The 243,196-nt window shown below is 44.8% G+C and overlaps 10 protein-coding genes and 4 long non-coding RNA genes across 30 annotated transcripts; 8 read left to right on the top strand and 6 right to left on the bottom strand.

Moving 5' to 3' along the window:
• Positions 1 to 740: 740 nt before the first annotated feature.
• LOC142902539 (carbonic anhydrase 1-like) lies at positions 741 to 6,579 on the bottom strand. Its single transcript, XM_076047719.1, has 7 exons — positions 6,043 to 6,579; positions 5,625 to 5,816; positions 4,347 to 4,465; positions 4,038 to 4,130; positions 3,870 to 3,935; positions 3,614 to 3,769; positions 741 to 2,145 (listed from the first exon to the last, which is right to left on the bottom strand). The coding sequence occupies exons 1-7, from the start codon at positions 6,080 to 6,082 to the stop codon at positions 2,026 to 2,028; spliced, it is 786 nt and encodes a 261-aa protein (XP_075903834.1). The 5' UTR covers positions 6,083 to 6,579; the 3' UTR covers positions 741 to 2,025.
• rbis (ribosomal biogenesis factor) lies at positions 4,784 to 128,105 on the top strand. 4 transcript variants are annotated; one of them, XM_076047721.1, is made up of 5 exons: positions 7,690 to 7,823; positions 8,373 to 8,488; positions 8,694 to 8,810; positions 8,911 to 8,988; positions 128,096 to 128,105. In XM_076047721.1, the coding sequence occupies exons 2-4, from the start codon at positions 8,378 to 8,380 to the stop codon at positions 8,977 to 8,979; spliced, it is 297 nt and encodes a 98-aa protein (XP_075903836.1). In that variant the 5' UTR covers positions 7,690 to 7,823; positions 8,373 to 8,377; the 3' UTR covers positions 8,980 to 8,988; positions 128,096 to 128,105. The 4 variants fall into 4 exon arrangements, with proteins under 4 accessions (XP_075903838.1, XP_075903836.1, XP_075903837.1 ...); XM_076047722.1 differs by lacking the exon at positions 128,096 to 128,105 and adding an exon at positions 91,038 to 91,047; XM_076047723.1 differs by lacking the exons at positions 7,690 to 7,823; positions 128,096 to 128,105 and adding an exon at positions 4,784 to 5,014 and having other exon boundaries at positions 8,911 to 10,265.
• On the bottom strand, positions 15,953 to 112,767 carry ralyl (RALY RNA binding protein like). Of its 9 annotated transcripts, none has more exons than XM_076047709.1 (10): positions 112,450 to 112,767; positions 76,053 to 76,133; positions 43,849 to 44,122; positions 25,995 to 26,070; positions 25,633 to 25,680; positions 24,038 to 24,270; positions 19,835 to 19,951; positions 19,269 to 19,438; positions 18,306 to 18,344; positions 15,953 to 17,722 (listed from the first exon to the last, which is right to left on the bottom strand). In XM_076047709.1, the coding sequence occupies exons 2-9, from the start codon at positions 76,131 to 76,133 to the stop codon at positions 18,312 to 18,314; spliced, it is 1,032 nt and encodes a 343-aa protein (XP_075903824.1). In that variant the 5' UTR covers positions 112,450 to 112,767; the 3' UTR covers positions 15,953 to 17,722; positions 18,306 to 18,311. The 9 variants fall into 9 exon arrangements, with proteins under 9 accessions (XP_075903824.1, XP_075903825.1, XP_075903828.1 ...); XM_076047710.1 differs by having other exon boundaries at positions 19,835 to 19,948; XM_076047713.1 differs by having other exon boundaries at positions 19,835 to 19,948; positions 24,038 to 24,219.
• A 439-nt stretch (positions 128,106 to 128,544) lies between the features above and the next one.
• cdk13 (cyclin dependent kinase 13) lies at positions 128,545 to 136,366 on the bottom strand. 2 transcript variants are annotated; one of them, XM_076047324.1, is made up of 15 exons: positions 136,206 to 136,365; positions 134,295 to 135,032; positions 133,635 to 134,198; positions 133,374 to 133,532; positions 133,148 to 133,287; positions 132,838 to 133,008; positions 132,562 to 132,751; positions 132,421 to 132,477; positions 132,201 to 132,302; positions 132,017 to 132,094; positions 131,657 to 131,773; positions 131,437 to 131,568; positions 131,143 to 131,339; positions 130,235 to 130,747; positions 128,545 to 130,103 (listed from the first exon to the last, which is right to left on the bottom strand). In XM_076047324.1, exons 1-15 carry the CDS (start codon positions 136,211 to 136,213, stop codon positions 129,388 to 129,390), a joined length of 3,882 nt encoding a protein of 1,293 aa, XP_075903439.1. In that variant the 5' UTR covers positions 136,214 to 136,365; the 3' UTR covers positions 128,545 to 129,387. The 2 variants fall into 2 exon arrangements, with proteins under 2 accessions (XP_075903439.1, XP_075903438.1); XM_076047323.1 differs by having other exon boundaries at positions 134,295 to 136,366.
• Positions 136,367 to 139,108: 2,742 nt separating this feature from the next.
• On the bottom strand, positions 139,109 to 142,754 carry ralaa (v-ral simian leukemia viral oncogene homolog Aa (ras related)). 2 transcript variants are annotated; one of them, XM_076047736.1, is made up of 5 exons: positions 142,607 to 142,754; positions 140,980 to 141,205; positions 140,399 to 140,607; positions 140,091 to 140,265; positions 139,109 to 140,002 (listed from the first exon to the last, which is right to left on the bottom strand). In XM_076047736.1, the coding sequence occupies exons 2-5, from the start codon at positions 141,091 to 141,093 to the stop codon at positions 139,880 to 139,882; spliced, it is 621 nt and encodes a 206-aa protein (XP_075903851.1). In that variant the 5' UTR covers positions 141,094 to 141,205; positions 142,607 to 142,754; the 3' UTR covers positions 139,109 to 139,879. The 2 variants fall into 2 exon arrangements, with proteins under 2 accessions (XP_075903851.1, XP_075903852.1); XM_076047737.1 differs by lacking the exon at positions 142,607 to 142,754 and adding an exon at positions 142,338 to 142,463.
• med1l (mediator complex subunit 1-like) lies at positions 142,684 to 147,189 on the top strand. Of its 2 annotated transcripts, XM_076047734.1 has the most exons (16): positions 142,684 to 142,823; positions 143,167 to 143,252; positions 144,196 to 144,271; positions 144,360 to 144,414; positions 144,515 to 144,641; positions 144,718 to 144,746; positions 144,868 to 144,939; positions 145,048 to 145,122; positions 145,389 to 145,465; positions 145,537 to 145,575; positions 145,674 to 145,782; positions 145,888 to 146,012; positions 146,109 to 146,227; positions 146,355 to 146,553; positions 146,655 to 147,051; positions 147,163 to 147,189. In XM_076047734.1, the coding sequence occupies exons 2-15, from the start codon at positions 143,169 to 143,171 to the stop codon at positions 146,765 to 146,767; spliced, it is 1,299 nt and encodes a 432-aa protein (XP_075903849.1). In that variant the 5' UTR covers positions 142,684 to 142,823; positions 143,167 to 143,168; the 3' UTR covers positions 146,768 to 147,051; positions 147,163 to 147,189. The 2 variants fall into 2 exon arrangements, with proteins under 2 accessions (XP_075903849.1, XP_075903850.1); XM_076047735.1 differs by lacking the exons at positions 146,355 to 146,553; positions 146,655 to 147,051; positions 147,163 to 147,189 and having other exon boundaries at positions 145,680 to 146,012; positions 146,109 to 146,132.
• A 1,898-nt stretch (positions 147,190 to 149,087) lies between these two features.
• Positions 149,088 to 167,820, top strand: LOC142902544 (F-box/LRR-repeat protein 7-like). Its single transcript, XM_076047733.1, has 4 exons — positions 149,088 to 149,613; positions 152,619 to 152,708; positions 164,190 to 164,807; positions 166,414 to 167,820. The coding sequence occupies exons 1-4, from the start codon at positions 149,577 to 149,579 to the stop codon at positions 167,148 to 167,150; spliced, it is 1,482 nt and encodes a 493-aa protein (XP_075903848.1). The 5' UTR covers positions 149,088 to 149,576; the 3' UTR covers positions 167,151 to 167,820.
• A 6,280-nt stretch (positions 167,821 to 174,100) lies between these two features.
• On the top strand, positions 174,101 to 175,950 carry LOC142902366 (uncharacterized). The gene is made up of 4 exons (XR_012929078.1): positions 174,101 to 174,351; positions 174,465 to 174,561; positions 174,714 to 174,785; positions 174,912 to 175,950. It is a non-coding gene; the product is annotated as an uncharacterized LOC142902366 (long non-coding RNA).
• Positions 175,951 to 178,449: 2,499 nt separating this feature from the next.
• LOC142902364 (ADP-ribosyl cyclase/cyclic ADP-ribose hydrolase 1) lies at positions 178,450 to 182,142 on the bottom strand. The gene is made up of 8 exons (XM_076047351.1): positions 181,838 to 182,142; positions 181,203 to 181,332; positions 180,970 to 181,108; positions 180,573 to 180,652; positions 180,113 to 180,186; positions 179,848 to 179,934; positions 179,637 to 179,717; positions 178,450 to 179,557 (listed from the first exon to the last, which is right to left on the bottom strand). Exons 1-8 carry the CDS (start codon positions 182,014 to 182,016, stop codon positions 179,500 to 179,502), a joined length of 828 nt encoding a protein of 275 aa, XP_075903466.1. The 5' UTR covers positions 182,017 to 182,142; the 3' UTR covers positions 178,450 to 179,499.
• Positions 181,339 to 182,112, top strand: LOC142902365 (uncharacterized). The gene is made up of 2 exons (XR_012929077.1): positions 181,339 to 181,606; positions 181,803 to 182,112. It is a non-coding gene; the product is annotated as an uncharacterized LOC142902365 (long non-coding RNA).
• Positions 182,143 to 184,370: 2,228 nt separating the features above from the next.
• LOC142902367 (uncharacterized) lies at positions 184,371 to 185,875 on the bottom strand. The gene is made up of 3 exons (XR_012929079.1): positions 185,079 to 185,875; positions 184,904 to 184,967; positions 184,371 to 184,512 (listed from the first exon to the last, which is right to left on the bottom strand). It is a non-coding gene; the product is annotated as an uncharacterized LOC142902367 (long non-coding RNA).
• Positions 185,876 to 189,041: 3,166 nt separating this feature from the next.
• On the top strand, positions 189,042 to 195,918 carry LOC142902363 (inositol monophosphatase 1-like). 2 transcript variants are annotated; one of them, XR_012929076.1, is made up of 8 exons: positions 189,042 to 189,305; positions 189,638 to 189,771; positions 190,442 to 190,546; positions 190,819 to 190,864; positions 191,090 to 191,198; positions 191,433 to 191,541; positions 193,489 to 194,309; positions 194,545 to 194,676. XR_012929076.1 is itself a non-coding variant. In XM_076047350.1 (8 exons), exons 1-8 carry the CDS (start codon positions 189,243 to 189,245, stop codon positions 195,468 to 195,470), a joined length of 831 nt encoding a protein of 276 aa, XP_075903465.1. In that variant the 5' UTR covers positions 189,070 to 189,242; the 3' UTR covers positions 195,471 to 195,918. The 2 variants fall into 2 exon arrangements, 1 of the variants encoding a protein (XP_075903465.1); XM_076047350.1 differs by lacking the exon at positions 193,489 to 194,309 and adding an exon at positions 195,358 to 195,918 and having other exon boundaries at positions 189,070 to 189,305; positions 194,545 to 194,696.
• A 3,957-nt stretch (positions 195,919 to 199,875) lies between these two features.
• On the top strand, positions 199,876 to 203,008 carry LOC142902480 (inositol monophosphatase 1-like). 2 transcript variants are annotated; one of them, XM_076047591.1, is made up of 9 exons: positions 199,876 to 200,032; positions 200,984 to 201,056; positions 201,148 to 201,287; positions 201,400 to 201,504; positions 201,737 to 201,782; positions 201,884 to 201,992; positions 202,250 to 202,358; positions 202,478 to 202,629; positions 202,764 to 203,008. In XM_076047591.1, the coding sequence occupies exons 2-9, from the start codon at positions 200,991 to 200,993 to the stop codon at positions 202,895 to 202,897; spliced, it is 861 nt and encodes a 286-aa protein (XP_075903706.1). In that variant the 5' UTR covers positions 199,876 to 200,032; positions 200,984 to 200,990; the 3' UTR covers positions 202,898 to 203,008. The 2 variants fall into 2 exon arrangements, with proteins under 2 accessions (XP_075903706.1, XP_075903707.1); XM_076047592.1 differs by having other exon boundaries at positions 199,901 to 200,032; positions 200,987 to 201,056.
• Positions 203,009 to 212,366: 9,358 nt separating this feature from the next.
• LOC142902535 (uncharacterized) lies at positions 212,367 to 214,068 on the top strand. The gene is made up of 3 exons (XR_012929115.1): positions 212,367 to 212,631; positions 212,770 to 212,863; positions 213,473 to 214,068. It is a non-coding gene; the product is annotated as an uncharacterized LOC142902535 (long non-coding RNA).
• Positions 214,069 to 243,196: the final 29,128 nt, after the last annotated feature.

Below are 243,196 nucleotides of genomic sequence, written 5' to 3'. Positions count from 1 at the left end.
CTCTCTTGCACAGCTGTCACAACACTGAGACTAATATATATATATTGCCATGAGGACGGTCAAGTGGCAGGACAGGAGAAACTATTGGGTGTTATGAAATAGTGAAATAAAATGATGGAACACTGAGCGGGCTATCGGACAAAGGCCTTTGTTTTTGTTTACTCTGTGCACAATGTGCACCGATTATCTTCTGAGTCCTTCACATGGTTTCAGTTTATTACATAATTTATTGATTGGGACTTCCATGGTCAGACATTCATTTGGTAGACAGCTTTTGTTTTTATTGACATTTTGGAGGACAGCCTGTGCTGATGTCACTCAGGGCACTCCAGTGGCTGGGACCAATTCCAAATCTATTCAGGGCTCTTGCACCGGACATGACACACACACACACACACACACACACACACACACACACACACACACACACACACACACACACACACACACATTCCCCTCAGAGACTCACACTACAAGAGCAGGTGTTATTTATCAAACCCATCTTCCAGTCAAGGTATCATATCAAGAACAAAGAACAAAAAGGCTGCATTGGGCCATCTTTATACACACACATGTATATATAAAAATGTTCAACAGAGCAAACATTTGTTCAGGAACAGGACAGTTTCTAAGAAAATTTCACTTTCACAAGGTGCTGTGCTGAAGACGAATGCAGAATGTGGCGGTCACCAGGTTTTAGGCGAAAAAACAAACCGAAAACAAAACACAGGACGCAGAAGAAACTTGTCAGAAATATATTTATTCACTCTAGTAAAATGTCCACGTTGAAAACTGAATGACAGCAACACAGGACTGTTCTAACAGTGAATGGCATTTCGGTTCAAGTTACAATTTTTCAGGGAAACAAATGCTCTTATCAAATAGAAATGAACATTTTAGAAAAGCATACAGGGCAAGCAAGAGAAGAATTTTTTTGCTGTTAACTTAATTAACAGGCTGATTTTTTTATTTTATTTTATTGGCTGACTTGACAGGGCAGTTTCCTCCTTGGCTTTGTGCGTTTAGATACTATGGCATGGCTTGGCAAATGTGCGTGTTATAAATTATTGCCCATATCGCACAAGAAGGGCTTTTTTTACTTGACACATTCATTGCATTTGGAAGAAAGGCGGCTCATTCCTCTCTCTTGCTATTTCACCAGGGTATCAGAAAATAGACGACCAACTGGCTCGAAAACAGCTTACGGAAACACACGTGAGACTTGTTTTGCATCGGCTTTCTGCCTTTAAAACAAAAAAGCAGACAAACCACAGTAACAATGGGCAGAGACGACGATGAGCCTCCTTCACCAGAGGAATGATGCTGCTTCCACCACCATCGTGTTGCCGCCAGAGGTTGTGTCCTCACGCCCTTGGTCGGCGAGCACTGAAGTCAACTCAATAAGCAGGTCACTGCCTGTGGTGCGTTGTGTCTGCCCGACACCGTGCACATGTGTGCGTCGCGTGCCGGGGAGAGGGGGTGGGGGAGGGAGTTGTCTTCTGAGTCGATCGGCTGTGATGGGAGGCGGCTCCAGTGTTTCATTAAGCCGCTGTGATGTGATGCAGCGGCTGGCGGACGGACGGTGGGGGATTACAGGCTGGCGAGCGGGAGGGAGTGTGCGCCGCGTGTCAGTGTTTATCTGCATTTCGCGCACAGATGATGGTGATGTAATTCCATCCTCCTCCGCTGCCGCCGTTTTGCCGACTACCGAGCGCCGATTTGCCTTAAAATTTCTGATCTACGCTCGAGACCCTTTAGACATCAGTTGGGCGACGCAATGACAAGCAGCGTTTGCACGGACTGCGAACATCAAATCATCGTGTCATAGCTGTTGGCTGGCTTAAAACACAAATATAGAGAAACTAATCTTTCAAGTGCTTCAAAAGCAACTGAATTAATAACTAACAAGACTGGACGGAGTGTGTGCTTTGTTGCCTGCTGGAAGAGAGGTGGATTTCTCACTAGGGGTGTGGGGGGAGGGGGAGGGTGGCTGGGCAACATGGCAGAGGTTGCGGGGGAGGGGCATTACTGGAAGGAGGCGCGGAGAGCTCGACCCTTGAGCGGCTGGGGAGGACGGAAGTTCTCCTGCATTGGAGCGTCATCCTTCTCTTTTTCGTTGAACTTCAGGCTGCGGAATTTGGCCATCTGTGAAAATGGAGAAGTCAGTCATGTTATGTCTTTCCCCCGCTGACCTCCTGCGGCTGTCACTCAGCAAAATTGATTGGCCCCAGCCTCTGCGCTGCCGAGTCATCGACTACAAGTCACAAATTCTACGACAGGGAATTTTGCGGCTGAGCAGTTAGTTCCATTCTTTGTGGGCTGAAGGGATTATTTGTGATCTCACCTCGCCTGCAAATTTGAGATTTTGAACAAAATCAGCACACACACAGAAACGCAAATGGAGCAAATGACACGACCACAGTGTTACAGTGAAGCAGGTTCATTGAGTTGCTGCGGGTCCTTATTTAGAATGATTGTAATCTGCTGGGGTTATATTCGGTTCACCTTGGGGTTGCACTTGGGATAAGCCCTGCTACAAACCTGTGAGACTCTCATTGAGTTCCTGGTCAGAAAAAACACTGATGGATGTCCAGGACTTTTAGATTAGACACACAAGTTAGGCCCCTTCAGCAAACTCCTGGCACAACCCTTTTCATGTATGCTTTGACTTGACTGATAGCAGAACATCTACAATGATAAGCACTGGTTATTTGACTTTTTTTTTTTTTAAATACATAAAACAAGTGACATATCTGTTTCCCAGTGCTCAACCAGCCTTACGCTGTGCACTCTAGTCTAAAGGTTATGTCCACACGCCTCACGTGGTTTTCCTGTGACACAAGCTCACCACCATGAAAAGTACCACTGGCCAAGCCGGTGTGAATTTCAACATGAACTCTTTTCATCATATGTTTGAAGCTGGTTGCTTGGTGAAGCTGATTAATGGGTAGCCAAAGGTCTAATGTTTATCTGGGTGGAGGAATTAGAGGCGTTGTCTAATGTGGAGTACACACTGAGGCATTGTCTTTTCAACAAGGTGTCTTGCTACACTTCCCGCTGACTTCCTACATTCACAGACTTGTCTGGTCCATTTTGTGCCCGAGCAGCGGGCGAAACAGCCAGAGGACAATGAACAATTATCGAGCGCTGATGGAACGTGATCGAAAACTTTTTCATCAGTGCTTGATATACGCCGCGACTGGCGCGATATTATGATTTAGCGCACGTTATGCTCAACGTCACCCCGTGCGACAGGTAAAAAAGGTGGTGTTGTCCCGGGTTTCCCGATTCCATCGCAAGCCGATTGGTGCGGAGACAATTTTTTTACCCGGGTCGCTTGCCGGGTTGTTTGATCCGTTTTGTCGCGCGGCTCGGTGAGCAGATTCCACCGCCACCAAATGCCGATTATTTAAAAAAAAAAAACACACGTTTTTTGGGCAGTGGAATTGGGGCTTTAGTAACAACCTCTCAGGTAAATCACGTCCCTCAGAGAGTTGCTCCACTCTCCCAGAAATTAAGCTCTTGATGGCGATCGTAGCCTCAGAGAGGATTTGCAGGACATGCAACTTATTCTAAACTGTGGGGCCGAGGCCAGGCAGGCTGCCTGCCTTACCTGGTCAGAGCTGATGACTATAGGACGTTTGCAGACAATCCAGGTGACGCTCTCCAGCAGAGGTGGAGTGGTCAGGGAGCCCTCATATGTCCAGTATTCCAGGCTTTCGGGTAGCAGAATAGAGGGGTCAAAGCCAGTAAAACTTGCTTGGCTGCCCTGACAGAAGAAAAAATATATAATAAGTGGGAGTTAATACAAAAAAAATACAAATACAATACAAATAAATATAACAAACAATAATATTTGTTCTGCATACTTTATGCTTGATTGCCTCAAAAGCATCCAGGAGCTTCTGTAGATTGGGATTTTCATTTGTGCCAGTCTGCCAAAAACAAAAAAACAAAAACAGCACATCATTGAAACGGTTTATTAATCGCAGTGGCACACTAACACTAACGCACACCACCTGTGGTCTGTCACTAACCTCCAGGAATACTCCGACCACGGCTAGGCCATCAGGCTTGCTGGCAGCCTCGCCAAAGTTTGCATAACTGGTGTTCCAGTGCACCAAGTGGAGCTGGGAACACAAGATGTTTATTATTAAGCATTAAAATTGCACTTCCGGTGCAGTCTCATTGGACTTTTGTCGTTTACAATGGAAAACATGAAAACAAGCTAAATAATTACAGAGGGAAGGTAAGTGGGATGAATTACAAACTTTTGCATACTCTTTAAAAATTTGAACAATTTTTTTGCACTTCTTACTACGTTGAAATCCACAAGCAAAGTTTACCTCAGCAGCATAGTTGACTCCACCCACGGTGTGTTCAGAGCCCCCTTTATCATCCTTTCCCCAGTGGAAATGGAACTGCTTGAGCCTGTAGGTGCCCGTGATGGGTCCATTTGTCAGAGCTGGAAGAACAAACACGTCTCTGATCAAACACTGAACGTGACTGACGCTGCATCAACACCTGATTTTGCACCAACACTGTATAAGTGATGGCCGTGAAATGATAGCAGTACAATGACTTGAAGAGGAATGACCTTTATGGCAGAAAGACACCGTGACAGAAACGGCGTTAGTTCCTGTTGTGCAAGATCAGCTCAGATGGAAGATTATGATCAATGTCCAGGTATTGTTGACATCAAATCTCCATTGTTACGTAATGCATCTATTTGCAGCCTGCCAATATTTGAAACGGTTGCAGATAATCTCACGTATTGTTCTATTCCAACACACATTGCCTTCCCCAAACAGCGGTTTTCTCCCTCCGTCAGTGTCCACAGCCTCGATTAATAAGAGACACAACTGGCCTTGAATAAGTGGCTCAGCGATGCTCACGCTACACCACGAGCAATAGGCACACAGCCCTTGTTTGTTCTTTAGTGGGGTACGGCGGTAAACTGGTGCAGTAGCAGGGATCGAACTGACTGACTCATTAAAGATATTTTCCAAGGAAGGTGAGCATTTTTAATCTTAAAGAAATATAAGCACATTCTAAATCGGCTTGAAAGGGAAAAGAACAGATTGGAGACAAAAAGAAAAGAAAAGGAAAAAATCTGTACAAACGTTCAATTATGTAAATAGAAATATATATTTTTTTAACCTGGCTTTTTGTGAATTAAGACGCTCACGTTTGAAATGTTCCTCTCAAAACCCTGCAGCCACCCCTCACCCTTAAAAAAAACCTGACAATAAGCCTGCATATGCAAATTCAAAACAGGTCATTTTCATGCAACAATAATTCAAATGGCAAAAAACAAAAACCTCAGATCTTTTGTCTGAGGAGAATCGCGTGCGCCACTGAAGACTATACGACTGTGACTAAGACTAGACCCATTTGCGCTGATCCTGCAGGGTGACGCATTTTTGCAGTATCTAGACTGCCTTTGCAAAACCTGCTGCGATTGTCTGTAACGCTCCCATCAGGCCCAATGCCTATTGCCTTTCTTCTACAGCGGCAGCAAAAGACAAAGAAATTCTGCTATGCAAATGAGCAGGGCGCCCACATCAAAAGATGTTAATACAACAGTACCACTGAGGAGAGAGAGAGAAAAAAAAACAACTAACTTGAGGTGTCGGCTTCGTCGTCGTAGGTCACTTGGAAGGAATGTCCGTTGTTGAGAATCTCACGGCTGTTGCTGGGGTCGTACTTCAGGGTGAGCGGCTGCAGCGCCCCGTCGAACGATGCTTCTGCGATGTCAATGGGAGACTGACGGGGTCCGTCGGCAATAGGGTATCCACTAACCCATGTACTTGGTCCTTTAAAATGATATGGAGAAAAATGAATTAAAATGTATGCGCAATCATTGCATTGTCATGTGTATAAAAACGCATTAAAAAAAGGGGGGACAAAACCCTCAGTTCTAAGTCAAATATTTGCATCCTCCCGTGTTCCTATTCATTTACGCAGCTGGTCTTGTGACAGGTTTGTAATGTCACCCTCTCGTCACAGCGTGTATACGTGCAACGAAATAAGCGCCCTCACCGTTGTCTTCTCCGTATCCCCAAGACGGTGCACTTGACATGGTGTCTATAAAGGCGTAATCCCGTCAAAGAGACTCGTTACTCCGGCGCAAGGACGGTCAATGTCCTCCACCTGACGGCCGCGGAGCTTATATAGGGTGAAGGCAGTGCGCGTCGTCACTGTGGGTCTGTTAGTTGGCCACCTGATGTCCACGCAACGATCGGGAGGAGTTTAGATGCGCCGAAACGCCGCTTGCACCGATGGATCAGAGAATCCCTCTGTATCTGTCTGCGTCTAATGAGATGGTTTGCAGTTTTCACACACTACCAGTATTATATCCTGTGTTACACGATGCACACGCAGAGGCGCTGGTTATTTCCCCCACCGACGTAACGGGTTTCACTTGCGCGTCGTGTCGGGAAGTAACGGTATTGCAGTGCGTGTGTGTCCACCGTCCTTTGCGTCTGCTCTAAGGTTGCGCTGTTTTTTTTTCCTGCCGTTATGTTAAAGAAATATTACTTGAACCGGCCACCTTCGCTACTATTCTCTTCTACCTCTCTACTTTTGGAAAAAAATTCTATTCCAAAGTGACTTGCAAATGTCAGATAATGAATAAATATTTTAAGATTCCTTTGAAGTGGGTTAAAAGCATTTTCCCCTATAGTTGTTCATAAAAGTGTGATTAAAGCGTTTTCTGGTTTACGTTAATGAAAGTGTTTCGCAACAGTGTGCAAAGCTTTGATGTGAGAACGAAAAAAAAAAAATTCGACAGCAAAACCATAAATGCGCAAAATTCCTCCATACAGATAAATCGATCGATGTCTCACTTTTAAATGGGGAATTAAAAATCATTCCTCATTAATCAATTTGTCTCTGTTCCACTTGTCGCAGCAGAGTGAAAGAAATCTAAGCTCACTATCATATTATCTTCTCGTTTTCTTAAAACAATTACCGCAAAGGTGTGAATACGTGTGCAGGTTAAACGTCAAAGTGATCGAAGTCGCAACACGGGAGACAAATGGCTTAATCGTAGTGACGTCACCTTTAAGTAGGATTTGCTTTGGTACTTATCTCGTGAGCATGAAGCATCCTCTGAAATCTCTACAACTAGTACACGTTTGTCATACATAGCTTGTTGCATCCACCTGGTTCAATCAAGGGGGGGGGGGGAATACGACGCCGTCATAATGATAACGTTACAATGGGGAATCATTAATCTATTGACAGAATGAACAACACGCATCCTCAATTTGCTTCACAGTGGTAAAACCACTGCGTCATCCACTAGACTTTATGGCTGTTTACTTTTTTTCCCTGAAAATTAACGTCTGTGACAAATACCTGAATATGGCGTTTGTGGTGCAACACTGCCATCTGCTGTTGATTTACGAGAATGTTTATTTTTTTTATTATAAAAAAAAGATATAGAATGGGTACAAATCACTTAAAAGTGCTTCAAAAGAAATAAAATAATTAAATGGCACATTCCAATAAACACAAACTGAAATCATATTTTTTGAAGCATTTATATCTATGATTTATATTATTGAAAAAGCATAAATCTAATGGAGTTATTCACTATTAAAAAACAAAACAAAACAAAAAAAACAACCGAATAATTGATAACTTGAATTTATCGTTTTGACATCTGCCCGTTGCCATCCTAAGGTTGCCGTCCTGTGAGTAAAAAAAAAAAGAAAAAAAATGCATCACATGGCGAGCGGTGTCGCAGGGAAGTGACGTAAGAAGAAGCACGTTTTCTGCAGCGCATGAATTTGTCAACAAACCACCCACAAAACAAGGTCGGTTTTTAGTTTTCTTATATCGGCGAGAATGGTGTTTGCGCGCGGTTTCGTTTTAAATATCTACATAATCTAATAATCGGTGATTATGACAAAAAAAAAATAAAAAAAAAAATCGAGTTTCATTGGTTGAGACGTGGATTATCAGTCAACCTACCCGTTGTTTGCATCTACTGTATCAAACTGAATTGTCTTGACGGTAGTACGCCGTCGCGGTTATCATTTAAAATGTGGCCTTTCCGTATTTGTCTCCAGACTGAGGTGGCAACTGAGCTTGTTTCCGTCAAAGCCACTCAAATCCTTCTTCTGTTCCGATGCTGCCGCATCAAATAAAGCAAATGTTCAACGTCAGTAAATGTTGTTGCTCTCACTAATGCGTCGTCCAAACCTTTTTTGGATCTGAATTTAAGAGCTTGTTGAGAAGCATCCACTCTGGTAAGAAGCTTGCACTTGTGGTCAATGCAGCAGCCATGCCTTTGCTGGAAACCCACGAATCGAGGAAATGGAATGAAATGAACCGTCTTTTGCGTGTCTCTGCCCCGTATGCAGGTAACATGGCAAAGAACAAGCAGAAGGGTAAAAAGCAGAAGAACGTATTTCAAGTCGCAAACAAGCACTTGAAACACAAGAACAAAGCAAAGCCAGTCACAACAGCGCTCAAACACGTAAGACTTGAGAAGTTTCTCTATTTGATATGTAAATACAGGTGCAAACTTTTGAGTATTTACACAGTATATACTATTAAAAGTGAGACCTCTTGAATCACTTTTTTTTTTTTTGATGCATTACACATGGAGTGAAACATTTCAATCTTTGTCAAACTCTTGATTTTAATGTATGCCTGCCTGAGCCCAGTTTCTGCCTTTACAGATCAATAAAGCGAAGAATGAAAAGGTGGAGAACCTAAATAAAATCTTTACCGAAGTCCAGAGGGATGTCAAGAGCGTTTCCAAGTCGGTCGCTCCTGAGCCAAAGAAACAAACGCAGGTACACGGTTTGAACGTCTGAACTTTTACAAAACATTTCACACCATCTAACGTTTGATTGCTCCGAGTCTAAAATAGTAATGATGTATTTTTCTCTCCAGGCTGCGAGAGAACCACCGAAGGAGTCTGTGAATGTGGACAATGCCGCTCAGCTCTTCTCTCAGTTGTAACTGGCTACGAGGTTGGTGGCCTCAGAGGAGTCGGATAACTGATGGAAGAAAGTTGATGTACATTCAGTGGACTTTGATTTAAAGTGGGTACACCACTGGAATTTATAATGAAATGTGGTTATTGAATGCCAACAAGATTTTTTTTTTTTTAATTCTATATATTTGCTGAAAATGTTATGATTTCTTTTGATGGATGAATATTATGTATTGAGTGATGTTTTTTGAAAATGAAAATATTTGAGGAAAATTCTATTTGTTGTTTCTTTTGTGACTAAACCTTTCAGAGATGTTCAATGAAACATTTTTAGAATCATTAACATTAGCAATCAGCAATTTTCAGGATCTTGATGGAGTTAAAACCAAAAAGGCAGACACTCACAATATGTCTGAGGTTTTACCAGTGCTTTTCTCTGAGAAGTGAGTCTGGCCTGAAGTATAGATTTTTCCCCCACCTCCACTAGTGAGCAGTGAGCTGTTATCAGTATGCTGCTGTTGCTGCTGTATCCTGCTGTGGCAGCTTTGACATCATAGGTCACGCTGATTGCCCGTCTCCATGACAACCGTCAACTCTGTCACTCAATAGGGAGCCTGCAAATTAGGCCGTTTTGCAAAACTAATTCATTACCAAGGCAGTCCACTCGGACGTAAAAAAAAAAAAGAATCCTAAAAATAAAAACAAAACCTTTTTACTGGTTCAAAACAGTGCTCTACGCATTTCATGATATAGGAGAATATATATATATATATTTTTTTTTAAAAAGGGTGCAACGAGCTTGCAAACTCCTTCTGCAATGTTCTCGTTGAAGGGGAAAGTGAACAACCTTGTCAATATGGACATCTTTGGTCATATATGCGCAACATCAACAGCTACAGGGCAGGAAATCTGTTTGGAATGCAGCGAAAGTGCTTTCTGTTTGAGGCCATTGGCAGGGAGAATGCAGCAGATGTGATTTTGCGAAGGCAGGTGCTCCCCGCTGTCATCCAGATGACTGCACCACCACACAGGCAGTGGGCTCGCACCAACACTTACCCTGGGGAGGCAGGCACGCACGGTGGCAGGCACACTGAATTTCCAATGTAATCTAAATGCACTGGTTGGGGTTATATTGGAGTTGTCGGATGACTGTTGGATGAGATGGATATTGTTTTTCTCTCGCTTGCTGTTTGTTATGGTAAAAACATTACTGATTCAAATGCCAAAGAGATACAGGGGCACACGGTGCTAATGGCACTCTGAAAAACAGTGAATTAATTTCCATAAATTTACTCAGCAACTGCCTTTGAGGGGGGGAAAAAAAAACTAGGTGTGCAATTTACAAAAAAAATTAAGTCTCTGAACCCATTCATTTTTTCTCCTCCAATGTACCGCAATTAAAGGCAACATTGAGAGCACTGGCAGGGGAAGCAAACGTCCACAAGATGGTGCTCAGGCTGGACTAATCAATATGCATGTGACAAGCAAGGCAGTGTGTGAGAGAGAGTTTGTGGTTATAGAGAGGAAGAGGCGCTGGGTTTGCTGAATGCCAATAAGAAGCTGAACAGCCATTTCCAGCATGTCATTCCCCCTACGCAGCTGGATATTTGACTTATGCTGAATTTTTTTCTCCCTTATCTGAGAAGAAATGCAGCAGGAAAAAAGTAAAAAGATTTGCAGCACCTGAACCTCCTCTCTGAAGGAAAGGCTGTGATGTTTTTTCTTTTAATCTCTTTCTATTAGGCCGCCTGAATAAATGAATGAAGGCCTCAAGTTTGAAGGACGGGTATTACCAGCTTGACTGTCCCATTGAAATATGCATTTAAATAATAAATGGCCTTTTAACAGCTTGGCCCTGCTCCATCCGTCAAAAGAGAATATGGTGAATTATTCAAAGTAAGATGCCGCCTTCGCCGCTGCCGTCACTGCTGAATACCACAGACTGTAATTACTTAAAAAAAAAAAAAAAGTTCAAGTGCTCCTTATACAAGATGTGACAGAATGTTATTTTATTTTTTCACGTGGCCATTGAAAACAAATGCACATTCGCGATATAACTATCACTCCTACTAACCATTCACACTTAAATTGCAGGTGGAGTTTTAAGGTGCAGGTGGATTTTCATCTTAACCTTAGATGCCGGTGATATAAACGGACAAAATCAGATTTCATTCCATTCATTTCAAACTCCTTTCTAAAAGAAAACAAACAAACAGTAATGAACCAGCTCTAAAATACTTTTGGTTTTGATTCATTAATCACATTCAGGCAATTCAGCAACCACACAAACGTTGGCCAGCTCATACAAGGGGTTGCACAGCCGACCACACCCTGAACTTTCTGGATGTGGAAAACACACACAAGCATGCACACACAAAAACAACAGCCTCTGCAGTTCAGTTTTCATCTGCAAAAACCACCAGAGCGTCAAGTGACTGCAAGCTGTTTGGCTCGTAAGCGTTGAAATAGGCTCTATACTTGAGGGAACACATCACACACTGAGATTATTTTTCCCCCTTTAAATTATTATTTATATTGCTTTTCTTAAAGAGAAAAAAAGAAGGAAATTCCCGGGACATTGCTGGAGCAACCGACGAGGTCCCACCTCTGGCCCCCCGCCGGTGGTCCTGGGTCTGCACGCAGGAGGAAGAGAAGCAGTGCAGAGACTATCTGCAAGAGAAACACATAGCTGGAGAAGGAGATTTCTGCTGCATCTGTCAAGATGCATGAACACAGTGCATCTGTTCATCCCCTCCTCCTTTGTTGGATGCCAGCATCTGAAAACATGGCTCTCTAAAGCCCTGCCGCACTCATTTCTGCCTCCTGTCTCTCTGCATTTACTCTCTCTCTCTCTCTCACACACACACACGCACACGCACACGCACACACACACACACACACACACACACACACACACACACACGTGTTGAAAGGCAGCGAAACATGCTCAGATTTGATGTCACAGCAGGGCTTTTGGCTTCTTCCCAAAGTGAAAGAGACTTGGAAAGTCTTCACTATGTAGACTCTGAGAAAAAAAAATCCCCAATTCATTATCTTAAATGTGAACAACACACTATTTTTCACTAAGTAGGCAACTTGAATAAATGCAAATATTTTTTTTGTTTGCTGTTGTGTTCTTGCAAATGATTGTCAGTTGTCTTCTATTCATCTATCCACAGTATAAGGGAACAGCGTCGGGTGCAATAATCTTGCTCCTGTGCTGACATCATGCAAATGCAGTCATTATTTCCCTGCAGGTAGCAGAATCTTTTATCTGCCTCATGACGCACCATTGTTGTTGCCAATGAATGTCCCATTAGTGCACGCGTTCCAAGTTCGTGATTCATTTACAAAAACAAACAAACAAAAAAGGTAAAATAGAATAAAATGCAGCAATACAAGTAATGAACTGTGCAAAAACCCATCTGGATTCCATTTTCTACTTTGCAACAGCATTAATGGTGTTGCGCTCACATTTGCATGCGGTGTGAGTTGCAGCGCGCTGTCTCAGTGTGAATACTGGATTTATTTGGAGCAGAATTACCACCAACAACACATTTATTCGGATATGGAAACTTCTATGTGGAAAACATGAGACCTTCATTCTCTCTTCAACTCTTCGTCTTCATTTCTGTCACATGATTTTTTTTTTTTCTATAGGCGATGGTCCGTCACACGAGACTCAGACAGTCCAGGGTAGTTATTATCTTCTCTTTGACTTTAAAGTTGCGCGTGGGCCTGGTTACACTGTTATGTCTGACCTTTGTAAAGGTTGCAGACATTTTAGAAAGCCACATTTTGTTTAGAAAGGCACAAACCACCGCTGATTAAAGCGCACTCTTTTTGCATTCTGCATCTGAAATCTTATAATAACAAAAACTACATACCAGAACAGGAAAAAGAAATGTCTCTCTCCCAATGCCTGTTAGAAATTTAAAAGGAAAGCCAGTTCAGCTTGTGAAGGAAGGAAAAGAGCAAGAACCAGCATAAACTCTCAATCAACCCTCAGTCATCATGAAATAAATATGAGCAAAAAGAATAGAAATGATGAGAGATTAACTGTTAAATTCATTTTTTGTGGCCAAAACATGAAGAATTGCCGATTGGTCTAGTTTGGAAAAAAGCCTCGAGAGAGAAATCAATCCTCCGTCACTGAAAGCTGCGATAACCGAGAAATACGTGAAAAGCATTGTGCAATCAGAACAGCTCACGCTGACATTTTCCTTCCTCATGGCATCCTGAACAAAAGCAAGTCTTTGGCCGAGACACTGGTCATCATTCTCCCCACATGCACTGATTGCATCAGGTTCCTTCTTTAAAACGGATGAACAGTATCGTGTCCACTTCCCCTTCCTGTGGAAGTCAAGTCTGTTTGTGTGTGTGTGTGTGTGTGTGTGTGTGTGTGTTGGGAGGATGGAGGAAGAGACATCTCCCCTCACGCTAACCTCGCTTCAGTGCAGCCGCTTCACAGTCTGCACAGAATCAATCCGTTCTGAGTTATGGGCAGCCGTCATGACGGCAGAGCGATTTTTTTTCTTCTTCCGTTTTTGGCATGCCACACAGACCCCTCCCCCACCTCCTCCCTCTCCCAACTCTTCCATAATAGACAAAGAGATGGAATCAATAGGCAATTTGGCTTCGGAATGAGGCTCGAATGAAAAATTCATTTCAATCTCCTCCTTCCAGTCTGGGGGAGCATGATGAACACTCACGACTGGTACAGTAAAGAAGCAAATCCTTCATCGCTCGTACGTGCACGGCCAACTCTGGCTGGGCAGACACCGCTGCAGGCCTGCATGGCTGCCACCTATATGTTTTTAGTCTGCACATGATGAATCTTCCTCCTGACCTTCGTTTTGCATTGAGAGAAATTGTCACGACTGCCATCTAAGACATGCATGCTCAGTTTTATGTCATTTCAGTACGACACAAAAGGCAGAAAAAAAACTCATCCATTTCCTGGAGGTGTATGGTAACTTTGCAAAACTTCGTATGGACATTTATTTCAGGCTGGGGGCAAAATTTGGCCTGGCTCAAGTAAAATTTTCAAGTAAGTATTCAAAGTGCAGAGAAGGTGACAGGAGAAGGGAAGGAGCAGAGTCAGTCACGCAGACCTGAAGGGTTTTTCCTGTCTGCCACCGACTCACTGCGTGTAATTACACCCTGACAATTCCACACCGTGTCATCCGTCGCCCATTGAGATGCATAACAACTTTCAGGTCTGTCTCCATGGAGAGCCGTTGGGGGGAGAAAGCAGCGAGGCTGCAGGATCGGCCACTGTGCTCGAGGCCCCCTCACCCCCGCTGCTGCAACGGCAGCAACAGCAGAGACTCAATTACGAAGCGACAACTCAAGGCACAAAGTCACAGACTCAAAATAATCTCACAAACAGGTCCTCCCCGTTTATGTCCCTCCCCCGCACCTCACCTTGTCTCCCGAGTCAGACACTCGTTATGAAAGGCATAGAAGACACAGACGAGTCTCATCTGTCTTTCTAGAGGCTCCCAAGGTCACGATCGGCCCAAAGGCGACTGACAACTCTCCATCTGGATCGCACTGTGTGGTCGATTGAGGGTGATTACTGCAGATATGGACAGAGTGTGAGGTGGCCCTGCGCTGCTGTACTGAAAATGTGGATCGGTCCCTTCCGTGTCGCCATTCACAAGAACTTCCACCACTGGAGGCAACATCTTTCTTTTTGTTGCTGTTCCACTGTGAGGAAGCTACTGGCAAGCTGAATCTGCAACGCCTCATCCTTTATTGTCACAGCTACACAAAAGCCCCTTTTGAGAAGGAAAAATCAGGAGGCTTAATTCTAATTTTCAACGCTGACGCCCCCATTATAGGCAACGGTCCAATTGATTTATTATTTTTGTAGCTTAAGCAGGAAAGAAAAAAACCCAGCTCATTAAGCATCCCGTGGCAATATAAATGTAAATGTGGAACGCTGCAGAAATGGAGGTTTTTCCTTCTTGTTGTATTACCAGAATTGAAACAACTGAAACGGACGCATTTATTTTAAAAAATGAAGCGTGTCATGCAAATATGGATGGCCTGAGCCTGTTATTCACACTAATTAATGGCTCATTAACAGCAGCTTGACCTCTGAATGCATTTTGTTGAGGCTTCGTGAGGCTGAAAACGCGGCACCAAAGCCCAAATTACCTCATTATGCTTTCAGTCTTAATTGATAACAAAAAGTGCTTGTGGTAAACGAGTAGAAGCGCATAGCATCGCTGGAGTGGCTGAATTCACGCTTTGCTACGTTTTAATCCAAGTTTACCAGCTGGGCGCAGTCACGTTCTGGCCTTATTACCGCAGATTGGCTGGGCGGCGGCAGCATCGGGCCCCTCATTAACCTGCCGGCCTCACCTTCTGCTGTGGACAAATGGAGGAGGATTTCAATCTGCCAGCTGTTGCCGTGCCGCCAACCTGTGCAAAATCAGCGATGGGGCACCAGACACTTTTCCTTTCGAGTGTTTCCGCCAAACTCCCTTTCATGAGATGACGTTTAACTGATGAAGAAACTGATACAGGATGAGCAGAGGCTGAAAAACTAAATAAATCAAAGGAAGATTCTTAACCTGCTGATGGATGCTGCTCGTATTTATCCTGCTACAGGTGGCCTTCTATGTGTCACCAGGACCAATAAGAAGATGGTGATAGGAGGAAGCATCCGACGAGATGACAGACCGCCGTAATGCTCTCTGCTTTTTCTGACGACTGACGTTAATTTGACAAGTATTCAAACGCAACTTGCTTAAAATGTCACCGCAGCAGCACGCAGGCTCACAGGCCGTGCAATCGATGACACCAATCACAATTAAACTCGGGGGGGTAAAGAGTTGCCTTGTTTGTTGTGAGCAGCTCCGAAGTGGCAGGATACAGACCACAACAATGTTGACGGATGTCAACCAAACTATGCTAAAAAGTCTCCACAGAAACCCCTCAAACCTCCCGCTACATTTATATTGTGAAATAAAGCATCAAAACGATCTGTTAAACATGACATGAAACCTTTTATTGAGCTGTAAGAACACAAAACATGAACGTTCCTATCCGTACATTTTTTTTTTTTGTAAATGAAGCCAAAAAAATACAAAGTTACAGTAAAACATGCCTTTGATAAAAAATATCTTTACAAATAAATGTACATCTCTATACAGTGTCAGTTGTCTGTCACACGTCCCTACAGGAGCCAGAGTTCTGGTTCAAGGCGCCGCCTATCAGACCGCCAGTGTGTCATTTCACTGATGTCGAGCAGAATGGAATCCTCCACGTGTCTCCTCATGTGGAACACTGACACGGCGATGGATATTTACAGGAGAAAAATTAAAAGAGCACGAAATGTCCAAAGTGACCCAGATAAATTACAACATTTAAACGCCATGTGGGTTTTTCTCTTTTTTTTTTTTTTAAAGTCGCAAATGATTTGACACGTCACCACTGTTCATTGAACAACAGGCTATACCAGCAAAAAGATAAAAGAGGAGAAGGCCCATTTTCATCATTTAGGCTTGTGTTTTTTTTTTCTTCTTCTGTAAATACAAAAATAGTGCTAAATATTACACACCGTCGTCGCTCTCCGCACTCCAGTCTCGGGTTTGATGGGTCGCCCCCCCAAAAAATAACGACAATGCAAAGCAACGTAAACAATCTGCTCGCTCTGAGGGGGAGCTGAAGCAAACAAGTTCAACTCCATTACTCCCTTCTCCCCAGCCACCACCCTCAGGTGTAATGGGGGTGAAGGGTGTAATAGAGGTGAAGGCAATTCCACTTAGGGTGCCCATTGGTTAAATTGAATTATTCAGGTTGCTAATCCACAGTTTTCATTTGTTCAAGGTGAGTCAAGGTCAAATAAGACAATGAAGATGTCTGCGGAAATGTTGGCGCTAATTTAACTTGTACTTCAATTGACTGCAATCTCATGGGAAATCTATACATAAAATAAATAAATACAGAAATAAATGCAAAAATGAAAGGAATTGTTGCTCACAGGTCAACTCTTTGGATGGATTATGATTCTGGAGATTAAATTTTGTTAATCCACAAAGGATGGCTAATCTGGGACGGATAATCTGGGATTGCTGGTGGTTTTCCAAGAACAAAAGGTGTTGACACACACCTCTAGTTCAATGATGATACAAGAGAAACATTTGGTCACACCTGGCGTCGACAGCTGCAGCTCCTTAACTGCCATTCTCTCCTGACATGAGCATCAGTTTGGCCAAAATGCACAATAAAAGATCCTCCTGCTTCTCGAGCCAGGTAGGGTCTGGAATGTGGGATGGAAAAAAACGCCACGTGGCATTTTGCGTCAAAACTGGATGAAGAATGATGTTTCTGAGCTAGAACAACTCATTTTCTGAAAAAACAAAAAAATAAAACGAGAACAACTGGAATTACAGTTCAAACACATTTCATGGAGCAGCAGCAACAATCAACCATCACAGTTTTCTTTTCTTTTTTTAGAAATTTCCCAATGGAAATTATTGGAACGAACGAGACACAGACCGCGCAGGATGAGGCGAACCCAGTTTGAACTTTAACAGATTTTCTTTAAAGAGCACGTGCTATTTTGCTTTGTGCTGCACAGTTGGGCATCTTTCAAAAAGTACATCTCTAGTCCACAATACAAGTCTTCTCTCCCTCCCGCACCCCTTCCCCCCTTTCCACAGACCATCTTCTGTATCTTCAAAGTGATGACGAGCTCTAACGCCGCAGGCCGAGGGAGGGTGGTGGGGGTGGAGGGGTGTCTGCCGTCCCATCCTGAAGTCACAGAGGGTAAAACTGATCAAAAAAAATACATTCTAAGACTCTGGCGAACAACTCCTCCTCCAACATGGGATCCTTTTTTATACTACTAATCTGATGGGGATTAGTTAGCGTTTTATAGCTTGTCCACTTTGAACGGCCTCAGACATAACTTTGGAAGCGTGGAAATATTCGCCAGTAGCCGGAGCTACAGCCGTAATCCCTCCGGACATGATTTACAGAGGTTATTCCTAAAGTGATTTTCTCTCCCTGCTGGGGCCAACAAGCAGAACATTCATATATTCTAGCACAGCTGGCACAGAGATTTTGACGTTTTAAATCCATGAGCAGTGAATTATTATTTTTTTCTTGCTGCTGGGGTTGCACAAAATGTCGGCCCCTCCAATTTTTTTTATTTATTTTTTTTACAGCGTGTAGCTCAATAAATTGAATTTCTGTTGTCACTAATGTTGCCTCCATTTTTTTCTGCCCCACCTTGCTTGAGCATGAGCCATTCTGATTAAAGGAATGCAGTTTGGGGAAAGTTGGAATTCTTCAGTGTCACACACACACATGCATGCACACGCACACACCTTACCTGATTTCAGTTGTCTATGTCCGATACGTGGTTCTCTATCTGGAAAGGAGAGCAGATTTAAAACCCAGCACACCAAAGCCGTCGTCATATTTTCCTGAGAAAAGACGGCCCATCCTGCAGTATCTCCAACTGGCCAGCAAAAATACATTTTCTGCCTGCGCCACTGGTGTGTGAGCACCCTTTTGTAGCTCGGCTCTGAGATTAAACTGGAGAGAAAAAAAAGAACTGAAATAAAAGACATGTGGAAGCAAAAACGAAAATTATTTTTGGCCGGAGGAAAACACTTCCAAGTTATGAAATGAATGTTTTGTGAGTGAGCTAATAATCTTACGGATCTAATCACTGAATGGGCACAAAGGTAAAACAAGCAGATCTTTAAAAGGGTAACGCTGGGCAATGTGTAGCGCCCCCCCGGGGGGCAGGTCTGCCCCTTTGAGATTATGAGAGAATTTAGCCGCAGCCTAAAGGGATTTAATGCTCGAAGTTGGTGTGAAAATAGAGCGTAGCTGTAGTTTGGCTGGGCTGCGTTCTCCAGTTAAGCTATAAACTGCATTTTTACATCAGCCCGCTGCACTGCTTCACCCACTGGCAGACAAATAAACAGGGGGCACTATTTAGGCCAGTTCAAGCTCTGATCGAAAGCCAAGTCTTAAATGATGTGCAATGTGACTCTGCTTTAATTATGCTCCGTGTCAAAGTGTGCGTGTGTGTGTGTGTGTGTCCGTGAAGAGCCCCTCTCTCACTGCTGGGCGGACAGGGACCCACTGACAGGCCAGCTGCCTTCACGGTTCACTCGTGTGCAGCCCTGCTCTCTCTCACGTCTGTGGCCATGAATAATTCTGGAGTATTAACTTTCTGAAGGCGAAGACGGTCGGCCCTCTCGAGTCCTCTCCCCGAGTGCCTCTCTCTCTCCCTCCCTCTTCCCTCCCCTTCCCTGTCAGCTCTGACATCCGTTCCTCTTACCAGATGGTGGCTGCCCTCCTCGTCGTAGTCGTCCTCGCCACCGTCGGTCATCTCCCCCGCCTCCACGTCCAGCCCGCCCTCGCCCGCCTCTTCACCAGAGTTCTCTGCGGCCTCTGACACAGACTCCTCATGTAGGGAGTCACAGTTGTCTTCATACTTTCGTTGGGCCTCTGATTAAGACAGACAGAGGGTGCCGATGTGAGGACAACTGTTCCATGGAACCTTCCAAAAAAGTCTGGACTTGACATGCAACGAGTTCCCGGTTCTCTGATCGATCAAGCGGAACTTTGAAAGTTCTCTTCGTCTCTTTAAATGGCTCTTTGGAAAAACCAGTATGATATAGAGTCAGACTGACCTTCCCAGTGATCTGTGCTCTGTGCCATCAGGCCTCAAATAAAGTGAGTGCAGCGATGACGCCTGTCGGCCGCTGTGACAGAGAGCTGCCTCTGTTCTTATCTCCCACCGTGTCACGAAGACATACAGCCTGTGTGTGCTCTTAATCTCCCCTCCTCCCCCCCTCACACTTGATGCCTGCCGTCTCCTTGACAATTTATCTGCCTTCTCACCGCAATCGAGTCTCTGCTGCTTTTCGATCTTCTCCAGGCGACCCAGTAGGGAGTCGATCTTCAACTTGATCTGGGTGAGCTCCCGCTTGATGGTCTGCAGCTGGTCCGTCTTCACTGCTGAGGCACAGAGACAAGAGAGGTTTTTCTTCTTAGATCAAGTCACTTTTGCTCTATTTTTAATCTTAAATACATGAACTGCACGTCGCAATCTCTTAATGCTTTCATAATTTCAGGATATCGCATCATACATTTATCGGGGCTCCATTTTTCCTTTCGGAGGGGTGGGGTGGGGGTGGGGGGTGGAGCTCATCGCTATCTGGTCAGCTGCAAAGTTACCCAGCTCACATTGCAGTCCTGCTGCTTTCAAATTGGAGATTAGCGACACAGCTTACGCCCGCTGTGCAGCGCCGCAGAGTTTGAGTTTTGCTTAATAATGCCAACATCTCGGGGGCGAAAGGAAATCCTGGCATCTCATGACAATAAAGAGTTTCTTGGAAGGATTTCCAATGTCTCAGGGTGCCTGCCGTGGAAAAAAAAACATTTGAGCTGCACGTTTGCGCTCAATATCTAATTGGGCGTATGTTACAAGGTCGTCTGTGTCTCCTGTACAGAATTCCACCCCCCCCTAAAAAAAAATAAATAATTAAACACGTGGATTTAAAAAAAGGAAAGCAGACAAACCACTGGCTGGGTTTTATATAAAGACAGCTGCAGCAGATGAGGACTTGTGTCACGGCCCAGAGTTTGTGATAGTGCGCATTGAAAGGTCATTGCCTCAAGGGGGCCAAGATCATTTGGCATCATTTCAAGTCTACTTCCAGGAAAGATGTATGTTTTTGTTCTACACAACAGCGCTTGGTGTGATTGGCTGGGGAGAGGAGGCGGCGTGCAGGGAGGATGTCCAGAGAGCAGGACCACCAGCCTCTGGGGTGGACTGAGACGGTGTCGAGGTTCAAGTTCCTGGGCTCTCTTATCTCGGACCACCTTGTGTGGACGCACAATAGCAGCCGTCTGCAGCACCGGGAGCTCTTGGCAGGGCGAAATCTATCGCAGCATCTATTTGTGTCTCTCTATTACTGCCCCATTGAGAGAGTCGGAGACGTTCTAACAGCAGCTCTGCAGCTCACAATGAGGGCCTGCAGGGAGTAATTAAAGCTGCCCAGAAAATCCCCCTAACACAGACCGACCGGCCTGGAAAGACATCTTCACCGCCCGCTGCTTCGGGAAAAAATACCCACTATCTTGAAGGACGGTATAGGACACTCAGAACACGTACAGCCTGTCTGCGGTTTTCACCCATCACTGCACTGCCTCCAAATCACTCAGACAACCTTAACAACTTCCTTCCTGTGCAATAATATTTATTCATACACCGGCAGCACACCTGCTGACTGCGAGTGAGGCTGAGAGAGTGAATTTTATTAATTCAGCCTCATCTTTTTTGTTATTATTATTTATTGCGCTTTGAGTGTTCCATTTTTACAGCAAGCAGTATAATTTTGCTGCATTTGGATTTTTTCCTCTTAGAAATTGAGGAACTCATCAACCAGCATATGGCTGTCAAAACTATTCAGCTCAGGGAAATAGATTCAGGTTCAGCGCTGAAAATCAACACAGATTTACTTGTGGGCGAATAAGGCGAGACATTATTTGGGAGATGTTGAACATTATCAGGTGAATTTCTGCAACTTGCGCAACTCTACGCAATCGTTGCTACCAGTTGAGCTTCGCCGCTTGTGCAGCCTCTGTTTACTGCCTCATGAATAATTTGCTCTCTGCCTGCAGCTTTGCCATCGGGTCTACAACACACATCTTTGGGTGCTTTGGGTAAACGAAACTCGACTGTGCGATGCCAGAGTTTGAGAACTACCCCCCAATACGTGTTCAGCCAATATACACAGAATGAGGGAGATAATTTATTCATCATGTCACCATTAATTCAGCCCGGCCGTCTCACGTTTCTTGCCGAGACGCGGGTGTCATCCTCGCAAGCGTGCGCTGAGCAGATTAAAGAATTTGGACCGTAGAGAAATAAGTTAATCTTATTTCCTCACCCTCAGCAGCTGAAATGTGTCATCCTTTCCAGGGAATGGCAAAACAAACAGCACAAGTTGAGGGGAAAACATGAAATTCCCTTTGACACCTATCAGATTCTGTCAGTGCTGGAAAGGGAACGGATGAGCGCTCGGTAAACAAACCCAAGAGTTCCTGTAAAGCTCAAGCCAAAAAAATAAAAACAGAAGCAGAAAAAAAATTTATAGGCAGGAGACAAACGTCAAAATACTCCTCGTCTCAAATCACGTCCACATGCGGCACTTTTGCTTAGATTTTGATGTGGCTTATTGACGTCCACAGTGCATTGTGTGAGGAGGACTGAGTGCTGCTTTGAAGAGAAATACACCAGGACTGCCTTCAACGAAGACTTTCTTTCTATATCAAAATTATGAATATAGGCAACAACAAAAAAAAATTGATGCTCTGCAAGTCAGGATGCATTCAAGACACACTTGATTCAAACTTGATTCTCATGATATCTTGCAAAGCAGAAATCACCGCAAGAGCACCAGAAAAGAAGGATAAAACTGACCTCTCTCAAAGAAACAAAAAACAAAAACAAAAAACTAAGCAGCTCTTTCTATTTCGTCTCAGTATCACCTGCGTCCATCTGCACATCCCCAGACAAACATTTGCACCCACTCACTCACTTACTGCCACATTATCTAAGCTGGCCCCGGGCAGCTTAGATGATAAGAAAGCCCGATACTGTTTCTAATTTATCAGCACCTCCAGGCTGACTTTACTTCTGCCCTATCAGTCATACAAGCGGCCGCTGCAGAATCCGAAACCTTTATCGGGAGTGCTGCATCTCTGAATAACTTTGGTGCTGGAGGGAAGGAAGGCAGAGGGATCCCCTCCCTGCCCTCCCCCTCCACCATTGTTTTTTAATGGCCATTATGAATGACTTAGGGGCCACCATCCATTAGCCACAATGGATATTATTCTCTTGATGAGAAACACAAACTTTGCAGAGCTGAGATGCTGAGGATTTCCAGAAGCGCCTGGTCCATGAGGTTCAATCAGGACGGTCCAACTGTGTCTCTCAGCAGCAATTCGTACAAAATCTTATGTTTACAGAGAAATGCTGCGGCGCTCTGGAACATTAGTCCAAATACATTGCAGCAACCATTAACCAGCAGTGGCTGAAGAAACAACAGCAGCTGAGAGAGCTGTCTTATCTAATCTGGGGTGATGTCTTGGTGTTTTCTCTGAAATAATGACAATAACTGAAAAAAGAAATATCGCATCTTCTTATGATTACATCCACGTAACATGCTGATGCTCCCTTACACATTTTAATTGGATTTGGGATGAAAAGAGAGTGTATTCTAGCTGCCCAGACAGATTCCTGTCCAAATGTGCCTGGGCCAAAGTGAAAAAATAACAGCTTCATTCGCTACATATCCCGAAGAGGAAAATTAGCCTCCAAGAAATAAAAAAACAAATAAATAAAAAAACAGGCTGAGCTGGTTTGTGGGCTTCGCCGACTCTCCAGAATGAGGATAGGAGATGTTTTTTTCCTTACTCTTTCTTCTTTGTAAAACCAACCTCCTGACGGACATCACACAAGCTGGCGGTGGTGATAACATGGGGCCAGACTGACCACAATAAAACTAACACAGAGGCGCTGGGCAGTGGTGCAGCTGACCGCAGCCCCCGCTCACAGCCTCCATCTCACTCTAATTGCATTTACAGCCTCGTAGTGCATCAACTGTTAATCAGCGAACCAAATGGGCTTCAGATGGAACCCGGGGAAGGGGGGGGGGGGGGGGGGTGACGGCGGAGGCTCTGCTGGCAGAATAGCTAAAAGCCTGGATCGCATCTGGGTTTTTCAATTTGATGTTTTCTGCTCTCTGACGCAAGGTTGCCAGCGCAGAAACACTGCTGTGATTGAAATGGCTTTTTAGAGCCTGGCCGCCGCCGCATTCATGCAGGAGGGAGTCAGGCAGAGAGCTGAGTTTCTCTCTTTCCTTTTTCTTTAAGATTTGCATTACGCCTTCAGTTTTCTGAAAGTGACAGAATGCCATTAGTGCTAATAGCAGGTGTTGGTTAGCGTATTCTCAACAGAAAAATATAAAACAAAAGACAAAACAAAAGGGGCAAAATAAAACCCTCAGCGCATCTCGTGCGCCGAGCTATACGTACGTTTTATCCCGGCGGAGGAGGAGGATGTGGGCGGTCTGGAGGAGGAAGAGGACGAGGAGGAGGACGTTTTGATGGGGAAGGAGGCCTTCCCGCGTCGGGTGGAGGGAGTGAGCACTCTGGAGCGCTTGAGGGGGATGACGGCCCTGGGTGGGGGGGCCACTCTGCCGTGGTAGTCAAAGAGCCTGGTGGGATTAACGGCACAAAGCTCAGTCGTCGGCCGACCTGATCGATTTCTAGAAAAAGAAACGACGACTCTTTGTGAGAAGCGCTGGCCTCTCAGGTGTTCTCAAGTTTTATTTTCCTTTCTAGTCAGAGATGAACTGAACTTTTTTCAAAGTCAGAGAGAGTCAGAAAACTGCAGCACATTTGACATTTTTTTTCACATTCTAACACAGAAAGTCGCATAAAATTGTGGTAAAACCGCTCTCATTAGCAGAGGCCGTCCTCCAGTCGCGGCAGTCGCTGCTCTTCATCTGCCACTTTCCACTTTTAAGAGTGAGCTTGCCGCGCTCGCTGCCGCTGTTTTCCACAACTCAAAAAAAAAAACAAACCCCAAAAACCTGAAGATTGGCTGCAACAACAGTGACAACAGCTGCGGCGTAAGGTTAGACCGAAATTGGACGGTGCTAAATGTCAAACGGAGGCGTCAACCTTGAAGGCTCCAACAGACAGCCTACACCTGCCACAGATTCTCTGCAGCCAGGCTCGACGTCTCGGAAAGAGCAAGACTCTGCGGTCGAGCGTTCTGATTGGCGGTAGACAAACAAAAGTAGAAAAATGTTGCTTGCATCACGTCTCCCTGGCGATGCTGAATGCTTGATATGCTCTCTGGCTGTGACAGGTTGTCTGTCTGAAGGTGTTGTTGGCTGCTAATGAATGTGGTGTGTTTGAAACGTAGGTGGCTGGTTGCTTGCGTCGCAGATTCTGTTGTATATTGGTTGTTATTTTGCATTTATTTTTCTGGAGTGTTTTTAGTCAATTCCTTTGCTTCAGTGTTAACAAAGAACTTGGACTTTCTAAATTGCATCTTTATCTCATTCTTCAAACTTGCGCTGAGCATGCAGGTGTTGCCACGTTTTGAAGCATCACTTGGGCACAATTTCGCCTCGCGGTGCAAAAACTATCGTCTGTCTTTCCCCCTGCAGCTCCGGAGGCAGATGTGATGGAGATGTTAATGAGGCGAAGGGGGATGAGCGGAGAGCCCTCGCCACCCTCATTCTACCTACAAAGTGTTTAATATGCTGCCTGCCTGTACCAAGGTAAACACAGAAGGCTTTTATTTTTTAGCTGTGCGTCTCTGTGAGAGTGCAACTGGCCGTCAGCTGTAGCGGCTGGACCTATTCACAACAGAATAGGTTCTGTCTGAGTCTCTCTCTGCTCAAATCCATATTGTCTTCAATGACAATTAACTGATGTTACTGTTTAGGGTTCATGTGCAGTTGTTGGGTTTTCACCAACATAAGGTGGTGAAAACCCAACAACTTATATACATCATATTGTCGGTTTGTGTTTATAATGTGAGAGAGTAAAATAAACTCACAATAGATTATTTTTTTCACTAACACTGATATAGGTGTAATGAAAACTACACATACCTGCTGTAGAAATCGTCCCTGTAGTACTCGTAGTCAAACTCGTAACCACTGCAAGAGAGACACAAAAAGAAGGAGAATAAGATAAAGCAACAGAACCATTCAAACTTGGAGGAAGTGTCTGTGAAGACAGACAGAGCAGATTACTGCAAAGCTGTTGGTTGTTGATTCAGACTGACAGGCTTTCGAGAAAAACCCAAAGCCCATTGGCAGGTTAGGCAAAAGGCCCATGAGGCCATGTGCAAAAACCAAAAGAAGAAAAAAGGGAAGAATGTTGGAGGGGATTGAAAGCGTCACAGAATGAAGCACAGAGAGCTTCACGGTGCCAAGAGACAAAACAGAGTCGGGGAGGCCGAGATTCTTACCTGTAAACGGCTGAGAGCGGCCGCTTGGAGCCCGCTTTGGGTCTGTAAGGCTTTGGCTCGCCTGCCATATTTATGTCTGAAAAAAACAACACAGACATAGCATACTAATCAGCTATTTGTGTGGCATAATGTGTAAAGCACGTAAAGAACATGACACAACATTGTTTCTGTTGTCTCGCCAAAACAAAAGCACTTTCTGACTTTGTTGTTGCAAGAAAACCGAGCCTTGCTGAGCATTTGAAACTGAATCGGGGTGGAGGGCAGAGGGGTCCGTCCAATCGCAGTCCATTTGTTCACTCACCAGTTCACACAGATCTTATCCTGTGATACCCTCGTAAAGTGGAAGAATATGTCACATGTAATTCTCCCTGCAGACAACAGGCAGCTTTAAAACATTTTTAAATGCATTCCAGCACGTCTGCAAGCTGCTGGCTTCATCTCTGTAGCTGCTCTCATGAGAAATAAGATTAAAAGCTGGCCTGTTGCTTTACTGCCTACTGAGACATGCTAAAAATACATGTTATTGACACAGCGAAGTGAGCTGGGTATCGAACATATGGGTATGCAGATTGTGCTCATTCTAGTATGATTTTTCTCAGTAAGTGTGGGGTTTACTGGGGGATCAGCCTTCTAAAGAATGATTATTAAAGCTCAGCCAATAAGACAGACGTGCTCACACACCAACGGCTTCCTGCTGTCACCTGATGCTGCAGGTGATGGTGTAAAGAACGGAGGGGAAAGACTGTGCAGGAGGATTTCACAAAGATCTTTCTAAACTCCCCTTGGCAGCTTCCTTGTGCGTGCGTGCGCTCGCACGCTCATGCAGTCAGCATCCAGCCACAGCTCGGCGTCTGCCGCTCACATCCCCTCGTCTCTCTGGGTTTCTTCCAGGTGTGCTCGGGAAAGTTATTCTGAGTCGGGTCCGCTGCAGGTTTTTTTCCCGTCCCGCTCTTCGACACCTGCGCTACCAACAAAAAGACTTGCAAGTCCCTTTTCATCTCCTTTTCTTTCACTGGCCAGAGGAAAGAATTAGCGGAAAATGTCAAGTCCTCTAATGAATCAAGGCTACAGAGTGTGCCACATATTTGCCAGGAAACCGTTGGACAAGGGAAGAGGACCCGATAACGTGGAGGAGGAACTTGCAGTGAACAGAAAAATCACAACGATTGGTGAAAAAAAATGTCCCGTTGAGCTGGTGGAAGCTGCAGAAAATTAAGAGCGGCCTTCGGAACAAGGCTGACCCACAACGTGCGGCCGCAAGGTCGGATGGGGGCGCATGAGAAGGAGAGATTGTGCCATCTATGGAAACACCTCTCTTTGTGTCAGCATGGCTACTACTGTTCAACTGTTCACTTCTAGAACGATGTTGGCTCAGGCCAAAAGGCTAAAACATGTTGATAGTGTTGAGGACTTAACCCAACTGACCAGCTAACAAAAAAATGAGATGAAAACTTGACAAATCAGCAGCAGCAGCAACAGCATCCATGTCAATAGCTGGGAAATGTGTTCTATCCAAAGAGCCACATATGCAAAAAAGAAAAATCCCCACAGACCAGAGCTGATGGCCCGGCCATACAAAGTCTTGTTTTTTCCCCTCTCTATGTGTGTTTATTTTCTTTCTCTCCGTTCACGCACTCCAGCTGTCAGTTTGATGGGGTAAACACTCAGATGCAGAAAGAGAAGAATATGAGAGGAAGCAGAAGGGTCCTGCCGATCATCTCCTCGTAGGAGGAAGAACTATGGCGCTGAGTCTCCCTCGATGTCTTAATTAATTGGACAAAGAGACTAATCATGCAAATTGTTCCTCCACAGGAGACACAGCAGCACGATAAAAGGAAATCCAAATCAAGCTGGTGACGAATGGTCGGGAGCCAGCAGTTTGTCGGGACGCGGACATTTCATTTCCTTTGAGGGACACTTTCATTGCAAAAAAAGAAAAAAAAAGCAGCACATAAATGAACTGCAGAATTTAATTGTCTATGTTCTGCATCATGACGTGCAGTAGGGGTCCACGCCTGTGCATGAATCATCAAACTGCAGGTATAATTCATTCAGCTTGGCTCCTTTGATGGGTTTTTCAAGGATTTTATTCAAGGCAGCTGTGGAGCGATTACTGAATTGCAATAAAATTTGTAATTCCAGAGGAAAAATCTCCATGTGTTAGTGAAATACAAAAACCGCCCAACGCAAAACAACAAGGATTCTCCTCCACTCTGGGTTAGATTTCGAGCCCTTGTTTGAAACAAAGGCCTTGTGGTCAGGTGGTGAGAGGGGCGGCTCAATCAAAAACCACCAGGCAATGCAGTCCCAACAATGCAGGGGGAAAAAGGGTGTTTTTTTTCTTTCCATAATTGGAGAGCAGCAGCAGCAGAAGCAGCAGCATGCGGATGGATGTAGTTTAATTATACGGTAAATGAGTGGTGGGGCGGAGTCATCTGCATATCAAAGGCGATATTCTCGGAAGCTTTGAGGGCCTGACATCAAACAGCAGAAACTCAAGGTTTTGGCCTCAAGTGCAGGCAGTCGACAGCAAAAGTGTTGTTGTTTTGATTCTTAGACACGGTGAGAAACACATTATCCCTGGCATGGTTAGAGAAGTTCAAGGATGAAGTCACCGTAGACTGACTTTACAACCACTTTGTCACTCGCTAAATGTCTTCAACAAGCCCATGAACTTCCCATTTGACAACTGAGATACATATTGCGTCCCTGTGTAAACGCTGAAGCGTGACTTCCAGCCTGGAATCCTGCCTCGGCGAGGCGGCCACACGGGCCAAAGCCCAAGAGGGATCAGGTTTTAATCCCCGCTGCCTTCAGGCCCCGGCAGACCAGATAAAGGCGGCCGTGCGTTTTTTGGGGCGATGCCTCCCTGCAAAAGTCAAGCAAGCGGCCTGACATGGTCTGGCCATTTCTCCAGCCACGTGTTTCCTTTGAGACGCGATGCCTCACAAGAAGGTTATCAACACTTCTGGCCCTTCCCTCCTCTCTCAGTTAAAAATAGAAGCTTTTTAGACCCTTTGCTCTTAAACCCACAATTCAAATCCTTGGGCTGTCTCGTTCTTCTGCTCTTTGATTCCCACTTCTACATTTATATTTCTTTCATAGCAGGAAATGAAAGGGAATTGGTGATTGTGGTAGGGTTCGCTCTCTGGCCTACATGCATTAAAAATGGAACAAACTTTTGTATCCCACGATGGGGAAGGCGGGCCAAAGCTGTTTCAGTCATTTCTTTTTTTTTTAATTGTTTCATGCTGTTGCAGGCTGTTCTCAGTGAATCAAGTATTAATACAGGCCATCCCCCAAAGCGCCGCAAGTATTCTGTATTCAGCGTCTTGACATTGCTTCCATCAAATCTTCCAGCAGTGTTTTTCACAAATGCACGCTTGCGCACATTTTCTGCGTTGGTGCTTTCTCTGGCAACGGTCCAGCCTTTGCATGAGTACACCTGAGAGGAATTGACACTGTGAGAGTCTTGCGACAACTGTGTCACCTTGTTTCATCACTCACTCTCATCACGGGGAGGAAGGGAAAGCTGATACACCGGAGTGTGGTATTTCATCCACACGGCTGCACAATTTGCCGAAACTATAGCAACTGCATCCAAGGTGCGACTAAAGTATCTGGAACGGATTACAGCCTGTAATTGCTTGTGATTTATTCAGGAGAAGTGGAGCAGCTGACACGGATTTTGCAGCGCGCGATTTACATTCCTTCGCGTCCCCATTCTGGAGCTGGAAGAGTGGAGCGGAGAGGAAAAGGTCTCATCAGAAAAAGCCTTCTCCTATCCACATATAGTCTTCACAGACACCATCACGACTGCACTTGACACATGGCTTGAGATGTGCGGAGGACATCAGACAGACGATGTCACAGCGTGCCTCTCCTGCCCTCCCCCTCCCCCCGGCAGCTGCACAGCGCTGTGCGCACACAAACCAACATCTGCAGCACAAAAAAGGGCACATTCATTTGTCATGTGGCTTTAGATCACAACTCGCGACTGAGTGAAACGAGGCAAAGCTCAGGGCCCTGTGGAGGCACGAAAAGACAAAATAAAAGATGGCAGAAAGTGAGACGGTAGGAAGGTGTGTGTGTAAGTCTGTGCCACCCCGGAGAGCGACAAACTGTACATTGCCACATGCACGCAGATGGAAAAACAAATCCTGGTGGTGCAGAGGGCTGGAACTCTGTTTGATCTCCCAAGAATCCTCAGCGGCAAAATGTTAAATATTTATGCACTTCAACTCAAACAGCCGTGCTCGAGCTCAGACTCACCAGAAAAGGCGGCCGGGAGCTTTTCACTTCCCAATTAGGCTAATGCCACAGGGCCGAATAACATAGACAGGCTCCCGGTGAGTGCAGTTCACCTTCTCATGCAGAGCAAGAATCTCCCCTGGTGGCTCTTACTGAGGATGGCAGGCTTTAACTCGTGACTCTTATACCAGCTGTTGGATTGGATGAACAACTCCACCTTATGTCAGAATTTCACTTCTACCTTGATTGTGAACCTGCAGCACAGTTGCATGACCCCAGCATGTAAGTGAGGGCAGGTGGAGCAACCAGCTCCAAAACCAAATCATGTCCACACGAGTGAGAAAAAGACACACTGTGCACGATCTAAACCCGATTCAAGCAGTTTGGTCTAATATCCATCCATCCATCGTTTACTCTGCACTGAACTTTGGCAAAGCAGGTTTCTGATTTTTTTTTCACCGTCTTTTTCCTTTCACTTTTTGTCTGAAACAAGGTTATACTGTCACACATGTGCTGGGTAGAAGGCATACAATTAAAATCATTTGCAGCAAATTTAGTGATGATACTGTCAATATTTGCATCCTGTTGTAGATGCAAAGCCAAATTCATGTAAAAATAAATAAATAAATAAACGTGAAAAACATGTTTTTCAAACCCGACTTGAGTTGGGTAAATCAATATCAACCAATGGCTAAAACAATTCTCTCCGGGTCTAAAAATATCATGCACCTATCAAGATAAACGTCCACACTTAACATATATAAATCGACCACTTAGACACAACAGCAAGTGCCTTTTTCAAACAAACAATCAAGTACATTTAAGAGTAAACTGCCGAGTGGAGACCAAACAAATGTGCAGCAACTTAGAGAAGAGCCTGTGAGTACGAGCTGGTGGAGATCATCTGAGACAGAACAACGAGCTGATCATACGATGGCTTGCACGCAACCAGTGAGCAATTTTTTTTATTTATTTTTTTATTATTCAAACACAAAACGTGCGCCAACTCGGCAGCATCAGCATCAGGTTACCGAAAATATCCTGCAATGAAGAAGTTGACGCTACAAACAGTGTCTGCAAACAGAATCTTTCATGCAGGTGCAGCCGACAGCCAGCGGTCAACACCTTTTTGTTGCGCTCAGGATGGAGGAGCCCCGAAGCAGATGGCATCATCAGGCAACATCAACATTTAAACCGTCGCCGACTAGTGTGTGTGTGTGTGTGTGTGTGTGTGTGTGTGTGTGTGTGCGCGCGCGCGCGCGCGCATAGAAAGAAACGCTACTAAAGAAACTTACATCGGTGGTTGCGACGCTTCCCCTTGTACATGGTCATGATGTACGGGTCCAGCTTTGCAGTGCGTCGGGGCGGCGGCGGAGGAGGAGACGGTCGGGTTTCTGTTTGCGTGTTGCGCGTAGCGCGTTTGTGTCAGTGTGTATACGCGTGTATGGGCGCGCGCGTCCTGCTGGCTGCGATACTTTGTGACTGGAAATAAATGAGTCCTTCGGGTAGAGGCGCCGCTCCGGAGAGGATCGTACCAAGTTTTTAGAGGGGAAAGGGGAGAGCGAGGCGCGGGGGAAGGCAGAGCGCCACACCTCGACGAAATCAGAGTATGACAATCAAAGAAATGGACAAATGTGTCATGACTCATGGCCCTTTATCGATAGTCCTTTATGTCCAATTAGCGCAACCATGTCAAACTATCAAACTATAACACCTCTCATTCTGCCAGTGCGAGTTTTCTTAGGAACAGTGTCGAATTATGTTATTTCAAAGCATACAATTCATATAGTGACCAATCAATTCTGATTTAAAATAGCAAATTCTGCTAATCCTTTGCTCCTTCCAATACGGTAAGCAATACAAATCACGATGTCAGTGGTTGTGTCGATCAATTTGAATATTAATGTTCATCAAAGTCCTTGAATTGCCACCTGCACCCCCCCCACCCCCCCGACCCCCCTTCATTTTGAATCAAAATCGCTTGTTATCAGTGGTCAGAAAGAGAATATGTGCCACATTCAAACTAAATTCATCTGACTGTAGTGAGCATGCATGCAAAAGGAAACATGCGTTTTGCAGGGCTCATCAGACATCCATGTTTACAGATTAAGGCAACATGAAGAACAAGAGAGCGCAGAAGTTTTCTGCCTGTGTTCCTACAGCGCTCACTGCTACTCTAACATTTGGATGATTATTTCACTGTCATGCCAGCAGCACGCAGTCAACCAGGCAGCCCCCTTTCACCATAACCTCTGGGCACACTTGAGAAAAGGTGCATCTCATCTTACTTGCAAAGAGGGTTGCGTTGCTAGGGAGACATGGATGAGGAAGTGGTTCGGATGTTGATTTTGTAAAATTCAGAGAACCAAGTCGGCTCCCTGGCCTGAATATATGCCATCACAGTTTTTCTTTGATGTCAGTGGAGAGCATCGAGTATTCGCTCCTACCTAAGATTGTAGAAAGGTATCAGACTTCATGTGTGCGAGTCCTTGCTTGATTTGAAGCTGTCTTTAACCTCACATATGAAATAAGAGTGAGACTAAGTAGTGATTTCTCTTGAGTGTGTTGATCTGCTTCCTTTAACAGTTTAACCTGTTTTAAATCAAGTCAAAATCCTGTCACAAACCCATCGCTGCCTCTCTTGAAAGATGCTGAAATTTAATTTTTCAAATGTTTGCTAACCAGTTTAAGTCTCTCTGCATCGTCTCCCTGCATTGAAAATGTTCCCTCATTTAACAAATGACCCTCATTTAGAGCTTAGATGGGAAGGACGCTGCACAATTGCCGGAGGGGGAAGATTTTCTTGGTGATGGATATAAAATCTGCTGGAGCCATCGCATCTCATTGGTCGGTGACTTACGGCCCTCTCCTAGCTCATTAGACAGGCGTCGCTTCTGGGGACGAGTGATGGCGAGCATATGCGGCGCGTGTCTACTGCTGCAGCTGTTCAACAGAAACAGAGCGTCGTCTCCCCGCTCAGTGCTGACAAGGCTTGGCTGGGGTCTGTTTTGGTGGATCAGTGCCATGGTTAAACAAAATAAAATCAAAAATAAAATATGGAAACGCAGAGTGACATGTGTCTGTTTAAAGTCAGACTTGAGTTAACTAGAATGTAATACTAAGTATTAAATTCTTAATTAGTGATAAACAACCACTGTGGTACTGAATCACTTGTCGAAAAGCTGGAAAAAACGCAGGCAAACCAGGTTTAAGGGAGGATGCTCCATAGGAAGAGAAGTGTCTCCCTCTAGCGGAGAAAGATAGAATCACAGCCAAGGCTGCCCACCACTAACATTTTTAATACAAATGGTACTTACTTTGGTTAAAAATACTGTATATGTTTACTGTCTGAATGATATGAATAATTGCATAAACACGAATTTCAGTTGTGCATATTGAAATAGTCATTTTCAGAGGGGTGAAGTACTTTTTGTTTGCTTGATCGTCCTGGTCCATCAAATAATATATTGATACTATTTTCGTGAAACGATGGTTCAGAATGATTAGACAAAAGCCTGAAAATATTTGTTTTTCCTCTCTGTCACTTTTTCTCTGCAGTTCACACACAAATGGCCCCGTCATGCTGTGCTTTTTCTTGTAGCACTGCAGAACAAACCACACCAGGTAGCAGGGGTCAAACAAAGCCACCTCATATACACAACGTCTGATGGATGTGGTGCCATAAGTCACATCGGAGAGGAGAACAGAAAGAGCCGCTGCTACGGAAATGAAGTCGGAGACTGTACGTTTTTGTGAGGTCACAGAAATATTCCCCTCATGAACCCTCTTCAGTCACCGTGGTCTTCCACACTTCTCCGTACTTTCTTCCGGAAAGAAAGACACATTTGCACTGATTCCCAGTGATACACATTTCTGAGGACATTATATAAAGACTGTGTGTCCCTGAAATGCTTTTGGCTGGAATGTGATTGTAAGCTGAAAAAAAGAAAACACAACATGTTGCCCAGGCTTTTGTGTCATAAATCCTATTAATTTACCAGCTTGAGAAGGCCACCCTCAAACTCTGCATGTCAATTATTGTCAGAAGAGTTTAAATGATAAACCATAACAAAAACCACTATGTGTTGGACTAGACGTTAATGTGTTGAGCTCGACTGCACTCGCGCCACCGCTACTTGCAATGACAGCGAAGCGCCACAGTGCGGCGCTCAACGACCGTCGAGAAAATGAGGGTCAATACGGACGAGGCCGGTTTGACCCGCAGTTTCCAACCAAATGAGGACTTGAATGAATTTTCCTTTCTTTTTTTCGTCACAGTGAACGTCTCGTCTGAGCTCTCCCCAGAAATCCCATGTGACAAGGCGGCCAGTGGAACTGTGGGACGGAGTGTGGCCCATCTTGGCCTGCTAGATGAGGTGCATAAATACAGACACGGCTCGTTAATAATCCTGTCACACAGACGGAGCGGCGATACACTTTACAGCGTCACTCCCTGGAAGTCTCCAGGCTCCCGGCTGGGGACCTTGGCTCTAAATCTACGCTGTGATATTCTTTGCGTCTTTGTAACAAAGTGCCTCGGTCCCCGACAGGCGCTCCTTGCTTTCATACAGTCAGCACCGGTGAGGCACGTTTACGGCCTCTAATCTCTCCAGTTAAAGGATACAGGGCTGATGTGCGAGCAAGCCACAGGCTCTTGTCAAGGTCACAAATGCACTTCAAAACCAGCTGCTATCTACAGAAGACAACAGTCAAACCCCCCTCCCCCCCGGTGCATAAAAGCCGCATTTGTCAATGTTGCTCCTCTGACATGGAAACTGACAGCTGCGTGTCTTGCTTCCTCTCCTCCGACAGCAGGACACTGTTTTTTTTTTGTTTTTTTTGTCACATCATTGCTAAACGTGCAAACAATCAAGGACCAGCCTGGGCTAAGGTCAACCCAGGCTGAGTTAATCATCCCCTCCGTAAATCCCCCGGACCAAACCTGTTTCCACAAGGGATGCCGACGGAGGTGGTGAGGGGTTGCTGGAAAATACAGCCATACATTCTGAAAACGTTCTCTCAAATTGCCGTGTGTATTAATATTAATAAGACGCACAAGTGCACATGGAATAGGAATACAAATCTGTGGCCTTCCACTGTGCAAGCAAACAAATAAGTAAGCCCACTGCCTCCCAAAACATAACCTCGAGGTACGAGAAAACCAAATGGGCAGTTCAGCCATGCACCAGCGCTCTCAATACCACGGACCCATGTGACCTGTGTGTGTGTGTGTGTGTCAGGGAGGTCACTCCTGGCAGCAGCTGATATACCGTATAGTGTTGCCTGTAATAAACATGAGGTTGTTAACCATCACCGTGCTCAGCGTGACCTTTTTTCCTACCGGACAGTTGCTCCAGTGCCCGTCCCTCCGGCCGTGAGTCACAATCCAGCGCTCGGAGCCGAAACGAGGTGACTCACGAGTCCCCTAGCCCGGCGCCGCTAACTGGCGGGAGAAGGCCTGGCAAACGAACCAACAAACGAATGAAACGATGGCGACTCAGAGTTTGAAGGAGGAGGAAGGGCGGGAGGCAGAGTAGCGTTAAGAGAAAGGGAGCAACGAAGTGGGAGGATGAGAGTGAAGTCATGTCGGAGGAAAAGAAAAAGCACAAACACTTGACGGAGCAGGAGGCGCCCCAGGGTGAGGCTGTAGGCTGCTTTTAATGCTGTTTTGTTTGTACTGTTCATCTTTATTTAGGGGCAGAACTCCACAGTGTGCTTGTCACACTGATTCTTAAACACTACAACATTTATTTATTTATTTATTCAATTTTTAACTACGCTGCAGAATCCCGTGAGGCCGTGTCCTCAGTGGGCCCCTGCAGGGTGGCAGTAATTATCGCCGCATGTGTAATAATCATAAGTCACCGACCATTGCCCTGTGCGATGCCACAGCATTTATCACCTGCAACCGCCTGTGGCCGCAGGGTTCGCAGAGGTTCTTGCATTGATGAATAAGGCTGCACAAGGAGGGGAGGAGAGGAGGGGGGGGCGCTGTTAAATCAGTGGTGATGAGCTCCTAAAGAGCCGGTGATCAGTGTCAGGGCCGGTACCTGGTGTAAAAAGGTTGAGCAGCGGTGAGTCTCGACCCCGTTGATCGCCAACTCAGGTGAAGCCGTGTGGCTCGAAAGCAGGTGGCGATGGTCCTGGGTGCACTCGGCTCCCCGAGTGCAATCTGAGGCCACGGCTCCGCTAAGGTGACGCCGGCTCCGCGCTCCTCATGCTTTGCAGCAGCTGCTGATGATTCAGAAGTAAGCGGGTCTGTCGGCGGTTAAAGCGTCTCTGGAAGCCTTCTGGTGGTTAATGAGCCAAACTCCTCACATTCATCCGGCACGCCATTCAGTTTGAATGTGGTGGAGGTCGTTTCATCTTCCTCTCTGCTCAGACTGTGCTGATTAAAACTATACGGTGCATTTATATTGATATTTTAAACATTAGGAGAGTGTTGCACTTATATGTGCGTGCGCGTATCACCATCAATACGATTCACACGGCCTTCAGCTGAAGGTCCCTCCAGTGCAAACTCAGACTGCATCAGCATGAACTAAATTGGAAGCTCGGCTCTCCTGGACATCTGTGATTATGCACAATGAACAATTACCCGGCTTTTCTTTTCCTTGCATTTCCCCTCGTCTTCCTCTCTCTCCTCCTATCTCTTCAGGGCCGGAGCTGAATGTAATATTTATGAACACGTCTTGGCCCGGACCCTTGTTAGGCTTCGAGCTAATCCTGTTAGCTTCCTCTGAGTCGCTGCGCCTGCTGTTCATCTGTTTTGGCCGCCGTCAGTCTGTTTGTCAGGAACAAAGGGCCTCAGTTGTCCTGCATCAGTTAGAGGTGAACCCAACGCAGCCTGACACGTGGAGGTGGCTACCTTGGGCAAGCAAAAGATGTGAAGAGGGGTGAAGAGGAGTCGGTCCCTATAAGCGTAGCTGTCTGAGTGCTTTGTAGGTCTCTGTTTATTTCCCATCTTAAGTTAAAATTAATGAAAACAAAACTTTTACGCTGCAGCACCACTAGATAGTTCATGAATGTTCACACTGTCCAAATCCAGAGATGGAATCAGACTTGGTCCATGGAATGTTTGAGCACGTGCTACACACACATGCACAAGCCCTCTTTCACTGCGCGTGCACATGCACACACGCGCCGACTCCTGATGCACAGCTCAGTGTTCAACTACCTTTCCGAACACTGGTTCCTAATCAGAGCATCAGTTGCAGTGTCTCCTGCCAACCATCCTCGCGCTAATCCATCTCACTTTGTCCACGTTGTGGCTCAGGCCCGGCTTCGGTGTTTCTCCAGCGTTTTCAGAAGGGAAGGAGACTGAAGGGGTGGGGAACGGTGGGGGAGAGATGCTGCTGCTGCAACCCAGGAAATGTGCTTCCTTCATATCCGGGGTGGCTTTATTAAAGCTTACCGAGTGTGCAATGAACACCCCCACACACACACCTTTAAATTTTACACACATTGTTTTCACGAGAGAGAAACCCCTTCCTACCTGTACTCTGAATTCATCGCGGCTCACACAAATCCCCGGCTCGGCTCTCGCGTTGATGTTATTGTTTCACAGCGGAGCCCGAGCGCCGTTCTGCATCCGTTAGCGTTACGGAGGCTTTTGTCAAGTGCCGGATGAGGCCAAGCGTGCATTCAAACGTCCGAGCCGAGCCCCTCGACGCATGATTAATAAGGAAGCCGATGGCCAGGCAAGGTGCATTCTAATCACCCACAAGGACGAGAGGCGATACAACGGGAATATAAGGAGCGGGGGTGGGGGGAGGGGATGCGCATCCTGGTTTGGACGCTGTCCGTTCAAGTGTGAACATCCTCCATCTGCACGCCTGGAAAGACACACAGACACAGAAGATACTCTCACGACCATCGGATTCAACCAACACAGGAATGTGAAAGACGCAAAAGGAGCCTTTTGGGGGTCTGTTTTGGCGAGGCTCGCTGGAGCGGATCGGGGGGGTGGGGGTGGGAGGAAAAAAAATCGGCCCATCAAGTTGCATTCTGCAATACCCACAAGGCCTCTGCGCTCATGACTTTTCATGCCTCTGAACTTGGCTCTGAAAATAAAAGTTACTGAGCTGTGCAGTTATTGTAGACATAGTTGGAATTATCTATGCAAATTTCAGGAGGGGGAAAGCGAGCCTGCGAATACTAATGTTGAGTGATGGAGGGAATTACAGCAGCCAGGTGGAGAAGAAGCTGCAGGACCAGCTTGGTGAGACATTAAAGAGAGGCAAAAAAAAAAAAAAAAGCCTCCACACACTCCTGTTTTTTTGTTTTTGTTTTCGGCATCATATGAAGCCGGTGATTTAAGTTTGCATTGTATTTATTTATTTTGCAGCTCCCCTCTGTGAGTTGCACAATATCAAAGAGAAGTCGGCAAAAACATTTTCAGACAGGTGTCTTTTTGCTTCTTTGTCTTTTATGTGATGTAACGCTGCGCATAAAGTTCTGGCACCGCAGCTGCGAAGACGGCTGTGCGTTTGATAATGCAGAATTGTAGTTTTTTTTGTTTTTTTTTTAAAGCAAGCAGCGGTGCAAATCGTGGGATGAATTGAATTAAGTCCCTCTTGTAATTCGCCATTGATTTTTTTTTTTTGCGGGGAGGATGATAAAAAAAAGAATATATCTACAGAGCGGTAACGCAGCAGGATAAACAACACCGGTGGGGAGGATTGCGGCGCTGCGTGTGGGAAGCAGCAGCACGCGAGTCGCAACAAACACGGATGAGCAAGACGCAGCTTAAAAATGTTTCCTGGATTAAAGCCAGCAAGGGATTGCTTTTCAGCAAGGTTCATAAATCCCACGTAGAGTCCGGATACACTGCAGGTTGGAACAGAAAGCAATCGGGGACACACCTCTGGGCACCGTTCCGCACAAGCAGGGACAGAAAGACATGACGGCAACCAAACAGGCCGTGTACTGCAGCAACTTCAAGCCAGTCCACTGGGTTTTTACAAGTAAATATATCCAGTAAATACATCCAGTCCTCTGTTTTACATCAGGGTTTATCATCCTGCACTCAGGGGTTGAGGCGCTGCAGTCTCAACGGTGGAGGCGGGGCCACAGGCTGGACATGTGACCAGTAGTCTTGTGGTACTTGAGATTGGTTTTGGTCTCAAGACCACTTTTTACTCGGCCCTGTCTCGGTCTGGACAGACTCTGCATTTTAATCAAGACCAGTCAAGACTCAGCCAACGCTATGACAGATAAATAATGAAAAAGAATCCAGCGACTGCCGTTTTACGCTCTGTTTGTGACACCCAGAGTGACACCCTGTCCTCTTATTCCTGGGTAATTTGTTGTTTAATTTTATGAAGCAAAGTTGTTTTTTTGAAAATGGTTTAAAATAGTTGGCAAAGCAGCAAAATGTTCAATTATGAAAAGATACCCTGCTGAAAAGAGATGTTTGATTCAGAAGCAAACTTGAATTTAAAAAAGATTCTGGTCATTTGTTTCTGTTTTGTTGTTATTTTTCTTTGATATATAAAGTCTTGGTCTCGTCTTGGTCTCGAACTCCAAATGTCTTGCTCTGGTCTCGATCTCGATGCTCTCTAGTCTTTATGATGTCTTGGTCTCGTTTGGTGGCGTCTTGACTACAACACTAGACACAACCAACTTGCACTCATGCTCGCTCGCACCTGCGGACAGCTTAGAGATGCACGGAGTGTTTGGTATATTATCAAAAGTAAAGTCACCAACAAAATAAACGGCCAAAAAAAGAAAATCAAGACGTCAGCGACTCCATGAATAAATGCGCTGAGCCTCTACCGTCGATAGCTGCCAAGGTTTCAGCCGCGACCAGCGAGTGACGAGCGCTCCTCCTTCTCCGCCACAGCTCAGGGCATCGCGCTCCCCCGCTCGGCCCCTGGCGCCGCAACCCATTGGCCCAAAATGACGATTGATTGCGGCGCCCGATGCCTTTGTAATCCGCTTACGATGGATTTTGCATCTAAATGACTTTGTTATTTATGTGCCGCCCCTCCCGCCAATGCCATTCGGAGGCGGCGTCGCCGGTGATCCATCACACATTCTCCTTGGCCGCCGCCATTAATATTGTAATGGGACGGACCTTCACCATGAAACTTCCAGGTGGAAGGGAGCGCGGGCCCCCTCGGGGTGGAGGGGATGGGGGGGAAGGGGGGGGGGGTCGAGCCACTCAATATGAGAGTCAACAGAAGGAAGATTATCAGGCGCTGCCTTGCTGGCGGACGGCCTCTCCAGAGGCGTCGTTAGCTTGGCCTTGCTTTGCTGTTCACCTCCCTGTTTCTCTCTCTCTCTCTCTTCATCTCCTCTCCCCCGCCATCAGGTTTGCACAGAGTCTTCATACTCTCTCTTTCCCTCGATGTGAATTTTCTAACGACGGTCAGCCGCTGTCCTTATCCGTCAGCGGCGCCCTCGCCACCTGCCAATCACAGGCGGCGCCCGCAGGCAGATGAACACGGTCACGGAACATCAGGAGCCCAAGTTGAAACATCCTGCGCTGTGAGATAAGAGCGGTGAGACAAGAAGGGGCGACTCATCCGGCCGAGCGCATCTCCCCGCACAGGCATCGGCAGAGTTTTGGTTTGACTGAAAGAAAAACTTTTGGTCACACAGGAGTACAGCCACGGCTGGGAACTGGACACTTCCTGGTTGTGTTTGACCATCAGCGATGCCCCATGAGTCACTGTGTCACATGGAGGAATGCCCCACATCCTGCAGTGACTTGTATGAGTGATTTTGGGTGAAATTTATTCCGATTGGACGGCAGAACAAGGAAATATTTGCAATTTCCAGCACTTCTTCACTTTGCTGTAAAATAAAAAGTCATACGAAAAAAGAAGAAAAACTTTCCCAGGGGGCTCTAATTTTGACTTAATCATCTCCAAATCTGCCAGGGAGAGTTGTTCTCCAGCATGTCAAAAAAAATACTCGAGAATTATTATGATAGAGAACCTGACTGTTTGCCAAAAGCAGCGTCGCAAGGTGGAATCAGGCCACGTGGTCACATGTCAGACCGAGGCAGGTGCCGCCCACAACCCGCCTGATTCACTCGTTCATGTGTCACGTCCTCTCCTCCTTCCCAGAGTGACAGATTTGCCCCTAATAGCTGCTCTGAGTGAAGGCGCTTGTGTGCGGCTGATTCGGCAGCGACCTGCTCCGGCTGACTGAGGCGTCAGAATTGATGTGAAGTGCTTCTGAGGATATGGCGGCTCTTTTTTGCGCTTCTGCGTCGTCTCCATGAGGACGGCGCACTTCGGTGGGCGCACGCTGCTATTTTCTCATGGCTGCCGAGTTCACGGCTCTGGAGGCGAAAGGGGACGGAAAAAAAAGGGAGGTGCGTCCAGCTGTGTCATTGCTCATGTGTTCAAAGAGCGATGGACTCTAGTCAACGGTGCCGCAGGTGTGATTACCGTGCAGGAATCCCAGAAAGCACGGCTGTGTGTGATGTGATGGAACATGGGCAGCAAATTATAATCAATACACCTGCAACCGGAGCGCCAAGATGCCAGGAATCGGGGCCACTTATGCTTCCTCAAGGAGAAGTGGAGGCAGATCTTTCGCTCGCTCCTCTCCAGTGGAGCCAGCTGGGTTCAGAAGCCTTCCTCTTTGATAAAGCTCATCGTTAGGTGCAGCGGAGGCAGCCAGCTCAGCCTGCTGCTCTTTATTATTTTATCTTTAACACTTTATCCCTTTGTTGCCTCTCACTACTTTGGTGTTTTTGACTGCTCTGACATCTCTGCATCTCCTCCCGTCTGGAGCTGCAGGCCCTCCTCACGGATCTCACAAGTGCTGCCAACCGGAACCCGAGACAAACTCTGCTGTCATGTGGCGCAAATGAAATTCACCTGAATTCAACTCAATCAGTTGCCGACACTGCCGTTTGTGGCTTTGGGTGCAATCAACTCGCGTCTGATGACGGCGGTGAAACATTTTCAAATGGGGAGACGGATCATTCTGCAGAGGTCATTTCTTCCTTCCACGTCATTATGCTCCTGATTCATTCTGCTGCCGCGTTAATATAATAAGAATCGATATAATAAGGGGCTCGAGAGCGAGAGTCTCCGTAATTGTCAATTAAAAGGTGCACCTCGCAGTTGTGTGACGGTCACGTGACCGCTGACAGATAACCGTCAAGGTGAAATTAGTTTTTCCTGCCAGGTCGGTGCCGCTCGCAGGCCATGAAAATATACGTTTGATTATGTTTTCCCACTCAACCAGCACGGAAGCCATCGCACACAAGGAGAGAGAAAAACTCAAACAAAACAAACAAGCCAACAAATCAATTACCAAACGCTGCTTATGAGAATGCGGTAAAATGTTTCTTCTCCCAGGGTTGCTTCTCAATAGCTGATGCGTTTCTGCTCTTTCACCAGATTGGAAAGCTAAATCCAGAGCTAAAGATAAAGAGTAGCAGCGACGACACAGTGCGAGACTCTGCACACTGTGCAGCCACAGAAAAAAAATCTAGGAGTAAAAACATATTCATTATCATGAGACCTTAATAAACAGGCACCATTAAAAAGATGAGAAGAAGCGTTGGTCCGGAAGCCAATTGATCTTAAAGGATCCTGTGAGCGTCATGACAAACTGTTAATGAGGTTTTTTATTTAATTGAGCAAATGTAGAAAAACAGAGCAGCACGAACACGACCTCTTCGTAATGAAGACGCACAACAACCCCATAATAACAAGGCCCCGCATCGTCCTAACTCATTGTTGTTTGGCTTGCTCATCATATTGAACCGAATTTCATTTTTTTTTCTCCCGCTGTCACATCCGACCCAAGTGACCCGAGGATAGCTTTTAATGAAGGAGGAAAGCGTGTGAGCAGTCAGAGGGATCATCTTGCAGCCTGAGGACAAGAGGCAGTAAACACGTGTCCACAAAAACACCTCCTGGAATCACAGTGGAGGGAAAATATCCCCTTAGCCTTAGCTGAATGTACAAACATCTTTAACAAGTCTCTGGACACATTTCCTTTCATGCCGAGCCAAAATCCTTTTAAGCAAGTGAAAAAAATAAATGTCAGAAACAAAAAGAAACTGAATTTCATTTTGCAATTATTCTCTAAATAGTGCCGCTGCAGAGGAAAAAAACAAAACACAAATCACACAAACTGCGCAGAGACCGCAGCAGCGTGTACGCTACTGCGTAACGTCCTCGTCAAGGGGAGCATCTCAAGAACTTTGACACACTTTATCTGACTTCTTGCTGGCAAAACAAAAAACAAAAAACAAATCAAACTGCGGCAGTAGATCACGCTGTGGTTTTTAGCGGGGATTGTCTTCAAAACAGCATGACAACAAACAAAGACACTTACGCTTCGGGGAGCCTGGGGAGGTTCTTAACTGAAAGTCTGAGAGATGCCCGAGGCATTATGTGTCCCCGAGAGAGGCAACACATTCCTCCGGCAAAAGAATTGGCTTTAATATAGATTCTGACTTTCAGGAGAAAGTTTTTTTAGTTTCCACCCAACAGATCAGGGAAGGCTGTATATCCTGCTGCCCTTGGACGAGTTGATGGTAACATCTGCGTTGCCAGCAAAGCAAAAGAAGTCCCACAAAGACAAAAAAAAAAAAGAAACAAAAGGAGAAAAAGGGAGAGGAACTCACCAAGAGGCTGTCCAGCGATGATTCTGGCGTTTTCTCCCGCCACGGCCGCTCTGGCGTTCCTCTCGTTCAAATACTGTACAAAGGCGTAGCCCTTGTGCACGGAGCAGCCCACTATCTTGCCGTACTTGGCGAATATGACCTCTATGTCCGTCTTCTTGACGATGGCTGTGTTGAGGTTGCCGATAAAGACCCTGGAGTTGAGCGAGCGCGGATCATTCTTGTTGGTCACGTTGCTGGTCTGGGTTTTACCAGTCATCCTCCTCCAGGTGCCCTCCTGGGAGACACACAGACATGGAGGACACGGCTTTACGAATAGGATGGACAAATGACGAGCCCTGGTGTTTGGGAATGAATGTAAGAATGTAGTGACACCCAATCAGTGAACCGGATTTACAGGATGTTCAGGATCTGCAGCCTCTTTTAATCTTGGCCACTTACCTATTTTATTACTATGCTTGTCATGTTATGTAAACTTTTTTTTTCTTAGAAAATTGCTCACTCTCCATCTGAGTCAACCTTGAACAAGGGACTAGAAATGTAAAAAATATACAATATATATAATAAAATAAAATCTTGAGGCACCAACCAAGATCGTTATTTTTCTTTGTATTATTCCACTCTGACCTTTTAAAGCCTCAATTTGACTGTCAAATGACTTTGAATCATTATTAGGCCGTCATTTTAAAAAGGCAGCGTAAACCAGTTGAGCTCTGAAACATAATTACTGACAAAAGCTTTTCTTGATGAAGGTTCCGGCCCACTCAGCTGAAGGTAAGTGAATCATTGTCTCATCAGCACCAGATTCTTGGACCAGTGAGGACAGAGGACGGCTGAGTGGGGCAAGAATCATCAATAAATGTACTATTGTGGTTTTCATTTCAAGTGATTCTGAAATCAAATCAGTGCAAATAAGACATTCGTAGACCACAGGGGAAATTATTTTCTCTTCATAACCTCCACGCTGCCCCCTTTTTCAATTTTTCCCCTGACAAAGCAGTTTGCCGCCCAATCAGAGGATTCAGATCTCCCACGGAAAGGATGCACTCTTCATCTTTTCACCTGCAACACCGACTTGCGGTGCACGTTGTGCTGAAATGTGGACATTAAAAAAAGTAACTCTTTAAGCCACCACACACTTCATTTCGTGATTTTTTCCACGGCTAAAAGGTTTTGTTGCAGTTGGCATTCCAAAGGGTTTTTATCTCTGTCTGCTGAACACTGTCAAAAGTATATCGCCAAATTTTTATTACCCGCCACGTCTGGGGCTCTGTCACTGACACGTGGTGGGGAACACCTGTTCATTTTAAGGACGGCTGATGTTGATTAATGGATTAAGTGCTCACTTAATAACGCTAGTGAGCGAGGGGACGCTGAATCTGCTGGAATGTGTCTTTGTTGGGGCACAGGAGTTTTTTTTTTTTTTCTTAAATCTCAAAAGCCTGGAATGTTGCTGTGAAGAGCTTTAATGGAACTTATGACGCCACAGCGAGGCATCTTGATTAGGAACGACAGGCTTCAGAGAGAAAATGAGAGATGGCTACGTTTCATCATCAAGTTTCCCATTGTGGATGCAAGAACACGTTAAATGACAAGCGTGCTGGAATACTTCATCATGATAATCAAACCTAAAAACGGGCACGTCTGGTATTGTGAGTATCTGATACTCCAGTATTGACACCCGAGTGTCATGCAGCAAACAAGCGGCTCATGTGCGCAGCGCACGTTCAGACCTCCGTCACACCCGAGAGCGCAATTGTTCCCCCACACTCAGCTGTTCCTTCTCGGATGCGCACATATTATTCCACCTGTCAGCACAATTTGGAGCATGACATCACTCACAGCGCAGCACTGGCTGTTCAGCGCGGCGCTTGTGTGCTGCTGCTGCTCCTCCTGTGAGTTCTGAACGTGCGTGGGCGTCCGCAGTGAGCCACTCGCCGTCTCTCTCTCAGCCGGCCCTGACCTGACGTTCATCAGCAGTGCACGCGCAGCGTTAATGTGAGCAAAGATGAAAGATCAAATGAGAGCTGCAATGACAAGCTTGTGACCTTTAAACCCAGGTGAGGTTATCACTGCTATTTTTTGCAATTCAACAAATCAACATGACATCAAAATGATCCCTCGCACGATTTCATTCGGCAGCCGCAGACGACGGCACAATGACACCAAGCTTTGCTGAATCCAACTGTGTCTCCGAGCCACAGGAGTTTGGTTGGAGAGCAAAACTGGTCATTTGACTTTTTTCTTAAGAGAAGAGATGAAACATCCAGGACAACCCAAAGAAAAGCCAACGATCCCACATCAAGCCAATCACATTGCGCCCCATTGGTCACATGACACTGACGCATCCCGATTGGATTATTGCTGGAGATGCTTTAAACTTAGTGGAAGTCAAGCTGCTCTGTGGAAAACTTTTCAAAGTGATATTGAGATTCTAACCTTTCTGCAGAAATGCATCAAAGGCAGACAGACGCTCACCGCCGATTTCTCTCTTTCAAACAGAGACTGTCATTTCCGATTTAAAAAAAAAAAAAAAAACGGTGTCACATTTCGAAAAAAGAAAACAAATGTCATGGACAAAACGGAGAGGAAGGACTAAAAAAACACAGAAAGAAAATGTCGGCACTGCTTCGCTTCCACACCTTGTTTAATGTATAAAAGAGAACCGCAGTCCTATGCAAATGACAAGGACATGAAGGTTAAAAATCAACTGAGATAGAAAAAAAAGCACAATAGCTGTGGTGACGACAGCAGTGCTGTGAGATTTTTTTTTTTTTTTAAATGGTACAAAAGGCTGCCATTTTATGGAGGTGCACCTTACTCCATGTTGTAGAGCTGCTGTCAACACCTGGCCACCCGCTCTGCTTTACAGACATTTTTCCACAAAGGAAATGGGGGCTCAGGGGTTGGTGGGGAAGGGGAGGGGGGCGTGAATAGAATTGAAATGATTCCTTCTGTGATTTCCGACACACTCGACCACCGGCCGACTCTGATTGTTGCTGGAGAAGCTGCTCGGCGGAACAGAACAGCGATGGGAGTAATTGCCTTGCGCGTTCCGACCGTTTATATCTGGTCTCGGCGACCGTGTCCGCCACGGCAGCCAAGGGCTGCCGCCAGCCACCATAAAAGGCTCCCTGTTAGCGAGTCGTCGCCATTTGTATTGGACACGGCAGAGCAAGTTCTACTGTCGCAGAGCGGCTATAAATATATTTACTTGTAAATGTTGGGCTATTGAGGACGGGGAACAATGGCTTCCAACGCGACGAAGTGCCAGAACAGAGCGTGTTTTCACCTGCCACTCAAATGAGTGGAGTCTACTCCTCCTGCCACCGATCCCATTTTTCAATCCGTTTCTAGCCGTCAGCTGCTTCCTGAGTCGAGCACAAAGTGCTGAGCTTGAAATCGACTCGACGAGCAGACAGCGGAAGCGAAGAAGAGGCAAAAAAGATGAGGTGAGAAACCACAACAAATGAGATGCATATCCTCACTGGTCACTTCTTTAGTGGAATTGAATTATTTGCATAAACAAAAAACCCTCCTAATTTTTAGCACCAAGATGCAGTTTTGCAGGTTTCAGCCCTTTGTTTGTACAGGTAATTCATCATCTGTCATTGAGCTGAGCACAAAGCTGCGATGAGCTCAAATACTCATGATGATACTTCCTCATTCCATCGCAGGGAAGCGTGCAATTTAACATGCACGGGGGAAACGGCAGAGAGGCGCCGCAATGGTTGGAAACAGGTGAGCGGAGTGGAAACTGATCTGATCAGACGCAGGAAGCCGTCGCGCTCAGAGCACATCAGCCTCCGTCCGCTCTTAATGCACTCTGATCATGGAGGTTTGCGTCAGGGTGCTTTCCAGCGCTGAGCCAACCCAACCCGATTGTACTGGAAGCTTCCTCTCCAGTCCACAGCTGCAATAGGATATTAAAAATAAAAAGTGGGCGCACAGACAAACAACATCTGTTTGTGAGGGAAAACAGTCTAAATTTTTTATAGCATATGGCTTTTAGGGATTAAATCAACGTAGAGACATCTGGACAGTTGATAGAAAACTGCTGCAACTCCTCATCTAAGTCCATTCGGGGGCGAGAGAAGAGAATAACAATACAATCAAGGTCACAATCTAAAGTGCTCCGTGTTGTGCTGGTTGCTATAGCGATGCATCGCACTTGATGCGAGTTGAATATTCGGAATGCAAATGATTTTCTCTCAGAAGTAAATGAGTGGGAATGCAGAGTGGAGTGCAAAAATGCGTCGCCGTCTGTCAGTGTGCTCACATGCAATCCAGGTCATGTAGCATAAGTAAGTCGGTGCAATTTCTCCACCAGGACTGATAAAGGTATCTTCTTCTGCTGTATCGTACAACCGGCGCGAATGGCCAAAAGAACATGGCAGAAGAACACGAGGTGAATAGACTTCCTGAATCAGTGTCACGTGACCAGTGGGGCCCCGCCTCCTTCGAGTCGCACCTGAATCCAGCAAATTTCACTTTCCACGTCTTGATTTTAGCAACACAAATAAGTCAAATAAAGCAGCAGTGTGCCTTATTTCGGTGGTTACTCCCCTAATCAAATGTCAATGCGTCATCACTGGCATTCCCAGTAACGGCAACACCTCTAATATCGGGTGTTCTGCTCCGCAGGATGGTGAAGACGTCGGAGGGGTTTGACGCAAGCTCCAGCCTGCAGCCGATCAGCACAGGCTCAGTTTATGCTTGTCACCCGCCGTCAACAGTTTGCAGCAGTGTGTTTCTTATTCACAGGCGGCCCCTGTGAGGCCGGCTGCGCGCGGCAGCGTGAATTGTAAAAAAAAAAAGGACGAGATGTATTTCTTTCCCTCTTTTTTTTTTTGCACCCACCTCCCCCCCGCCCCCATCTTTTGCTTCAAAGGCATGGCAAAAAGCTCAGCGGAATTTAAATGAGCTGAAATGAAATAAGCTCACAAGAAGCGTTTTTCTTGTTCTCTTGCCAAAAAAAAAAAAGGGGAATATTACATCGTCGTCATAAAAAGCTCATTCTTCAAATTATACCCTGTTCTACCCTGTTCTTTCCAAGGCCGCAAACGTCATTTATGACGGTGCTCTCTGTCTCCGAGTCTGTGGGTTGCGTTTATTTTTGGCACTGCACCAGGACACAGGGGCTGGATGACCTTTCTGCAGTCTTGTCTGTGACCTATGACCTCACCCTCGCTCACCCTGCATGATGTCAGCAATTGGTTGTGAGCTTGAAAGCACCGGGACACAAAGCTTTGCTGCTTTTCTTTCGTTCTTTTTTTCTTCCCCCAACCAGGAAACTGAGCTGTGCAACACATCCAATTAAGTCACAGGTATATTGTTAATTTCACACACAGGTGAAGCAGCCAAAGGGGAAGCAGACGAGCAGGGCTGGCCAAGAACATTTGGACGCAGGAGGCGAGGATTCAGAATTCCCTACTTTGCTCTTAGTTTTTTTTTATTATCATTTCTAATCACTCTGCCTGCCAAGTGTAAAATGAATGGAAAGCACACTATATATATACATGTGTATATATATATATATATATATATATATATATATATATATATATATATATATTTTTTTTTAATAGCATCCCACATTAAAGACGTAAAATATTAGTGTTGGACGATGGGACTAAACAGGGTCGTCATCTCTTCAGAAACACACAATAAAATCAGACTAAGGCTGCAACTAACAATTATGTTTATTGTCGACTAATCGATTGTTGGTATTATTTTTATTATTTTTTCTTCTGTCTTCTGTCTATTCCGCCATAATTCGAGTGTTCCTCTTCTCGGATTTCTTGCGGAATGTGAACAACGAGCACCACCCTCAGCGCTCAGTTCTGCACTACAGGGACAGATGAGCATGTAGCGGCCGGAGTGTGATTTTATTATTCAGCAATTTACAACAACAATAACATGATGTGCCGACGTGAAGATTTAAGCCCTAAATCAGACATGCCAGAGAAGGAGATCGATGACATCACAATGCACTGTCACGTCTATCTGACAGGACTTTTTTCCCCCTCAGGCATCGGTTTGAAACATCACCTGATAAACAATCGATGATGCAAATCTCCCTGCATGATAGCAGGCACGCACACAGCGCCCGGCTAAACTCTCACAGGGAGAAGCAGCATCCATCAGACAAGAATTGAAAAAAAACGGGGAGAATGGAAAAAAAAAAACGCACCGCAAACTTCAAAGAATTCCCCCGTCAACTTCAAAAGCTTCTTCACGCCTCGGCGAGTAATCTCTAAAGTCGCGCCAAGGATTGCACCGATAGCACGGCAGGTACAAACATCCCTGTCATCTCGGGCGAGGTGTGTGGGGGGGGGAGAGAGAGAGGAAGAGAGAGAGAGAGAGAGAGAGAGAGAGAGCAGGAGGAGATAAAAACCAGAGCTAATTGAGACACAGTCTGTTGTTGTTGCTGTTGTTGTTGTCATGGTTGTGTCTGCAGCTACGGCTACCGCCAGTCAAATGTTGGTATCAGACTTAAAGGCAAAAAGCAGAATTATTGTTGACCTTGAGGATTTATGTAATTGAAAATGGAATTGCAGGTGTCTGAAATATCCAACAGGAACTAAAGTTCTGGCATTTTCATGCTTTTCCCTACTTGTTTCATCAGTGGTCTTAACTGAAATGGGATTTATGTTGGAAGTGGAAAAAATAATAAAACTCACTTGTTTGGTTGTTTTTAGAGCTGTTGAAGCGGTTTTGCATGAAAAAGTCTCCTCTTCAGGCTGTTCTGGTTTTCAGAAGGTTCAGCAGGACACAGCGATTAATGACACAATGTGCCCCAAGTTCTGCAAAACATTGCTTCCACACTGCCGCTCACCTCCGAACTGCGGACGCGGCTCAGTGGATGTTTTTAAGTGACGCAAGCAGGAGAAGAAGGAGGAGAAAGCAACTTGTTTCCCATCGATTTCCAGGCCATTCGCTGCATCCCGTCACTAATAGAGTCAGCGGGAAGAGAAATAAAAAGAAAAATGTATGAAATACCCATCTGCTGCCGAGTGTTGCATGCAGAGCGCCGAGCTGTGGTGGAATTGATTTCCAGTGGATGGAGACTCGAGCTCAAAAATATTGACGCGCGTCTTCCCCTTTGGACCGAGAGGTTCACTCGCATTTTGTTGCAGTTTAAAGATTTTTAAGAGAAAGCAAACAACGAGAATATTAGAACAAAGGACCTCCTCTTACCTGCCCGCCTGCAACGTCCCACCAGCTGACAGAAATATGTTTTCCATGAACAATCAAACAACTGGTGTAACTACATTTGACTGAGGATCTGATGTTGCTGTCGGTGGTTGAAAGGCACCAGTTCAGACTGTGCATGCTGGGCATGGCAGTCCCAACACTTCCTGATTTAATTTCACATTAGGCATCTGACGCTTTAACGCGCTCTTGCTAAAGCTGTCTGGGGACTAAAAACCTTTAGTGCAACACTTTGCTCCTCTTTTTAATGAAGAGATGTTGTCTGAGCCTAATAAAAGTGCTGTTATGATTATGGAGCCACTTTACATGGTGACCCAAGAATAATCAATGGGAAACACAATTGAGCATGATGCCAAAGGAAAAGAAGGCCGTGCCAGACGTTACGCGCGAACTGATCCTTTTTCGCCGACTGAAAATAAAATGTACACATCAGAGTGTCCTCGTGGTCAAAGAGGCTCTTGTTGCGCATGGCGCTTAAAGAATCCCCAATATGTCAAGGGTCTCAACGGAGTCACGGCGGGAAAACACGGCTCATCTTCACGCTCGGGGTGTATTTAAATTTAAATCCGAGGTGTGTGTGTCACGCAGAACAAAGCAGCTGCTGCAGACACAACAGCGGCGACAAAGCCTCGCCGAGGAAGGCGGCAGGTGTTCCGCAGCTTTGTTTCATTCCCAGGCTTAAAAAAACCCTGACTCCCGCCCTCTTCCTCCTGCCTGTAAGCAGACACACCGTCACACAGCCCACCCTCATCCCACTCCCCCTTAATTACATGGTAACGTGCCGTAAAACCTTAAAGCAGAATTAAGGAAGTCTCAATATTTGCCGGCAGCCGTAACATTTAATGAATAGTGTCGCTGTGTGATATATTGAGGATGAAGACGAGCACCTAACAGAAGACAAGCCCTTCACCGAGGCTCAGGCCTGCGGTAAAAACTCAATAGAAGCTGGTGGTAATTACTGCTATCAAGTCTTTCTATGGGGAGAAACAAGTTGTTTTTTTGCTTTGTTTTTTTTTTGGAAGTTTCTAGTTTGGTCTCCAGGGAACCCTGGAGGATCTCCTCTCAAGCTTCTGGAATCATGCCTGGTGAAGTGCCGCAGCGCCGTCTTCCTTTTCTCTGTTTGCCTCAGCACATTTCCATGGAACAACCTTGCTGATGTGGAGCAGAAGCTCCACAGACCTCAGTGAAATGGATCAGAGTCCAGAGGGTTTGTAAAGGCAGCAGCAGACGGAACAGACGGAAAGTGCAGCTGAAAACACGCCAGGAGGCAGCTCAGACGGCAACGAAAACAAAGACGTGCATGCGTAATGTGTGATGAAAGACGTCAAGGAGGCCGTCCTTGACCAATCACCGTGCAAACTCCACACACTAACACAGAAGGCTGGGAGTCAAACCCATAATCTTTTCGCAGCGATTCCGACATTTCAGGCTTTGTCGACGTCTTTTTCACTCTCTGGAAAAAGAAAACTTGGTGTTTTTTCTCTCTTTCTTTCTGGTGTAGCTATAGTTGCCCAAGGTCCTTGGCTACATGACAAAGATATTCCAGTGTAAGAGAAGCGCCGCGCTTATTTCTGAAGACAGAGGCAGCCAGCTTCAGCCCAGCGCCAGCAGGCCTTTCCTGTCTCAAGAACGCCACCAGTACAAGAGGAATGTTCTCATCTGATTGTGATGCAGATGACACGAATGAGGCAAAGTCGCATTTGAATCCCACAGCCGCGGCAAAACAGTGAAAAAACATTTATTTATTTGCAAACATTAACGCTTATACCGGCATTAGAAATCAACTTAATGAATGATTCCCAGCGCGTAGCTCATAAATGAAAAAAGAAAATATGATTTTTATGAGACCAATCAAATCCGGCGCAGCAGCGAGTCGGGGAGGCCGGGCGCTGGATTCACGTCGGCACTGCGAGTCTTTGCTATTAACAATTTAATGAAAAAGATGAATAGCAGTACCTCCATCATTCACTATGCGGAAGATACGTAATGACTTTCTCCTGCTAATGACTTGCCTGGGGAGTGTATTGATGAAAGTGTAATTTTATTTAATAGATGGGTGATGGAGGAGAAGTGTGATGGGAAGCACTTTGAATTAAAGCGGGTGTCACTTTTAGAGCGCCGCGATAATGCTGCAAAAATTGTTTTGTTTTCTCCCCTTTCCCCTTCCCTTTCAACAGGTGTGCGTTAGCAATGCTAAAGATAGTTTTCCATACATTGATCAAGAGCCCTTAAAATGACGTGAGTGAACATTTATTCAGAACTTTGCTGGTGCACAGCAGAAACTTACATAATCTCACTCACGCTACACTCACAACTCAATTCAAAGTTAGTTTTGAAGTCAGCACCCAACTGCGTGGGTTGGCAATATGTACTTTGTAATGTTCTTTAAAACATTACACCAGAGAGAGAGAGAGAAATAAAACAACATCAAAACCACATCACACGCTCAATATTTAAGTCACTCTGTTGTTAAAATTGGCGAAGAACACGAAGGCCTGATTTCTTTGAGTGAAAAGCCCACAAACGCGTCACCACATCAGCATCTTTAAGCCTCTCTAGACACAGAGTGTGTGTGCGCGCGCACGCAGGATGGTGTCATGAAAAAAATATATATTTTTAGCTTTCTTGCTCCCCTCACAAAGGGAAAGAAAAGAAGAAATAGGACAATTTGCATGAGCAGGATTGAATTATGTCATGTGTGTCGTTCCACTTTTTGGCAGATGGGAACCCTCTGGTAGCTGCTGTTGCTGCTGCCGGCAGACACTGTTGGAAGGGGGCAACTCCTCACATTTGTCACACATGATGTCAAATATCTAGGTCAGCAGCCTGTGTCTCAGCCGGAGCTGGCAAGTTGGGGGGTATTGATCTTGTGGCAGTGGTTGGAGTTGGAACAGCTGTGAGCGGTTTGTTGATTTATTCATTTTATTTAATCGTTTGGTCAAAACCGCAGTTCTTTGCAGGAAGAATTTCCAGAAAGCCAGGACAAAATTGCTGTGCTAGTGTTTTCAGTGCAGCCCATATTGTCCTTATTGCCTTGTTTGAATGATTTTTTATCCCTTGTATCAAGAAAGTCAAACACTTTGGCCGGCAACTTGAAAAGATGACAGAAAATCAATGTGTCACCAGACTGAAAATTATTTTTCCGACTTCCCCGTCACAAGGGCGAGTTCAGCACAGCGATGCTGCCGCTCTCATTTTAATTTAATACTCTGCAAAACATTTTAATATCGAGCCCAAACTAAAATTGGAAAGGAGAAGATTAATCCGAGATGGAGACCAGGAGAAGATAAGAAGAGACACTTCAGGTTGCTGCTGACTTTCTCTTTTTCACAACTTTGATTGTCTTGACCATTATTAATAATGACTCGCCTCTCTGCAAGTGTCTGAATGTCCATCGATCAAGAAGTTTGCAGAGGTGCAACTAAAAAAAAAATGCGAGTTTGTCAAATGTTGAAGGCCAATGAGGTGAAAACACTGTTTCTATAGAGTCAGGAGGGTTCTTCTCCAGGTCGGATCCTAAACTGGGCTAGGCAACTTCTAACACACACGCACACTCATACACACAGACTGGAGTCATTGTCTCTCCTTTTAAATCCACGATGGGAGCTCATGAAACATCTATAGAGCAAGCAAAAACAACAGAATGTATAATTATCATGAAACAAAAAGGAGACAGTTAGGACACACTTATGTCTGTCTGTCTGTCTGTCTGTCTGCCTGCCTGCCTGCCTGCCTGCCTGCCAAGCCAGCCAAGCCAGCCAAAGGTTAAACTTATGACCTCTTGGGGGAGCAGGAGGGAGGAGCTGAAGTCCCAAACCGGTGCAAAGTTTCTCTGCATTCATTACATCGCTGCAGGCACATATTAGTGGAAAAGCGGTCTGAAAATAAATCATTCTCCTGGTGACGCGGCACTTGTGCCAATCCTGCACAAACACTCAGCCCCAATACGCATGAATATATGTATTTATATATTCCTGCGCCGCAGTGTTGCCGGGTTGAGATGATGACACATCCCGACACGTTCTCTGTGACACTGGCGGATGCCCAAAGTTGCAGAGAGGGGATTTTGAAAGCGTGACAAGGCCACGGAGAAGCTGTCTGGAGAGTCGACGCCAAGTATTTTCCTCCGACTTGAAACGTGTTGATTTGTCAGATGAGGCGGCGCTATTCAGCAGCCCGCCGCATTGCACTTCAGACGGCGGTTTGTCGGCGACGGCGAACCACTTCTTCCACCACGCTTCTGTGAGCGAGTGCAACACCTGATGCTGGAAAAATGTGTGTACAACCTGTTGGCATTCACAGATGAAAGTTTATTTCATATATTTATTTCTTCTTCGTCCTCTTATGGTCCGAGCAGCGGCCTGTGTCCAGGACTCAACTCTCCGTTGACATGCACGAGCCACAGAGACAATATTGAAAGAATATTCAAGCACGAGGACGGCAGCATTAACAGCAGCAGCAGAGTGCGGCACAGAAGCAGGACAATATAACGGAGGCCCACAGCCGGACTGAACACATTATTAACAGGGGGAAGTCTGTGTGAACAGGTTGTCTCTCAGACCTGCAGCTCACAAGAAGCTCAGAGAGTCTGACTCTCACATTCTCTGGTGGAAACAACTGAGGAACATATATTACTTTACATAACCAAGAAGATGAAGGAAGGATCGAGGGAAGGAAGGAAGGAAGGAAGGAAGGAGGGAGGGGCCGCTGCACATCAGTCCATCTCTCACCTCATGGCGATTCTTCAGCCTTCAGCTTGTGCTTTGGGTCCAAATCCCTACAAACAAGTCAAACTCGGAGCTCAAATGACCATTGGCTACCTCTTTGGCTATGATATGCCTTTATGTCTTGAAAGATTTCAGTCACTTTTAACCAAATAAAGTCAGGAATCTCATCCGAAAGTCCTGTCGGTTTCATCAGTGCGACTCAAAATAACTAAAACACTATCCACATCTTTTCTGGCAAATTTCCAGGGACACACAAGTAGAAATTAAGATCTTGGCAAAGTCACTCAACCTGCAGGGCAGTTTCACAATGACTCTTTCCCTCTCTCGCTCTCTCTCTCCCTCTGCAGTGGACGAGGACAAACTTCCAGCAGCATGCAGCATGGATATTTCTGATTTTCTTGAGAGAAAATGGACGCAGAGCTGCAGGCATCTGCAAGAACAACACAGCAATAAAGTGTTTGATTTGCAGCGATGTCAAAACCCAAGGGCTGAGGAAAGGGAAAAAAAATCTATACGAAGAATGAAGCCTTATTTACACGCCGCACCTGATGGTCCATAGATCAGTGTGAGATGTCAACAAGCTGTTAGTGTTTCAGGGATTGGAGATTGCTGTGAGGCTAAGTGGGGGAATTAAATGATGGACAGTCTCTTCTCAGCTTCCCTATGGACTGTTTTAGATTCAGATTCAGATAACTTCATTAGTTGCCCAGGGTGAAGTCAATTCACCTCCCCATGCTGCATGGGTGGACAAATGTCAAGTCTGAAGACAGTGAGAAAAAATGTGAAAAAGCAGCAACAGAATAAAATTGTCGCACATTGTATTCAGACAGATTGTTGTTACTTATTTGTTTGTTTGTGCTCGATAAAGTGACGTGGAGTCCAATCATATTGGACTGCATATTTTTCTATTTTGTACCGATCTCAACCCTGAGAACAGAAGATCCTGCGCGCAAAAACACAACTCAGAGAGAAGCGATGGTGTCAACGGTGACCAAAAAACAAAGAGCAGCACACGCCCTGGCCAAATAACACAGCGCAGCAATCTCACAAAACTTTGGGACTCATCAGACGGGGAAGCCAACCCCCGACGCTGCCGCCGGACCCTGTCAGCCTCCATCAAAGCGCCAAATGCGGGAAACCAGTTCCGCCGCCTCCCCGCTACCCCTCACTGAACCATTTGTGGAGAGGAACATAAAAGGCTTGCACAGTGGACAGGTTTTCGCCCTCAGGGGTACACAAACTCAACAGCTAGCTATCCGACTAGCCGTCTCTCCTTGAGTGAACCTGTGTCTTCCTGGTGCCAGACGTTGAAAATTGAGGTCAAGATCCCTGCCTGCGTGTGTGTGTATGTCAGGATGACTGGGCTGATATAGCTTTTATTTTTTCCTCAGTATACATATCTATTTGGGATATTGCTACACTCACACCTGCCTTCCCCTTAATATTCGATGCAGACAGAATACAAGTCTCAGCCTGTGTGAATTCAGAGCACCTGCTTGCTCTCCTGGGAGGACCGGCTCTTTATGTTTTTGTGCTGGACCCGGAATTACATCTGTGGCGAAGTGTGCCTCTGTTTTTACATGCGTTTCAGGGCAAGACTTGGAGCAATACTCACAATAACCTCACGCTCAAATTTTTTCCCAGTCATGTATTGAATAGTGGTAAAAATTATTCATGATGACTTTTTGTTTTGGACATTTTCGAACATTAACTTTTCAATGTTACCAAAATTTTGTTCGCATTTAACAGAATTATTCCTCCTACTTTGACTTTCTTGCTGGCCTGCATGCGAAGCAGGAACAGATTCCGTTTCCTAGTTATTAGTAATTGTTTGCAGTAGCATCCATGGAAGGCAATAAAATATCTTTCCAAGCTGTCAACTTGCAGAATTCTTCTCTGCTGTCACTGCAGCATCTTTTTTCAAACCCTTTGACATTGCAAACTGCCACATGGAACTGAGGCTCAAGTGCCCTGAGAAGTCAGCGGTCTCACTCACTCTAAATGAAACACTTTTAATTAGAACCAAACACTGCCTGATTGCTAAGTGATGCCATCACACGGCGCACAATGTTTGCAGCGTGTAGCCATCGCCGCCGCCTCTCTGGCTGGTCTGGAGCAGGTGACAGACAGCTGAGGCCAGGCAGGAAGGACAGCGAGAACAGCTGATCCCTGCAGAGGCAGCCTGGAGCTGACCCAGATGAGGAAGCTCCACTGTAATCGGGGTCCCCGAGGTAATCTAGGCGCGACATTATCTGCTTCGCCGGGTTTTCCGCAGCATCTGGACGGCTGGGCCACCTGCTCTGGGCTCTGGCCTCACGCCGGCCCCCCTTCCTCTCTTCTATTTTAGTTCCATTTGTTTGACTCCCTCCAATCTTCTCCCATGGACCCAGCAATAAGGACATAATAGGTATGTGCACAACGGAACAGGTCCAATTCTGTCCGAGGTCATTCTTTAAATATAAATCCATTGTTTTTTTTGTTCCATGTAGTCAACATGTCGAGTTTCATTGGTCACTCTCATGTTGATGTTTACGGTCTCATGATAGCTGAAGTTTACAATGTCTAAGTTTATTCAGAAGAACTGTTTCCATCCAACATTCCAATGCACTCTTTCCGAAATGATGAACCACCTTAACCCAGGGAGAGAGTAATTACACGTTCACAGCATTTCAGCGCCATAATTAAAACGCACCAGTAGCAGGTTGTATCCCACAGGATGCCTCCCGACCACTATGCCTGCAAACCAGGCCGCCTGCCAGTTCGTGTGAACACAATCCGGCTGACATGTAAGAGGCTACTGGAAGGTTCTCAGCCACGACTTACCTTGCACGTGCGTCTCCCACCGTCAGAAGCTGCTCATCCCTCATGCAAACTTTATTTGTTCAGCCAACATTTTGTATTTATAATCCTCGCGTGCCAGATGACTTTTGGCCTCAACAAAGTGAAGAAGAAAAAAAACAGGTGGCTGCGTAAGCTTCAGTGTCCAAATCAAGCTTCTCCTCCACCAGCATGAGCCGAACAATCGCTGCTTCCTTAAAAGAAAATGGTCCAAGAATAATTACTACACGCTTGCAAAAGCCACGGCATGACATTATGAACATCTTATTGAGGCGCAAAGACGGAAGCGGGCAAGACTCAAAGTTAATGTAACGCAACCAGAACTTTGGGTTCCGTGCTGGAAAAAAGGAGAAGAAAAAAGGACACTCAGGCCTCGGCTTGTCAGCGCAGACGGCTCATTGCTGTGACGTGCCATAACTCAAATGCTTTCCATAATAGACACTGGGAAGTCATTCGGCCTGACCTTATTCTTCGGATATGGGTTTAATTGCCCAGAATATGAAGTGTGAGGGCCCCTCACTTATCATATTAACGGCTCAGAATAAAAGGGACGGCGAAGTGCTCGGCGGCTGCCTGTGCAGAACAAGTTGTGGTAAAGGTAAGCTGTTTATCTGTGAAAGACCAGAGCCTGAGGGAGGGACTGAGACACGATGTGCACGTCAGCGTCTCGGTAATGAAAAATGTGTACTTGCCAGCCCGCCGCATTCACCGCAGAAATGGATTTTATTTAAAAATGTATGAAAGAAAAAATCTTTAGGTAAAGCCGTCTTTAGGTTTTAAACACATGTCACATTTCTATGGAGAGGTCACACTGACTGTGCCATTTTCAAGTCACTACTGTGAATGAATATCGCTCACAAGTTGCACTTGCTCAATTACTGAACAAACGAACAAACGTAGTTTCATCCTGATTACTTTTCAAATCAAACAACACTTCAATTGGCAAAATCTCACCTCTCTCTCTCTCTCACACACACACACACACACACACACACACACACACACACACACACACACACACACAAGTTGCTCCTTTTAAATTGCATATCAGTAATATATCAAGGGCTCCTATAGGTTTAATCCTTGGAATTTCTCTGACAGGCTATCTGCTGAGTTGTATATTACAAATTTTAATAAAAACTCAAAATCACGTCACGTGATTGTCAACATAGACAGTCGGGCTCCCAAAGACCTGAGCTCGTCTGAGCTCCGACAGATGCAACTGGTGCGTTGTTGCGATGGCTACGCCGTTTGCGACATGTGCTGCAGTGATCCAACAATGACCGCGTGCCCAGAAAACACCGCCGCCGCTGCCGCCACAGACGCCCTCGGACTGGGAGGATGACACATCCACCACGTTGCTCGAGCACACTCGTACAGACTGCAATGTTGCCCCGGCGTGATGTTTTATTCATGGCATCAAGCGGTATATCCATTCATGAGCTATCGCATTCCTCCTGTGCAGGTCTGGCTTGGCCTAGATAACAGGAAATCTGCCTGGAGGGGGGACACAACACCGCAGGATGTAATAGAAGCTATCATAATGCTTAGCGGGAGAGATGTCCAGGAGCTGCGACTGTAGCGGCGGCGGCGGCGCAGAAACACCTTTCCTCTCAGAGCGCCAGGAAATGTATTGTGATGCTGCGACTCCAGAATTGAACGAGGTGAAGTGTGGCAGGGGGGTCTTTCTAAATGTCTGGATCAAGGAAAAGGAGGATTTAAAAAAAAAAAAAAAAAAAAGTATATATATATATATATATGTATATGTATATTGAAATGCTGCCAACACAATGACAGGAACGTGTTGCAGTTCTAACTGAGCATGTTTTTTTTTTTCCTTTCCCCTCCTCTTCTGTTCGGTGGGTCAAACAGATGTTGCCTTGAGGCCTGCTTTGGAAGAATGACAGTATATGATGGAAAAACAACAACATTCTTGAAACCACAGGGCACGAGGTGATTGGCTGAACAAATTGGCTGGTTCAAACAAACAAAAGTTTTGTTGACTTTTAAAAGTGAGACTTCTTGACAGCCCAAACAAAACGACACAGAGCAACTCCTTCCTCCTCTTGATAATTAGTGTGCTCGCTGCAACATTGATGAAATGCAACTTGATTTATGACAGCTAGCTCTCTGAAGGGGCCAGAGATAACATCAATCCTTGGCTGCTGAGGCAACACAATACTTCTCCCTGATTGAACACTACCTACTATTCTGTCTAAATGATCCCAAGCCCTTAAAAACTATCAACCATCCCCACCACCACCAACACCGAGCCCCTGTGGCTCTTTATCTCCATTCAGGGAAATCAATACACGATAACAGCTTTCCAATACATGCCCAAATGTATTATCCTAATTGCTGCAGTCAGTTTGTTTTCAATATTGCATTTTACCACATTAAACGGTGATCTTGATCCACCGTGTCAGCTTGTTAAATGACAGTGGGAACTTAACAGCCTGTACTCAGGCTTAATGGACCATCCGGATATATTTTACTGGGCCCGCACTGCTGCACCAGGCAGACCTGCCTGCTGCTCTGAAGTGATTGCGCTCGATGCACAGCGAGGCACATTCATGAGACGTGATGCTGGGCAATCAAAGAGGAAAATAATTTCAAAACCTGGAGTAATGTTTTTGGGGTTTTTTTTGCATTATTTCTGTTGAGCGACAATGACCATCTCCTTGACGGAGGGTTGATTTACAAGCTTGTGGTAAGATGATGACGATAATGACTCAGCAGCTCAACTCACGCATTGAAAAAACACTGGAGATTTATTCACGCTAAATAATAAATAAACAAATATCAAACTTAGTTACCTTGCTTCAAGTCACGCATTCACCCAAAATCATGCTTTATGTTCATGCCTACACCGTCAGTGCCTGCAGTGCCCCAACTAGCCCAGTCTCGTTTTATTTTTGCCCTGAGAGTGGATGGAGCAGGAGTGACAAATCCAAGACATTTTGGTCAACCCACTCAAGACAATTTGAATTTGCCCCGCTGCGAGGAGGAAGAGACACACGGTGCCTTCAACCTCAGCCGCACCGCAGCTCAGTGGGACGACTGCAGCAGCGGAGGCGCTTGCGATTTGCTCGCATTTCTGGTCGATGTATAGAGTTTTGGATTTGGTAATTTGCGCAGGATTAGAGTCGCTTCAGTGCATCCTTCCGAGGGGACCTGAATACAGCGGCCACTCGCAATGATTTCCCGGTGCTCGACACATACACGCGGCGTTTGCCGCGCGGCAATACGCAAACCTGGATCCCCCTTTTTAGCGTGGTTTTGATCGATCGGATGAGGTAACCTTCAAATAACATTGATAGAGAGCAGTCTGTGGGTGAGCAGCCGCGGCCACGTTGCCTCACAAAATAACACGTCAGCCACAGGTGCATATTTCGGTCACCTCAGTTTTTATTGCACACACACAGCAACTTGTCAGCTCGTGTTATATGTACCTGCAGGAAGGAAAATGTCTGTTCATCCTCGTCCACAAGGAAAACAAAAAACGCATCGAACTCCCGAAAGAATCAAAACTCCCCTCGTGTACCCAGCATCATCTAGTAAAAAAAAGAAAATCATCCAAAAATACTTGACAGTGTCACCAGCAAAAGCATAATGGAAAAAACGTGGGAAAACATAGAAGAGGAAAAAAAAAAAACAACAAACCTGTGTGATCAGCTGCAAGAAAAGTATCACATTAAAACGTCACTGGGTTTTTTTTTAATTTAAAAAAAAAAAAAAAGACTCCTTTTGATAATGGAAAGAGAAAACAAAGTAAAAGCAAATGTCTGGTTGGTGAGAGCCACCGAGACATCAAAATCACAAAACTCGACGGCAACGCACAACACCGCAAAAGGCAAACCAAAGCATAGCAACAGCAAAAGTCGACAGAAAACAAAAAGGAGGACAAAAAAAATAAAAATGTGTCAAAACCACCAATAAACGTTCGGTGAAAAATTGCCTAAATGCAGACAAAAGCCGCTCGACCCTCGAAACAAAACTGGCAAGCAAGTGAGACCCGTCATACACCGTCGGTACTCTCGATCAGAATAACTGCATGCTAAAAACTTGAAGCCTGGATGTGTAGTGAGGGGGGTAAAAACGACTCCAAAACCAACAATGTCAAACGCTCAAATTCAAACACCAGCAAAAGGAGGAAAAAACAAAAAAAAGGGAGGGCAATTCAAAAGACAAAAAGAACGCCACTGGAAAGGTACTCACCGAGCGGGAGTAAAATGTTGCGAGAAAAATGTGATACGGCTCAAAATACAGTATGGCGGTGCAAGCCGAAATGCTGTGCCTTTTTTTCCCTCTCTAGATCTCAGCCTCCAGTTCTGTCATGTGACCGAATCGCCTCTGACTTCCAGCAATGAGAGAGCAGTGTCGAACAGCTAATGCCGAGTACTCTCCTGGAAGCTCGGCTCCCCTCAAAAGTGAAAGAAAAAAAAAGAAAAAGAAAAGAGAAAAAAAAGAGGAGAGGTAGTCCTCATCATCCCACATTTATGACTGAGATGGTTGTGTGTTTTCTCCGAACCCCCCACACCCCTTCCTCTCCCCCTTCCTGTTTTAAAGATGCAGAGCTCACTCGGTGTCAGCACCGCACCGCGGCGATATTTAGACATGACTTCATTTCTACCGAGCCGAATTCCGCCGCATCCGGCGTTTCCGCTCCTCGGCAGGGCTCGTAGCGGGGCACTGTCCATGGTGCTGGAACCCTGGACTGGCCGCTGGCAGGTGCGGTCGCTGTCCGAGGTACTGAAAGCTCAGCAGACGGCACACGGCTAGCGCTGTCCATGGTGCTGGAATCCTGGACTGGCCGCTGGCAGGTGCGGTAGCTGTCCGAGGTACTGAAAGCTCAGTGGACGGCACACGACTCGCGCTGTCCACTGTGCTGAAACAGGGGCTGACCACGTTCAGGTGACGAGAGAAAAGAACCGTATCTTTTGTTAACCATCGATTCATCAATATTGTCCTGTACTCGGGGTTGCAGGGTGTGCCGGAGCCTATCCTGGGTGTCTTAGGTTGGAGGTGGGGTACACGCTGTTAAAAGTTGCAGAACAACTGTCAACACCCACACACTGGCACAGTCTTCGGACTGTGGAAAGAAGGTGGAATATCTGGATAAAAGACGTAGAAATGCCCCGGGTTGGAATCGAACACATGAACTTCTTGCATTGATGAACCGCAAAGGTCAGAAACGTATTGAATTTCTTATTTTGTTGCTTCACTATAAGGATGAGTGTTTGTCGAGCAAGTTCCTTACAGAGCCCAGTCTAGAGCATTTTGCACATTTTGGAGCAAGCAACAGCATTAAACCGTCCTCCAAATGAGTTCATTGGTCACTAAATAGAACACTGTTATTTAGATGGTTTAGATGCCACTCCGGTAATTGTGTTAATAGGAGCGAAGTTTAAATATGCATTTGATAGCGTTTCACTATTTAGAGGCATATGGCACAGCATCATGGAACAGAGGGAGTCTGCTCTGTCAAGTGGAGTCTTCACCGACTTGGTGGCAACTGTGTCATAAAGTGGATTTGCATAGGGAATTAGACACAGGTTTGCTCTTTGCTTCACAAATCTCCGTTATTGCTGCTGACAGAGAGGATTTAGTAAAAAAATTCAGCTTACATAGATGCTAGAGGAATTCTGATGCTGTGCGATTGAATACGCTACGACGTTATGAGGGTGTGCGATGCAACTTCAAAAGAGTTTCTATGGTCATTGCAAAAGAACCGTTTCTAATCCCAATCTCCTCAATAGTGACATTACGTTATGATGTTGTAAAAAAATTTGATTCACTGTAATCTGCAGACCAAGGTGCCGTCCCCACCCCTCTCATTTCTTAAATAAATACCCCCAGGAATGTAGGATATTGCTGATTGGACGTGGCAGGAACGTAATAATGTGTTATTGATGCATTAGTGTCTGACTGCGGCTGTCAGGCAAAATTCAGTACAAGTTCATGCGGCGCACAGTGCTGCAGACGACTGTCGCAGCACATTCATCACCGCCATGGTCGGAGCGCCGTTTATACCTTAAGCACTGTCCAAATTAATTTACTCTCCTGATCACATCCAAGCCTCGGGATGGGACACTGTAAAACGCTGTGTGGTCTCTGTGAGACGTGTTATAGTGTTGCCTTCCTTCCCCATACCCACCCAAACTAAATAAGTTATTGTAATAAAATAATGAAGTAATAAAAGTCCCCCCCCAAGCAGCATTTTGACTCTGCTTTATGGGGCCTCATAAGATGCTGTGGCAACAGATTGCAGCACACTTGACTTTACCGCCATCTCATTAAGTGTTCTATGTCAGCGGTGTCACAACGCATTGATCATCGTTGGCGTAAAGTTAACTTGACGGCAAGCATGTTGCATTGAGGGACTCGTCGGCGCCGTAATTATCGGCACCACAGGGTTGATGTGAGCTCACTCACAGCTGATGCTGTTCTAAAACACATACGGCGGTGAAAGGGAGGTGCCAAACAGTGTGCAGAGGCTTTGTTTCAATGGATCCAGAGGCAAATTCCTCAACTGACTTTAAATGAGATGGTAATTATGAAAAGATAAAGGTAAATACAAGTTTCTATAAACAGTGCAGACATGTTTAATGTGACACCTGTCATTTGTTCGGCTTTAGCTGAACCGAAAACTAAACCATGTGTGCAGCTCAAGAGAAAACTAATTTTCATGTATGGTTCCATGTGATCTCCATATCAATATAGCTCGATGGTAGCTGCCTTGAGGAGTCAATCAGCGAGTTTCAAAGCTCAAACATGTGGCCTGTTCGGCCTTTACACAAATCTAAAGTGTCTCCTTGAGTGGTCTGTTGATCAATACTAGTTCACACATATTTTAAAACCCAGAGTATTCTACCAATGCCTTAGTCTGGATCCGGTTCTTCTTCTCCCCACACTGCAGCATTGAAACTTTAAAGCTAGCCACACACACACAACTAGACACAACTGCCAAATGTATTTGATCAAAAACAACACTTGAATTCAATAAATCAAGAACAACCAACACTTTGACAGTACTCTTTTAATAAGACAACAAAGGGATTTGTTCTGATTCAAGACATTAAATTATTATGTGATAGCATTGTCGTCACTTATGTGGTTGTAACACAAAGGACTTTGTCAAGTCTAAAGTGAAATGTGAGACAGGAGCTCACTCCGCAGACTTTGTTCCTCTGTCACATTTTCTGCAGTGGCTGTTCAAGATTCAGAGTCAGGGGGGAAAGAGAAACACATCACTGCAAGGAGAGGAATATTTAATAAGATAATTATATATTTATATTGAGCTGCAGCTGATTCTACAGTTACGACCCGCATTTAAATAGAAACGCTGTAATAAGGCAGCTGGTGGAATTATAACAGGGTTGGAAAAAAAACAACAACACAAAGAGCCTTTTAGACTTTCAGCTCTGCATCAGGAAACAGTGAAATTGGGGTCATGACCTGAGAAAAAAGGGAACAGCTGTTGGAGGTGGCACATCAAGTTCACTCTGTCATTTAGAACATTTCCCTTCAGTCTGGTAAATATGGGGAAAAGCTCGTCTGTGGGATGGAGCATGTTGGAAAATCACATACATATGATTTTGCTTTGGTTTCATGTCGTACCCTCCAAATTAAACATGTAGGCTCAACATCCAGTGTTTCCTCAGAATTGACCTGCACTACGATACTACAGTACGATCATTGACATTTTCTAAACTCATTCAAGGCCTGCTGATCTGATAAACAGGCCAGTGAATGAATTCAACAAATTTTCTGCTCTGTTTGTCAACCAAAAAATGAAGAATGACAGTACAAAATCTTATAATCTCCTTTCTCTGCACTGAGATACTGTGAGTGGTTAGATGCAGATGATGACAAGGGTAAAGAACGTCAACATTTTTCTTTAAACATCTGTCTTTTGAAACAAGGATTCGCAGACTCAGTGACAACCCAAAGCAACATAAATCTCGCATTTCCTCCTTGCCGCCGGGCTGCGCTGGCTCTTTTCTGTTGCTTTGCCATGATATTAACACCGGGGTGCAACCGCAGCGGTAATTCTAAAGCAAACGAAGGCCGTTCTTCGCCGTGTTTGTCTGGCTGTGAAATAAGACCCAATTACAGGCGTTCTGAATTCAGCCGCGATGCCTGACGCCTTTCCTCCTCCGCCTGGTTTGACGTCCTGTCAAGAGAAGTAAACAAATGTGTAAACTGACAGGTCAAAGGTTTTTCGGCACACGAAACCAGACTTTGCCAACCTGCCCGACGGCGAGCCGAGCCTGGCTTTGTGGAGGGCAAAGAGAGCGCAAAGAAAAATCTGGGAGGAAAATGCAGAGGCTCTGCATAGAATTAATCGTGCTCAGACTGTGACAAGGAGCTGGAAAAACAGCCTCGCGTTCTGATGAACAGAATAATTGGCTTTTAGATGGGAGGTAAACAGTGCAGCGGCTCGACGGAAAAGCGCGCGCGCACACCCACACACACACACACACAATGCGAGCCGGCAGAAAGGCCCCTTCGAGCCGTGTGACGACCGAACACGTCTCACGCGCTCACCTTGTTAACGGCCGTCAGATTAATTGTCACATCACAAAAGGGACATTTGCATCTCGCCGCGAACGCCGGCGGCGCCCCGTGGAGACGGCGGCGCGCTGACCTTTCCGCCGTGTGGCGGCCAGGAGAGACCTGCCCGCCAGCAGCATTGTGCCGCGGCGACGGCCTGATTGTTTTGTGCCCTTTTGATAATTAATTAACACAACTACACGACAGTTCATTTGCTCGCACACGGCCTGACCCTTCCTTGCAAGAAACACTTGGACAGACAGAAGCTGCGCCTGGCTTTGGCTGGCGGTGTTTGCGTCTGTCAAAGTGCGCGCGGACACGAGCGCAAACTCTTTCTGGATCTGCCGCTGTTTGAATGAGGCATATTTGCATAGAAGAGGGTGTCATTTTGCACGTAATGAATCATTTAAATATATTCAAATGAGCCTGGCGCAACCCTGCCGCTACTTGCGCCGATTTTCACGTTTGCGTCCCCTCTGTGGATCGGAATCACCGTTTTTGGCGCCGTTTACATGGATTTTCGCTTTGTGGATCTACCCCTAAGTGTGACTGGGACCGACCTGTGTGGGGTTATTGCCATTGATCTGCAGCACGAGCCAGTCTGTGCAGTTTCCTGATTGTGTCCTTTATTTTAATGATGCAATGCGGCACATTAAAATTATAATTTTCAACCCCCAGCCCTGACGTCAACAGAGGAAGACAATGGTTTTTGGAAGAGAAGATTTGGGATCAGGTTGGGCACTTGAAGACAAAAATAGGACTGTGTGTGTGTGTGTGTGTATCCAGGCTGCTCTCCAGAACATGGTGCCATCCTCCAGCCAAACTGCTTTCTGGCATTGACTGTGTCAGCACATCCACTCCTAGAGGAGGATCTCAGGCTGCCGAACACTTTCGTTCTTCTGAATCTGAGCGAGCGGATGGACGAGGAAGTTGGTGGGCAGCTTGCCGGGACCCTCGAACACGTTCTGAGGCAGGGGGCGGTAGAGAGCCACACACACACACACACACACACACACACACACACACACACACACACACACACACACACACACACACACACACACACACACACACACACACACACACACACACACACACACACACACACACACACACACACAATTGTTCCCTCCCGTGGACCTCGTGGGCCGTAGTGAATGGAGTTGTTGGCAAGGCAGGTGAGGCTCGCAGCGAGTGGATTAGCTCCCAGCCTCGGCTGTGCGTGCCACGAGTCTCTTGGCAGAAAGGACGCCCGCGGCCCACCACACCGGGGCTTCGCTGCAGGTCGTGCTGACATTTAAAACTCCCGGCCGTTCGTCATCCCTAGCGTTTGGGTTTGGTTTCCCCGTCAGTTTGATTCATTAAGGGCAGATTCTGCGGTTAAGGGGGGAGAGGATTCAACGTTTTCAGGCCCCACTCGAAAAACTCTCAGTGTAATTTCTCAGCTTCCTCGTATCTATTAACAGCTAAAAGGCTGCTTGCAATTTCTGTTTTGTAAACTGGAACAGGCCCACGCTGACTAGTGATGTGTGTGTGTGTGTGTGTGTGTGTGGTTTTCTTTCCTCCCACTTTTTAAATGTTTGCACAAACAGGCAGATTGTGACAAGAACGGCACATTTATCCAACAGGGATTTCAACCTCGTACACTAACGACATGAATATTAATAACGCTCCCGCGCTGTGTGACACGCACAAGAGGCTTCGCCCGCATCTAATTGTCACTGTGCGGAGTTGTCGTTCTCAAGCGGGACGTCGGGTTTGTGCACATTTGGTTAAAAAGTTGAATCTTTGAATTAAATGCATAAATCAAGGAGACAGTCGGCAGTGTTTTTACGACATGTTGACATATTTAATTATTTATCCAATCCAAGGTATTTTCAACATACTCGGATCAACTGCAGGGCTTTTCGAAGCATTTAACCAAATGAATATAATAAAAATGAGAGTAACGCACCCGGCTCCTCCCCACAGTGAGACGACACCAAGCGCTCATGCATTTATTACGCAACTTAAAACAACAATCTTCAGCTCGGCTCTTAAATTACTTTCAGATGAACTCCCTCAACATGACGATCAATGTAAAGGCAGTGCCCCTCCCCTCCCCACCAAAAAGATAGCTGCGTGACCTACATATCAAGTCAAGTCAAAGGAATTGGTTTATCTCCTTGTGACAGTGTCGTGGGACTTCACAGTCCCTCAGTAGAAAAACCATCAAGGGAGCAAGATCAAAAAAAAAAGGGGGGGGCATTAAAAAACAGCTGGAGGGCAGTAACGCCTTCCCAATAAAGACCTTTCAAATATCCCCTATTTTCTCTCTTCAATATTCATGAGTGCATGCCACGGTGCTGTTTTTTTTTCTTCGTTAAACACCACACACTCGTATTGCATTTTTAATAATCTGTCACCACAGCAGTTGACCTTTCTCAGCGTAATTGAAACAGATACACTTGGACCGCTTTTCCTCTTGCATGTCTTTTCCCTTCCCCACTCCTCCTTCCTCCACCCACCTCTTCTCTCGTTCCTCCTCCTCTCTCACCTCCTCCCGGGCCAGCGCATCAGGATTTAGTCCCTCTGCTCTGGTCACCGCACCTCGCTTGTCTCTTAAGCAACAGTAAAAGGCTGCCCAGTGAACTCTGTGTGAATCCGCCACAAGCTCTCCGCTGGTCTCAACGCAATCGTCGGAAACCACGACGGCACTGTCGGACAAGAAACAAGCATTGGAACGCTCCCCTGAAATATGTAAAACGCAAAAAAAAAACTCTTGATAAATTGCGCCATGACTCCGACGTCCACTACAAAAGAAAGCAGCAGCTTCTCTCCCCAGATTTGGATCAGCACCAAATTAAATTAGCTCTTTGTGGGGCTGCACCGTATCGCTCCAATGCGAAATCCCCCACTGTAATCGTGCAGAAACTTGGAGTAAACGGTCACCAATACACTCCCTTGGCAGTCGCGGCAAAGCAGGGGTTCGTTCCGCTCACTTACGTCGAGATGGCGCAAAGGAACAAAATTTGTCATGTCCAAATTAAATGCGATTGCAAAATGTTGCGTGGAGCTGTGCTCAGGCGTCAGGGGCAAAGGTAAATCTATAGAAATCCACAGGTTCCTTCACCGAAGGCAGTACTTGCCGACGGGCAGTGAGATTTATTATTTTCAGGAGTTGGTATTTTCATCGGGAGCCAGTGTGCGAAGGCTAATTAATTGATTGTTGTGACATCCCCAGCCATATGACTGCAACTGCTGTTCCTCTATCGCTTTGCCATTAATTACAACAACGAACAAAATCAGTCCACGCAGCTTGTCTAAAACTGAAGCTTCTTCACAACCAGTCGCTCCTCTTTCCTCAAACTTGAACAAGAAATGATTTCCCAAAGTCGGGAGGAAGTGAGTTCAGCAGTCGAGCAGCTCTTCCACCAAAAGTGATCCATTTAACCATTATGACAGCTTGTGTAAACACACTTCTGAGTGGTCGGTCGAGGTTGTGATGCTGCCGGTGTGCGTCTGAGGATTTTTTTTTTTTTGGTGATTATCATCAGTGTTCCAGGGACGAGTGCGGGGAGAGGAGAGGAGACTCTGATAAGACTTCTGACCGTCTTTGCCAAGACTTGGATTGTGTTGAAAGTGTAATCATAAAAAGGTAATTTTTTTTCCCCTTTTTTTTCTAAAATAATCTCACTTGCATTCCCACAGCCAGGAGATAACAGGAACATCATTCTCACTGCTGAAGCTATTAGAACTTCAGGGCGTCACACAAACTCTGGAGTTTGCAAACAGAAGCTGCACAATTAGATTAGAAATTAAGGAAAACTTCCTGCGACCGGCAGACTTGTGCTTTTAAACAATTGCACTCAATCTTTGCACTCCCCAAATCTATTGATGAAGACTGAACGCAAAGAAAAATCTCCAATTCATACTAATTATCCATTAAACCTGTGCATTACACAGGGTACCTTTTCAAGCAATCCAGTCATGACTGTAAAAAACCAGGAGGTAAAAACTTTTAGCAATAGTTGACATTTTTGAGTGCAGAGTGTGTTCAGGTGCTGAGGGGGCAATTAAAGGTTTAGTGTCTCCTTGTTCTGAGGTGACTCAGCCAGAAATTGACATTTGCTCAGGAAACGGGAAGCGGCTCTGACCCGAAAACGATCCCACTTCAGGCCGTTAATGAGGAAATCAAGTGCTGCAACATTTTGTGCTCTTTGTGTTAAAACTTCACGCGTGGCTGATCTCCCGCATGCACGGCCGGGCGACAAGCTGCCAAGGAGAAGAACTTTCCGTCGACGCTTCCTTTGCACGCAGGTCACCGCACACTGCTGCTCTTTGTATTCTCACTGAGGAGCAGAGCCAAAGAAAATAAAGAAAAATAATTGAAAATGAAAGAGAAGTGAGTGATTCACGAATGTGTCACAAAGTTTTTCCATGCAGAGCGCTATTGCTCTCTGCCCCTTCACATGAAGCGACACAACCTCCGCATCGATCTCGAAAGCCGACCGAAGAGGAAGCGCTGACAGGACAAGCACCGGCCCTCATCCATCAAACCAGGTGTAAAAATCAGCTTTCAGAGCCGCAGCCTGCGCCAGATCCATGAAATGTGTGCAGATTCCGGGTGGTGGCAGCTGAAAACATTTGTCATTCCAGCAATGCAACCCTGTTTTTTCCTGCTGTGGCCCACTGGACTTGATGACAAGCACATAAGAGCCGTGGCAAAAGAAGGGAAATTTCCTGTGGGTGGGAAGGAAACAAATATCAGAAGGAGAGAAAAAAAAATAAAACTATTTCTGGGTTAGAGGAGAAACAGAACATCTGGGGGGAAATCAGCACTGCGGTCGACAGTGTCGGAGTGCGCAGCTGATCTGCTGAAATAACCAAACGTCTGTCCAATGTTTCTCCTTTGGTTTATTTTACTTCAGTAAATAAGTTGTTTTTTCTGAGAAAATAAAGTGTATCCAAATTGGTACCAGCCCACCTGACGCCACTGGTGCAGCGACTGTTGCCCGTTTCTGCAGAGACTTTCCACAAACTCTCAAACGCACTCACTCACACACGCACAAGACAAACATTACTGTTAATGCACAGTGGGCTACCGTCTGAAATGGAGAACGTGGATGAAAGTTGCTTACAAGCTCGAAGGTGAAGCAGATTATTTTGTTGGCTCTCTGCCAAACTGTCGCTCAGGCTCTTTTGTTGACTCACCCGGCGGTGATGGGAAACACTCGGCGGCCAACGCCACTGCCGCCGCCACCCCATGAGTCCAGTTAGAGGTTTGATTTATTGAAATCCACTGGGCGCCCTGTGCTGAGTCACCGGCTCTGTTGATGGAAGCTGGGCGACGGATACTTTAGAGCTGCTCGGTCGCTTTCACTCCATTCTGATTCTCATTCTATTGAAAAGACCTCAGCGCCGCCGTTGTTGGCTGAAGAGGGCAAAGAGCACAAAAGACTCAGCTGACAATCAACTCACTTCATTCTCCCCTCATATTGTTCATTTCCAAGACCTCCTGCATTTTTAGCCAGACAATGTATTCTACACTTAAATTGTGTACTACCATTCCCCACTTTTCATGACTGACAATGTACATTTTTTAAGATTGTGGTGGTGAGAGAAAAAAACATCCGAAGTCAAAGGAGGCTGCCGTAACAACTTTATCACTTTTCACTGATAACATTGAGGACGTGTCATACAAGCGCCGCTGTCGCCTCGCCTTCGCGGCACTGACAAAACCCATCCTCCCTCGTGGCCTAAGTGACTGCAGAAGAAGCCGCGAATGTTCAACTGGAGGAGGAAAACAAAATTACAAGCTCTACTTACGCCGGCAAACATAATTAACGCACACAGGAACTGACAGTGCACCTGTTTATGGTCTGAAAAAAAGGAGGAGGAAAAAACACACCCTGCCTCAGGAGCAAATCTGCTGCAGTAGGACTTCATTTGTTATACAAGTGCGCCGTTCTGAAATTGTGAATTTGTCTCCCGTGTTTAAGATGCCGTGCGTGCTGCTGTTATTGCGTGAGGTTCTAGTGGTTCTGGCTCCGGCAGCTTATGGACCTGCATCCCAAAGTAGCTGCTGTGTTTGTGCACACATATGTTGCTGCCTTTTGCATGTTTCCAAGTGTGTGAATGAGTGTTTATGTGTGTGCTTGTAGAAGACATGGATATAAGGAGGCAACCACATCTTGTCGCCTGCTCTAATGGCTGCATTCTAAGCCATCTCCTTGGGCCAAAGGGCTCGTGTTGCGTTCCTGGGAGCCGATGCACGCAGCAGCGCCTGCAGCCGAGCCATTTATCAGTGCAGCTTAGGCTGCAGCTACTGCTCAGCGGCACGGCGAAGGCTCCTGCTGACATTCAGAGGCATGGGCATAAAAAATATCTGAGAACAAAATACATTTGTGTGAAAACAAAATATGTTGAGTATGAACTAGTTCTGTTACACAAATCCTGTTAATATACAAACTAACCAAATTAAATTGAATTTCCTTCCTTCTCATCTACCTTGCTCATTTTGAACATTTTGGGATTATTTGGGTTTGTTACTCAACCCCATTTCTTGGACTGCAAAATGGTGCTGACATGAAAACACTAGAATGGTCACTTAGCGGGTCACCAAAAAAACTAAATGCATCGTGGGAGATGTAGTTCATGGTCAAAGTACACCCTGAATACCTTAAACTCTGGCAGGCTACAGAAAATGACTGTGCTTGACGCTTCAATTAGACAATTACCTGGATTGTTGGTTAATGAAGCTATAAACATTTTTTCCTTTAAAAAAAAAAGAGCTAATGAAATCTGTTTGGCCAGGAGGAACACAGCCCGTGCCTGATGTGTACTTGGGGAATAATTTTCTCAACTTTATGGACTGCAACCCAACTCGGTATGGATCTGAAAATGCCAAGCTCATTAGCATCGAGCGGCCAGGCCTGATGAAAACTAAGCCGTGATTTCAAAAGGCGCTGATATGAGAGGGGAGGATTAGCAGCCTGTCAGTGTGCTGGAGGAAAAGTCAGACGGAGCCTCTGCGCAGCTGACTGAGGCATCGGAGTTCATCTTTGCTAAAGGATCTAATGGGGATTTTGCAAATGCTGCTGCAAAGACGCTGAAAAAAGTGATCAATGTCACATATGCAATACTTTTTTTTGAAGGAGAGGGAGGGATCCATTTTAAGTCATTATTATTTTTAAGTGTTGTGAAATATATATTAGAATTAATCTCATTTCCTCTTGGAAACATTTGGCTTGTTCCCTTTCTGCAGCCAGTTCCTGGATTCATATTTCAAAAATAACCCACACACAAAGGGAAGGAAAAAAAAACCCACTAACGGTTGATTTCAGAGCTGCTCATAAAACATCCAGGCAGTTCTCCAAAAATATGCAGATAATTGTTGAATCCTGTGTTTCAGCTAACACGTTGCACTTCCTGCCAAGCGATTTTCATTAATAGCCGTCGACATACAAATGCAGCGTTTTTTCTCAAGGCACACACTTAAGGCATTTAAAGTCATTAGACATGAAAAGGCATCCTTGGCAGCGAATGGGAATTAGTCTTTGATTTATTGGAAACGCAGCTCCATATGCACAGTTTGTTGAATTAGGTCAACCAAAAATGTGGCAAAATTCCACAGGTATGAGAAATGTTCCAGATCTTTGAAACAATCACAAAAAAAACAACAACATAACAATAAATCCTCTTGGAACATGCAGCGATAATCCTCTTGTGCGACAGCAGGAGGACTGAAGGCAACGGCCATTGATTGCGCCATTGATTGTAAGGAGGCGCTGGATTGAGTCAAACAATCGGCCACAATTACATTGATTGGATGAGTCTACGATAGAGCGCCGCGGCTAAACAAAGAGGAAGCAGTCGGGGGGGCCCGGAGAGGACGGAGCGAGGTGATGAATGATTCAATAAGTATGCCGGACCGGTTATTTTGTTTGACAAGCTGATGAGGCTCCACGGCGTCCTGCGCTGCATGCTAACACGCAGCTCGCATCCTGTAGCGTTGCAGCCTTTTTGCAGCCCAAAAGGAGCTCCAGAGGAAAAGCAGGGCGACAAGACAGGACAAATTCTCCGTCTTTCATACCATGTAAATGCTTTGGGGGAAAAAAAAAATGTTCCCCACACTGGTTCATTTGCAACATCATCTGTGGCAACGCAGTGTCCAGCTAGGAACCACATCCCAGCAGCCTCCTCCAAGTCACGCAGGAGCCTCTTTTCCTTATTTTTTCCATTCATGCCTTTCCAGCATGTGGAAATCCTTCCATCTGGACGAGCTAGATTTTTTCCATGCCAGTTATGAACAGGCATCCTTCTCCAATCAGCTTAGGGAATGGTTTGTGTCCTGAAGTAGATTCCCTGGTGCTGCAGTGACAAAAGAAGTTCTTATCAAGTGAAATAAGATGTTTGCTAATAATTTGCCCACTAAAGAGTACCGGTGGCGTCCGAGTCCTTGTTGACCAACTATGAAGAAATATCTCAGAGATATCACTCCTACCTCACTGTCAAAAGTAGCAACACACTCATGGAAACTCGAAGTCTTTAAGTTGCTTTTACGACGAGACAGTGGGCTGTGGGCAATGAACTGAAATCAGTAACTCAAACCCTCTTTGGCTGTTAAAGACCCAAAGTGAACACAGGCAAGAGCCTGCACGCCCAGAAAACTCAACGAGTTGATGTATTGACGATAAAAGATAGTTCTTAGACTTTATAGTTCCTGGGATCCAAATGCATTGTTTGAGGTCTGGCGATTTATTTTCGATGCCATCCAAGCATCAAAAATAAATGCGAAAGTGCCTCAAGCACAACGTCTGTTTGGCCAAAACCTGAATCAAACACCTCGGCGAGTCTGGGTGCTAAAAATGCTGCATCAGTCAGTTTCACCTCAGGCGCTTCAGACGGGCTTGTTTTCACATCCTCCGTGTCCTTTTCAGTGGCAGTAACCCAGACCATGTCAGCAAACATCTATAAATAAAGCATAAGCAGCAGAGCACTGCGTCAAAATATGCATTTTGTCAGAATCAGAATCAGGTTTATTGCCAAGTAGGTTTAGCACTTACAAGGAATTTGTTGTGGTGTGGATGGTACTTTAGAGGACAGCAGAACAAAAAAAAGAGGGCAGTAACTGTACTAAAACTATTTGGAAAATATACAGAAGGAGGTCAGCTATACAGTATATACACTTTGGATAAGTTACAATTGGAATTTACAAAATTAACAATGAACAGCAAGTGTGTAGTGCAAGAGTGAGTGCATTTCTGCTTGTTTTGCAAGGAGTTAAAAACGCTTATTGCTACTGTAAATGAACAGAAACCTTGTTTATCCCGTTGTCGGTAATTAGCAACATGTTTCATTTACCCCTTAAACAACTTTACAAACTCCTTTAGTGGTGTCTGTTCAACAATTTCTCACCAATAGTTTTGCATAGTTGCAGCCAGTTTAACCTAAATCAAATCAATGTCAACGATCAGCAACATTTTCAAGGATGTTGCCAATTAATAAAGACACTCCATCACCCCGCCAACCATTTCTCTTTCATTTTTTTAAAAACACGTTCTTGACCACTGTCCTCTCACAAACATTTTTGCCTCTGCTAATTAATGTAAACTTGACTCGACACTGAACTGTGACATTGAACCAACCTCTTTTTATTGGACAGCTGCACAAGTAATTAGTCCGATACTGATGCAAAGGAAGTTGCTCAGACACGTTGGTCCTCACAGACGTGACAGCATCAGGCAGTGGCTGCATCCTGTTTATGGCAGCAGGTCCATGAAATCCAAGGCGCTCTGTTGGACCGAGATCCAGCAACTGTGGAGGTCGCTTGTGTACGGTGACCTCGCTTTCAAGGATCCAGGTATGTTAAGGGGGTGAAATTGAGGTTTGAAGCGCAGGTGCCGAGAAAATGAATAATAATAATAATAATAATAATAATAATGAACATAAAAAGAACCAACGGGTCTTCACCTTGCGATGACCTGCTCTGACTTCAGAGCTGGTCTATCGCCGGGGCTCAGTCCCAAATGATGCAAGCTTTGCTTAGTGAGAGCGTTATCCTGCTGGAAGGACACAAGAATCAAACTATCCTTTACGTCCCCTTTGTACACTCGTCACTTGCAGCCTGTAGCTTTTGTCAGAGGCGACAAACAGACGGCTAAATATGCAGCAGCACCATCTCTCGGGTGGGAGAGGGTGACATTATTAATATGGTGCAGAATAATACGGCACTCAGCCTCAAGCATGAGGACCCAAGCTGCAGGACAGACCACAGTGAGGCTTCACAGCAGGATTAGAGGTGGTCTTGAGTGGTCGAGATAATCTATTTGACTTTAAACCATGCTGCACACCCGAGCCTCTTCCACAGAAATCTCTCTGTATTCTGCAGGTTCCCTGAATAGAGCTTTTAAAGTGAGACTCTGCTCACAGAGGGCGAGCAGCTACAGACCAGTTAGTGCAGTTTGTCGCCGCCGCTCATGTGAGCTGACAGGGATGTCAAATCGGCCCCGCACCAAAATTTCCATCTGAATTCTCAAAGAATTTGGCTACGCCCTCTGCAGTGAGCCTGTCGTTCCGATTGTGATTTCACGATTCTCCGCGACTCAATAGCCGCGGTGTAAATATACAGGCTCCGAGCGACTTGTTGCCCATTAAAGCCGCCAAGTGTTGCCGTGAAGCAGCAGCACACAACAACGCACATGCAATATGAATGAGGTGCGTTTGTGAAGAATGGCGGGCTTGTTTCCCGCATCGTCCTCAGTGGCGCCGGGAGACGGATGGGCGCTCAGTTGTGTAGCCAATTACTGTAAGAAGATGGGCCAACTAACTGCAATATGGGCAGGTAATATCCCCATAGAGCTTTGTCAACTCAGTCCGCTTCCCTCTCCTGAGCTCATTCATACCTACAATACAGCCTGCTTGCTATATGGAAATCTTTTCTTCCCTTTTCAGTGAGCCGACTCTCAGAAGGGGAGAGGGAGGAGTGGTGGAGAACAAGGCGGCCATGTCAGCGGTGCAGCAACATCAGGGCCAGTCGGTTCGGGCTGTCACTGCCTCGGCCACTTCTGTTATCGCCGCCAAACACATGTCCACCTACGCCGCGACACACCGGCTGCTAATGGAGCATAAGACTGAGGTGGACCTCCTGTCCACCGCTGGCCGCTGTGCCGCCTTGGCCGGCCCACACTGTGAGGCACGGGCACGGATCTGCTCGCTCGCAAAAAAAATAATAAATAAATAAATACAAAAAAAAAAAACTGGCATTTTCTATGAATTATAAATGTACTTTCTCCTCCCGATACACCTTTTTCTTTTCAAATCAATAACAAAACCCCCATTATGCTGGTGGTGGGGAGTGGGGTGGGTGATTTCCATGGAGATGGACGACAGACCACTTTGCTGGAGGGAAAATAGCTGTAATAGAAATGGTAATGTCCTTCCTCTATCTGATCAAGGCCGGGTTTGAGATGCTTTCTCTGGGTGGCAATTTGGGTTATAGGACTTTTCTATTTCCTTCCTGTCTGTCTTTGTTGCAGCTCCTAATAACACAAGGGGGCCTGGCAGAAAAGCAACTCTATGAATTTGATGTCCCTCTTCTCTGATCTTTCAGATCCAGCATGCGCATGTACGCACGCGCACGCAAGCAAGCACGCACACGCACACACCCCTAATCCTTTTCATGGTGCTGCATGGCTGAAGTGCACCACAGTATGCAATGGACAGAAAGCAGGAAAACATCCTAAGCACATTAGGAGTGAGCACATTAGAGGGCTCACAGATGTGGACGAACACATCTAACGCTCTGTGGCTTTTTTTATGCCCAAGCCTGCTGTAAATAATCTGTTAGTTTGTGTCTGTGTGCATCCAGAGTGCACATTGCACTGAAGAAGTGTGCTGCCGTTGGTCCGCCTTGATATCGCGTGAAAAATGCATGAACGCAAGGGGAGCCAGAGATTTAAAATTCAGTCGGCACCCAATGGCTGCAATAGAAACTGGAAAAACGTGGAAAAGAGGAAAACGGCAGCAGCAGCAACACTGTGATGGTTTACTCGCTGGAACAGAAACATAACAGACGGCTGTTCCCTTTAGTTCTGAACCACTGGCTCTTGTTTCGCTGCTTCTTTAAAATTTCATCAACACTTTGTTCTGTTTTTTAGTTCGACTTCTGGGAAAGAAATGCATCAAATACAATGTGCACCCACGTCACCACTGTCATCATACTAAATATAATTTAGACTGGTGTGGAACTGAAAACCAGTGGGAACACGAAGCCTGGACTTGATGTGAACAGCAACCGCAGGAAGGTGGCTCAGCGGCAGAAACACCTGCTGCCTCTGCGACTTCTAATTAGCAGCATCAGCCGCAGGAGGAAGAAGGCAGTTCCGGGTCAAGAAGAGGCCGCTGCCCTTCTCTGCTGGTAAACAGTGAGGCCATGGTCATAAATGTACGAAATTTAACACTGGTTGCCTTTCCTCTGGCCAAACAACACATCTCATGCAATATTTATGCTGATGCATACTCCAATTTTTCAGGAGATCTGAGCTTCAGGCTGTTTTTTCTCCCCTCTCCTCCCCTATGTGGGTGTTAACTTGCAACTGCGGGAGGAAAATATACACAGAGAGAGAGAGAGAGAGAGAGAGAGAGAGAGAAAACACACACAGAAAAGCGAGAAGTTGTTTGAACACCGGCAAGAAAATCAAATCTCATAAATCATAATCAAGATGCTGCTTGAATGAAAATGAAGTTTCACGGCACAGTTTTAGATTTTTTTTGCCTCCAATTTCAGACGTATCTGCCATTAGTGTGCTTATTGCGCTTTGCTGTGGAAAATTGCCCAGTTGAGGGAAGTGATGGCTAATTGCAGCCTTGTAGGAAAGATTTCAGTGGCAGACAAAGGGAAAATTAGCCAACTGACGTGACAAAACTATACAAATGGCAATGTTCGATGTGGCTTTCAGGGGTATGTCAAATATTGTAAATATATTTCTATGTTAAAGGAACCGGTGCTTGCCCGCTTAACAATGTTTATCTCATTATCAAGATCCCCGAGCTGTCAACAAAAATGATCTCCCTTGAGCCGCCATGTCCAGTGAACACTTGTTCCGTTTTAATAAAATAAGTTATTTTTTTTTTTAGAAAAAACAACAGACGCAGCTCAAACATTTCAATGTCAAATTTCATGATTTTGAGATTTTTTGGTTTTAGTTGGAAGGCTCTTGAAGGCTCGATGACTCTCCCAGACGGTCTGGCGTGTGAAGAAACTCATCAGAGCGGAGTCGCGTCGCTCGGGATGAGAAGAGCACTTGCATGAGCCGAGCCCCCTGGGGGGGAGGAGAAGTGGCCATTAGTCAGGAAAATGATTTGATCACTTTTGTCAATAGCAGCGCTGCGAGTCGCCGAGCATGAGGAGGGGCATTAACCTCGACCTCGCTCTCTGCTATAGCTGCTTTCATGTTAACTTTCTGGCTGAGGAACAGAGGCTTGTTCGCAGTCTGAAACTAGTTGACACTTGTGGTGGGTCGGTTGTCAATTTGAAAATTTCAGATCAAAAACCTCTGGCTGGAGAAACTCCTCCGCCATCCTCCCCATCGTCTCTCTCCTCCATCTTCCGTGGCCCGGTCAGAGATCATCAGCTGGGAAGGGGCCGACGGAAAAACGTTCAGCCTGGGACTCCCTGCGATTCTCACATCACTGTTTAAAATGCATTAGCTGGACGTGGCGTGAGGAGATGGTGCAGCTTTTGCCACACGCTGCAGGACCTGCAAGCAGCCACGGAGGAGATTCAGGTGGTTGGGAGCAAGTGTTGCCACCCCCTCCTCCCCTCCATCCCTCCCAGCACCCTTCTCCCCCACCCCACAACAAGAGCATGACTAAGAATAATAGCGCTCGGCGATGCGCCGCGGCTGTCTGCGCCGTTGTGCACAACAACATTGATTAGATTACTTCCCTGACTAATGGCCACTTCCCCTCCCTGAGAGGGGGAAGCGAATCTCTATCTGATAGTCACTCATCCGTTCAGCCCGGCCCTTTCCACCACTTCTTTATCAGTGTATCTCACTGTCGCGCTGACTCAGATATGCCAAAAAATAATTTAAAAAATGTGTATATCGATATATTTTATTTGACCTCGTTACGAAAAAAAAGAAAATCAGTAAAATGTGCCCCGGTGAGGAAGTTGGACGGCTCCACCAGAGGCTGTTGGTACGAGGGCTTACAAAGGCAACACAGATTATTGCCCTCTTGTCTATACTGCAGAGTTTATTTTTCAGCTATTGAACAAGTTAAATACTGCAACAAAGTGAAATTATCAGAAGGGCTCGATAAATACCAAAAGACATTTAAAAACATTTAAGATGGAGGGACAACACTAAATAAAACTAGATATTGGAGTGGAAGGCAAATCTCAACTCTGCCTTTACATCCTATGCATTGCTGTATGAGCGGAGCACAATTTAAATGTCAATCAGGTTTAAAATCTTAGTCATCAGGACGGATTTAGACATTCTGGTAGTGAAACAAGAACAGCCGTGCTTGCAGCCTAGTCAGTCGTTTGAACCGTCACTGCATTACGAAGAGGCAAACTTATTTTGGTCCAATTTGGTTCTTGATTCAAGTGACTAACTTGCCAAACTTTCTCCTTCCATTAATCCCCAGTGGAATTAATATTCCCGCTTTGTATGTCCTTGGTATTTATCTGCTTGTTTCTGGCATTTTCCCCATTCAACACTCGACTCAATAAAACTCTGACCTGAAGGTGACCATGAAGTGGAACGGAGCACATCAACAAAGCCGCTTAAAATTTATCCCACATGATCTGACAAGTAACTAACAATTTTATTTTGAATTAACTGTTGGCTCCAAACCAGCCTTTTCGGCCTCCACGTCCACAGAGTCGCGCCGCCGGTTGGGTTAGCTTACAAACTGGAGGAGTGAAAAATTGTGCAGTTTTGGCAGGATGGGCCCTTCTGATGCAAATTGCGAGGAGAAGCTTGGGGTCGTGTAACGGTCCGAGAGCAAACAACGCCAGCTAATTACTAACGGGGATGCAAACCCCTAAATAAATATTGCAGACACGAGACAGGCGGCGCAGATGTTTTTTGTTGTAAACGTGACGGATGGACTTTGCTCTCTCGCTCCCTCTCTCCCTCACACCGCCAGCGCCGAGCAATAAGCGTTGCATGATCACAAACACCCACACAAAGCAGTTGCCCTCCAAACACACCAGAGCTCCGACAGATGGATGTGAAGCGGTTTTTAATCAGAAAACAAGCCGGCTCTGTTCAGGGGAGGCTGCGGAGGCAGGTTGCCTGCAGAATGTGGGAACCAATGATGGCATTTCTGATCAATTCGAGCCAATCAGGCTGACTGGGCATCAGATTTGTTTGTTGTTGGGTTTTTTTTTGTTTTGTTTTTTTGTTTATTTTGAAAGACATCCTCCCACTATGATTGCTTTGTCCGGTCCGTCTGGGATTGTAATTTGCATTCCATTAGAATGGACTCTCTGCAGTATATCAGCAGCAGCAGCAGCAGGCTGCCAGTGGACTGAGTGTCTGTTTGGCAGGGAATATACTGGAAAACAGTGGAGGAAAGAAGCTCCGTATAGGAGTCTATCTGACCGCCATCTGCTGAGAAGCCCAGAATAGGTTGTGTGTGTGTGTGTGTGTCCTTTCTGTGCAAATGTTTGGTTGTCTCCATCTCATGTTTGCTCGGTTAATCAATAGCGGCGCTGTCGTTCTCAGATGACATACAGTTCAGGCATCCTTGTCTCCTCAGCCTAATCAGATTAACAGTGTATACCCTCCATGTGCGCGCGCACACACACACACACACGCGCGCACACACACACACACACACACACGCACGCACACACGCACACACAGTGGCCTCCTGGCAAGGATTTACCACTCCGACACGCTGCCAGTCTTCCCACATAAGGAGTGGGACGTAAGGGGAAAAAAATCTAATCAAAAGCACAGGCGGAATGAGCAGAGATATCCCGGGCTTAAAGTGCACTGGTTACCGTAACTGGTGGCTGGAATGCAGCTACATTACGTTTCACAGGAAGTATTAAAAAAAAGAAAGAAAGTGCAGCAGAGATTTGATCCATACTGACAAAGCAGCCGGATGCAAAACAGGAGCCAGAGTCGCTGTTCTCCTCCCCCACCCAGCAGGCCGAGCCGGCGGCGACGCCGCGGTCGTCGTCACTGTCTCCGGCGAGGCACAGAAACAGTAGCGCTCCTCCGCATTCCTTTTTTTTTCTCTCAACAGTCTCGTGATTCTGTGCCTGCCTCCTCATCCATGTAATGCCGCTCTCGCGTAATCAGTCGAGAATTTAATTTCATAGACAGGGTTTCAAACAAACGCAGCCGCGAGCTGTTTGCCATTCACCGCATTCATCCATCAGCTTCTTATTGAAAATCATTCGGTGAAGCCCCACTGCTCCCCGTAAATCCTTTCAATTTACTCAACTGCTTCCTCAGAGCGGTTTTTCCTTTTTCTTCTTCCTGCTTTCCTCCTTCCACGCACTGCAGCGGCAGCGGCAACCAAGCGTCCTCATTGAGAAGCAACCCATCAAAGTTGCACTGGTCCCTTCCTCTTCACCCCAGGCAGGATTTTAGCTCTCTCCATGTCTGCAAATTGGTCCAATCGTGGAAAAGAAAAGCAATTTCAACAACAACCACCAAGGTATATTTAGGTTATAAAAAAAAACAAAAAATTGTGAAAGCAATTGAAGTCAGTCCAAGGCCCATCCTGTCAACACATGGATTCTGTATTTTTCTTCAGTGTAGAGCTTCCAGAATTGTAACTATATCCTCATTATGCAAGGTCTTATGAATTTAATTCTGTACACCTTTGGCAAACTATTGTGCCCGTGTTGATTCAACATTTGAATGGATAAATTATTGTGGAAATAAATAAGTTCCATCTGACAACAATGTGCACTTTGGCGAACACGACACAAGAAAACTTTCAGGTCCAGTATTTTCAGCACTATCTGCCAGTGAGTGGCAAACGACTCTCGGGGGTGGGGGCGAGAGAGAAAAGGTTAATATTTTCACAGATAAGTGCCTCCTTCTCGGTTCTAATCACATATCAAGAGTTGTGAATGACTTTTCCTCGCCTTTCGCATTAATTACAGATTCTCTGGTAATTTTCATTAATTACAGAAACGCCTGCAGTTCATCATCGTTATTCTCTTTGGGTATTTGGGTTATTTTCCGCATTCAAAGGTCGAAGAACTCGTGCGTGTCGATAAGGAATCGCGGCGGCGATCACATTAACACTGCGGGCGTGAACATGAAAGAGCAATGAGGAGGAGGGCGGGGGTTGGGGGGTGGGAAGGGGGATGGAACACTGCGACGCTTCTGATGACTTCGAAATTGCTCTGTCTGTCTGTCTGTCTGTCTGTCCTCTGTCTGTCTGCTTCAATCCCTCATCAGATCAAATCCAAGATTCACACCGCTGTCCCACTGGGGGGCTGGTGTGCACTGCCTGGCCAGTGATGAATTCAGAGTTTACAGTTTACAGTTTAAAGCATTTCCTTTTTATCATACATTGGGCTGACGGTGACGCAGGTCTGACGCGTCGGCTTGTGTGTACTTTGGGCGTTTTGGACTTGCAAGGATACCAAAACAACGTTGACTACATTCAGAAATGATGAGACGATATGGAAACATTTTTTCCCTTCAGTATTTCACCACACCAAGCACATTACACATGCAGCTTGTTTTCCAGGTTTCACACTGAGCATGTGAAAAATGCATGAGCCTGTACGGTGTGTGTGTGTGTGTGTGTGTGTGTGTGTGTGTGTGTGTGTGAGATGCTACATGACGTAAGCCGTGCAAACCATTGGAATTTTAAAACACGTGCGCCCTGCAAACGGTAAGCACGGGTGCCGCCGCCGCTCTCAGACCTCGAGATGTTTCTCGCTGCAGGAAATAAAGTGGGCAAGTCTCATCAGCTGCGCTGTCGACGGGCGTCTCGCCTGCGACAACGGCTTTTCTCACGGTCTGCTGAGTGGCAAGCAGACAAAATGGGTGCAGTCGTCCTCCGACCGAGGAAAGGAACAGTCTGTTGCTGTTGATCTTTCAGCCAGTCGGTGGCAATTAAGTCAAAGTACAGATAAGTCACGGTCAGATGAAACCCACGACTGAACGTCTTGAAAGAGCTGAAATCAGCGCGAGTCAATAAGCACAAGCCCGAACAATGACCCACTCCGCCACTTCGATCCCTGTTGTTCTCTCGCACTCATCCAAAAGGCGGTGGATTAATTCCATTTTTCTTCCAATTAACATTTTTGATTATGAATGGAAAACTCTCGAGGCTTTTGCCTGCCTCCCTAAGAGCCCCCGCCGCTTCCCAACACTGGCTAATACAGCGATCACAATGAAATCATAAATGCTTGCATATGGAAACAAGTCTCATTTTGTTCTCTTTTCCCTCCCCATCCTGTCATGAATAGCACTAAATTAGCATGAAAGGTCACATCAGCACCGAGTCGAGGATGCCAGCGCTCTTGTGATGCTCGGCGACGCCTGCTTTGCATAAATCGTGCAGTCCCTTAAAACCCCGTTGACGAGCAACAATATTCTCCTTTGAATGATTCTCTCTGTTTTTCTGGCAGATTTATGGACGGGCTGTCCTCATATTTGCATGTGTGTTGTTTGCGAGTCAGTCCGTTGCCAAATGTCTTTAGCGAAATGCTCATTGTGTCTTTTTTAGCTCATCATGAAAAACACTGAAAATTTGTGTCTTCATTGGCTGAGGCGGTTGAGGTAGAGAACCATTTGTTCTGCTCTCTGTGTCTGATGCAAAATGGTGACAGTTTGGTGAGTTTGTGTGAATGTGGATCTCTCCGGGCAAAAGCACATTATAGCACAAACATATTCACTGATAACATAAAAAACAAAACAAAACACACATTTCCACCAACACGCAAGAATGAAAACAGGAGGCTGAATGTGTTTATAGTGAATCTGTTTTCCCCCACTTTGCTACTTGGCTTTTTTCATGAAAGGAGATCATATAATTCATGGTACTTTTTTCAGTTTCTCGCCGGGAATTACACCCCCATTATTTCTTCCACACTTTCAATTGATTGTGACCGACTGAGCTCAGATCATGAAAAGCAGCCTTCAGAAAAAAATGACTCACTTGGGTGAGCTAAAAATAGCGATAGGCGTTCCCACAACTTATTTCAAGAAAGGTCAGTGCTTATGGCTTAAAGCGATAAAATTAGCTTGACTCGTCAGATTGTTATTAATGTTGACATTAAACTGCTTATTTTTAGCAGATAAACTGGATTTGCAGATTTTGGAATCTAATCATTGTACAATAGCCATCAACACTTGGGAATTTGTGCTTAAATGTTGCCTGTTGATGCTAAAAGATGTGAATAGATGTGTCCACATTAACAGCAGTTACATTACTGCTTAAAAAGAAATGTGATTGTGGAGCTATTTGGTGGCTAATGGCTCTCGATTCATTTGATACACGTTTCTTTTCCAAAAAAAGGATGATAACAGCATATTTTTGTGCCGATTTAAAATTGCAGGAAGGAAACATGCTATTTTTTTCAGAGCCCAATCTGACCACAAACCCCCCCCGGATACCCGCCTATAGCAAGACAGGAAATAATAGAAATGTGTAATCCGAAAAGATGCTATCCATCTATAGGGCAGAGGAGCACATCATGGGCTTTGTTTTTTGGCAGCGATGAGATTTGTGTTTTAATCAAGAACCCCCGGAGCTCATTTGTTTGTATGTGTGGTTCAGCCAGAGGTTGAGCTAATCCCCCAGCAGGCCAGAGGCTCTGATCTTTCATTACATGTTGCACTGAAGAGTGTGTTGGGAGGCAACACAGCCAGTTGTTCTCTCCTCAGACAGCCTTTTGTGCTTCCAACACGCCTGCGTGAGACGAGGGCCACAACGCAGAACTATCCCCCCCCCTTGGCGGAGAGAACATTCTCCGTTGAGCCATTAATCAGCAGCTCGTAATCTCAATTTCTTATTCAAGGCTGGCCAGTTACAAATGAGGGAACAGCTGCAGGCAAGAACCGGGAGGAAAACAAGATGTAAAGATTAGCGATGGGAGGCTCGATTCTTTTTCCTAACTCCAGCTTGGAGTCGCGTGCCAAGGGGAATCTGGGTTTTCCAGTCCCCTGAAATCACTGAGTCACTGAGTCAGCCAGAGCGGCTAGAGATCTGTCAGCGTTTATTGTCATGGATGGTGCATGGAAGGTTTTAAATACAAGCTACAAGCGCATGCATTGCTGAGGCTTCCTGTGATACCATAAAACAATTCTAACCAGAGACTTGCCTGACCTTCAGCTGTATTCCATCTGATGATAAATAACACAATCATCTGCAGATTTAAACAATCTTGTCCTCCCATCACCCGCAATAATTCAGAATGTGTAGTTTTCCCTCTACTTGATGAGCCATTACTTCTAGTGTCTATAAATGGTGCCGCCTTGTGTTTTTCCCCTGATCTACGATAATTAGGCATCTCTGTATATTAATTTACAGCAACCACAGCTCTGGAAATGTCAGCATGCCGAGTCTCACTGGCTGAATTGAACAGTGAGCCAGTGAGACGAGAAGTGGGCCGTCCGTCCAACAGCAAGGCGTTTACAAGCTCTCTGGGTTTTTTTATTCTTCTCCTTGCATATATATGAGCCATCACATTTGTGTGAATCAAATATTTGCTGTTGTCACGTTTCCTTAAATAATATCAGAAGCAGCAAAGGAGAAAACCAGCATTGAGGAATAGACTATTGTGCCTCACAAATGTATTCCGAATATTGGAAATGCACCATAGGGGGGACAGAACTGTAATTTGCGGTCCCTTGACTGGGAACAATAGTGACTAATAAAGCACAACACTGGGTTTTAACGCTTTCATTTTAAACAATGTCATCCACTGAGCACGAATGTTCAAATAGGGTGCATTGATTGAATGTGCAGCCTCCAGCTGGTCAAAATCCAAACAGAGAAGGACAACGATAAATATAGTTTCTGCGACCAAGCATAGGAGATTATCAAGATTATTGCTAGGCCTGTGTCTCTTGCTATTAAAAAGAAATAATTAAATAAAAAAGATTTAATCACTGTGAAAGCATTTTAGTCTGTAGCACAATATGTTCGAAAAGTTGAGGGTTGGAAAAAGAGGACACGTCAGTCGCATGAATTGTACTTTGTACTTGTTCCAAACAGTGAATATTTTTTATACCTTGACATCGCCGTGAAATAAGTAAGAGAAGGACAACGTTGATCTGCGGAATGTGAAGTCTCAGTCGCTGCGATAGTCACTGCCTGTCCTGCACATTCACTCCCCCTCCCTCCAGCTCTGTGAGCAGGCAGTGGTAGGTGAATGAAGACGCTGAAGTCGTTACGTAAATGTGCCTCAGCGAGAATCTCAAGGCCTCTGTGCTCAACAACTGTTCTGCCCGCTCTTTGCTGCGTTATGAAAGGCTCCCACTTGCATTTGTGTAAAAAAAAAAAAAAAGATCCTGCAGCCCTTAATTGACTGCGACTGGTCACGAGTTTAGCTCAAAGCCTTTGCACATTAAAAAATACTGGTTGAAAGCCCTAATACAGCAGCTGCATGGCAAAAAAAATACACAAGCCTAAAACATGCAAAGTGTCTGTCTATTGTCTACTGTTGGAATGAAGCCAAACTGTGGTTTGTATGGCAGCAAACTGAGATGAAGAGGCAGCGACCCACTTTAAAAAAAAAAAGAAAAAAATAAGTGCCGCACCATTGGTACTTTAAAGTCACGTCGAAGCTGTTGTCCCAAATTGCTCGACTGTGGCTAACTGGGGAAGGAGGCCTGACACAGAGAATATGCGATCTCCTCGCGGAAAGCAAAGCAGCGGCGAGCGTTAATACCCCTTGATGCGACGTGACAGTTTCACCACTTAGCCGCCGCGATGCCCAAGTAGATCTGGGTTACGCCGCCTGACGTCTCCCACTCGGTCCTCTGTGGGCCCGTTTGTGTTCTATTAAATATGTGGCTCGGCCCTGCAGCCGCTAATCAAACTTTAAAGGATATTTATATTTTGCATGAGATTCCTTTTTTTATGTCGGACTCTCTGCAATCGGCTAAAGATCGGCCTTTTGTGTGTATTTTAACATGGCATTACGAGTGAGTGGCTCGTGAGTACACCCGTCTCTCCCCTCAACAACACCGCAAACCAACACAATGTCAAAAGTGCTCCAGCTCCAGCCTCTGATGTTTTAAGCACTCTGTCAGTGCTGCCACGAGGACTTCGGCTACGACCCTGATCTTCCTTTTAAAGTCAGCCAAGTGGCCGACGCTGCCCAGGGAGAGGGCAATCTTTTTGTCTTTGTCGCGGGATTCATGGTCAGTCGACCGTGGGGCTGCCTCGCTCGCTCGCAGTGCAGAAAAAAAAAAGATTTAAAAAAAAAAGAAATCGTTCAGCGGGCTATTTGAGGAGCTTAAAAACTGTGCAAATGCCGTGAAGTGCTGCACAGAGACTGTGTGAAAGTGCTCAGCCTCTTTGTGTTTGCAGAGCAAGTAATTGGAGGGAATACATTCTTTTTGCTATTTTTTAAGCAAAAAAAAAAGACGATATTCCAGCGTGCACACAGGAGCAGACAGGCTGCTTGTACTGAAATGAGGCAAGTGACCCTTAAAAATTAAAATTGTTTCTCTAGATGTCCACACATACGACCTGATGCTGTGCAGATACTAAGTGTGCAGTGAAACACCAGCACGAAGGTTTAAAAGGTTTTGTGATTAACGGCAGAGGGAAACCAGTGAGCTTGATAATAGCTGTATGAGTGACAACAGCCACGCAGGCGCTATTACCCTGTTCACGGCGCTACATGTACAAGCAGTGCATAGAGTTTGGCAGCTTGCAGCGAATGGAACAGGTTATTATTTTGCCAAATGCTCCACAGCCACAATCAAATCAGATTAGTTTTTTGGTTTCCTTTCAATAAAATCCACTTTACAAAACAGCCCGGCACCCCAGAAAGGTTCTGCACTGCTGCCACTGGTCTGTACCGAGATAGGAGCACAACTGCGGCGCCGTGATAGGAATCTGAATAAATCGGGCGGAAACCGCAAAGACCGGTGAGAGATTAGATCCAGGTAGGGGAAAAGCAGATAACACAAATTGATACCAACGCATGAGGCGTTTTTGGGAAATTACACCGACGCGTGAACGTTAACCGAAACTCATTGGGTGGCAAATAAACAAGCAAGCAGCCGCTATACCAATAAAAGGATGCACCTACTGCCCCAATCCACAACAGCAGACTTGCGGCAGAGTAAAAAAAAACAAGATAAAGACGTCGAGCTGGACGTCTGAGGGGAGAAAAAGGAAAGACCGACCTCCTCTAATGTGCCGCCATTACGAGCCAAATCGTAGTGAACGCCGGTACCCCAGCGGTAAATGTCAAGGGCAGCGGCAAAGTCAGAGGGATGTGCCTATATACAGTAAGAGAGGCCATTTGTCACTGTTCCCCATCCCATTACAGAGGCTCAAAATAGTAGCAGCATGCAGCTAAGGAAGGGAGAGACAAGGGGGAGAGAAATATCCTCCATCACCTCTTACTGCGGAGATAATCTCAGCAAAGCCCCTGTGCCGCTCTTCTCACATCCCCTTCTGCATCTTGTTGGCATCGCCAGGAGATGTTGCCGGATGCGGCCAGCTTACCTGATTTAAATCAACGCTGAGAAGAAAAGAGCTGAGCTTTAGTGAGTGCTATTCGTTCAAACAGTGTGACCATAAGGGCCCTTCTGGACATGTGCATAATATAGAACGTGTAACATGTAACGTGACACGTGCATGTGTGTAGAGACACACACAGGGAGGCTGGTCTGTGGATTTTCATGAACAATAGAGGTTGGCAGGCCAACATCTCCGGTCGTGTTCCTGCGAGTGAGCAGCGCAGCAGACCTGACCTCACAATTGATAACAATGCGAGGAATGAAGACAAGAAAAACATTTCGTATCCGAACAAATTACCGTTTTGCACCTCGTGAATTAATTCTGGAAAATGACAGATTTGACATCATGAACTGATGACAAGATTATATACAGGTGGTTTTCTTACGTGTTTACATTGTCATACCAATAGAATCTGAGACGTGAACGTGTGAATGATCAAACGGAGAGGAATCGCAAGTCCTGTTGGGAATAGGACAGAAGAGAAACTATACGAGTTCTACCATGTGGGAGGAAACTTCATGATGTTTCGGCAGCTCAGGAGGTGAAACTCAACATGCTGGTGATTCACACATGCCTGAAAAGTCCCCCTATCGAGGCGGGACGCGAGATCATGAGCAACCAAAGCCATCTAAGCCGGGTTGATAGACGGCGGAGCTGCAGGCGCCGCAGCCTGCCGGGTCTCAGAGCTGAGCTCTCAGTATCCTGGCAGATTAGAACGCAGCTACAGGCCTGAACGGCTGAGGACGCTACTTAGGAGCAGGCTTCAACATGCAGACTTTCAGCAGTGGAGAGACACACATGTACGGAGCACGGGGCTAAAGTCGATCTCGAGCACTCTGAGATTTTAGAAGATGAGGACAGGTTGAGTCTTAATTGAGTCACGGCTTTCTCAGAAAGTCGGAGTTCCAGTGCTGAACTTCTTTGGTTGTCACAGTTTTAAGAACGAGCATTAGACTTGGATCAGGAGACACTCAGGGTGTTCCGTCACAGCTGAGTCTCCACCCAGACAAACCTAATGAAACTGCATAAACGTACAGTCTCCCTGGCCACATATTTTCCCAATTCAAGAATTAAGTTTCACACGATCGCAATAGACAATAATCACGTTTGGATTCCTCGACATGGTCAATTTGGTGCGACACCGAATCATTTCATCACGGCACAAGTTTCACTACGTACAGGTGTAACCCGACACCACCGTTCCACTCAGACAACCTTCTCAATATCCTGCGCTGACCTGTAATTGTCTTCCCTCCTCCGGATTCCCCACACTGACATCAATCCGGCCCTCCAGCCCACGGAGCACACTGGATGGTTCCATTAGCATGCCTCCGGAGGAACCAGGCCAAGCAATAACGTTGCTCATTCTGCTCGAGTCAGCCAGGTAAAGAGAGCCGCTGAGAATCCAGCCGCCGCCGCTGCCAAGAACCACTCTGGCAGCCCAATTCAATTGTGCAAGGTGTGAACAAATGAAACGTGGCCACGCACAGATAAGAGCGCGCGGCAGGTGTTACACTTTTAATATGTTCTCGCCGAGTTACTGCTGCACTCCTGAGAAGAATTCATCGTAGGTAAAGAAGAGAAGTCAGCTTTGCAGCTCCATGACTTGTCAGCAAACCAGTCGGTCGAGACAGAAGAGCCTCGGAGTCGTGAATGAATTGACAGTGGGTTTTTTTTGTTCTTTTTTTTTTAAAGAAGAAGAATGAGGCAGACTGGGAGATGGGGACCAGGTAAGCTGTCCTGTGCTTCCCTTTAGCCAGTGGCACAGAAAGCCGAGGCTTTAAGCAGCAGCTGAATTAGCGCTGCGCTCGTGAATAATGCAGAGGTGGGTTGTCAGTTTGGCCGGGCGGGGGGTGGTGGTGGAGTGGTGGTGGTGGGGGGGGTTTGCGTTTCCGCTGAGAACAGCAGGTGCCTTCTCATCACCGTGACACGAGGAGAGGCTGGGACACGGCTGCAAGTTTGCTCAGCACGGGGGGATAAATAAGGAACGCCAGCGTGTAGACAAGTGTCGAACGTATCGGATGTTTCTAAACGCGGGTGGGGATTCACCTTCAGACTTGAAGGGCTGACTGAAGTTCACAGCTCGCAAAAAAAACACCAAAAACAAGAAGAGGCCTGAGAGCTACGACTGGAGGTGGAAATGAGGGGCAAATTGTTCTGCTGGTGTGGAGACGAGTGTGAAATAACAGCGGTGACGACAGAAAAGCTTGTTAAAGCGAGACAACTGTGGGGATTTTTTTTTTTTCTTCACAGAAAAAAGCTACACATGACACTTTGGAACCTTCAATATTCTTGTGTTTTTTAAACTCCCATGTTGGCACAAAAAAAACATAGAGAACACTGACAGAGATGTAACCTTATTAGTAAGGACACCTGTTGTGTTTTTTAATCATGGGTGATCATCCCTCAACCCCCCCCCCCCCCCCCGTCTCTTTTCTTATGTAGAGATAATAAAAGAAATTGGTTGCCAGGAGATGATGAAACAATGACTTATCACCAAAGAGAAGTCAAGACACTCCTCTCAGATACTGAAGTATTTATACAACATTTTTTTTACAAAACTTTCTTGACTTTTCTGGCCTCCAGTAAAGATTTTATGATCACTTCAAGCAGGCAGAAAAGCGAAATCGAAAATGCCACGTCGGCTGTGCTGACTCAGAGCACCTTCTGCAGGATGAGTTTCTTAGCGTTTTTGTGGCGACGTCAGAATTCATTCAGGCTGGGGAACGCGAGCGTATCGGCAGGTTGGGAAGACAGTTGTGCCCCTCTACCCCCCCCCACTTAAAACTTCATTTTCATTTCACGTCAAATAAAAACTGAGGTGCAAAAGGTCCTTCGGAAGCCACAACACCTGAAGCGTCATGCGAATTAGCAGTTGTAGTAGCACAAAGGTGAAGCGCATTGATATTCCTGCTTTAAGGGAGGAGGGTGGGGTTAACTTTTAATCACCCTTGAAATTCTCTTTGATATGTGCGAGCGACGAGAGCGGGAGAGAGGAGACCAAAGAATGGCGGCTTTCAGCAGTCCTGCCGCTGTGTGACGATGCCTGTTGTAGATAGCCGCTCCTTCTAATTACCTAAACTTCAGCCGTGATTTCCCTTTGAAGGCAGCTGCCTCACAGGCACGATCAGACTGTGACCGTAGGCGAAATCGCTCTCAAATTCACTACACACGCGCTGGAGGTCCGCTGGGTGAAATGCTGCTGGAGATCCAGTGATAATTTGTCATTTCTATGGTAATCGTGCGGCCCAAGTTTTTTGAAATCGAGTCCTTTGAAGTTGAATTTAGGAAGGGGGTCGCGCCATCCCCGTCAACACAGTTTTGTAGTAGTCAAACTGTTCCAGGCGGCAACACAGCCAGGAAAAAAAATCATCATAACAAGGTGGAAAACGAGTGTAAAACAACGCCGACTTTCTTTTCTTTTGCATCATTGAAGGTTTTTCCTCGCCGTACCTTTGACTCAGCATGTAAAATAGAGCTCTAGACAAATAAAAATAGGTTAAAATGAGATATCAATTGCTTTGTTCCGCCCTGTCAGGTATCGTTATGCAAAACTTGGCGAGAAACTACAATGAGCAGGGTGCGGGGCCGATTCCTCAACAGCTGTTCTGACTCCATTGCCTCAGTTCCTCCTTCATGTTTCAAAAGCACTTTGTGGATGTCCAACCAAGTCTTGTCACACTCAAATCTCCAGGAAGTCCAGTCACGCCTCACGTTAAAGCTGTGGGGAGGTCTAATTTTACATGTATCAACTGTCAAAGCGACTGCTGATGCTAATCCAGCGCCAGTCACCTGGGTGTGAAAGGTCGGTCGGCAGGGCTTTCATTATCTCATCAACACCATACAATGGCCCCCTTCCTCACTGTTCTCAATGGAGCTCATCGTACGTCTATATTAATCTTCGGCACATCAACAGAGTGACTCCGGCCTCACACCAGCTCCTTTCGCTGTTGCCATGGAAACGTAAAGGCCAGCGACTACGTGGGGGAAGGGAGTTGGTCGGGGGCTGGTAGCTTAAAGCAATAGGGGGAGGATGGTGGCGGCTCCAACACCCAGGAGGGGCATCAAGTGGAGAGGCATTTGCGTTGGCGCTGCACACGCGTCAAGTGCAACATCATCCCCGCAGAGTTGTGTCGTTGGGGAGCGGGCAACGAGAGAATCCAGCTCAGGGTGCAAAAAATGCCAATGTCCCATCGCACGCCATCAAGAACGTCACCCCTGCTTTGCGCTCCTTCCCTTCCCGAGCGTCTCAGAGTTAAGCATCACATTTTTCATCAAGGATTTGTCGTCTTGACAAAGCCCCGACAGATGTGAGCACCTGCTCAAGAGGTGGTGGGGGGCAGGGAGGGTTACTAATCTGAAAGAACTGGACGGGAAAGATGGGGTCGGCTTACAAGGCTGTTACATTTAAAATGAAGGCATATAAAAAGAAGTCATGCTTATATTATTCCAATGGGTGGGAAACAAAATATCTCCTTAATTAATCACAGAACCACCTGCAGCTGTTTGTCTTGGCTCCGCCCCTCATTCGTTGGTACAACCCCGAGAAGCTCGTCAGTCAAACTGTAATCCATTTAGGCAGCGAGCTGGTTAATGAGAGACGTCGGTAATTACGGCACATGTTGCTCCTCAGAGATTTTCACATCGCTTTCCCAAAGAGCACAAAGAGCACTCAGATCTGAGGAACAGCTTCCTCTTCACTCTATGTGCAAGTTAAAATATACAGAATGAGACGTCAACCAGGCGCTCTGCACAGCACCCCTGCAGTCTGGAGAGGTTTGTTGTTGCATTCGTGTTCCGTGGATGACGCGTTTCCAATGCAATATTTATTTTTGCTGTTGAGATCGATATTAATCAGCCTGCCAACTGAGCAATGACAACCAAAATGATGAAAAACAGAGAGGGATGACAAACACACTCCTACCAGTCTGTCTCACAATTTTAAATTCAGGAAAATTTTCTCCTCCGGTCTTACAGTAATGTTATGGTTGTTTTTTTTTTGAGAAACAACATACCCTTTCTAGCTGCAGGGGGGGGGAAGTGAACAATACTGGCCGTCTTGATCGAATGATAAATACTGCAGATGTTTTTTGTTCTGCACCAGCAGCGACAACAAAACTCCACCACACTCAGTCTTTTTTGACAAGCTCCCATCTTTTTTGTCACTAAACAGCTCCTTCGCTGACATACCACATGACGACTCTGCGCCTCATGCACTAAGGCGTGGGCTGTTGAAGGAGGAAGTCGGCGGGTACGAGATGCACGGATCTGATTCTGGGGGGAGCTTATCCAGTTTTTGAGCCGAGTAAAGACAATACTTTGCAATGATGCATTAACACTGTAATAGAAACTCATTTTATAATGATTTGTTAAGGTGGTAAAAAGATTAGACCAGCGAGCATATATTTACTGCATTGCACTTGGTGGTTTGTTTGTCAAACAACGTCACCCTTGTCACCTCTGCCTCCTCAGGACACCTTAACAAAACCAAAAATGGACATGTTCCGTCCTAATGTGCCCATTAAAAACAACCTATCTTGCTGTGCATTTCCTGTCGCAGATTTGGAAACCTCAGGAAAGTGATGAGGCAGCAATTGTAAATTTGTTGAGCTGGACTGTGTTTTACAATCTCCATTTTCATTTTGCAGTGCTATAAATCAAAGCGGCCAGAAACCAAAACTTGGAGACATGACACTGATCACTGCAAATAATTGTAATTCAACATTCTTCTTGTATTGTCAAAGGAAACTTTGCAGTGAATAAGCACTTCAGAGCATTGTATGAATGCACTGCCATCTCCCCAAAATGTTCCTTTCTGTCTTCAGGTGTGCATACAAAAAAATCCAGAAAAGATGGTTAAATAAATCAGCAGTCCACTTGAAAAGCAGCCCAGTGAGCCCAGTAGCTCCTGCGTCGGCCCAGGCAGATGTTTCCATAGAAGGTGACCAGATTGCGTCACCTTGTTCAGGTTCTGTGCACTTTGAACAGCAGCAGACTGATGCAGCCTCTGAGAAGAAAGTTCCGGTCCGCCACGAGGTCCAGTGCTCTACTTTCTTAATGAAGGGAGCGGAGCCGAGTCTGTGGGTGGCAGAGTGTTCCTGATACACTCGCAAAAAGCTGCGTGCGGGCTTGTTAATGAGGGCTCTGGAAATGAGGAGAAGGAATTTAAATTGAGTCTCTACTGAGACACAAGGTCAGCGGGGGCTCTAAACAGAAGGGGTCAGTGAGGTGAGCGAGCAGGCAAACAGGGGAGATGGAAATACATCCAGTCACACTAATACGTTTGGATGACGAAGAAAGGTTACGCGCTAATCGTCTCCCTCCCGCTCTCTTGCGAAAGTTGGCAAGGCTGTTACGTCTGGCGCAGGCGAGCAAAGTTCAGACTCTCCCTCAGCACCGCTATGAGACCCGCGAAAGTTTGCACATCTTAAGTTATTTTACTGAAATTCAGGCACGCGCGCGCGCGCGCACACACAGACACACACAAAAAAAAGTTTTCAGTGTTAGTTTATTGCCGACCACGCAGGCCTTTCACTTCACAAGGTTAGATTCACAATGCACCAAGTGTGAAAGCATTAATTTATCTGTATTATTAGCCCCGGAGAGCTGAAGTTTGAAGGAACAGTCAGAAAAAAAACTGGCTCAGGATTGGCGCCAAGGTAAAAATAAAATTTGTCAAGGCCGAGTCAAGAGAGGTTTTGTGAAATTTTTGGCTATCGTTGTGCGTCTGTTGAGAGATGGATGCAATGGTCGTGCTGACTCAAGGTTTTTTGTTTCAAGTCCCTCTTTTTGAAGATGGGCTGAAGGTTTCACATACGGCTAACAATTCAAAAGCAAAAAGGCAAAACTTCTGTTTGGCTGCTTGACCTGCACAGAAGTTGCCACTCAAATCTCAACAACTGAAGAGGTGGATTTTCAGGTCAAGGCAATTCTACGGAATGCAGTGAATTTTTTATATTATATAAAAAAAAAAGACTCATACTAGTAACTGGGTGGGGTTATTAGGGGCCAACTCCTTCAGCCTAGAGCATCCAACCTCATGCTATATATAAAACAGTCCAGTGCGGACAGATGTCCCATGGGAGACAGGGCCAGTAGTTTTATAGGTCAGCAACAAATCTGAGTGAAGTGATGTGTTCTGTTGAAGGACTTCTGGAGATTTATGCTGCAGCTTGTCAACATGTAACTGCCGGTCATGTCCTGGTCTTTTACCTGCCTCGTGCCTTCAGGGTTCAACTGTCCCAACACAAGGAAGGATCCTGCTTTTCATATCCCGGTAGTAAGTAGTTTTAGGAGACTATAAAACTTTTTTTTGACAAGAAGCTACGGGAAAAACCTTTCACTCTTATTTGGATTTATGAAAAACACACACACACTCACATATTTATATATTTTTCACACTGTTGTCAGAAATATTTCAAAGTATCAGAAGCATTCCAATAGTTAGAGACACTGAGAAGTAAAATAACGTGACCCTCTGGGCCCTCTGGTCCTGAAGGTCTTTGGGCTCACAGTCGAAGCATAGTCGATCAACCTTCAGCTATCTATAGACGCAAATAAGCAGCACTAATCCTCACCGTGGATGAATAACCAGACTCAGAAACAAACAAAATGAAATGCTACCAAGTGAAGAGGTAGCATTTCATAAGCCCTTATTATTCTCCAGACAACCAGTGGACCAGAAGAGTTCACACGCATCTACCCGTTACCTACATACATTTTCACAAGTGAGTTACTTTTTTGACAATTGTGTTCCCTCAGGTTCTAGTCTCACTTCAACCCCAAGTCAAGAAACTAGAAGAAGAACTAGAAGCCTTTCACCAATTAAAGCCTCTGGCCACATGAGTGGCCAGCCATGGCTGCTGAGGCCACATCATTACTTGGTTATGAAAGTGAAGAAGGTCACAGCTCACCTCATGCCATGGCTGTCAAAATGACTTGCAGCAGGATCAGAGACAGAATTAGTCGATCTAGTGATGCCAGAAGGGTTCGACATGTGAGCACATTTGACTGCCTCTCAGAGTGGAGACATTGAAATCAGCTCTGCCTCTCCAGTGTTTGTGCTCTCGGTGCCTCCGTTGAGGAGTAATTTAGGACAACACAGACATTTAGGTTTCTGGCTCAGACCAGAAAAGACCTGCACTAAATCGAGTCAGAGTGACGGCGTTCACTTTTGATACGGAAGCATCAGTTCTGTCTGTTACGTGGAGGGAACAAAAGGCCCTCCGGCATCTAAGGCCGCGCTGCGTCTGCTTGTCTCCCTGAACAGAGCAGAACGGCAGCATTCAGGAACTGGGCGGAGCAGCGACCCTCAGAGACAGGAGAGACGTGCGCACACTGTCCGTGATCTTTTGACCATTCATCATTTTTATATAAATACGTCCCTCTAGCTTTAAACACGTCATATTTGGCTGGATGTTTGTCTCTGTGTGGCCCTGCAATGGACCTGCAACTAACCCCCAACAACTCTCTTTCACTATGAAAACTATGACACTGGTTTCCCTCCCACAATACATTTCCCCTCCTTTCCAAATTATTTTCGGTGAATATTCCTCCATTTCCCGCAGTGCAAAGACCGGCGCAGAGTGTCTCCGGCGTTATCGGGTGAGGCCTGGCAGCCGCTCCGCACTCTTCTCACTCAACTGTGTTGCAAGTCTACGGCATTTCTGATAAGAGTTTTCCAGTTTGCCTGCATTACCACGTCCCTCGCCGGCTGTTACGGCGGCCTGTATTACTCTTCAGGGGCATTGTGTCTGCCCTCCCGGCGGTTCCACCGTTATCTGGGCCCAGCCAGGCTGTGGCAGGAGGGCTATAAATGAGCGCAGAAATGTGATAGCTCATGCGCGTGTGCGTGTGTGTGCAGCCATACTCCAACTTTTTTTTAACTCATGAATAAAACATGACGGCCATTTATGCATGAAATACACCTGGGCCCGTCCGATCCTCGTGCATTCGGCTCCCCATCTGTGTTCGTCACTGCCCTCGTCCTCGTTTCCCCTCAGCACGCGACAAGTTTAGACGTTTTTTGTTTTTTTTTGTCATTTATGTCCCATTTATTTCACTCTCGCACTCTCTCAGCTACTCGGCCTTCGCTTTGCCCCACGCGCTCATCCACGGATAAAGAGTTTTCCTTTGGCGTGACCCGTTCCCACCTTTAATAAACGCTCTCCCACTTTTCATAGCTGTTAATGTGATAAGTGGTGGTGGTGGTGATAGTGGGGGTTGGGGGGGGACATCGTCTCACTTAGCAATCAGACTCTGGACAATTAAACCCCTATCTTAGAATAGAACCTATCTGGAGGACTTATAGTGCTAATTATGTGCAGCCATTTGTTCCAGTGTCTAATAGTCTCTCACAGTGAGCTATTCTTATCAGAGCAATTGGTGTTTTCATTGTGAAGTGATTCGGATTTTTCAATCAGGCCTTTTAGCACGACGGCAACCAGCAGTGCAGCAGGAGTTTCCATCAGCTCGGCAGAACGAGATGACTTAAACAATAGCAGCAAATGATGAAGGTTGGGTTATGTTGACAATATGTTTCCATAGAAGTCACAGCTAGTCTATAGAGTGCAATGCATATGTTTTGCCTTGTGAAATCAGCCTCAAGGAGGGCTAAACCTGTGCAATGGCATCATCAATCAGGGAGCTTTCACAGAAGAGAAATATTAATAAATAGTAGTTTCATGCTTTGGTCACCGTTTTAACAATTTTCTATTGAGGACTTCAACACTAGTGACTGCACAAGTCAGGGCACAACAATCACAGGAAGTTTGGTCAGTTTGGCTTTCAAACATCAGGATTTATTTATTTGTTTCTTTCTCTTTGGGACAATGGACAAACTATGGATTGAAATGCTGTCGTCAGAAGTCCTCCCACTCCCCTAAAAAAAAAGAGAAAAAACCAAAAAAACAACGACAAAGGAATTCTCCCTGAACTCTCCCAGATTTGGCCTGGCAGCAGGTATAAGCTCCCGCTTACATCGACCTGCCTGATCTGGGTTTAATCCAGCCTCCCTTTCAGCATGAGAAATGAGGAACATTGCGGCTTTGGAGGAGCTGGATAAACATAAGGAGCGGAGACCACAGAGAGCAGAGATCAGTCAAACGTCAGCGGCGTGACAGGCAGGTCAGCCGGATCTCATATTGGAGTGATGACTGCTTCCCCCCCTGCATCGATACCAACTTTCAAGTCCTGGAAACCCTCAAAAACTACTCCAGACAGCTGTTTATCGCTGTATTTGGACTCACAAAACGTCTTTTAAAATAACAGCCAGGGGCCACTCGTCTTTCTCCACATTTATTTATTTTTTGTTATTTTGTACAGTATCATACTTGACGGCGTTGAGTGACTAAGTGTGCGATCACAACCCAGTGGGAGGCAACTCTCCGCTGACATGCTGCAGACCAACTTGATCACTCTTTCATGTTGTGAGCTTTGGCGATTTCGATTGCTCTTGAAAAAGTGGCAGCATGTTGTGAATGCAGACAGGCCCCCGAGAAGACAACTTGGAGGATGGAGACTTTGATTTAGAGTCTCAAAGGTCATCGGAAGAAGAATAAAAGACGTCTGTTGTGATATCTATTTTATTTCAAACGTTTCTTTGGCTTTTTTAAACAATAATGTCAATAGTCAGTAGCTGTTTATTTTCAGACTCTATATAAATCTCTACAAAAACTTATTTCTGCATATTTTGAGAACAGAACAAGTACAAAAGGAAACCGCACTGTCCAATATTTTTTCTCTCTCCGTGGGACAAGTTTGGTTTGCTCGACAAGATTAGATCATAGCACAGCTATGCGGAATCGATTTCACAGTGTATCAGAGTAGTATCCCCCTCAAGAACCTGGATAGGTGGGTGGGTGTGTGGGCGCTGGTAGTTACTGTGCCGACACCCCTCAGTTTATCACATTTGTCCAGGAAACATCGTTAATGGTGTGAAAGGCACGCTGGGGGTCTCAAGGGAAAGCAGGCAGGTGTCTTGACGCACAAGACAAGCAGCAGCAGCCGTCGTCGTCCTCTGCACACTTTATAGTGTTGACAGATGTGGAAGGAGTGAAGATCTGTCATGAAACACTGCGGTGCTCACAGCTCAGGCTGCGCCGGCTATAAATATTTCAGGGTGGGGGGGAGAGAAAGAAATAACAATCAGCGCTGTTTATTCTTCCCAGAATTATCCATAAGTATGACTGACTTGTTTTGAAGGGAGCGGTTGTTTTGACAGATTCCTCTGGGGAGGGGAGGGAGGGTGACACCGACTGCTCCCTGTCTGTGTGCGACGTGCACTCTGACGGCGCGGCTGCCACTCGTGCGAAATGATTCTGTCAGGCCACAGCAGGGCGGAGGCATCGGCGTGGCTGCATCTACATATTCTTTGCTCAGTTTGTCCGTGAATTTCAGGCGGCAGGGGCCAGAATCAGCATTAGTCAAAAAGCCTCAGACAACTTGTGAGTGAGAATTTGAGGACTATTAACCGAAAAAAAAAAAAAAAAAAACGAAATCACTCCTTAAAACAAAAAACAATAATGATTCGATATAGCCATAAAGCAAACTACTGCACGTCTGACAAGGGTAAAATGATTGGAGGGTGGGCGGAGCGTCTTGACTGGGTTGCACAGATGGCGAGGCAGAATATGTCCCACCTCATTTACCACAATACAGTAGCCACTCCTGCTGGGATTAACTCTTCAAAGTGTTTCTTCATGAGCAGAAGGTCTGACTTGTGCCGATGCAAAACCGGTTAAAAAAGAAACCGTGATATCAAAACCGTAATGTGCGCTCACGAGTGTTGCCTCATCCACGGCTCAGCGGGGGACGTGCAGGAAAGTCACGGGTTTGATGGAAAAAAGTGGGTTTCCGCACTGCAGCTGTTTGACAGATGTTATCCGTCGAGCAGCGTGAACGCTATTGACTCGCAAGGCTTGACGTAACAACAAGAAAGCGCAGTGCTCGGTGAGGCGGGTGATGCAACAGTGGATCAAAAAAATACCTTGAAAATACTTGGAACATAATGGCTGCGATGACTCAAAGGCGGCGTAATCTCCACCGCTGTTGGGTCACACCGAAGTCGTACTGATATCCTGAAGCAATGTTTTGTATTGATGAAATATATGCAACGCACCACAACCTGGTGATGCTGGGCTGCTCTGATAAAGGGCTCTGCAGCATTTTTGATCTCATGCCATCACTATAAAAGACAAAACATGGAGCACAGTAGTTCTGTGTTTTCGGTTTTGTGTACTTCAGCCCCTGGAAAAGTGTACGTCCTGAGCACTTATGCTACAGCTGCGTTATCTGCCAACACAGGTGCTATTAGCTTCGTTCAATGAGACAAAAAAAAAAAAATTATAAAAAAATCCTCCTAACACCTTAATTATGAGGCGGTTTTAGATTCATGGCCTTTAATTAAGTTTTCCATACTGGTTGTATCTCCACTTGTGAATTGTTTGAGACAAAGCAGTGAACCGCGTAACGTTCCACGCCGGCACGCGAGTAGGATTGCATTTTGAAACATTAGGGGGGGTGGGAGGGATCCATCCAGAGAGTCACTCGTTGATGGAGCGCAAACATAATTAACTAATCACACTGGCTGACACCTTATAAATACAGATGTAATTGAATGCCAATGCCGGTTTAAAAAATTCATACAGACAAGCCGCGAGAGTTGGACAGTGATACTGTAAGAAACACAATCCCAAAACTAATTGACTTGGCTGCTGTTCAAAGAGGCAATTTGGAAAGCAATTATAGTCTCCGCTCCGCTCATAGCGGGCTGATGACCTGAATACACCCCCGACGAATCTTTTCAAACGCAACACATCATAGGTAAGCGACACAAATGTACAGATATTAAAAATCGACCAATCGCTGCATTAGCTGTATTCTGCGCCTCAATCCTGCCGTCCAGTCACATAATCGCCGGCGTAGCGCCCCCCTGGGCTGCGTACGATCAAACGCCACTTTTTGCGCCTCTGAAGTTTCACAGGGTGAAAGCAATTCCCCCCCAAAAAATAGACCCACCAAAAAAAACAAAAGTGCAGAAAGCTGAAGGTGACTGAAGGAGCTTCAAGCATTTCATGCTTGTGACCTGTAAAAGACAATCGAAAGCCCGGGGAGTGCAGCGTGTCATAATGCAGCTTGCACTAATTATTAAAATAACTGATGTGGAGCCAATTCCAAGTTCAAAACCGAAAGAACTAATCACATCTTATTATTAGTTGTTTATTTCTTGGAATCTTACAATACAGTGTTTCTTGCAATAGAGATCGTAAAGGGTCGGATATTTCAAAACACATAAAAATAGACCTTTTTCCACTCAACAATAATGCAACTGTGTTTGGAACCATTTCAGATATTGTTGCTTTTCTAAGCATCCGTCCATCCATTTTCTATCACCGCTTACTCGGCACCATGCTGTCCTAGTGTGAAGGCGGCATTACACCCTCAACAAGTCTGCAGTTTTTCACAGAGCCATCACGATCATTAACACATGGTTCAGAAAATCGGCAGGGAAGCACATTCCCGGCTGCCAATGGCGTCATAACAGCAGGCTGAAGAGGAAAAAACATCAACACAATGGTACTAATTTATTGTATAACTATACAAGTACAACTGAAATATGAGAGATCCAACGTTGCAGTTTGCGGCATTTACCAAAGCTGCCGAATGATGTCTCCGACAACACCGCCGCTGTGTTTTGCAACCAAATAATGACTCATGGCTCTTTCAATTAGCTCAGAGGTCTCAGGCGGCAGCGGCGCATCTCCGCATTCATAAATCAAATGGAATTACAAGCAAAAAGACACAGCAGCATTGAACGCTGAAGCGCACCACACGCCTAAATATGCACATATTCCATCCCTTTTTTTATTCATACGCCAACATTTCCACATCCATCAGTGCATGGCTTGATGAAGATTAGTCACAATGAGTGCCTTCAGTCAGCTAATGCTCAGCTAAATCATTAATTTGCTCCAATTAAAGCAGCAGAAACCTATTTCTGGCTGGCGTGCTCGCTCCTTGAAGCAGCTGCGTTATTGGTTGTTGATTGAGTTTGTTTTGTTCGCCCCTGTTCATTTGCATTTTTGAAGCTCCTTATAATTTTTCCGCCTTCCAATGAATCCGGAAGCGCTCGGCAGATGGCTGCTATTCAGTGTTTATCGAGGAACATTAACTTTTATGACTTTCACTCCGGTCTCCGGAGACTCATTATCGGGGCTTCTGCATGAAGGCAGTCCAGGGGATCAACACCTGGCAGAGAAGAGCAACGTTGGGCCCCTCGCATGGCTTTTAAATAACACTCCAGGAGAAAGAAAACAAAGAAAATGAAGCCTGGCCTGGCGCCATTCACAGAGAACCGGCAACCACGATTGCATTTGCGCGTTTATCGGCTTAGTTTTCTCTCAAAGCCGCGTTATAGCAGAAGGAAACCAGCACCTTAGGCACAAACCTACTGCAAACTATCACCATAACTTCATCAGATTGTCAAGAGATCTCGTTACATGCCGGGGCCCCCCAAATCGCTGATTTGCCGGCTCGAGCGATGGACTTGGTTGCTTTTAGCACGAGTCCCGGTTAAAAACTGCTTTCCACACTCAAATCTCTTTTCCGGATTTCTTTCATTTGTCTCACATTTTCAGGACAGAAAAAAAAAAACTTTTAGGAGAAAAAAATAAAGTAAAGCAGAGTTGCAAGATTATATCACGATGCGTCTTGCATTGAAATGTTACACAAATGTGGAAAGACACACACATTACCACCTGAAGAGATGCACGAGCCTAAGACTGTCAGGTCCAGGGCTCAGATTCAAACCCGCTGGTTGAACATTTGGGAGAAATTTCCGCCTAAAGAGGGTGAGTGAGGTGCAGCAAGAACGCGTAATCCACTGACACCCGACCCTTAGCCGGGGCAATAAGCAGATAACTGGTTCTACTGAGTAGCTCCCAGGAGGCTGCGCATGCGACCTCTTAAAAATATCCATGCTGTGTGAGAAAGCTTGTGCAAAAAAATAAATAAATAAATAAGAATAAGAAAACAGGCGGAGGCGAACTGTGCTTCTACCATCTGTGCAGTAGCAGCCGAGCAATCTTTAGTAATGTGCAGCTAAAATATATTTATTCAGATTCATACCTGCCTGACCTCGGGATCAGGATCAGTTACAGTGTCTGAAAGCGCAGAAGCGCCCAGCATTCATACTCATAAAATGTGCTTCAAATATTTATGCCGCTCAACACTCCAGGTTTGCGGTGGATTTGCTAATATTGCTTCTGCTTGGCAAACATATCAACCTCTGGGAGTGAGACTGGCCAAAACATAAGACTGAATCCATTTGAATGACATTGCGTGAAGCTGCACTCAGCAGCCGATGCTCCACGCCAAGTGGTCAACAGCATCTTTTTTCAGTCATTCAGGAATGTGGATGGACGGAAGGTGGCATGTTCAACAGCTGAGAATCGAGCTTAATGGAACTCTGGAGCCGTTTTGTACAGCAGGTCTTTCCCCGAGCGACGCCTCCTTCGTTTGGACTCGCTCACAATTAGCCGCGGTAAAGTGGCAGTTAAACACAGACCTCATTATCGGTTTAATGGACGCCCCTCTAAATCATTTAACAAGGGTAAAGCCTGCGAGCAACCATCACAAATTAATGTCCGGTTTTCCAGCGAATGCGGTTTGATTGCAAGTCGACCCTGAAATTGCTGATGGCTCTTTGGCTGTGGTCTGCAGATGCATTTATGGTGGCTTGTCAAGGAGGGGTGGCCCACAGTAAAGATCATTTTTTGGAAACAAGCTTTACTTTGCCTGCCTGTACTGCTCCCTGTCTGCACTGCTGCCTGCCTGCCTGCCTTTGGTGTAAAATAAAACATTTTTTGTCATCTTCTCATTGTGTGACACAAAATTCACTATCAATCCTTCACTGTAATTTTGAAGCAGCCAGATAAACGGATGTCTGTCCATTGCAGTTTCAATGCAGTAAGGGTATACGGAAAAATTATGTTCCTCCTACTCCTCTCCTGCCATTGCTGCACAGTGCATTGCAGCGCCTCACTAGAAGCACAATTAATGGATTAATCCCTCCGTCTGATGGTTGTCTCCTCCAGTTTACGGCGCTCATTTCGTCACATAATCCTGCCGCCACCTCGATCAACAAATGAGCTGCGACATGCAACTTGCAGTGCAGAACTTGACTTTGGTGGAGCATTTAATTGGAATTCCCGTCGTTCCATCGAGGCGTTCACACCGTGGAGTTTGTAATTTACAGTATGACTCTGCACACGTGCACATGACCGTCGCCCTCAGCTTGATTGCCTGCCAGATATCTGACCTACCAAAACATCTGGTAGCTGGGAAATGAGAATGTGTGCGTGTGAGTGTGTCTCTGCATATTTAGTCTTGAAAACAGATATATTGCTATTACCGCGAGATTAGTTGCCTGTGGCATTTTCCCGGGGAAGCATTCAGAGAGAAAATTGATGTGAAAATCACGTCTTAATTGAGTTTCCAGCTCAAGGAAAGATGCATAATGGAATGGGCACCAAATATTAGTTGTTTTATGCTTGGAATGCCGAAGAAGGAGAGGCAGAGGACTCCTGGGTTCACCGGAGACATTTTTCGGGGGTCTCAGGATGCTAAATTAAATCAAGTGTCTTTTCAATTAGTTTTATTTATCATCATCATTATTATCATTTATCAATATTATAAACTCATGTTGGTATTCACAGTAAAAAGTGAAAGGTACTTTCTCTTAAACAGAGAATGATATTTCTTTCTAAAAATCTGCCGTTGCTCTGGGATTTTTTTTTGCGCCCCATCGCAGCAAAGAGTCAACATGTGCGAGAGCACTCCGAGAAATCCCCTCCCCAGGAGCCTTGGTAACACCTTCTATCACACTCCATCAGCAGGATGTTTATTTTCCAACAGCCTGCCTCTGATTGTGCCATGGGGTGATTTAATAAGTAGACAGAAATTGACTTTGCAGGCTCTGAACCTCCGCCTGGCGAGCAGAGCTACATCACTGGGAGCCGCAGTCAGCGTTCCCAGCGAGGCACACACACACACACACACACACACACACACACACACACACACACACACACACACACACACACACACACACACACACACACACACACACACACACACACACAGCTGCAGGTATCCCACAGGACGTCTGATTTTTTTTGGGGGGGCTGTAATCTCCTTTGTGTGTGTGCACGCATCGAGCCGCCCCAATTTGTATATGACTGAGTACACAGTGTGATGTCTATATAGGCCGACGCCTGAGCGGAGCGAAGACTAGTACGCTGCAGCTGAGAGAGAGCTGGAGAGGAAGAGGGTGCAATGGCAGACACTGGAGAACATCTCCAAGAATCCAACCAGAAAACTTCAAATCGAAGAGGGCGCTTAGAGGCTTTTACATCTCAGGCACTGAATTAAACTGAGGCATATAGATACATTTTTTCACGTAAAACATCATCATCCAGTACTGATGCTGCTCGCCGAGCTGCATTTTCATCTTCCTTTTTAAAAACAGCCAACCGTCGCTGGTTCCACTCCCCAGAAGAGACACATCTAACTACTCGTTATCAGAGGTCTAACCTGGAGTGTCTGTTGAGGGTTCCTGCCCACACACCTCAAGATTTTTGTTGTTTTTGTACAGAAAAGAAATGAGGGCACTTTAAACGAGCCTACTGGAGTCTAATGGACACAATCCTCTGTAAGATTCAGGGAAGAAAAAATGATTCAGGCAAAAAAATAAAAAATAAAATTGGGTACAGATGAGTTTTTTTTTTTTAATCAATTATTGGGTTGCAAGGATGAGTCATTAAATGAGTCGAAGGAGAGGAATCACAGGTGGGTAAAATGGCTCTGGAGTTGTTGGAGAACGATTTGTCTCTGGACGTGCACGTCTCCAGAAGGGAATTGAATTTTGAGCAAAAGACGTAATTCCACCAGTCAAACTGCATGATGCTTCCTACAAATCATTTGTTGCTCAAGTACAAGTTGTCCTTTTTTGATAACACGTCACTATCCACAGCATATTACATTAAAGCAAAGAAACATCTCTATAAATTGGATCCTACACACCCCCACTGCTGTATCCACGTAGCAGTGCCGCTTTTCTGCTTCATAAATATTCACCCTGCAGTAAATACAAGATTAGCAGAACCAGTGCATTCATGCCTTCAGCAGCTCTGCATGTTTAACAAATAATCTGATTACTGCTCCGGCCCTTAGAGACCCGGCGGTGCATGTAGCTTGGGCTGGAGAGTTATTGATGAATGCAACTTATTCGCTGGCCCCCGGAACCTTACAGCAACACATCTCTTGTATTAGCAGACGATTACTCCTCCAGAGCCCGTCCGCGCACATTTGCTGCCACTACATCCAAAGCCACGCGAGTCCGTAATTAACATTTCCACTGGGACGCTTAGTGGCCGTCTAATGGAGGCGAATAAAAAAACAAAAAAACAACTGGCAGAGCCAGTCCTGAGAGATCCATCATTTCGACTTCATTAGGGGGGCTTTCACCTTAAATTAAAGAGGAGACTAGGTTTATTTTGCCGTCAGGAATTCTAAGCAGCTGCTAATGTAGCCTGTGAGTTATTTAAATGCAAACAAGAGTGCTTGGGTTTTTTTTCTTCCCAAAGATAAAATAATATTTTGAGAGTCACACAGGAATTCAGGCCTTGAGAAAAAAAAAAACGCTTTGCTTTCATGCAGCCGCTCCTTTCGTTTTATTTCAACATGCTGCGATTGGACGTCTCCACTTCAAGGTTGCATCTTGTCTGATTAAAGAAAGGACAGGGGACCACTTTGATATGAGCCGGGATGAGTTGCAGGTTAGTCAAGCAGGCGGTCCAAAAAAAAAAAAAAAACAACTTTTTTTTTTTTTTTTTAAACCTGACACAGTTTTGGAGGCCAATGGTGGAGAACTGCTCTGCCTAACTGGGGGGGGGGGGACCATTTTTTCTGCTTTGTTTTTTACTGAGAAATGGACACGTAGACTGCCAAACTTAAACTTTGAGTTTTAAAGTCTCACCACAGAAAATGTAGGCTCGTACTCCTTCAATGTCACCACATTACGTTCAATCACAAACAAGCCGAGGCGCGAGTCATTAATACCACAGGGTCATTTCATCTCTCTGGCAGGCTGAATAATTGAGCCGCTGGTTGCGAGGAGCGCTCTCTTGAAAATATGCTCATATTCTCAAATTGGGCTCGCTGCACATGAACCAAAGACATAAAGGTCTAATAATCAGAATCCTCCTAGTGCTCCACCTGGTGCAGGCCGACGGCTGGGGCTGCATCACTGTTTTGACACAAACCTGCTAAATTAGATTACTTTGTGCAGCGTCCTTCCAGAGACGGGAGTCATGCACCTTGTGATCTCCGAAGAGGCGACCTGCTAGAGAGGCCGCAAAAGGCTCAAGGCTTTATTTTTTAATGACTATTTTTTCTTTAGATCAGACAAAAAAAAAATTGCTGACAAACGATTGCCACAAACAAAGTGTGATGAAAATAAAATATATTTTTTCCTTTCAGTCTTTGAGTATAATATCGTGGAAATGCACACTCATGATCCGTAGGATAAGGAAACAGCTGCTTATGTGACACAGTGATCATCATCATCATCACCATCATTCACAAGCACTGAATGCATACCAAATAATATCTGAGCAGTATTTTTTTCAACCTTTACTTTGGCTTTAATTTTGGATATCTATGACAGATTTTCCATTATGCAGCAATTCCGAGTCACAGGTAATTGTTTTCTCTTTAAAAAAAAAAATAAATTCAATGAGCTGGGATGCTGCAGCACAACAGACAAAACTGAAGTCACAGTGTGGAACTTGTGCCGTTTCAGAGGCCTAATGTGCTACTTTATTTAGAAAGTATATCGTGCATAATGCTGGCTGTGTGTTTTTTCCCCCTCACTGTCAGCTGAGAACCGAGCCAAAGTTACCGGACCATGGCTTCCTTACTGCCAAGAGTGCTGCATTGTGGTGCCGTCGTGTTCAAGTCAAAGTCTATTAACTTGCAGCCGTATGCATGCTTTACCATGACAGGTAGGTGGAAGAATATGTTTTCTGGTTTTTCAGGGGCACACACACACACACACACACACACACGCACGCACGGACACACACACACTCAAACACGCGTGCGCACACCCACACGCACAGGGCTGAACCAGAGCCGAAGATGTAGACGACATGTGACAGTGGTCCCAGGCTACATTCCAAACACAACCAGTTTACAGTATGTGCCTGATCCAACTGGGAACAAACACACACACACACACACACTTTCAAAAATTGTTAATGAATATGAAAATATGTTTCCCCCTCAGGCTCTTCTAGCACCAAAATTGTTTGCATCATGTTATGCGTTCAATCTTAGCTCTCCATATGCAAACATGTTTACTGCTTTTATTTTCCCTGCAGTAGAATTTTGCAGTTTGGAGTGGAGAAAAAAATAAATAAATAAAACAAATGCCAGCATGGGTAAATTAGAGAAGAACTCCCTGTCAGATCTGTAGGGTCGTTGCATTTTCATGTGGACAGAAGAGATTCTGCTCACAGCTGTATAGTATACACAGTGTAGCTTCTTGGACACAACTTGGACAGTACAGGTGGGGGGGGGGTTCAGGGTCATTTCAAGAATAAGAGCGTGACAATCATCCATGTCTGGTGGGTGAGAAGAGGACAAGCAACAACACAGCGGGCCAACACATTTCGTAATTGTCCTGCACAACAAACTATTTTTAACAGTCTGCCTTGAAACCATTCGGGACTCCAGCTTAAATGTAAATGGACCCAAGTGGAGTCTGATGCCTCGAAGGAGAATCAGGCTAATTTATTTTTGGTGAAGTTACTCAGCCGAGCGTGATAATCACTCATGTAAAGCTAAACGATCGTGTTGCATCGATGTGCCATGACTGTGGCTCGTGGGCAGAATCTCACTCATAACCCTAGGGACGGAAAACTGGCCTGGGGCCACGTCATGTATATCACACCGCATTCTACAATCTGGCCTTTTAATAAAAGATTGCAAGATCAATTTTTGTTGGTATAACTAAACACATACATAAACTCTTTCCAATAGCTGAGAGAAAGAAAAGAAGGAGGCGGCGTAACTGTCCAGCGTGCTGAATGCAACGTGACTGCAACAAAACACCGTTTTCTCCCAACATCTGACAACTAAAGCACAGCAGAGCACCACAGAGATGATGATCAATAATAATAAAAAAGAAAGAAAGAAAGGAGGAAGGAAGGAAAACAGGGTGTGCGATGTGAAAGCTGGAATTACACTTAACAGCCGTCACAACCCAACAAAAGCAGCTGATCCGGTGAGCAAAAACTGAGCATCACAACAAATAAAGAGGTCCAGACTCCAGCATCAGCATGAGGCAGCCAGCTGTTCCCGTCACGACACAGCAACAAGTCAAGTATTACAAGCAAAAGGTGCGCGTCCATCACAGCACATGAATAGCAAGTGACAACAAGCGCGAGCTAACCTTTTATGGTACCACACTGCAAGCCAGTAACAAAAAACAGCATGCATGTATAAACACGCTCACACTTACTTTGAGACGAGGGGTCTTCGGGAAGTCTTGGCAAAAGAGTCCTGGACCAGGTCATGGTGTTTGACGCTTCCATTTTCCTTACTTTGACGTGACACGTGACCACCGTGGCGTTGTCGAACGTCTCCGGTTTGGGCGGCGCCCGGTTTGATGACCTCCGCTGCCGTGTCTGAACCTGGAGGCCCTGCCTCCGAGTGCGACCCGGGTCCGGCAGGTCCGCCAGCCTCCCGGGAGCCGTCGGGCCCGGAGTTACCGGCGGAACGTGCGTCTTTGCGCGACAGACACAGACGAATCGACAAGTTTTTCCAGTGTCTCCGGACTTCACTGACTTTCAATCTCTCACACCTTTTCCTTCCCCCCCTCTCTCTCTCGTTTCCACTCTCAAACCGCTTATAATTCGCCATAATGACCACAACTACCGAGTTCGCTCACAGCGGTCGTGCCAAACTCATCAAGAGTGATCACTAATCAGCGGCAGGTGCGCAATCATGTGACCTGGCAAACGCGCTAATGTTTAAAACCATTCCAAAACCGTGTTGACCAATGAACAGAAGCTAATATAATATAATATAATATAATATAATAAAAAAAAATATTATTTGTTAGTTTGTTGTTTATTTATTACCACTTATCATAAATGTCCAGCCCAACATAAAGTGAAGTTTTAATCATATATTTTTGAGCTACTGTCAGCAGTGATTTCATCCTGTCTTGATTTGTGTGTACTGTTGGTGAGCTGGCTCAGCGAGCATCTCAGAACAAAAAGCTCTACAAAGAAGCTGTGTTGTTGAACTCTGGGGAGCTAAGTATCCCCTGCCTCCCAGCATATGAAAGCTCCAGAACCAGTTTGTTAAAAGGCTGCTGCTGCTGCTGCTGCTGCTGCCGCTTCTGTAATCACAGCTCAGAGTGTTTGTGGTGTCGGTTGATCATAAACAGCTAATCCTTTTTGTTTGATTACAAATTAGAGTATGAGATGTGCTCAGGGAACCAATGCAGACTATGAAACGACTCTGCTTGACAGAGTCACTTGTTATCCCGACCTGGCTCAGCCAATCAGCCGCAATCGCTGTCGCACTTCAACACAATCATTCTGAACAACTGAGTCAAATGTTGCAAACGATTCCAGCTTGCACGCAGCTTTGCATACTGGATGTCTCTCTTCTGAAAGCATGAAGGCTCTTATGTGTTTAGTTGATGTGTCTTAATTCTGTGGCAGGGAGTGGAGGGCTTTTGATTTTTTTTGTGTGTGTTTTTCCCTCCTGTTGTTTTTGAGCCCTCCCATGCAGCGCAATCACAAAGCTGCAGGGAAGCAAATGAGTGATTGCGCGTCGGCGGGGACACAATGATCTCAGCGGTTGCGTTTTCCCCAAGGACAACGATTTGAACCCGGAACATGGCGAGATTCAGTTTTAATGTCAGGTTTCCAACTTGTGATTACGCATTAGCTTGAAACTCCGGTGCTCTTCTCAAGCAGCACTGTAATTATCCGCAGCAAGTGTCTTCGGCAGAGAGATTGGCAGCCAGCGGCGGCATGGGGGAGGTGGACTTTGGTCTCCATCAGACTCCCCTGTTTCATCCTCGTGCCTGTCTGTCTCTCTCCACAGACATCAGACTGTCGCTGGCCCCGGCGTCTGCAGCCGGTGCACCCAATTCTCTCCTTGACACAACAGAGGAATGTCACTATATGAGAAGGGAAGGCATTCAAAAGCCTCCTTTGTGAAGAAGGCAAACGATATGAAGTGTGACACTGCTCCGGAGTTAAGTTTTGATCTCAGCATATCGCGTCCCTGCTGATAAAGGAACTCGGCTTCTGCTGCATCCTCTAAAACGGCGTTTGATAGTGGTTTGTTAGCTGGCAGATCTGATAAGTTACATGTGACAGGCCCATTCTTGTCTTATTTATTTATTTATTTATTTATTTATTGTTGTCTCTTTTTAAGCCTTTCCCATTGAAACTCTGTCTGCAGATTGGCCACAAACAGCCTCTTTGCTGCACCACTTGCGATCCAAGGGCACATTAGAAAGGTCGACCTGTCCAGAATAATAAGATAATACGCGAGACACATTAGTAGAACAGTTCTGTGTACATTTTTAAAAAGTGACACCAGTGAGTCATGAGCCTCACCTGACCTTTCCAGGGCGCCCTGCCCTCGTTAGAACTGAGCCTGACCCAACATGTTCCAATCTGGCAAAAAAGCTATATACAGTTGCAAAGCTCGGGGTAAGGAGCAACAGGCAGGCAACTGTCATCCTGACATGGCACCGGGGTGTGAAAGAGGGCAGGCGCCACTGAAGGCAAGGTCTGTCGGCACGGTGCAAGGACTTCCGATGACAGTCGGAACAGGACAGAGCTCACACCGTAGGACGGAGGACAACGTGCAGCGCACACTCTGCACTTTAGTTATGACTCTCCCTCTCTGATGACCGCAGTACTGCTGCCTGTGTTTCCATGTTCATGCTTCAAGGGGGAAACGGGCTAAAGTCACTTTGCCATGTATTAAAATAATAATTGGGGAGGACAGCAAGGACAGCAAGCTGAACATAGATTGTTCCCTGGCTAGTTGTAATGGTTGCTGGGAGCTGTCCAGATCAGTGTGGCTGGTTAATAACAGTCCACGATGGGTGTTCGTAGTTTGACATCAATGGCTCTTTGTGCAAAGTTTCATTTGCATTTGGGTTTATCCAGATAATAATTTGAAATGGATCTGTCTGCAGATGAATGCAGCCTCCACATTGTTCTGAGCCACTGTGACATCACGCTCTGTGCCTTCAGCAGGTGCGGGGAGGTGGAATGTTGAGGATGAATCCCCAGCGACGTGTCGAAGGACAAGCACAACATCCAAAGCCACACGTGGAGACCTGCCTCTGACTTCCTCTTTCTCTGCCCTCTGTTTGTTCTCCAGTCTGTGGGCTTGAAGAATTTGCATGCCAGGTATGTGTCTATTCCCCGGAGTCAAAATCCACATAAAACTCATTGCGCCCACCGCCCCCCGCCCCCCGCCCCCAAACTCCTCCCTCTCAGCCCTTCCTGGTCGCAGGTGACAAGCAAAAATGAGAGATAGCTCCATTTGCTTCCTATAGCTAATTGGATTAGCGCTTAAGGCACTACAATAACAGCTGAATTTAGAGAGGCAGGCGGAGAAATGGGGGAGTGGGGAGCTGAGTGCTAGAGCCAATTTTCCAGTGAAATGAGCTTTGCTCCAGGTGAAGAGAGAACTCTTGCAGAGAAATGGAGGAGCTCTGTGTTGGATGTTTTTCCTTTTTTACACACTGCCAGACACACTAATATGTCACAGAATTCACAGGCAGTGTGTTGCGAGAAGGCGAGCACAAATGACATGCTTACAGCATTGTCACACTACAACAGGGGAGGGAATTTGTTCCTTTTTTATTTTTGTATTATTTTTTTTTACAATGGTTATGAAGAAAAGTCAACTAAATGGAATTAAACTCTACAATGTTTTATCATTATCACTGTTATGCGGCTCTCAAAATTGGATATACATATTTTTCTTTTTGTGGCTTGTACATTTGCACATTAAATGTTGATTGGAAAATATGAGACCGTTTTTGTGTACGCTTTTTTTTACTTCAGCTGCCACCACCTTCACCGGTTATTCTGTTCCTCCTCGGTTCTGTTTCTGTTTTCCACTCGGGACCAAGTGCAAATCTTGGAGACACACTCACACACGCACACACATAAGCCTCTAATTGCAGGGAACTCCAGATGGTAGCCAGAGGTGAGATGTTTGCAGAACATGCAGAATTCATGTCAGAGTTAAACTGCCCCCCGGTATTTGCTAATTGGCTCATGATGTAGTGCACAGGAGGCAAACATGGCCTTGGATTGAGGGGATATACCTTTTCCATTGATTTTTCTGTGAATGCCACAGGCAGCGAGGTGTATGAAGCGAAGCAACGTTTTGCATCTGAGGACCATTCTGATGAGAGAGTTGGATGCAAAGAACACATGAACAATGCAATGAGTCGGTGCAATTGAGCCAACAATTCTTCTTTGCTCAATTTTAGGATAAAAATAAAAACAACATAAATGTCAGTTAAAAGATTTAATGTTGAAATTTGACTTGACTCTAACGCGGATGTAATGGCCGCTCTGCAGTGAAGACTTTTCAAAGTAGAGAGAGAGAGTGGCACGTATACTCACTCTCGAGTACATATGCTGATTTGTGGTTGTTCTTCCTGCCCCGTCCACCCTGATCAATATGAGCTGCTGGCCTGCGGCTTTAAATAACAGTCGAGTGCTTATCACGAAGCACAGCTCAATAGCTTTTGCGGCGAGGTCAGTATGGTTTGTGCGTGTGGACCTACTTCACCTGGAAGGACGCTTGTCTGCCGCATTTGTCAATAAAAACTGTGCTGGTTTTGTGCTGTCGAGGTCGGATTCAGTCTCCGACATGATGTGTTCCTCCTACACAAATGCACAGACGCCGTCTGTCGCAGACAACTGTATTATTTGTTGTTGTGCGTCGGGCCAGTGAGACTGCTGATCGTCCACTATGTTGCGTCAGACAAGCTTTATTTCGCGGGAATCAGTGAGCAGGATGACAGCACGGCCTGTTCACGCTTTTTCCTTCAGGCCCAAGGAGCAGAAGTTTGACTAATGACAGCTCCCGCTGTTCTCTTACTGATTTAGTTCATCTGTCGGAGGCCACATATTAGTGTCCAACCATAAACTTTTGAAAGTTCACTCAAAACTCTACCGGTAACATTTTTTACGCTGTCAAATAATGAGTGTATTTCGGCCACTGAACTGTCTCAAATGTCCTTTATGCGAAGTTGTGAAAACACGGGCCTCTTGGCGGTCACGCCGGTGTATCACAAACAGTGTTGCGGCAGCAGATACTGTGTGCTCACAGTGGGATGATCAAAGGGCAGAAAAAGCAATAAAAGGAGTGTGTCCATCCGTCAGCGGACGGCTGAACACCAAGAATGATCTCAGTCTCAGGTGGACGGGACGCCTGACAGACCCTCCTCTCTTCATCACGCGGCTGCTTTCTTATTTCCTGGATGACTGGACAGTTTCTCCCCTCAGCCGTGAGCTAAACAGGCAACTTCTGAAAGAATGAACTTCGCAAGTCACTCAGCAGTGGGTCACTCTGATGTGAGGCTGATTTTCTTTTCTTTTTATTCAGCCATTTGTTTTGTGCCCGCCGAGTGTTAAATTGTAAAAGGCTTTAGGAAATAGATGCACGCGCGCACACACAGACACACACACAAAGCAGCACAGCAACAGCATGTACATCCCTGCTAATAAACTCTCTTTTATTTTTATGATTTGTGTACCAGCATGTTTTCATTGGCCCAGAGAGTCCACCGGAAGAAGAAAAAAAAACAAAACAGCTCATATAGTTTTCAGATGGTTTCTCTTCAATATTCTACTGAATGTCCAAGCTGTCTTTACAGTGGTTCTGTTAAACCAATTTTAAAAAGAGAGTATGTTAAATATGTGCATTTTTTTCATCTAAATTATTCATAACTGACCATATGGACAGAGGCATTATATGTTCCCTAGCGAGCTTCTTCCACCACCGGTTCTGTGTTACTGTAATTCTTCCTGCATTTTCTCTCTTTATTAAATATTTAAACTGATGAGGCTTCAAACAGCTGAGCAGTTCGCCGGCTAATTAAAAGGGCCAGAATTTAGACGTGATGTGACTAAATTCAGAATAAACCGAATAGTAAACCACTACAGGTTTCATTTTTTTTCCTTTTTGTGTTTCTCAACCTATTAAAGGAACCAACAAAGGAGGTGGAGACAGAAAAAAATGGGCTGTTGATAGATAAAATTCTTTGCTATTTTCCTTTTGTATATTTTGGCGGGTTTCGTATTTCTTTTTCAATGAAGGACTTATATGTCAAAGATATTCAGCCCAGTTGCTCATGTAACACCATTTTGTCAACTAAATGTTAGTGAATAGTACGTTTGGCATAATTAGGATTTTCTGTGGCGGCGTCTCCAAGGCTCGGCGCTTGTGTAGATAATCCTAAACAGGCAATACACAATATGTTTTGTCTGAGCTGCATGGGAGAACTGTGAACGGAAGTCTGAGCCTGTAAGCTGGAGGAAAATGAATGAACGCCCACATTTTTGTTATGAGAGCGAGAGAGAGAGTGGCGGAGAAAAGAGAGAAAATTGGATAATGTTTGTGTGAAAGATTTTTCCGTGTCACAGAGCCCAGGGGTTTGTCCAGTTTGAAGCGCTTTCCTTTTCAGAAAATGCATTTCTTTAATTGACTGTGACGTGGGAGTGAGTCAGTGAGTGAACGAGTGAGTTGCTGTGGTTTAAATTTCAGATGACCTATTAAGGAATTGTTGTTTTCTGGGTAATAAAACAGTTCAGTTTAAATTCTGTTAAATAAAGCAAAGTGTTCGCTGATAGACCAAAGTGTTGAATGCCACACTCATTTTTTTAAGGGCTGGTTGTGACTGTAAGACTGCATCAGCAAAGCTTTTCCTTCACTTTGTAAATCATGGCTCCATTTGAATATCAACGAGCAACGTTTTCCAATGAAACACAAGTTATTGTGTTCACTTTGTGCAAAGCTAAAATTGAATTTTCTTTCCAGGGTGCAAATCTTTTCTCACCTTGGAAATTTTAGGAGTATGGCACTTGCAGGCCGCTTGTGTGACACTTGCGAACTCAGGAGTCTTTCTCTCAGGCCTGCGCCAAGAAGCTTGGGGAGCAGCTGAAGACCGAGAGTTCCTCCACTCAATATGAATCTATTCTTTTTGATTAAACTGCTGATGACTTGGCAACTCTGAGGCTTAGCAGAGTAACAGCGGTGACGCACAACCCATTGCCCCTTAAACCTGTGCTAATGACCTCCGAGGACCTGCGCATTTAAGAAGGAGCTGCCCCTCATTATTTATCCTTTATCTGCTGTCTCATTATACCTTTGTTCTCCCTACTAGCCACACTGCCCAAAATTTCCGCCACTGTCTTTGCAATTCAAATGTTCTGCTTAAATCAGCAGGAACACTATGTGTGTGTGTGTGTGTGTGTGTGCGTGTGCGTGTGTGTGTGTGTGTGTGTGTGTGTGTGTGTGTGTGTGTGTTCACGTGTGTGTGTAAGTGTATAAAAGGAAAAAATATATATAATGACTCACCTATTGGTGTTGAGGAATCTGGCACTTGGGGAAAGGAGTCAGCGTATAAAAAAGGAAAAAGGCATGAAAGGATTTTCCATCATCCTAAACATTTTTTTTGTTAAGCCGGTGTACAGTTTATTTAAGGAAGACACCTAGAGTCTTTCTAGAGTCTTTGCAGGCAAAGGGGCTTGCAGCCAGCTAACGTGTGTGTGTGTGTGTGTGTGTGTGTGTGTGTGTGTGTGTGTGTGTGTGTGTGAGGCGCGCGTGCGCACTGATATGACTCCTTGCATTGTGGATGATGGCTCATGTGTCATGAGTGCAGTTCAATCACTCTCTACATCCCCCCACCCCCGGTGCAGCACCAGACCAATACGTTCAGTGGACACAGATGTGGGCATCGCCTAATGGAATCCGGCCGGCGGTGCCGATACCATCAGCGAGTCACACTGCCAGGCCTCGATAACACCAGGCTCTTCCCTCTTCGGAGCCGCGGCAAGTGTCCTGCAGAGCCCTGCAGGTTGTTACATATTAATACTTCTTGACATTTTGGGGTTGATAAGCATATATATATATATATATATATGTATATATATACACACATACACATATATATATACATATGTGTGTGTGTGTGTGTGTGTGTGTGTGTGTGTGTGTGTGTGTATATATAGATATAGATTCAGTATACACACATATATGCACATATATATATATATATAGATGTATAAATATATATAAACACATTTTCTTTTCATGAAACCACTTCAACAAAGCCAACTCATGAATGCTGATCTTTTCTTCATGCCCATCTGAAGACAGTCACTCTCCCCCTCAGTGACCCGCACTTTGCAAGATCCATCACATCATGAATGGAATTTAAATGGTCATTTTTATTGCCTCTTTTTTTGCAGTGGCATTTATATAGGAGGCTTGAAAACCCTCCTGCTGAGACACTGATATGAGTTGTGATACCAGTGTCATGGGGAGAAATATGGTAAACAGGCCAGTGGAGGAGGAGATGTAAGCCTCGTTGCATCAAAACACAACAAAAAGGCATGAATGGTCATTTGGATTGACAATTTTGCCATATTCATTGTTGCAAATAGATGAAGTTCGTCTGCACACAGGCTCTGTTGCTTCATTGCTTTTCTCTGTTTTCGCTCAAAGGCAGCTACAGCCAGTTGTAACGCTGCACAGTCAATCTTCTTACCAAACTACCAGCTAAACTGTATCGCAACGAGACAAATTTCCAAACCACTCATAAAGAGGCGAGCTTATTATGCACACACCGGGCTGCGTTACCACCGGGTCACTTTCTGGTCGGCAGGCACATTACAGATTTTCAAAAATCCATGTGTGAGATTCACGGGGACGCAGCACGCGCGCACACATACCTCTGCCTGCCTCCCCCTCCAACCGCAGAGTAAAAAATTCATGTTATATTACCCCATCAAATATGAAATGCGGTTTATAAGTTCACATTTGAAATTCGAGGTTACAGCTCATGCATTCTAAAAGACTTGGGGTACCGTCGACGTGGGTTTATTTTTGGAGCCCGCCTGATAGAAAGCCGTTTACAGGCCGGCTTTCTCTTTTCATGTCAGTAAGCAGCAGGGTGGCGGCGCAGCGAAGAAAGCTCTCTGAGGTTCCTTTTTATTTCATTTTATACCAACGCTGAGATAATGAGGTTACTGTATAGCTACAAATTCAAAAGCCTGCGTCCGCAACGCTTGTATGAGTTATGAGGTGACTTGTCGCAGGCTGGCATAAGGGAATGAGGCACGTGTCACGTTTTGTTTCTGCAGCCTGATGCCCTGCGTGTCGCGGTGGCTGCTTCCCGACTGGTCCAGTCAGCGCCATTACTTCAGCAACATGCAGCGCCCCTTTTTCAGTCCCACAGCCTTCCCACGACGCAGCTCGCCATCTCTGTGGGCCGGAGGTAAGCATCTGTATCCAACCTAATATACTCGCTATAGTGGAAGTCGGACACTGGGGCTCTCCCGGCGCAGCATGCGCCTGCATTCCTTACACATCCAGGCCCTTGGATTTTATACACATCCAGCTTATTAAACCTCGCCAGAACTGCAGCAATGAAAGTGTTCCTGCATTCCCTCCTTAGCGAGTTGCCCACAGCGTGAAATAATCCAAAACACATTAAATATTCATCACAAAGTAAAGATTCCATAACTCCGCAGCGAGTACATCAGGTGGGCAGCGTTCTTTCCAAAGACAAGGGAACATCGTCCGTCCAAGAGGTTTTTCTTTCTTTCTTTCTTTCTGTGCAAAATGATCACATGGCCCCAGTCCTTAACTGAACCCTGCTGTTTTGCATAAGTTTGAAGCCTTGAACACACAGTTCCTCCAATGGATTTTTTTTTTTTTTTTTTTTACTGTTTATGAGGCTCTGCAACGTCTTATGAGTCAGCATGATAGTTCCTAAAATAGTGGTCTCCGCTACACAAGTTGGCCGTGTCAATTGATGCAGTGAGAAAAGGTCTGGTATGGCGTAAGCTTTAACATAAAGCACTGATATTTGGAAAAAAATGAATTAGTCGGGAAGAGCTAAGAAGGACATTTCATTCCTCAGTGTTGTTCCACACAATCTGCTTTCTGAATTTATAAACAGTAAATGGAATCAACAATTCGACATTTAACCTTTGCACTTATTTGCATCAATTAATCAATAATAATAATTGATAATTCACTTTTTTTCACAGTAGCCTGGACTGGATCGGCACAAATATTCATTCTGTGTCAAAAGGCAGAGTGACACGCGGTGGTAAACACGACAGCAAAAACCATAAAGCTGAATCATCATCAGTCTGCGGCACAGACAGCGGCGAGGGCGGCGCAAGACGAATTGACGCTGACGGCGAGCCAAATGGTATTGCAAAGAGTTACGAGCATGAAATAACAATCTGAAAAAATGCTATTAAATTCATTGAAAATGAGACAAGGCTGGTGGGGGTGCGACAGCGCCATCGGTCCGTGTTTTGGCCCATTTCCATCATGTTACGGCTGGAGCCAAAAGAACACAAATGAAGAGGGAAGCCGGTCCTTCACGTGTTGTGAAACCAATTTCCTCTCAATCGTTTTTTCACCACCTAGCCCGGTCCTTTACTGAATGTTCTCTCCTTTTTTCTGCTCTCTGTCTAAATCACTACATCCTATTTATTTCACCTTTCCTTATCACACGGCGTGGGTCTTTAATATCTCGGAGTTAATTCCAAGCGGCCTGTAATGGCACGGCAGCCGAGAGAGAGATCCCCGGCTCTCTTTCCTCCCCTTGTGACAGGTTTCATATCCATCCTTCCCTGCAGCTCGGCCCGCAATGCCTCCGAAATGGGAAGAAAAGGTCACGGCGTTAATGCGCAAAGTGACAGCACATACATCACCAGAATCTATGGTGGCTTTTGGCAATCCATCCCGCACATGGACACTCCATTTTGGTTGAGTTTCGTCTCCCGTCATCACTCTTGTTTTCCCATAAAGTATCATCTTGGGTTAAAAAGTGCTTGACCTTCCGGTTTTTAAAGAGGAGATGGATGGGGAGGCATCTACGTCGCCTCTTCTCCTGTAAACAAAAGAGTTAGTTGTAGAACTGTTGGTTCAGTATGACGAGCAAGAGAGTATAAAATCATAAAATTGAGGGAACTTTATCATTTCTTTTTCTCTTTTAGTTTGTTTTTATTAAACAGACAGACGTCAAGGACAGCACCCACAGCCTTTCTGCTAATTTCTGTCCGTGTTCCACGACATGGACACGAGCACTTTATTATTTATTTTTTTCTGTTCACCCTTGTACTAAATGCCTTCACTTTTGACTGTGTTCAAGCACTTTACAAAATTTCCGTTGTCTGAATGAAAGTAAATATTTTGAAATATGACTCGCATGGGTGCCAATTTGAGTTGATTTTATTCCATCACTCATTATGTTGCATTTCTCGCTCAGATTAAAGCTAGAGGACACATTCCCGCCTGAAATTTTGCAACCGGTTTTACGGATGTGAGGAACTGGCAGGTCGAAAATTGGTTTTGAAGGGGGGAAATAAAGAAAATTGTGGAAGACTTGGGGAGAGCACGTGAGAATGCTTTTCACTTAATGTGCACTTAAAGTGTTCACATTAATTTACCTTATGTTTACATTTGCAGCCATGATGTGGCTGACTAATGGAGCTTTCAAACATGTCAACATTGGCAGCTCTGAATGTCTGTCGAGGTGCGTTGAGATGTGGCCTGAAGGGCAAACCTGTCAAAACCCACCTCTCAAATATGGCAGCAAGCATCAGTGCAGCAAAAAGGATAATGAAGGGACGTGGAAAAAATAAAATAATCCAGAGAAACATTTCGTGACCAAACTAGCAATAGTAATAAATACAGAATATTAAGCACCTCTCAACGAGATAATGGAACTGATAAGTTGTCCGCGGCTGCATCAGGCTGTCTTGCGATGGCGCCACACTGATGGAAACTGTTGTGAAAAGGTCAAAAACACATCATCAAAATCCCCTCACTGTGGAAGATTTTTTTTTTTTTTAAATCAATGTTATCCTATATGTATTATTAGCATAGCATCAATATCCTTTTACATATCTGAGAGGCTGCCAATGAGCAATCAATTGCGGCAGCTGCAACTTGCACACAAGTCACTTCCAGGCCTGCACGATGGTAACGGTAACAAACTGGAATACATGGCCGGTTGTTCCACTAATTGATTCAAAGATATTTCCGCAGTACCGAAGTTTCCCTGCAGCTTTTTAAAGCTGAGCGCAAGAAGGTTCTCTGTCACTCTGTGTCCTTGTGAGTGATTAGAATGCAGCCGGGTCATCTCTCTGCTCTCTCATTAATCAAACAGCGAGAGCTTGGAATGGACGCTAAATATACAGTTTGTCCTCATCCAAGAGCTCCCCGCCGAGAGCTGTTAAAGCAGAAACACCCAGCAGGATCTGAAATGACTTATGAGCTGTGATACTTGCTTGCAGTACAACCAAACCAGTGTTATTCCCCCGCCCCACATTAAAGGAAAAGAAAAAAAAAAAAACATAACAGGCACCATCTACGGTTTTGCAAAACTGTTCTGTTGTTTTCCAGAACACAAGATAGAGCAAAACTTGCTCCATGTGTGAGAGAAATGTGTCTCCGGATGTTATCAATTCTCATCTCCAGCCGAAGCCTGGAGGGAAGGCAGCAAGTGACAGCAGACAATGAATCTCCTGGCGGTGTAAATAAGAATCGAGGGAAGGAGTGCGTGAGCTGCAAAGCTGTCTAAATGTCGTGTTTAGACACAGCAAATGATTGTTGCAATGCGAGCAATTTGAAAGACGCCCTCTCGAACCAAGAGTTGAAAAAGAGACTGCTTTAAAGAAAGAAAGAAAGAAAGAAAGAAAGGAAAAAAGAGAGAAAGAAAGAAATATTACCCTTGCTCTATGATTGCTGTGAAAGACATCAACAGATCATCTGCGGCACATCCGCCTCAAAACAATGACAATCAAAAAAGGGAACTGGACCCAGTTTGAAAGGAGCCAGTGGTGCTCACAGACACGGGCGGCGTCAAGGTTGCACAGTGCTGATGAACACAGCCGCTCGCAGCGTCTGAACACGGCGCAAGTCCACGGCCGATGAATCATAAATAAGATGTCCTATTGACTTATCGACCTTTACGCACGTCACAGTGGATTTCCTCCCCCGTGGACTCACCATTTCAATTCGAGTCACAATAATTCTCCACGTTGCAACCCTCACATTTCATGCTCGATTTCCAGATTTTCCACTGCACATTTGCAGGGAGATTCAGTGGAGTCCCTTCCCCCCCGTGTGCACAATTTGCGCATTTTTTACGGCTCTGCGGATTGTTTTCCTTATGGCTTGGACAGCCACAGCGTGTTGGAAGATGACTTCACACGGAGATGAAGAGAGAGGGTTTTGCCCCTTCGTCACAGATCATCAAGCTTTCAACCTTAAACATATAACAGTTTTGCTTACAATACACAGTATATACCTGTATATATACTGTACAGTATACATTATGTGTGTGTATATCCTGTACATTTCTATATCTATCTATATATATACATATATAAAGATAGATATAGATATAGATAAATATGTGTATATATATATATATATATACACACATACACATTTTTTTTTTTTTTTTTAAACAACTTCAACAACATCAGTATAATGAAAAGCAAGACAGCTGCACTGGTCAAAGCATTAGGCAAAGTGTCAACTGCTTGTGTCAACTCTAATTTTCATTCATTAATGGGAGATGTTGGAAGCCTTGACTCTAAATTGTAGACAACTTTGGCTAATTAACACCTCCCACAAACAACGTGACAACTATTTTTGGAAAGAGCAAGGTGTTTGCCATCAGATTTTTATTTATTATTTTTTTATTTTTTTACTTCTGGCTTTCTCTCCGTGTCAAAAAGTGCGCACTAAAAACACAATGCTTTGAAAATCAGTCCTTTGTGACGTCACAAAACTGTGCCCAGAGCAACCTGGTACCTCTGCCCGACTAGTGACATAAGCCTGGTGGGTGAAACGTCCATTTCTGGTTCTGGACATGCACACTGACCACAGCAGTGTGATCCATGACACATGTTCTCAGTGGAATGTGTCCGCAGGTCATTGCAGTAGGACCTCTGAGCACCGTGTCACCGCCGACAGCAGGGTGGAACAGCTGCCCTTTAACATTTCCCCTTGACTGACCAGTTCCAAAGGCTGCACTTTGCTCACGTTGTGATTATTAGGTTAAACTGCTCATTAGGAGAGATTAAAACTCAGTAATGTATAGTGACGCTAATGGTCAGCACTAGAAGCTGCCAGGCTAATTATGGAAGTTTTTCTGCGCATTCATTTGCAAGACTGCACAGTTATTTTCAGATTTGGTATTGTAATGAAACCACACTGAAAACAGCTGCGGCAGGAAGACACCTGGATATAAAATCATTAACACTCTCGACAAGGTATTAACCAAAATCTTTGGTTGTCTCCTCCCCGAAAAGCTCACACAAATAGAAAACAAAGTCCAACCGATGGCCATTAAAGCACCATCCGCTCAGTCGACTGGCCTCTTCAAGGGGCCATGGCATCAGTGGGCCCGCTGATGCACTCTGGGATACTCTGTGGTTCACTTGCAGCAGAATCTGAGAGGTTAATTCAAAGTCAGCGCATTAATTCTCCAATAAATCATGCTTAACTCCTAATTAAATCCCCACCTACTGCATTGTCACTAGTTAGGGCGGAATGCACCTCATCTCTGTTCTCAGGCAGCCTTGGAACGAGAGAAAACCATCTTGAGGCCGTGCGTACCTCTGATTATTCACTACATGCAACGTGTTTGTGAAGCATAAAATCCTGAATTAGCTGAACTGCAATTTTAATAAAGGGCAGCAGCTAATAATAATGATTAAAAAAAAGTTGTTCACCCACTGTTCCCCTTATCCATTTCACATAAAAATAATATTATATTATGTCAACTGCTCTTGTCATTATGTGCACATGTCCATTCTTATGCTATTAATCTCACCTTTTCAAACGGGATGAAATGTGAGGGCCTGAGTGTGTCTCACTGGCTCCTCTCCAATCTTTCAGCACCGCTCTGTGCTTCCTCGTGAAAGTGCAGGTATTTTCACTTAATTTTCACTTATTTGCATGCCACAGTGACCATTCACTTTTTTAAGAAGAGGCTCCGTACACAGTAGCTCTAGCCTTGAGCTTTGTTCAGTGAAAGCATGAAAACAACTTTCAGGACTTGACTGACTCAGGGGGGGAAAGGTGCCGTGCTGTGTCTAATTATATCTCATTGGGATTTTTTCTTTCTTTCCCTTGCTGCCAATTTTCGTCTCAGTGGTTTATTTTGCCTCTCTGTGTACAGTCATGACAAGATTAATCCACTTCTGTTGTTTGTTTTTTTCACAAGTGGACAGCCTCTGGAAGAGTGGAAATGATCTGACTCAAGGGGCTGCTAGACCAATGTGGCCGGTTGCTAGGGTGTCCTGGGTGCTCACCAGGGAGTTGTCAGGTGGTTGATTGGGTGCGTGGGTGTGATGCCCCTTCTAATCAGTGTCACTTTGGCATTGTATGAGAAAAAGACCGCATTTTTGCATGGAGGGCCTCTGAAGGGCCACACACCTCCAGCTGATCTTGTACTTTGACTGGCTGGTGCCCATGATCCCACCACTGATGAGGTAACCTGAGTGTTTGTGAGACCCAGAATCCAGCTTTCCACACTAATCAGGAGCACTGGGTGCACCTGTGACGTTGTCCTCAGCTGCTGGCAATCATCCTTGTTAGAGAAAACAAAATTGGAACAAATGAGAGCTGAAGCTCGTTGAGCTTAAAAAAAAAACCCGTCAGTTTGCCAAAGTTGCCAAAGTAGGAAGGGGAACCAGTACGGAACCACTCGATCGGTTCTGTTGAAATTGACTTCACACATTTAGCATTGATTTGGCGACATCTGCTGGCAAAATAGTGGACTGCAAGACAATTTGAATAGAAGGTTAGCGTTGACTGTCAACGCAATGTTAGTCAGGGAGGTTGGCGACAGGAGGTTCTGGTATGCGATTATGTATTTTTACTTAATTCAGCTTGGGGCTTTTACACATGATGATTTTCAGCCACCTCCTGTAGAGGTGCACCCACAGAGATATGGGGAAGGATCTCACCAAACACCAACCAACAGGAGTATATTCCAGCAGGATGAGAAATGATGATGATAATGATAATAATTTAATAAAAAGAAATTTAAGCTTCTCCTGCTCGTACCTATCTCAATCGAGCCCCCTGATTCTCCTCTGTCTGGCTGAAAACCAACAGCTGCAATAATATAAATGATGTATGTATGCATGTATGTATGTATGAAAGGTATCAGGAGCATTAAGCACCACGAGTGACCAGTTTATTACATAACTCTGTGGTGCAACTGGCTTCGTCCCATCTATAGCTGGTGATTCCAGTCATTTCAAAAAGGTTCCGTGAAGTAATTAGGCAGACTCCCGTGTGTTGGCATTTCTTTAATAAAAGGTAAGAGGACAATCATTTGAATACAAAAAAAATCATTTTCTTTTTTTTTTTTTTGAACTCTGCTTAGGTGTTTTGTTTTGTTTTTTTGTTTTGCTCATGATTTTTACAACACATACAGACAAAAAGGCAAGTGGAATCAAAGGTGGAAAACAGCCTTTTTGCATGTGGTCTAAACATAGTAGCAGCAGTCGTCCAAGGGCTACCAGTCTCTCTGGTACTAACAGTCCTTTTATCCAGGTAGCTCGCTGTGCTGATACCTAATTTATCAACCCATTTAACTGAGCTATCACTGTTTCAACATAATTGTGGCCATTTAAAAAAAGAGGACACTACAATGCTGGTCATGTTACTAGCTGTGCAGAATAAAGCACTTCATCCATTTCCTTTCATAGCTAAAACAGTTTACGCCTACTTTAAATCAGTAGTGCAAAAACATTAATACTAGTTTGCCTTTGGGCAATTGCAGAAAGGCAAAGGTAGAGGTTTTAAAATTTTCACCAAGCCTGATCAATGTACACTCAAAAAAGGTAAAAGTTTAATTTAAAAGACAGCAAAATAGATTACAAAAAAATATGAAAATGGTATGAGCAATAAAAGCTCTGCCGTTGTTGTTCAGCTGTCCTGCAATATGTTTGACATTCCAGAATTACAAGGATTACAATGCCTTACACAGATTTAATTTATAACTAACTTAATGTGCATCTCCAGATCCATCTGATCTGGCCTGAGGGGCATCGGGCTCAAATAAAGAGTTCTCGTGCCCCTTTTCCATTGTCTTATACGTTTTATTGATTCTCGCGGTTCAGAAAGGCAGGCCTCGTCCTCTGATTGCTGCAGTCGAGTTGACGTGTGGGACAAAACCGAGGGGCAAAGGTGGGGCGCCCATTTGGGAAGGGGATCCCCAGGGTGGTCCTGGTGCTGGGATGGGTGGGAGAGGGGGTACGCCATCCTTATGGACCAAAGTGTGGTTGTACATGTGGATGGCGCTGGGGTTCGGTGGTCCCTCCACAGGTAAAGGGCTGTGATTGTATTTAAACCGGTGGTCTATGTCCCCAGAGAACAACATGCTGCTGGCTGCTGCTGCTGCCGCCGCCGCCGCCCCAGCGCCCTGTGGAAAGGGCTCTTGGTGGAGCGGCGCCAGAACATTTGCAGCTGAAGAGCCGCCGGCAGTTTGACCTGGTCCGCTGAAGACTTCTCTCAGAGCGTGAGGTGGCAGGCCTCCGCTCAACATGTGACCCATGTAGCCGTCCCTGAAACCTGCTGCCGTGAAGGGCGGAGGCGGTGGATGGGCGTAGTCACTCCCGTACCCGGGCCCTTCTGCAGTGGGGAGCGGTGGGTAATCTGGCTCCGGCGGTCTCCCGCCGTCCCCTCCGCTCGCAGACGCAATGGGGGGCGCATGTCCAGTCTTGGGCTCAGGTGGAGGCTGGCGGTAGTCCAGGTCAGCGTGTGGAGGCGGCTCTGGAGGTTCAGGTGGTCTCTGGTCTCGCGGAAGAATCGACACGTTCCCTAGTTCCGACGCTGAGAGACATTATTAAAAAAAATCAATCAATCAATCAATCCATGCTGTATGCTCTTCAATCTGATATGTCAGGTAAAGGTTCATCTTACCAGACAGAATCTACTGGCCAGATTAAAAGATTAAAAGTTACCTGGAGATACCGGGCTGGGCTCTGGAGGCTGTTTAACCTCTGGAGGTAGGGGGTGCGCAGCTGGAGCTACTACTGCAGGGTTCGCACTCTCGGCTCCCTCTCCACTGTCACAGAGTTCCTGCCTCTGGCCCTGCTGGGCCTGGAGAAGCTGAGCCAGAAGCATAGTCATGGCTGTCTGCGTGGCAGCTGCAGCCTCTCCGTCTGGGATGGCCGATGGCGCAGATGTGGGTGGGGGTGAGGGAGGTTTGGGCATCGGGGGTGTGCGGGGCACTCCTGCGGAGGACGGCGGTGGAGGAGGCTTGGCGGGTGTAGGCTGAGGAGGAGGGGGCTGGGGCTCAGCTGGATCTGATGGAGGAAGAGACTTGGAGAGCTGCTGTAACGTGTCCTGGTTGACCTTTGTGCTCATGGACTGGACAAACTGGGCTGTGTTGACTGCAGTCGTGGGCTGGCCGAGGAAGTTCAGGAGGACTGCCAGCTGCTCCTGAGTTAACTGAGAGTTTGGACCCTTTGTGTCTGTAAGAAGACAGAATAATGATGAGGGCTTGCCACATTAAGTGTAATATAAGTTAATGTAACAATTTGCTAAAGAAGCTTCAAGTGAGATTACGTAAAAAAATAATAATAAAAAAAAAAAAGATGAACATCTAAATAGATAGATTGGATTACATCAAATGAAATTGGACAAGTCTTGATAATGGATGGTTGACATGTGCAGGTTCACGAGTTTGTTGGTTTGCTCAGTCAAAGTCCAACTTGACTATTTGCACATATTTTTGGAAGCCTCACTCAAGGTTACCAGTTTGTCCTCATTCCTGAGACTTGTTGCATTTAAGTCAAAAATGCAAAAAAAATGTGGTATTCATAGTTTGTAACTACAGTTTGTAACTGCACAAATAAGCTTTACTGACCCAGCAGTGCAGACGCAACCGCACTCTGAGCTTTAACTCCACCAGGAGCCGGGAAGCCTTGGGGAGTGTTGCTGCGGCTGTCATCCAGGCCGAGCTCTTTGCGTGGCGCCTTTGGGGCCGCCTGCTCCTCTGGTATCTGCTTTTGACGGCGACGCTTCTTACTCCACAGCTCGTGACAGTCCTGCCACAGCGGAAGGCTGGAGGGACAAACAAAGAACCATGGTGAGAAAAAAACAACAAGGACGGCGCGATCCTGACGAGAATCCAACTGGTGCAACCTGACAGAAAACATACTCTGGTGGGGGCATCTTGTCTGGATCCACGTCCTTGAGGAATTCACTGCCCAAGGCCTGTTCAGCTGTACAGCGCTTGCTGGGGTCCAAGTTCAACATGTGATCAAACAGGTCCAGGGCAGACAGAGGGATGCTGCACATAAACAAGACAGATTAAACATAATGCAGGGCTGGATATCAATTCTTATATAGTTATATCCATAAAATATGCCAAGACTTACAAAGCAAACTCTTCTCGCAGCCGTCTCCTGTACTGCTTCTTTGGTTTCATTGTGTTGAAGAAGGGAAGCTTTATTACATCCGGCCAGACAGCAGGACAAGGGCTGCCACATATTCGGCTAGAGGACAGAAATTAATTAGATTCAACATTAAGCACTGGTAAGACTTAAAAGATATTTTAGTCCATTCTTTTTTGGGGGAGTCGGGGGGGTGGGGGGAGCCGCTCTTTACATTGAGAATACATTATTAGCTGTCTCAAACATTATGATATGATATACATATGATATTGAACCCGAAGACATCCACAATTTTGGTTAACCTGAATAATAATAAAAAACACAACAGATTTTGTTTAACTCTACCTGATAAGCTCTAACTGGGCGAGTTCCTGATTAGCCTGAAAAATTGGTCTCTTTGTGAACAGTTCTCCAAGAATGCATCTGTGATTGGACAATACAACAAAGAAAATAAGAGGTTTTGATTTCACACGGACAGTGATGGATTAGCACAGCAGGCCAACTTAAAAAAAGTTCATTTTGTTCTGACCCGCAGCTCCAGACATCGATGGCCGGTGTGTATCTCTCTTCTCCGAGAAGCAACTCCGGTGGACGGTACCATAGTGTGATCACTTTATTGGTGTATGGACGACTGGAGGCCAAAATAAAAAGGGTGTTTAAATCGGTTAACAACAGTAACAAATGGAGGCTAAAAATAACTTTGAATTTACAGGTGTGGTGTATATGAAGGAGGAACGTGAAAGACTCACCTCTCTTCAGAGTTATACAGCCGAGCGAGACCAAAGTCTGCTAGCTTTATTTGGCCCCTGATAAGAGATGAAAAGCAAGTAAGAACATGAAGGTGATTTTGATAAGGCAAAAATACAAACTCAACAATGCTGAGGACTTACTTGTTATTGAGCAGAATATTGGAGCATTTGATGTCTCTGTGCAGGAAATTCTTCTTGTGGCAGTAATCAAGGCCCTCCAACAGCTGCCTCATGAAAGACTTGATGTGGTTCTCGTTGAAGTGGACCAGGCCAGACTCGAGCAATCCCATCAGATCGTGGTCCATATATTCAAAAACCAGATAGAACGCACCTATGGCGAGCAGACGACAGTTCAGTCAAAAGGAGGCCTGTGTCATGTTGCAGTATCCCGAGCAGTGAGGAAAAAACCTGACGTACCTTTGTCATTCTTGAAGTCCAGAGCATCCTCCTTGTCCGTGACAATCTCTTTCATGTTGATGATGCTCTTATGGTTGAGCTGTCGTAAAATTTTGATTTCCCTTATGGCTGTGATTGGGAAGCCCTCCTTCTCATTGTCCAGACGAACCTTCTTCAAAGCCACCATCTCAGCTTTAGCACAGAGGAAGAATGTCAAGCAAACACAGACCCCAAACATAATAGCATGAACAAAATAAGACAGTGACAGCCAGAATAGTGAGAACACTGAGCTCATGTTAAATTGTTGATGAGGACCTTTCTCAACACTCACCGGTGTCTTTGTCTTTCGCCTTGTACACCTGACCGTAGGTGCCTTCCCCCGTGATTCCAATGATTTCAAACTTGTCCACGCAGCGCTTGCCCCAGTCTATCTCAGTTTCTTTAATTTCTCCATATCTTGGGCCACAAAGTCTGGAAATGTGAGAGTTGGAGATCAATGAACGTACGGCACGAGAGCCAGGCATTACAGTTTGGCACAAAATTACACGGCAGCGTACTTGGGCCTGCGACGAAGCGGTTGAGACTTTTTGTCATCTGGTGGGCTGTGAGGGGAAGACGAGCTGCCAGACAGTTCAGGGGGCAGAGGCAGGTCAGCCAAGAGCGGTCGGGCCTTTCGCTCAACCTTTTTCTTTCCTGAGAGTGAGGCCTCCTTTAAACTGAAAAAAATAATGCAGAAATACTGATCAACACTTGCACTGAAAGTCAAGGATGCAAATGCACATGATCAATCTAGGGAGGCACAAGTGAACACGTCATACCTTTCTCCTTTATCTGTGTGCTCAGCAGCGACTATTTGGGGCAATGGCAGTGACGGCAGGGTTGAGTTCTGTGGGCCAACATGTCGTTCCCTCTCTTTGCTCTGTCCTGGTACCAGCACCTTCTTTTTATCCCTGGGTATAGAGTCATCTTTACCTTTTCCATCCCTGTCCCTGCCAGTCTGAAGGTCAGCAGTCCTCTTCTTCTCCAAGGGGGACTGAGGTTGGCTGGGTGGAGGAGTTCGAGGGCCTTTCTCTGGTGGTGGTGGAGAAGGAGGGCGCCCTTTTCGGGAAGAGTGATTGGTCTTCGGGCTGGGCTGGTGTGCTGATAAGGAACCCTTGGTTGGAGTAGACGTGTTACTAGAGTTCTTAGCCTTTGCTGCAGCTTCTGCGGCTTTGACCTTTTTCTGCTTGCTGAGTTCAGCGGCGAGACTGCTTTTGAAGGTGAGTGTGCTTGGTGAGAGGCTTGACGGGCGACTGCGGGACCGAGAGTGTCGGTGGCGGCTGCGAGAACGCGAATGCCTGGACGATGAATACGGACTCCTGCTGCGTGACCGAGCCGGCCGCCTGGAAAAAGAGTTGCAATTCAGTTTTCTTTTCCAACAGTGCATAAATTGTTTCTTTTCTCCAAACATTGTCATTTTAAAACTTGCGCTGACTCACCTGACATCTGGGCTCGGGCTCAGGGACTTTCTGTATGGACTTCGTGATCTCCTTCGGTTTCCATAAGGACTTGCACCAAACTCTCCTTGTTCGTACGGGCTGTGCCGGCCGTAACTTGGAGACCTGCGCCAGTTGGCTGGGCTTGCAGAGGATCGCTTTCTTTTGTTGCTGGAGTAGGAGGAAGGTGACTTCGGCGCACCGTAAGCCCCGTACACTTCAGTGTCCCGACTATAAAAAGCCGGAGCCGGTGAGAGTCTTTTGCTCCCATAAGTCGGACTCCTTCTAGATGCCAGCTGGTTGTATCCACCAGGAGACTGGTAGTTGTATGAATACGACGTCCCATAGGGACTTTCAGCTTTAAATCCAGGGCTTCTCCTATACGCCCTGAAGTCCTCACGGTCATCTCTGTAAGACTGCGGAGCATCTCTGTATGCAGACGGGGGCTCTTTCTCAGATCTTGTTTTACTTCGGTGTTGCTTTGAATCCCTTTTGTCTGCAGACTGCGAAGCCTGAGAAGAGGACGTGCGTTTCCCATTCCTGTCACTGCTCCTGGATGGCTCTCTGTGATTCTTGGAGCCACTCAGGCTCCCACCACTCCTGGCTTTGGTGGCGTCTCTCTCGCGGCTCTGGCGCTCCTTCTTCCTTGCGGGCTCCTTCACCTGCTTGTTCCTGTCAGATGGCCCTCTCGATTTCTCGTCTTTGCTGACATACGCTGCCTCCCGCTCCCTCACGCGACTCCTGTCAGGGGACGTCGGCCCATTATAGTCACCAAAGTCAGCATCGCTGAGTTGGTCTACCGACAACCTGTCCAACTTGGGAGAGGGGCTTCCAGAGAAGCGCTCCGACTGGGAGCTAACGTCATCATACTCTACCAGTGTCCGAAGTTCAGCCTCGCTTTCAAAAGTGTTTTTCCGATTGCCGTCAGGGTCCCCAGTCGTGCAAGTTTGCCAGAGGCTTTTCTCCTTGGCCTGTCTGCGTCTTCTTCTACTAGAAACCGACGAGCGCCTCTTGTCACGCTGCCTCTCTCGCTGAGCACCACCGCTCCCTGCTTTGCTGCGCCTGTCTTGCCTGTTAGCATTTTTCTGTGCAGAGGGGCTCCTTCCCCGACCTTCGCGAAGCACCTCTGAGTTCGGCATTTACTCAATATAAATGCTGTGGTTAGACGAAGAGAATAATTATCCTGTCCTATATTCTAGTGTACTTAGACTCTGCCCCCTGGTGTGCCGTGGGACAAAACATTGGGCAGTCTCTGTGACAGGCTAGTTAGCGAGAGGAACAGCACATTCGCAACAATCACACAACCGGCTAGCTACTTAGCTGGCTAAATCACAAGCACATTACAGGCATTGCAATTGTTGGTTCACTTTGTTACCCAAAAATACGCAACCGCAGCTCATGGACACCATGTACTAGAAGATTCTGTTACATCGAACCCCCGCTATGACTTGGTTAGAGCAAGAGTCTTCGGGACTTACATCAGTTTCGGCAGTGAACGGTAGCGTGGCTAACGGTGTCCAGCTAGACAGTCGCATTCGATTTCATGGTCCGGGTCTAGGCCCGACGCAGCGCTAAATGCACATCCAGTTCTTCTGGGCAGCAGTACTTCCAAAGATTATGGGCACCCATTCACCAGAAAGTGTTAGAATGTGAATAGAAATCTCCACCACCCGGTTGCAAACATCTTGCTCCCTTCCATCACAGTCCACCGTGCAACAAGGAAATGGATAGCACGCCAGGTAGTCGGATAGCCGCTGCTGGTTGGCGAGCTAAGCTCTAGCTCTTTAGCTAGCTAGCATTCTTTTCTCCTTGCGTTAAGTTCAATGGAACTCAGTGAACATACAATAAGAAAAATGTCACGCAAAACGCCTCTGCGTCCTCAACTTATTCAGCCAGGATGTTTGTCCATCTTACCCTCTCATGGTCCGTAAGCAGTACACACCTCTCCACGTAAAATGGCTCAAAGAATCTTCGAATTTATTTCAAAATATTCTAACTTTGTTCGTACTGTGGCTACTCGCCTGGGCCCAAAACGGCTTACAAACTACAGGCCTTGTGCTTCGGCGTTGACCAATGACATGCCTGTGCGTAATCCAGACGTGTGGCTACGTCACTGCCATTGGGAAACCCCTGCCTTTAAAATTTTGCAGAACTAAAAAAAAATAATAAAAAAAAAATCTATCAATGACAAATCTACAGTCACGAGTATTTTTGCTTAGACGTCGATTCAATTATTTTATACTTTAACTTTCAGGGTTTACGTTAATGTATCAACTTATCTAAAGGTACTTTATTTGAAAAACAGTTGTAACGAGAAGCCTATTTTTTTTCTCTCTCTCTCTCCAATACATACCATCTCCTGAATAACTGGATTAAAGCTATGGTGTGATTTTTGTGGGGTCAAATTTGAAAAAGCTGGCAAACTTTATTGTGTATATGCTGTAAGAACACCCGAACACAATGAAAAAGCATTCTTATTAATATCCACTTTATTTGCCATTTCCAAAGAACTCACAAATAATGAATTGAAATGTCATGTTTCACCTCTTTGCAGTTTACAGATAGGCTACATTAGTGGTTATGTTCAAAATAATTAAACATGAAGGAAACATATCATCAATGGCATACATACAACCATTCAATCAGAGACGTAGATATCTATTTTTTATTTATAGGGTATTTATATAAAAAGGCAAAACAAAGCAAATTTAAGTACCCAGAAAGACAGTCGGTGCCAGTGTCACTCCTTCAATCCTGCTGATAATATTTAGGCTTGGGTTTAGTCAATGATGTTGACCCTTTTCACAGCTGCCATGATAGAGAAAGATGGGCTGACAGGCTTCCACCCCCCCCCCCCCCCTCCATTGAACCAATCAAAGATTGAGTTGTCTTACTGAAGAGTCACTGCCACATTAAGTGGAGCTTAATCGTAAAAATATTTTTTTAAAAGTGTGTTCCTGTACCCACTCACTCACTCACCCCTCAATATGGCAGCAATGGAAAAGGTCTATTCTGTAATTCTTTAAGACAAATAAAATATATAAATAATTATAAATATACTTACAGGAGGAAAAAAACAAAAACAAATGTTAAAATAAGCAAGCACTATGGTGTTCAATTTGAGTAGAGTAGCTTATGCAGTTCTTGATCATGATAAACAAACAGGAGTTAATGCTGCGGCTATAGGCAGAGGGAGGTATGCCGTCAAAGACTTTAGTTTCATCTTAGAACACAGAATTTCTGTGTGGGTTTTCCTTTTGCCTCAGGAGCATACCTGCTGCCGATTAAGCTTAATATTTACCACCAGAGTTACGCGAGACCTCTTCAACTGGGAAAAGCAAAAATGTTTTTTAAATACAGTCACATGTAGTGGTTTAGATTGGTTTTGCCGGAGCAGAAGCGTGCAGCTTTTCAAAACGTGTCAGCAGCAGTAATCTCTCTCGCTACCACAAGGGGGAAGTCATAAACCCCGAGCTGCATGAATAATAGAGGTTCTCTCGATGCAATAAAATTAAAAGGTTAGCCCTTAAAACAAATAACCCAAAGTACTTGCCATGGCTTTTAACATTCTAAATTCAATCCACATACATCATCCCACACTGCTATTTTAAATTCCCTCCACTGTGTGCTTTTGTTTCCTTAACAATTGGGATCATGTGTCAACTCTCGGAATGAACAGGGTTAACTTGGACTCATTTAAATACAAGGACTATTCACAATCTTCATGCAACGCCCGGTGTTTCTGAACTGACAGACACCGAGGATTTCTGAATAGTTTCAAAGTGTCATATGCTCTCCCTCTTTGCAATTACACAACAGTTAAGTTTTGCATAGACTCCAATGAAGGTCATTGTTGTGGGCTGAGAAATCCCTTTCGACGCTTCTGAATTCAGTCTGATCAGATATTAAACTGGCAACAAAACTGAATGGCTGTCCAATCTTAACAGCAGAAAAAAAGGAGTTGTGCCTTGGTCATCATAAAATAAAATAACACCAAATAAAAAAGTTGAGAGGAGACTGCACAGTGTGTTCAGGTCCAGAAAATGACTCAAATAAATATCTGTTTGTTGTTTTCTGAGACTTCAAGAAGATCAACATTAGGATTTCACTGGGACATTACTATAGCTGGACTTTTTTTTATACAGTAGCATTACAGGAAGGTAAACAAAGCAGAACAGCAATGAGCTTGCACATCATTGGTGGCCTGCAGTTGCAGGCAGACAGGTGGGTTTGGAGCAATTTGTTTCACATTCACAATGGACAGAGGCAACAGTGATGTACTGTACATGACTTCCTCAACCCTCTGCAATCTTGACAACTTCCCCCACTCTGATCAGTTTAGAATTCTAACCTAAACTGTGCCCGCAGTAGTGCTTCTTCTAAACTAGAGTAGGTCTCACTTGGGCTCTCATGTGGGCACTTGATCATACTAGCGAGCAGTTTTCTTTGGTGACTCGAGCGATCGTCTTGGACAGGTGCCACTTATTTATACAAAGCCCACACTTTATTTCATAGCTTACTATCTTTCTTTCCTCCTCAGATCCCCATTATTAGAACTCAAAAAGAAACAATTAAAAAAATAAGGGACTATATAAAGTTGTTGAATAAAAGTTTAAGATGAAGAGCTAAAGGAGGAGAGTGAAAAATCATAATTGGAAATAATTATTTTTAAAACTTTAGGACGTCGTCAAGGACCTCATGGAATCACCTTTTATCAGAGCACCAGGGATTCCTTTTGTCACAAAGAAGGCAATTGAAATCATTTGAGTGAGGTACAAGATGAAATGTAATTTGTTAAAAAAAAAAAGAAAAAAGAAAAGAAAAGCTCTGAGGGTGAAGATCGACAGCTTTTGTGCATTTCGGTGGAGACGCAATGGGGGGAAAATAAATAGTGGCATCTGCGCAGCTATCTTAAACTACTGATATGACAATAGAGTCTGACTTAGTGTTAACATCCATATCAAGTAGTATTTGACTGACAGACTGAAATGACTGGCATCAGGTTTCAGTGATTAAAACAAGACAATAATTGAAATGCTTCATCAACTCAGCAGTGCATTGTATATTTTCTTGGTGGCACGACTGAAACGCTGGGTCGCTGCAAAGTTTAACTAGCATTTTCAACCCAAGGTTCAGTTCCACCATTTTATTCCAGACTTAGCTGACCCCTTCATATTGTTTTTTTTCTCTCTTTCATTTTTCCTTCCGAAATGTCATGTAAGTGTATACTACACACCAAACACGTCAATGAAAAGATTTTTAGAACATTTCAGGGATCTTTGTCAAGCTTTAGTCCTAATGTAAATTACATTAAAAGAAATTTTTAAAAAAAATCACATTATTTATTACACTCTGTAATTTTGTAAGATTGCGATAGAGAGAAATACATAAACTATTTTGGAGTGTCTGCACATTAAAAGTTAGAGTTATAAATGGCATTGTGGTGCCATCTCACTACTCCCTGACACACTGTCAGATGTCCTGTTGGCCAGGAACACAAAGTCATGGTCAGGTATGGGCACAAAATTAATGCAAAAAGTCTGAGAAATGTATATGTACAGTAGCCGTCGCCATCCCAACTCTTACCACTATAAAATACAGCATCGCTCTCTAATTCTCTTGGCCAAACTTTTGCTCTTCTTCTTCCCATTCTTCTCTTTGCTGTCTTCCATTTTTCTCGCCCGTATCTCTCTCATCAGGTCGAAGAACACCTGCCAACAATAGAAGAGAAAACTTGATGATTCCGAATCTCTGCGCACAACAAAAAAAAACAGTGCATCTGTACCAAGTTGGACAAACCTTGTCCACGTTGGCACGGGTTTTGGCAGATGTCTCCACATAGCACACGCCCCACTGTTCAGCACGAGCCTTTGCTTCGTCTGCGGTAACCTGCCGTCGATCATCCAGGTCCGACTTGTTACCAACCAGGAGAAAGGGCACGTTTTCATCCTCTTTCACTCTCAAAATCTGCTCTCTGCATTGAAGGAAAGCATCATTGCACTATTGTTTATTCATGCAAGCATAAACAAGCATAACCAAGCAGGGACACAGAAATGCACAGATTGTGGATGCGTGAACTGACTTGGGGGGCGGGGGCGTTGAAATACCTGAAATCTACCGTTGCTGCGAAAGATTCAAGTTCTGTGATGGAAAACACACAAAGGAAACCCTCGCCACTCCGGAAGTAATTATCCCGTATGGCTGCATAGTCCTCCTGTCCCGCTGTATCCAGGATGTCGATCTGCACCTCCTCCCCATCCAAGACCACTTTCTTCCTGTAGCTGTCGGCTTTGGTGGGCTCATAGTCTTCAACAAACTGTGTGAGAAAAGAAAAATATGTAGGAATGTAATATTTTAGGAATGTCAGTTTTGATTCATTCCAGGTCAATACCTTGTTCAGCCTGTTTATAGTGTAATAAAAGAAAGTGCTGTTGTAGAGCACTCCTTTAGGCACGCCTAAATGAACCAGTGTAAATGTCTTGTTTTGCATTTTACAGTTTCCTGACTTTTATATACTGTACATGGCATTGTTGGCTTGGGATGGTTAACTGTAGCCCAACCTTAACAAAACCAAGACTGAGCCAGGACCCTAATATGGCTCCAAACTCACCAGTAGCACTTGGGCTACCTTGGTCAAACAGGGGCATAATGGAAAACCTCCCAAGTGCAACAAAGTGCAAATACTCACCTCATCATACATGAACTGGAGTGTTAGGGCTGATTTACCCACTCCTCCACTGCCCACCATAATAACTTTGTGGAGGGCGAGGGAGTTCTGCCCTTTTGGTTTAGCAGCTGCCATGGCTCTGTGTAGCAGAGGATGAATATAACCAGGTAGAAATCTGAGGCAGAGTCCAAGGTGTCAGGTCAAGTGTAAGGAGTCCAACTTAAAAGAAAAGGCCAACACCTTGATCCTAGGGGGCAAAGGGAGAAAGTCTCTAATTTACAATTTTATTACTCATCGTAAATACATTGTTACGTCTTAGATAAACAAGGTGAAAAACAGAAATGTATTAGACAAGAAGCAGATTATTCTCCAACCGAGATCATAGTAATAATAGGATAGTTAAATGGCCTCTGCCCTAGATCAGAGGCATTATGAAAGCATGATATCACTGCTCCCTCTTCTACGTAGCCAACTTGAAAATAACCTGCTCAGGCAAAAAAGCAATTTCACATTTCTTTCTTTCAGATGCTTCAGGAAACAAAGGCTGGTAGATGAAAAGGTTCCACAGGAGAGAAGCTTTGTATAGTCAATCTCACAGAAGAGAAAATGTGAATTTAAGAGTCACCTTGTCAATAATGTGCAATCCAAGAACACATAACCAAAGTACAACACAACACACAGTGTAAGTGTGTAATATAACCTTTGCAAAAAAATAAAAATAAATAATTAGTGAACAATTCTGACTGACTGACTTTATAGGAGCAAATTAAAGGTATCACACTAAAGCTGTTTAGTGGTCAGTTTCCCCATTACAGAAAACCCAGAGAGCAGAAGTGACATTATTTCGCCGTGGCTTTGCCGGACTGCAGGCTAACAAAACATGTAGAATTAGAACTCATTCTATATCAGTTTTTAAAACTAACACAATGATGTTGAAGTACAGAAAAATCCAATTTTACAAGCTCAAGGACGTGTACCCTTAAAACGCAGCCACTATTGTGTTCATAGTTTGAAGCGTATATAAAATGTACTTACAGCTATTAATACGCCAATGACTTAGCATGACGATTGGGTGTAACTAGTGACATGTCATTATCCCTGCTCAACAACTGTCTATGCAATTAGCAGCTTACGGTCGTTGTTAAGGCTGCCTTGGCGAGCCGACACTATTGGCGTATTAACAACCGCAATTTGACAGTTATTTACCTTTCGACGCAGCTAATTTCACACAGAACGATGCGCGATCATGTCCACAACAACATAGCATATTAGCAGTAGACATGGCAGGTGCAGGTGATGTAGCTAGCAGGTTCCACGGCGTTACAGCAGTTCAGCAATGTGGCTATCCGGCAAAGTAAGGGATAGTATCGGCCTCGAACCTCAAATTAATACTTAAACAACGTCAAGATGAAGATTGGGACCAGGGTAACACATGCCAGGCGAATGCTCGACATCACATATCAAGCAACAGATCGCTCAATCACTCGAAGCTCGACCGCTTCCCCGCTAGCCAGCACAGACAGGAAGCTAGCAACGCGATAACTAGTAGCTCACTAATCGCCACTCAATGATTCTCCAAAAAGATAAGGGGAGAAAGTAGCCCACAGCGCCCACCCAAACATCAGGCCCTGTCGGTTCAATCACCTACCGTTAGACCGTACTGTTCACCCTGGTGTGAAGTTAAGAGTGTGGTTGGATAATGGGTGGGCGAAATGAACGGACTCAGCGAGCTACTCGTTAGCTCATGGCTCGCCCTCCTAGTAACTCCACGGACTTGGCTGAATGCAGTGAACAGCACCAGCAGACGAACTGGACGTTGTGAGGGCTTGGCTGTGTGCGACAACGCCCGCCCTGCCTGGGAAAAGGTGCAAACAGTTTTGGTCCCCCCCCCCCCTCCACTTCCTCTGTTTATTTACCATTACATTACAATGATTACAAAATATGGGCAAGCGTATGTGAACTGTGTAAGTCAATATTTTTTAAGCATTACATTGAATGTGTGAACAGGTGACGTTGATTCAACGTGTTCTGTAATTGATTAATGGCCACTCCCACCAGTACGTGACGTTTCTTTCGTGGAAGATTTTTTTTTTTGGCGACTCGCAGAAGGTTTAATGGTACAAATACGTTGAGCTGACGTAAGAGTTCTTTTAATTTCACAGTGTACATCTCCACGTTTCGTTTTTTTGTTTTTTCTTTTTGGCTCAGTGATGAGCTCCATCATCTCTGACCTGCGCCAGAAATTCGCAGAGAGGACTTGGAATGAAACCTTTCAGCTTGTCCGGAGATGCATGGTAAAGTTAATCTCACTTTAACTCTGACCAGCTGTGCACATCCTGTCTCGTGCAACTTGGTTGTTGTTTTTTTTTTTCCTTTTTCATTTTCATAGAAGTATCAAATGCCCTTTGCAGAAAGCAATTGTCATAATCCTTGTGTTCACAAGACGAGTCATCAGGTGTGTCAATGATCGACTTCTCCATGATGATGTGCTTGCAAATTAGAAACTGGTTTGACGAAACACACACACACACACACACACACACACACACACACACACACACACACACACACACACACACAGAATGAGCTCATCTAGGGTGAGACACATGAGTCTTTGTTGCTGAATCAGTAGTCCATGCATCCATGGTGACTTGGGTTCTCTTTGAGCCGTTTGTTGTTTTAGGCTGCCTCAATGTAGAGCTGTCTTTTGCAGAAATGACCGTTACAGCGTGACCTTATTTTGAAGACATCTAATGTTCAGTCGTGCACCATCTGTCAGAGTTGTCTGCTTTCTGTGTTTACTTTAAATGCTGAAGCTATCAAAGGAAAGGGTGTGTTAGTTTTCCTTAGATTTGGCTTGGGTGGAGCAGTTGGATGAGTAATGGAGACAGATTAAAAAAAGAGACTTTTTGGCAGTTGACTGTCTTGTGAGCCTGAACTTGATTACTCGGTGAGCCGAACGAGTGCCGTCCAAAAGCAATAAGGCAGCGGGGATCACGTTTCCTGCCAGTGATGGCATTAAAAGAGGACTTTGGATTTTTTGCCATGTCAGAAGGTCTGAAGTCACTGCAGCAATTCAAAGTTTTGCCACCCATCACAAAATTTGAAAAAGGTCCAAATGTCAACAGGGTGGCACCACCGTTTGTGTTGGAGGATAGATTGTTAGGACCGTCATTTGAATGACATTGCAACACAGTTGAAATTTATGTCTTCTCCCAATTTTCTTTCCTCTAATAGGAGAAAAACAGAGCTGCACCCCAGGCCTGCGAGCTGATGGTTAAATCCATGGAAAGGCTCCAGCAGGTTGTGAATGGTAAGCACAATAATATGTCCATGTTATTCTTAAAAACACACTCACTCACTCACTCACACGTGAGTTACTCAAGCTTTGCATATTTCAGTGTCATCCATGAGTACTATGAAGTCTCGTCTCGAGATGATTGCCAGACAACAAGGGTGCAGTTTTGTTTTTCTCTACAGAACAATAAAAACTTGGATATTCTCTATAAAGCTGTGGCAGCTTATTTTTTCTGTCTTTACCTCAAACCTCAACCAGAATGGGGTTTCACGTCACCGAGGCCACGTGCTACCTGACAGCTGACCTGTTCTACCTGGAGGTGGCGCTGCTTCCATGTGGTCAGGCAGAGGATGTGAAGGTTGCCCGGCACGGAGGCTCACCCCTTGTAAGAGGAGCATGTGATGTTCGCATCAAAGCCCCACTTCATGTGTGTGATCACTAAACTACTCACTGTCTTGCAGCCCAGCAAGTCTTTCCTTCAGCTGCTCAGGTCAGGGGTCATACGTTGTCAGGAATGTTGTCATTTCTGCTGGTGACCATCAGCACCGTTTCTCACTTTATCATCAAGTCGAGAGTTTCAGTGTTGAAATGTTGCTGCTTTTTTCACACAGGGTAAAACATTTTGAGGGGTTCTCCAGAAAGTTGGAAGAACTATTCACCCAGTACAACATCCCAGGGGACAAGTACCCACTCTTAATATTGTCTTTTATTTATTCATTTTCATTTAGAAAAAACTCATTAAGTAAGTTCTATTTTTGTTTTGTCCCCCCCACCCCCCCATTATATTTCAGAGACCAGAAATTTGAATTATTCACTTGCCTGCAATACCTCTGGCAGGACTTGCAGCAAATCTCAAACTTGATTGGGTAAGGAGTGCAAAAAAAGAACCCATCTGCCATTTAATTAGTTTGTGGAATACGTGCAAGATTATTGCTGATTTTGAAAACGAGTTCATCCTCTAGTCATTTTCAATGCAGATTCAGTCATCTCATTAAGCAAAAGACAACTAACTGGCTGTTACTCATCATGATTGCTAAGGGAATTAAGAACGGATTAGGATGTTTTTTGCTGTACAAGTCAGAAAAAAATAATAACAATTGTTGTTGCTGTGATTCAAATGGAATTTTTACAGGGTGCCAAAGGACAAGCAGAACCAAGTAGATCTGATTAACAATGGCCAGTTTGGGTGTCTGATTGCTGGAGAGGAAGGTACAATATCCAAAGAGGTGAAATAACATCAATTTCCTTCTTTTTTTTTAAATTCTTTATTTGATTTTCAGATGTGCCGCTTACTATCCAGTTTTATATCAGCCAGACTGGTGAGCTGGACACATCGCATGACATCAGTTCTACAAAACCTTTACTTTTTAAATGAAGGAAGGTGTTTTACATGCTATTTTTATTTTATTTTGTTAAGGAATAGATCTCATTCAGGCAGCTCATGTGACTGTTGCTTCCACTTCCACAATTTACAAGCTCCAGGCAGCATCGGTGCTCCTGCAGCCAGCAAGGCTGGACTCACAGGGGTAACATGTTGCGCTTTAATCCTCCTGCTCGACGGGCAGCTCTTTGTGATGAATGACACTGTTGGTACCAGAGGTGACAGTTTTAAATGTGATGACCTGTGGCAGCCGTGGCGTATTCCTGCTGCCGCATGAGGTGCCACGTGAGACCCTGCAGGCCTGCTTTCTTCTCAAGCTGCAACCAGCAATGCCAGTGACGCTGCCATTTGTCGCCAAGCTTCAAGAGATTACAGGTGGGGAAGGTTTACGTAGATTCATTTCAACAAGCATAAAAAAAACACCTTAATCCTTAAAACAAAAAAATAATTTTTCTTGCTTTTGATACGTAGATGTGACCATACCTGAAGTTCACCAGCAGAGGACGCCATTGCTCAAACTTCTAATGCAAATGTCTGCAGGACTGAAAAGTCAAGAGGAGATTGATGAGCGGGATACCTTTTTTACAATGGTGTGTCTTTTTTTTTCCCACATGGAAATCTTTAACTGTAATGCCAAAAAGTATTTGGCATAATTTCAAGTTGAATTGTTGTGCACACAATGTCAAATAAAATGACTAAAGTCTTTGGTATTTACAGACTCTTCCCAGTGGTGTAACTCACAGATATGTGTTCCCTGGAGTTGCTTGGGAGGCGCCTGCTCAGAGAGGGATGTTACTGGACAGCGTTCCTTTCACTCATCCTTCTCTGATTCCTGCCATGTTGGAGTTACTGAGGCATCAGTGCACTATAAACACCCTGCTGATGACCTGTGTTACTTCTCAGCATGCTGCAGCAGGTAGGATCTTTTTTTTGTTGTTGTTGTAGAGTTGCCAGTAAAGTCGAAACATTTCTTCAACCTGCTTAATTAATGGATGGTGTATCAATATATACTTCAAGGTTCAGTTTGTGATCTGCACTACGAAGTGCTTCCAGAGTCTGAAACCAGCTTTTCAGTAACGCTCCAACGACCGGACGCTGACTCCCTGGCTGTCTGTGAGCAATTACCCTAGACCATTAACAAGATTAAATTATATTTTCATAACACCGAGCTTGGTAGCCTCAGCATGCAAAAGCTTCCAACTCTTTGAATCAACAGCATCTTGTGTTTATCTGGTTTGTTCTGCATTTTTGTGCACTGGATGCAAGACATGCAAACTGTTTGTTTTTTTTTGTTTGTTTTTTATCTGACAGTGCTGGTGAATATATGTGACTCTCATCAGATTTGCTGCACTTTGTGTGGTGCAGGCATAAAGGATCTCTCATTGGATGAATATGTTTCTAATGTAATGAAAAGGTATGCCCTGAACAGTGAACTTTAAAAAAAAAAAAAAAAAAAAAAAATTCAACCTAATTTAAAACAAAACATTCTATTAAAAATGAACCATCTTTTCTCATACTTTCTCAGGAGCATGTCTGTTCCTGTAACACTGAGTGAGCTCCATCGCAGACTGGAGAAGATCCCTCCTGCCCTACTTCCTCCCTGCCATCAGGCCAATCAAGAGGTCAAGAACAACCTCTTGCTTTCTCCATGTGCTACTGGGACCGACACCAGCAGCAACTTTCCCCAGAGAGTGTCAGTGACAGACGGAGTCGTTCCTGGTTCAGCTTGTAAAGCAACGTCTGCAGCAAAGTCTGAGCTCCTTCATGCAATAAATATGCGTGCCACCGACAGCCTTTTCCCATTGTGCCCAGTGGATGCAGTTCCAGACTGGTCATCAGTAAGTCATCCGCCAGAACTCATCTGAATTTTCCATCTGATGACTTAATAGTGCAGACCTTTATTTTTTTTCTCTTCCCTTAATTGAATAAACATTGTGGTAAAGCAGCTGTTGTCATGCCACGTGCACTATCTGGCCAGTTTATTTTTCAGTTTGCTCCACTGGTGTCTCTCCACACCACGGCATGCCATGAAAATATTATTTCAGCTGTTATTTGCCTAAAATACAAAGACTCCAACCCCACATCTTCTGTGGTGAATATGTTTTGCTTTAAGCCAACTGAGATGATTAAGTTGCGACCCGTCTTTCAAATAATCGTTTTCTCTTTTTGTCAGCATTTGACGTGTACAGACGTAAGACCTGCCGTTGTGTTAGCAAGAGGGTCAAAGTTTAAGGCACGACGAAAGTAACGCCCAATGCACAAAACATTATAAAGGAAAGCATTGGATTTGGAAAACGCTGTGTTCACGTCATCCCTTGCAGAAAGGGTTTCTTGTTTTGTGGCGGGGATTGATGCCTGCAATGATTTTGAGGTTTGGCATCAATATTTCTGTCAGCCAGTCACAAACCCAGTTGGTCAGTGCCATGTGAGCCAGTGGCACATTGTTAAAGTGTTTCTTAAGCATTCTTAATGGTGTGACTGCACAAACGTATAGACCCTTTTGAAGCTTAAAAAAGCAAAACAAAAGTAGTCTTTAAATCAGATTTTAAACACATCCCAAATATAGAACCAAGAGTATTTTGCTGTGCACAATGAGCGACTGCTTAAATCCGTCATGCGGGGACAGTGTTGCCCTTTTGACAAAGCATTAGCTCAATTGGTCTGAGTGAAGTCTAGAGGATGGTGCATTTAAAGGGAATTTCAACCTGTTCCTGAAACATAAATTAAGCTGTCAACAGTAGACAACTGGTTTTGTCCGCTGCCTTTATGTGGAGATATCCGATGACCTGTATAACTGCTATTCATAGGAACATTCCGACGTGTGGTTAAACCATTCTCTCCTTTCAGTTGGTCCGTTGCCTCCACATGTCTGGTGAACTGTGTGTCTCATTTGAACTTTATAGATCTCATAGACACGAGTGATCTACCGTTTGTCAGCAAGCAGGATTGTCATGCTTTGTGTGTGTGTGTGTGTGTGTGTGTGTGTGTGTGTGTGTGTGTGTGTGTGTGTGTGTGTGTGTGTGTGTGTGTGTGTGTGTGTGTGTGTGTGTGTCATATCATTGATTGATATCATCAGTCATTGATGCCTTCATTCCACGTCCTCAACACCAGTCCACCGTAGATGCCAAACAATTGGCCTTTTTTATATTAATCACATTCATACATTCTTCCACTGAATTTAAAGAAAATGTTTAAAAAACTTCCCCCATACACGTCTTTGCCACTGTTTCTGATTATTTCTTTTTTTTGGCTGAACAAAACTGAATTCAACACTTAAGTACATCATAGTGTACAGCGTTAGGATGAGATTATGAGTCAATCATTCTTGCATTGCAGTGCAACCAAGCTGTCATAGTGTTGGCTTGATTTAAGCCACCCCCCTCCTCCTCCTTCTTCTTCTTCTGCTTATTTCCTTTTGAACATCTCCACGTCTTCTTCTCTGGTCTGCGGTCTCTTTAAATCCAGATCCAGTGGACTGGGTGTGCTGGTCCCATACACACTGCCTGTGTGCACCGGTCCTCCTCAAAAAGCTGCCTGGCCGCTGCGTTGCCCCACTGATAAACAGCTGCTTACACTTTAAGAGGAGTTGAGTTTCCAGATCCTCCAAACTTTTCCAGTCGTGTTCTCCCCCCCAACCCCCCGCCGCCCCTTCCTGGGCACGTCTCTGCCGTTCCGAGTGTGTGGATGTTCTACACAAAGTGTGCACGCACCGCTGGAAGTCGTTCACTCCGGGCTCTGAAAAGCTGAGGCGTCCTCTCCGCTCAACATCTGGATTAACTATTTGGAGTCGGAGCGAGCGGGTTCCGACCTAAAAGTCCTGCCTGTCTGCCTGTCTGGCCGCTCTTTATGGAATGGCTGCCGCTGCTGTCTCCGGATTTTAAAGCGCCACTTTTTTTTTGACAGCCCAGAGTTCTGAGTGTAGATTATGTATTCTTTAAAATGGGTGCGAACAATGGAAAGCTGTATGGAAGTGAGGGTGAGTCGTCGCCTGTTTGAGTTTTTATGCACGTTTCGACTGTATTGTGCGTTTGGGAAGTTTTAAGAAGAAGAAGAAGAAGAAGAAGAAGAAGAAAACAGCCCTTTGTCGTGATTCGAGCGTAATTATTTCAAACGGTCACGGCTCAGAGTTTATGGGAGAAGAAAGTACAAAAAGACGTTGGAGTTGTGTCCGTTTTGTGTTCGTTGGTTGTTGTTGTTGTTGTTTGTTTTTTTAAAGTATTATTTTTTCTAAATATCATTTTACGTTAGCTAGCTCAAAAATGAGCTGTATTTTCCTCCCGGTGTCCGCTTTTATTGCAGCACCGGTCCTCTTGTTCTCTGTTTTGAACTATTAACTCCTCACACTGTGTCAAACGTGTGGCCGTGAGCTCGTGGCTGGCAGACAAGTGAGGAGGAAATGTATATGTTCATATGTATGCATACTTTAAAGAGTTTTGAAAATGTGCAACGTTCACACGCTCCCCGTTAAACAAAGAGTGACATCTTGTGGTTGCACTCTCAACAGTTTGTAAAGCACAACTGCTTTATATAACGGTTTTGATGAATAGTTTTTGACATTTACACGGCATTGTGGCAGACTATCCATTTCAAAACGCAAAGCATTCCCGTGTGTTTCTTTCTCTCTCTCTCTCTCTCGAAAATATGTTGTATTAAGGATAATAGGCAAACAACAAAAGCTGACTTGGCAGGGCAGCAAGTTCACATACATCATTATTCACATGACGCACCTTTAATTTGTTGCATATTCAGGGGATGTTTTGAGGTTGGGGTGGGAGGCTGCTTGGGCGTGTGGGCACTTTGTCATTCTTATCTCGATCGGCCAATTCCTGAGATTTTTGTCCACAGTCCCAATGGTCTGCTATTGTTGGATTTGGCAGCCACGCTCGTCCACATCAGTCAAGATTGAGCATCTCTTGCAGTGTCACAGCTGTTCTGGAGACATTGCAGTGCTCAGTGTAGTAACTCAGGCTACTTGAAGCAAATGTTCAACAGTGATAAAATTAAAGATGCATGAGATTTATGAGTAGATATAAGCAGATTATTAGCTCTGTGTCAATGAATGAGGACGACAACACACTCGTTTATCACTGCAAAGAATGCATAGACAATCCGAGCTCTCTTCCAATGTTTCTTCTCATTTTCATCAAAGCACCCTATTACTTTGTCAAAAACAACTACTTGGTCAGACTCTACCCAACATGTTACATCTGTCCCAGAGCTGCAGTGTTTGTATAAATAACATTCCAGTGTGCTCTCTTCCTAAGTCAATAACTGCAGAGAAGAAGGTTGGAACTCATGATGTTAAAAATAACAAGTGGACCAGCTCCACCTTGGAATCCAGTCTGTTAAAGTGCTTAGGCAGATCCTATCACAGATGAGTCCTTCCTCAGATGAAGCGGCAGTGTGTCAAGCCCCTTGTCTGACTCTGAGGTGAATCGTTATTATTCCGGTGTAAAAGCGCTGCTGTGAGCTGTGCAGATTTCTAAGTATTTCTACATCTCAACAGAAATAGATAAGCGAGGTAAATACTTGAAATTACCATAAACGTGGGGTTTCATTAATAATAATTATGTAGATATTGAGGAAGGTCACGTTACTTTACATTTTTGGTGTCGTCGATAAGAGGCTACTATCTGTTTACGACCACAGAATTCTGCAAACACTTTCTGTTTTCAAGTGTGACTCATCAATTAATTACGCGTTGGTCACAGTTACACAGCAGGTATTGCATAAGCACAATACAGGAAGCAGGAGATTTTTCCGAAAGTTCCGTGAGCCCGCACGGACTCTCATGCTTCAAACAAACTCTTGCAGAGCTCCTCATGCTGGGGAATAGAATTCAACATCCAGCTTAGTATTCGACCTGTTTTTGCTTGTCTTTTCATAGCCCCGCACTCCGTACCCTGCTTAGATATATATTTGAAAAGCGGTTTCAGGTTGACATCTAACTACTCCCCTTGGAGTCATTTCTGGGGGAGCAGGAGCCAGATGTGCCAATTCAGTGACGCCACTCACACCATATGAGTTGCACCAGATTAATACCCCGATCCACATAAGCACATGTCTCCTGAGTGGCTCCGTTTGGACTCATTGGTTACCTTTATTTTCCCATTCGTACACATTCTTTCAGGGTAGGGATTTATTTTTAGGAGCTTCCTTGCTCCATCTAGGTAGATGTGAGCGAGGCTGGGCCTGGAATTAGCTCTTCAGCCTCCTGTGCTGGGTAATGGATGCATTCAAACTCCCAGGAAATCGACAAAACTTACATTTATGATCTGCCAGAAACAAGCAGTCCACAAGCAGCCAGCAGGTGACTGCGCAAGTAGAGTGCATAGCATTATAGCAGAAGAAACACATTCAGGCGATCTTTTGTGTGCCTGTGCAGGCTTTGAAATCATAAGTTTGGGAATATATGTATGGGTCATTTTTGAGCTGTATATCTTAAGCTTGGCAAGCTTTGACATACTGCAGTTGTGCAAAGTGCCCACAAAGTATGCAGCTGGTAATGCTTATAATTGTAACTATTCTTTTTTAGAGTGGCAAATTTTGTTTTAATGGCAAGCTTTATTAACTATCTGGATGTAATCTAAGGGTGAAGAATATTTCAGGAGACATTCTTTTTAAAAAAACAAAAAACAGAGGGCAGGATGCTCACTTGTTGCACATGGGATAGAATGCTGTGCCTGTGCCAAAGCTAGACATTTGTCTGCCATAGAGGGGCATAAATGTCATTGAGCTTGAGAGTGATGGGCTTTATGTTTGCGTGCATTTCGTACCTTCTTTCTGTGTTTATGACATCATCAAAGTTCAGCCTCACCTTATCTCTGTCAGCAGGATTTAAGCAAAAGGTTCTTTTTCGCTTAAATGAGAAATTAATGGTTTTGTTTTTTGTTTTGTTTTTTGCAGAAGTTGCAGTAATTTCCAGAAAATTATCTTGTTAAAAAAAATGTTTCTCTCCCCCCCCCCCCCCCCCCCTTTCAGGTAAAGGGAGCTCAAGTATCTCCTCTGACATAAGTTCAGGCACCGATCATACACCAACCAAAGCTCCAAAGAATGTGACTACCAGCGAAGGTAAGGCATCTGGTGCTCATTACCGAAGTCCCCTCCTCTTCTTCTTCTTTCCTTCGTCTTTTGCTCCCTCTCCCACCCCTCTCCGCTCTCTGCACTCTCAGCTGCCTATTTTTGGAGAGAAACCTGCATGTTCCTTGGATAACCCTAAATTGAAAACAAACTCACAGCTTCCATCAGAACCACAGAAAACCAAAGGCATTCCTCAGGCTTTGTTCAAGAGGGGAGAGAAAAACACACTCAGGGCTCCTCATTGTGGAAGAATGCTTATCTAAACTGTGGTCGTATCAGGCTCGGAGCGTTGCTAGGGAGGTACTTTAGAGTGCTTCGGGGTGGGAGAAGGGAGAAAATGGTTTTGCAGGAAAAGGTGTGGGGAGTGAGAATGAGGAGAAGGAGAACTTCACCTTTTGCTCGTACTGTTGCTACACCCATCTACCTCATCCCGATCCATGGCTCCATCTCGGCTCCCATGCCGTCCGATTCGACTTCTTCAATCTTTTGCAGACTGCGGGGAAGTTCTCCTCTTTTTAAAGGCTTGTACGCCTCATGACTGTCAATTATGCATGCCGGTCAAAAATACTTTGCAGCTGACAGATGCCTGTGACAATGTTTCTTGTCAGCAGTTGCCTTGAATGTGGATCTGGCTGATCTATTTTTAAAAGTAAGCTGTAGTTTTTTTAGGTGCTCAACACATCAACACACTTCTAGAAAGCTCTGAGGTGATTTTTTTGGGAATGCTATTTTTTTTTTTTTTTTTTCTAATTGTTGTATTGCTTGTAAGTTGTATTGCATCACAAAGCCAATGGGATCTTCAGAAAAACAACAGAAAGAAGAAAATGTGCCCATGTCTCGAAATGTAAATCAGCCTGCATTATAGGAGCACAACAAGTTGGATACAGCAACATGCTTCACAAACTCGTTATCGAAAGATTTCGCTTATTTTATCGACTCGTATGCACTAAACAATCGCTTGCACTCGTTAGGAGTGTTGTTTGCTCAGTAAATGTCATCTAACATTATACTCAACAGGAAACATCTGCTTGCTGCTGGTGCCTAAAATGAAGTTCAAACGTCATCGAATACTCATAGTAAAATTTTAATTTCAAAAATTTAAATTGAAATGAACTCTGCAAATGGCAGTTGGTCATTGGATCAGAGAGGAGATTTACTGCATCCTGCTGTCTTGCAGCAGAGATTTTTTTTTTTTTGTAGAGTTGGATCGCTCATATTTAAAGTGTGAGTCAGAGAGTCAAAACAAGATCTTGGAACCCAGTGAATTAATCAGCATGTCGTTGATTTTTAATGGAGAACATTATTGAAACTCCCCACAGACATATTATGGTCTGCCCTCTTTTATTATTCCTCCTCCTTGTCTTTATCTGAGCGGAACACTGACTCACTGGCTGTTTTTGCGAGTTGATTTTCACCCTCCCACCCTTCCCTTTTTTTTTTCTCTCAGAGATCATCGTCACCCATTTTAAATTGGCATGATGAATGTAGTATTCTTGCGGCTTGAAGTCGCCCACAAGAAAACAAATAGCAGCCCAGAGCACATGTTTAAAACTGTGTCTCTCAACAAAAGAAGAAGAATAAGAGCAGGGAGTGCACGCGGGAGAACATGTGGGCTTCAGTCAGGACTTGAGGTTGTGAACGACTGGACACAGATGTACTGCTCGACTTTGTGTTACAACGAGTCAGCTTGTAACAGATCAGCCTTTCCTGGAAATGTCGACATACTGGTCTGGGTCCACTGGAAGAACCTTGAGGAATTTTGTAATTGTCCCTCCAATGTATCGCAGAGAACAACTGCAACTGGACAATCTGTGCAAATATAAACACACTGTTCAGATCTTGGCTATAGCCTTCCCCACTGAAAATTCCCTTTCTTCAGTTGTGACTGAAATCATGCTTTGTTTTCTCCTCCTCCTTCTTCTTCTTCTTCTTCTTCTTCTTCTTCTTCTTCTTCCCTGCAAAGTAATTACATGGTCTGGAACCACCATGGCCACAAGCAAATCTCCCCTCCTTACACATGACACACACGCACACGCACACACAGACACACGAGCGCGTACTCGCATATTGACACACAGTGGCAGAGCACGCAGTTGTTGGCTACATCGTCCTGTGGTCCAATAAACTAATCAGGAAGTAGTCTGGCCTGTTTCCCTGCTACTACACACTGGGAGTATTCATGCGGTCTTGCACAATTCTGCACTAATGACACCACCACATAAATAAAGTATGTCTGTCTGTCAGTTGGATCAGTGGTGTATCAGACAGCAGACGTGTCATATTTTTCTGACAACGCCTACTCTATGTATTAGTAGCAAGAAACAAGCCACTCACAGTGTAATAGTGCAAAAATAAATTTATATAATTGTATGATAGTCCAACTACTTAATGATAGTGTTTAATGTAGGAATATACAGCTTTTGTTTTTCTTTAATTAAAAAAAGATCTACAAGGCTTTAGAATTTGGAAAACCCCAAAAAGTTTAATTGAAGTAGTCGTCAAGGCAATGTTGATTGCAGTAACTCGTTTTCACGACGGTTTTCTCAAAGCAAAGTGGGTTTTTTGCGCAGCTCGTCGATACAGTTAGATTAATCACAGGCCTTGGCTGAGCAGCGCTCACAAGAGAAGGACACGGTGTAGGCAGATATTGAGCAGCACAGAGCAAAATCCCCTTACTCTTGGTAAATGGCAAACTTCAGTGTTTTCAGTGTTGTCATAATGTTGGTAGTACACGCAAATTAGACTTTTCTTCTTGGTGGCCTGGATACTGAGCAGAACCATGGAGGCCTCCAAAATAACATGTTTGTGTCCTCTGGAGCCCTTTAACCGCTTATAAGTGGGTGGCTCTGAATATAGGCAAATGTAGAGAGTTTCGGCCTCTTTATTGGCTTGTTCATAGCTCACAAAATTGGTGTCTTTTTTTTTTCTTCTAAAAAACAAAACTTCCTCCACAGGCAGGTTTTTCTTTTCATGCTACAGTATTCTATTCAATTTTCTGATATTTATTTTCACATCAAAGGGAAGCCTCCATAATTAAGGACTTAAAAAAAAACAACCTGTACAACTTCTTAAGACTGCAGATTCAACACTGCGTCTATAGCTTCTCTTTACAGCCCCTTTGTGGCATCACAAAGGGGCCGGTTTTTAGAATTGAGTACTTTAACAGTGAGATAGAGAGCAGAAGGATTGTGGACTTTTCACATTTCTGATGGAGTTTGTCTGAGCCACATTGTATCAACATATTTCACTTATTTCCAAACACACTCACAGGACACACGTCAGCTTTTAAAAAGGTGTCCCTGTTTCCATTCCCAGGTATGAGCAGCCAACTGAGCGGCTCTGTCTCCTGGGCAGTAAATCCGAAGTGGGACTTTCAAACTGAGTATCTCCCAGCAGGGGGTTACATGGTGACCCTGTCTGGGCCTCTCGGGTTTGCTGTGGCCAGCCAAACCCTGGGTACCTCTCAGGAATGTTGCCCAGGCTGGTTCAGCTCACTTCAGCCCGTCTTACTCTTGCAAAACGGTTGGGTTCGGCCATATCAGCTGGAGCCTGTGCCTGCACGCAGACTTTCAGCGATGCGGCCACCGGCCACCGCGTCTGGAGGGCGCGCAGCTCCTTCACCCTGTCAAAGTGGCAGCAGGAAGGCCAGTGGAAAACAGGGAATGGTGGGAACAATGAACATGCTGACTTCCTCCCTGAGGTTTTGAACAGAAACAGTGATAACAGTTAGTGGGGGTGGGAGGGAGACTTACCCTGTCTTTCCACGGCATAGCCAAAAGGTAGTTATTGTGAACCGTGTGCAGTTCTCTCAGTGTCTAGCAAAGCACTTATTTTTCTTTCTCTTCAAATCTTTCTGCAATCCCGCTTGAAACCATGTCGAACATCAAGTATACGCTCTATATACTAATCTACTGCATTTTTGAGTGAACTTAATTCTTACGTTACTGCCAGTGTGTTCAGAAGAAGCGACTGCTTTTCAATCCTGCTGAGAACATAATTAAGGCGTATATAATGGGCAACATACACCACCAGGGTCTGAAATTAAAGCTTGCTACTCACGGCTCTGGTGTGTATGGACGCAGCGGTTCCGTGCCTTTCAGTGCTACATGTGTATTCAAATGTGTGCTTCTCCTCTCAGCAACGTCAGGTCCTTTGACAAAGCTGGATGAGGTCGAAGCTGCAAATCATCATTTTTAGCTGTTGCATGAGGTTGCGGGGGTGGTGGTGGTGTGTGTGGGGAGGTGGAGGGGGGGTGAGCTGTGCAGTCTAAACAGCCCCTCCAGAAAAAAGCTTCTGTCTCCAACTTGTTAATATTTTTTCCCCCTACCAAAAGCAACAAATCCCTCACACTCGGTCTGTAAACGAACCCTATACGCTCGTGACCCATTTACTGGTGTTTACGCAAACAGATAGATCGCATTTCACTGTTGACTCTCGCTGTGCCAAATGCGAGGAGCGTCGCTGCAGCCGGAGAGGAGCTTCAAGTCGTCGTTCTCCTCCGTTCATGTTGTACATGCAGCTTTTGTCATTCGTCAGTGCTCATTTCTGCAAGTGCATATTACAGCCAGACAGCTCTGGGCAAAACCACAGCTCTGGTGTGACAAATTTATCTTTTCCAAGACGTGCAACCCAATTTTGCATTGTTGCTGTCGCTCTCCTGCTCTTCTCACACAGGCAGAGAGGTGTGTTGATATGAAAGAGCATCTGCTGTTGAAGGGGAGCTTTTGGATTATTATTCATTATGGAGGAAATAGTTTTGAACGTTCTCATATTCCCGTAGCAAACAGCATCCTGCAGTTATTTTAGGTTTCTTTCTCTTTTTTTTCTGGTAGCATATATATGTGTTTGTTCCAAAGAAAAACAGACCCATTCCAGTGATAAATTTCACGGCTTTACCCCTTGATCCCTTTTCAAACTTGTCTACGTCAGAAGGGGAAGTCAGCATGGCAAAAGAATGTCAGGACTACTTTCTCCAGATTTTCTCCATCAGCTGTCCTCCCACCCTCTCTCCTCCCTGTATCTTCTCCTCCCGCCCCCGTCAAGCTGGGAAATCTGAGCAAGAGAGAAAGAAAGAGAACTCAGACGGAAGACAAAAGCAAAAACAGTTGAATTGAAGCAAAACCGTTGCGCTGATTTGTTCCGTCTCCACGTTCTCTGACTGAGGCAGGAAGTTTCGAGAGGCTGTTTCCTTTTGTGGCGTCACATTCGTCAGGTGTCAGGAGAGATGCCACCTGGCTTTCGGGCACGTCTCTGTGCTTCCTGCACGAGTAATGCCATGACCGTGATGCACCTGGGTGCTTGGCCTTTGTTGTGGCACTGAAAGTTACTGCTGCAGTGAAGCCAGCTGAAGTGACACAGCGGACTTCCCCTCTCCTCATTTTATTTTGTGGTTCGTTTTTATTGCATAAGCCTGGAGCAGTCACTTGTGGCTGAAGTTAATGGCTCCAAAATGAAGTTGAAAGTGAACTTTGCTGAGGAGGAAGGATGGGATGGAAGTGCCGTCTGCACTGCTCTGCTTTTAATCCTGAGCAAACTCAGCCAAACACCTGCTTGCTTTAGTTTACCGTGTTTGCCATGCATAAATTTGATTGTCTTTTTTCCCTCCTCCTAACAGATGGTATGCAGGCAAATTCATCAATCTTTAAACTTCCAATTCCAGGCCGCAAGAAATAAAAGGCGGTTTTGTTTGTGAGGCCGCACATCTATTCTTAGCAAACTTTAAAAAGTAACAAATTCGTTGCTGCTTTTGAATGTAATAGTTGATAGCTGATGTTAAACTGCTAGAAGCCACCATCCTTCTTCCTTTCTTCTTTTCATCAACCACATGAGTTTGTTGCCTTTCCTTCTCATGATGACTGCATTAAGGCTCTGAAAAACTGTATAAATGCATGAAAGAAATGCTGAAAACGTGAGAAGGAGGTCCATTTGAAAATAAGCGGCGTTGCATCAGATGCCCCACTGCGGCTTCGTGGCATACGCTGCTGCTGAATGTGGACTTGCACAAGTCTGGAACGCTGAGGCTGAGTGGGCGTCAGCATAGTCTCAGTCCAGAACTGTTGGAGTCGTGGAGGTGTGTGGGGGACGTGGTGTGGGGTTGCGGGGAGTTAAGGAGTCTGTTTCCTGTCCAAGTGTGCACGTTGTAAAAGGCCCAGCAGAGTCCCTATTGTCTTTCAGGTCGCCTGGTGACGTCAGGCCTTCCTGTAGTGAAGGCTTTGCTGATAGCTCAGCTGCCACACTGTACACTAATATCAACTTCCACGTATTCAATAAAACCTAAAGACAGACAGATCCCCCTCCCAACCCCCAGTCAGATGTTTCCCAGTAAAATCTAAAAGCGTGTAACTGCTCAGTGCTGAAAAATCAATTCCGCTTCATGATACTTTAGACTTTTCTCTCCCCTCCTCCCATTCGCTCGAGTGTTTTCTTTCCGTACCAATTCCTCTTTCTTAAAGCTTTGCCAGGCCTCTCTACCAATCTTAATTTGATTTCCCTACTTATAAGTAGAAAATGAGACGCAATTCACTCACAGTCAGCGCACCGCTGTGTCAAGGTCTTGGCAGGAAGGAGCGTAGCGGAGCTCGCCGTGCAGCAGGAACAAGTCACATGGCTAATGGCACTGAGGTAATGGATCGGCCCGCTCTGCCAGATGTGGCCGTAATATTACTGCGCCGCCAGACGGGGGTCTAACGGAGCTTCACAGCGCTGCAGAATGTTGAAAAGTATCCCTGTGTCTTCAATTTATGAGCGCCTGCGTCAAAGTTTGGATTGACCCGTTGTGCGCACTTGTCTCCGTCTCTGCAAAAGTGCACAGACATCCATTTGCCAAGTTATTTTCCCCTCTTTCCCCCCCTTTTCGCTTTAAGAGGCCTTTAAATTGCTCATGAAAATCTGTGTTTGTGCAAGATTCTGTTTAATCAGCTCTTTGTCAACAGGACGACGACTTCCTTAAGAGCCAGCTGCGTCTCCTCCTCATCAGACGGGCTGCTCTCTTCTTTTTTTTTTTAGCCATCATTTCCATCGATTTGTTTTGAGTCTGGTGTTTCAAGCCTCGACCCAGCTGTGCCTCAGAAGTAATGGGACGTTAATAGGATCCCGCTGTGGACCGGGCACAGATTCGGGTATTAGTGGCAAATGATTTCAGCCCAGCAAGCCCCCACCGCTGCAGCGTGCACACGCAACGTGCGCAAGTTTTCACCGCTGTCCAGGCTGAAGACCAGATGTTCCGACGTCCCCGCCTTTGATTTCCTAAACCAGGATGAATTCTCTACCATCTGTGCCGACCCCTGCCTCCGAGTACAGAGTTTAACAGCTGCACCGTATTTGTTCTGTTAATGAGAGGTTTTGCAGCGATGCGGCGATGTAAAACAGGACACCGCTGGTCGGCTTTAAAAGATTCCTCCACTTCACGCAGAGTTGCAGGAAGGCTTATTCTTCACTGCTCAACAGTTTTGGAGCTGCGTGATCTGCACGCTGGAATTCAAGGTGCACAGCAGGTTGTTTTTGTCTTGATTTTTTTTGGAAACTCTCCCTTGTCTCAGCTGTTCCTTATTAGCGCATGCCGTCATAGAGATAGTGTGCGAGCTGTGTAGTTGTTATGAGTTCATCGGCAGCACATCACGGACTTGCACAGTCTATTGGCCTGCAAGTTAAGCGTGACACTCACGTACGAGGCGAACTTTTGCGGTAAATTCTGGGTCAATGGCATGAATCGAAAGCCTGAAATGTGGAAATTTCAGAAGTTCTCTTTGGGGTATTGCAGGCCAACTTCCTTCTAGCAGAGGGTGAAACCTGGCTTTGCACACGTCCCCTTGCTTACCTACTAACGTCGGTGACCAATTAACATACATGCTCGGAAGAATTCAAACAGAATTCTGCTATCAGACTCGGTGACCCCTTGGGAGGCTGTTTAATACACCGTGTCCTGTAGTTGGAACATCAGACGCCACACACGTGTCACGTAGTGAGCCGTGGGAATGAGTTAGAGAAAGAAAAAAAAGGATCCCGTTCCGTCTTAATTACCAGGCAGAGGATGTTTTTTACCAAACATGCAAAAATGTGTCGCAGTTGCAGGCAACATGTTGTCATGGTTGCTTACTCGGCTAAAAAAAATGAAAGAAAAGAGAACCTTTGGCTGATTTACAGAAACTTTATAGGGTTTTCTATACTCTTTGTTTATTTGCTGCATTTGAATGGGCTGACGCAGTAAAGGTTTGAGCTAAACGGGGGACGTGCAGCATGAGTGGGGAAAAAAAAACAACTTTGATTGCCTATTTCAGTTTTTAGCTCTTGTATGAATTATGGTTGTTGCTCATTGGGTTCTCGCAGTGATCTGGAGCCTGATTTTTTCTTCTTGTGCCTGTATAAGTTTTGACATTTAGACTTTTTTATAACTTCACACCGCAGCTCCCAATTTAGACTTGCGTGCGCATGGCTGGCTTTGACACAGTCCGTTTGTCCACCAACAGAGTTGGACCAACGTTTCTAATTTGCAAAAGATTGTGGGTCCCAACATCTTTCAATCAAGAACATGGGACAGATTGCATGTGTACCAGGAAAAAAATGTTGTTGGTGTTCTTTAGAAGACCAAATGAAGAAGAAGTGGGAATAATTTTGCTGTTTGCTCCACACTTTTGATACCTTATATATTTGGATAAATGGATGTTTTTCTGCTCTGACAGAAAACATTAAATGAAAGCACCTGATTTCCTAAAAGAAAAAAAAAATGTTCATATTCCAGATATAAGCTGACAAATTGTCTTAGCGTCTTGGAGCTGTTTGTGTGGAGGAATGACTCAGGAAGGCAGGAGAGTATAATTAGTACGCGCTACTCTCCAGTAATACATGTAATTAGGCCATTTGGAAGCTGCTCTTGAGTCAGCGGCTCTGGATTTGTTTTCTGCTCATATTGTGTTTCTACAGTGTACGAAGAAATAGAGGCAGATAAAACCTTGACAAGCCGCTCTGTTGGAGCTCCAAAAATTTTATATGGCTGATATTCTTGTGTTTGTATACACTCTTAAATCACACAGGATCAGTCCTCTGGCTGGGGCCACCAACTCGGAGGTCCCGTCATATTTGCTGTGAGACTGAATAAACATCAGACTCCTGTGCCCCACTTTGGAAATGCCATATTTGTGCAGGTGTATAAAATTCAAAATTGACCTCTGACCAGTAAATCCTTTTTGTATACGGCTAAATAAAGTAAGCAGACCACCCGTGAGAAGGCCAGAGCCGGACCAAAGCCAGCGCCATCCCTCTGGAATGATCCCATCTCTGTTCTCCCGTTAACTTAATGAAATGAGCGTGGGTAATTCACTGTACTTCGGGGAGGCAAGCGAGGACTTTAAGGCACACTGGAGAGCATTTTCAAGTAGCCATGACCCCGTGGACACGTTCCTGTGAATACACGCCTGCAGACTTCATCAGGACTCGGCCAAGTGAAGGTCTGCAGGAGAGATCCGCAGGACAGTAGTTGGCCCAGTCACATGACAGGCAGGATGCTGTTTATTTTTTCATTTTTCGTTTTTTTTTTTCTGAAAGACACCTGACATGCACATGAGTAGAACCAGCTGACTTTTTGGTCGGGAGGCTCTGACTTAACAATATAATTATGTTTATTTTGAAGTATTGAGACCGACGTGGTTGGAAACAGAAGAAATATTGCTGTTCGACTTTTAAAAAAAGTCAGTAATGATAAAAAAAAACAGAGAGACCAACTATTTATAATTTTGCTTCACTCCAGGACAGTTTGACAGTATTTAAAGCCCAACAGCAGAGGGGTTGTGGCTCCTAATATTTCCAGACACCTGAAAGTGACGTCACACTTCTTACTTCATGAAATTCTTGCAGCGATGACTCTCTCCCTCCACCCTGAGCCTGAGCGTGACACATCTGAGAGGCATTCGGGAGGCCGAGATCTGAAGGCATGATAGCGAGATCCATGGAAACTTGTTTTCCTCAACGATGAAAGCCAGTGTGACCGGGACACTGCAGCTTGTGGCTCCCTCTGACCCACTTTTACAGCCTCTCGCCATCCATCTGTCCCCTATCGCTGCGTCTCCCGCACTCGGGGTGACTCCCAGCTGGGAATCAAATCCACAACCTTCTCAGTGTGAGGCGACAGTCGCCGTGTTGAGGATTTGCTGCAGCTGCTGTCAGGTTGCTATCTTTTAGTGGTTAGAAAGTACTGCAGCATATTGGTAGAATTAAAAGATTTGTGATTCCAGAGGGAGGCATGCAGCGTGGGCTAAATCATTGCAGGTGATGTCATCTGAACTTTAGTTGGACCTTGAGGTGTGGAGTTGAAAAGAAGAAGCAGAGTAGGAAGGCAGTATTCCTCAACTCTCCTCCATGTTAGCCACAGGACGCAGAATGTGAGGAAAACAGCTCCAGGATTTTCTCACATTTATCATTATTACTATTATTATGATTTTCATTTTGAAACAGGAAGCCTGCTCGGCAAACTCGAGGCACAACAGGATTCCTCCAGCCAACATTGTGCATTGGTTTTCAGCGTGGCTCTGTCACATGTCGTTACGCTGACTTCAACGTAAAGCAAATTGAGTTTCCCCGTCAGGAAACACGCTGTGTGTGAACACGAGTGACTCTTTTTTTTTTTCTTTGCAAACATTTTCAGCATCTCCATCAGTCTGTCTCAGAAGAGACCTCAGGATACTTGTTTGTTGTCAGAAAACTTTTATCTTCGGCAGGGATGACTCGTTTCTCCACAGGAGATAGGCGTGTCATGACACGCTGCAGTGCTTTGACTTTGTGCACTCTTTGTGGGGGGGTCATGTTAAAAAAAAATGCACTAGCAAAGTTAAGTTAAATTGGAATGCACTGTTGCTGACACAAGTATTTGATGTTTAGTGTTGTTGGGTCTGGTGCTGCTGTTGGCTTTGTGTGTTTCTAAACTATTTAACTATTCATTTATGTCAAAAAAACAGTCAATCGTCCTACTCTGTTAGCCAGAGTTCTGTAAATATATATGTATAATCATAGATATGTATTTTCTTTCAAACAAAAAGGGGAATGTTTGCTGCTTTTTTCCTCCATCCTAAAAGATCACATTACAGTGTAGCTGGCCAAGAAAAAGGATTATTTGGTAAACAAGTAGAAGCCAGCGCCTGCTGAGTCACTGTTGCACATCTGTCAGACCCGTATCCTGTTTATTAAAACGAAGAAATGAAGTTATGCGCTGACTTCTTTTTCCCTCCAACCAAACAGCATCAAATATTGTCTGAAAAGTTTGAACGCGCTGAATTATTCTCCACAATGACTGAGAGTTCTACAAAGCCAGTTGATGTTTTGGTGAATCTTGTGCTTCTTATGTTCATTGCTCATTTATTTCACAATGGTCCGATATTATGACATAGTTTGTGAATGCATTTGAGGGGACTGCTCAGCTCAGCTCAGCAGGGCAAACTGGCCTCATCCACCCACCCACTCACTGCTCGTCTTGCTTCTCCTCAGGATTAGATTCCAGCACTCGGACGTTGAGCACACCCAGCCCTGGTCTCATCCTGCCGTCCAAGTCCTCCTCTCTCTCCTCACCCGCCCTGTCCAGTAACGGCCATGACACCAACTCCTCCTCGTCCTCCTCGGCCCCCGCTGAGACCGTCGCCGTGGTCCACCCGCAGCCCGGCGCGCACACGCGGTCCCGCCCGTCCAAGGGCCACCACCACGCGCCCATTGACCTGCTCCCTGACCACGCCCTGCTGCAGATCCTCTCCCACCTCCCCACCAATCAGCTGTGCCGCTGTGCACGCGTGTGCCGCCGCTGGTACAACCTGGCTTGGGACCCCCGGCTGTGGAGCGGCGTGCGGCTAACGGGCGAGCTGCTGCACGTGGACCGCGCCATCCGGGTCCTGACCCACCGGCTGTGCCAGGACACGCCAAACGTGTGTCTGACGCTGGAGACGGTGATGGTGAACGGCTGCAAGAGGCTCACAGATCGAGGACTGCACGTGTTGGCTCAGTGCTGCCCAGAGCTGCGCCGCCTAGAGGTTGGCGGTTGCTATAACATCTCCAATGACGCCGTGTTTGAGGTGGTGTCCCTCTGCCCCAATCTGGAACACCTAAACCTCTCAGGTAAGGAAAAAAAACAAAACATCCAGATTCTTAAACTAATCCAGTGATTGATGAGCAAACACAATCTTTTAAGGAGCATCCGCAAAGCAACAGTTTCTATCTACAAAGTGAGTCCCAGTCATCGTTTTGACCGAAGCTGTTTTATTCAGGGCGACATGGTGGTGCAAGTGGTTAGTGCTGCCTCACAGCAAGAAGCTCATGGGTTTGATTCTGGGTCTTTTCGTTTGGAGTTTGCATGTTCCGGGTTCTCCGGCTTCCCCCCCACAGTCCAAAAACATGCATGTGAGGTGAATTGGAAACTCTAAATTGTCCACAGGTGTGTATCAGAGTGTGAATGATTATTTGTCACCATGTGGCCCTGTGCTTAACTGGGGACTTGTCCAGGGTGTCCCCCTGCCTTCACCCTATGACAGCTGGAAGAGGCTCCAGCAGACCCCCGTGACCCTGAGCTCAGGAAGAAGTGGGTATGGAAAATGGATGGATGGATGTTTTATTCATTAGAGGAGGAGCAGAAGCTCTGCCAGCCTCCGAGCTCTCATGTCCATGAAGTAAAGTCTCTCTTTAGCTGAGAGTGGAGCGTTCTCCAGCGTGAGTAAGGAGAGCAGTCTGCTGCTTTCATTAAGGAAGTGACACAAATAATATTGACTTCAACGGGAAGCAGAGGTCTGTGTCTCTCGCAGCCAGGAAACAAGTAAAAAAAAAAAGCCTTTAAAAAACACCAGACTCTTATTTGAAAGGCCAAAAAAAATAACTGAGTTCATTTCCTGATTATAAGAACTGAGGGACTTTTTTCCTCTGCGAAAACTTAACCACAAAGTATTGTTTCCATACTTCTTGCTCTGTGCATTTCAAACAGGTTGCAGTCAGCAGGTTTAACTTTGGCGCCCTCGTGTGGCTGTTCATAAAGTTAAAAAAAAAAAAAAAAAAAAAAAGCACAAGAAATAGACCCTTGAATAACGCCAAGTTTTCGTCCTGGGCAATACATAAATAAATCTTGTTCTAACTATTTTTTGGAACAGGTTCAGTTTTAAATGCTTCATTTTAAAGAAGTATCCAAGCTTACGCTTTCTAGAACTCCCCTCAAAAGAAGATGAAAAGACACACTCCTTCAAAGCATTTGAAAACATCAGAAGAGGGACACCTGTTGGCCATCTTTGAGAAGTGCGACTGAGTGAACATCCTGACAAAGCTCTTTTGGATCTCACCATTCTGTCTTTCTCTTGGGTCTTCAGTGAAAGTTAATTTGTCCAACATGTTCACATTGTAAAGGTAAAATCAGATTAATGATCTTCAGATAATACATATATTAAAGCAGTTGAGGAAAATATGTTGAATAGTCAGTGCCTTTATTAGTGCCTAAATGTATTTTAATTTGGGGCAATCATACAATAACTAAGCAGCTTTTCACAAATGAAGTGTTGATAGTATTTTGGACTTTTTTTTACGGAAGCAGCTCGAACTGCAATGAACCGTAACGAGGCCTCACGGCACCGGAAGAGCCGTGGTCACATGATTGAATGATGAGCTCTATTTTAGGCAAATACTAGTCAGTAGTGAACACTGCCAGTGGGCTGTGGGTAATACTTCTGCTTCCCTACTCTCCCAGGCTGCTCCAAGGTGACATGCATCAGCCTCACCCAGGAGGCGTCCATGCAGCTATCGCCCCTGCACGGCCAGCAGATCTCCATTCACTACCTGGACATGACTGACTGTTTTTCCCTTGAGGACGAGGGCTTGCGAACTATCGCCTCCCACTGCCCCCGCCTGACACACCTGTACCTGCGCCGCTGCACCAGGCTGACGGACGAGGCCCTGCGCCACCTGGCCCTCCACTGCCCCTCCATCAGAGAGCTCAGCCTCAGTGACTGCCGCCTGGTCGGCGACTTCGGCCTGCGCGAGGTGGCACGCCTGGAGGGCTGCCTGCGCTACCTGAGCGTGGCCCACTGCACCCGCATCACAGACGTGGGCATGCGCTACGTGGCTCGCTACTGCCCGAGGCTCCGCTACTTGAATGCCAGGGGCTGCGAGGGACTCACGGACCACGGCTTGAGCCACCTGGCCCGCAGCTGCGCCAAGCTCAAGTCTCTGGATGTGGGCAAGTGCCCGCTGGTGTCAGACAGCGGGCTGGAGCAGCTGGCAATGTACTGCCAAGGTCTGAGGCGTGTGAGCCTCCGAGCCTGCGAGAGCGTGACGGGCCGAGGACTCAAAGCTCTGGCGGCAAACTGCTGCGAGCTGCAGCTGCTCAACGTGCAGGACTGTGAGGTTTCGCCCGAGGCCCTGCGCTTTGTGAGGCGCCACTGCAGGCGATGCATCATAGAGCACACAAACCCCGCGTTCTACTAAAACTGGGAGTTCTTGGGTTGGACATCTGACAGTTTGGATGTGATCATTCCTAGTTGAGCAACTGTGTCAGAAAACTTGTGTGCAATACACAAGGTGGCTCTTTAAATACGCTTTGTAGCCATCAGTGCTGTCCATCATAGAATGTATTTAACATATTTATCTGTAAAGTGGGAGAGAAGTGCAGTATTTCCTTATATTTCTTTCTTTTTCTTTACATTGTAATGGAAACTGCTTCACCACTGAGCACTGGGTACAGCAGCAGTATATCATCGTCATCATCATCATCGTCATCATCATCATCATCATAAGGCTTGGACGGCGTAACCGTTGTAATTGCATTTATTTATATACAGCAAGTATCTTCATTAAAATCACGAGGAATGTAGACAAAAATGTAGGAAGCAACACAGATCTGATTTGTCTCATTTTCTCCTTGTTTTTTCTTATTGTCATGTACATAAAAGCACTTTATGCAACTGTGCTGACAATCACTTTGACTGAGCTCAAAGCGTCCTGTTTTAATAAACAAAGATTTGAAGTCATTTTTAGCCAAAGATTTGTTGTTTGCAAAAAAAAAAGGGCACAAATGGAAGTACAGGATCATTACAACGAAGACAGACAAGGTCCAATTGCTGCTACGACTGTGATAATAAATATATTCAGAAGCTGAGCACACGCCCCGTTTTTCTTTCGTCGTCATTAAGAACTTGGGCCTGAGCACTTGTGACCGGTTATTGTGCCACTAAATAGAACTATCTAAGAATTACCATATATGGAACTGCAAAACGATCCGCTTCAAGGCTGGGCTCAAAGGTCGCCATGCATTTGTGTGTGTGTGGGTCTGAAAAGGCACTTCCTGTTTTGTGTGTTAGTGACTGTACAAAACATGGCTGTCTAGCCCAAAGGTATTTTCCTCTTTTGCACATGTAAGAGACTGGTGCGGTCATTTGAAGGAGTTGCTAATGGCTACCCAGCCTGCTTTAAGTAGAATTATAATGATACAGAACTATTGACTCACTGGAGGAAATTGTTTTTCTGCATTTGACCTGTCCACTTCTTGGTTAACCTTTTCATAGCAGCAGCAGTCAGGGCTTCAGAGGCCTTGCTCAAGGGCCCCCCAGAGCTTCCGATTTTCTGATGGGGAGCTTGTTTCTCCAGCAATGTTTCAGAACAGCATATATGTTATTAGGATAGTAGTCTGTTATTGTTTTGAGCTGTTTTTGGGAGGTTGGCTCATTTATGACTACGTCTAAGCAGGATCACAAGTGGTTAAGTGTTGCATTTGTTTATTGTGTTGGTTTTGTTTACAACATCTATGCACACTAATAAGTACGAATCAAATAATAGTTTAGATGAACACACACACACACACACACACACACACACAGGAAATAACTGAGAATGTATATTTTTCTAGTGAAGACAAACTTTCTGGCCAACGTAGCTTAATTGTGACTGCTCTCGGTGGGTCTCAATTCCACTGAATTCCATTGGTTCAGATAGGTCAGATGGTGCGTCCACTGGTGACCAAGCAGCACTCATTGGTCAATCTCCTTTCCTGTGTGGTTCTTGTCTCTTTGGAAGGGCGAAAGGGCAAAGATGTTGACATTTACTTGTTGCCAACTTCTGTTCAGCATGTGGCAAAAAATCTTAAGGCATGATTTGACGTTTACCTGTGTGGCATGTTGCTCATTCTTCTCAACCTCTCCTCCAGCACCTGATTCTTTGTGCACAATTTCTCTTTTTCCTGCTGCTCCTTCATGAAGTCGTCCTTGTAGATTTCAGCCTGAAGATGAATAACAAAATCATGAGACATTTGGATTACTACATTCCCATGCACAAGGCTTTTTGTTTATGCTTTTAATGTTAAAAATGTGCCCAAAGACTGAAAATATCGAGTAACAGGTCTTGGATTCAGGTACAAACAAGATAAAATGTTTGCTCCTCCTCATCGAAACGTTAATTGCAGCCATGCAGATCTGCCTCACCTGATGTTTCCAGACATCTTGTAGCGTTTGCACCTTCCTAATTTCCTCCTCTGAAGCCTGAGCAAAAAAAAAAAAAAAAAAAATAGTGTGTTTAGGCACAGTGCTTGCTGCCTTTGCAGAGAAAATGACTCCCTTGTGCCATGACTAACAGTTTTGAGGCTCGCAGTCTCCCTCTGCAGACGCTCCCATCTCTCTATCACAATGATGTTTTGCATCTTCAGCTCCCAGATCTCCTCTTTCGCTTTCAACAAGTCAGCGCTGCCAGTCATGTCTTCACTCTGGATTTTCAGGGCCAAATTATGACAGGCATTTTAATTCTTCGGTCGATCCAAGTGCTTATTCTTTTATCATTCGTGTCATCTAAAAATTGTGTCTCCATTTACCCCTGTGCTGCTACTTTCTATCATTTCCATGTGCAGTTTGATGTTGCTCCCCTCGTCATTTGGTTCTTTTTGTGATGCCTTTATGCGATTAAACTGGGTAGAAAACCAACATTCAGTAAGCAAGTCAGTCAGCAGTTCGCAGTTTTTTTATGCCTTACCTTTTCTCTGTAACACTCCTCCATGACTTTGTAATGGTGAGCCCACTCTTTGTTGATAGACAGAAGCTAGATCATAGGAAAAGAACACATCAGCACTTAATAGTTGGAAAAACATGTTATACATGATCTAATTTAGATCATAGGAAAAGAACGCCTCAGTACTTAAAAGTAGTTAGAAAAACATGTTATACATGATCTAATTTCTGCTAATAATTTTACCTCTTTCTTTCGTTGCTCCAACATTAGTACCTGAGCTTGCAGTTTGTGAATGCTGTCTGTATCTGGCTGTAACAACGGGAGGAAAGGGAGGTAGCGGAGAGGATTAACCGTTAAGCAATATAACTTTATCCACAAACTTCCTTCCTACAAGCTTCATATTTTTGGATTTTTCTTCATGAGTTGTTTCCAGTAATATAAAAAAAAAAATCTCACTTATTTTGTGATGATAGCATCATTTTAATGTCGTACATGTATCTTCCAGTGTTGAGTCCATACCTGAGTCTCCTCGAGCCAGCTGTTGGGTTGACAGCTTGCAGCTGCACCGGCCTTCTCTTTGCTGGAGCTGGTTGGAACAGGACCCTCACAACTAGACACACTGCATTGCACAGAATGACATCGCCGTTATTTATGAACTCTGTCAGGCAGCTTAAATGTGGGACTCAGTTACCTGTTACCTGACATATGGCAGTGTTGGATACAGTCTGGCGCTTGCTTTCAGGCAGTAAACATGCGCCTTCCGTGCACCACTTTGTTCATGTGCAGACTGCTAGAATAGATTGGTTGAAATTGTAAATGTTAATATTTTCTGTGACTTCATTCGTGGTAAGGAGAGGAATAATATTTTAATTCAGATTTAATTTCATACTGGTGTTGACTAAAATATTGCATCACTTCTCACTGTGGAACTGGAACACCTAATGGTGCTGTCAACTATGACAGAAGTGTTCAGTAAAACCTGTAAACCTTTTTTGCACTTGGTGTGACTTGACACTCAGGTCTCAGATGATGCCTCCGCATTCCACGCACACCCCACCCAACTAATAGAATAATATTTTAACGAGAACACGTACAAACTTTCTGTAACTCACCATCTCTTTATTTTCTCGGGCTGTCGACACCTGCAGTGAAGAGTTGCCTAGACCTCACGCGCAGCACAGTAGTGGTTCAGGGCGACGGTATTTATACACTCGATCCCCAATGACGTGGTAAAAACCAGCCTCATCCAATCAAGTGCAGGGGTTCCCTGTGCTGCGGCTTTGTCGAAGGAAATGAGAGTACAGGGGAGGTAATGAGAGCAGCGTGAGCGGTAACTGGTGATGGATTTCTGAGACAGATCGATGACTCAGAGAAAAATCTTGAGTTCACGCTGCAAGAAATGATGTAAGGTTTAGTTTGTTAGAATGTGAGGTTTAGTGGAATAAATGAATGGCCAACGTTAGAAGTTCTAGAAATGACGAAGTAAAATATATCATGCAAAGATTTCACAGAGGAGAGCGAGGGAGAGGACAGAATAACAGTGATGAGAGAGACTTACTGTGGAGTCCTTTGAATCTCTGAGAAAACGTCTTTCCCGGCAGGGTTTTTAATGTAGACTAAATCAAGCCAACAAACCAAAAGCCTTCTACTCCCCGTTGACTTTAATGTCTTGTCTTTAGTCTTGTTCTTTTCTTTTTCTTTTTTTAAATTATAATCACTGGCCAGAAAAGAAGACATTAAAGAAACCCTTCAGGTTGTGCTGTTCCTTCCAGTCAAAATGCCAGAACTGACCATCTAGTATAGGAGAATACAGTGTGATTGTTAATGGAGACATAAGTAACACCATGCCACGCTACACTTTCATCTTATATGAAGTGAACACCTCCAGTTGTTTCGTAAACAGTTCCACCGTTCTAATTATTGCTCTTTATAGGAATCGTAGGCAGGGATGAAATTATGAAAGGGACAGATCCTAAAATAAAGTTTCATGTGGAAATAAAACTGTTCAGATTTTTTTCCACCTTGGAAAAGACAAAACAAATATCAAAACATAAATATCAAGACAGTAATCTTTCTCTTTTTATTGTTTGCACCATTACTAAACAACACATTCTGTTCAAGTCAAGACTGGGTCACGTGATGTTTCTGCCAGCAGGCAAATCAAGTGTATTTTGGCATGTGTAAAAATAAAATGAAATAAAAGTAAAGAAGAATACACAAGGCCAGCCAAACATTCCCTTCCTCTAATCCACGGCAACCACAAGCACTGAGCTGAAAGTTGCCACTGAGTTCCTTGCCAGCATTTGAAACATCAGAGTGGTCCTCGAAGGTCAAGCCTGGCCACTGCTGGTGTGAGCCCTCGATGCTGAGTCACAGCAGACTCTTTTCAGGGAAGAGGGAACAGGGGAAATTCAGTCAAAGTTTTGGTGTGTGTTCATTCTGAAAGGAAACCAGTTTTGTCGAGTCAACGCTACAGTGAGGCTGCAGTTGCTTTTTTTTTTGTTTCAGTATCCTTACTGTAACTAAAAAAAAAAAAAAATCAAGATTATTTCTATTACTATTGGAAGTATTTTATGCCATGATTTACTTCTATTATTCAGTATCTCACAGCTCTTGTGCTTCCTTTGATATTTTTCTTCCTACTTGTGATGTTAGGCTGTGGTGTGCGATCGGTTAATTTCAAAATATGAACCTGTGGATGATTGTGACCTCATGTCCATTGCATTTGAACATGATTCAAATCCAGGACCTGGGGTAAATGACCTTGACCACCTCGAGCAAATAGGTGTGATCCTCAGGAACAAGATGTGTAAATCTGTAGCAAAAGAGAGGAAGTAACCACACCAGGAGAAACATTCTGAGCATGAAAGGATGTCAAGTGAAACGTTTTTGTTTTAATGTTAAAGAAATAAAGTCTGACAATTAGAGTTAAGAATTAAAAAAAGCACCAGGAAAACAATTTTTTCTTGGAACAGGACAAATAACTCCGAGTGCAAGAGTCGAGCTTGAAGTCCATCAAATCAGCTCAAATGCTGAGCGTCTGCAATCATCCGCTCCACTAGATGGCATGTGACCATCATCAGCTTAATTGGCTTCACCTGTTTCCTCATCAGTTTTAGCGGAAGTGACTTAATTTCCGGCTTGCGCCGAGCCGTTCACAGGACAGAGTGGGTTCTTATAAAAACAGCCAACGCCGAGCTCTCGTCCTACCTGGCCAGCCAGCTACCACTTGCTGCTGAGTTGCCAACCTACCTGGGTAGCGAGTCAGGATGTAGAGGTAAGGCGACCAAGAACCTCTGGCGTGCCTTATGTAATTTATGTTTTGACATTGTCATTGGTTTTCTGCTTCAGTTACCGAGTTGTGGTTGGTGTGACGCCAGTTCGTTTGGACGCAGCAAGGCAGCCAGCGCTAAGTTGCCGAGGCACCGGTCCATCTGTCTACCACCATGCTGCCGAGCGACCTGCAAATGTGCCCAATGTGGGGTAAATAAAGGGATTCTATTCTACCTGCCTACCTGTCCAGCCTGCTACCTGGATAGCGAGTCGGTGTGCAGAGGTAAGACGTCCAAGAACCACGAGCGTGCTTTATTTCATTTATTTTGTTCTGTTTCAGTGGTTGAAATCACGTCACGAGGAGTCCGGTAAGAAGAAACGGTTAATTTGACGTTTGATGGCACTGCTTTAAGGAATAAATAAATACATACAAACAAATCTGCCATGTTGGACCAATGCGGTCTGGCAATGTGGGGCGAAACTTGAAATACTGCTATCTGTACCTGTATTTGTGAGTTTTAATAAATGTGGTGGCATTATAATATTTTTTTCCCCTCCTTGGCGTTTTTAAATTTGAATGTTCAGCCTTTGCTCATGTTTTATCTCTGCACTGGAAGTCCAATTGACTTTTATTTATAAAGTGCTAAACTACCTTCAAAGGCGTCAGAGCGATCATGACGTAGCCAATTGAAAAGAAATGCTCTTTACGTGCTGATATTTCTTAGTAATTAAGAGCATCTTGTAAGATGAAGTGTGAAGTAAGCTGCACAATACGTCCCGGGACATTGAAACTGGCCAAGGGGCGGGGCCAGAGAGCGGGACCACCCGGGACATTGAAACTGGCCAAGGGGCGGGGCCAGAGAGCGGGACCACCCGGGACAAAACGGCACATCCAGGACAGAACTGGAACTGCTGTCAAATGTTGGCAGTAGAGAGCACTGCAGGCAGACCTGTTAGGCGAGGGTGCCAAAAAGTTTCTTTTTTAAGTTGCTGGCCCTTTTAGCCACACCCACCTTATTTCCATAATCATGGTGAAATTAACAAATTGGCAAATATTTGCATAAAGATGGGAGTGGACACGCCCATTTCTACACAAAGTGGTGCCAAAAGTGGGCGTGACCTGGCAAATACCAGCTTTCTACTGGACAGAAGAGGGAACAGAGTTTTGGACACGTTATTGACATTGTGCAAAAGCTTTATTGAACTTTAAACAGCAAATAACTCACAAAGACTCTTCAAGGGGTCCAAACAAGAGACAATGGGTACCTGCTCGTGTCAAGCTCATCACGACCTGCAGGTCGATTAGGCTACTTTATCCCATGTGATTGTGAAATTAACCTTTATGCTTTTTTCCCTCTTTTTACAGGAAGCTGTGCGAAGGTCGCACAATGGCAAACACGCACAGATATGATCCACAGACAAGGTAAGATAACGTTTTTGTTGGTGGAAATATTATTTCCTCTGTAATTCCAGCCTGTGCCTTAATGTCTCCAGGCCATTATACCCTCCTAACACCTGGCTTCCTTTGTTCCACAGTGTATCTTCCCCCCCCCCCACAACCAGGGGGTGACAACACATCTTTTGAGGGAAGTTTCCTTGGCTCTGCCGGATGTGGAGCCTGAAGTCACAATGGGTGAGTCACAATGTCCTATGGCTCTAAACATAAAATAACCCGAGACTTAAAATCAGTTTCACTTATCAAAACATATTTCTCTCTTATCTCTCACACTGCTCTACTGTATATGCTGAGTTTGATAATGAATTAAACCCATTTCTTGTCTCTAGCATCCTGCAAGACGTACTTCGAGACGATTCGGAAGGGTTACAGCTGCACGCATGAGGCAAAGGAAGAGAAGAGTAAGTGAGACCACTTTCCCCATGTAGTAACATGGGGAAATTACTTGATTAAGAGTAACTTTATTAACGCTCCCCCACTTTGATGTGTTCAGTGGTCCAACTCCTGTTTTCCCTGTGCTTGTGCAGCTATACAACGTGACAGCTGGTGTCCTCCAAACTGGGGAAGAGGCTTTGTGGGGGACTGCAACAGTGGACCTCATGTCCGACGAGGAGGACTCCATCTTAGATGGAAGGCCAGTGTGGGTTGTCCGGCCTCCACCCCGCAGTGCAGAGTTGTCGACACTGTGTGGTGTGCTCCAGCAGAGGCTGGACATTGACCAGAAGTATGTTGTAACTCACCGACAGAGACTTGATTCACTTGAGGCCATAGGCCACTCGTGTCTTTTAAATGGCACATGCAGCAGCAGTGCTCATATTGTGTGTATTCTATTGTCCTTTGAAATAAAGGTTTTTGATCAGAAAAGTGTGTAATTCATCTTTGGGTGACATATGTATATTATACATATAATACACTACTAATAAATAAAAGGAAAAATAAGAAGCTCCTCCCTACACACTGGACTAATGGGAAGGGATTTTTATAGGAGGGGCAAGACATTGTTCTACCTATCCAGAGACTGTTGACCAAGGTGTGAAATGCAAATATTCCCTAGCAAGCACCCAGGGGATTATTCACCATGGCAACCAGGTGTGAATTGCAAATGGCTGTGGCCCCCACCAAAACTGGTATGTATCCAGGAGTATTCCGGTCCATGTAACAGGGATCCTCCTGAATATCTGGGCTGTTTACAGGAATATTCCGGCCCGGATACGTTGCTTTTCATGCAGTGCTGTATCCTCAGCACCCCTAGTGGTCGAAAACAGTTGGTCCATGCCAGGGAGCACTGAGGAACTTGTGAGAACATGCGTCTTTAGCGCCTCTAGTGGCAGAGAACAATTCATGGTACCATGAGTATACCACTAGGGGGGCAAAGACACTCGTTCTCACAAGCTGCTCAGTGCTTCATGGCGTGGGCCAGTGGTCTCAACCACTAGGTCTCTGATCCAGCATGGATGCTGACCTGAAAAAGATGAAGAGAAAACAAAAAAAATCAGTCAGAATCAAATCGCGCGCGGTGCAAAAGATACAGGTTCTGAGCAGCTTGTCAATACCTATTGACACAGATCAATTGTCTCAACCACTAGGGTGCTAAAAATGCAGGTCGGACCATATTTGCAGCAGTTAGGAAGAAAACTTGCCTTGCACAGATCAAAGGTCTCTACCACAAGGGGCACTGAGGATACAGGTTATCGCCAGCTTTTAGTGGTTGGGACCAAAAGCTCACATGGCACAGACTTATGGTCTCTACCTCTAGGGGGGCAAAAGATACATCCTGACCAACTTCAATGATGCGCTCTACGGCTAGCAGTACTAAAAATAAACGTTGAATAGCAATAATAAAGGTTCTGATCAGCTTCTCAGTGGTTGGGACCACTCTAGCACTGGACAGGGATGAAATTAACAAATGGCACAGACTTACGGTCTACACCACAAGGGCTGCAAAAGATACAGATTATGAGCAGCTTTTTAGTGCTCCCTTGCACACATCAATGGTCTCAACCACTGGGGGTACTAAACATACAAGTTCACACCAGCTTTACAGTGGTTTGCACTAAAATGCTGCCTCGCATGGACCAGCTTCTACCACTAGGGGCACTAAGGACACAGGTTCTCACCAGCTTTGCAGCAATTGACACAGGTCGATGGTCTCTAGCACTAGGGCCACTGAAAAAATGCAAGTTCCAACCTCCTAAATTGACGTTTCTTTTTTCTTTTTTTAAACTTTCCAAGTAACAAAAATAGTGGAAACCATATGCAAGCAAGTCACTTAAATGAGTATGGCAAACAACACCTACTCAGTAACTAAGGTCCAGTGTGTAAAATGTATCTTGATTGATGATTAATTTTTTATATTGGTAAAAAGCTTAACATACTGCCCATAAATACATTTATAAAAATAATTTGGTTGTCCTACCCTTACTGTTCTCATATATTTGTAAGAATATATAGAGAGAGCAAGGGTCTTGCTCCTAGTTAGCTGCCATCTTGCACTACCATTTTTTAAGGAATCCTAACTGACAGTGCCCTAAAAACAAAATGTGTCATCAGGCAGGCTTCCTTAAAAATTTACACACTGGACCTTCATATAAGATATTAGTCAGTCAACTAAAGTGAGTGAAAATTAAACTATAATCATAAAGAAATTGAATTATGTGAGGTACAAACGAAACATGAAAACGTCAGCCGGGGATTTCAGTAAGTGACTCATGTCTCACCATTCAAACCTCAGCAATCCAGCATGGACACTGACCTGGAAAAAAAGGAGAACAACCAAATCAGCCGGAATCATACAAGCATGTGTAGGTAATTTATTGTTGGAAAGAAAGGTAACCATGGACTGAAAGCTCCTGTCCCCATTCATCCACTGAAACCCTCCACCATGTCCTAATAGCAGAGGAGACACAGGAAATATAGGCTATGAATTACTTTAGAGTAATGGGCTCAAAAGGCCAAAGTCAATTAAACAAATGAAAATAAATTAAGCAATTCATTTAGTAAAAATAAATAAATAATAATAATAATTCAATTTAATGAAATAAATTAAATGTATAGAGTACAAGTAATAATCATCACAAAATATTAAGCATTTGAATACGTGAAGTGTCTGATATATCAGCTCTGCAAGTGTCATTTCATTTCAACCATATAAATTATTTACGTTTTGATTTTCTCCTCGATTACTGCCGGACATACAGCTTTACAGTCAGAAAATGTCTTTATGATTCTGAAAATACAGTAATGGAAAAAAAAAGTTTTCTCGGACATTCTTAAATTTTAAGTAATTCCCAAACATTGTCATTAAATATTTAGATATGTTTGAGCGCGTGTGTTTCAAAGGGTATGGCTAAATCCGAGGTACAAAAACTAATCGAAAATGTTATGGGATTTTTTGTTAGTAGGGCAAATTAAGAAAACTATCTCCTTATCGTTCAGATTTTCTGGATGTGTTGCAAGAGACACCACCTTGCCGAACGGAACAGTGTAAATGCAGCATGTAGCCTGATGTGGATGGCTGCACTAAAATAAACTGCACTTGGAGGACGATTCTTGATTCAATGCAGCACAGATGCATGGGGAGTCCAAAAACCCTTTCTACCACTGTATGTATAAAAGTATTTCTCTCAATTACAGGCGTTGGTGAGGCTCAACAACTTCAGTGTCGTTTCCAGTTGAGTTGTATTCAATCAATCCACATTTAACATCTGAAACTGTAGTGTTGCACACCAAATTGCCTTCCAGCAACGTGAAAGATTCATAAATCAACTCAAATGTTGCCCTCGTCCATTAATGCGGTTGGTTCGTTAGTCGTGATCCGCAGCAGCTGTTGTCCTTACCTTGTGTTTGTCCCAGACCAAAGTTCCACATGTCCACCGCTTCCTGACTCACAACAGCAGTTCAAACTTGTCCAATGATTGCACTTTGAGAAGTTCCCAAGTAATCGTTCTTCCGCTTACTTTATTCACCGCCGTATCTTCCGGGAGCCTTACGTCGGTTGCCCCATACGTTCACCACGGTTTATACGTGCTTACGTCAGAAGATTTATTTCTTCCCCCCGCACCCCCCTTTTTCTTTTTTGCCTTTTCAGTGGTATGGCACGGACCACTGGGGGGCGCTAAAGCACATGCACAATCAAAATATCAATAATTTGGGAAGTGATCTGCACAACTATTTGCGTTAGTGGTGAACTATCAATCGCCATCATTGCCTTTTTCTTTCCCAGCCAATCTCGCAGTGCTGTGGACATGGCATTGACAACCATAAACATAAATTCTGGGGTGTCCTTCTAGGATTAAAATCTTGAAGCCAGATAGTTGATTTCCCTCTTTGGACCAGCTATTGTAACTCAGGTTTTAAATTTAATTTATGGTGCTTTTATTTGATTTAAAACAGGATTGTTCTCACCAATGCAGTAGGCCAGCATGACAGAGGCTGTGGAGCTGATATAAGTGTTCATGTTGTATCATGTTCTTATATTATTTCAGTTTTCATGTGTTATTTCCTTTTCCGTCCGCTGTCACAGATGTGCAAGCCAAAGTGCAGAGCGCTGTGGTTTTACAAGATTGTTTACGGTTTCATGCTTCACACCTGTTGCAACAGACTGTTTCTGTTTAAGACACCCCCACACACATACTTTGCAGACTGTGAAAGGTTACTTTGCAACCTTAAATCTGCCTCAAGACTGTTCCTTATCCTTATCTGACTATCTACACACAAATAAAAAAAAATGTTTTAACAAAGAAGTAAGTTTATTTTTTGTGGAAGTGGAATTCTACAAAAAGGTTGGAAGGACATTACTGGAAAAAGCAGTTTCATAGCAATTCTGGGATGACACCATACATAAGACTCCACCCAATCTTCTGACTCTGAGTGTTATCAACGTTTTTTTGTTCTCTCCAACCTACAATTGTTTACTTTTGGATAAAAAAAATAATTACTAAATTACAAAAATATACTGTGGATAGATTTTCATTAAAAATATATGATTTCAAACAAAGTCAAACTGCATAAGCTTTCCTTCAAAACTCATACAGACTATAGCAGAGTGGAGGCCCTTAAGGCAAGATATTTTCAGAGCTGGCTGCTCTTGTTTTGTCTCAAACTTCGTCCTTTGTTTTACCAACAGGTTCCACATTGCATTCCTGAACTTGAGCTGCATTTCTGGATCTGAATTCTGCACAGGAGACAGACAATAGAGCAGTCAGAAAATGAATGGACAAACGCCTGCTCTGGAGCAGCCATGAGACACTTACTCAGCCACTTCCTTGCAGTTGTAAGTGATTCCGTGAGCCAACTCTTTCTGTAGGTTCTTCAAGGAGTCATTTGTGCAAGTGCTGAAAGGGACCCAGAACAAGTGTGTTTGGAATGTGGAATTAAGTGACACATGGAATGAAATGAAAATAAAGAAAAGAGTGAGTATTGCGAGAATCAGTGCGGGGGGGGGGGGGGGGGGGGGGGGCTTACTCCAAGTTATTCTGAGTGACAAGAACAACATTCAGGCTCTTCACTTTCGTGGAGGTGAACCTTGGCACTTCAATGCTGGCAAAAACACTGAGAAAAGGAAATACACAAGTAGTTTTTAATAGAAAATTAGAAAAATACAATGTGCTTTGTATATGAACAACCTTGCCACAGAGCCTGTCTTAAAATGATCGTATCAATGGGATTTTTCTCGGCTTAGATCAGAATTACAAAGAAAATAAATGAACAAATCAATCAATCAACATACCTTTCTGGATGGTATGGGGTGTCGAGAGAGCCATTGAGCATTACTGTCACATCACCACAGGCAGCATCTGCAAACTACAGGTGGGAAAGTTAAAACGTGCAAAAAGGAATGAAAACAAATAAAAACTGTTTCATGATGTGGTTTTGTTCTTTCTTGTTTGTCTTCATTTCAACCCTTATTTCCTATATTGGATCTGCACCCATAGAAACCAAATTCTCTGGTACAGAATGTGCGGGTAGCCACAACTGACTCTCAGAAGAGAAGTGCATAATATGGCTGCATAGAAACACCACCAAGCCTCATTGATGCAGATGCCAGGCCTGTACAGGAATTCCTTTTACATCTATTTTCTCAGTTCTAATGGCTGACAGTCAGGAGCGATTTATTGTGATGTTTTTTAACTTCTGCTCCACATAAGAAACACTAAACATCAGGTATGGTCACCATATGCTGCACTCACAGCGGCTGAGGCTCTTTTCCAAAAAGAACGCACGGGGTTCTCGCCTTCACCCCATTCTGGGCAGCCGGTGGTGAAGGTTTCTGAAAGGACACAAACATTTCCAATTCGCTTTTATTTAAAAACTGCATTAATATGCATCAAGCCAAACTTATACTCGTGTGACTGTCCATTGCACACATTAGAACAGAGACTAAGTTTAGATCATCCCAAATATACAGGAAACAACTTGCACCAATGGCGCCAAAAAACTTTACTTTGAAAGGAAGGATGATAGCTGAGAAAGTAACTGTCAGTGTGCAAACAGTCCTGCTGTGGCTTGTGTCTGACTATCCATTGATTTTCTGTAAATGTCTCTGGGCTGTCCTAAAACGCCCTTTCATGCCAGAGGTCTTCTCACCATTGCTGCCCTCTTTTCCACACCAGATCAAACCGTCCACCACCGACCCCATCAGAGTGTCTTCCACGGTGATAAAACAATTCTTATTCTTCTCCGTGAAGTCGTGCGCGATCTCCTTTGTTTTGCTCCAGAATATCAGCTACCCCAACCCCCCCAAAAAAAGAAAAGATGTGAAATGATCCTTTTATCATAATTCATTTCCATAGGAGCTCACAAGCAACTGTCAGCTTTACCTTGTTGCAAATAGGATTATGGAAGGGTGTCTCAATAATGAAAGGGTTGTACGCGTCCATGGGGACCTTGCGTGGGTCGCGGCCCACATAGGCCTGCTGAAATGCTTTCCATACTTGATTGCAGTTGTATCTGCAAAATGACAAAATCCCACCTTATTTGCTAGGGGTGGTGTGGCTGTCTGTGTGTGTGTGTGTGTGTGTGTGTGTGTGTGTGTGTGTGTGTGTGTGTGTGTGTGTGTGTGTGTGTGTGTGTGTATAAGTGCCTTTAAGATAACAAAATCATTAAGAGACTAAACTCATATGACAACACTGGAAGTGGGCCAGAGTTACTGACTAAAGTGCACTGGTCTTCAGCTGCACACAAAGATTAAGCCCCTGGGTGACTCACCAGTTATGTTAATTTAGTGAGTTTGCCAACTCTATTTTTTGGAAGATTTTCAAAATGATACGTCTTCTGAATTTCAATTAGTTGCGCACACTTTGTAAATCCAATGCAGGAGAATCCTACTGCTCTGTTCTCTCTGCGTTCATCATTGTTTGGCACCTGTTCCTTGAGGACGTCATAAATTCAAAGTGGGGGGAGATGTGTTGTTGTTTCAGATTGCGGGAGGAATCATTCGGATGTTCACACTTACCCCATGAATTTGTTGCACCTTGCCATGAAGGTGCTCTGGAAGTTGTCTTTGCCCCGCCGTTGCTTCAGCGACACCGCGACGGCGATAACGACGATGATGAGAAGCGCGACAACGACCACACCGATGATGATGAGGGGGCGCCTCCTGCGCCTGCGGCCCCCCGAGCCGTGCTGTTCCATCGGGCTGCCGAGGTGGGAGAAAAATGTAACACTCTCTGTCTCGGGCTCCGTTACATTGGCGCACTCCCTCTCTGTCGCTCTTTCGCTCTCTCACACGCTCTCTTAAAGGCACTCACACACACACACACACACACACACACACACACACACACACACACACACACACACACACACACACACACTCTGAACTCTTGCTTACCAAGAGTCCACAGCCGTGACGTCAAATGCGCGATCGCTTCCCCTGCGCGTGCCCGCTGTTGGTGTAATACAGTTGAAACAAACAAGTAGAAAAACAGAACAAACTAGTTTGGACTGTGGCTTTGGGCGCAACTGTGAAAAGTGAGAGGTGCCAAACTTGCACTAGACGACGTGCATCTGCATAATCGCTAAGAATAAATAAATAAATAAATAAATAAATCGCATATTGTAATTGCAATATGATTGAGTGGCTTGACTTTAATAACACGCGTATTGTTTGGCACATTATATAAAAAAAAGCTTTTCCCTCTTTTTTTTTTACGTTCAGACTTTATTTCTGGTGCGAGGGGATAAAAGTGCAAAACACTTATTTATTCATTATTGAGTCAGTGACTTAAAAGGGCAAACAACGTGAGAGGAAGTGAAAGCAAAGCCACAGTAGCAATGAAGGTTTGGAAGGTGGGGAGGTTATTCGTTTTTAACATGGCAATTATAAAAGCCATTCATAGCACTGACATGACCTATAATTGTATTTGAAGGGCAACCCAGTGAACATGTTGAGATATGTTTCATAATTTCACCAACATGGTAAGGCTGGAAGAGAGGAGGTCCCCAAATACTATACAGGTTACTATTGAGTAAAATGTTTAGCTCATTTATCTCTTATCATTTCACGCTACTCTTTTTAGACCGACTATTCAGCATTCAAGCAACACGAAGAAGTGAAGTGAACAAAGGTTTAGGATTTTATTCTGAAAGCAGCAGGATCTACTTTTTATGATTTCAAAGAGGCATAAAGGTCAAACAGGTGTGTCAGAGTCTCGAGTAGCTTTGCATTACAACTGAGTGGAATAAAAAAAAAAGAGAGAGACTGTAAAAGAAAAGACAGAAAGCGTTCAAACCTTGACACATTTCCATTCAGTGCCTTTATTGAATTCAGAGTGTACAAGACATTGAGGAGCCACCTCAACTTTGATCCTGCAAACATCCACAGTCCAGAGGGCCAAAGGAGATGTTGCTTAGGAATAACCTAGTCACGCACTTCTTGAACTCTTGGTGGTCTACGTCCCACGTTCACGCACGGCCACGAAAGCCGATCCCAGTTGAAAACCCGTCTTCCTGCTCACGGGAAGCTCTCCCAATTCGATTTACTTAAAAACTACATTCATATGCATCAAGCCAAACGTATCCATTGCACACAATAGAATAGAGACTACGTTTATCTCATTCCAAATACAGCAGGAAACAACTTGCACCAAGTGCCAAAAGACGTTATATGTTTTCAGATGATTGTAGTGTGGGTGTTAGAAGGGAAGCGTCACAGTACTCCACAAGATTAACGTTTTCTTAATCTTGTAGAGCATCTGGTAGTGTTCTGATACAGGGCTTGGCTTCTGTACAATTAAACAACCCCGACCCCCCCCAAAAAAACAAAAAAAACAGGAACTTTCCTTTGAAAGGAAGGATGATAGCTGAGAAAGTAACTGTCAGTGTGCAAACAGTCCTGCTGTGGCTTGTGTCTCTGACTATCCATTGACCTTGAACATGCATTTTCTGTGAATGTCTCCGGGCCGTTCTAAAGCGCCCTTTCATGCCAGAGGTCTTCTCACCATTGCTGCCCTCTTTTCCACACCAGGTCAAACCGTCCACCACCGACCCCATCAGAGTGTCTTCCACAGTGATAACACAACCCTTATTCTTCTCCGTGAAGTCGTGCGCGATCTCCTTTGTTTTGCTCCAGAACACCAGGGAAGCTCTCCCCTCCCAGCAGCAGGCGTCTCACACCGGTTTGGCAGGAGCTCTGTTTGGGGCTCTGGATCCACTGAAGGATCATCAAGGTCCTGCAGACAAACACAATGTCAGCATTCCCCTGGAGCTTTCACAGGGAAGTTCAGTGTTTCGTTATGAACAACTTCTGCGTCAACAAATTTAGTGCTGGAAACTGCACTAAATCAGTGGGAAATATATTTACATACATATAGTATATATATATATATATATATATATATATATATATATATATATATATATATGTATATATATATATATATATATATACATATACATATACATATATATATATATACATATACATATATATATATATACATATATATATATATATATACATATATATATTATTTTTTTTGGCAGGGTGGGGTGGGGATTTGACATTCATGGAGAAGGTTGGATACTTCGGATGAGACTCACTGGTCGTTCTCTGTGCAAGTCCAGCGGAAACCTCGGGACTGCAGGATCTGGAGCAGCTTCACGATGGATCCTTGACTACAGGATTCTCTGTGGAACACAGAAGATGATATGAGGTCAGTGCTGGTCTGTCACATATTTGGACACACACTGACTGAAAAGGGGAAGAAGCAAAGGACTTTTAGAAAGTACTTTTGGGCTTCTCTTTTCTTAGAAATTACTGAACTGCAGGGCTCGAAATTGAAACCTTCTCCTGACTATTGGAATTTGTCGATCAAAAAAAAACCTAACGTTGGTCTTTTTTTAAATGAAATTAACAGCTGAAACTTGTCAGAGGGATCAGGTCAATTGGATAAAAATCCTGACAATTTCTTTGTTTCAACTGCCAATTGTTTTATTTATTGTAACAAACAAGGGGCAACATTTGACTGTAACACAAATGCTAATCTCACACATAAGGTCCATCTGGGTTGGTCACCACCTTAATGTTGACGTAATTCACCGTGCAAGCGTTCAGGCTGTCCAGTTCTACGCTTCCAAACATGCTGCAGGGAAAACATTGAGCAAAAATATTTTTTGTAAAAAATCTAAATAGAGAATTTTCTTTCATATTTAGGAACAATTTCTAAAATATTATTGATGTTATTATTTTTTACCTTTTCCTATTGAAAGCATTTATAATGGATCCATTCAGTAGCACAGTGATGTTGCCGCACGCCATTTCTGCAAACTTAGAGAAACGAAGCATGAGAGAAAGATGTGAAAGTTTCATTGTTTAGGAAGACGCTGCTGTGTTTACGGTAAAGGCCAACGCAGCTGTGCAAGACGTACACGCTTCGATGCTCGCCACCACAGGGAATGAACCGGGTGATGTTGACACGTTGACCACCCCGGACAGGAACTGAAATCGAAACCTGCACATCAAAATTCCAGGGGTTAGAGAGAGGAGGCAAATTATTTGTTTTTGATTGAATTTGGTGGGGCTCTCTGCAGATGTCGGCCAGTGCAGCCGCAGAAGTCAATCAACTGCAGCCCTGTGTGCACAATAAATCCTTCGGGAGAACAGCTGCAGCTGCCTCAGTGATTACGTTGCATAGGAAATCTGAGGTGCTACCGTGTCCGTTCACTGCAAATACGTGAATGGAAGCATAATGTGTTTTGTGTTGCTGCACACTGCTGCTTGTGATGTGGTCTATCTGAGGTCTACAAGCCTGCTGTTGACGGTCAGCATTTGTGACATGTTCAGGGACCAAGAGTCCCTGAAGAATCCTTGAAGAATCCCTGAAGAATCCCAGAGATCTTCAAGGATAGAATGATCACCCAAGCATCTCTGCAAGCTGACACGATGTTGATTGCTGTTGCCTTTTCTATTTTTCTTTCTTTCTCTTTCATTTTTTCTCTATTAAGATACAGTAGGACATTTCGTGTCAGGACCAGCCACACAAACATTAGATTTCCTGGACAAAGAAGTCTTTGTTGTGATGAAATCTGTGATCAGCCTTGAAACAAGAGATTCCAAGGAACTAAGCACTAAAAAAAGGCAAAAAAAAAGGAAAAGAAAATGGAATGAACCCCTTAAAAGAACGTGAGCTCAACACGGGAAAAAATGTGTAGAAATACCAGCCTCTTCCTCTTGGCGGCACCATATGAGGTCGTTGAACATGTAGCCGGCCACACTGTCCTCCAGTGTCCAGAGGCCCCCAAGAGCTGCAGCATAACTCTGTACCACTCTTCTGGTTTTACTCCAAAACAGGAACTGGAACAAAGAAAAAGTTTATTCAGTCAACTTGCAAAGACAGAATGAACTGTGTTTAGGCGAAACCTCCACCCCTCTCCCCCGCACCCTGTCACACGGCGGAGGCGAGGTCTGCGCCAAGGCCACGAACATCTGATGATAATCCTCCACCGTCACGTTACAGGGGCTTCGGCGGACGACCGCCTCCTCAAAGTGTCTCCAGACATCCTCACAGTCGTACCTGCTTGTTTGAAAGACGCACACAGATTGTAGATTATCTATAAACTCAATGGTATTCATTTTTGTTTGCATTAAAATGTGAATATTTGACAGATTCTGTCATTTTCTGTGATTATGAAGCTGCACCTGACGGAACCATTATTTGTATGATTTTGCTACTTGTGTTGGAGTCCTGATCTGCAGGATTGCGAGTCCATGTTTTGGGGTTTTTGCATTCTCATAAGTTCAGGTAAATTTTGCATTTTGTAGCGATACATCATGCACCACTGATGTTAGAAGTGCAGAAAAATGGGGTAACCTAACCATTCATTCATTCATCTTCCCGAGCTCAGGGTCACGGGGGTCTGCTGGAGCCTCTCCCAGCTGTCTTAGGGCGAAGGCAGGGTGACACCCTGGACAAGTGGCCAGTTCATCGCAGGGCCACGTAGAAAGAAACAACCATTCACACTCACATGCACACCTACGGACAATTCAGAGTGTTCAATTGACCTCGCATGCATGTTTTTGGAGTGTGGGAGGAAGCCGGAGAACCCGGAGAGAACCCACACAGACACAGAAAGACCATGCAAACTCCACACAGAAAGCTCCCAGGCCCGGAATGGAACCCACAACCTTCTTGCTGTGAGGCAGCAGCGCCAACCACTGCGCCACCGTGTCACATGAAACCTAATCAGTTTTGTAACATGATTATTTTCTAAGGAAATTGGCACATTGTATCATGCACTTTGATTTTCCTCCCAGTTCCAGCAGCACTAAACACATTCACTGACACAACAGACATTCCTGTAGAAACTTGCTCTGCTGTGAAGACGGTGGAAATTTGCAAGACTCTCAGATCTTATCTTTGCGCTTTACCTCAAGCCAGGATTAACCAGCGTGATGTAAGTGTAACACCTTCCCTTCACAATGTGCTTGATGTTGGGGGTGGTCCCAAGCATTGCACCCGGAATGCCGTCGCAGCGCACAAGCATGAAAAACCCTTTGAAGTGGACAGAAAGGCAGAAGAACGGAGACGGATGATATGATATCCGGGAGTGGCACATTTAGAGAGACGGATGGAGGGAGGTGAACACTCAATACTCACGCAAGCCCACGCTGCACATTGTGAGGAAGAAAGACGAGTCGGTGTGCATGTCTGAGAGGGGGGCAGGGGCTCAACTGTTGGCGGGAGGGAAAGACTTTAGGTTACTGTTCGACGTGGAGTTTTGGCAAGCAGGTGCATGTCTGAACGCTCGGCAGGTTGGACTGCTCCACTCTGAAACCCCACAGGCCTCTCCCTCGCAAGAGTTTGAGTACTGCTGCCAAACCTGGCAACATTTAATGCTCAGTAAACAAGAAAACACCTGTACTCAATGATCACACTATTAATAAAACGCTTGAATGATGAAAAAAAGTATGAAGCCTTTGAATGAAGCAACGTCAGGGTATACAAGGTGTGGCGTGCACCACCAAGGAACAACTGCTGACTGTTTTCCATGCACAAAGTTAAAATTGTTCCATCGTTGCGCAAATTCTGCTGAGATTTCTTACCAATAGATTATGTCGTGGTCCAATCAATCGTGGCTATTAATGGTGAGTCGTCACGGCGATGATCCTAAAGGACAGACGAGTTGGCTTTGTTTTCTTTTTTATCCGACCTCCTCTTGCCAAGATCACATCCACATGACTTCCATTATGGGACCATGAGGGAGTGCCCACAGTGCCGTCCTGCATTATAGCCTGGATTGAATACGACGGAGAACCGTAAAACACGTGAAAATACAACATGAACATTTTAGATATTCTGCAATTGGAATTTAACGTATCCAGTACTGTCCTCTTTCCAATTTTGAAGTTACTGATGTAGTTAAAAAAGTATTTACGTTTTACCAACAGCCACAAGAGGGCACAATTCAGGCGGAAATTAGGCATCCAATCATATATTACATACACATTCATTATTTTAGCTGAATAAGTCATGGGCTTCATATCATGCGGGATCATTTTTGTTAAAATTTGTCTTGAAACATTTAAACAAATATTAAATCCGCCATTTGCGCAAAACGAAATGTTATATGCAAGTCTTAAAAAAAAGATATCCTCACAGAAAATAAAAATGAAAAGAAATAAAACATACATAATATCCAGATACAGATAATATCCATAGGGCAATAACAAAGAACAATAAACAGCAATATCATCCCACAACTCGTGCAGCTTGTTTGCGGATAATTATGAATGACATAAACGTATTTCCTCCAACAATTCGGTATTACTTCACTTCCTGAACTTACACCCACACATAGATTTATAAATAGAGCGTAATAAAGCAATAAAATGACCTATGAACAACCTGTTTAAGATTAAGTGAGCTGTTTGCAATTTAGTTTTATGTCCAGCGGAAGTACTTCGACAAATCATACCATCGAGGACGGTTGCAGCCAATGAACGAAGCACAATGTATCCGTCAACCCGACCAGCCAATGGTCGGGGAGCATGAGGTCGCGTAAGTCCCGCCCCTCGCATCTCTCCTCGCCGAGAAGTCTCGAAGGTGGGCGGAATTTAACGTTTCTCTGCATGTTTTTGTTTATGTTGTAGATTTCCCTGACTATCCAGACCGAGAATCGCGATGCCGCGAATAGCCAATGGCTGACCCGATCACTTTTAAAACATATATGTGAACGTGTAACGCAAAACACGATCTGGGAAGGCGAAGGAAAGCTAAACCGGAAATGCTGGCGTGTAGTACATGCCTAATAACGCAACATTGTACGCAAAGGAAACCACAGTGTGTCAATGGATGCATTAATGTGTCGCGCCCCCCGCCCCCTTCCTCCTCCAATAGGAACGTAACATCGCGATCAACATGGGCGACGTTTTCCAGGAATGTATGGATCACTGTGTGGAGGTCGCCAAGAAGGCTGGCGAGGTGTGTGAGTACCGTGCACACACTGCTATGACAGCCGAAACGATGTCCTAGACACGCAATTCATACTACACAACCTCATCAATCACACCACTCCACAAAGTGCGTTTTTGAACCACTACAATTTTTGCATCGTCTCTGACTCATCCTTGCAAAAATACACACACACACACACACACACACACACACACACACACACACACACACACACACACACACACACAAAAGTGAAAACGACATCACATGAGGCCAGTGGAGATAAAAGCTATTGTAAGAATAAATAAATGACTAAAAATGTCCCTCTCTGAGATACGTGTTGATCTATTTGCTCCCAGATGATTCGCGAGGCGCTGCGGAGTGACATCAGTGTCATGCAGAAGAGCTCGCCGGTTGACCTGGTCACCGAGACGGACCAGAAAGTGGAGCAGCTCATCATCGCCTCCATCAAGGAGAAGTTCCCCACTCACAGGTAGTGTTGCAGTTCTCCACATTGCTCTTTCCCTTCTCCAGACCACCTTTTAAGGGTCTCAGGCTCAGGGTTTTTTTTTTTGATCAGGACTCCGTTGAGACTCAGCCAACACTGCAGTGACACTATAATAACGGAAAAGAACCCAGCTGCTGCCTTGTTTCGCTCCCTTTACTGTTTGTGACACCCAGAGTGACACTCTGCACCTGGGTTAGTTTGTGTTTTAATTTAATGAAGCAAAGTTGATTTTTTTATTTTATTTTTTTTATAAATGGTTCAAAATTGCTGGCAAAACAGCAACATATTCAAGAAAATTATTGATATATCCAGTCTTGGTCTTGTCTGGATCTCAACACTCTCTAGTCTTGATAAGGTTTTGGTCTCAGTTGTTGCCGACACTCCTCACGGGAGCTTCAGCAGCAAATGAGCACGTCTTGCATTTTATGAACCGTAATTTACTTGGCGCTTGTTTGCATGTATTTGCTTTTTAATGCTTCGTTTTACTGCGGTAGAAAAAAAAAAAGCCCACCACAAACAACAACATCACGATCTGAGCAGTGATGTACAGTACATGGTCTCCCGGGCCGCTGTAAAACAGCAATGGTGCAAACGTTTGTCACTCTGGTAAGCAGCCCCATCTGTGCAATATGAGTTTGTGATTGTGGCTCTGCAGCTTCATAGGAGAGGAGTCGGTAGCAGCTGGCGCTCCCAGCGTCTTAACTGACAACCCGACTTGGATCATCGACCCCATTGATGGCACCACCAACTTCGTTCACAGGTACAGACTTGCTGGAGTAAAATGCAACCGTGTGGGAAAAAACTGATAGACACCAGGCATCCCCCCCCCATCTTCGGCGGCCCTTAAACTATTTTTATCTTTTAATTAGGTTCCCAGTTGAATGGCCCTCTCTGTCTGTCATGATAATTGGACAACGTTGATGAAACTGAACTGATAATAGAAGCGACTCCTTTGGGCTCCTATCTAGGGGGGGGGGGGGGGGGGGGGTTCATTAAATGGACACTTAACGCGCTAAATTTCTTTTCATGCAGGTTCCCGTTTGTGTCTGTGTCAATCGGCTTTGCGGTGAAGAAAGAGGTGGGTTTCTTTGAGAATTAAGCGTTTGTTTTGATCATTTAACACTATTAGTGAGAAGGATCATCAGCAGAGTAATTGCCCTAATATCCCTGTGAATTCCTAATGAGCTGAGCTGAGCTGCGCTGCGCTGCAGAGGCAGCTCCCCCTTTTTTTCCACTACTGCCGTTTCTATTTTTAGCCCACCCTCCCACACCGCATTAATCCACGTGCTTTCTTGGTCCTCAGATCGAGTTTGGGATGGTCTACAGCTGCATCGAGGACAAAATGTACACGGCACGCAAAGGCAAAGGCGCGTTCTGCAACGGCGTCCCCATTAAAGTGTCCGGACAAGAAGGTATCAAGGAATGACATTCTTCATCTGACTGTGGTTGGTCACATTTTAGGAGAGTCCACTAGGTGGCGGTAGTAGTACAGCTATTCCATCTGCAGCCCATGTGTGTTGAAAAACAAAAACAAAAAACAAATAAAACCCCCACAGAAACGGAAGTGGTGCGTTTCAGCTTGATGAATAACAAGTTATTCCCCTGAGACATTGAGATGCTTTCTGCATTTGTGTTTCCTCTCCAAGATATCAACCAGTCGATGGTCCTGACAGAGATGGGCTTCAAGAAAGACCCAGAGCACTTTCAAACCATGCTGGCCAACATCAGGACCATCCTCACCATACCTGTGCATGGGTAAATAATTATGACAATATATTATTATTATTATTATTATTATTATTATTATTATTATTATTATTATTATTATTATTATTGTTGTTGTTATCAATGCGCAAAACACAAGGGAGTCGCCATGAACCCATGAAACTCCCTGAAAGCCTCAAAGCAAAATTCAATCTTTCAATCATTTATATCATCGTCACCAATGGTCACTAAAACGTCTCGGAGATCACCCTGTCTAATAGTGAACTTTTGAGAATAATATTCACTATTTTTTGGCCAAGCGGAGCTTATGTGTATGCGTGTATGTGTTGTTGAGGACACTGTCATGGCTTGCATCCATGAAATATTGTCAGGTTATTATAGGCCGCCTGCATTTTGAGGAAATGTAGATTTCTATTAGGTAACAATCAGATGGGCAGGGATGCCCGAATATTGACTGACGGGTATTTCACACACTTATTATTATTATTATTATTATTATTATTATTATTATTTTTATTATTATTATTATTATTATTATTATTATTATTATTATTATTATTATTATTATCAACCACACTGAGTCATAATCCACTGTCACAGCAGTACAAAAGCCACAACAATTGGCAGAACAGTTATTGGTCACTCAAAGCATAAAAGCACGAGTCATCCTAAGGTAATGTTACACAACTTCCGCCAGACCAGGCACGGTTAAGCTTTTCAATCCGGCCCTCCAAACTTGAAGAAATGATGCTGATAGTAAGAGTAATTAAGTCATGGAATAGCTGTATTTCATCCATTTTTTTTTCAGTGTTTCCAGAGTCATTTCAATAAAGAGTTAAATCTGGCGAGCTTCAAATACACATAGTTGTAACTTTCCTTTTGTTCATTTTCAACTGACACTGAAGCTTCCTATGGGGTGGCTGCATTCATCTGCTGCTGCCACAGTCCCTCTGTCACATTTTAGAACCCATTGTGGCCCACCAATCAAACAGTGTGCCCACCCCTGCACTAGATGATGGCAAAGCAGACAACTTTTTTTTTTTTAACGGATGACTTCATTCCGTCTGACTGTAAAATTGCAGGATAGCATAACTTTAATTTGCATATGATGTTGCTTTTACTTCGGCCAACTGTCATGACTCGAACACAAACACTGTGTTCAGCGTCGATCCCAGCCAGCCGTCCGCGCAGCGCTAAGCTAGCAGTGCAAATGTGAACAATGGCACCTAAATAAGTAAATAATTTCCATAGTGCCTGTCCGCAGACGTCACTCGCTGCGAGTGAGTTAGCCGTCATTTATTTATTTACTTATTTATTCATACACTCGCCAACACTTCACCCTGCACACAAAACGAGAAGCAGCAATGACGATGAAAATCTGGCTACGACGGCGTTGTCCTCGGTGCTCCATTTACCGTTTACAGCAGAAGCTAAAATTTGGTCGCTTTGGTGCCCTCTTGTGGCTCTAAGGCTGAGCTGCAGCTAACATAGCCAGAAGCAGCAATGACGCTGAAAATCTGGCTACGACGGCGTTATCCCTGGGTGATTCACATTTTTTTTGTATCACAAAGTATTACGGAAAATATAAAGTACAACTTTCAATCCCAGAGCAACACATTTCACGTCTGAGAGACCATTGTAAAGCGCTTTGGGAAACCGTGAAGGTGCTGGAAAGCGCTATATAAGTGCTGTCCATTATCCATTTACCATTTACAGCAGAAGCTAAAATTTGGTCGCTTTGGTGCCCTCTTGTGGCTCTAAGGGTTAGCTGCAGCTAACATATCCAGAAGCAGCAATGACGCTGAAAATCTGGCTACGACGGCGTAATCTTCAAAGATTTACTATTATTTTATTTCACGTTTATATAAAGTACAACTTTTAATGCTCGAGCAACACACTGCACGTAAAATAGGCCTTAATTCTGCTTCTCTTTCTTTTTTCAACATGAACTTCTCCGAATCGACGGACGAAAAACAGATTCAGAGTTTGCCGCACCAATCAGATTTCGAGTTTAGGGTGGAGCTGGACGGAGGCGTGCCGCACCAATCAAGGGTTCGAGTTTAGGCTTGCGGGGCGAAGCTGAAGGAAAACATGCCGCACCAATCAGGGTTCGAGTTGAAGCTTGCGGGGCAGAGCTGAAGGGAAACATGCCGCACCAATCAGAGTTCGAGTTGAACATGCCGCACCAATCAGGGTCCGGGTTGGGTTTTTTGGATTAGTTTGATGAAAACTTGCCGCACCAATCGGGTTCCGAGCTGAGTTTATAGGGCGGAGTTTTAGGAAGGCATGCCGCACCAATCACGTACCTAGCTGTCTTTGAAGGGCGGCGTTGGAGAAGTAAATGTGTAGCTACAACGACACTTACGTCATGACATTTTACGGGCCCAACGTTATTCACTAAAGCAGAAGTTAAATGATATCCGCCAAGGTTCACAAAGCAAACACGACATTTTTTTTTTATTTTTTATGCATGTATCACTTAGCCAGCTCTTTAGCATTTATCCGAACCTTGCTAAGCTAGCAAGGGGGACAAACAACCATCGCGGAAAAATGTCTCACTTTCCCCCCCACCCCACAACGCCACGGTTTTTCGTCTTCTCCGTCTTATTTTAGATGCTTGTACTTTATTTAATTATACATTTATTCATTTAATTACTTACTTGTTTTTATTTATTATATTTACGTGCAACTACTACGATAGGTAAGATTATGAATGCTCTTCGTACCATCAGCGGCTGAATTTCCTGCCGCTTTGTCGCCGTCCTGTGGTTGAAAAGACTCACTGCATTAACACCTGGGTCAAGTGTTTTTTCAAACGAGAGACATTTGTCAAGGCCTCTTTTTTGCTGCGGTAATCTGTTTAAAATGCTCAAAGTATATATATTTTTTGCCTTCTTCTTGATAAATGTTTAATAATAACTGAATAAAGGACTATTTATCATGTCAATAATAATGATAATAATGATTATTATTATTATTATTATTATTATTATTATTATTATTATTATTGTTATTATTATTATGTCTTTACAGAATTCGCTCCCCTGGCAGCGCAGCCATCAACATGTGTTTGGTGGCGTGTGGATCAGCTGATGCTTACTATCACATGGGCATCCATTGCTGGGACATGGCTGGAGGAGCGGCAGTCGTCACCGAAGCTGGAGGCGTCATCATGGACATTTCAGGCGAGTCACTAAGACAAAAAGGAAAGCTTTTCAAATGTTGTATTATCTTTGTCTCTGAGATGATGGATGGTGCGAAGGAAGCGAGTTGTGGAGACAAACTGCAGCACTGCTGATAGAGTCAGCTTTCCAAATGGCAAAACTGTGATAGTTGCTGATCTTTCAGAATGCACAAGACCCAAAGGCTGATAAAGTTTAAGAATGATGATTTGCTGTTTCTAAATCTTCTTGTTTTGGGTTGGGTGGGTTTCATGAAAACCCGGCCTTCGCCCCATGACAGCAGGGATAGGCTCCAGCAGAGCCCTGCAACCCTGAGTGCAGGAGGAAGACAGAAGATGGATGGATGGATAGGTTTCATGAAATACATCATGAAGAAAATTACTCCAAATCCAAGCAATGATTTGCAAACAAATGTGAAGAAAATTGACCCCTTTTGTTTGAGGTTATGTTGTACACATGATAATGAATTGATGCATCTGAACTTCACACATTTGTCACGATAATTTTATGACCCACATTACGGCAATCTTTGAAGAATACTAACTTTTAAATCCTGAAATCACACAGAATTCTCCAGAAGGAAATATACTTATATTATACTTCTATTACTTGATTTGATACTTGTAGCTCACACCTTGAAGACCTTGTACTGTTTTCCTTCCAGGTGGACCTTTCGACTTGATGTCGAGGAGGCTGATCGTTGCCAGCAGCAAGGTGGTGGCCGAGCGCATCGCCAGAGCGGTGACGGAGTTCGATGTCGGCCGGGACGACGTGTAGAGAGAGGGGGGGTGTGGGGGTGGGGGTGGGGGAGCTGGAACCAGAACCAGAATCTTAACTCTGGAGAACACTTGAATGACTTTCACGATGCCAACTGCCCAGTGCTAACACTTTCTACACCCCTGGGTCTATTTTGATCGATACTATTCATTGCTGCGGCGTGATGTTCGTATATTTCATACCAGGGAGGACGAGAAGCTTTTTGCAGTTGTTACTCATTTGTGTTGGCATTTATGTCCAGTATATATTTCTAAGGAGTTTGCAGACGACGGCACAACGCCATAACAGCTGCACTAGAACTGAACGCCGGCTGTTAACGGCCGCAGCACCTTACTGGTTTTTCATTGCGGCACTTTCAAGACGTCACTTCATGATTTTTGACTTTGGGCTGGCAGATTCAATTTAGCCGGAGAGGGTTTGGCAACTTGCGCTGCCCGTCTGCCTCCTCGCAGAGTTTGCCTTCTTTTTTTTTTTTTGTCTGAAGTAAACTGATGATGCACATACAAAAGGGCTCAGTGTGTTTATTGAGCGTTTAAATATTTAGTGTTTTCCTGCCGAGGGAATCAAGGCAATGCATAAAGATAAGATCGGCTCCCTCTGACGCCACTGCGGGATACATTTATTTCTGCCAAAGCCCTGCAGAGGCGGGCGTCAACCTGCAACCAGCGCGCTTGTCTGCGCTTATTAGTGAAAGGCAAAGAAAAAAAATAAATGCCTTAACCGACAGTCGGTGCAAGAAAAACTGTGCCGCGCTAATTTATCCCTCTTGAATGATGAATGGAGCAGGTGGTTGTCGTGACTTGTCCTCCGCAGCGGCAATAAAAGCGGCGAGAGCGGCGCCTAGTAACACATCCCACTCTGATGCTCCCTGCGAGAGCACCCGGCCTGCTGCTCCCGCTCATAATCTCCGCGATGAGAATATATCTGCACTTAAATCAAGCGTACCCAGCTTGCAGCAGCTCGGCCTCGCAAAAACATCCTGGTGGAACATAAATATAACCCGCATTTGCTTTGCACCATAAACATTCCAAAGCCCCCCCACCCCCACCTTTTTTTATTTTTTACCTTATAAGATCTATAAAGTTAAAATACGGAGAAAGAAGTGTCTCCTGTGGCAAAAGAGAAACTAAATAAACAGCAATCCTCTAAAAGTCCATAAAGGCCGGAGAAAAAAGGGCCTCCTGATGCTCCTGCTGTGATTTAGTGGAAGGATAAAAGCTTTCACAGCCATTACACCATGTAAAATCCTGCGCTGCCTCTTCCCCTGCCCTTCCCCTCAGCACTTGCACATGCTGCACATGCAGAGCTGTGGACAGACCCCCCCCCCCACACACACACACACACACGCGCGCTTCCCCCACGGGCTGAGCCGCTCCGTGAAAACAGCCTGGGGTTCCTCTCCACGGACGGTTGTCTCGGTGGTGTTGTTTTTTTTTTTTGTCCTCGAGCTTTGTGCTCGCTGATGTCCAACAAATGGTTATAAAACACTTTGCATGAGCGAACTAAGGTTTCAAACTGCGGGAGAAACCAATGGTCCGTCCCCCACGCCCCACCCTGGCTGTGCAGCAGCGGGTGGGATGTGTTCCGGGAGGATTCTCAGCTCAGCTCCTGCAGACTTCGACATCCAATACTGCTCAGAAAAAGTCACATTGAGACGCAGACGCGGTGGCTGAGTCTTCCGAGGTGTGATGACGTCAAAGGAAGCGGCCAGTGGAGGTTTTTGAAGAACATTTGTGGTGGAAACTTCCTGCTATGTGCCACCAATGTCCCTCCGGAGGCCCAAATAATGGTTCCACTCAAAACTCAGCGTCTTAAATGTCTCGTGTTGCCCGGCCTTCTTACCAACAGCTACAGTTGTGATGTTCTTCCCTCACTGTCAAGCGGGGCTGTTGAGTTTACAAGGCCTCTGATGGGGAACCACACTCCTGGGACAACACAATGAGCCTTTAAGGTTATTTGTGCTGACGGAGAGAGAGAGAGAGAGAGAGCGGACGGATGTGTTTTCAAACCAAACCCAAAACATTGTCTGGAAATGATTCGATTAGCGGCGCTGAAAGCCGCCAGACACCGAGGAAGAAATATTCACAGCTCGGAGGCTGACGGGAAAACATGACAAGTGCAGGAGAGTGAGGAGGGCCGGCGGCTGAGAAACAAGAGGCAGGTTGGTGAAGTCGGTCCACATCTTGTGTGGCTGTGACAAAGTAGCTGCTCTTTGTCACAGCCTTTGAAGTGGACCAATGAGCAACACGTGAAAGTTCTGCCAACGAGACGAGCGACGGAAGGCGTTGCGGTCGTGGCTGTTTCACAAGAACCGGCTGAGAGCAAAAGCACTGGAAATTGCTCAACAACAACAGCAGTGATGCAGCACAACAGGTGGTGACTGTGGACTGACAACACAGCCGAGTCACTTATGTATTTCACACTGGGAATTAATAAAGCGCCAACAATGACATGAGTCTGCACAAAGACCTCGATGTGTTCCAGGTAATCATAGCAGCGGCAGCAGCAGCAGAACAAACAAGAACCTCAGTCGTTCCACTGGAGCGTCGTCGCCCAGCGTGCCGCAAATGAACACATCCCATAAAGCAGCTGTGGCCCCTGGTGGGCGGGGCTTCTGCAGACCTGCTCCAAGCCCCCCTTCCTGCTGCAGCTGCCTCCGGATCAGGGCGGCACTCGAGCAGCGTGTGATTCCAGGCATGAATAAAAGATAAACTAGAAATCTGCAACAACAACAGGTACATTTGTCTTGCTTCCACTTCCTCCACCTGCCTCCCGGAAAGCAACTTAAATTTGGTGCTCAGCACGTACGAGGGTTTTCACATGCAGGGAATCACTTGTTGCAACGTTGCTCCTGGAGCTGGTCTGGGTTTGCCTGGTCTGGGTTTGCCCGGTCTGGGTTTGTCCGGTCTGGGTTTGTCCGGTCTGGGTTTGCCTGGTCTGGGTTTGCCTGGTCTGGGTTTGTCCGGCCTGGGTTTGTCTGGTCTGGGTTTGTCCGGTCTGGGTTTGCCTGGTCTGGGTTTGTCCGATCCGGGTTTGTCTGGTCTGGGTTTGTCTGGTCTGGGTTTGCCTGGTCTGGGTTTGTCCGGCCTGGGTTTGTCTGGTCTGGGTTTGTCCGGTCTGGGTTTGCCTGGTCTGGGTTTGTCCGATCCGGGTTTGTCCTCCACTCTCTGGGTTTGTGTTCACACGGCAGCGTGTTCAAGTGAATTGATGTGATGATGCCAAACTAATCGATTTGCTGGAAGGAATCGTAGCGACACTCCAGGTCACCTGACGCTCCATCTCAGACACGTCTCGGTTCAACGGGCCTCGGTGTCTTTCACACTGGCGCTGCCAGCAACAGCCGAAACAGGTTTGAGGCATTTCGAGGCGCGGTTACGCAAGACGAGGCGCGAGTCACGACGGGCCTCTGCTGAAATTACACAACAGCGCAACACACGCAGGTCTGACAGCGTCGTGGCAGGGTCTTGCGCTGTTTGTCGCATTTGTCAACCATCTGCCTGGCAGCCACTCCTGCAAGACAGCTGCAGGTCTTTAACAAGGAATGCATTCAAGACACAGGAAGCATTTTTTTGTTTAGAGTTGCACACATCAACAGCATCCTAAGATAAACACACGCTGACTAACATCGGAGGGACTTCTTTTGAGACGGGGACCGTCATTCTGACTCATTTGCACCCCCGGTGTTTGCGATGGGACGTAGCAGCCGATGGGAGGGGTGGGGTGGGGTATAAAGTTTTAATGCATGAGCTATCAAACTCAGGAAGGAAAAAAAACTGTCAAGACTTTACTCAACTTCCCGCAGCCCTGAGGTGAGAGACGAGTATGCACAGGTAATGTACGGCTGAGTCACCGGGGGGAGCCGCTCATAGTCTTTTTCCACGAGTGGAACACAATGAAGAGGACATGAAGGGAAAATAGCTCAATAGCTGCGAAACTGTCAGGAAATATAAAACTGACAGCGGCTTTGTTTGTCGTGCCAATTCCCATGTCGGAGCCAAGTTGGGGGAAGCTGGAATGTGCGTCGACTTATCACCATGAAAAAAAATAAAAAATAAAAAAATGGAACACCCCCCCCCAACACACACACACACACACACACACACACACCACCACAGCAAACTAGATTTCTGCTGAAGGTTTTTGCTGACAGCAACAGAGTGGAATCTTTCTCACACACACACACACACACACACACACACACACACACACACACACACACACACAGAGGCTGTGTGAGTGAAATATCTACAGCAGGGTGTGTCTTCCATGCATTGTTTGGTAAGAGTTTGCACTCCTCCAGTGATGCTGACTGAGGTTGTACAATGAGGTTGCATCGTGTTGTTGCAGGTCCGCCTTGACAGGCTCGTGTCCGCACCCCCCCCCCCCCCCCCCCCCCAGGTGGCTGTGAAGAAACACAGGAGGGTGGTGCCAGTAGTTTTCCCCAGCTCCGTCACGCCCGCCCCCTTCCAGTCCGCCAGTGTCAAAAGCCTTCTTGAAGAAGACGTTCTGCACCCGGTGTCTTCAGATCGACCCTACTCGGAGCCTCCGCCGACCCCCTCAAGGTAAAAAAAACAAAAAAAAACTCTCTTTCCATCTCTGTGCTCGTGTCACCGCCATGCGTGTTCCTATGTGCTCATCCTCTTATAGGTCACTGGGTTAAAAATATGCTTTTTCACTTTCTTCCCCTCCACTCATTGAGATGGAAAGCATGCAGCGTACATGTGAAAGCAATTTATAATGTATTTGCCCAACGAGGAAACTTCAGCCAGCATCGTCCTTCACGTCCTGTTTCCTTTTCAATCCGGTACTGAATGTTCTGCACAGGGCAGAGTGTACGCCCATTTACAGAGCCAGCTGCCAGAAACAAAGCAAAGCAAAACATGAAAGAATAATTTGTATTCTCAAAGTCTACTCGTGTATTTTCAGATTCAGTCCAGCTCAATTTTTGGGGGGAAAATAACAAAAGTTTCTTCCCCTAATGTTTGTGTACACATTATTTTTTTTTGTAAATGAGTGAGTCAGGCTATGCACACTTAAATCACACACATCCATGACAAATCTACACTATCCTGCACACTGTCCTCCTGTATGCCAGTTAATTGAGCTATTGCACCAATACCAGTGAAGAAGAAGTTGGGACATGATGTGGAGCGAGACACTTTCTGATGATTTGACTCAATCTGAAGCCAATTGACACAAGTCAGGATGCTGAGTGACTTTGCAGCCACTTCTTTTTTTTTTTTTTTTTTTTTAAAAAAGCAAGCTTTTAGTGGAACTCTGCAGATAGAATTCGGAGCGACTCCGTTCCCACTGCCTCCTGATCCGTTGCACACCGACTGCGAGCCCCGCCTGGGAGATGCGGGCCACCTTGGAGAGTTATGCAACAGGTTCTTTCTTCAGGGCAGTGGGCCAACACTGATGCCACCAGGCAGCTTCCTCATTACCCACAATGCCACGGTCACCAGTCATCACTCTGCCTGCCTCTCCTCTCCCCTGTCCCGGCTCTCCTCCAGAAGCAGAATGGCAGAAGACCCGTGGCAGAGCGCGTACGACTGCGCAATCAAAGTGGCGAGAAAGGCCGGAGAGGTACCTGAAGGAGCCTTGCTCGCCCCCTCCATCCGCTCAAAGTATTTATTTTTCTTTCCTGCACTGGGTTCTAATCACACTGCACCTGCAGGTCATCAGGGAGGCCGGCGAGCGCGAAATCAAGGTCTCGATCAAGAGCTCCACCGTGGACCTGGTGACAAAGACCGACGAGAGGGTGGAGAAAATCATCATCGGGGCGCTGAAGGAGGAGTTTGGTGAAGGCGCACACTGGTGAGCCAGCGAGGGGAGAAGCTTCCAACAGACTGGCCGTTTTGTTTTTCTTTTTTTTTGTATTTTTTAAAAAAGTTTTTCTCAAATATATTCACTTTCTGCCGCCCTGCAGCTTCATCGGGGAGGAGTCTGTGGCAAAAGGGCAGCCATGCATCTTAACCGACAAACCCACATGGATCATCGACCCTGTGGATGGCACAACCAACTTTGTCCATGGGTAAAGTGTCAGCGTGCATCACAAGTCACAAGTGGAAATTTTGGCCCTGCAAAACTTCAGTGATGTCAAGTTTTGTGGCAAAAAAAAAGGTTACGACTTTTAAATTCTTACTTAAAACTGGCAGATCCAGTGCAACTTTTTCTGGCCTCAGACACTTTAAAAAAAAAAAAAAAATGAATGTGCTCCAGACTCTCGAACATATTTTTACATTCTTGCTACTGCTCGCCAACAGGTTCCCATTTGTTGCCGTGTCCATCGCCTTCGCTGTCAATAAGGAAGTAAGTGAACAGAAAACACAAAACAAAACAACAATAGAACCGTTTACGAAGCAGCTGGAAAATGCATCCGTGCCTCCTTGGTGACCGATTTCTGCTTACAGCTGGAGTTTGGTGTGGTGTACAGCTGTTTGGAGGACAAGATGTACAAGGCCAGGAGGGGACAAGGAGCCTTCTGCAACGACGAACCCATCCAGGTGTCCGATGTCAAAGGTAACGCAGCAAACACTCGCGGATGGAAGCGACGGAAAAGAAAAGCTTGGCATTGACCAGTGGCTCTTAGTCACCTTTGAAAATGGAATTTAGAACAGCTGAAAATGGACTGCAGTCACAAAGGCCACGAAGGTTGGAGGACAAACATTTCTGAGCTTTCTCGAAGCGGAGTCGTCGTCAGGAGGTCACGGTGAAGGTCAAGGGGCCTTGAAGGCCGGTGGACTTTTGGTGACTGGGGCTGCTGTTTTCCCTCGCAGACATCCACAAGTCCATCATCATCTCCGAGCACGGCACCAACAGGAACAAAGACGTGGTGACCAAGATCTTCTCCACCCAGAAGAGGATCCTTTGCATCCCGGTGCACGGGTAAGACATAGAGAGAAAGAGACTGCCATGTGATTGTAGTGGTGCTGCTGCTGCAGCGGCGGCTCGCCCGTTCTTTTCTTTCTTTTTCTAACACATCTGTGTTTGATGTGTCCCGACAGGCTGCGTGGGTCCGGGACAGCTGCCACTAACATGTGTCTGGTGGCCACGGGGGCGGTGGAGGCCTTCTTTGAGATTGGGATCCACTGCTGGGACATCGCGGCTGGAGCCGTGATCGTCAGAGAGGCCGGCGGACTTCTCATGGACGTCGACGGTGGGTGATCACAGTGCAACCTGGCGGGTCCTCGGCAAGCTCCAGTTAACCCGTCGGTTGCTGAGCTGGAGCCGCCAAGCGTTCTCCTTTAGTTTGTGTGTGTTTGTTAAAAAAGACTCTTGTCTGACATCTAGGCGGACCGTTCGATCTGATGTCTCGAAGGATGGTGTCTGCCAACAACAAGGTGATCGCCGACAGGATCATTCAGGAAATCGAAATATTTGACGCGACCAGGGATGATGTGGTGCCCGAGCAAAAGAAACAATAATGTTAAAAAACAAAACAAAAAACAAAACAAAAAAAAAACAAATGCTTTTCTGCAACAACAGGAAGTTCACTCTGCCATATCTGTGTGTCAATAAATTCAGCCTTATTTGCACGCAGGGTGTGGTTCATTTGCATCTTCTTGAAGAAGAAAGCAGCTTCAGTTTGACTTTTATTTTTTTGCCAAACCACTGTAATGTAATTTCCTCCCACGCACACACAGGCACACACAGGCACACACACACACACACATATATGTACTTGAGTGAGAGGGCGGTATAGCTCCACTCTGCATGTTTGTATTTGATTTTTTTTTTGCAAAGAACATAAATTATTCAGGCCAGAGTCAGACATCCAGGGAGATGTTTGTTCTCATCGGGTGCCACCAACTCAGCAGGCTTCGCTAAAAACTTGGCCATGCGGCGTGTTCAAGCTGCGACAGCGATTCTGAATTTGGGGAATGTGGCCTTATGAAGGAAATGAACCTCCTCCCCTCATGTGAAGTAATTGTCTGGTGGCAGTGATTGCACTACAGCAGGGGTGAAAGAGAGCAACAGCGATGAACACTTTTGGAATATATGTAACATTGCAGCATTGGTTAAAAAAAAAAAGAAAAAATATATATTTTTCAAGCTGGGACTCCTCGCTTCCCATCATTCAAGAAGAAAAATGTAAGCGGTTGCGCTCCACTTTGCCGCTAGAGGGCAGTAATGTGACAGAAATTGATCTCTTTTCATCGTTCGGCTTAAACTTGGAGTCATTTAATTTCATGTTCATTTCGAGCTATGACAACAACATCACACCCTCAGAATTTCCTTGATGCTGATCACCTTCACCTTGCCTCTTATATTGGAAAAACAAAACAAAAACAAAGTAAAAAGCAGTGGTCAGCCACCCACACCTTCCCTGACAACTTTTTTGCTCTCTGGCTCTTTATTGTGGGTAAATTAGCAGCTGCCTTTGAGACCAGCCACAAACGCAGGGTGGCTGAGGTGAAGCAGCACCGCAGAAAGCGAGGAGGACGGCGGCAGAAGGCGGGAAGGAGGAGGCCAGCCGTCGTGCACGCAACGCTTTTGAAACTCAAATAACCGTCATTTCCTCTGAATAGTTGTGCTCAGGCACATCTTGTGCCATCCGGAGCGTAATGAGGTTTGAGGTAGCTGTTGCCTGTGTTGGAAAAACACCAATCCTGCACCTCTTCAGGCTCATTGTGTGGGAATGTAATAGCAGCGGGCTCGCTCTGAGAGGCCGCTAGCTGCGATTTAACATGAAGGGAAAATACTTTGGCTGCCACAGGAGGTCAAGGATGGCGAGCGTAACGTTTAGTACATATTCAGCGGCAGCCAGTGGCTTTCTGCGGCTGAATGGCTTAAACTATGTTCCATGAAGGCTGGCGGGATTTCTCTGAATTAAAGCGTAAAAGCTTTAGGTAAATGAACCTGGTCGTTATAAAGTTGATGTCCTTAAATTCGATTTTTAGGATAAGAGAGGGTCTGTTTCATTCTTTTTTAACGTGAAAAGCCGAAGCGAAACAGAATTCTGGATAAGGGAAGTCATTTCAGAAAGTCCCAGCACATTATCAAGGCCACACAGGTGTTAACACGCATTTGTTGCCCTGCACAAGCCTCCGGCAATGGAGATGGGTGTCAGGTGAACGACCGCCAACCACTTAAACCCCCTTTGTGCACACAAGCTCACATCCTGAGACAACAACAACAACAACAAAAAGAGAGGAAAAGACAAGAAAACAAAATCCGACATGTCAAGCGGGTGCAAACATACCTGCAGACCTGGAGAAACCAGGCCGACGGTACGACGAGGACAAAGAAGCGAAGAAGAGCCAAGAGCTGAACTGGTGCTTCAAGAGCTGGGCGGCATTCTCACTCTAAAAAAAACCCTCAGGTTGCAACAGGACAGATGGAGTTCAGCTCAACACGGCTCGTGTGGCGCCTCATACCAAGGAGGAGGGCGCGGCGAGAGCAAATTAGGATGCGGGTGCTGCTTGTGGGAACGGCGCAGCGGCATTCGGACAGCAGCGTCTGAAAACCAGCGGCAGATTGTGAGAGTCACGCAACGGTTTGTGGCGCTGTCTCAGAGGCACGAAAAAAACACACCGTCGAAAAAAACCACAAGATGCTTAAAGGATAGCCGCCATCACCAGCTAAGGGAAGTGTTTGCAGCGGCGGTCGGCCCGTTTGGGAAGTTGCGAAAACCTGCCTGTAAACGAGGTTTTGCCATTGAGGTGACGCTACGTCTTGCTGCAACCTGCAGAGATCAAGAGGAGCGATGCAGGAAGAAAGGGAAAAAAAAAATCAAAGGTAGATGCGTCCGCTTCTTTTTAAAAGGCTCTACTTTCACACGAAAGGCACATCCGAGGAGATGGCGCGCGTGCGTGCATGCAAATTATAAATGCATGTATTCGCCGATCGATAGTTATCATATGCTGAAGTCGATAGTTGCGGTGGCGGGTTAAGAGCTGAGCAATCGCCTGAGATAACGCCGCCGCTTCACTTTCTAATTCCACGCAGTTAATGTACGGAGGTGTATCAATAAATGTAATGTAATTGGCGGAGCATGGGGTGGGGAAAGAGGGGAAGCGGCGCGGTGGGGGAGGGAGACCTTCAGCAGCTAAAAAGCCCCCAGATATCCACTAAGAGTCCATCTTTTCTGCTTCACTAGAGCTCAAAACAAAAGCAGGCTGCAGGAGATTGAGTCTGCAGCTCCCGTGGCTCCACCGCCGCCTCGGACCATAGTGAAAATAAGGCCGGAAGCCCCCTTTTGTGTTTGATCGAGATGGAAATTAAATAGCATCATTACGGGGCGGGCGAGGTGTCACCATCAGGATTGAGTGGAAAAGGTGCATGGAGCGACGGCAGCAGCAGCAGCGGTGGTAGTAGTTTGAAGACACTGAGGAACAGCAGCAGGTTGGAAGAGGTTCAAATGTCGAGCGCCTCTTTGGGAGTGGCCAGGATGAGCACATCAGAGCGAGAGCGCGTGACAGATGATTTGGAGATGAAGCCAGAGGGTGAAAGATGGGGGGGTGGTGGAGTGATAGATGGTGGAAGGATGCTGAGGTTGGAACTGGCAGGAGGAGCAAAGAGGAGAGTTTTGTGTGAAGAGGAGATGAAGTGAGGTGGTGTGAGAGAGGAGGACGCAGAGACGAGGCCAGCGAGAGACAGAGGCCGACGATTGGCTGTGGCCAGCGCTGAAAGGAGAAGAAGAAGAAGAAGAAGCAGAAAAAGAAAAAGGCAATACAAGGTTGTGGTTGCTGCAACAGTGGCTCGCCTGTGGGGATAGGGGGGAGGGTGGGGGGGGGGGACGCACTTCCCCTCTCTGCTTTCCGAGCAATAACTCGTTTTCATTTCTTCCTTTCCCGTCTGCCGACTTCTCAGTCACTTTAATTCGCGCTATGCAAAACATTTGAAACAAAGCCAAAGAAATTAGCCGCTCCTGGCCGCCAGCCACGCTGCTTTGTGGGTTTGTGGGGGTAGGGAGGGGCCAAGCCCACTCCCAGTTGTATATAATACTATGTAAGACACACACACACACACACACACACAAGAAAAAATGAAATTGACGAAAATTTAAGGCTGCGTGCTGAACTTGCGCCTCCTGGATCGATATTGACGAGCTCGTCCTCCAACGGCGGCGTTGTCAGGACACTCGTGGGCGAAAACCTTCAACTGGAAGTTTATGAGGGGTGGCAGCTGGCTGGTGTCTATCAAAGTCTGCTCAGAGGAAGCCCAGTCGATGGGAACATTAACATTGTGCTCGCACAAAGACGCAGATAAAATCAATAGTGATAATCCTAAGTAATAGCCCTCGTAGCCGTCCCTACATTTATTTTCACTGATTTTTTATTTTTTTCCCCCCTCCTGTCCCCGCGAGTTTCTCTTGACATATTAATTGCTTGCCTAAGTGCTCTATTTTCTAAGCACTTTGATTAATCTTCTTTGTCTTGTCTGTCTGTCATTATTGATCCATTACACACACACTTAATCTTTGCTGTTTAATACCCCCAGATATAATTACATCTGCTGATCCTGTGAGGTTTTATCTAAGTGAGCATTTTTTTTACTTTGCTTTTTTCTTTTTTTGCACCGTCATCCCCACCGACCGCTTGCCACCTGTCTCAGAGTGTTATGGTCAAGGGTTTTTTTCTTTTAAAGTGCCTGTGCAGCTTCATGCACTGAGGGAATTAACTTCTCCTCCTCCCTCCTCCTGAGGTCTCAGCGGCGACGCCGCTGGGTTTCTTTTTTTTTTTTTTAAAACCGTCTTTAAATCCCCGTCGTCCGCGATGTTTGCAATGTTGGGGATGAGGAATCGATATCGTTCAGGACTGCCGCTTGTGTAGGTGTCAGCAATTAGCAGGTGCAGCCCCAAACCGGTGGCTGATGGATCAAACTGCCGGCGAGGGAGGGTGTTTCCGATTAATCACTAATTTGGCAAGCACGGACGTCCTGAGCTATGTGCTCGTCATTGACTGGGAGGGAGGAGCCAGGGGATTGATTTTTGTTTTAACGCTACGTTTTTGATTGTTCCTCTTTGTGCAAACCGCTTCCGTGCAAAGGCCACGGAAAGAACCAGACAGGAAACACGTTTTAAGCGCAGTAAATGTTTATGTTACGTTTATGTTGAGTGAAAAGTAAAGTTGCAAAATAACATGCGAGTTCTGCGGTTCCATTAAGTGGGTTTGGTGCCCAGAAATGAGGCAACGAGGGAGCAGAGGTAAACAAAACCAGCAGGAGAAGAAAGTGAGGATTCCAGGAATTCGGGCCAACTTTGTAATTTCTTCTGTAGTTCAGCTCGGAATCAGCGAAGAGGGAAACACGGGAAACATGAGTCGAGTGTTCGCTGCATCACCGTTTCTTTGGCGAATCCTTCCAATCAGGCACCGACTCAAACTGCTGATTACTGTTAACAATCCTTTCTCTTTTTAACAACTGCATAATGTACTGAAGGACGGGAATTTTAAGAACTGGGCGAGACAATGACACTTAATCAAAGATTATTGTTCTTAGTCAGAAAAGCCTGAAAAAAAAAAATATCGACCGGCTGTGAGAAGACATCTGCACAGTCTGGAAACGCCACCTTTCAGGGCCGGAGCATCAATGCTTTATTATGAGAATCGATCCAAAGATGAACACGTCTGGCGCACAACACGAACCTGAGGGTCAGAAAGATGAGATTTTGGCCATAAGTCTTCCATTTACAAGCTCGCAAAAGAGCTGGTTTGTGAAACATTCCTCCGGGTCGCTCAAGCCGACACCAGCGTTTGGTATTTGAAGGACCTCTCACGTCCTTTGCTGACAAAACCCCCTCACACTGCATTTTATGGCATGCATAAAACTATTTCCACTGGCTTAGAGGTCTCCCAATATATCTTTTTTTTTTTCCTTAAAAAGGGCCGTCCTGCAGCCGTTCATCCATTCAGAGAGTGCGTGTGGGTGGTCCGAGTGGCCCACGCCGTGTCACCTTGTGTCACCCGTGCTGTCACTCCCCCCACCCCCACCTCTCTCCCTCCCTCCTGAGCTCTGTCCACAGGGGTGGGGCTGGTTGAGGCGCTGGAAGCTCTGGAGGCGAAGCATCTCTTGGGTTTAAATAATCGGATGTGCATAAACTAACTGAGACCAGGCACTTGCAAGTCACCGGTCAGCTCCATGATTCACTTGATTCACTGATTCACCTCCCTGAGCCAGATTGTGCTCTTAGCAGCATGAAGCGAGACGGTTATTAAGCTTGTCTGAACGCAATTTGCCTCATGAATCTTTAAGGACACTGTACAGTGAGGAAGAAGGGGATGATGGTGGGATACAGGGAAAAGCCCACCGTCAGACTGCAAATGACTTTTCTGTTCCAGTCTGACAGATCAGGCCTTGTCCTGCAGGAAAGACCTGACAGGGCTCTTAATTGTGAAGACTGACAAGTGTTGCGAATTCAACAATTGGCCGTTACGGTGCAAAGAGGAGTCGCGCTGTGCCCAGCGGAGCAGCTCTCGCAAGGCTCGCCACCTCTCGCCCTGCCTCTCGCTCTGCCTCTCATAGATCCTGTAATGAACAGAACCTCTGGGGGATTCAGGGATGGCCAAGTTGCTCACCTGTTAAAATTAGGGCGCCTGAGTTGTGATCCCCTGCCAAACACCTCTGACAAAGCGTGACTTCTTCGTTTCATTTATTTTTTAGTTGCAGGTAAACATCGCTGCCTTTGACTGAAATCCCCCCCCCCCCCGCTAAATCATCCAGCGTTGTGCACAGAAAAGCATTAAATGCAAGTAATGCGTACGTTGACCTTTTCGTGGCGTTTCAACGGATTTCTTTGCTCCACTGTTATTTTTTTTTGTTCTTTATAACCAACCCGCACCTTAGTGCCGCACCTAAATCGACTGTGCAGCTGCCTGCATGCATGCATGCAGGCAGGCATCCCGCAGAGGTTATTGCAAGCGATTGTTGAAAGAAGAAGAATGAGGAGGAGGAGGGGGAGAAAGAGGAGCTGTGGGACCCAAAGATGTTAGTCTGCCAGTTTGTCACAAAAGCAGTGTGCTCCTATGTGATAGACTGGCAGACCGTGCGAGCTCAGTGTCCTCAGGGACACCAGGCTACTGCTACACAGTCACATTCTTTTTTTATTTTTTATTTCTGAGACGCGGTTCTTGTCTTCTGAAGCACAGAGGGGAAAGAGGGGAACGCCGCCGGTCTGGTGTCTTGGAGCAGACACACAGCTAAGTCACGTTAGGCTGCCCGTGTCTGTGTGAAGTTCTTTACGGCCTGCGTTCGAGGGAAGAAAAAAAAAGCCACAATCAACTATCATGACACAGAGGGTTTAGGAGAAAAGCAGCAGCAGAAATGGCTCACTGGATGGATTCACGCAGCAGTGTTTGTTCCGAAGCAACCCATGATTTTTGTGTAATGAGTAAAGAAATTGCCAGGCTGTAACACTTCACGGTTCTGCAGGCGCTTGGCGAGGGAGTTGCTCGTGTTGCGCCACAACAAGAAGGGACGGCTTTTCGAAGAAAAACAAAAGTCGGGAATTGAGCTTTTGGCTGAGATTTCATGTCTCAGTGGTCGCTGATTTGTTGCTCCAATCTCAATTTTTTTTTTCTTTTGAAATTAATGTTCGAAGAAAAGAAAGAGCTGCTGCAAGTGAACACATAAGAGCATTGGCAGGAAGTCGGGTCGGCAAGTCTGAGTGGACCTGGACGTAGAGCAAAGAATAAGAGCTCAGACTTCTCTTTGCATTCGACCGGCTTCTTCGGCAAGGATTCAGTTCAACGCCACGGCTCACTGCGGCGCGGTGACCTGCGCTCAGTGTCGCCTTTTGCAGTGAGAAGACGAGACCTGACCAGCGGTCTGTAAACTATAAGGACGGCCCCTCCAAACACCTTTTCCATTTTCTCTCTGATGGACTTTTCCAAACTCTTTCAGACACTGCTGGCTCATTTTATTCCTACCAGCAAAAAGAACTGAAATCCATAAAAATATTCAAATAATCAATGAATTTTCATTCTTTTCTTCAATCCATTTTATTTCCTTTTTTAATTCTGTGCAAAACAGAATCAGTAACTTGATAATCAAATTACTGATTATCAAGTAATTTGATAATCAGTTTAACAGAAAAGTAGAAGGACATGCGGAATAAGAGTCACATAAAATAATGATAATGACAGTAATATGAAGCAGTCGATCAAAACACCAACGGCTTATTTTTATCAAAAGGAGTTTTTTGAGGTGTGAGCTCAGTCCTGTTTAACAGTTAAATTCCCTCCGTCTCGCTGACGCCGTGCACTTTGTTTTGCTCATCAAATGGAACAGAGCAACAGCAGCAACAAAAATAAATCAATTCATCAGTTGCCTCCAACCAACATGCGTTCACATTTTGGCACCTATGGGAGTCTTTCTGGCTGCCAATTAGCCCGACCTGCTTGACTCTGGTCTGCAGGAGGAAGACGAGGCTCAAGAGGGAAACACACACAGACATGGGAAGAACATAGATGGGGGAAAGAAATCTCTGGCGCTATGGCAAATTCATTTCTTTACAGTAGCTGTGGATTTATTTATTTTTTTAAAAGAGGGATGGATAAATGACAATCTTTGTCAACTTTTTTCAGAGAGTCTGAATTTCAAAGTTTATCCAAAAAAGAAAAAAAAACAATAATAAAAAAGTTTTTAATGGCCTCGCACACACACACACACACACACACACACATGGCGCGAGTGACTGAACTCGAATGGCAAAGCCTCCTCAATTTTTGTTGAACACTGGACTTTGAAGCGAAGTAATGGCCAGCTGGATTCGGGCAACAGACTAGCATTGTTCTATTTTGAGAAAATGTCTACAGACACACAGACACACACACACACACACACACACACACAAATACACACACAAATATAACTGCAAAAGTATGAGGACAAAGAGGGCCGCCTCCATCCTCCTGTTAAACAGCTGAGTGACAGACAAAATCAGCCTACTGATTTTATTTTTAAATCTTTTTAATCTATTTATTGGAATGTTTGTAGTGATATGCGCTTTGTTTTGTTGTTTACGCACATCAACGTTTGAGCAAAAATAAATATCTGATTATTTACAGTTGACTTGTAATGAGCTTAATGTGTTGCCTAACTGAAACTGAACTACCAGAACAAGTTGAGGGAACATAACCAACGGCACCGCTACAGTTTTTAGCTACGACGCCTTAATGCAAATACTGAGTCAAACTCTGCTGGGAGCACTGATGGATGGATGCGTGTACAGCTACAAGCAGCTTCAGCAGGCAGATGCATCATGCGATCAAGTGACCTCCGTTCTTCTTCCTTCTGCTTGTGGCTACCCATTCTTCCCCTGTACACTGCATTTTGACAATTTTTTAAGTCTTCCTTCTATATCAATTCCCCTGAGCTTTAATGTTCTATCTGTTCTGTGTTTTGCCAGCAGTTATAAAACATGGGCAGGGTGAATGTGTCGCGGCAGAGTCGTGGACTTGGCATCTGGCAGTAAAACGTGATGGGTTCAGGGTAAGTGAGGCAGGTCGGAGGCTGGCTGGAGAGCCAAAAGGAGCACCATGGTGCCGGCTAAATAGCTGATGTTGTTGCCCTGTTGCTGTTGCTTAGAGACCGTGTGATTCTAATGAACAGTTTCACCGGTTAACCTCCCTCTCTCTTTCCTCACTCGCTGAGCTGTCACGCTTCACGATCCCAAACTTGGAGCCGTGACGGACACATTCAGGGTCTTGACATCTCTGGTTGTGTTCTCCAAACACAAGCGTAGCTGCCTCTTGCTTTCATTTTGTTTTGCTTTTTTATTTTGCGCAACACGTCATTTCAGTGAATAAAAACCGAGCGTAATATCTTTCCCCCTTTTTCTTTCTCTCTTTTTTTGGAGCAGCAAACAATAACTTCCTTTATGTTTCTTGGAAGCCTGAATGCAACCCCTGGGTTCTAAGCTCTACTAGAGATTAGGGTAGATGGAACTCTCACCGAGCATGCTCTTTGAATTAAGACTCCTGAAGGCCTTGCACCGGGCTGATCTCGCAGGCTAATTGGCCTCCGGTCCGGCATTCAGTGTTTACCGGCCGTCCTCGGGGAGCTGGATGAAGCGGCTGAGAGGAGAGGGTGCCGTGGATCCCCCGCTGTCAGCGCCGGCTCAAGACACGCCTCGCTAGTCCTTAATACTGTCCCCCACAGAGTCTCAGCCGGGACCCGGGCTGAAGATAAACTTGAATTTCCTTTGAGTTCACGTCAGGTGAGTTTGAACAGTGCAGCAGCAGCAGCAAAGAGTGTGGGCACAGGGAGACCTGTGATATGCAGACATGAATTATGGAAAGACTGTATCCCTTTATGGCTGTGTGTGTGTGTGTGTGTGTGTGTGTGTGTCATAAAGTTTAATATTAGCATATAGAGTCAGAAGCACAGAACTGGAAATGGGGCTTGAAGGTGCAAAAGCGGATGTAGAAGCAAGGACGCGCTGTTTGCAGGTATGTGTGAAAAACATCCAGTGCATGGTGGGAGTGTTCATATTTACACTGTATATTGTATCAATCAGAAAATACTTGATTCGTAAGGGAATAAATACATAACTAAATTAGAATGTTGTTGTGGAAAGAAAAGGCCACATGCGAATCACACAATGTGTCCAAACAAAAAATACTTTGGTCAAATACATTTTCCTGCAACCTGATTGTGCAAAAGTTTCTCCAATAACTCCCGTGTAATTTTATCATTTCTGGCTACAGTCCTCTGAAGAGTCGTTTGGCAATCTGCTCTGGCCTGCGTTTTTATTTCTCCCTATTTTTTAATACCTCTAAATGCTTGACTAACCTACCGATTGCCAGAATGAAATTTGCAGCCTTGAAGCCTCCACTCCTGTTGAGTGTGAGCCCGTGAACGGATTTCTGGAACAAGGGTTTCTTTTTTTTTTGTTGGCTCATTTGAATGTGGAAAATGTTGATTTCCTTTTTTGTTTGCTTTTCCTGCCTCCGTGTCATGCGGCAAACATTTGTGTCAAAATTGAATCTTGGTAACGGCGCGTGTGATACTGGCTCATGTCCACCGTCTCTTCCCGCCTCTCCGCCCCTGGCTGACAGCAGGCGTGAGGTGTGACGGACCCTGAGCAGGTCCGTGAGCCGAGCTGACGTGTGGAGACAAACAACCCCTGTGACTTATTCAATTAGGAGTCAGACTTGGATGACTTTGGACCGTGAGAGGATGCCCACGCAGTCACACTGAGAAAGCACCACACACTCACAAAACCCCCCAGCTGGGAGTCAAACCCACAATCACAGCGCTGCGAGGCAACAATGCTAATCGCTGGCTGCTTTTCTGTGTTTCGCCCGTTTCTTTCCTCCCCATCATCGCAGTCAAAACAGCAGCCTGGGAAAATATGTTTTCTTCCCACTTTTTTTTTTTCTGCCAGTACGTGTTGCAGTTTCTGAGGTTCATTTCAGAAAAATAAACAAAAAATTTAGGTGTTCCAGACTCCAATTAAAACTTAATGTATTCCAATCACTGTTGCTGTTATTTGTCAACTCCTTGGGAGGCGAGAAAATCTTCCCCCGCTAGATTCTGCTACTCTCGCTCTCCAGACTGGCGCGGAACGCTGCCTCGCTGTCGGCCGGCGTTTGTACATGGCACAAACTGACAGAGAGCTCCAGGACCTTGCTGCCATTAGAAAGAAAATCAGGCAGACAGTCTTGGTTTCGAATAGATACCTGCTGTAATTATTTAGACAGCAAAAAGTATTTTTTTGTTTTTTTTCTTCCTGATTAAATGTCAGATCAAGTCAAATGGATGGGTAGAATACGACGGTGCTTCACTGAAATGCTCATGAAACGTGTGTAGAAATTCTATTAACAAAACAACTCTAGTTTAAATATCACTGGAACTACATTTTTTTCCCCAAAGACACATATTGATATACAAGTTCATTTCTGTTGTGGAGTCTATGCATGAAAATCCCAGCAGATGCAATCACCTCCCCACCCCACTACCACTCCAGAGGAGAGTCTGCAAATTAATGAGAACATGTGGCTTCATGCTGTGGGATTTGTAGCATTATTCACTAAGTCCTGGGTTATTATATTTTACAGGCAGCAAGAGTGGCTGTAGATTTGGAGATAAAGCAGCAGCAGCGAGCAGGCGGGTGAATCATGGCCCCGCAGAGCGAAAATTGCAGCCCCACACTTCTCTTGTTTATGTGACAAGTAAGTCCACTTTGTTGTTGCTAATACCCAATTAGGGAGATGATTATTGATTGAGGTGTTGAAAGTTGAGCGCTAATCTCCCTTCTGTCAAAACAGGGGGGATCAATAGGTGAGCGTAATGAGAGACCTGCCTTCTCCAGTGCAAATAAACATAACAGGATTTGAAGAGGGGCGGGGGGGGGGGACAAAGGAATTGGCAAGTATAACAGGAGCTGACGGCAGAAATCCATGTTATTGTTTTAACGGAAGTGCGACGATTGAGTTAGGGGCACTGGAGGATGTTTTGGGAACCAAACAAACAAAAATAAAAAATACAAAACAGAAAGTTCTGGTCTTGGAAACGGCGTTTTAATCATGCCATGTATGCAAAAAAAAGTCATTTCAGGACTTCCACATGAAGCCAGTTCTAAAGGGTTTGGTGCCGTGCTGCTATTTAAATTTTTTAAGACCCCTGGGTGCCGATAAACAAACAGTGATTAAGCACAAAGGTAAGCTAATGGCACCAGTAAACTACAGCTACAGCTTGATTATGGCTAATTACTTCCAGAAGGCAACCTCTCCTCCACCCTCTTTCTCTCTTTTTTTTTTTTTGAAACCACTTTGCTTTAAAAGTAGTGGTCCAACATTTGTTTGCTCATGACCCATCAAGGGCGAGCGAACAATCCAGCGGTGCCATTGCAGGTGCCATTATCGCAAAGACGGGACCTGTTTTCTTTCAAGGACGATACGATCGTTCTCGACACATGGGGCCGTCCTTCGCTCTCGCTGTGATTACAGCTCATGCCTCGGCTAGAAATCTCCTTTGATGCCTTTCGCTTGACGCTTTTTTGAATTCATGGCCTGCGTGCCGCACCCGTTTCAACGTCCCTTGTGGCGATCTAAACTAATCATAAATAAATAAGCGAGCGCACAACACGACACGACGGAACATCGGCTGATTTGGTGTTGAGGAAAATGTCAAGTTTGTCGGCCGGCTGTCACTTAACGCAGCGTGGGAGCTGCACTGTGCCACGATGCAGACTCTGTGGGCTGCATGAAAACCGGATTGAAATGCAAGCAGAGGTGTTGGGGGAAAAATGGGGAACATGAAACTAAGAAACAAGCAGAAAACCGTCAGAAGGGACGATGCAAAATCCATCCCATTTGAGATGCAGACATGCGACAGATGTTGACGTTGACTCAGATTTCTTCCTTTCCCTCCTCAGTCAAGACTTTTTTTTTTAAATCTTATTTGCAACAATACAGGAAGTGCAAATTGTCACATTAGAAGCCGGTACTCATCTTTCTCCTCGTGCATTTTGGCTCCCAGTTTTGGACTTCCACTCTCCATCACCAGCGGTTTGTCTTTCTTCCTCTCTCCTCTCCTCGCAGGTAAACACGCACTTCAAAACTTTTGCGGTGCTCATTTGCAAAGCTGGGTTAAGCTTATGTAAAAGAGATGCATTCCGAGCGCACCGGAGGGCCCCCGCCCCTTCCCTCAACCTGCTCCTCCCCCCGCCCCCGCTGACAGGCGAGTGACAGCTATTTAAATGCAAACTGTCATTAACAAACACAACCTCGTGCGACACCTGCTTTAATCACGGCAACAAAGGCGCAGCGAGTGGCCGGGCAGGAGCCCCCTCTCCATGTGATATTCAAATGACGGGGCGGTGCGGCAAACAAAAACAACAACATCAAAGAATAGACTGCGCCGGGGAGGGAAATGCGCCGCTGCACCGCGAACCTCCCACCGCCCCTGTTAATCAGCTTCATTTTTAAAGTGATTAAAGTGAGAAGGTCTGAAAGCCACCACACCGCTTACCCTCTCCTCTGCACTGCATCAATTCATGCCTTTTTTTTATTAATTCTGCGGAAAAATCATTTATTTATCCAGTTCAACCTCTTCATGGTGGCTTTTTATGAATTATGTTTGTCCACCTTATGGGTCCAAGTTGTGTATTATCTCCCCCTTGGACAATGTAATGTAATGTAATGCACCGGCTGAGTAGAAGCATTAAATTTAGAGTGGTGCAAGTCGCACAATCAAAAGCGGGAGAATTTATAGCAATTTATTCCAAACACCTTGGTCTTCTGCCTGCAGTCTGTGGTCCTGTCATGACTTGTTATCGTCCTGCCCGCTCATAATTTAAACGGGGAAGTCACTGGGCTGTAACATCGTGCGTGGCCGACAAGATTCAGGCACTCGAAACTAATACGCAGCATTTGTTTTGATTATTTTTCTCTGTCTGTTTCCTTTTTTTCTTATTTCAACAAAAGGCCCCATCGCAATATTTACAACACCCTCCACTTTGTTTTACAGCAGTTTTCTTTTCGGGAATATATGTCAACATTAATTTATTTTGTATGTATACAAGAAAAATGATAAGAATTGGGTCCTGCGCAAGACTTGCACTAAGTGTTCAAATATATACTGAAAATCTGAAAAAATCTAAAATGAATCGAAAATTCATTTATCCACAAAATTACGCAGACATTTTTTACCTTCATGCACTTTCAGTTTCAATCTTACATGTTGAGGAACGAGGACTCGAATGCGAATCAGCCGACTTTGAAGCTGCTCAAACAGCTCTGGATCACACGTTGACTCCTGCCAGACGTGTGCCGCGCATGATTTGCGTGCGCCACTGATTGAACTAATTCCCGATGTGAGTCACACATCTGGGCTGCAAATCTACTTGCACCCTTTGCACATGTGCCGGCCGCGTTGCGGCGACTCTGGGAGCGATAGGAGTGTGATTACAGGACATCTGGTGCGAGTAAAGGAGAGAATAAATCCGCAGCCACTCTGACTAATCAAATTTAATTGCACAACCAGCCTACTGGTTATAATTAATGGATGTCACATGCAGCAACCACATCTGTCTGCAGACCTCTGCCTGCTTTGAAATGACGATCGGTGATAAATACATATAATGGCTCACAAGATGATATGTGGCCTCCATAATAATACAATCATATGGCGATTGTTTGTGTCGCACCTACCGTGCTTTCGATGGGTCTCACGCTGCTTCCCAACAATGAGCTATTGCCGAGGAACCTACTGTGAGGCCTAATGCGTATGTACCTTAAACAATTGCACGTGGCGATTGAAAAAAGACACCAACAAGTTTCAAGCTCCTACCTTGGCGGTTTGACGTTGGAGCAGTTATTTAATCTCAAGGCTGGTTTATCCTCCACAATCACGGCCTTTGCCAACACGTGACGAGGCCCGAAGACTCCGGTGAAGACGCCACGTGGTGCACTTTCTTCTGACTGTGGTCCAGCCTGAATACTGTGCACAGCGAGAGCACTTCAGACTTGTTCTCCTTGTCCTCTGTGTGCGTTGCACAGCAACGTTTACTCCCTACGGTCGAAAGTGGAGTATGGGCCTGTTGGAGATATAAGGTATGAGTCACTTTTATGGATGGATCTCAGCAACCTACAGATATAATGACGACATATTACAAAGAGGCACTCCTTCCTTCGCCCTCTACTGCCCTCTGCAGGCACATGTGGACTGCGGTGCATAGAACCCAGCAGCTAATTGTAATTTGCAAAACTCAAATTTGTAATATTGTTGCACAACTCCCTCAACTTTGACCACAATGACAGTGGCTTCCTTCCAGCAGCTTTGTCTTTTTTCCCCACATAGACACGGACATCGGATAGAATCTGGCCTTAGCATTAACTATATCAACAAACTTTTATGCTGGCTGTAGGGGGAAAAAAAATGACAAGATTAGACCTTCAACAAGCAGAAAAACGCTCGAGTCATGACAATGAATGATGGCTTTATTTAAAATCATAATACTTTTTAATAAATGAAGTACAGGGGCCACAGTGAACTCATAAGACATGATTAAATACTCCGCTCCCTTGTTAATTAGATTCCTTCAGGTGTTAACTGCAAATGCCAACCCTTCCAAGACGCGGCAGCAGCGAAGTCTGAAGCGAGACATTGGACTGTAAAGAGGCCAGCGGCTGTGTCGGGAGCAAAATCTCCTTTATATGGGCCCACAAAGCCTCGATAAGATCAGGATTTGGGGGATTTTCTCACCAACAGATGCACAAAAGTCCACCATCGCCATGGACAAGACCAGTCCAGGTGACATTTAGGAGTGGAATCTGCCGAAGTCTCTCTTTATATATAAAGGAATTGTTTTGTACACTATTATTAACAGTTATGTCGCATTGTCTTTTTGTTTTTATTGTTCTGACATATTACTTTGATTTTTGACAACGACAGACCTCCAGTTTAATTCACCCTCCTGTGCGCGTATGAAATAATAAAGGGATGAGCTCTTTCAGGGCATCAAGTGACTCTGAATAGTAAATAAGATCCCCACGAAAGGCATCTATTTTTGGACGTCTCTTGCTACGTGCGTGCGTCCCCCCGTGTTCAAGTGGAAGCCACCTCAACGCACTTTGTTCTGAACTCCCCTGAAACTCGTTTAACGCTGCTGTTGGAACGGTTGCCTTCAGTAGAACGTCGGCTGTTTGTGCGGCGCCTTTGACGCGATGAATGACAGTCAGGCAGACGTTTGTAGGAGGAGAGCAGAGGGTCGAGAGAGGAAGGCGAGGTGTAGTCTCCACAGATCGAGGCCCTTGGGTAGGGAATGGAACACACAACCTTCTTGCACCCTGCACAACCACTGTGTTGCCCCCTTATTGTCTTTATTATTATTATTATTATTATTATTATTATTATTATTACTTCAGAAGAATCGGCTCCACCAAAGTTAAGAAAAATTTGGAAAGGTTTCTAGAGCCCTGTTTGTTGAAACCAGTTGAAACCCATCTACATTCTCAGCCACAAGTGCTTTGGGTCGTGAACTTGCCTACTTGTTAAGTGCAGCAGGTTCACACCGTTTACCGTTCTTTTTTTTCTGGGTGATAGCAGATATCTGATGCATGCCTCTGATTGCAGGGGAAGAGCACAAGTTGCTCAACTACCCAACACTGAAAGGATATAATTGATTTTTGCCAGCAAGGTTAGAAAAAGTGAACTTTTAAAAACCTGCAGGCGCAGCAGTGGGCCAATTAAGAGTTTTACTTGTGCAGGGGGCAAAAAAAAGGAAACACAACATGAAAGTTTGTCTATTTCTTTACTGCTGCTTTGGAGTCGTTGGAATACACCGGGCATCAGTATTGCCTTCACACAATGCAACTCGTTCAAGTCTTCTATCTCTTTCTTTGGCTCACAGAAGTTATGTTTACAGAATCTGGAAAAAAAAGAAAAGAAAACTCTTATTTCCTTTGGCATTAACTTCAAATACAGATATTTTTAGCACAACCTTTGCTTTTTTACCTCGAAAGCAAGTGCGACTTTTAGAGAAATTAGTCTTGTTTCTCGACGCACTCTCCCGTGAGTTCTATTCCTACTTTTTTAGCAACATATATTATTAAGCATCAAAGGCTTTTGTCAGCATATTTATAATAATTTTGATTATTTCACAGGGCTGTGCATTTCATTACGTGAGGGTACAGGGGTAGAGGGAGCTTTCTTGTCTTGCACATAAAAGAAAATATTAATAACTGTCTCACTGTTGGTCACTTTGCATGCTGCTATGGGCTTTGAATAAGTCTCCAAAGACAGGATGGCAAATGCAGCCGTAAGCAGATAAACTCACTTCTATTCTCCAAGAAATTACTGCATTAAGAGAGTTCTACTGGGGAAAAAAAGCCATTTACCATCGGTTTTCATCATCTGGGCTGATGGATCATGTTCTAAACACCCCGATTTACGCAGCTCGCTTGGTGTGCTGGTCTGTCCTCCGATCCATCTTTTCTCCACCCTCTTGTTTGCGCAGGAAAACAGATTTTTTTCAGTGAGCTTGAGAAAAAAACAAAACAATCAGGCTTCTTCGATGAAATGTTGGTTTTATCTAATCCCTAAAAGTCTTGTACCCCAGAACCTGTGGAAATTGCACATGTCCCTTTGAAGGGTTAGCCTACTTGCACAAAAATATGTTGTTTTCTTTTTATGTTTTTCCATGTGATTTATACATTGTCAAACAAAACTATGTGCAATGCTCTCTGTAGTTTCATTCAGCAGGCTTACAGCCATGAAGAACACTCGGTTCTCCTCATATTGTTTCATGCACAACGTTATGGTTGTAAATAAAGGCAGTGCATTAAGATCCAGTTTGGACACAGACGGTTTTTATTTGTACTGTGATAGTCGGAGATACGTGAGTGCTGATCCAAAAATCATTTTGTTTTTGTTTCGTTTTGTTCATTTATTTGAACTTGCAGTTCAACTGTCAGTGATTTTCATCAAATTACTTTGAAATTTGATTTTTAGTGAGACACTAAAATTTACTCTCGAGGAAGACACAACAGAATATTAAAAATTGTCTTGATGAAGAAATGGGATAAATCACCTGAACCGATCGCTTGCGCAACATGACTCCTCGACACAGTACATGACAAGACAAACAGAAGCGGACAAGGGCTATTTATACAAGAGGGCAGGGGCAACACAGGTGAGAACAATCAGGAGCAGGACAGACAACGACACACAGGTGAAAATGATTAACAACTTGCACAAAGGTAAAACTAACAGCACTCACAACTCAAAACAGGAAACAGAACAACCAAATTAAAAAAGGAAGTGAGATATGACGAAACTAAACCTGACCGACATAATATAAGAGACTTGACTGTCATGACATTATTCACAGGCAATGGAGAGCGAGAGAGAGAGAGAGAGAGAGAGAGAGAGAGAGAGAGAGAGAGAGAGAGAGAGAGGAAAAAACATGACCCCATATATGATTTTATTTCAGCTAAATCTTCTGCTCCTTAAATAAAAACAACAGGATTTTATGCAGGCATACTGTACGTATCTATATTTCAAGCGTGGGCTATTACATAACAGACAGAACGTGAATACAGAGAGGGACCCAGTTGGAGGAAAATCATCTGAAGGAAGCAGTCGTGAACTAGGCAATCATCATTGGGAGCCGCTGCTCGGGGCACATTGAGTCAGATTTATGTGAAATGATTTAGGAGATAAAACTGGGATGTGCTACATTTTGGCGTGTACATATCCATTTGTGTAATTAACTGGGAGTGCTCTCGTTAGCAACAACAGTTAATAAGCTCCGGTGGGAACGTGGGGAGGCAGGTGAACCCGTGGCCCCAGAGATGTTAAACACAGATGAATAGAAGCCACAGCACACGCGCGGCCCAGTAAATCAGATAAAATGAGCAGCAGAACAGGAGGCAAATGGGCCTCGCGGTAAAAAACTCAATATCACATAAATGGACGGAGCTCTCATAGATATTGGAAACTAGTAACCTTGCCACTGCAATCTCACCTCTTCTATTGCTCACAAGTGTGACACACATTTACAGGCGTTACCTTCCCCGAGTCTATTTCAGCCTCCGGACCTTTACATGCCCAGGCCAGCCATAATGGGCAGTAGGTTAAATGACTGTATGTATTTTAATAGCTCCGGTAACAAGAATGTGGAAGGGGAAAAAAAAAAAAAGAGTTACATTATGCAGCCGTCGTGATATTCTTTAACTGTTTAACTTGTCAGGTAGGGCGGCGTCACCTCAGGATGAGAAGAGAGATAACAGTGGAAGACGTGTTGGATGTGAAGAGTGGTAATGACCTTCTGAACTTCTGCACCTTGTGAAAATTACACACAAAAAAACTGCTTTTATTGCTGGATTGATGTGATAGCTGGTTTTTCTTTCTTTCTTTTTTTTAATTGAAATTTCATAACTCCCTCGCAAGCATGACCCATTTAGACAAGCGCAGTTTTTGTGGCATATTCCCTCGAGACTTTCCTGCTACTTCCAGTGCATCTCACATGCTTTGCCTCCCTATATACAGTGTATGTCAGAGGCAAATTCTGTTGAAACTGTTTTTTTTCTCCTTTCCTCACTTTTGTTCAAAGTACGGATTAGACGCTGTGCGTTTGTGGAGCTAACGGCAGATTTAGCAACAATTGTCTTTTTTCATCATTTTTTTTTTAATTTTTCTGGAGGATGGACGGATTAATTAGATGGGGAAGCTCTTGGCTTTCATCAAGAGTCGCTACTTCCTCAAAGGCAAATTTAATTTGCCTGAATGGCTTCTTCACCCGGGAAAAAAACAAACAAACAAAAAAAACAGTTTTTATTTGTCTTTTTCTGAAGTGAGGACAATTATTTTCTGACTGTAAAATAATCTGACAACCATCCACAAAGACAAAAAGCGCTGCAGCGTCTGACACGTGCATTACAGGTCGATGGCTACAATATGCGGGCCAAAGGGGCTTCGTTTTAATGGCTGCATGCTTATTTACTTGCCTTGCCACAACTGCCACGCACCATTAGGAAGTTAGTCTACCCAGAAATGCACCAGAGAGAATGGGGAATAATTAGACTCTTTGATGCCAAAAATATGTATTTACATACACAACAGCAATAATGATAATAATGATGGCGGAGAGAAAACAAAGCCGAGGGTGAGGAGGGAAGAAGCAGGAGGAGCCGCCACCGCAGTGACAATCAACAGGGGTCGCACTTCACTCCACAGTCATTATTCAGCTTTCCTCTATTTAAAAATTATTTCCCAACCCCCCCCCCCCCCCCCCCCCCCCCCTCTCTCTCTGAACATTTTCAGAACTGCAGGTAATTCTTTGGCATGACCTCCTGCATGTATAACTAGTTTTTTTATTACCTCAATGACCTTTGTAATTCTTGAATAAAAAAAAAAGGAAGTTTTCCGCGGGAACAACCGTCCTCACTAGCATTGTTCTAATAATAAAATAAAATCCTCCAATAACCCTCTTTTTTATTGTTAATAATGTCTTATCATCAGTGCCGCCCGCATAAGACAGTGCTAATTGCATGCATTTATGTCTCTTAGATGGAGTCTAGAATAGCTGCACTTGGCACTTTTATGAAGCCGGGACGTGAGAGGGATAGTGTGGAAAAGAATGCTCTTTGAGCTGTTTTTTATTTTATGAGCTTTTTTCAGAAAGGGCCCAGACATCCTTTAATCCTCCGCCCCTTCTTCCCATTTCTGTTCAGCCCGACGATTTAAATAATGAAACTCCAATGTTTTGCCTTTTAGCTGTGTTCTTGTACATCGCAGTTGCACAAGAAGAGTGCTTGGATTGCCAGCCGCTGTCACATAGGACTTTACTGCACAGTGGAGCGTAGATGGATTTTGGAAGGAGTTTTCTCCCCCCTTCCTTTTGCTTTTCTTCTCAACCAATGTCACCTTGATAGAATCAGAAGACTGGTGTTCTGGATTTCTTTTTTTTCCTTCCACCTCTTTGTGCTTCCAACACTTTGATTTGGTGTGTCATGCAAAGGTGTCATTTAACAAAAAGGCTCCCATATTGGGAAGAAAGAGAAATATCTCCTGGCTTCAAGTGCACAGATGGACTTGAAGAAAATGAAAAGTGATAGAAACGACCCAGGTACACCAGTGTGCCGGAGGAGAGATGAGACTCAAACTGGACTTTACAGGTGCTGGTCCACAGATCATTTGGATTATAAAGGAAAGAGAAAGAATTGAGCTTGACAGCTCTGGTCTTCAACTGATGCAGGGAAACGAGTCCACGGTTTTACCGAGACACTGGATCATTGTCTGGCTGGCAGAAACCAGTTAATTCAGTGCACAAAAACGCCTGTGTTGACTCCCTCTAAAATTCACAATAGGATATCAAATCTACCTCTTCACATATATATATATATAACCTTAAGAATCTCAAAGATCTTTTCAGACTAAGTCGTCCAACTCGAGCAACCGGGTCTCAGATCACAAGGCTGGACAGATCCTCCATCCTGGAGCCTGCAGACGTCTGGATCTGTGACTGCAGCCACTTGCTCAACATCGACCGCTGCTCCAGTCATTGCTGACATAGTAATAACACCGTTTGTAACTATTGGCCCTATTTATTGTCCACATGAGTCACTGTTGCTGCTGATCTTGTTTAATATTCTCTCATCATTGTTTGCTTTCTGTTTTCTTCACTCTTGTTTTTCTGCTCTCTCTCATCCCCCACCACAGTTATTTTTCGTCCCCTCTGGCTCTTAAAAAGGCAGTTTATCCTATACCGCTATCGCATCAGTGCTCGTTCTCGGTGGGATTAGTTAAATATAGGGTGATGCTGCTCTAGAATTACTTTATTTTTAAATGGCTTGGGTGTAGAACAGAAAATACATTTTAGGTTTCGTGAAAATAACCAGTGTGTAATCACTCTCCGGTGATCTCGGAACGACCAACAAACAAAGATGCACATTTGCCGCGCTACACCTAAACATAAATAGATGCGAATCCTGCGGCGTGTCCCGACCCCACTGCTCCTCTCCAGCCCCCGTCTCTCCTTCCACTCCGTCCTTCACGCCGCCTCTGCGGCTCTACGGCAGTAATTAATAGCGGTGGTACATCTTTGGGAGACACTGTGGGCTGTGTCAGGATATTAAGCAGTGGAATAATGAGGGTTGAGGGACGTGTAGCACTGGTCTGTAGCACCAGTGTCAAAAAAAAAAAAAAAAAAATATCAAAGAACTTCCAGAGCTAATTGGAGAGGGGGTTAAACTGCCTCCCCCTGTTCTGAGCCCACCCCCTTTGGTGATGAATGCCTCACCTTTTTTTTTTCTTTTTAACTCTCCTAACTGTAATTGTGTCTTTCATTTCCATACTAAAGTATGTGTTATCCTCCTTACAGGGGTGGATGCTTCATTGGAGAGACAAAAATCAGATCACTTCTTGTTCTAAACAGGGAGCCAATTTAGTCAACAAGCATTTATTCCTTGTTCTGAATCTGGCTCCTAACCCCAACACCAAACCACAAGCATAACCTAATCACCCTGTGTGATCATAATGTGCATGCATGTACAAAGTAAACAAACCCTAATATGCCGTCGGCAGAGCTTATGAGTACATTCACTGACCAAAAAAAAAAGGTTTCTTAAAGCATCTTCATATATATAAATATATATATAGGTATATAACTGCATGCCACTGCATAATCAGCACAGACGGACGAGGTTTGCTCCAGCAGAAATGCTGGCACTGTTGTTTGGAATGTGCGACACGGCTTCGCATACCTTTAAAGACAAACAAACAGCCGATTAAAGCAATAGCTGTTTTTCCCTACGTTGGAGGGAGAAAACAAATGCAAATATGAGTATAAATAATAAATAAGATAAGTGTTGTTGGCAATCTTTTGTTTGTGACATCAAATATTTCACATGAACACTGAATCCATTCAGGGAGTCCATGCTAGATTCCAGCGCATGTTCCAGGAAATATGAGCATTTTGTGATTGAATTACAGCATTGCCTTTGGTCCCACTGATAAAAATTAAATAGAGGTTTAGTAACACCATTGAATTGAAATCCCCGATACAATAGGCATCCTTAGTTTTTTATATATATAATATTAGTACATTATATCATTGGATTGTTTTGTAAAGAGAGAGACAGAGGTTGGGACTCCCCTCCACACACAAGCTCCTGGACTCTTCACATTGTCATCCCTGCTCATTAACTCGAACTTGACAGTGAAGCCACTTATGACCTAGTGATTTATGACAACAAACCTCTGCTTCAGAAATCATTATAAATGCAAACATGGGCCATAAATGAGAAGGAGATGTTTGTTAGGTTGTTTTTTCCTACTCAGAAGTTCATCTAGGAAGTCTTTGTTGTTCTATTTTTTTCTTTCATTGCAACAGACAGAAACAACATTTTAATATTTCAAGAATGTATAGTAGCTGTTAATCTGAAACATGCTTTCGGCTTTATTTTTTCAATTTCAAGGTCTAAGACAGTTGCAGATTTCCCTCACTGCTTCCAAACCACCGCTGTAGACAAAACCTGGAGAGGATGATAATGACGGGATAACGGAAACAAAACTTTGCCCTTTTTGATGCCTTATGGTGGCAGCAGAATAATCATATCCCGCATGACAGGCAGCATGAAAGGACGTCTCATAATATTTGTTCTTTCCCAGCAAGAGGAGGCTGGATTATTCTCATTTCATCCTTTAAAGCCACATCTTATGGCTCCGGAGAAGTCAGCGACCCGTTCATTGTCTGCGGAGCAGCTAATTTTACGTTCCAGTGGCTGCACACTAAAGTCGGGCTCTCACTTTGAATTTCATCTTTCAGAAAGATTGGTTCAAGTTCACCGACGCTGACTGAGTCCTGGGAGACGCTGGGACACGCGCCAACTATGTTTTTCTCCTCATCCCTCTGGAGCTTAGCTGCTCCGATGGATGAAGAGTCACAGACAGTATGTGAAGGCACCTGCTCCCATTGAAACGTTTCCCGTTTGACTCACCCCATCAGGTTGCACTCTTTCATCACTCATGCGACTCATGTTTGGCCTTCTATTAATTATTATCAGCAAAGGCGAGTGGTAATCATGGTGCTGTCACTGTCAGTCATTACCAGATGGCACAGTGGGTCCTGACAGATAAAACAAGCAAATTAATTCAGGACTGATATTAAAAGTGGAACAATCACTGCGTGATTGGACCTCTTTTCTTCTTCTTCTTCTTCTTCTTCTTCTTCTTCCTTTTTTTGGTATCTGCTTCTGCCTTGAAACCTGCAGCTGAGGCAGGGACATGAAAAAGCCCACACAATGGTAAGAGGAAATATGTTTTCACAGTATATAAATAGAAACAGTGTGATTATCAAAGCTTCGAAAAGCAGGAATCACGCCACAATGCAATGTTATAGGCTCTTTATGCATTGCCTGGCATTACATTTCCTGTCAGGGTATGGCTTGAAAGACTCCCCATGTTTGAACAGATAAACATGCTGTCATGTGGTGTTTTTACACCTTGCTTGAAAAAAGAATAATACTGGAAGTATCCCCATTACTTTATCATGCAAAGAGAAAGGACCGGCTAAAATGTATTTTAATGCTACCATTTATCAAATGGCTCCAGACAAATGTCATGAGACTCCATTATAACTGCCTCCCAATCCTCCCAGTCTCTATTCTCTCCCCAGTCTAGGCTGTGCTGTTGATCTGGGAGGGAAGCCATAGCTATTTTTTCAGCTTCAAAGTGAAGAGTGGGGGGAAGAAATTGTGTTGTAGCAAATGAGGCATTCACTGTTTCGTTTTTTTTTTTTTTGTTCCTTATGTTTGGATACAGAGCTGCAGCCCACTACAGGCGGCTGAAAAGGAACATATCAGATCACATTATAACCCTCTTACCTCAATTATGTTTATGAGCATCTCTTACCCCAACGCCGTCTGTTTTACATCCAACCAGCATTTGTCGCTGTTTGTCTTCATTTTCTCTCTCGACACTTTTCAGTCTTTATTAATCACATGACAAATGCGTTCATCTCCATCATGTGTCCAGTATTCCAGGTTATGATGATGGTAATGTTGGAAGGAAAAAAAAAACCCACAGCTCATTCTGTGGTTCAAACCAGTGGGGGCGTAGCAGATCACATTTTGATTGACAGCCAGGAGGCTGTCAGTCATTCATGGTGACAACAATGACACCGGGTGGCAGCTGTCGTAATGAAGGACTGCTTGTTTGAGCCGTCCGACTGCGATTCAGACCAGGACACTGAGGTCAGGGCCTCTGGAAATTCTTCTGTCCAGCCAGAGGCTTTAACAGATGCAAATATTGCCCAGACTTGAAACACACCACAAATTCAGAATAAATGTGAATATTTATTTTGATTATGTTGCAAAAAAACAACAAAAAAAAAGAAAACACAACAACAACATACATTTAAATGGCTCATTATCACAATGTTCTGCAGGAGGTAACCTTCCAACACATGTTGGAAATTTCATTATTGTAAATTGAAAACAGATGCCACAGAAAGTGGTTCGGTATGATTGAAGCATGAAGTCCCAAGAAAAGTTTTGGCACTTGTTGAAGCATTGTTGAGCTAAATGTTCATAGTTGTCTTCAATTGACTTCAATGACTTCAATTTACAGTTCAGTTCAGTCTCAGATCTGCAAATAGGAAAAGGAAAAAAGGGACTCAGTTGCAAAGTGAATAAACCCAGCAGACAGGCAGCTAACTTTTAATAAAAGGAGTGAATGAAAGATATTTCCTTGATAATACATGTAATCTTCTCTATACTAGATTACTTGTTTCAGATACATGGACATCTTTCACAACAAAGATGACCTACTTGTAAAAAAGAGGATTTACGAGTGGCAAAATCTCTTTTACTGTTACTCTATCGGGGAAAAATAAAACTACAGCCACTGAATTAGTTTGTGAGCGTAGCAGTAAAATCTTGTAGTACAGTTGGTATTAGTTTTCGCTAATCCCCAGCAAATAGAGAGGCAACAATAAAATAATACACGGCAGCTCCGCAGTAACTAAAGTCTGCATTCAGTCTCAATGATGAAATTTGAAAGAAAGCCCTTGAGAGATTAGGGATTTCCCTTTGCCAACAGATGTTTGTGAAATGAAAAGCGGTTTCAGAGGGGCCGGGGGAGGAGGTGGGGCGGACGGGAAAAGAAACAACCAAAGTGTAATCTCACGATTGGGAGGGTGGGGGGGTGCGAGTGCTTGGGTTGTGTCTCTGTCTGCAGTGTGCGTGTCGGGGGGTGAGAGGACAATGCATGGCGCCGAGCTCTGTGTCAGAGGAGGCCTGCATCAGGATCAGGACGCAGGCGACGTCCGCCTTGCCTTTATCTTGCCGCAACACTCTCCAGCAGACCTTGACTCCCAATTTGTTGTTCCCAATTAAAAAGCCAGGCTCACAAACGAGCAGCGTTCTCATTCGAGTGCGACTTCGTTACTGCTGGAAATGTGCCTGCATTCAAGTTGCCGGGTTTTTCCTCGACTCTGGCAGCTCTGCCACAGTGATGTGTGCACAGATTAATTTTTACTGCTGTATTATATTTTTTTTTTGGGGCGCAGCAATGAAATTCCTGTCGACTTGACATTCCGGTAACACCCCACCTCCCCTCCCTCCAGCCTGAACAACCATCTTTGACCTTCAGCCATGATGAAACAACAAGCAACGCAGGAATTCGAGAAAAGAAAATCGCTCTGGTGGTGACAGTCTTCCATTCACCCTCCATATAAACTCAGTTGAAAGAAAACACTTGTTAAGGGCCCCCGACTTTATTGGACTGGAGCTGTCACATCTGATAAAGCTGAGTGTAATGGAATAGGTGACCCCAGGTTTGCAGAGGGTAGGGGGCGGGGATGGGCGGGTGCAGGTTGATTGGTCGCTGGAAACGCACCTTTCACTCAGCGCCTCTCCACTCCATCATTTCTGGACAAAACACACTCAGCCACTCGCCTCGATGATGCTCCGCCACGATTTGCAACCCAAAACATTCGGAATTGCGAGGCCCGCAAACTGACTTGTCCAAACACTCCTCCACAATTGTTGCAGTACTCTCCATCAGGTCAGAGCCTTCGGGACTGCAAATATCTTTGCAATCTGTAACTGGAACGAAAGAGGAAACACTCCAAATTGTCCTTAGACCTGTGGCCTCCCATATTTTTTAAGCAGATTACGACTTGGTAACTTCATAACTGCATGGAAAAAACTACAATCACCCACTCAAAGGCACCAAAGCCCTTCCATGGACAATTCTGCTAGCATTAAAATCAGACAAAAAAATTAAAAAGGCAGCCTTTGGTGCATGCTGGGTGCATCATTTCCTGGAACACCTTGGACTTTAATGATGGCTGTGAAACCACAAATTAGCCAGTGAGGCCTTTTTTTCCCTCTCCCCCTACTGCTGTGGAATCAGGAATGAACACATTAGCCTGTGCTGACAGATGAGTCTTAATTGTTACCTCTGGCAAACGGGGGACTTCACATAAGAGAACAAAAGCGCTCTCCTCCCGGCGCCCGGTTTGATGCAATGTGACGATGACCTTGCTGCAATGCACTCGCCGCAAGATCCTTAAGAGTTTATCTTGACAGACTCCCAAAGACTGTCTCTCAGGTGTCGCGCTGATAGACCAATTCATTTAAGTCTGTCAGGATCCGCAGCTTTAGAGGCTGCCTCTTGATGAATCCCTATTGTTCCTCTGCCTGCCTGGCTATTTGCACTCCTTGAGGCGAGCTACATTACTGTTTCAATAGCCCTAAACTGTTACCACGTGGGGAGGGGGAAAAAAACAGCAAGTATTTTCATTGTCCTTTCCGTCGTGCAGCAGATTCCTTGGTAACAATAAAAAAGCAGGATGAATGTGGCTCTGCTTCATATTCAATTAGTTAATAATGCTTCCCCCCCCCCCAAATATTACATTTTCAGCAGTTAAACACAGTTTTAAATGAGCGTATCATATCTCATGGCAACAGCCAGCAAGCAGAGAATAACTGTGGCACAGAGATATAATTTGTCATTATTTTATGTATAGAAAAGAAAGCACTAAATCACTAAATTGGCAATTGAAAAGAATGACAAGAAAAAAATGACAGTGCTTGGAATCGTAAGATGAGGTTCAAATAAAGACTACATTTTATTCAAGAATGACTGCACTTTATTAGTTATGTCTTAACATCAGCAAACACAGAGCTCTTCTGTGCATAGACATCTGACTATGTTTGAAATAGGAAACACTGTGCAGCCTCTGGTTGATGGTGCAGAGTGATGCAATAAAAAGCGAAAAAAAAAATTAAACAACATATGTTAAAAAAAAGATAAATAAAATAAAGAACAGTATCTCTGCATTTCTCAAATGGAGGCTGGCAACAGTGGACATCATATATAGATATTTGATGTTTTTCAGTGCCTTTTAACCGCACCAGACATTTGGACGAGTCTCTGTGCTTATCTTAATAGATTAAGTGATACAATTGACCATAATAACCTCCTTCTTGGACCACAAATTCTAACTGGCATTAAAGGCACAGCGCTAATGTGGTTTTGAGTCATACTCATTAGACTGATAACAATTTGTGAATTTCAGTAATGCATCCTCTATACAGACTAAAGTGAGTTATGGGTTTCCACTGGAGTCCGTCATTTGAGCCTTAGTCGAGAGCATTCTCCTTCAGTACAATTCATTCTAAATTCAGCCCAAGAGTCGGGATCTGTTCTGTTCGAGGTTCCTGCCCTTTAAACACAAGTCATGAGAAAACAACTGATTGAAAGACCTGCTGAACATTTAAAGTGAGAAAACTTTGTGATGATAAGTGCTCTACAGATAAAGCTGAAAGCTGAGATTAGATGAGTCAACTTGGGCACTGAGCAGAGGAAAAAACCCATTCAGAAAAAGTTAGAAAAATAATTCCGACATGAGGATCCCTACTATGTGCACCTGAGCCTTTCTGCAGACCTCATTATGCTTGGGAGTCAAGTACACTGTTTGAAAAAGTTTTATGATAAAACTTCTGACACATTCCAAAAGCTTGTTAAGAGTGAGGAATTTTAGAGTCCAAAGAAAAAATTCTCTCAGGTCGTTCAGAAGCTACAGCATTTTCCAGGCCCGTTTTATTTATTTAATTATTTTTCTGATGGAATGCCATTTAACGACCGCTTCTCAACATTTGCGTGACCCTAGACACATTGGGGTATGAAGTGTAACCTTAAATTGTTGAAAAATTTTTTTTCAGTTGTGACGAAGCTGTTGAGTAAAACTGAAATAAACCCATGAACAGGAATGGGATGAGTGTAGCTCCACTTTCACTGGACACACACAACTTCACAATGCTCATACAGCCTAAATTGATGCCCACAATCAAATATGACAGACACAACAGCAACATATTGAGAGAAATAACGGAGATTTGAGAGTAAATCGTAGCTTGAAACTACCACTTTGTTGACTTTTCCTTTGAAAAAGTAGGAAGTGAGCTGACTTGCGTTTTGCCACCACTACCCCTGCTTGGCATACATCAACACTTCATCCCAAGTAGACACGTCCAACCGTGCACACTCATCTGAAGCAGCTGGACCACCACATTGCCAGGCGGGGGGGTGTTTGAATGGTGCGAACACTCCTGCCCAGTTTCAGCAGCGGGCATGCGGGTGTTAGATGAGCCATTGATCCTTCCCAGCATGGATTTCCACCAGGCCATTCCTCCACTGGTGCCCTCCCCCCCCCCCGCTATTGCCGTCGCGCCATTGACTTTCTGCCGCCGTGTTCTCTTGTCACGGCATGACCTGACATTTAATGATCCTGTGATGGAGCAACATCACATTCCGCACATGCCGGCAGATGTCGAGAGGGAAGAATCGAAGAAATTAACCCAGACAAAAAAAAGTAAGCAAAGAAATGTAACGTAAGAGGCATCCCTTATAGGTATTTTTTCCCCAGAATAAAGTCAAGAATCTAAAGATAAGTCCAAAACAAGTTGTTTTTTTTAATCTCCCCTGCTGCAATGGATAGAAGAAATACGGAAACAGCGAAACAAAGGAAAAACATTTGTCCATCTGTATCCTGGCAACGATTTGCCCTTCACTCAGGCAGGTTGGGGTGACAATGCACAGCATTACATCATTGTTAACAAAATTAAATTCATCCAGATATGGAGGTGGGGGTAGGGGGGGGGGTCTCTTCTCATCTTCAAGGTTTTGATAAGATAATGAAACTATCAAAAATGAATTTGTCAGGGTAGCTATCAGATGAGTGAGCAGATGGCAGCAGCATAACAATCATGACAAATGTATTTTTCCTTTAGTGATCTATTAAATTGGAAGTTAAACCTGATCACTCATGGAGTTTGTGAATTGCCTGGGCCCCATTCACAGGATTTTATGGCATCATGAAATGAAATATCCTATGCATAACTTTGGTTAGTAGTTAGTAGTTAGTGTCACAGTCTACTCTGCTGCACCTGTGCTGCTGTGGAAATTTCCATTCTTCAGTCACCTGCCACTCGTCAACTGTCTACTCCACAGTAACTTCCGGCCACGCCTCCTGTTCCTGCCACACTTGGCTGCGTTCACTCACCTGATTGACTCACATGTAGCTCATTCCCAACAATCAAGCCTTGCCTGCAAACTCCAGCCTCACACTCACCCAAGTAGCCAGATTGTCTTTGCATCCATGCGAGCCTTTCCAGCAGCCATACCCGGACTGACCGACCTGACTCGCTCCCGGTCCTTCCAACTATCAAGAAACGTAGATTGTCGGGTGAGGTTGAACGTTTGATAAATCATTTGGATTTATCGCACATATCCGCCTGGCAAAGAGCCCACAGGCAGCCTTAGCGAAGCAGAGGAAGGACTCGTAAAGGTTATTGAATGAACTTTCTGTTTATCGCATTAAAGCACACTAATAAGCCCTTTTAGCCGGCAGTGAGCGCTCTAGGCCTCCACATTAGCCATGCGTCTCCACCCTGTGGATAAGTGCGAAGCAGTGCAATGTTTGGCTAAACTCTTGCCAGAGGCGGTCAGGAGCGCAAAGCGCAAACATATTGTCCTCCGAGAGAAGCCTTCAGTGCCATCCTTTTTTGCTCTTCTTTTAATGTGATAATGCTGCCCAGTTCTGATAAAAACCACCGCTATGCTGGCACCCTGGATATAATCTCTTTAGCAACAGCTATTGTTTACAACTCAAAGTGACTGCCTCTTCCTTCCTCCTCTTGGTTTTCCTGCGGGGCTTTCAAGGGCTGCAGCAACAGGTTTTGGTACAACTTCACCTTCTGCACTTTTGCCTTAGGCTGGCAAAGTGGATGAGCAGAGTTGAAATCAGAGTCATCCAGTTAGTCGGATTCAATCGTCATTGCTGTCACATGCTTCTTTTTCAATTAAAATGTACATTCTCATACATTCATCAACAGTTTTCAAAGGCCCAGAATTTGAGCAGCGAAAAAAACAGAGTGAACAATTGGATTTCAGAGCCAAACGATTACATGCACAGTTTCAAGCCTGCTTTTGCAGTTAAGACGCAACACAGCATCTCTGTGATTTAGCTTGTCTGATTAAATATCAGATATTCCACTAAAGATGTTCAGAGTCAGTTGTGAGAATGGTATGTTTCCATATACGACAGCTAAGATTCAGGACAACAGTCAGAGTTCATTAGTATCCAAAAGAGGAGGGAAAAAATGGCTTACAAGATCAGCACTGACAACTTAAATCCTGCTGTCTTGGGGTTCACCGAGTGTGTAGAATATATATTCTGAAGTGATTTACATACAGTCTCCAACCAAGACAAACTGATTCTATTTCCTAGATTAAGACACCAAGCTGTCTCAAATCCTGTCCAAATTCCTGTCCTGCGGTGGTGTGAATATTGGAAACGTAAAAGTCTTCCATACTGAGGTGATTTGCATACCATTTGGCAAGTGCAAAGAAATAAAAAATAAATAAAAAAATTCCCAAGTGCACTTTAGCCTCAAGCAACTGGTCTGACTTGCATTGAAAAAAAAAAAAAAAATCTGCATTGTAAGTTAAAATAGTGACTTGGAGGTCGAATAATTATGCGTCCTTCCATGTGGCAGTAATAGAAGAAATATGGAAAAAGCTGTCGACAAAATTTTGACCGCCATAAATAGATGAAGGAAAAAAAAAAACAATGTCGAAGGACACTGAGAGAGATGTGTTATTTTGCAAAGGCTTGAGGAAGAGTTAATTAAGCACCAGCTGCAGCAATGCAAAAAGAAAAAAAAGTGCTGAGTCCTGGAGACACAAAATATTTATTCATCAGAACATTAAAGTTTAATTTCCTTTTTCCCCACCTATTTTTGGAGGGAGAATGGAGGAAAGCTTTGAACATTTGACCTTATATGTAAAAAGTGTGGGGTGAATCCAAGGAGCCCCGGGGATTGTTTTAATCATTAAGAACCAGTGTCATGAAATAAAAAAAAGGGGGTGGGGGAGTGATTAAAAGCAGTTGCTCAATGCTTTTATTTGAGTGGTCTAAGGTATTATTCAAATGATATTATTGCTGCATTTCATTATCCCCTCCCTGTCATATGTAAAATTTTCCCTCTTTGCTCTCTGTTGCAATTATAATGGGATGTTCAGGTGAAGAACAGACATCCGTGCGCCTCCTTTTCTTGAAGATCAGTGATTGCCCCAGACAAATGGATAGACAACTCTGCCGCTGGCTGATTACAGCCTCCCAATTCAACTCCTTCATATCCATGATGTCATTCATATAGAGCACTTTACTGTGCCCGAGTTTGGATCTTTCAGAGGGAGTGTGGCGCCAGGACAAAGAGGAAATAGTCTCACGGCTTGACTCTTCTGTCAACCTAATTATATGGCAACAAACGAGTTGCCAGTCATGAGGATATATTGTCTGTTTTTTTTTTTTTTTTTTATCTCAGGAACTCATCAAGTCAACCCAATTAAAAGCTGCGGTGAGAAAAAGGCACTGCAGAGTGAGGAGAGTGGGGTGGGGAGCGGAGCTTTCATTCAGTTAATTCATGATTGCCAATTAAAATAGAATAGCGTGCAAAGTTGTAAAGCTGTCAGGAGGGCCAAGCTAAATTACCCTTTTCCACTTTGAATGATGGATGCATTCATTGCTCTCCCTTATCTTATTTATTCTCCGGGCAGAAGGTAGGGGATGTGCAGGTGGGAGGGGCTGAGACAGGAGCAGTTTGAAGAGCGCGCTAATGAATTGGCTCCCTCATTTTAGACGACTAGAAATCTGCTCAGCTCCCTGAAGTCAAAATCTGCAAGACGTACATACAACAGAGAGGACGTCCTGGTCAATACCTGTTTAACGCTCCTCCTTAATGAGCATTTTATGTGATTGAAATACATATCGTGATGAACTCAGATGATGCACAGCCAGTTATTCTACCAACAAAAACCGACCACAAATTTCAATGCAATCTAATTGTCCACAAGTTGAACTCACCCAGGTTGTGTCTTCTGCACCATTAGCCCCGTGTTGCCACACTATTAATGGCGTAATTAGAACGTGTCAGGCTGAAACGTGTCACTTTTTTTTCTTCCCACCCGTTAAAGGCAGGAAATTGATAGCTCACATTAATTTTCACTCCCTCAAAATGACCTTTAATTTCGGCGGCAGAAAGCTAGTGGGGCTTGCGTTGACACGACACTGTTCCAGAAACAATATGTCAAAGTGGTCTGACAACGCAATGAGGACGCTGCTGTTTCTCAGAGCGGAGTGACTCAAAGCTCTAATTGAAGTCCTTCTGAGATTTCAAATGTCTGTGAGAAAACAATACGTCAACCTTTGTTTTCTTAAATAAGTCAACCCCGGTAAATGTCCCTTTTTTTAGGGCACAATCCCCTCTTACAATTTGCTCTTTTTTTTCGCTTTAGCTCCTGCTTTTATTTTGTCTTTCCCCTTGAGACTTTGTGCAAAGCAAAACATACCACAGATGAAGGAGCGTTGCTGTGGGCGAGGGGTTTCCCAAGGAACAGCCGCCAGAAAAAGTGCTAGTTTCCATTTGGACTCGGGCAGCCAAGGGTTTGTTCTCTCCCTCCCCGCGAGATGTGCTCCACGGGTCAAGCTCTTTGCAACAGATTAAAAGAGAGTGTCACTAATGTCACCCCGGCCAGGGAATCAATGGCAGTGGTGTAGGAAATGAAAGCTGTGACGGACGTGGAGGACCGCATCAGCTCCTGTCACTGTGTGTCTACTCAGACCATTCTCTTCATCCTGGCAGCTGCCGGGGACCTGAGGGGGGTCCTGTCAGCTGGAGCCGGCACGGCCTCGGCACACTCCTGAACCATGGAGAGCCCATCGGGGCCTCAGCTTGGAGAGGCCGAGAGAGCTCCCAGACACGACTGTCATTCCCTCAATCAACGTGTGCCACTTCAAAACTGCACCAGAGGAGAACTTTCTCGCGTTCAAACGAGGCTCTGCCTTCGTAGCACGCAAGAAGAATCTCAAGAGTAGAGGTGGATATAAATTGTTTTAGTTTTTTGTTGTTGATTTTTTTTTTTTTTTTTTTTTGCACGACTTGGCATAAAAGCACAGGAAATTTTTGTTTGGGAGATTGGTATTTGTCGTCACAATGTTCCTTGAAAATAAATCTTATACTGCAGGCAAGACTGCATGAAAAGGATGGCAGAATGTGCAGCAGAAGATGTGAGGTTGCATCCCACTAAAAATGAAGCTGAAGCTTGAAACTTTTCTTCCAATGCCAAACAGCTCAATATGCCACTGAATCCGAAACTGTTTGGCAGGTTGGCAGTCTGATGCAATAAGACACATTTAGCTGATTAACATTTTGGCAAGGAAAACCTGTTTTCAACAGCATTAAAAATCAATAAGCTGGAGTTTAAGCACAATTATGATAACTGATAATTCAGAGCCACCCCTTCTTGTAAAAATTGATTTGATGATAATTAACATCACTAGAATGTCTATCTTCTTTGTGTCTAGACTGCAGAGTGAACAGTATCTCATAGATTTGTCGCAAGAGATCATTGTTGCCAGAATGAAAACTTTCCAAACAACCTTGTTGTGTTTACTTTTACCAAGAAATCTTATTTTTCTTGCATCTTGTTGCAGCCTCAAGGCCATATGTATTTACAGCGCTGTGTCGGAAAGAAACATCGGACTTACCTGTGTGTTTTACAGGCTAAGTACGCTTCACATTTCAAGAAATCAGCTTGTTACAATTTTTTTTATGAATATTAATCATATTTACATATTTTTCTTGAGCATATTTTTTCATACTGTTGGCCTCAGAAGTTTTCTTGTCCAGGGTGGAGCTATGGGAACAAAAAGAGGCCTCACACAGTGAAGGCCTTTGCGTCCCATCACATCTCCCCGTGGTTGCGCTCACCCTCTTGAAAGGTCCGACTCGGCTTTGTAGTTAGAAACAAGGTGGCCAAGTTTAAATACACTTTCTGTTTTCGAGAAGAAAAGAGTTCACATTGGTTATTGTTGTATTTTCCTTCTCTGCTTACCTTCCACCCACTGACTCAGCAAGTGCTCTGCAGCCGCACCAAGTTGGCAAGAAAAAATTTAATGGGTAGAAAAGAAAGAAAGTCTAAATGAGAAACGTATGAAATGTGCTCGTTAGGAGGAAGGAGACCTTCGTTGTCTGCCGGCGTTCGGCTCACTTGTGGTCTGTCTGCATTTCATTTGACAATTGCTGGCTGATGGGGTCCATTAGTTTGCCACCGTTCATTTGCTTCTTGCAGGAAAGGTGGCCTCACCCCTGTCGCCAGCGGGACAGCCCGGGCGCTGCAGGAGCACCGGATTCTGCGTGACAGGACTCCATTTGATTTTCAGGATCAGGACGCTTTTGCCTGATGTAAGCAGCCACCACCTGGGTCTGCTGGCTGTGCCGCCTGTTTGAGTTCACATGTGTCTCAGAAAAAGAACAGCAGCAGCAGCAGCAGCAGCGACAACAACAAAAAAAGAAAGCAAAGGGTGCTGCTCGTTTCCTCGTTACAAGATGGCCAGGAACCATAGGGAGGGTGTTAGTGAGGCAAGCAGAATGCAGATGCTCGCCATGTGTAAAATGGGGACGTAGAGGAAGAAGCGGTGCGGGGGGGTGGTTTGGGGGTGGGGGTGGGAATTGTGACGAGACGGGACGATAACAAGCTCTCTTGCCAACTAGGCAACCAAGAGTGGTATTGCTCGGCTGCAGTGAATGCAACAGGCCTACGTTTTTCAGCCTGACTACTGGAGCATGTGAACTCCCGTCTCCTCCTTTCCGTGGGAGAGGAACTGTCAAGGCCCAGCCAATGCCTTTGCGTCTTTTCTTCTTCCCCCTTTTTACTGTCCCTTCCTGCTCCGCCGTCTGTGTCGGTGTCTCATCCTGTCCTCGTTTGTGCCTATTCCATCTTTGGCCCTTTCATTCTCTCCCTCTCGTTGCGTGCAACACATGGTGACATTACTCCCCCCCTCTTCAAAAACGGCAAGGAAAGCATCCTGGCGATGTGCAGTCAAGGCTTGCTGTCAAAAATCTTGGAGCTGATTCTACCGTCCTAATTGAAAACCTGGAGCCTCCCGAGGTACAACAAGCAAACAAGCAAACAAGCAAGCAAGCAAGCAAGCAAACAAACGAGGATGTGTAAACTGGAAAATGAACAGATGCAATGTGATATGCAACCACAAGCACTTTCCATACAATAATTGTGTGATACATAGAAACATTTGTTTGCTTTTTTTCTAATCTGGCAAAATTCCCGACTTCACTTTTGTCACTGTTCAACACATGCAGAACTTAGTTTGAAAGTTGCTGAAAGTTGCTGCGACTGCAATAACCTTGTATTGAAGACATTTAAGATAGAAAAAAAAAACACATACTAATCAAACTACTCTTGAGGCAAACTCCACTAGTCTGCCGTTTGAAAAAATTGTACAGCTCCTCAAACCTTTCACATTCATAAAGGGTGAAATAATGGCACTTAGAAAAGATTCTGATAATAGCATCAATTAAATCAATTATTATTAAAGATTTCACATTCAACACAATGGTGCACACTTTGAACCCAAAGCCTCTTCACTGTGTTGACGTTTGGGCCCTTGGCTGACATCACCATTTGTCTTTTTTGCTGAGGATTTGTTTGTGCAGAGCCGGTGTGAATTGAGAGCACAGACCCGGGCTGCTCTGTGACACGCAGGCCGCTGAATGCCAGCGAGGCGGCGGCACGTCATTAGGATTCGGATCAGGACACCGTCTCCGTCGACACAAACCGAGGTGAATGAACACGTCTGTCTGCAGTGAGACGCTCCTCTTTCGGAAAGCTGTGACGAGTCCGTTGATGGATTGTTGGGGATGACCCCTGCGGTTGCCAGTTATCTATCTCCGTTTGGAGTAAGGCCGTCTTTTTTATTTCCAATTCCTCCCCCTTTCTGTAACTCGTTGAGTAGGAATGAGTGTCAATTTACTTAGAGATGTGTTTGCTAAAATGAAAGTGCCTAATGCCGTGTGGAAGATGCCAGGAGTTCATGATAAACTCCTAGTAACATCGATTATTCACCGTTGTGCAATATTGCCCTTGAAGAACGAGTGTCTCTCCAGCGTTGGCAGCTTGTGTCACAGTCCACTGAGTCATATATATATATATATTTATTTATTTTTTCCCAGTATGCAGAATTACATCTGCAAGCATGACAACAATCTCCAACTCGGTGTGCACCAGTGAGGATTAAGGCAATTTAAAGCAAATGTTCTGTGCATTGCAGAATGTCCTCAGGATTAAATGATCGTACAAATTAAAATAGCCAAAGAAAAAGGAGCAGGTTGGTGGAAAAAAAACAAAAAAAACAGTTGCATTAAATTATTTGAAATACAACTCTCTGCAAGACAAGTTCTGGGCTGCAACTCAGCAAGATTGCTATTCCTCCCCCATAATCTATTTAACCCTCAGGGGAACCGAGAGGCGTATGGGCTGAATTAGTGTAATCTGAATGAGAGTTTCTTGAATATGGTGGTATCGGCCAGTAAGAGATTTTATCCGCCTCCAGATTCAGTGGCCTGACAGACAATGAGGATATGACCATCGGAATCGATACAGCCAATCCCCTGTGATTAGGTCATCCATTAGTTCACTTGATCTTTCGACCCTCTTACATTGAATCTGATGAAAATGTAATCGCTCAGTGCTTGCTGGATGATGAGCCCGGATCCCTGCTTCTCAAAAAAGGTGGAGCAGGAGTGGTTTTGATGCACCACATGTAAATAAGTCTGGATTTATGTTTGTTTATTTATTTATTTTTTAATTTGCTTTGGGCATGGTGCTGCAGTCGGAGACGTCGACTCCCCCGGCCTTGTCACTGGAACATCAAGGCCTGGCTGCTCCCTCTGATCCCAGTATCTATGCAGCCTTATGAACCTCGTGTAGCCAAACACATGTTCATATACAAGCTGAGCTTCCTATATAACAGCAGCATCCTATATTTCTGAACTATCACAGGAAAAACAAAACAAGCATTTGCCAAACATATGCAAAATCCAAACAGAAAGGCAATTTAAACTTACATGCAGATGTTTAGTCTGCATTTTTAAATCAGAAAAAACAGGGTGCGCGGAATTAAATTTTATGAGAAACCAGAATCCAACTGACACGGGTGAGAAAAGGTCAGCTGCTTTGAATTGTTGCTCCTGTGGCACTAACTAGCACCAAGGTCAACAGTGGATTTATACTTCTGCAAATGATGAGGCTCGAAATATGATCAACAAAATTGCCATTCTTTAGATGTTTCACCATTCAACTTCTTTATGTGCCGGTAAGGTCAGCTTTCATTCATTCAATTATTTTTTCAAGTGGTCGTCCTGTGCTGCGTGAACAGATAGTATTTTATGACAGCTCCTTTTGAACTGTTAGTGCAGCCACATGATGTCTTTAAATGAAATCAATATGTTGTTTAGGGCTGAAATTGTCCAGTCAATCTAACAATCATCTGTTTCCAATGATGGCAGAAACCAGTTTACAGGCACCCTAATGTCAGCTATTCTTTTAAGTACCAGTGATTGACTGGCAATTAACTTGACTCATGCATATTATTTTTGCTGTTGTCAGTATCTCTGTTTTTTTGGGGTTTTTTTTTCGAAACGAACAAGAAGAAATGTAAAGCATGCAAAAAGACTTTTCTGCAGAACATCAATTATGTGCTACAGGTTATTTTTGCTGCTTTATGCAGCCAGCACTGTCCCCTGCTTCATGGATCACTCCTTTGAATCTATTAGCCTCCACCAATCCCACTAAAACCAGACTCATAGCACATCCTCACCATCATCCAGCATATGTTGACACGTCTCCAGGACCTGGATGTTCCTGTCAAGTTTATTGTCTTGTTCCTGACTTATTACAATTTACAGCATAGGCATTAAAAGCTACCAGGACAGAGAAGAAAAAAAAAAAAATCAATTTCTTAGGTCATAATTCACCTGCGTGACATGAGCTGCCAGTAGAGAATCGGCACCTTTCCTTGTTAGTCTTGGGAGCAAAAAAAGAAAAAGAAAGAGCCATCAGGTGGCGGCGGCAGCGGCGAATGTGTCGCGAGCGAGCAGATAAGTGTTTCGCCAGGTGAGCGCGGGTCAAAGCGCTCTGATGAGAGGGGTTGAGTGGCGAAGGTGGAGTGGAGAGAAGGAGGGAGGGAGGAGGGAGCAGGAGGCATCACCTCAGGCATCTCCTGACCGTGTGATTGATGGTGAGGAGCTGACGAGTCGGGCTCCCAATGTCACTCTTCAATTAAATACCTCTTGCCGCTCAACTGCTGCCTCCCCTCCGCTCTCCGCACCCCCCACACCCTCTCTCCTCCTCTGCCTCTCTTTAAGTGGACTTCTTATTCAGTCCAGCATCATCTCCATCCTTTATCTTCTGCATCGTAGTCATTTTGGTTGGCTTCTTCCCCTTTTTCCCCCACACCCTCACCTCACTGTAATTTGTTACCTGTCCTTCGTGCGCTGCACCTCTAATTTTAGCTGACTGCTTTTCCTTCGATGACAGACAGAGGATGCTCTTTCTGTTGGTTCGGGTCGGCGCTCCTTTTTGAAAATGACAAGCTGGAATAGAGATGCTGAAGAGCTGCTTAATTTGAAACTCTTTAAAAAAGAATGCAAGTGGCGTGGCGGCTGTCCTGTGTATAAACAGGTGGATCGACAGGGGCAAATGCAAGCACCCCTTTGTCTTTGCACCTCCTATTCATTTGAGACGTGTTTGCAATAGTTTGTTTAAAAGGTACTGGGAGTGCAGAGGTGCATCATCTGGTCAGCAAAATTAGCTAATTGAGGAAGGTGACTGGAGACCAAAAAAGGAGGAAAAGGGGGAAGTCAATTATTCAAAGATATTGTGCCAAGAATATTTGGAAAGCAAGA

The sequence above is a fragment of the Nelusetta ayraudi genome, unplaced genomic scaffold (genome assembly GCF_046127955.1).
Source record: "Nelusetta ayraudi isolate G7.1 ecotype Tasmania unplaced genomic scaffold, CSIRO-AGI_Nayr_v1 ptg000094l, whole genome shotgun sequence".
Lineage (NCBI taxonomy): Eukaryota > Metazoa > Chordata > Actinopteri > Tetraodontiformes > Monacanthidae > Nelusetta > Nelusetta ayraudi.
Note: the sequence above shows the minus strand (reverse complement) of the source record. Positions and strands in the feature narration are given on the sequence as shown.

Coding starts and splice junctions, on each gene's coding strand:
- LOC142902363 (XM_076047350.1), top strand. CDS start 189,243: ATGGGCGACGTTTTCCAGGAATGTATGGATCACTGTGTGGAGGTCGCC. Junction 189,772..190,441: donor GAGAAGTTCCCCACTCACAG/GTAGTGTTGCAG, acceptor GTGGCTCTGCAG/CTTCATAGGAGAGGAGTCGG. Junction 190,547..190,818: donor ACCACCAACTTCGTTCACAG/GTACAGACTTGC, acceptor CTTTTCATGCAG/GTTCCCGTTTGTGTCTGTGT.
- LOC142902364 (XM_076047351.1), bottom strand. CDS start 182,016: ATGGAACAGCACGGCTCGGGGGGCCGCAGGCGCAGGAGGCGCCCCCTC. Junction 181,109..181,202: donor ATAATCCTATTTGCAACAAG/GTAAAGCTGACA, acceptor GGGTTGGGGTAG/CTGATATTCTGGAGCAAAAC. Junction 179,935..180,112: donor ACCCCATACCATCCAGAAAG/GTATGTTGATTG, acceptor TCCTTTTCTCAG/TGTTTTTGCCAGCATTGAAG.
- ralaa (XM_076047736.1), bottom strand. CDS start 141,093: ATGGCAGCTGCTAAACCAAAAGGGCAGAACTCCCTCGCCCTCCACAAA. Junction 140,608..140,979: donor TCCAGTTCATGTATGATGAG/GTGAGTATTTGC, acceptor TTTCTCACACAG/TTTGTTGAAGACTATGAGCC. Junction 140,003..140,090: donor CCCGTGCCAACGTGGACAAG/GTTTGTCCAACT, acceptor TATTGTTGGCAG/GTGTTCTTCGACCTGATGAG.
- ralyl (XM_076047709.1), bottom strand. CDS start 76,133: ATGTTTGCTGACATGGTCTGGGTTACTGCCACTGAAAAGGACACGGAG. Junction 19,952..24,037: donor CTCCTCCGCCGGGATAAAAC/GTACGTATAGCT, acceptor TCTGTGCCTCAG/CAGTGAAGACGGACCAGCTG. Junction 19,439..19,834: donor GCAGCAGAGACTCGATTGCG/GTGAGAAGGCAG, acceptor TGTCTTAATCAG/AGGCCCAACGAAAGTATGAA.
- LOC142902544 (XM_076047733.1), top strand. CDS start 149,577: ATGGGTGCGAACAATGGAAAGCTGTATGGAAGTGAGG. Junction 149,614..152,618: donor AAAGCTGTATGGAAGTGAGG/GTGAGTCGTCGC, acceptor CCCCCCTTTCAG/GTAAAGGGAGCTCAAGTATC. Junction 164,808..166,413: donor GGAACACCTAAACCTCTCAG/GTAAGGAAAAAA, acceptor CTACTCTCCCAG/GCTGCTCCAAGGTGACATGC.
- rbis (XM_076047721.1), top strand. CDS start 8,378: ATGGCAAAGAACAAGCAGAAGGGTAAAAAGCAGAAGAACGTATTTCAA. Junction 8,489..8,693: donor TCACAACAGCGCTCAAACAC/GTAAGACTTGAG, acceptor CTGCCTTTACAG/ATCAATAAAGCGAAGAATGA. Junction 8,811..8,910: donor AGCCAAAGAAACAAACGCAG/GTACACGGTTTG, acceptor TTTTCTCTCCAG/GCTGCGAGAGAACCACCGAA.
- LOC142902480 (XM_076047591.1), top strand. CDS start 200,991: ATGGCAGAAGACCCGTGGCAGAGCGCGTACGACTGCGCAATCAAAGTG. Junction 201,505..201,736: donor ACAACCAACTTTGTCCATGG/GTAAAGTGTCAG, acceptor GCTCGCCAACAG/GTTCCCATTTGTTGCCGTGT. Junction 202,630..202,763: donor ACTTCTCATGGACGTCGACG/GTGGGTGATCAC, acceptor TCTGACATCTAG/GCGGACCGTTCGATCTGATG.
- LOC142902539 (XM_076047719.1), bottom strand. CDS start 6,082: ATGTCAAGTGCACCGTCTTGGGGATACGGAGAAGACAACG. Junction 5,817..6,042: donor GGGATACGGAGAAGACAACG/GTGAGGGCGCTT, acceptor ATCATTTTAAAG/GACCAAGTACATGGGTTAGT. Junction 3,770..3,869: donor TTGAGGCAATCAAGCATAAA/GTATGCAGAACA, acceptor TTCTTCTGTCAG/GGCAGCCAAGCAAGTTTTAC.
- med1l (XM_076047734.1), top strand. CDS start 143,169: ATGAGCTCCATCATCTCTGACCTGCGCCAGAAATTCGCAGAGAGGACT. Junction 144,747..144,867: donor TCTTTCCTTCAGCTGCTCAG/GTCAGGGGTCAT, acceptor TTTTTCACACAG/GGTAAAACATTTTGAGGGGT. Junction 144,940..145,047: donor TACAACATCCCAGGGGACAA/GTACCCACTCTT, acceptor ATTATATTTCAG/AGACCAGAAATTTGAATTAT.
- cdk13 (XM_076047323.1), bottom strand. CDS start 135,430: ATGCCGAACTCAGAGGTGCTTCGCGAAGGTCGGGGAAGGAGCCCCTCT. Junction 132,752..132,837: donor GGACTTCAAGAATGACAAAG/GTACGTCAGGTT, acceptor TGCTCGCCATAG/GTGCGTTCTATCTGGTTTTT. Junction 131,774..132,016: donor GCCCAGTTAGAGCTTATCAG/GTAGAGTTAAAC, acceptor TCTGTCCTCTAG/CCGAATATGTGGCAGCCCTT.